The 288,358-nt window shown below is 39.4% G+C and overlaps 1 protein-coding gene and 1 pseudogene across 1 annotated transcript; both read right to left on the reverse strand.

Moving 5' to 3' along the window:
• Nucleotides 1-42,466: 42,466 nt before the first annotated feature.
• On the reverse strand, nucleotides 42,467-179,556 carry TACR1 (tachykinin receptor 1). Its single transcript, XM_016130698.2, has 5 exons — nucleotides 177,538-179,556; nucleotides 109,295-109,489; nucleotides 48,462-48,612; nucleotides 46,492-46,688; nucleotides 42,467-45,695 (listed from the first exon to the last, which is right to left on the reverse strand). The coding sequence occupies exons 1-5, from the start codon at nucleotides 177,921-177,923 to the stop codon at nucleotides 45,404-45,406; spliced, it is 1,221 nt and encodes a 406-aa protein (XP_015986184.1). The 5' UTR covers nucleotides 177,924-179,556; the 3' UTR covers nucleotides 42,467-45,403.
• LOC118605657 lies at nucleotides 162,534-162,649 on the reverse strand (annotated as a pseudogene).
• Nucleotides 179,557-288,358: the final 108,802 nt, after the last annotated feature.

The raw sequence follows: 288,358 nt of genomic DNA on the forward strand, positions 1-288,358 counted from the left end.
CAGGACAGTATGTTTTCTGAGTCCTTGCATGTCAAGGAATGTCTTTATTGTAACCTCATGCTGACTTGATAGTTTGGCTGGGTGTAGGCTAGATGCTAGCTTGAAAGTCATTTAAATTTTCAATTTCCGTATTCGCAGAGATTAAATCAATAGTATCTGGTGGGAGAGTAGAGGACCTTATTTATCTTGGCAGACCGGAGAGGGGACTCAAGGGATTCTGACCTCCCTATAAATAGACTTTCAACGAAGCTTCATGCTTTCAGCCCCCGTGTGGAAGATATGTTGTTCCTGTACACATTGAGGCTTTCCTTGAGTCTGTCAGGGCAACCCCCTCCTCATCTTATCTTCTTCTGTGATGGGAGGCTTTTAAATAATCTAAGAGTGGCTGAAACACTACAGAAACTGCCAGCAATGCCATCCTGGAATAGAGAAGAGAAGAACATCGTGCTTGAGAAGAACAAATCTGCAGGATGAGTTTATGCCTTATTCCAAGTGATTATGTCTCCATCCAAAAAACAACCGTTCCCTCAAAAAGAAACAAAAACCAAAAAGCCTCGACAAATAAGGCCGTATTATACCTACTGGTCTGTACTTTGCTTTTTACCTAATAATATATCTTAGAGATGTTTCCTTACCAGTACACAATTGCACTTATTTTCAAGTTTGTTATATAATATTCCATTGCATGCACAAACCATGTTATAGCCATTCCTCTATTGGTAAACAATTGAGATTTTTTTCCCAATACTTGCTTTATATACAATGTCGCAATGACTATTCTTGTTCAGTTTTTTGGTTGCATGTGGGAGGGTATCTAGAAGAATACATTTCTGGAAGTAAAATTGCTAAATTAACCACTATATGTATCTTAAATTGCGCCTCCAAAAGAATTACACCAATTTATATCGCTACCAACGTTTTCCCTATAACCATGCAGATGTTATGGATTATCAGATTTTTTAATCTTTGCCAGTAAGAGAGGTTAGAAAAATAGTAACTTGGCAATTCATAAATAATAGATGCAATGGAGCATCTTTTTGTGTTTGTAAGCCATTTGTATTTATTTTTCTATAAATTTCCTATTTAAGTCTACACGCTGATTAAAAAAATTTGTTTTGTTAGTTATGTTTCTGAATGGGAAGTTAGCCAGTATTGACTGATTAAGAAATGAAAGCGTGAGATGTACCCAGTGCTGGAGGTGTGAGAATGTGGGCAGAAAAATCTGGCTTGCTCAGATCTTTAATCTGCTTTCCTTCCTTCCTTCTCTTCTTTGGGTTTGTGTCTCAATGTATGAGTTTACAACTATGTAGGACATATGTTACCTTAGCCTTCTGTCCCCATCATACCCTGGGTACACATTAGCCAGCACCGTGCAGGTGAGTGATGCTTCACTACAAGGGTAGGGACACTGCGCTGGTTATCATCCATGCTCCATTCTTCCGTGTTGCCCTGTGCCCTATGAAGCTGATCTGCTCTACCTCAGTGGACTTCCCACTCATCAGCTGCTGATTGAGTTCAGCCCATGAGGATCCCCACAGGAGATGGGAAGGAGAGTGAAGCCAATGTGATTATTTCTCTCTCTCTGCGGGATGGACACAAGCTGCTTTGTCTTTTAACCAAAAGTCTCAGCTCTTGGCAATCCCCTCTCAACATAGCCTCTCCATCTTCAGATTCCTTAATCACACATTCCCTTACTGCTACACACCTAGGGGTGAGATGGACGCTGTTTCTGACTTTGGGATACTGCAATATTCCTTGTGAGTTTCCTGCTCCTCGCCTGCATTTTTGTAATAGTTCCTCTAGTATCTAAAAAAAAAGTATCTAAAGTTGTATGTGCTGTCTCAGCTTAGCAAGCTAGGGCCCTGGCTGATAAAACCTCCTCGTGCCCAGGTGCATTCAGTGGATCCTAAGTAGGAAATGGTCAAGCAGCATCTACATCTGGTGTTAGAGCCTTCAGCTGCATCTGAGAAGTCTTACACAGTGTAGTGCCAGGACCAGTCAGCCCCATGCTGTGCCCTAGAGCAGGGACTCTGAGGACTGTATTTTGATAGGCACCCAGGTAGTGAGATGCTCCTGAGTGACCTTTAGCTCGTACTGACAAACAGAGCTGAGTATGTGATATTGGATGGAGCTCTGGGTCAGCAGGAGCTCTGGACCTTTGTGCTTGACAAGAAGTGACAGCTACAGGGGAACACTGTGGTCCTTTCTGGGGCTTTGGCAAAGCTGGCTGCAGTGGGTATCCCAGGAGTAAGGGAAGTTAGGACTCTAGTGGGAATGAGGGGAATGAGATAGACTGGGGAGGGAAACTGACCAGTATATTTCAGCTGCAGGAGGACTGGACAACATTGGACTCAAGTTCAAAGCATTCCCAAGAGGCTGCTAGTGCCATAGTGCAGGCAGTGTGGCCCAGGCTTGGTAGGGATCTGAGAAGATGCTGAAATTGGGGAAGAGGTTAGCGTGGTAGCCAGTGATCCAGCCTCAGTACCACATTCACAGCCTGTGGGTCTGTGGGGGTCTAGCTTTCAAGAGAATTCCCCCCTTTACTGTTTCTGACAGGCTCCGGGCATGGTCATGTGTCCTCCATATCATTCATTCCCACCTGCAGCCTCTAGCCTTCTCGCCCCTGCACAAAGTTGCTCTGCTGGTCAGTACTTTTCATTACTGTTTCTCCGGGTGACCACTGTGCTCTATTATGTCACAGCTCAAGAGTGACCTACCTTTTTTCTATTTTTTACCCAAAGAACAGCCTAAAATAATCTTTACTGAGGATTTGGTGAGAACAAGCAGTAATTACGATGCAGAAAAGGACAGTTCAGACTGCATGGTGGAGACCAAGCCTCCCAGAGGTCTTTCCTGGAGGTGGCCTTCTTCCCTTAGCTCTCTCTTTAGCCCTTGGCTGGGCCCCCTTTTTATCTTTAATTAATTAAATAATAATTAGTTTTGTTGTGGCAAAATATACGTAATATCGAACTTATCATTTCAACCATTTTAAGTGGCATTAATTCACAATGTTATGCAATCATCACCACTATCCATTCCCAGAACTGTTTTCAAATCATCTTGAACAGAGTTCTATGCCCATTAAACACTACCTCCCCCTTCCCCTGTCTATTCTGTGATGTGGTCATCATTTTGCAGGATCCGGCTTAAGAGTTCTTCAGATGCAGTGTCAGGGCCTCTGTCTCCTCAGGTCTCGAGAGAGGAAAGCAGCTTATTCCTTTATATTCAAGTTCAGCATAAAAAAAAAAAAAAAGATACAGCTTAGCACGCAAACTAATATCTGTATCTCTGAACTACTACATGTGGCAAATCTGTGACTTAAGCAGAGAACACTGGACATAAGTTAAATTATTTGTGCATCAATTACCAGGAGCCACTGTTATAAAATGGAGCAGTTTAATAAGCCATATCAAATGACTTCAACTTGTGCTTTATGAGTTGATCTTACATCTGCTTTTTACAATTTTAGGTCTCCTCGCCTATATTTTTGCTTTTCATTTATTTTGGGTTGGTAAACCAGATAGTTAAGCTTGTTGCTGTGTGGTGTAAAATAAGATCAATAATTCTTGAATGAGAGATTGAAGACTAATCCCACAGGAGTGTGTTAAGTTTAACATCATTCTTTTGGCTGTGTGGAAGCCTTTATGCCTGCATTTTCTCAGACTTGTTTTTCAGCTGGATTCCAAATAAATGCAGTTATCAGATATTATAGATTGGGAATTTGTGCTGCACTCTCGTGAAGGGACATGGCTGTGGCGGGCTGGTGGGAGAGCAAGAAAAAAGCCTGATGGCAGCTTCTGGCTTCGTTGACTGTGTACAGACATACCTTGTTTTATTGTGCTTTGCTTTATTGAGCTTCATGGATGATGTATGTTTTACAAATCGAAGGCAAGACCCTCTGCCAGCAAAAAGGTGATGACTCACTTTACTATGATTCTTACTTTATTGCAGTGGTCTGGCATCCTGGGCTCCTTGTTTGGCACGCGGCTCCGTACCCAGACCACTCATCTGTTCTTTTTTCCATGATCAATCCTTTGGCCTGGACCTTGTTTTCTTATCTGAATCTTCTATTTATAAAATATGTATATATTTCAATACCTTCCTGGTTCATCCTGACTCTTGCCATCGCAGTAATGCCACGAACCAATCACTTCTTTGCCTCTGATGTCTTGGCACTTGATTGGATCTGGTGAGTCCATGAATGTACTAGGCTGGGATAAAATCACATGGGACTATTAATGAGTGTATAAACAGAGAGTATATATCCCACAGTATGGTACAGTTGTGAAGATGTTGCCAGAAGATTCTAAGAAATGTGGGCTCTAATGGGGGAAAAAAAAAAAAAAAGGTTGACATTACTCTAGCAAGCACCCATTTGTGGTCTCCAACTTAGATTTCCAGTAAGTGGGAATGGAGCTCTGGTATCATCCTTCCTCATTCTGAGAGAAAACATGTCCGTAGGGGGAAAGGTTCATGTCCTGAGGCAGATGAGAGAACAGGATCTTCCTTGAGACGCTCCTTATCTCTTCTGTCTCTGTCAGTATTGCCAATTGATCTTCTAAGACCTTAAAGGAATGGGTGGGGCTGGCTGGGGGCAGCAATGTAGAGATTCTAAAAGAACTTTTGAATCAGAATTGTATTGTCTTTAAAGGGGAAGATATCTCTCCAGTGTTTGCTAGGTAGGTTCCTTTGTAGCCACATACCCTCCCATGAGCAAGTGCTGTCCAATGGGCCAGTTCAGGGACTTCCTGGTGAGTCGAGTTCAGGGGTTCTCGGCTCTCGGTCCATGGCCCGTTAGGAGCTGGGCCGTACAGTAGGAGGTGAGCGGTGGGCGAGTGAGTGAAGCTTCATCTCTATTTGCAGCACTAGCATCGCCGCCTCAGCTCTACCCCAGATCATCAGGCATTAGATTCTCATAGGAGCACCGGTCCCTGGTGCCAAAAAGATTGGGGACTGTTGCTATAAACAGATTTATTAGCTCATCCAGGTGAGGACTTGGCTGAGAGTCACACCCCTGCCTTCGGGGCCCAGGTGATGAGGGGGTCCATGTTATTATCAAACATAGTCTAGACCAGTGCTGTTCAGTACAACTTTCTACAGTGATGAAAAATTTCTAGCTGCCACCAAAAGAGTTTTTTCTAAAAATCCTTATCTGGGTTGAGGACCACAATAAAGTGCCTGTTAGTGTAGTGTTACTCATATTTTAGTAAATGCCATGCTTCTTGGAATCTTCTGGTCCATCCGTGGCCACCTCTGTCTGAGGTCCCTTCTACTTCATCTCTTCTACTTCATCTCGCATTTCTTGAGTCAGCATTGCCAAGGTTTTCCATCAGGATCTGACCTCTGCACCCCATGCCAAGGATTCCGGATAAACATGCTGCCTAGGGGATAGTGTGTCCAGATGTGGAGAAAGAGAAGTGACCCCTCTTCTGAGCTCGAGGCCAAGGTTATTGGCAAGTCATCTACATCTGCTCATGGCAGGGCCTCATCAGGCTTTCCCTTTCTACTAGCCAAGATGCTGACAAGGTGCAGGGGCTTCCTGGTTAGACAAAAGCATCTAATGATTCCTGGATGGGCTTCATGAAAATTACAGTGTTTTGTCCCCACTTTCCACCTTGTCTTCTTTGATAACCAAGATCTATTAGAAAGACAGGGGGCATGGGAGGCATTCTGCAGCCGCAGGATTCTGGTGGCTAAGGCAACGGAAAACATAGATCCTCACTAATTCTGTTTTTGTTTTGTTTTGTTTTGTTTTGTTTTGTTTTGTTTTGTTTTGTTTTGTTTTCCCTGACTCTACTTAGGCTTGCATGGTCAAGGCCAATGCCCACAGCACAACACCATATTATCAAGGGAGATCTAGGTCTGACTATCTCTGTCCTGTAGATTCTTCTCTTAAGAGCTGGCCCTGGTAGAAGTCAACCATCTGGTTTGGGGATGGGAGCTTCTCACTATCAAGCTCATTTCCATTTTTCGAAGGTGCCTGGACCACAGCAACTGGGAGAGCCATGCTGGATCTAGAAGCCCAGCTCACGCCAGCCATGAGGGCCATAAGTTTGAGCTTCTTGAGTTCACTCTTGTTATTTGCATGTATGTGTGTGTGTGTGTGGTGTATGTGAGTGTGAATGTGTTTATGTCTTTATTACTTGTGTGTGAATGCATTTATATATAAATGACATATTAAATATAATATACATAGCATCTATATAATATACTTTTAGGGTGGTGAGATTGTGTGGGAGGAGTGGGAGAATGAAAGTAGACACTGTGTACATGTTACCATATCTGATTGAAGTCAGAGATATGTAAAGTTTTTTATTCATTTTTTTATTAGTTCAAACAAGTATTATCGAAATGCTTAAAAGTGCACAACACTGTAAAGAATAAAGATGGGTTGTGGGGCAGAGAAAAGTGAAAAAAAATATGTACCCTGTCTATCAGGAGCTCAGACTCTATGGTAGGGGGGTGAGATGGAACAGGCCAGAAACTTATCACATTTTACACTCGATGAAAATAAGTGTCAAAAGTGAGGTATAAACCAAGTGTTGTGGAAGTTTTGAGGAGAAAAGGATCAGTTCCGTCTGTGGGGATTGGGGATCATGCCCCTAAGGAAGTAGCTTTTGATGTGGCCTTGAGGGATGGATAGAATTTCACTTCAATAGTTATGAAAATAATTAGTCTTGGCAGCAGCACTCTTGACAACTTCTATTTGTCTGGCAGTTCCCTGCTGACTGAGCAGCCTCCCACACTTTGTTGTATGTAATTGGAATAATAACTTTGCAAGGTTAAGTAAGGGCATATTATTTTTTCTAACACCAAATTTTGGCTTAGAGAACTTCAGGTGATCTATTACTTAGTCGGGGTGAGGGGAGTGTAGATGTAGAACCCTTGTCTTCTGTCTGCAAGTACTGAGAGCCTCTCCCTGCCCCACCCTTGCTTTTAACAGGCTGTCCAGAAGTGCTTTCCAGGAGCTTGCCAGTCGTTGGTCATCCAGTGCCTTGCTAACCAGCCTCAGTGACAGTGGATATTTCTGAGTGTGGTCTCCAGGCTAGCAGCATTGACATCACCTAGGAACTTGTTAGAGATATAAACTCTCGGCCCCCAATTTCATACCTGCTGAACCGGAAATGGTGGCAGTCTGTTTCAACAAGCCCTCCGGGAGCTTCTGATGTAGGTTCAAGTGTGTGAACCACAGGCATATATGACATAAATAACACAACTTTAAGGATTCACCTAAATCAAAATAGATGGTATGAAACCATGAGAACTAACTCGAAAAAAAAAAAACAAACCCTGATTAATCCTTACAGTATCAGAAGTTAAGGTAAATTATGTTTTCATTTTCCTAGTCTGAGGATTTTTAGCAAGCTGGGTGATATGGCACAGGGATGGAATAAATTAGGTATTAAAACTGTGTATACTTCTCTCTCCCTGAGAAAACAGAGATACACTCAAAGCTTCAGAGAACACTCAGTCTGCAAATGTCAAGGTCTCCCAGACCTGAAGTACAAAGTCACTTACTGCTTCAGAACACAGAAGGAATGTTTTTCTGACAGCGGTTACCCATAGAAGGGAGGACCCAACCCCAAGAACTTGTGAATCTGCTCTTGAGAACATGCAATTTTGAAAGAAATTCAGCTGAAAAATGGGAGTTCCTGGTGTCATGGCATTTCATTCTTTTGAATAGTTTGTGAGAAAAAAGAGGGATGAGGGTTTTTAGTTACCATGACAACTTAGAGAGGCCCAGGCTGACGACACCACTGAGCTGACAAAGCTCGGCATCCTGATTCTAGATGAGAAAATGGGGTTGCAGAGGCCTGGGAATTGGATGAAATGAATATTCTTTTATTCCCTTACAGTTCTGCCACACTGCCTGATTTAAAAAGTGATCCTTTAAATGCAACAGACACACAGTGACTGTGAGTGATGAACATCTATTCATGCAATTCCCCCTTACCTGGAAGGCACACCCCTTCCTTGCCTAGTTTCTATCTGTCCTTCACCATGTAGCTCCAAACCCTTCTTCAAGGAGGGCTTCCCCATCCACTGGCCCCCACAAACCCCAGCGTTGAAAGGCTTCCCCAAGCATTCAGTCCCGCTTTGTAGTATGTTTTACACACGTAAACTATCTCCATTTGAGGTCAGGGGGAGAAAGACAATAAATGTCATTTCCTTGTGACTTCAGGGCCTAAATAGCAAAGCTGCCATAATCCTTTTTCCCTTTTCTTGTAAAATAAAAAAGTAGCTAACAGTTATTGAGTGCGTGGTACATACCAGCCCAGTGCTGTTTGAAATGTGGCTGAAAACTAGCATTGGCATCACCTAGGAACGTGTTAAACATGCACATCTGTGGGCCCTACTTCAGACCTGCTCAGTCAGAAACTCTGGGGGGTGGGGTCCAGGATTCTCTTTTTAATAAGTCCCCGCCCCAGATGGTTCTGATACATATCAAGCATGAGAATCACTGTTCTAGATCCATCTACATGCTTTATATTATTTTTTTCGCTTAGTGTTCACAACAACCTTTAACCTGGGAACTAGTATTAACTCACTTCCAAACAGATGGGGAAATTGAGGCACAGAAAGTCTAAGTAAATTGCTCAAAGTCCTTGTGGCAACAATTTCTCCAAAATTTTAAGTTGACTTTGTCATATCTATCTAGAGGTAAAGTCTATATTCCTTCTTGAGCAGGACTGGTCTGTGACTTGCTGTGACCAATCAACTCAATGAAAGTGATACAGTGAAATTTCTGGTGGAGGCCTTTAGAGGCGTTGCAGAGTCTATTTTCATTCTCCTAATACACTGTCTCCCATGTAAAGAAGTCCAGGCTATCCTGCTGGAGATAGACACCATATGGTAACAGAAACCATGTGGAGACTATGTGGAGGACAACCACAGAGTGACAGCCAACAGCCCATAATAAGGCCTGGTCTTGTGGGCAAGGCAGTCTGGGTTATGTCAGCCCAGCCTAGTCACCAGCTGCATACTGCCACATGTGGGAGCCTTGCCAATGCCACATGGAAGAGATTTGCTTGCCGAGCCCTGCCCAAATTCCTAATCCACAAAATTGTATGCAACAAGATGGTGTTGTTTTAAACCAAGACTGTTGAGACAGTTCGTTATATAGCAGTAAATAATTGAGATAGTAGTATAATTTGTCAACTATAGATCCTGGAGTCCAACCGAGGACTTAGATTTCTCTAAGAACGAACAGTATCATACACATAAGAGGCACACAATATGTGTTTGTCAAAGGACTAAACAAATTGGTTGACCTTGTATACTGTCTCAGCCACCGGAGACAATTCAAGGCTGCTGTAGGCCTCACTGGTCAGTTGAGGCAGGCACACGTTTCCTGAGATCTTCCCCTGACATCTGCTGGAAAACTGTTGTAACAAATATCCAAATTATGATATCTGTAATGAAAATGACCTCCCCCCGAGTTGCGCAATATCCAGTGTTCTCAGTTGCACCTGTGGCCCCAGGAGAGGCCCAGTAGACCTAAATTCAGCTGCCTGGCTTATCTTTTCCTCACATGAGCCAAGCTGGTAGGAAAGCTACATTCGAGCCCACACCTGATGGTGCTTCCTCCTTAGGTCAGCTGGAATCTAAGCGCAGGTCCTGGGTTGCAGCGAGCAGTGTTGCTTCTAAGGGGCAAGACTTAGTCAAGGGGTTCTGGGTCACTGGGAGTGTTTGCTGGTAGGAAGAGTGAAGGCAGGATTGTGGTGTATCTTCACAGATGCTGAGATTTTTATTTCCGATGGAATAAAATCACTAGTGCTGCATTTCTTAATAAATTGAATGTGTAATTACAAACATTGCCACAAAGAAAACTCCATGTCTAAATGGTTTCACCAGTGATTTTTAGCAACTATTTAATGAAGAAATAATACCAATTGTGTATAAACTCAGGAATTAGAAGAGGGAATATTTTCCAACTCATTTTATAAATCCAAGGCCAGACATATATAAGAAAACAAACAAACAAACAAAACCCCATGCTAAATGCCCCTCTGAACATAGCCACAAAAATTCTTGACAATTTGCAAGTCAAATAAAACAACATAAATAGGGATTATATATCATGACCAAGTAGGGGTTAATTCTAGGAATGCAAGTTTGACTTTACATTTAAAAAAATCAATGCAATAATCATGTTAACAGAATAAAAGAAAAAGAATCAAATGATCATTTTAATAGATTCAGAAAAAAGATTTGACAAAACTCAACACCTATTTATGATTAAAAACTCTTAGTGAACTAGAAATAAGAAGAGACTTCTTCACTCTGATAAAAAGAATCTTTATAAACACCGTATGATTTCACTTATATGTGGAATCTAAAGAACAAAAAGAACAAACTAATTGAAAACAGACCACAAATACAGAAGACATTCTGGTGACGGCCAGAGGGGAGGGGCATGGGGCGCTGGGAGAAAGCCGTGAAGGATGAAGGATTAACGAAGTACAAATTAGTAGTTGATAGAGGGTCACGGGGCTGGGGAGCACAGCATAGGGAATGCAGACAGCAGGAAGGTAATGGCTATGTGTAGAGCCAGAGGGAAGATAGATTAATCAAGGGGGTTGTTTCATAAACTATATAAATGTAGTTTCAAGTACACAGTACTAACCAATGTACTGTGTACTTGAAACTAATAAAAAAAAAAATCTTTAAAGAACCATTTGAATGAAATCTCTTTATTCTTTGCTCACAGATCTAGTTTAATAATATCAGTACCTAACACCTACTGAATGCTCAATATGTCAGCCTGCAATCCAAATTCTATACAGATATCATTTGATACTTTTAATAACTTTATGTGATATGTATTATCATTATCCTATTTTGAGAATGAGAAAATTATGCACAGACATCAACTAACTTACTCTAGATTTGCTCAGTTAGTAAGGGGAGGAGCTAAGAGAGTCTGGCTCTAGGGCCCATGTACTTAACCACTGCATTACACTCCTGTGTTTTCATTTGCAGTTTAAATTTTTAGCTTGCACCAAAGGGCAAGAGTCTAAGGCAGAGTCTGAACCCTGGCTGTGTAGTAGAAATGCATGCGGAGTTTTCAAAAGTCATACACGTCTGCAGGGCCACACCATATGGTTGCATCGGTTGTACACAGATGTGCACGGCAGATCTGCATTTTAGATTCCTGACCTCTGAGATTCTGATACTTTGGCACAAGGGTTGGGTCTGGGCATCTGTATTTTTAAAAAGCTTTACAACTTAGGGGAGAACCATTAGAATAAGTGTTCTCTGTACTTGATCCTGGATGGGACACCTAGACCTTGGGAAGCTCTAAGTATACCTTGCAAAATATTAATGTCTTATGTCCTTTTTAAGGCTCAGTTCCTCACGCATACTCCCATGCATTCTGTGCTCATTGTGTCCTCGATATTCATTTGCTGTTTGTTTCTAAGAAAATGCTGATTTTATTCAAAGTGGCAATGTGCTCAGCGAGCAAACTATATTTCTCAGTCATTCTTGAAGTGAAGGGTGGCCATGTGACACAGTCCTGGCCAATGAGATGTAAGTAGAAGTCTGCTGGGGATATTTTGGAAAGATTTGCTTTCCTGGTGTAAGCAAAACTCCTCTCATTTTTCCCACATCCTCTGTTTTTCTGCTTCCTGGCATGGATGGCTGACTTTGGATGACTCGTGGTAACTGAGCCCAGGGAAAAGGAACAGAAGACAGGAGGAGACGGGGTATTGATGCCGCCAGGACACTGCTAAAGCAGTTTTTGACTTCCAACCTCCAGACTTCGTAAGTCTGTGAGAAAAAAATAATTCCCATACATGTATGTTTGTGTCTCTGTTACATGCAACCAAACGACATCTGATTGATTTGCTTTCAATAAACATTAAATACCAGAGTCTGTGTTGGCTGCCAGGGGTAAAATAGGGAATAAGTTAGTCTTTGCTTCCAGAAGCCACACAGTCAGGTTGAGAAAGCAGTCATCTGAAAAACAGATGTCTGCTGAGGGATGCACTGGTGATCAAAATGATCAACTCTGAATGAGCCAAGAAGACCACCGACAGCTATTGTGTTTGTCTTAAAAAGTGAATTGGAGTTTGATAGGTGGATTTAGGGTGAGGTGAGAGAAAGTGAATTCCAGACAGATGGGAAAGCATGTATGAATGAATCAAGCTTGAAACAGCATGGCACGCTCAGGCAGCTCAACATGGTCAACTTCTAGTCTGAAGGGAAGAAGCCATGTGAGTGAGAGATGGCCAATTCACACAGGGACGGAGGTGACATTTATATGTTGCATTTCCTACCAGGTACCTGGTGTTGGGAGTCAGAAGATTAGTTTTAACAGGGAAGTGATGTGAAAAGATAAATACTTTCCAAATCCATCTGGCAGCAGTGGTAAATTAACTGGAAAGGGATGAAGTCGAAAGATGAGTTATGAAGCTATTTCATCGTGAAGGTAGAGATGTAGAGAGCAAGTGCCAAGGCAGGGCACAGGGCTGGGTGGGAAGGAATGGGGAGGAGATAAAGCCTTTCGCTTGCCATTTAAGTGCCATACAATGACTTTCTGGGCCCTCAATGGCAGTGTTTCCTCATTGGGATTTTGCACTTCTTCATATTAGTACGGTTTTTAATTTTTATTTTTATTTAAATGTTTCATTTTTGCTTATTTTACTATCTTTTAGGCTTGTGTTATAATAATAATAATTATAATAATTTCTCTCTCCAAATGATGCAGATTGGCTGCCTTTTTCTCATTGGATTTTTTCCCTGAGTTCTTCAAAGACCTCTGAATCTACCTCTTGATCTTCATGTTGGCTTGAAGGATTGACTTGCACTCATGGCTCACAGGAGGGCCGCAGATCAGAATTCTCCTCTAGAGAGAGAGTATGTTGAGCACCAGCATCAGCTCTGGAGGATTGCTGGAAAAATACTCTTCACTGTCATTGTATTTTTCTAAGAGGAAAGTTATGATCCTAAATCATGCTCTTAATTATGTATATTTAATGAAGAGCACTTAGGAAGTTCAGTTTAGAGATAAAAACATAATATTTCATGTCAGCTATCCTTAGATTAAAGTTGTTCAAAATGATTGACATGACCTCTTTCCTCCATGTTCCCTGGTGATGTGCTTTCTCTGGCTTTCAGCTGTAGGTGTTTATAGGTAGATGCACTTGTGCGAAAAGTTTGAACTGGGACTAATAGGGTGTAAGTATTACTTTCCTGTTGCTGCTATAGCAAATTACCAAACATTTAGTGACTTTAAATAATATCAACTTATTATCGTAGAGTTCCAGAGGTCTGAAATGGGGTTTTATGGTGTTAAAATCAAGGTGACAGCAGAACTGTATTCCTTCTGGAGACTCTAGGGAAGAATCTGTCTATTTCTGGCCTTTTCCATCTTCTAAAGGTTGCCCCCATTCCTTGGCTTGCAGCCACATCACTCTGATCTCTGCCTCTATCATCACATCTTCTTTGCCTTCCTCTTATAAAGGCCTTTGTAATTATATTGGGCCCATCTGTATAATCCAGGATAATCTCTCCATCTCAACATCCTTAACTTCAGCACATCTGCAAAGTCCCTTTTGTAATGTAAGAAAACATTCCACACATTCTAGGTACTAGGACACAGACGTCTTTGAGGTGGTAGTGCATTATTCTGTCCACCACACTGGATTTAAGCCAGAGAACCTTGTCTGAAACAGGGGGCTTGGCAAACCACCCTGCTGCCACACAATGAAAGATGGGTGTAATGATGGAAGTTACCTTGCCTTCTAATCTTAGCGAAGTTTTGTCTCATAAAACTTGGCTTTTTATTCATAGCAATTAATGCAATTTCAGATCATATACTTATTTAATGGTTGTTTCCTGCCTGTCTCTGTCACTAAGCTATAAGCCCGATGAAGGTAGAGACTATGTCTATCATATTTGTCACTGTGTCATGTTGTGTGTGCCTGGCTGTGGCAAAGGTGTGTGTAGCCTCCCCTGTCCAGCTGTTCTACCGGTCTTTAGTGACTGAGTTTCGATTTTGTTCCCAGGGTACTGTGCCCATCACCAAGGGGCGTACCACGGTTGCCTAAGCCAATGAAGTCACCTTGTTCTCCTTTGCCATTGGTTGGTCTGCAGATGGCCATGTGACCCAGTTTTGGTCTTATGGAAAGATCTCCCTTCTTAGTGAAAATAGTAATCCATGTGAGACATAAACTCTTTCACTTCTGATCTTTTCCTTCCTTCTTAGGATGTTGTCATATATCTTAGTCTGTTTGGGCAGCTGTAACAAGTACAACATAAACTGGGTGGCTTAAACTACAGAAATTTATTTTTCGCTTCGGAAGCCTGAGAAGTCCAAGATGAAGATGCCAGCCAATTTGGTTCCTGGTGCGAACCCTCTTCCTGGTTTGCAGATGGCTGCCTTCTTGCTATGTCATTACATGGCGGAGAGAGAGAGAGAGAGAGAGAGAGAGAGAGAGAGAGAGAGAGAGAGAGGATCTCTTTTTCTAAGGGCACTAATCCCATTCATGAGGGCTTCACTCACATGATCTAATTATTTCCCAAGGGCTCTACCTCCTAATACTATCACATTGTGGTTTTGGCTTCAATATATGAATTTTGGAGGGACAGAAACACATATGGTTATGATACTTGGAGCTGTGGAAGCCATCTTGAAACCATGAGAGAAATATAGCTGACTCACTGAAGGTAGCAGAGGAGGGAGATGGGAAGATCCTGTGTTCCTGCTGGCAAGGTTGAACTGCTGCACCAATCTTGGCATTGCCTATGTTTGGACTTCTGGTTTTGTGAGATAATGAAACGCCTTCATCATTTAAGACACTGTCATTCAAGGATTTTGTTTTTTGCAGCCAAACGCACTTGAACCAAGATGCTAAGAGTGTCTGAGACATTATGGGAATGTCTAATGAATAAATACTTCAGTTGATAAACATGCTCCAACCACAACCCCAGAATTCCCTCAAAATAGAAGATCCACCTTACAAACAGCCACGTTAATCTACATTCCAGCGAGAAGCCCCCAAGGACTGAGAAAAGTCTCTGTTGTTTTGGTTTTCACCACAAGGAGGGGAATAATATTATTATGGGTGACTTGGGTCCTTCAAAGCAAATTATCCTATTTAAATGCCAAATGTTTCTTCCCAATTGATTAGCTTTCTCTGCCCAATTCCCACTGGAGTGTTCGCCAGCTGGGAACCGTGTGCCATCTGCTGAGTTTCGGGTTGACTGAACCAACAGGCAGATACTCTTATCTTAGAAAGAGAGAGCAAGGCAATTTGTCGCTGGGAAATTCCTCAACCCCAAACCTTTCTCCTACAACTATAGAATTGAGAACTAAAATTGAACTCAAGTCCCTGGAGGATGCCTAAGCACCACAGAACCAACCAAGTAGGTTTGGGGCCTCCCAGGTGCTTCAGAAGGTGCAGAACGCCTGGAAGGCCTGTTTAAGCTGGGGGGTAGGGGGTGGGGGAGGGGAGCAGGGGTTGGGCGGGTGGGTGGCTCAAAGTTCTGGCCAGCAAGATTCATCTTTATAATGATCTTCGTTAGACCGGGTCCCTACAAAAGTGTCGCCCCTCAGGCCACTGCGTGTGCTACTCTTCCTCTGACACTCTCAGGACGTCACTGGTTTTGACCTCTGCCTCCACATTAAGTCCAGCCCCAGGCTATTCAAAGGATGGCTGTATTCATTACTAGTCCAGAACTGCCTTGGAGCTACAGCTTACCCAAATGTCATGGTCGCACTCCTCTCCCCTCACACAGGTTTGTGGCCATAACCTTTTCTTGGGAGTGTGAAGGCCTCCTGAAGAGGTCACGCTGCCCCAGTTTCCGGTTCTGGCTCGCTTGACACCCTCCACATCAGCTGTAGCTGGTACTTTTTGACCTGTATGTTTTCCCAAGGACCCTTGGTTCAGACGGGGGCCACTGGTCTGAACTGCAGGGGGATTTGAAGAAAGCCGTCGCTGTTACAAATTCCCTGTATGTGTTCACCCTGAATGTCCTTTCCGCTGACATCCCAGTCCTGCCATGTCCTTGTGCCCTCAGCACCAGTGTCAACACTCACCCATTATGCAGGCTCCTCACCTTCATCCTCCCTTCCCCAATTACCCATATTTCTACTCCTCAATCTTGGGCTCTCTGGTTTCTCCATCTTACCAAGTTACCAGATGGGTAGCCCCTACTTTCTCTCCATCCCTTCAGACTGAACGATCCAGTTATGAACTCTTTTTCTCCTCTCAGATCTTTTTTTGGAACACAGCTTCTCAAATTTGTACATTATCTGCATACGCTAATCACTAATAAGAGTCACCGATTTGCCTGGATTTGGTTTGTGTGAATCCACTTTTTTTACGGCCTTCCCTTAAGGCAGGAGATCAGTCAAGATGGAATTTTGAGACTTGAAAAGATAAAAACCTGTTTCTGGATTCTGGGGACCCTCCAAAAGCGTCATCAGGTAAGGAGGACTTGTCTATCTGCTTCCTCTGGTATCCCCCTTCCCCCGGATGCTACCTAGCAGAACCGAGCCTGCATTGTGAGTAACGAGAACAGCCGTAAAATTGAACTCAAGTCCAAAGCCGTTATATTTACATGATTAACAAGAGAGCCTGTGTCTGGGGATGATGAGAATTCAAGATTGGTCCAGAAAAGGAGGCTTTCGTAATAAAAAGAAGAAAGAAGATCTCTCTGGAGAGTAGGGATCTTAGAGGAAATACCACCACATGAAAATGAAAGTATATACATACTGTCTTCTTCAGGTCAAGTTGCCCAAGGGAGCTGGCCACTTTTGGTCTAATTTCTTTAGCTAACTAAGCACTTAAAACAAATATAGAGAATAACAAATGTCCTTGTAAAAATGTCACTGCCCCCGCTGAGGCACTGCCAGTGGCAGTGGAAGCTGCTGGAAATACTTTGAGAGGCAACTTGGCAAAATGCGTCAGGAGCTCTAAAAATATTTACATTTTCCGAAACAGAAATTATGCTTGCTTGCAAAAATACATTAGGAGGAAATAACCCCAAGTAAGAAAAAAAAGTAATAAACACAAAAATATTCATTATACCCCATTCTTATTATAAGATGGAAACTTTGGAACCAACTTAACTATTCAATGACAGGAGAATAATTAATTAAATCATACTATATTCCCTTGATAAAATATTATGCAGTCATGAAAATTTTAATTATGGAGATGATAGTAACATAGGCACATAATGATGTGAAATTTTATGTACATTCTTGATTGCAATGCCCTAAAAATACACAATCATGCAATTCAAGAATGGAAGGGAACACATAAAATGGGAAATAGCTGTGGAAAGGTGGTGGAATTATTGGCGATTTTAAAATATTCCACCCAAAGTAATGTTACCATTTTCTTTTCAGTATATAAAATAAATACACAAAATGCAAGTACTCTAAGAATGGTAAAGAAATGGGGCAAGCGCTAGCATTCATTGAGGGGCTATTATGTTTCAGCTTCTGGGCTAGATATTGTTTCACATATATTATTTGAAACAATTTTCTTTTGTCTCCTAAGAGGTATCTCTTTTTACATTTTTATATATTAGAAACTTGAAGCTGAGAGAAGCTGATTGAGGATAAATAGAAGGTGGGAGGAGGGCAGATACATGTTCAGTGTGATTCCTAATTTTCCCAGCAGCAGGACACTTAAGGAGTGTCAGGAATTAGAAAGCTCATTCTATTTACTGGCTGCATGAGATGGTGAGGATTAGTTCTCTTCTTGGCTTATTTGCTTACACTGCTGTCCTGGCAGAGAATCGAGGGATGAACTATTGGCAGAACCTGATGGACTCCTGGATTGCTGGACATCTTTGAGTATCCTAGAGAGCCTCCTTCCAGAAAAGGTGACATCTTTTTGGGCATCCCTGCAATACTTGGGGAGACAGGATGTGGCTCAGAAGTCCACTTGTGTATTCTCAAACACATGTTTCTTGGAGATGGCCCAGAAGTGGTGATGCAATAGATATCTTAAAATTCCTGGACCAAGGGCTTATGGGGCATCAGTTCTGGGCTCAGGAAAAGAGGGAAAAAGAAGTGCATGAGCAGAGAGCAGAAGAGGTGATGAGGGAGAGGAATGGAGGAATCCAGGGTAGTCAGAGAGTAGATGTGGTGAGAGCGAGGGCATTGTGGGCTCGCAGGTCAGGAAATTACAGCTGGTGTTAAAGTTTCTGGGTGATGACATGTTCCAGGTTGTGACCTTGGAAGTGTGTGCCTATTATGGACTGAACTGTGTCCCTCTCAAATCCAATTGTTCAAGTTCTAACTCCCAATGCAACTATATTTCTCCCTTTAAGGAAGTAAATAGGTTAAATGAGGTCATAAGGGTGGAGTCCTAATCCAATAGAATTGGAGTCCTTATAAGAAAAGGAAAAGACACTGAGGAGTCCTCCCCCTCCCCCTTTCTCTGCTCACATGCACACAGCAGATAGGTCATGTGAAGACAATGAGAAGGTGGCTGTCTACGAGCCAGGAAGGGAGCTCTCTCCGGAAACTGAGTTTGCTGCCTCCTTGATCACAGACTTCCAGCCCCTAGAACTGTGAGAAAATAAATGCCTATTGTTTAAGACACCCAGACTCTGATATTTTGTTGTGGTAGCCTGAGTAGACTAATACAGTGCCCAAATCAGAGTGGGGTGAGGGACCTATGTAACTAAGATGGTCAAACTCTAAGGCTAATGTGTTTGATGCTTCATCTCTATGGATGACAAAAATTCCTATGAAAATGACTATAAAATGAATAATAATATGAGCTAAACTTACTAGGCACTTTTGGGACAGGAAATCTAAGCACTTACATGCATTAACTCATTTAATTGTCTGTCAGTCCCATGACCTAGGTTCTTATACATCGTCCCCATTAAGTGTGTGAAAGTATTGAGGCACAGAGAGGTGAAATGGTATATCTAAAGACACAGAACTGGTCACAGAGGTGGCACTTGAGCCACACACTGCTCCTAACCACTGTTCTTTTCTGGGGTTGGGTGAATGCTCCGAGTCAGGGTTCAAAGAAGGGATATACACAGAGAGGTGAAGGAAGAAAAGTTCACCAGATTAATGTGCCAGATTGGCTGAGCAAATCTTGGTGACCAGAGGATGACAGACGTGAGAAGATGGCCTCATGGCCTCTCATCCAGAGGGAGAGTAAACACTCCGGGTTAAGTTCAAGGGATACTGGAATTTTGTATGACAAGTATTAACTATGATAAAAGAGTCACTATAAGAAATAATAAGAAATAAGGAACATATATGGAACCCAGGGGTTGAAGGAGAGCACCCAAGGAAGGATAAACTTGGAAGGAGTTGAGACCTCATTGAAGAAGGTGTGATCCAGCCAATAGCAGCAAAGTTTGTTGGTTTGTCCAGCCCGAAGCTGGTCTGGAGTTACTGCGTGAGCAACAGGCAACCTTCTCGAATGCAGGTGTGGGAGTAGGCAATCCGCAAGTGGTGCCAAGGGCAAGCAGGGGAGTCTGGACACTGACAGAGGAAAGAGGCTTCAGAGCATGTGGGCTGCATGGGGGTTTGCAGAAGAAGGAGCAGCTTTGTGTAGACGTAGATTCAGAAGTCCCAATTATAGTATCGACAGATTTAACAGTCAGAAATTAAATGAGCAGTTTCACTAAATGGTTTTGCAGTCAGAATGTTGGCAGGGGCCTAGAGTAATCTGAAGGGAGGAAGGGGAGAAATAAGAAGGGAAGGAAAGAAGGGAAGGAGAGAAGGGAGAAGGGAAGGAAGGAAGGAGGGAAGGAAGGAAGGAGGGAAGGCAGGAAGGAAGGAAGGAGGAAAGGCAAGCAGGAGGAAGGAAGGAAGGAAGGAAGGAAGGAAGGAAGGAAGGAAGGAAGGAACTCAATAGCAGACAAAGACCTTGGTCTTAAATATTTGATGTTCCATAAAGCCCCTGGCTTTTCTGAAAGTGCTCCTCCCATTTGTTACGGGGTTGTTAAGTGGTAAAAACAGGACAGACTTGGAGGGGACTGTGTTCTGTGATCAGAGGCATCACAATGTAAATTTAAATCAAAATAAAATCAATTCCCAGTCCCTATACTGCTGCATGAGAGAAATTGAACCTCATCAATGTTGGGACTTTTTTTTTACTCATTCTTTGCCCCAGAATGGTATAAAGGTGCCAGGGCCTGGGGAGATGAGAAAAAGGAGAGACATTGTTCGATGAGTGTAGTATTTCAGTTTTGTAAGATGAAAAAATCTCTAGAGCTCTATTGCACATACACTTAACACTACTGTACTGTACACTTAAAAATAGCTTAGCTGGTCTCAGCATTTAACAAGCAGAGCTAATTGCTCGGTTTCTTTGGACATTTTTAGAGTCCCCAAATATTCCATCTGGGGGAAAAAGAGAAAAGGAATTCTCTTCCAGCTCTAACCCCTACTCTGTTTCCCAGAGTAGCTACCTCATGGGATGTAGCTCTGTTTCCCAGAGTAGCTACCTCATGGGATGTAGCTCCACCGTACTCTAGCTCGTGTGACCTGGCCTCTTCAAGCAGTTGGCTGGTTTGTAGGGGCAGCCCTGTGTGTGGGGCTTCAAATCTGTAGCAGTGGGGGCAGTGCTCTGGCTCCACAATCACAAGCTGTCTCTAGTGCTAGAAGCAAGGTGTGTGGCAGATCTGATCGATGCACAAACTGAGCCCAGCCCTGCACAGTCTTCCTGTGGCCTCTTAATTTAAGCTGAAATCAGAAAAGGAGTTACATGGAAACATAGTTGTTTGTCGCCAGAAATGAGACGGAAACCATAGAACTGCAAATTGGCATGTGAGGGCTTTAGTTGAGGAAGCCATTCATCAAAAAAGAAGACTGGTGATGACCCAGGTAAAATACTTTCTGCAGAGGAAAAGCATTTTGATGGTATCTACTCAGAGTTGCACACAGCAAAACAAAGGCCAGTACTATGACTATTTTTCTGTGGCCGTAGAAAGTAGTTTATAAAACTCAATTAATGAATGGAAGAGACCTACATTTATTAAGGGGCATGCTGTTGATGGGAACACATTTAATTTTCAAAATGCCATTTCAGAAAGTAAATTCATCAGTGTAAAACAGCTGACTGCAATGTAGACTTTATTATTCTTCACTCTTGGGAAATTGCAATAAACAGGGTCAAATCTCTTTTACTTATACTGTATTTGCATTGTGCTTTGGAGAACAGATTGCTACATTAATTAAGCTGAGCAAATTCTTGTGAGAACTACTTGCCTTTATTAGCAAGTACTCATTAATGCAGAGGCTTTCCCTACATTTAGTCAGTTGTTACAGCCACTCTCAGGTGTAGCAGTTTTTATTTCCATCCTTTTCCAGAGGTGAAGAAATTGACTCAAATTTGTCTAGATTGAACTAGAACAAGGAGAGAGAATGGTTTTTCTTAACTACGGTTTAGGGTCTTGTAAGACGAGGAGTCCCTGGAAAACTGAAACAATTCTTAAGATGATAAAATCACCATGAAGGTGCAGTTCGTCTCCTCTGCCTGTTTTACTTCCCTGTCCACCTCAGGGATCTCTGATGTGTCCTTACTTTGAAGAGGGACCTTCCTCTTTACTACTGCCACGCAGCCTTGCTGCTCCTGGACAGCTTCCATGGGCTCGACCTTTGCTCCTTCTTCATTGCGTTTCCAGAGGATGCTTATCTGATGATGAGACTGCATTAGCTCTTAGTCTCACCTAGACTAAAATCAAATCTGTTTTAAAGTTTTATGTCTCCCAGAAAGCAAATTAGCCCATAAGCAACTCCAGGTACTGTTATTGGAGCCTGGGTGAGACATTTATGGCTGATTGAAGGGAAGGGAATTCAATGCCCCTATGGTAACTGTTGGGGCATTCCCTTCATTCTGGGACACTCCCTTCATTCTCTGCCTCCATCATATCTCTTCACCCTTATTATTGAATGGCTCTGGTCTGACTTCTGACTGCCAGCACCCTCATTCCTTACCTGTGGGCATTTCCTGTGCAAGCTGTAAGTGGCCTCAACCTCAGCATCCCTGCACCAACTTGATGTTTGTATGTTGATGTATGTATGTCCTCGCCCCTAGCGGGGAACAACACCGAGGCATTGCTCCACATCGGCTCCTGGATTTCCATAGCAGAATCAAACTCCAGAGGCCCACAGTGGTAACTTGTTGATAATGCTTCTTTTATTGGCTTCCTTCCTTCCTCAGCTCACTCCCTTAGTGGTGTTTCCTGGGATTGCTTCTCATATAAACCACTTGGAAATTCTTGCCTCAGCATTGGCTTCTGGAGGAACCCAAATGAAGACAGCTTCTAAAATCATTTAGACAAACTTGGACTGAATTTAAGGCCAACCTTTATTTCCAGAAGGGCCCCCGATGATGTGTATTTGTTTCAGCTGAGCAATTCTATGCCTGTTGTACAATTCCGATTTGCCCAGAACTGGAGAGAATCCAGGTGTTTGGGTTCCCAGTATCTCGTTATTTTTCGAAGTTGTTTCCCAAAGCCAGTAGTTCTCTATACTTATCTAAATGAGTTTTTAAATATAAAGTTCAATTATTGTATTGAGAGAAGCACGAGCCTGGAAATATAATGAGTTAATTCCCCCTCCCCATTTTTTTTTCTGTAGTAATGGGAGCATTTTAGTAATTGGCTAAATCCCATACACTTTGATATGTAGTTGAAAATATAAAAATAGGTAAACTAAGAACCTAACTCTTCAAATTAGAAAAGATGAGGGCAAAGTACATTCAAGGAAAGCAGGAGGAAAACATAGTAAGATAAAAGCAGAAATTAATGAATGAAAAGATACAAAATTACAGAATTGATATATCAAAGAATAAACTCTTAAAAAAAAAAAACCCAAACAATCAATTACATAAACCTCAGGCAAGTTTATTCAAGGAAAAAAATAAAACATAAAGTTAACTATTATATCACATTAATCAAAAAAAAAGATGCCTTTTTTTTTTATCACCACCTTGTTTCGACATTGTTTGGAAATTATTGATCAAAATCACTAACTTCAGTCCGTGATTTTATAAGCAGTGGTGACTGTAAAAGGAAAGACTAAAAGGACGTCCGCGTGAGGGACGGGCATATTTGAGACGGGACTGCCACTGTCCTGCAGCATGCTGACGGATGTTTCTGGGGTACGAGGTGCACTGTCGATGCAAGTTTAAATAAGTTTAACTAGGTTTCTTTACCATATGACTTTTCATAGCTCTCAACACTCGAGTGTACGTTGTGAACCCATGACCTCGAGGAAGATGAAGCACCCAGCATTTTCCAAATTCATGGGGTGCTAGGGTTCCATAGACCGTGGAGTGGGCGACACTGCCCTGGGGGATGCAGTGAGACAAGAACTAGAAATGAAGACAAATAAAAAAGAGCTATAATCTTCATTACAAAAATAAATCAAGTGATATGATTGTTTCTCTATAAAATTTAAGAAAATCGACTTAAAAACTATTTGGTCAGCTACAATGTTCATATTTTAAAAATATATCAACAGAATCAGTTAAAATTAAATAGGAAAAAAGTCACATTTATTGAAAATATAAAATATGTAGGAATAAAATTAATAAGAAATGTGCTCAATCTCTATGAAGAAAACCAAAAAATGTGTCTAATGACCAGAAAAGAACAAATGAGGAGCATTTTCAAGGTTGGAAAGATGTTAATTTCTCAAATTAATCTAGTAATGTAATAGAAATACAAAAATATCAACAAGAATTTAAAAGGAATTTAATATAATAATTATTAAGTTACCCCCCAAAATGTTTTATTTACACATTGTATTTTTTTGAAATGAAAATGCACAAGTATTGCTTTTGCAATGAGAAAAAATACAGCTATGAAAAGTAAATGAGTAAATACAGCTAAGAAATATTGGGAAAAGAAGCTATATGAAAATGACTCACCTTATCAGATATGAATGTAATATAAAAAGGCTATAAAGATATGACAATTAAATTTTCATGGTACTGATTCAAGGAGTGAATAGACATCTTTACCCTAGAACACAAAATAGCTTAAAGTGTAGTAAATGAAGCATTACAAGTTAACAAGAAAGACATGAATTATTTAATAACTGGTGTTGAGAAGATTGTTATTTTCAAAAGTAATATATTTAGGATCTCACTTTAATGCATACGTAAAACCTTTAAAAACTTGAAGGAAACAGATGACTACCTGTGAATGAGTTAGGGATTTCCAAGTAGAAAACAGATTTGTTTACATAAAATTTAAAAATATTCCACCTTTAAAAACTACATAAAAATGAAAAGAAAAAATAACATATAGGGATTATGATTTTTAATCATTTGAGAACATATAAAATTGATTTTAAAATTTTCAAGGCTTCAATTAAACAATGAACAAAGATATGAAGACAGGAAATTTAAAGAAATTATAAGTGGCTAAGAAACATAAAAATACATATCAACTTTAGTGTCAATGTAATAAATGCACATTGAAACAATATAAATTACTAATCTTGTTAGAAATTGGAAACTGTATCCTGACATAGTGACAGCCTGCTGTCACCTCTACCATTCTAAAGCTATATCCTTCCCCCTCCAGAACTGGAAAGAACTGAGCAGAAAGGGACTACATAGCCCAGGAACTCATGTAGCTGGGTGCAGCCACATGGCTGGATTCTAGTCAATGGTGTGTTAGTGGAGGTGGTATAAGTCTTTTCTGCGCTTGACCCGTAAAAACCTTCCATGTGTAAATATACCATGCTTTTTGTTCCTTATGGCTGGTAGGAATAGAGTTAACCCCCCAGAGTAGCCTTGGAAACCAAGAGTTGAAGAAAGCAAAGCCTTGTCAGTTCTGGGTCCCTGAAAGACCTGCTAATCGATTCACATAGCTGCTACTGTTATGTGATCAAGAAATAACTGTCTATTGTGCATGAGCCAGCATACATTTGGGGGCTACTCACATCAGGCTTGGTGGGACATATGGTCTCTATTGTAATTACTCAACTCTGCCATTGTAGAGTGAAAGTAGTCACAGACCATATGTAATGAATGGATGGTGGTGGCTGTGTTCCAATAGAACCTGATTTATTAAACAGGTGGCTGGCAAGGTTTCCCCTCAGAGGCTGCCAGAGCCCTGCTTTATCCTTTTGCCCTGTTTTCGTTCCCTTCACTGCACTTACTACATGACATATCATATCCTGAAGCTCCCTAAGAAAAGAGGCTTTCTGTCTTGTCTGCTAGTACTTTTCCAGCATATAGAATAACAATGAGCTCATAATAGTTCCGTTGATAAATATTTGTTGAATAAATCATTGTAGGTTTGGTGAAATTAGTCCATTCATCTGCTGCTGCTGTAATGGTAAATTTTAGTATCATATTTCTGTAAAACAATGTGGCAGAACTTATCAAGAACCCTAAAATATTAATTAATTTCAACTTTCCACTTTTAAGAAGCAGAAATGCAAAGAGCTTATCATTTAATTATTTATAACAATAAAAATTAGAAAAATAAACCTAAAAGTGACAGTTAAGCAAATGAGTACAAATCTCTGAAGTATTCTGAAAATACAAAAATGATTACAAAGAATATTTAATGACAAGAGAAAAAGGTTAATTTTAATTGAAAAAGATACAAAACTGTATATAGTATTGTTCTTAAACATATATTTTAAAAATGTAACATCAAATGAGAAGAGAAAATGGAGGTCCTTTATTTTGTCTATATTTGACTGCATCCTTTTCATGTCACCCCTACCAGCCAAGCAGTGGGAAAAATTTTGTGTTTATTTTTGTCTGGTTAATGAGAGTGCTAAATAGGATGTTATTCTCTCCTTTGGTCAGACAAAATCAGAACGTATCTCTAAGTGTTTTCTTTCTCGTTTTTTTCTTTTCCCGCAATGCCTTGGGACCTGTGAGAAGTGGGCACTGCCTTCTCTCTTCCTACAAGAATCTTTACTTTATGGTTCAATTAAGTCAAGTCTAGTCTTTGATCTGCTAAAGAGAGAGATAAAAGCATGCCGCCTATCCTCCTTCCACAGCCTTACAATGGACTTACGAAGCTTTTGTTTTGCTGTATGATCTTATTTTTTGTGTTGGAAATATTAACTCATTTCCCCCACCTCCTTGCACTTATCTGTACTAAATCTTGGAAAAATTATGCATGTACTCAGAAAGACAAAAGAGAAAAGCCTATTAATAATTTTCAAAGCATCGCTCTTCTAACATAAATGTATGTGCTAGAAAAAGAACCTGGAAGAAAATGCCTGGAAATGTCAGCAGGGGTTATGGCTAAATGATAACGGATTATTTATTGAGAAAGCAGATGCTTAAAATTTTTTGCCTTATGTTTTTCTGTGTTTTTAATTTTCCTGTAATGAACACATATAATTTTATATTAAAAATAAAATTATTTTTAAATAAAAATATGAATTAGAAAAAAAGCTTTTTGATTATTTTATTGCAGTTCTTTTAATTCTCTTGGATTTCTTCTGATACTCTAATCTATTTAAAAGTGTCAAAATAAGCTTTTAAAAAGTAAAATTCTGTTCCTTAAGTTAATGATTTATTTTACCCTTTTGAATTTAATAGACTTCCTCCTCACTTCCCTAAATAATCTAAGAACTGATTCGCAGTGGTCAACATTTTACTCTCTTCAAGCAAACCCTCCCACTTGAACTAAACTTTTAAAAATTAATATAACAAATGGATATGATCTCAGAATAAAGAACAGTTTTAAAAATTAAACAAATTAAACTTTAGGACAAATAACTACATTAAAAAACTTTATTTTTTATTTCCCCTGAGTTGGGGGACTTGCTCAGGAATAATTATGGCTTTTGGGAGCCTAAAAGATGGCTTCAGGCAGAGGGGTGAGCAATGAGGTGAACAAGGTTTTGGTGTCCAGAGATGGGGAGCGCCAAGGTACCACATGTGGTGGGAGGCCTGGCACCACTGGGAAGAGGCATTTCCTGTTTGCTCTCTTTTCACAAATAACACCAACCATGATAGGCTGTCTCCAAGCTCTTCCATGGGATCACCGAGGCCTCCTTGTAAAAAGATTTCGAGCAGTTTGAGGAGAAATCTCGCGATGATGATGATACAGTTGCATCTGGTTGGCATCTCTGCTTTCAGCCACCTCATTAATGAAACATCTGTTTGCTGAACGGCCATAGTTGCAACAACGAGCCCATTGCACCAAGTGGAAAATAAATGATAAATGGCCAGGAAAAAAAAAAAAAAAAGAAAAGAAAGAGAAGAAAGGAGCGGTTGGCAGCTCCTGTGACTACTTTTCCTGGTTACAGGCAGAGTGCACAGGCTAATTCTTCTGAACAAACCACATGAGCTAGCAGGGTGCCTGCATCAGTCAGCGTCCTCCAGAGAAAGAGAACAACTAGAATATATATATGTGTGTGCGTGCGTGTGTGCGTGTGTACACATTTAAATATATATGTATGTGTGTGTATATATAAATGCATATATATAAAGAGATTTATTTCAAGAAATTGGCTTATGCTACTGGGGGTGCTGACAAGTCTGGGATTTGTGGGGCCAGCCAGCAGGCCGGAAACTCTTGGGCAGGAGCTGATTCTGAAGTCTGCAGGCAGAAGTCCATTCTTCCTCAGGGAAATACCAGTTTTGTTTTTAGGCCTTTCAACTGACTGGGTGATCCCTACCCATATTATCAAGAATAATCTCCTTAATTTAAGTCAATTGTTTGTCGATGTGAACCACGACTTTGAAATACCTTCACAGTAACACCTAGATTAGTGTTTGGTTGAATAGCTGGGTACTATGCCCCAGTCAAGTTGACACATACAACTGATCATCATGGTGCAGCTTTTCTCCTGGGTATGCGAGTATATCCTACCTGAGCAGGTGAGGAGGGGTGGGACATACTCAGGGTAGCCAGAGCGACTTGGCTTCCCCCAGCAGGACAGCCTGGACCAGCTCCACTTCCTAGTCAAATGGGCGACCTGAGAGATTAGAGGTCAAATTTCACAGGAATGTTGTGGACTCTAGAATAATAATCTACGTAAAGCACTTAGGTTTTAAAATAGTAGCTACTTTGTTTTTAATAAAGTGTTTTTTACCTTTTACCCTTTCTATGTGTAAGGGGAAAAAACTTCCTACCCTGCCTCCCCCATGGCCATGACCATAGAATTCTTGTGACTTTGCTCCGAATAAGAGGGGAACGTATTCTCTCAACATTCTTTTGTTTATAGAGACGGTTGGTAGGGAGGCTCTACCTGAGATTTTCAACTGGTGCCAGAGGTGGGACAATCCCCTGTATACCCTGGAATTTCTAAGCTCCTGCTGATCTTCTGCATAGGTAAGGATCATGACCACTGGTGAGTGGCTCTTTTGTTAATGGGTAAAACAAAACAAAACAAAACAAAACAAAACAAAACAAAACAAAACAAAACACTTAAAAGGATCTGAGCTGTTATGAAGGGGCCATTCCTCCCATAGACTAGAAGGGTAATACTTAGTCTGATAAACTTTACACTGATGTTGCTGTGCATAATAAAGTAGCAGGAATGTTCAGCGTTCTCCATTGGGTAGAGAAGACAAAGCGTGGCTATGGAGAGTTCTAGATGAGGAGGAAAGTGGAGATAGAGGAGAGGGGATAGTCCAAGGAGTGGTGCAGCTGGGCCCTGAGCATCTGGGGAGCTGGTGGAACATTCTCACCAGGGATGGTGTGGGAACTACAGGACAGGGATGCTCGATGGGTGGCTACTTTATCCCCATCATTTTTCTTAACTTTTAATGAAAGGCTGCTGCAACTATAGCCTGGCTTTAGTGTTTAGGGGGTTTTTAGTTTTTTTAGTGTTTTAATGTTTTGAGAATGTATGTGGAGATGCACATGTGGTGTGTGGGGGTGATGAGCCATGTTTTCTGGGCTTCAATCAGGAGCAAAGTTTACTGATCAGAAACACAGAACGGGAGGCCTAGGTCTGGGGTTAAGGGATAACACAGCTAAACATGGCTTGGGCTACACCAGAGTGAACATAAGACAAACCTCTACTCCCAAAGACAGTTCTGAGAAAGCATGAGCTTCCTAAGGATGTCGGGGAAGGTGGGCAAGATTCTGTCTTTACATGTGACAGGCTGATCATTTTATTTTGAAATTGGTGTCTGGTTTACACTTAATATTCCATACCTTTGTTCATTTTGTTAGCCCTGCCTGGACCGTCTATGGAGAGCTGGTATAGAATAGTACTTAGCAACCAGAGCCCACTTCTACCACTTATAGACCTTCAACAAAGTCTCAGTATTCCCATCTGTAGTATGGAGATGGCAAATATCTCTTACCCAACCTGGCTATTGTGGGGGCTAAATGCAATGATGATGTGTGTGCTTAGTGTAGAGACAGATGCAGAGTAGGTGTTCACTAAATGCCAACCACTGCTATTATTATTAATATCTCCTTTCCTTCTTTTCTACTTGTGGGATCACACTCACCCTGTAGGCTCAGCTCAAATGCTGACCTCATGGTTGTCTTCTCTTTCTATTCTCATATAGTCCTGTGGTTTTAAATACCATCTATAGTCTGATGCTTTTCAGGTTGTTAACTTTACTCTGACTTCTCCCTTGAACTCCATATTCACATATCTAACTGCCTATGCAATGTTCTTACTTGGATGACTTTTAGGCATCTCAAATTTAGCATGTCTCAAATAGACCTTTTGACCTAAATATACTTCTGCAGTCTTCCCCAGCTCAGAGGTTGACACTCCATTTTCCAGCTCTAGCCAAAACATCTGCAGTCATTATTGTCCCCTCTCTTTCTCTCACACTGAAAATTTGTTCAGCTCTACTTTTAAAATATATCTAGAAGCAGACTACTTCTCCCACTCCCACAGCTCCCGCCCTGGTCCAAGCCCCCTTCACTCTCTGGGTTGTTGCTGAAGCCTCCTCGCTCATCTCCATTGCACCCCTCCTGGGTATTCTTAGCACTTTAGCCAGGATGATCATTTAGAAACTTGTCATTGTTTCACATCTCTGCTTGAATCATCCTGGCTTTCCATCTTGCTTGGAATAAAAGCTTGAGTCCTTAGGATATTTTCTATCCAAGGCCTTACGAGTTCTAATAGCAACCTAGTCCTTCACTTAAATAACATGGACGAGTCTCACAAATGTAATGACTGAAAGAAGGCAAACACAAGGGAATGCGTACTGTACGCTTTATTTATATAAAGCTGGAGACAGGCAGGACTTACTTATGGAATTGGAGGACAGAATGGTGGTCCCTTAGGGAGGGGGTGTGGATGGTGAAGTGATTGAGACAGGTATGAGGAGACTTCCTAGGAATTGGCAATGGTCTTCCCCGATCTGCATGATTGTTGCCTGGGTATGTTCGCTTTGTGACAATTCATTGAGCTATAGCCTTACAATCTGTATGTAGCCTTACTATTCTGTATGTTTGTTATACTTCAAGAGAAAGAATATAAAATTATCCATTGGGTTTTCAGATCTATAGGTAAAAAATTCTACTTTTCCCAGGGCCTTTAGACTCTGTCCTGGTGACTTCTGGGCATGAGGCTATATAATTATATAATAATTAACATTGATAATATTCACAGTGACTTTTATAGAAAATACAAAAGTGGCTTTCATTTAGTTGTTTCTTAAAACAGCTCTAGCCAAGAGCATGACATTAATATGACTCAGTGAAAGTGGCCAACAGCAGCCACAGCTAATGTGGTAAAGGGTGGGGTTGTCTGTTCCTCTCATTGGATCAAAGGACAGGATAGTGGGGAACTAGAGAAATGGCTGACCGCACATCTTCTGGGCCAATTATTCTCAGATATGGTTCTTAGTCATCCAATAAGCCATGAGGCTCCAAAACAAATCCAAAAATTCAAGTTTTTATAGGCTAATAGCATGCAATTCCATAAGCTTTTAGTAAGTTGCTTTTAGTAAGTAGCACCTGTTATGAAGATTTTTGAGAGTTACTACTATTTGTTACTCAAAAAGTTCACATTAACACAATACTAGAATTTCCTGAGGATCCTAATTTGGCATTCTATTAAGAAGTCTGGCTTTCCCATAGTGCTTGATAATGCTGCAAAGGCCAGAGAGTGGGTGGCTTGTTATTGGTTCATTAATAGTAGTATCTCGAGTTTACTTGGCTTTTCAATGGCAACTACTCTTGATCTTTAAAGTATTAGTTTATTTTTATGAGGATTGTTTTCAGTGAGTTATGATTTCTATTTGTATCAACAGTATTGTTATAGTTAACGTCTACTCTACCCCCTCAAAATGTGCTTGGTTCAGTGTATTATTCTTATGGTTTTTTGTCTATTAGAGTAGCTTTCTTTGACTAAGTGACCGTCAGAAAGGTTTGAGAGCCACTGGACTTAGATTCTCCTGCTTGGATATCATTCTGCCAGCTGGAGTGACCAGAGCTTAGGGGGCTATCATTGCATGTTGCTCTGGAAACCAGCAAAGATAGGGTAGGATTGACTTCCTAATGTGTATGTGGTTTCTGCAATGTTTCAAATGATTGAAGGTAGTTGATATAATTTTATTAAAATTGGAAGCCTTTCTATAGTATTATTCCCTGGATGGAGGTCTGCTTGCCTCAAAGAGATGAGCTATGGGGATATTTTCAAGAAAGCCAGATTTTTTTTTTTCTCAGAAAGAAGTTTGATCTACTCTCTTGGACAAAGTCCTTAATTCAGTCACCAAGGTTTTATCAGCAAACATGGCAGAGAAGATGATGACTTAGAACATTTTCATCACTTCGGTAATATGTCTGTGATGATGGTGTGCTGAAATGTCCTACACCAGCTTGTGAAAGCCCCTTGTCAATTTTTGAGAAATTTGTGAGCTGGTTGTCAAACTCTTGGTAGTTTGAGATTGACCATGATGGTAGTATTTACATCAGGGAAATCAACAAATGCTGTCAAAAATTTTATTCCCATACAGCCAGTTATTAAACTTTTACTAGCACATCACCATCTGTAGACCATCTAATATTAAATGATATGGTCTCCTTGTGTCCATTGAAAACTCAAAATGGGTTTTATCCATCTTTACAAAGAGTAACCAATTATTCCTCCTAATTATAGAGTTATTATTTCCTTGCTAGTAATGTTAAATCCCCTTGCTAGATTTACTCTGGAGACACATTTCAAGTTTGAGTCTCCGAACTGAATATTTAGTGTGAGGAATAAATAGACTTTAAAGACAGCAATACTATTATTAACCTTTATTAAACATCATTCTATCCCAGTTATTTATTCACTCATTTATTCAGTAAATACTTACTGAACTTACATAATGAATGTAAAATTAGCCCTTTGTGCTGATACTGTGCTAGGAAATGGGTGTATATTCTATGACAAAACTAACAGGCTCATCAGAGGATTTACAGCCTAATGAGAATTGCAGACTTGAAAAAAATCAAACAAATAATTTATTCTTGCAAATTGCAATAGTGCCACAAAGGAAAAGAACAGGGTGATATGAGAGAATAGCAATGCAGACCTATTTTGGGGCTCCATTAGTGTTGGGGGTAGAGAGAACGTTTCTGAGGAAGTAACACTTGATCAGAGATTTGAAAGATAAATGGGTGTTCACTAAGAAATTGACTAAAAACCAAGTAATACTCTCTGCAGTGTTCGCTGATCTATTTTCAGGCTTCAACTTCACAAACACACATGATTTATGTGTCAAGATGTATGATATTGGCATGGTTACAATGCTGTTCCAAAACTTGAACCATTGTTCTTCTTCCAAAATTAAGCTGGATAAACTTGGTCTGATCCATCTTGCTTGAAATTTATAGCTAAGTATAATTAGATTAATTGTGTGCATACTCATGTATTCTTACTTTTTGATGAGGGTCAGACCTTGGAATTATCATAGATACATTGGATAATTAATATTGTAATTCCTCTTAACTCTAGGAATAGAAGGGTTAAATACAATAGGGCATGGTTCTAGGGACAAAATACAATCCTAGGTATTAGAACCAGGGCCTAAGCTCAGAATAAAAGACAAGTTGGAGTTAATGTGGAGCTCCTTCAGAACCGAATTAAAGTTTATTAAATTTTGCATAAGATCAGAAATGACTCCAGAACTGTGTAGGAGGTCAGAATGGCCTCCCCAGAATACATCACTTTGGCATGCAGATTACTTTGAGTTGAAGACAACTGAGGCCCAAAATGCTCAGAAAGAGTTTTTACCCCCCCTTCCCCCACACCCCATTAACTGCATAAAAGAATTTACACAGAGGGCTTGGCTCAGGAGGAGAACTATAACCAGAAATAACTATGAAGAATATAAGCCAGGTGTGGTAGACTTGGGAAATTTAGCAAGGCCTGTTTGTTCAAAGTTTTTTCTGTGTCCCATTGTCTCTGTGTTGCATAACAAACATTTATTTTTCCATTTTCCTGTAAATTGTTTTTCTCCCCTTTGAAGTCCCAGACTCCTACCCTCTTCTCCATAGCTTGGAATAGCATATAGGCCTTGATTGCCTGATACCTCTGGGCCTCATATTTTCATAGAGCCTCTGTATGTACAAAATTAAATTTGATTTTATTTGTTAATCTGTCTCATATCAATTTAATTCTTAGACCAGCCAGAAGATCATCGAAGAGTAGAGGAGAAATTTTTGCTCTCCAACAGCTGCCTTTGTCAAACAGCCCTCCTGGGGGAGTGGGGCCATGTGGGTCCGCGGAATCGCAGAGATCGTCACGTACTCCAGTACCATCTTCTTGGAAAAATTTCTTTCTTTCATTTTTGATGGTGTGTTTCACATGGGGACGTGAAAGGAGACATGTCTCAAAACCCTGGCCAGAGTTTCGCAATGCCTGGTCCCTGAACCACCTGTATTAGGATGAGCCTTGTTGTTAGTTAAAAATGTAGTTTTGGAAGCGCTGCCCCAGAACCACTAAATCAGTGTTTCTGGGGAATCTGAAGTGATCATTTGAAATCTATATGCTTCCTCATTCGTTAGCTTGTAGCCTAGTTCTACAGCCTCCTGCCCCATTACCAGCAGATGACTTTACTTTTTGCTTCTCAGAGAAAATTGGAATTATCACCTAGAGGAATTTCCCTCATTTCCTGTTTTCAAATCTCCTAATCTCTCTTCACTCATTGTCTCCCATTTTCCAGCTGCGTTCTGCATACCATCCTCCCGCTTTCTTAGAAATTATTTGCTAATTGTCTCTTCTGTCTCCTGTAACTTCACCTGATCCTTCTCCAAAGGATTACTCTTGTAGGCATTAAAAAATGTCCAAGTTTCTTCTATTAATGACAAATAAAATACAACAAATTAAAACAACGAATTAAAAATACCATCCTTGGTCCCACATTTTCTCTAGCTTCTTTTTCTCTCCTCCTAAACTAGCCCTTTGGAAGGAGTCTGCAGGTTCGAGTCCCTATTTCTCCATCAAACATGCCTTCTTCAGCTCACTGCGGTCTGCTTCTATCTCAGGACTTCATTCAAATAGCTCTTACTAAGGCCACCACTGATCTTTTCATCACTAAGTCTCCTAGGCATTTTCCATATCCCCTCTTTTCCCACTTGTTTGCAGAGTTCAACACCACAGGATCGTCTCCTCAAAATATTCTGTTTCATGAGCCTCCAATATACCACATTCCCTGTTTCCCCACATCCCCACACCCCCATCTCTCTAGGCACAATCTGATCCCTTTTCTACCTAGCTATTAAATATTGCATTTGATTACCCACTACTACCACACCTGGCAAGCTTATTCGTGTGCATTGCATCAACTGCCATCTGTAACTGACTTGCAAATTGATGTCCTTAGCCAGACTGCTCCTTGAGCTCCAAATCTGCATATCCAGCTGCTTCCTTGATATCTCTTTTCATGCCTCAAAGTTATCTCACATTCAACATGTTTATGATCAAACTCATAATATTCTGCCTCTCCCTTCCTCTAACTTGGTAACCTAATGTTCCCTTTTTGTGGTAAACGGTGTCATCATTCAACTAGTTATACAAGTAAGAAACATCAAATTCGCCTTTGAAACCTTCCCTTTCCTCACAACCAGTGCAGTTCATCACCAAATAAATAGTTCTCATATAATTTCTAAAGGCTTCTCAAATCCATCCACTTGCACCCACATCCACACCCAATGGTTCAGTCCAAGCCCCTCTCTCCTCTTAGTTGAACCACAGCAATCACAGCCTAATTGGTCTCCTTGTAACTGGAGTGATCTCCGAAAGCTGATTGGTCCCATTACTTCCTAAATCTTTGCTGTAAGACTTGCTTTGCTCTAAGACTAAAGACTAAAATTCTCATCGAGGCCCATAAGATTCTCCAAAGTCCTCCGCCTCCCTCTTTACCATCTTTGTTTCTAATACTTCTCCCTCTTCCATCCAAGCACACCGGTCTTGTTTTCTCAGTACCTTAAATATGCCATTTTCTCTCTTGTCACAGGCCTTTCTCCATGCCATTCTGGATGCTTGCAAAGCTCTTTCCTTCTTTTGTCAGATTCACTCTCACACCTTCTCAGGGCCTCCCTTTTTTAGAGAAGACTTCCCTGGCCTCAAATGCTAGGTCTGGTTCCTTGGTAACAGGCTCTCACGAAAGAGCCTTTCTTCCTGGAATAGTCCTTATCTCAGTTTTTAATCCTTTGTGGGATTATTTGATTTGCAAGTCTTTCCATTAACCTGAAAGCTACTTGGAAGTTGGGACATTTCTGTTTTCACTCTTGTGGCATCCCTGATGCCTGGAACAAAGCCCGATGTCTTCTAGGAGATCAGAGAGTAGATGAATGAAAAATTAAGCACTCTAATACTTGAAGGAAACTTCATATTTCTTGTCACTAGAACCCCTGGAGATTATTTCTAGAGTACAAAGCACCAACATCTCTTCTGTGGAAATTATTCATCATCTGTGAGGGAATATTTCTAAGGGATTCAGTAAATGTTGAAAGAATGAGTTTCAGGGAACCTCAAAATTAGCCCTGCTCTGATTATGTAGCCAAGAAAGAGCATCCAGAGATCATGCACCCCAGCTATCAACCATTTCTTGGGTGCTGTCTCTGTCATCACAATATCTAATGGAACATCACTATGTCTTTTATCTAAAGAGGGATAAAATTAGAGGTAGTCGTGATTTATAGTCTCTTTTCTTTACTTGTTGTAGAAAGAAAACATATCCAACTTCTGCTGTTTTCGTCTTAGCGATATTTCGACCTTCCTTCCCTGTTTCTCACGATGCACATAAAAAACACTGCTCCAGTATGTAGACCTCTTTCTTTGCTTAGATATGAATCTGAGTTAGTCATAAGTGGAAAGTTGCGAATAATTTAAAAAGCAAAACAATTAGATTGTTAGAATTGTAAAACATTAAGTTCTTTCCCATAAAATGCTCTGGGAATTGTTTTGGAATTCAAGGAAAATAAACAATTACATCCTGAGTTGGACACAGTTAAGCACCGGGGCCTCCCAGGAGTTGGCAGCTATGGAATGACTAGAAATCTGGAAAGTGAATATTTTGTACCTTAATTCTGATTGTGTAAACTTGCATGAAGGAAGACTAAAACAGGAGAGGCAGGGGAGACTGTAAGCTTTTTAGTGTCGCAGTGATAGTATTGGAACATTGGAGGAAGCACTGGGAATGGAGGCTCAGACAGGGCAAAGTTGTGAAGTGGACTGAGCCCTAACTCCCTTTTACCTCACTCAGTGTTCCTCTCCCCTCTCGCGGCGCTGACCCTGAGGCTTGCTCCCATCCAACTTCTCAAGCCCAGTTCTTCGGGAGTCCACCTTGACCAAGTGAGGTAAGCCAGTGTGTTAGGAACCCTCTCCATTCACCTCCTTGTAATTTATCCTTTTCTGTCAAAACCCATCCTCATTGAGTTTCCAACTCGTTTTCTGTTTACGTTTTGCTTAGGCCAGTGGTTCCATGGGCCATCTGCCTTATAATCACTGATATGTTTGTCAACATACAGTTCTATTAAGTCAAGATTTTTAGAGAGGAAGCTAGGAATCTGGACCTCAACAACTCCCCTAAGTGATCTTTATATCCACTAAGGTGTGAAACCATTGACTTGGTTCCTCTAGTTTTCAACTTTCTAGCTTGAGTACTGCACTTACCTTTCTTTCCAGTGATCTTGTAGGCTGTGTTCTGGTTCAACTGGGCCCCAGGGTGCCTTCCTCCTGTGCACATTTTCATGGGTAGTCCAGCAGTGCCCCCGCTCCCATGCCTGCTTCCAGTATCTAAATGAGTCTGGCCTTCTGGCCAGGACATGGATACCTAAGTCATTAGTTGTAAACATAAGATATTATCCTTCCTGGTGACATTAATTTTTCCCAAAGAAGCCTTTATCCTCTAGGGAAATACAGATCTAGGGAATTCTGTGCATCTAAGGCTAAATGTGCCAAGATTAAGCATAGCTGGAAATCCACTCTTCAAATCTTAGTTAGAACCTGGCCACATGTCTTGCCTAATTGTGGAGATGACTAGACAGGGAACAAGGACAATTTACCCTTTGAAATACTTTTTGGATGATTTAATGGGGCTGTGAAAGTTTGCTGCTCCTGGAAACATCACCTTTTGAATTAGCATTTTGGCAATGTGTTTGGAGTGGTCATTCCAGCCTGGGCTGTGGCACCTCTGAGAGAAGGATAGAGGCCTAGGAACATGACGAATAAAAGAGACAATAGAGGTTTTGTCTAAGACCTTGGGCTTTGGAATTGGGTGGCCCCGAAAATCGCTTCTGGCAATGGGATCTCAGACAACATACTCTCTATGTTCCATTGTTCTCATATTAAATTAAGGGCAATAATAATATTGATTTCATGGCATGATAATGCACATAAAGTGCTTGGCACAAGAGATCCAGAGTGTAGGACTTCTTATCATTGTCTTTATTATAACATCGGAGGCGGGGAGAAGGGAGAAGTAATTCTTCCAGTGTCCAAGGCTTTAAACTTTTCTGAGCATAAATTTCTTTCTACTTTTACTCTCATCCCCTTTTCTTCTATCAACAAGGGCCTTGGGGATATCTTACTCTATCCCTTCTCCCCTCTCATTTTATATACAGATGAAATGTAAGCAATGTGAACATCCAGGACCAAAGAAGTCTCAAGCTCTTGGGGAACAAATGGGAAAAAGCAGGGACCATCCACTTGTCTGGTCTTGATGCTGATTGAGGTGTGAGTTCATGCTGGTATACAACCTCAAATGTCATCTTCTTCTGGAAAATTAGCTGACAGAATCATCTCTTGTTCAGACCGTGAGACAGGTTCTGTGAGAGAGGCCTCCCAGAACACACCCGGGGGGAATTTTCCTCTTTCTCATACTCTTGTCATCCTTTTGAGTATTTATTCCCAGTTCCTTAGGAGACACCTGGACTCAATTCTACACTGGAAATCTATAGAAGGTCCATGACAACTATCTAGTAAGGGTAAGAAGCAGGTGAGGCTTGATGCTCCTGAGACATGGCATACAGCTCCAAAGCCAAGGCCAGTGTAGGGTGGAGCCAAGGGTGGCTCTGCTAAACCTAAAGAATCCAACAGAAAATACTTCCTGCCCCACAGGTGTTGTCCTGGATGGGGAGCTGAGCCAGCCTTACCACAACGTATCATCAGCGGTAGCATAAGAAACAGAAAAGTGTTAGAAACTTAAAGAGAGGGTCTTGCATGGCATCTCTGGGTGAGTGGTGGCGAGCCTGCGTCCCCTACCTTGCTTATCCCCCAGGCAGTGGGCATAGCTCTCCACTGGTCTTCACTTCCACTGTGACGACTCCTACTGGAACGTTAGGATCCTCATAGGGGCACCCGGGAGTCGGCAGGATGCCCATCACGATTAGGAATGCAGGATCTTTATATCAAATTAAGGGAGGGAGAAGGGCACGAGGAGCCCATTGTGGAGTCCTGTGGTTGACTACCATGATCATCAGATCGGGAGTTCTGGGGAAAACAGAAGCAGAATGATTATACGTACATGATGACAAGTTTCCAGGCCCTGCATGTGTTAATGTGCGTCTTCCTTTCTTTGAATCCATAACCCAAACAATGCCCAGGCACAGGAGAATCTTGCTCACAGCATTGACTCCTGGGCCACTTCCCAGTGAGTTCCCCACCTGTTGGCAGAGTGCATATAGCCTCAGCGTTTGGTGCTTTGTTTGAATCCGTAACCTGTGCCTTTTTTATAGAGAGGGTTCCTGCAGAGGGCAGCAGAGAGCAGCCATGGGGCTGTGACGTGGATTCCAGAAAGAAGTGGCGGTCGAGGTGGCGGCGGCGTCCCTTTCTATTGGGACTGCTGAGAGGCCGGATTTTGATTTGGGAGGATTTAAAATCAACAGTAGACTCAATTAGAATAACCATCAATAGTAAGGGATGGTGGTGAACGGGCTAAGGAATTTAGAACATTATAACCATGAGAAAGCAAAGATGTCCATCAGACTTGAGAAAACAGGAAGTTTTGGAAGTCATTGCTATAGGCAAACATCTTCTGTGGGCGAGTGTGTGTGTGCATTGCCACTGAGGAAAACATCGGGCTTAAGCCCTCATCATCTTCTAATGATGACGATCAATTGGTGGAACGTGATACCAAGAGTGCTTTCTGGCGCATCTCCTTTGACACTCCTCCCGCTGGGCTGTGGAATGGCTGAGTATCCCTCTGGACTGTGCACTTTTTGAGGGCAAGGACCACATGCTATTGAAATTTATATGTGCAAATCCCCGCAGAGCTCCTGCCACGTCATGGGTGCCAGGCAAATGCCCAGTGGATGAAGCTGAATTATTTGCTGCCAAATCCTCGCAGGTATAAAACAAACTGAAAAGGTCTGCTTCTCTTCTCGAGAAAATGTTTGGACACTGCCCTCAAATTTCTGAGGGCAAAACAGGCCCATGTTCACAATGGTCCCTCGCGACATCTGTGTTTGACTATCTGGACTAGCCCAGGAGGCTGCTATCCTGGAGGAATAGTTGTTGCCTCACAGGACACTTCTGCAAAACAAGTACTCCTTCTGGTGGTGGTTATGGGACAAGAGGGCAATGGGCGTGGGCCAGTGAGTCAGCAGAGGGTAGAGGAGCTTCACTGGGTGCCACGGCCTCTCCACACACTAACATCCTCCTTCAGATCCATGTGTCGGCAGGGTTAGGAGACGATAGCCCTAGAATCTAATGTCCTTCAGGAGTGTGCCGTTCTCCTGGCTGAGACTAGAGGATGGATCTGTTGCTTCAGCTGCTTCTTTTAAGTATCAAAACTAAGTCAGGAGCCCTACTGTGAAAATTACCTCAACTTGGGAAAGTGGGCGAGTGGGAGTTGGGGATTAGGAGATGAAAGGAAAAAGTGTGGGTGGGTATGTGCTTGGAGTGAGCAACAGAAGATTTGGGGAGATGAAAAAAGATTTGTCAGGGATGGTGAGTTCTCACTGTCACACCAAATCCTCTCCTTTTGAACGAGTGTACCGGGAAGACATCCAGAATGGTGGAGAGAAAACATGGAGATTCCAGCCGAGGCTGTGTTAGGGATAGGTTTCCAGGGATAGGAAGAAAGTTGGACTAAAGAGTGGAGAACGAAGGAGAGAGAGAGAGAGAGAGAGAGAGAGAGAGAAGAGAATAGAGAAAGGACAGCCCACCCATCTGGCTCGCCCATCTAGACATTAGTGCTGATGTCCTTTTAGTCACTTGTTTCTAATTAGTAGCCTTTTCTTTGCTAGCTGAGCTGCCCAAGACAGTAGCCAGGACCAAAGGCTGCAACTGCTGTATGTTGCATTTGCAACCCATGAGGCACACCCTTCCGTGGCCTCATTCCCTCTGTCTTCCCTCTTTTCCTGACCTGGGGAGAAATACATGAGGCTGTCTCAGAACTTTGCTCATGGGGTCCAGGAAAGCAGTCAGATGCTCCCGTCACCTCTGAAGAGGAGGAAGAGAGATAGTCTTGGCGTGTACTATTTTGCTCACCTCGACTTGGGGCTTTGACTGAAATCCTCCTTCTTGGGTTCCAGAGCTGAGGAGGTCATGTACTTCATGAAAGGGACTTGAGGAGCCCTGGGGGCAGAGGGGTGGCTATTACCAAAGCTAGGGTGGCTCCTGAGGCCAAGTGTCCCTGGCACGTAGCCTATGCCTACACAGAAATCAGTGAAAACGTCCTTGCGTTTCCACAGGAATGTTCACACTCATACTCCACCGCTGGCATTATTTGTTGGCCTATAAATGAGGTTAGTCTTTCCCCAGCTAGCAAATACTCGTATTCCCATGGAGAAAAGTGAGCACATCCCTTAATTATAAATTTGGTGTTTTTACTGCCACAAACATCTCTAATGACATTCTATAGCTTTAACTGCGCCAGGAGCCTGAGGTGAATTATGATCTTGTTCCAAAACTACTTCCAGTTTCTCGGCAGCCCCTCTGGTTCTCCCAGGGCACATCGACCTCTCACTGTGCTCTGAAGGTCTCACGGATCCTTGCCCCTCTCCTATACATAGCTTAATTTCTCTCTTTCTCTGGTGAGCCAAGGGTGAGCGAGTTCTGAGAAGAGTTAGGTTTTGCACACATGCTCACACGCACAATGTTTTGTGTATGATTTATGGGGATCGTGTAGGGGATTTGCAGATTCACTGAAGCTTATCTAGGCACCTCAGTTTAAGCTGCCTTAGTTTAAACAGAAGCATCTTTATTATTTGTTTCTAATACAAAGTATGTTGGGTCACTCCCTCTTTCAGTGCCTTTTCTGCCTTTGTCATGGCAAGTCTGTGAACAGCTGCTCATTGCTCTTTTGAGGGCACGTGCCTGAGAGATGAGGTGGCACGGGGTGGTCCAGGAAGTCGAATGCAGGTTGCCAAGGCTGACAGAGATTATCATTAAAGTTTCAAATCCTTCCAAGGGTTTCCTGACATGGTTTCCAAACACAGGGCCATTGACCAAAGCTCTGGTGGCAGTCGTGGGAATCCTGGCTCAGACCTCCCTTCAGGAGAGGCCTGGTGTTGGGAGTGCCGTTAGCCGATGGCTGCCAGCTGCAGCACCTTCAGGACCCATCGCGGTGTTCAAGTCAGGCTACTCTCTCCCCAGAGAGCTCCCAGCTAATGACCCAGCATGTTGGAGTTCCAGGCCTGGCCATTTATGCTAATACAGACTTTCTTTGTGGGCATCTTTAGATGCTGTCGGGCCAACTGAGACTTTCTCAGAGCGGCACCGCAGTGGGAGGCGTCTCCTGCCCACCCCTCCCCTCCCCCTCGCTTCGCAGGTGTCAGATCTGCAGGGTGGTCTCAGGCTTCCTCTGCCTACTCAAGCTTCCTCCCTTCTTTATCTTTCTCAGGTCTCCCCCAACCCCCACCCAGTAAACCTCTTGTACTTCTAACTCTGTTTCAGTGTCTGCTTCTGGGAGGACCTGAACCGACACAGCTCTTTTCATAGGCGACATCATTGGTCACTTCACACAATCCTGCCTTACCTTCCCAGATCCCCACCTGGAAACAGTCCCCACATCTCATTTAGTCACAGGGTTAGGAGTTTGCTGGGTGTTGAGTTTCATCTTTCTGACTATGCAGGTTACAAGGGTTCGTAGTACCACCCCATTCAACCTCCTGTGCCGTATGGAGATGAGACAGAAACATGAGATAATCAAACACATACTTTATTTCTGTACGGAAATTCTTTCCAGGATCCCAGGCTGGAAAATGGAAACCTCAGGAACAACCTGGCTCCACCTTTAGGATTCTCCCCAGGTCGACTGAAGCCAGCTCCCATTTTCCTAGGAGTCCCCTCAGTCCTTCCAGTAGGCTCCTCAGGAGTGGAAGGATCGCAGCGAAAGGGTGTTCCAGCATGCCTTTGCATTCTGGCTGGGGTGGGGAGGAGGACAAGGACTCCTGCCCTTTAGTCCCTCCCATAAAGGTCCCCCTCCCCACCCCTCAATTACTATGGTTGACTATGAGTCCATGATATACATGAGCTCCTCTCTGTGAAAGAATGAGGAGGAGGAGAGATTGGCACAATACTGAGAATATACTGACAGCAACTGGATTTCACATTTTGGAAGTATCATAACAAAGATTGGCCCCATGATGTCTTTATTACTACTGAATAGTAAGCACACCAAGGAAAAATGCTTAGGAGATAAACACAGGGTGACACATTTCTATAAGAACGAGACCCATGCACAGTGCAAATCGTGATGTTTCTCACTCATGGGAGCTGATGACATTTTTATAAGTTAAATGGATGTCGGAGAGCGAGTCAGAGGAAGGCTTGCTGGGCTTGCTCAGAGGGGATATTTTGCCATATTTGAAACTGTCCAGTACCATCACACACTCCCTTTAATTATTTGCAGTGACAATGCTGTCCAACCACATCCCGCTAGGTCCCCCGGAATGATCTCAGAGAACTCTCACTGCAAAAGGCTCTCTGAAGGTCTCAGCCCTTGGCTCGATTACCCATGTTGAGTATGTGTCTCTAGAATTTTTGGGAGAATCTGCTTCTCGGCTGCCTCCACACCTGCTGGGCAGCCTGGACCCACTAGGACTGGTGAGTTAGCAATGGCCAGTCCAGTAGGCTCCTCAGGAGTGGAAGGACCTGTGTGTGGCCAGCTCAGGGCCAAGTCCAGAGCAGGCGCTCAATAATTCTTGTATTCAGCTCTAACTTCTTCCACAGAGAGGATGTCCTGGCTCCTTGACACTTTCTTTTTAGGTGCCTCTCGTAATCATGCTGATTCTTTATATCCCTCTGAAGTGAATCATCCATGCCTGGCACCATTCTCACTGGAAGTATGTCTAATGCTTTTGGCACTGACTTTCATTGACCCTAAATTGTATCTTCCACCATATATCTGCATTGAGCTGGCTTTACTTAATTTATTTAATCCTTCATAAGGATTTGCAGAGTATGGTCCTCGGGTCCTTCTTGCTTGTATTGTTGCTCTACAACTCCCCCCAGTCCTGCTCATACCTTGGTAGGGCTAGAGCCAGCGGGGCTGGTAAAGGCTGTAAATCCTGCGGGCAGTGGTGTTCCCCTCCCATACCATGGTGTAGCACACATGCATCCATTCTTCAAACCACAAGGAGGACGTTCATCGATGTGACATGAGGTTTCTGCTTTCAACTACATCAGGATGAAGTGCAGATCTCAGGGACAGAAAGGAACTGCATGCTCACCTGCTGGAAACTCCGAAGCCGTATTGGGACATGAAGCATTAAGTTCATGGCTCTCAGTCGATGGACTGTTCCATAGGGCTGATGTGTTTTCTCACCTCTGATAGACAAGAGGCCGACAAAGCCATGGGGACAGGGAAGGGAGATGCAGAGAGTGTGAAGGAAAGATGTCAGATAGCCTATTCCCAGAGGCCCCTCGCTCACTGGGCATCTGAGTACAGGCTGGATTCTAGTGTAAAACTAAGACTCTGGGTTTGTACCCCTGTCCTAAGATACACAAAAGGCCAGATCAGGGAGCCCACAAGTTTGTTTTCCTGATGGCATCTTCAGCAGTAGGCTTAGCCTGATGGAGAGATGCAGTCTTTGACACGAAGTCCTCAGTTCTGTAAAGGCCAAAAACTTCTGGGAGAAAAAAAGTACTCATGTTTTAGGATAAATCAGAGTGTCTGATATGGGTATTGACACATGGTCTTGGCAGTTGCTATTTCTCCAGGAGCTGAGTATTAAGTCACTAGACTCTCTGCTCCTATTCTTTGAGGCCACCACTCTTTGGTGAAACAAACAAAAACTCATGCAATCTTTGAACCACTGAATGTTAAAATTTGAAGGGATGCTTAGATGATCTAGTTCAGTCCCATAGTTTTACAAATAAGGAAAAAGTCTCAGACAAATTAAAGATGGTGCAGCTCTCCTGACTCTCGGTCCATAACAGACATTAGTTGGCATCAATGGAAATATTCTGCCTGCATCGGTTTCTCAGGACAGCCACTGGGGACATAGACATAAGGCAGATGAATATAAGGCTCTCAATCCCATGACGTCTAAATATCCTAAAATACTGAGATGTCCAAAAGGTACACTTTGTCTTCTTTTCACGGCAACGTGTAAGATAGGGTTAAATCTTTCATTCGGATTTTTATTTCTTCCTTCTTTTGTTCAGCCTATCAAGTGAAAGAGGCTACCAGCTAAAGGAAGGTGATCCGAACATAATCGAGAATGACAATACTGAAGTAAGACAGAGGCTCTAGGCAAACAGATCAGTTGGTTCTGTGGCTGCATTGCAGGATTCATCTTGAAATGAGTGCTCACATGCAACCAAAGTTCATTCCAGAATCATGGAATGAACGGCAGAGAAAATTGAGCCCAGTCTTCCCATCATATAGGCTCAGAGACTGATTTGCCTTGTCACACAGCATGGGGGTGGCAAAAACAGGGAGGAATCCAGGTTTATTGAGTCCAGGATGAAATGTTTTTCCTAAACCAATGTGACCATTTTCACAAGCCCCAGTGTTGGGGTGTTTCTGATGGTTTCCAGATCAAGGAATTATTCATGCACGAAGTGAAACAAGACAAAGATGATGGTGGCTGCCTCTGCTGAAGGTGCTGGGGTCTAGGAGAGCATGTTGGAGTAGAAGCTGAAGCTCTCTGTCACCGTCTTGGAGTCGCTGCGAGAGGAGCCGTCTGAGGTCAGGTCCAGGGATGAAGGTGTGGCCTTGGGGCCCTCCTCCAGCTCCTCCTCGTGATTCCCCACCACTGTGGAGATGGTGGTCTCCAGGCGGCTGACTTTATACACGCTGCCCTGGGTCTGGAGGTACCGGGTAGATTTCATTTCAAGTCCCTCGTAGTCGCTGGCACTGATGAAGGGGCAGCACCGGAAGGCATACTTAAAGCCCAGCCGGAACCTGGAGAGAGAGCAGGCAGAGAGGTGACCCTGGGGACAGCCTGCTTTCAGATGGTGTTCCTACCACTTCATCAGCCCTTTAACACATGGACACAGCCAAGTGTGACTCTGTGCTACTATTTTTAAAATTAATAGATGCTAAGTCCAATAAGATTTAAAGGTCGGCTGTTAAGGTCGAATCCAGAACTAGAACCTAGATCCAAGTGAAATATGTCTTTACTGAGGGCAGCTGCTGAACGATGCTGCCTCTGCCGGTGTGGGGTCAGCCAACTTTGGGTCAATTCAGCATGCTTCGGGTAGCTCACTGCCTGAAGGGTGACTTTTTGCTAGTCACTTTCCTTCGATATGTCTCTCTCTCACTCTGTCTCTGTCTCCACGCACAGCCTCCTGTGCACTGAATCCATAGGGCAGTGTGAGCGAATGCACAGTCCACAGACTGGATCCAGCTAGTGGACGGCTCTATGCTAATTAATCACAGAGGCTTTTTTTTTTTTTTTTTAAATCCACACCCCAACCTCCGGTGACTTAGTTGCCAGCATTTAAAAGTCAAAAGATACCATACAAAAATAGGGATTTCTGGTTCCTCTTGGGAAAGAAAAAAATTGTCTATGCTGGGCTTATATTCCTGCATGGTGATAATCAGCAGAGGTTGAGTAATGCGGGGATCAGTTTGCTGCAGTCTCCACCTCTCCCTCTTGTCTCACAGCCAACTTTGCTCATTTAGGTTGGCTGTTCGATGACTATATAGATAGATGGTCTCATGGCACCTAGAGAAAGTATGTGGGGGGAGTCCTCACCTGTCATTGAGGCAGCAGTAGATGATGGGGTTATACATGGTAGAGCTCATGGCTAGCCACATGATGGCCAGGTAGACCTGCTGAATGAACTTCTCCAGGTAGAGATTTGGATTGATGTAGGGCAGGAGGAAGAAGACGTGGAAGGGTAGCCAGCAGATGGCGAAAGTGCACACCACAACGATCATCATCTTGACCACCTGGCCAGAGGGTGAGACAGGTGAGACCACCAGCGCATCCTCCTTTTCTCATGCCTACTTTCTCTCTTCTCCTGCCCTTTCGCTTTGCATAATCCAGCATGTAGTGGGAAGTATTTATAATAACTGCTTTGAGAAAGAAGAAGGACCTTTTATAGGTGGCACCAATAGACTTGGGTTATGTCGATGGTTCTCAGAGTGTGGTCCCAGGACCGGCATCATCACCATCACTTGGGACCTTGTCAGGTGTGCAAAATCTTGGACCGCACATAGGCTTACTGAATCAGAAACTTGGAGAGTGGGACCCAGAATTTTGTGTTCGACTAGCCCTTCCAATGATTCTGATGCACACTCATGCTCAAGAACCACCATGTTATATCATCCTTCTGGGCAATGACTGAAGAAGACAAAGGAAACCAGATTAATGAGACCAGGGCAATGGGGGTTCAGGAGGGAAAGACCTGGGAAGGGGGGAAGCACCAGATGGGAGAGGTGGTGAGCTAGGGCAGCCTTCTTGCTTGGAATCTCAGCGGGAGGGAGGGATGGGGGACAGGATTTGGTTGGCTGCAGCAAGGGCACCTCAGATGTTTAAAGGGGATTTACAACGAGGTGCTGTAACTCCTTCTTTCTTACCCGCAACAAATCAGTGAAGAACTACCTAGTCTCCACACAATGAAATACTATGCAAAGGAGTAACAAAAAAAAAAAAAAAAAAAAAAAAAAGGAAAAAAAAAAGAATGAGAAACTATATATTAAATTTTAAAGGTCTTGCAGATATTGTTGAATGAAAAAAGTGAAGGGCAGAAAGTGTATATTTACTATTTGTAAATTTATGCTTATTTGGCTTATAAATGCATTGCAGTATTTGGAAGGATTAAGAAGAAACCATGGTCACGGTGGTACATGAGCATGTGCCCTTGGGAACAAGGCAGATGGAGCATCTAAAAAAGAGGGAGCTTTTTCATGGTAAGACTCTTAATATTTTTTTTAAGTTTTCATTTTGAAATCATTTAAGACTTCTAAAAGGTTGCAAAAATAGTACAGAGAGGTCCTTACTTTCTCCAGTGATATAATCTTACATAACTACACCACACAATCGAAACCAGGACACCGGCATTAGTGCAGTGCCAGTAACTAAACTACAGACTGTATTTGGATTTTGCCAATTTTTCCACATGATCATTTTGGGGGGTGTGTAGTTCCACAAAATTTTATTATATGGATAGGTGCCTGAAAACAGTACCATAATTAAGATAGGAAACTGCTCCATCACCACAAAGAAACTCATGCTGTCCCTTTATAGGCAGACTTCCCCCCAATACGAACCTCCCCCTGTCCCTGATCTGTTCTCTGTCACTATAATGTTTCTTTTAATACTTTTTGATGTTTGACCAAGTGGATGTATTATTTTGCCAAAGTTTAACAAAAAGATGAATGAATAACTCCTCAATGCTTTCATAGTTACTGTGTGTGTGTGTGTGTGTGTGTGTGTGTGCGTGTGTGTGCGCGCGCGCGCGCGCGCATGCGATAATGGCTTGACAGTTTGCAATTACAGTTAAGGTGCGAGCAAAATGGCTCACACCTGTACAGGCAGGCCTAGGTTACAAATACATTGAAAAAAGACTCCCTCTCCTCCCTTTTCCTCTTGTTCCCCCCGCGGTTCCCCAGACCCAGGGATGTTTTGTTCCCGCTGCCTCTGCGCCTCCTGAGGCCCATATGCTTGCCAGCCTGTCACCTATGCTAGGGTGGGTTAGATGCTGCCGGTCCCTTGCTCACCTTGCGTTTGGCAGAGACTTGCTCATGGTAACGGTCAGAGGAGTCCCCAGGGATCTCGCTGGCCCACAGTGTGATTCCCACTACGGTGTATGCATAGCCAATCACCAGCAGGGGGAGGAAGTAGATCAACACAGTTACACAAATGTGGTACCTGCAACAAAGTGGATGGGAGGGGTCAGTCTAAGAAATAACGGTGATCAAGGCTTGACGGCTACCTTTTTCAGCATTTGCCATTAATAAGTTTGGATAGACACACCTCAGCGAGGCTTGCTACCTGCATTGGATGAGTGGGAGATATATTAATGGATAAATCAGAGAAAGCGAACTTCTTCAACGTGTTTTTCTTGTGAACTTTTTCCATAATGGAGATTCCTGCTTGGATTGAAAAGAGGAGACTAAACATTGGTGAGTGTGAATTGAATCCACTATATACCTAAGGAAATTTTAATTGGTGTTAAGTGCAATTGTTGACACACTCCCTTAAAAAAAAAAAAAGAATGCGACCTCAGGCTTCATTAATAGAGATATGTTTTCTAGAATGAAGGAGGTGATTGTACCACGCAGTTAATCTTTCAGATTATGCTTAGGCTTGATTTTGGTGCAGGGATGTAGACCAGCTTCTACAGTCAGATGAGACCACTACAATGGTTGATGAGCCCTAATCCATTCTATGTGACAAATGGATTCACAGATATAAGAATAATTACCTTAGAGGAGAGAGATAAGACTTATTCTAGTCTAGGATCAGTAGGAGAAAGCCATAAAGTGTAAGCCACCTCTAAATTTTATTCTTAAAAATATATCTTAAGATGGAAGCTGCCTGGATCTCTGAGTTACCCCTTGGAGGACAGATACCAAATGACTTGAGCTTGACTGGGACATGAGCAAGAAATAATCCTTTGCAGTGAGATTTTTGAAGTTTGCTACTACAGCATAAGTTATCCTGTTCTGTTTAAGGCAGGCCTTCTTCTAGGTAGGACATTCAAATAAGTTTTGAATTTTGAGAAAGAATATTTTTCTCAGGGACCCTTGGCATGTCTGGCTAGTTATAGCTCTTTCTCCTGATGTGAGTTTAATGGAGAGGCTTAGCATTCTTAATAGTAGTAGTAGTAATAATAATCATAATGATATTAATAGCTAATACTTTGAGGGGTTTACTCTAGGTCACTGGGCTAATAATAATGTCAGTGATAGTATTCATAGCAGAAGCGGGATTTAGATCTCACTTAGTGACAAGCACAATGCAAAGCACTTTACTAGCATTACTTTTTTCAGTCCTGATGTTATGAACAAACGCTTGGAGAGGTACCGTCATGATTCCATTTTGTAGAGGAGGAAACTAAAATTTAGAATTTAATTAACTTACCTAAGTTCCCAGCTGGTAAAAAGAGGACATTGGATTAGAACACGGACTTCAAAAACAGCTTCTTGTCACTGGAGAAAAGTCACCCAATGGTTATTTTCTTCCACTCCGTTTATGCTTAATCTCCACAGTGATTTTTTTCTGATAAGGAAAACTCACTTATTCACTGAACTTCTCCTTTATCCACACTTTATTTTCAACTGCTTTGCAAAGCCTCACGATTTAAAACTCAAAGACTACTCTGAGTATTAAAATTTATAACTTGAAGACATTTCAAGAAATTTCAAGTAATGAACCAGATTCAGCAAAGCAAGGTGCTCCGCACATCTGTTTTGTGCTGCTCCAGTCTCATGAGGCTTTTAAGGTTCCCCTGGATTGTCACCTTCTCTGAGAACGTCTGATTTTCCAGCCATCATGGCAGTGACTGTATACTGTGTTTTCTATTTGATCTCAGCCTCCTTCCTGGTTTTTGTAGACACCATGTGCAATCAAAGCAGTGGCTATGCGGGTAGGGAGACCCTGGGAACCTCAAGGCTGCACCTGCTGCTCTCTGTAAGAACAGCCCCATCTTATGCGGACAGATATTTGTTTGGTGATAAAACCTATTAGCTGAGTTTTGGCAAGGCCACTGCCTCAGAGCACCGGGCATCCATGTCAGAGTCAGGGACATGAGGGGAGGACACTGCAAACAAGTCACCCATGCTTTTTGCTCTAGACTAGTAATCTTTGAACTTGACGCTGCTTTAGAATTACCTGGTGGGCTGGTACAAACACAGAGGGCTGCCAGAGTGTCTGACATAGCCGGTCTGGGATGGGGCCTGAGAATCTGCATTTATAACATGTTCTCAGGCTATGCTGCTGGTCCAGGTTCAGGCTGAGAAACGCTGTTCCACTGAGCCCCAGAATCACATGAGAATCACCAGAGGAACTTTAAAAATGATCAGTGCCCAGAGATACTCATTTAATTGGCCTGAGTGTGGGAAGAGGAACACATATTTCGGGAAATTGCCTGAGTTATTCTGGTGTACATCTAGTGCTGACAGCTGAGGTTTCAGATCCAAGGTCCACAAGCCTGTTGGGACGCCACTGCTCGAGATTTTATGACTTTACTAAAGTGTGTTTTAACACTCTTTTCTAGTGCTTTAACAACTCCCCAGGCTACTTCCTAGAGATAACTCCTGCTAGTGTGTCTTTCATACCCAAAGTAACTAATCCAACACCCGTAACAGCACTATTCACAATAGCCAAAAGGCAGAAACAGCCCAGATGTCCCTCAATAGACAAACGGATGAACAAAGTGCAATATACACAAAAAGTAAAATATTATTCAGCCTTAAAAAAGAATAAAGTTCTGGTATATACTACAACCTGGATGAACCTTGCAAGCATTATGACAAGTGAACAAGCCAAATGAAAAGACAAATATTGTGCGATTCCATTTATATGAAATATCTAGAATAGGCAAATTCGTAGAGACAGAGAGTAGATTAGAGGTTCCAGGGGCAGGAGGGAGGGATGGGAGTCTTTGTTTAATACGTACAGAATCTGGGATGGAAAAAGTTCTGGAAACAAATAGTGGTGATGGTTGCACAATATTGTGGATGTAAAATAGTAAATTTTATGTATGTTTTATCAAAACAAATCAAATTTAATTTAAAAAGGAACATTTTAGCTGAGTTGGGTCTCCCAATTTGTAGTCTTCTGCTCCTGCCAGGCACTCCTCGGTAACCTTCCCCTCCACAATAATAAAACAAACAACCCTACAAGTTGGATCCTTAGACAGGATCAAAGGTTAAATACATCCTCCTAAATCTTGGTCAGACAAACCCCCTTTTTAAAAAAATTGAAAATACTCTATCCAAACAACGTTCAGGTTATTGAAAATTTTAAATCATTATAGGTCAAACGAATCATTAAAAATATGAAAATAAATATATTTCTTCCACCTTGACACCTTTTAAAGGAAATTTGACCATATCTTTGTGCTTAATTGGAGGTAACTCTGTTCTTTTATTTTTTGCCAAAATCATTATTTTAGAGAGCTAGCTGCTCAATGAAGCAAATGTAATCCTCCTTCGTGTAGCTCCATACTTTCTTTGGCTCTCGAATCTGATATTCCCTAGATTCCTGCTAGGCAGGATTTTATCGATTTTCAAAATTAATATCCACCTTGGAAGAAGAGATCAGGGGTCCAGGATGCACCCGAAGTCAGCCAGAGAAAGCCAGAGTGATTGCAAGAGATGGCAACAGAAGAGACTGCTTGGTTCCTACTTGATGCAATTGCATTGGTTTCGGTCAATAAATCCTGCCAATGGACTTGTCAGTATATTCAGCAGGAAAGTGCGTGGAACAGCTTCATGTCTTTGTTCCCTCCGGTGCACTCCTCTAAGCAGCTAATAAGGCTTGACACATTTTACAGGATAAACTTGCTGACTATGGAACAGCGTGGCTCCAAATTCTGCAGATTCTCCTGTCCTTAATGCCTTAACACCTTAATGATCACTAATCCAGGTTTGCTGAGGGCTCACTAGATGGAGTCACTCATTGTCCAAGTATCAACAGTTTAGTTCCTGAAATAATCCTCAGCATTTTAGTGAAGATAGATAGGTTTATTAAATAGCCTAGGTGTCTTCTAATAAACCTTACAGAGACTTTAGGTGCTGTGGGGTGGGGGAAGAGGAGGCCAAGAGGGCAGGGCTCTGGGTTCTCCAGCTTCACTCTGTGAGACAGCTTGGCTTTGCTGGGTTTTTATATTGACTTTATGTGGGTGACTTTATTTGGCGGTGGTGGTGGAAGATTTCAGCTGTTACAGAGAGGTTGAAGAGCACTGTGTAATCTCAGTCCCCAATCAGTGCATAAGCCCTCTCTACGATACCCATAATCATCATCTTTTTTCTTGAATACCCCCTGTGGCATGCTGCTCACTAGCTATAAAGCCAGCTCCATTAGGGATACCTTGAGGTTTATTCGGAGATGCAGAAACTCAGACTTCCCCCTTGCAGACCAAATCAGAGTGTGCATTTTAACAAAACTGACTACCTGGTGATTCATGTGCAAGTTCAATTTTGAAGCACACAGCCGGGGTTGAGTCACTGTCATTGAGTCTTCTGCTGGCAGCTGTGACTGATGTACTTCCTCTTCAACTGAGTAAAAATCTGTGGCCTACTTCATCTTAGGTCATGAGCAACAAGCTGATTCTGCCTCCTGAAATGGTCCTGCAAACTTGAGGTGACTAGGAGTGCACCCTTCCTCTGAGCCCTAACTTTGTGTCTTGGACTTCCCAGGCTATTCCTCATTTGACGCACACAGAGTAGCCTCATCCTCTTAAACTTCTTCCAGCAACCCTCAGGCTGTCTTAGAGCACGGTGCTGAGTTTTTACTTCCTGCAAAAAATTGTCTTCTCTGCTGGTAAATGTGATTTCTTTGTACTAAATGAAAGCAAAACCCCTATATTTCTTAGTTTACTATTTACTTCCAGGCATTAGAGGCAAATCTCAGAGCCCTGGCAGTCCTCTTGGAGGCAGGTGAAAACCGACTCTGACTGATCAATAAATTTAGCAAGTGTTTATTCAGCACCTCTTATATTCCTGGCCCTGTACTTGAGGCCGGGGACATGAAGGAGACTCTCAACCTCTGGTCTCCTTCCAGGAGTTCAGTCTGTTGCGGGGGACAGAGAACTTCCAAAGTGTGACATGAGACATAATTGACAGGGCACAGAGACACGGAGTAGGGGAGTCAGGGGTCTTTATAAATATATATATAAAGTATAAAAATATATAAACATATTTAAAAATTTTAAATTACCTTGAATATCATGGGTGTTTTGTTATAAAGCGCATGGAGAGTAATGGGGCTGCAGAGTGAGACTGCCAACCAAGCAAACCAGGGAAGCTTCCCGCAGGAGAGTGCTGGCATCTGCTTGAATGCAGACCCTGCAGGCAGAGAGCCCGGAGACCTGAGCGATTCTTGCTTCTTCATTTTTTAGTCAATGGTTTTCTCACTACGAGTACAATCTATTCATTGTGGATTTGAAAATATAGACAAGCATGACAAGAAAACCTTCAAAATTTCCTATAATCCCATCACTTAGAAATACGTTCTAATAAAGTTGATTAATATCTTCCTATATATTTCTGTACACGCTCTCATATTCGTACATACATAAGCACATTTTAGATTACTTTAAAAATTTTGTGCTATGTAACAATCATCTTTTAATGCCAATAAATATATTTCTATAACAAAATTTCTAATGACAGTAAGTTTTCTATTTTATGGAGGCATAAGGTTATTTAGCCAGTCTTCTAATTTGAATATTTGAGTTATTTATAATGTTTTGATATTTGTTTAATATCATAATTTAATATTCAAATATATGCCTTTGCTCTCATTGTTATTTGCCAAGGATTAACTGGTCAGAATTAAATTAAAGCGTTTTTAAGGGTTTGGTGTATGTTGTCACTTTTCAGAAAATATATGCCAATTTATACCACTAGCAGCACTTTATGAAATTTCCCTTTCCTCTGCATGGTTGCTCTGGGCATTAGTGTATCTTTTAGCCTTTGACAACATGATAGTGTATACATGGTTCCCCACTTTACATTTAATATCCTCAATTCCCTGTCAATTAAAATTTTATAATTATGCTATTTAGTCATTGTCATTTCATCTTTTGTGAATTGCCTGCTTGTATAATTTACTCAGTTTACATTTGGAGAGTTCATATAATCTTTACTAACTTTTTTATGGCTTTGTAAGACCTTTTTATGGCTTCTATCATATTATACTTAGAATGGCCTTTCCCAGACCAAAATCATGAAAACGTTTGCCTAGACTTCCTCCTGGTTTATTTATTTGAGTATTTGCACTAAACGATCAGCCTATCAGGGATTTATTTGATGTCTTATGAGCAAAGTCTCCACATTTTTCTCTAATAACCGTTTACAGTTTTCCCGGTACTACTGTCAGACGTGCCATCCTCTCTCATGGACTTGAAATTGCACTTGTACCTTATACACTCACACATACACTTGGCTGTGTTTCTGGGCTTTCATTCTATTTCCTTGATATATTCCTCCCTTTTGGTGCCAGCTTTGAACATCTCAATTTTTGCGGCTTTGTAGTACATCTTTTATTATAGCAGTACAAATCTCATGTTATTTTACTTAGTTCCAAAAAATAAAATATCTCCAGATCAGCACATTTCTTAAAAAGGTCAAGGGATGGTTTCAATTATTTGCAGCCAGGCTTGCAGCTTCCCAGAAGACATTGCATGGCGAATTCCCCGGCCCATCTCAGCATTGACTCTCATGCTGAAGGTTAGCTGTAGATGCTATTGATCTGCCCACGGCCTTACGTCCTTGTTTCAAATTCTTTCTTGATCATCTCTCTCAGGCAAAGAGAAAGGTCCTGAAGAAGACGTGTTGCCAGGAATGGCCCCAGAGTTTGGAAATGCTCCAACAAGGGGTACTTAAATGCTGGACTCCAGCAGAAAGACACTCAGCTCCCCCACCCACACCTCTCTTCCCTCCTGTCTGCTCAGGGGCAGGGTAAGGATGTGGGTGGAGGCAGGTGGATAATACTCCTGCTTGAACATTTTATTTGGTAGATATGTTTAAAAGAAAACAAACTCTGAACTACAAAGCTTCTGCAGGCTTTGAATTGCTGAGTGGCAGTTGGTTTGGCTGAAGACCTTATTGTGTTTTCAGATAAGAGAAGATAGGCCCGAAGCTTAATTGGGGGGTGGGGTTAAAAATACTAAGTTGGCTTCAGTGAGGGAACAATAAATATTAACAGTACAGATAACAAGAAAGAGAGAAAGATGAGAGATTGAGAGAGAGAGGGAAAGAGAGGGAGAGAGAGAAAGAAAAAGAGAGAGAGAGAGGGCCAGGTTGAAAGCAGGGACTTATAAAAAGACATAGCCAATAAGAAATTTCCTGTGGTGAGGACTGCTCCAAATACTTCAAGGAACAATATAGTTACCCGAGAGAACATTCAAAGACAGTACAACTCTGTCTTATGCCGTAATGCTCTGATTTTTCTAATCACTCCCCAAATCTTCTGTAAGATACACCTCATCTGGCAAAATCTGTGTCAGTGGGGCTCTGAGGAAATCCACTGGTTTCCTGAGTGGAGCCAGGTGGGCTGGCCAGAGACGGCGGTGGCCACAAAGTTCTCAGAGTGGATTAAAGTTCTTACATTGGGTTGGGTAGGGATGTAGTAAAGAGGGACACTCTGTCTCAAGAAGCAGCGAGACAGTGAGGGAGTCCCTGAATCTGTGCTCTGCTTCCTGGTCGATCTTTCCAGTCTGGCAAATGACATCAAATCACGTAATCTCCATGGTAGTTCCAGAAGCCCCAACTAGCTAGCCACAGGGCCCAGATTTGAAGTCCTAGCAGACAACCGCCACCAGGTGGCAGCAGGCCCAATCAGTAAGTATTCCATTTAGGTTACTGGCATTTTAGTACCCAGCAATAAAGCAGCATGCATTATTGTATGTGCTAGCATGCATTGTATATTGCACAACCGCCCCAGCCCCTTAGTGTCATAGTGCTGTTTCTTAGTAAATGCCTTGGCCCAACCTCCTTAGATTATTATGATCCCACTGACAACAAGACTGCATTTTCTGTGTGACGTGGTTTCCTGAGCATCAGTGGGCACTGGTAAAGGTTTTGCTGATATAACTCACCCACCCTCAACCCCTCTGGATAGTTTTTAACTCTATGGTATTAGGCTCTGCTTGAGGTTGGGGTAGCTGACTGTGACTGCAGGAGGAATACTCCTTGCTAGATGAGTGGCCAGGGCCAGATTTGGGGCTCAAGCTTCTGCTTTGGTTGCTGCAGGCTCTGATGAATGCTGAGCTGAGGAAAGCTTGGACGCATGTGGCAGAACTGAAGTTTGTACTTTGTCATTCTGTTGGGCATTTGAAATACGGTTATTTTTGGTGGGGCATTGTTTAAAAAGGGCTTCGATTGTTGCCAACCGGTATCAGTAAACATTTCCTGGTATAACTTGTACCACAAATGTGAGGTACAAGTTCTCAGAGTGGGTTGGTTGTATACTCCTCTAGTCGCTGGGGTCTGAAAAACACTTAAAATAATCAAAACGTTCCTAATCACAATAACCTGTGACTAATAACCATTTATGTTCCCCAGTCTGGACCAAGTGCTAGACTCATGGCCCTCGTGCTGGGCGCCTAATTCCTTGCTGTGCTCTGAAGGCATCTCCTGAGCAGAAGGAAAATCTGAGCATCACACCCTCTAACGAATGGCCAGCTAGTGGCCATTTTACTTTTATTTTGATGAACTCTTCTTCTGATAAAATCTAGTGTCAGGTGTGATGCAACACAGAAGATGGAGAAATTTTCTGCGTGCAATAGTATTTTTGTACAAGTGTTTCTGGAAAGAGGATTCGACTTCATCTCAGCCTTTCTGGGACTCGAGTAAGAGACAGATATTGCTAACCCCACTGCAAATTGAAAAGTCAAGGTACAGGGAAGGTAATTACCTTGTTAAAGTTACTCGCAGTTGATATGAGAATAAAAAACAGGTCTGTCCCATTCTCATTTCAGCCTTTTGTATTTTTTTTTTTCGTTCTGCTCAGATGAGCTCAGAAGAAGAATGAATAAATGTCACTCAGAGCAGGGAAGCCACAGTTTTTCAAGAATGAACACATACATCAAGCACGAAAATTGTCTCCAGCATTTTAATAATGGCAGCTAATTTATTGAAAATAGCATAGCTTAAACCATCAGACTCAGAATTCAATTCTTTCTACATGGGTGACTTGGAATGTGGCCAAGTCTTAGACTCCAGTTTACATCTGTACTCATTTTTGTATTTCTGTAGCCTTTTTCTATCTTGAACCCTGAACCCAAAGAGACCTTCAGTTGGCTAAAATGTGTGGGAAAGACAAACACCCCACTTTCTGTTTCTCAGCCAAAATTTTCTCAGCATGGACAATAGATTATTACTCCGCACACCACACAGACAGCCTGTCTATAGTTTCCATTAACAAACTGAGCAATGAAACTTATGTCTCCCTAGAAATTATTAAGGAGACTCCATTAATCAGTTTGAAGTCTGCTGTGAGTTGTATGCAAGAGGACAAACATTTTTAATGTGGGGATATTGACAGATTTTTGTATCTTCCCAAGATGGCCGAAGAGAATGTAGTAATTTTTGGCCCATCTTTTATGCAATCTTCTCCTCTTACAAAAGAGGAGTCTTTATTGTTGGAAGGAAAACTAAGCTGATCTATACAACAGAGACAGAAAGTGCGTGTGGACTGGTTGTGAAAAGGAGGTTTTCATTGGGGTGGTCATGAGGGGAGCCGCAGTGGGTTATGAGAGTAGGAGCTAAGCAGAGACGGGCAATCTTTGGTAGTAATGTTGTGGACAGTTGTTTTGGGCATTTTTAATGGCATTTCTATTTTATTACTTTTGCCTATTAAACTAGGCTTCCTGAACTTGATTCTGCTTAGATTTGAAATCCTGTAAATTTCAGCTGGTAAGGGTTGCACATGTTGTTAGCAAAATCACCTGTTCATTTTGGAGGCCAGCCCTGTGTTGAGGTAGCACCTTCGGTTACGAGTGAAGAACATAGGAAAAAAGAAGCCATGTAGTTACCCCCAGGCCCCATCCATTCAGCCATGGAATTATTCATGAACTCCCAACTTTGTGCTAGATTCTGAGGATACGGTGGGGAGTAAAACAGACATGATCCCTGCCCTTGAGAAGCTTAAAGTATAGTGGGGGAGCCAGATTATAAACAAATTTGCCAGCAAATACATATAAAATCATAAATGTATTATGTACATAAAGGAACCAAATTTCGGGAATACAGGGGGGCTCACACTCTGACGAGGTGACCTGCAGGGTGAGGCAGCTACCTGAAGAGTTCAGGGTGGGTGGCCTGTGCAGAGACAAGAGCAGACACAGGCCCTGAGGTCTGAATGAGCTGGACACACTGGAGAGCCGAGAGAAGGCTTTTGTAGCTAGAGTGTAGGAATTGAGGGCTGTGATATGTGGGCAGGGGCCGCAGTATGTAGGGTGCTGTGGCCTGTGCTCTCAGGACCTGGGCCGTCACTTGAAGTGCTCAGGTAAGTCACTGAAGGGGATAAGAAGGATGAGATATGATCCAGCTTTAAATTGGGAGGGGGCAGTGTTAGACACGCGAGCCTGTCCCAGGTGGGAAGCTGTGCTTTCGTCTGGGCGAGATGGGATGGGGTCTGGGACTAGACTGCCACATCTGTCTGCGCTCTTCAGAGAACCTGCCCTCAAGGGTCAAAGGTCATGTAGCAGACCTTAAACCAAATCTCAAGTCTCACGACTCAAAACCTCAAGTTTTTTCCAACCCACTTATGTTCTGAACTCTGCTGTTCCTCCAGGTGGGTTTCATCTGTTCAAGACTTCCTACTCGTTTAATCCTCATCACAACCAGGGAAGACAGATGCTGCTATCTTTATCTCCTTTGCAGGTGAGGAAGCTGAGACACAGAGAGGTAAGTAACTCACGCCTCGCTGTACATCTATCTGGTGAGAGGGATGCTGGGGTCAGACGTGGACCCATGTCTTCCGACTCCAAGAGCCCCACAGTAGCCCTCCACGGCACTAACCCACGACCCCACAGGTTAAATCAGCTCACCACCTGTTTTTATATGGTTTGTGAGTTAAGAATGGCCTTCGCATTTTTAAGTTATAAGAAAAATTAAAGAAAAGAATAATATTTCATGGTATGTGAAATACAAATTTTAGTGTTCATAAATAAAATTTTCTTGGAACAGCCACGCCTGTTCATTTAAGTATTGCCTGTGGCTGCTTTCCTGCTTCAGTGGCCAAGCGGAGTAGTTGGGACAGAGACTGTAGGGCCTGCAAAACCCCAAATATTATTCCTTAGCTCTTAAAATTTGCCAACCCCTGCTGCATTGCACTGCAAAGGGAAGGGGCTGAGTTACAACCATTCCAGAGGGAGGCAGCAGGGGCTAATGCCGCACCTGCACTGGACTTACTTATGCTACCAGGATGCTCTCCCTTCTCTCTGGCACCAGCCCAACTCCTGCCCTTCTCTAAGGTTTGCGCACTGCTGCTAAGAGCTTCTCTGGTCTTCATCATCCCTCCTGTTCCTCTGATGTCCCAGACCACTTAATATCTACTAAGTTTTTGATTGCTTGATGCCTTGCATGGTTCTTTGTTTCATGCACATTAGTTTATCTTCCAAGTTACCTGTAAGCTCCTTGAAAGCAGGGACCACGAGTGTCTCCCTTCTCCACTCCCTCCACCATCAGCCACAGATGACATTTTTCAAAACCTGGCCCTGATCATTGATACAAATGCCCGTCCTGTTTAGGACTCCAACTGCTGGCCAGCTTAAGCACAAACACCTTAGCATGACATTTCAGCCCTCTATTGTATAATCCTCACACTCCATTTGTCCTAGTTAACTAGTGCCCAGATTTGTGCTTTTAACACCATGGTCGCTCAGGAAATGTACCCTCCTGCCCTCCCCTGCTTTGATTTCTCTTATGCTCTTACCACATTACAAGAGAACTGAGAAAAGACCCACTGGATTTGACATGATGAGGTCACTCATGAGTGATGACAGTGCTGAGATGGGAAGAAAAGCCGGAAAGCAGGAACAAAGGAGTATGTTAAAAAATAATAACTACAGCAAGCCAAGCGTAAATGTTTGTGCTGAGAAGGAGGGGCGTGTGCAATGCTTAGTCTGGGGGTGCACTGCATGGCTTCATGGGTGAAAGGTAAGGAGTCAGTGGCAATACTGGGAGGGGTTTAGTTAGGGAGCAGGAATAGCGCTCAAGTGCAGATGGGGAGAGAGAGGGGAGGGGGAAAGAGGGGTCCACGTTCTGTCTTCTCAGCGAGTTTGACAGGAGCCATCTGTTGAATGGAGGGTGCGGGATGGGAATCGAGACCTGAGGAGACTGATCACAGGCCCCTAGGGAGCTGATGACATCAGTAAGACAAGTGCTGTAAGGTTGCCAAGTAGCATGAACTAACATGGCCACATTTAGCTTGGTTTTCTGACTTTTCTAGCATTCCAGGATATTGAAGTGTGAGGGGGCAGAAAATACAAGGGGAATATGAGGTAGGAAAGCGGAAATTGGGCAGGCCATGAAGACCATGGAAGGCCATGGGAACAATGTCTTGGTGAATCAGTTTATTGAGCAGCCTTTGATCTGGTACCAGCTAAAGTCCAGGAAATTATCATGTGCTACCCTGTTTAAGGCCCACACCAATTCTATGCTGGTGGAGTTTCATCACCTCAATTTTGCAATTAAATTTGAAGTTCAAAAAAGTTCCTTTATTGATGTGATTTGAGCTGAAATTTAATCCAGGAATTTTTCTTTTCCCACTCTACCATTCTGCACACTATGGAAATGATCTCCCAAGAGGCCCCAGGGTACCACAGATTAAGGGGCTAAATGAAGCTTTGAAGGGCTAAGAGACTGTTTAGCACCCTCATTTCTCAACTCACATAAGCTTCCTCACCATGACACTATTCAAGTAATGCCTGTTGGTCCACCCGGTCACATGGGTGGTGCTTGTGCTCTACTGAATTTGTCGGCGTGAAGCAGAGGCCCGAGGGTGCCAGTGCCCCCCTGGGGGAACCTCAGGCAGATGGATGAACTGACCACTCTCTGTGTTCCCCTCCTTCCAGTCCCAGAATATTAGGTATGGGAAGGGGACCAGTGAGGGTCCAATCTCAAGAACTTTTTGATCTTCACTATGACTCTCTGGAAAGACCCCTGCTACAACAGACTGGATGTTTGTGTCCCCATCACAAATTCACATTTAAACTCTAACCTCCAGCGGCTGTCACTAGGAGGTGGGGCTTTGGAAGGTAATTAGGTTATGAGGGCGGGGCTCTCATGATGAGATTAGAGACAGAGAGAGATGATCTCTCTTTCTCTGCCCTGTGAGAACATAGCAAGAAGGTGGATGTCTGCAAACTAGGAAAAGTGTTCTCACCAGGAACTAAACTGGCTGGCACCTTAATCTTGGACTTCCTGGCCTCTAGAACTGTGAGAAATAAATGTTTTTGTTTAAGCCACCCAGTCTATGGTATTTTGTTATAGGAGCCCAAACTGACTAAGACAACCCGGGTTTATTCCAGATTCTCTCTGAGCATAACCCTGTGGTGAAAATCTGTTTTGGTGACAACTTGACAATAATAACAAAACATGTTTTTAAAGATAAGAAAGAAGGCAGATTCCTGGGACTAGAAAGAGAAAGACAGATTTTCTCCCATCTTATGGAAACCTATTTTCTGTCTTCTATCTCCATGACAGCTGTTTTCAAACAGAATGTGAAAAAAAAAATCAATTTAGGCGTGATGTTTTTTAAAATTAAAGCATAGTTGACATACAATATCGTACCAGTTCCAAGTGTACAACATAGTGATTCAGCATCTACCTTATAATGTGGTCACCACAATAAGTCTAGTACCCATTTGCTACCTTACAAAGTTATTACGATACACTGATTATAGTCTCCGTGCTGTACATTACATCCCTGTGACTTATTTATTTTAAAACTAGAAGTTTATATTTCTTATTCCCCCTCACGTTTTTCACCCACCCCTACCCCTTACTTCTAACCACGGACATGTTTTTAGAATACTGATTCCTGAGTCCTACCCCGGAGATTCTGAGAGAGGGCCTGGGAATATGAATTCTAACAAGCACCTCAGTGATTCTGAGGCAAGTGGCCCTTCCCACATGTGAAGAAAACAGTGTTCTAACAGGGAACCCAAATTTACTAGCTTAAAGCAGTTTAAGTTCCAGTGTCCTCTAGTTTAGGGCAGTCATCCAAATTCCTTCTCAGCGACATTCACCAGTGAACTTTGCTGCAGTTTGAAAGAAAATGGGTGTCTGGGGTACACAAAGGTGTCTTCAGGGACAGCTGGCTGGCTGTGACCCTAACGGGCTGTTTGGGGCCCCAAAAAAGACTTTCCAAAGAGTATTTACCTCAATAAGTTTTCTCTAGTGCAGGGGTTGCCCCAGTCTTTGAGTTCCAGAACCCTGATTTGTCAGCATGCATAGCCTCAGTGGAATGGACATGCTGACCACATTTTCAGGGATCTGATTTGTAAACCATTTTAAGGGAGAAAAATGAGTGCCAAGCAAACTGGATGTTAGTGCTGGCCAAATCGATAGGCTACAGATCACATAATCAGATTTGGCACCAGGAGGTTGGTTTGCTGAATCCGGGGCTTCTCACATCAGACTCTGAGAGTCTAAAAGGGAGGTGCACCTTGCTCCACAGTGAGGCTCTGTCTTGCAGGGGGTCAGACATGGCCTTCCCCTGCAGGGACATCCCTGCCTTTGCATAGTGCCTGGCATACCTTTGTTGTCCTGAAAATGGTTTAGCAGGGTGAAGCCAACTTCAGGGCTCTTTCACCCAAATCCTCATGGTCTATGGTTGCCAGCCTTCGGCATTGCATAGACAAATTTTAAACAAGGTTTGGGGACTGATGGAGGTTTTTCCCTTTGTTTCTTATTGTGCCCAGTAAAGATGTTAGAAACTAACCTAAGCTAACTCAGGTAGACTCGATTAAACTAAAATATTGACTATTGTCATCACCATTCCATTCTGCAAGCTATATTTTAACAACAGAAAAGAAATAAGGGAATAATTCCACCATAAAAGGCAGGCCTTTCAATGAAAAAAAAAAAAAACACAAAAAACCTCAGTACATTAGAAGAGAAAACTCACTACCCATAGTCACACAGACAGTGTTTGGAAACGCCTGAGGGTCTGAGCTGCTGGTCAAGTCAGTGATTCTGTTTCTTTGCCTTTAGCCGCCCTCCAGACGAACTTCAACCCCATCGACTTCGTTTCCATCCACTCACTTACAATTGCAGTGCAGCCCAGCTTCACAGATCACCCTGACTGGGGCATTGGCTGTTCCCAAACTTGGCAGTCTCACTTTGACAGAGCAGTATCTGAGATAAAGTCAGCTCCTGCATCCTCTGAGTGGAAGCTCCCAGTGCAAGCTTCCCAGGGCGACTTTATTTCCAAGAAGAGGAGGAGAATGAAAGATGAGAAGGTTGGTGACTGGTGGATGCTGGTCACCAGGGCTCGGCGTCTGCATCGGACATCTGACCTCCCCTCTGAGGCGGTGTATGTGACAAGGGGGACACTCAGAATGATGGTTTTGGCTGGTAAGGCAGCAACTGGTTTGAGTCCAGTTTCTAAGTGGGACTAAGGCCAGCGAGAGAAAGAAAGAAGAAGGAATAAAGGATGAGGACATGGTGGTCGCTCACAGGCGAGGGCTTTCCCTGACTGGAGACCCACTGAGGCTGGGCTGACAGGAGGGAATGGTCAGCCTGGGGGAGGCCAGATAGGCTCCTTTGTCTGGAGTCCAGTCACTGTGGACGCAAGGGACAGAGAAAGGCATCCTCCCACCGTTTCCTGAGATACTCACTCTGGCCATTTAATGGGATTCTGAGCAGATTCCTTTTCCACAGCTGCACATAGGGACGGCCATCTCTCACCCAGAGACGTGTGGCCAAGTAAAGTAAAGCTCTCAGACACACCTGAAGGATCATTTATGTGGGGCATAAAGAGGCATTTACAGAATAGGTTCTCCTTGGCTCTTTGCTATTCAAGGGCTTAGTACGTGTAGGCAACATCACAAGCCCTGAAACAAATAAAGTATACCTGTGGTGCTCCCCACCCATCCCGTTCTGTGCTCTGTCCAAACCAAAAACATATCTTGGAATAATATGGCATGTACAGTGTCTGATATAAACTATACATACTAGAATTTATATTACTAATTCGTTATTATTATTATCATTATTTACCACTCATTGTGTTACACTATTTACAAATGAAGGGAAGTATTAAAATAGTTTTTCAGCCAGTACAGCTGTACCCATGAGCTCCTGCCAAATGCTAGTCCAGCTCACCAGGAGCACCACACTTGTTTGCAAGGTGAGAATCTACCAACACAAGTGTTGGCTGGTGCTGCTGTAACTTGCTGCAAAGGAGAAGAATCAACAACGGGGTTCCTGTGGTCTTTACTCCCTGAAACCCCACCTCTGAAGAGAGCCTACAAAGTCTCCTTTGAGACACAGGCACCATCAGGAGCTCCTGGGCAGTGTTTTCAGGTACTTGGGACTTGTATGAGAGGCAGAGCTTGGACTTTGTGTCCACATAACGTGGCTCATAGCATGTGGCTGATTCTCTCAGCAGACATCTTGAGATGTCTTTTTGAGACATCACGTTTCTTCAGCCTGGGAAAATAGGGACTTTTGGAAAAACAGCTACTGAAAAATGCATTGACAAAAAATGCAATGTGATCCAGATTTTTCTTTAAAAGTGAGAAATAAAATTCTTCACCTGCTTTATCTACAAAGAGCAGGTGTCTTGGAGAATATTTCAGGTGATAAGGTGGCTTCAGATGGCAGCCTATAAAATGACACATAGATGCAGGGCTGTTTTGGGGTGTGTGCGTGCGCATGAAGATTTAGCTCCTTGCATAAAATAAAATGTTTTAGGACTAACAAGGTAGGAGAGCACCTAGGCATGCAGTGTGGATAGGTAACCAAGCTGTCTTGGTTGGCTGGAATTTTCCTGGTTTTAAAATGAAAAGTCCCCCCATCCTCCATACATACAAATAAGATAAAATGAAATGAAATAACGAAATAAAATAAAATAAAATAAAATGAAAAATCCTGCATTCCAAGAAACCCCTCAGTTCCAGGCAAACCAAGTTGATCAGCCAGTCATCCTAGTTGTAGGATTGCTGTGAACCTGCTCCTCTTCCAAACCATCTGCTCTTTCACACGCCTGTGATGGGGCTGACTGTACACTACTTAAGATTCATTCCTTTGAGTAAAGACATTGTCTCATATTAAAATGCAGATACCTGAAGAGGGGTAACTCATTAAGTCATTACAGCTGGGAAGCAATGTTCTACACATCTGATCACTTCCTCTTGTTAAAAAAGATTGATTCCTTTCTCAGGGAAATAAAAATTAAGACCACACAAGACAGCATTTTACATTTATTAGACAGGCAAAAGGAAAGAAGTCTGACAATACCAAGTGATGACAAGGACATAGAACAATAGAAACTCATATTTATTGCTGGTGGGTGTATGAATTGGTATGCCCACTTTGGAAAACAATGATCTTCTAGACATGATCTTATAAAGTTGAACATGTACAAACTCAAGTGAATTGAACTTTAAGATATATGCCCTAGAGAAACTCTTCTGCTTGAGCCCCAGGAATCATACACACAAGAAAGTTCATAACTGTGAAAAATTAGAAACCATCCAAATGATGGTAAGTAGAGAATGGATGAATAAATTATGGAGTATTTACACATCAAACTATTTGCAGCAGCAAAAACGAATGAACTAGAGCCACATACAATAACATGGATGAATCTCAGCAAAAATATTGAGCAAAAATGTTAAATTAACCATAAAAACTATATGCAGCATGACACCATTTATATAAAGGTGAAAAAGCACAAAAATAAACAATCTGTTGTTTAGGAAGATATACCAAGCACCGTGGGAGGGGAGCGGGGACGGTTTTCACTGCTTAATGATGTTCTAGCTCACAAGACAGCTGTTAGAGTCAAATGTTTCAAATCATTTCCATTATTTCCATATGTGTTACATATATTTAATGGAGGGAGGAGGAAAGAGAATTAAAATGTTAATCAAGCTACGTTAAGAGACTGCAATATGCTGATCAGCCCTGCTGCCAGGCCAGGAGGACACCTGCAGAACAAAGGAAGATTTCTTCTGGGTTTGCTAACAGCCCATTCCCCACACCTGTGTAGGGAAAACAGGAACAACAGAGTAGCACCCTACACAAATAAAACCATTCATTCCTTATGGCTAAAACCACAGGGAACCTATGAATTAGAGGCTGGGAAGGCCAGCAAGCTACATACTCGTCCCCTTCCCCTTCCTCACTGTACGTCATCATCAAAGGAAATGGGAACTAAAGAATGATATATAAACTGAATTTCCTGAATGTTTAGGGTCCTTCTCACTCTCTGTCTCTGAGAGAAGACCACACTCTGTCTGTGTGGAGTGTTACCCCTTTTCTAATAAGATTTCCTTTTGACTCTAACTTTGGCATGTGTGTTGAATTCTTTCTTCACCGTCTGCCAAAAGACCCTCTTCTTCTCTTGGTATAGGGCTTGGTCTTGCACCGACTCAGGGAAATTTGCCCCATGCTATATTACATTGATTTGTAAAAACAAAAATTACACAATAAATGTTTTAGGTAAATAAGGTATAAATAAATCAAAATATGTCAATAAATGTAAAGAGACTAAATTCACTGGTTAAAAGACAGGGATAATAAGATTATAATTTAAAAACGACAACAAAAAATTCAGCTAAATGCTCATTATAAAAGACCCATAAAATATAAAGGCACAGAAAGATTGAAAGTGAAAGGACAGAAGAAGACATTCTAAGTAGGAAATAACTATGTTAACATCAAACAAAATAAGGCAAGAATTAGGAGTATCTAATGTCCTATGTACAACATTAGGAATCAAAAGAGTCTCTATAAAATTACCATAAAGTTTAAACTTATCTAAATATGTATAATATAAGTTCACCAGGTATAAAGCAAAGTCCAAAAGAATTACTGGGAGAAATGGTGGGTAGGAGATTTTAACACAGGCCAAGTGAGAGCCGATTTGTGCTTAAATCTGCCTCTGCTATTCTATCATTCGCTTTCCCATGCGACCTTATGCAAGCCTCTTCCTCTCATTAGATCTCATATCTGAAAAGAGGGGACTGGACCAAATGGGTAAGGATTCCATGAAATACCCACACTCCATGCTGGCATGGAAAAAACCTTGTCACATGATACATGCTTCTGAGCCTGGTGACAACTGGTGCTTTTTACTCGGCATATCCCGGAGAATTTATCACCTGCTAATTTGCCTGAAAATGCCACTTTTCAAACCATCCCTGCCTATCCCAGGCAGCTTTACACATACAGAGGCTTATAAACCTCCTTGTCAGCTGAAGGGCTAAGAGAGCAAAAGCACAGCACGATCGATCCAGCTTCTGGAAACTGCATGCCTGGTTTGCCTCTTGAAATCAATTAGGCAGTGACAGGGTGAGGGAGGCTGTCCAAGCTGACTGCTGGGATGCTGGCATTAATATGGGGCAAATACCCCTGAGAACACGGAAGGAGCCATCTGTGAAAGCTGGAAGAGCAGCTTCTCTAAGTGGCAATTCCAAGTGCAGCATAAAGGGACAAATTGGGCAGCACTGGTGTGGTAATGGAAACTGGTCTACTGGCCTCGATGATCACTAGTGCAATGATGGCCTAGCTGGTGCTTTTCTCCGCATCTCTTTCTCATCTATAAAGTGATGGAACTGGGTTCTAACCTCTGAGACTTCCCCAGACTGAGAGCTCTAAGTTTTGGTGAGATAGTTCTTTTGTTAATTGACTTTTTTTACTCAGTAGGAAGAAAGGAGGGAATTAACATTTATGGGGTACCTATCAGCTTCTAGATGCTTTATACAAATAATTTCATATAGTTCTCACCACAGTCCTATTATGATTTTAATTTTATTGATGAGAACCTAGGCTCAGAGAGAGAATATTAATGTGTAGTAGTATTAGCAGGATTCAAATTCAGGTCCTTTGACACTACAGACTGCTTTTTTACTACACCCAGCTACAGTAGCTAGGACATGTCTACTAAGGGGTCAGATAGTTCTGCTGTGAATTTTTCTTCTTATAAGGTGGAACTCTTCTAGAAGGAGCTAGAAGGAAGGAGAGGTTGTTGGTAAATGGCTGACACAGGCATTACAAAAATCTATACATATTTGAGGATTGACATGGGAGCAACACAAATATACAAATATCCCAGCAAGAGATGCTTAACAGGCCATCCTGAGGCAGAGCCCTGAGGTCAACAGGTCAGTATCTGTATTTATTCATTCCTGTATCCATTTGTCAAATAATTTCTGAGCCTTTACAGGCCTGAAATTCTGGGTGTACAGCTATGAGCAGCATAGACCCCATCCCTGTTCTCTTTAGTTCTCCTGCTGAAGTCTCAGTAGCTTATCTGTAATGGAGGTTTCATTTCTGTTAGTTCCCTCTGTTTTATTATTTCTCCTTTCTATTAAGATCTCTTCTAGGCAGTATTGTGATGCAGTGGATAATGCATTGCAATATAGTGTGAAGATGCTGGGATGGCAGAGTACTTGTCACCATGGGAGCATAGAGGTGGGCTCCTCCCCAGACAAGAGGTTTCAGGGAAGGCTCCCAGGAATATAACCTATCAATGGTAATGTTCCTCTTCCCTTTTCTTCAATCTCCATTTTAAAACTGAGTCCCAGTTCTGTGTTCATGGTTTTCTTCAGATAATCATACTAGGAATCCACTAACTCATGTTGGAGAGTTCATTCGTGTGGATTGCATTACCTCTTCTGGAGAATCTGCATTTTAATCTGACATCAAATGAACCACTTCGCTATTATAGGAGAAGGGCAATGTTCAGATCAGGAAGGGGAAAGATCCCTAGGTCACCCAGGTAAGGCCACCAGCATGGAGTGGCCCAGAGCTGTCAGGCTGTGATGATCATGAATACAACCCTTCACAACTGAATTAGGAGTCCAGTGCTAAATTCGGCGTCCCTGTCCAGATTCCATTTGGGTCCTCGGGGATTCTCATTTGAGTTGGAAATAATGGATTTCGCATGATTTGAAAGTTGCATGACCTTGAGTGATTTTCTAAACTCTGAATCTCAGTTACTATATCTGTAAAAGAAGATTGGATTAAACATGGCAGAGTGAGAGATGTCCTTAGATCTCTCCTTTTGAAACAATAAGCTGAACATTTAAAACTCAACAAAAAATTCCCAAACTGCACACCAGCACATCTGAGCATGGGATCTGTGCATAAGAGCTATCACATGTCAGAACTTCAGATGTCGGGCGGTGGACTAGAAGAAGCAAAGAAGCTGCCTCTCGCAGCCACCAGAGCTCCCTGTAGGAGGGGGAGAGGAAAAGGTGCAGTACTTCTCTGAACAGCCCTGTCTGGGAGTGTACTGTGAGCTCCACATGGCCACTGGCAGGGCCCAGTCATCAGGGCAGACGGCAGAGAAATGGGGACGGCAGAGAAATGGGGACAACAGAAAAGTGGGGATGGCAGAGAAACAACAGTTGATTTTTACCGGCCACAGTTGCAAAAACGAGGCTGAGCCGTAGACCCCATCCCCTAACCCAAAGGGTCCCTCCCCTCATACCCTCCAAGATGGAAACTATGAAGCTCCAGGAAACTCTGAGCAAATGCTACCAAAACTGTTGCTAACACTGACAGAAACTGAGACTGAGAGTAGCAAGCATGATTAAACATCTATAAGGAATAAAAAGACATTATTAAGACTTTATATAAAGCAGAGAGCCAAGAGGCTTAGACCCTACCTACTGGAAAACAACAAAAAAAGTGCCTCCTTTGCAGTAGGCTGAAGGGAGACATTATATAATAAATCCTCTTTCTGGAAAAAAAGCAGAATACATTTCCATTAATGCCCAGGCAGAGAAATAGCTTATTAAACACCATGAACAACCAAGGTGACAAGGAAACTCAGAAAGAAAGAGAAAATTCTTCAGAAAATAATCTTACAGACATAGAAATATGTGACTTAAAAGACCAAGAATTCAAGATGGTACTTCTGAAAAAACTCAGTGAGATCTGAATTATATCAACAGTTTCAGGAATTGAAAAAACAACTAGATGAGCAGAATGAGTTTTTCAGCAAAGAGAAACCCTCAAAAAGGACTGAATAGACCTTCTGGAGATAAAGAACACACTGCAAGAGGTGAAAAATGAAATAACAAGTTTTGGAAATAGAGTCACAAAATGGGGGAAAGGTCAGCGATATCAAAGACAGAAATCTAGAAATAAATCAGAAGGAAAAAGAGAGAAACTGACAAATGAAAAATAATGAAAGAGAAATGCAAGAACTAGCTGATACCATCAGGAGAGGAAACAGAAGAATAATGGGATTTCTCAAAGGGGAGGAAAAGGAGCAGGGATTAGAAAGTATTTTCAGACAAATAGTGAATAAGAATTTCCCAAATCTAAGGAATGAGCTGGAGGTTGGAACTCAAGAAGTCAATAAAACACCCAATTATCTCAACCCAAAAAAGGCCTTCACCAAGACACATTGCAGTAAAATTATCAAATATCAACGACAAAGAGAATTCTCAGGGCAGCCAGGGAAAAGAAGACAGTAACCTATAAAGGAAGACCCATTAGATTATTGTCGAACTTCTCAACGCAAACCTTACAAGCCAGAAAGGAGTGGAATCACATATTCGAATTATTAAATAAAAAGAACTACCAGCCAAAAATAATGTATCCAGCTAAGCTCTCCTCTAGATATGAAGGAAAAATAAAGACCTTTCCAGACATACAAAAATTGAGGGAATTCTCCACTCCAAGGTCTGCACTATAGGAAATACTGAAAGGGGTCAGTTTACCTAAAAAAAGGATAAAAAAAACCCTCAACATAATTAGGAGTAAGATGACTAGCAGACTGATAAAAGCAGAAGAGTGCAATCCTTATTAAGAATGGGGCATTATAAGGTTAAAATAAGATATTTACTATAGAAAGATAATAATGAACATTCAGCATACATAGGGACAAATTGAGACAACAACTGAAAAAGGGAGGACTCAAAGATCTAAATTCGCAAAGGGGAATGGGGATAAGGTACATGCAATATATATATATATATATACACATATAACTATCTTTTACATATCCATAATGGTAACCACATGCCAAAGATTCAGAACTGAAGTACATAACATAAAACAAGAAACAGAGGCAAAACTCACAAAAGCCAACCAAAATAAAGAAAACAGAAACACAAGGACAAGGAAGCAATGAAAACACCGAGCTACCAGAAAGCAAAAGATAAAATGGCTATAATAAGACCTCATATTTCAATAATCACCCTAAATGTAAATGGACTGAACTCACCAATAAAAAGGAACAGAGTTGTAGAATGGATCAAAAAACAAAACCCAACCATATGCTGCTTCCAGGAGACACATCTCAGTTCCAAAGACAAATATAAACTCAAAGTGAAAGGGTGGAAAATGATATTGCAAGCAAATGGTATTCAGAGAAAAGCAGGAGTAGCAGTATTAATATCAGATGAAATAGACTTCAAAATAAAAAAGGTAAAGAAAGATACTGAGGGACACTTCATAATAATAAAGGGATTCATGCACCAAGAAGACATAAGACTTATTAAAATCTATGCCCCAAATCAGGGGGCCCTGAAATATGTAAAGCAATCACTAACAGAACTAAAGAGAGAAACAGATGAAAATACTATCTTAGTAGGGGACCTTAACACCCCACTGTCAGATATGGACAGATAATCCACACAGAAAATCAATAAGGAAATAACATCCTTAAATGACACATTAGACCATGTGGACATAATTGACATTTACAGAGCTTTTCATCCCAAAACAGATGCTTATGTATTCTCTAGTGCACATGGAACATTTTCAAGGATTGACCACATACTAGGAGACAGAGATAGCCTCAACAAATATAAGAGGTTTGAAATCATACCAACTATATTCTCTGATCATAATGCTTTAAAACTAGAGATCAATTGTATAAAGAAAGTGGAAAGAACCACGGATACATGGAGATTAAACAACACACTGCTGCAGAATAACTGGGTTAGAGAAGAAATAAAAAGAGAGTCAAAAGACATAAAAACAAATGATAATGCTAGTATAACATATCAAAACTTTTAGGACACAGCAAAAGCAGTGATAAGAGGAAAGTTCATATCATTACAGGCCTACCTCCAAAAATAAGAATGAGTCCAAATAAACAACCTAATGCTTCATCTTAAAAATCTAGAAAAGGAAGGACGAATGAAGCCTAAAGTCAGCAGAAGGAAAGGAATAATCAAAATTAGAGCAGAAATAAATGATATTCAAAACAAAACAAAAAAAATGATAGAAAAAAATAAATGCAACAAAGAGCTGGTTCTTGAGAAGTTTAATAAAATTGACAAACCTCTGGCTAGACTCACTAAAGAAAAAAGAGAAAGGACACAAATAAACAAAATCAAGGATGAAAGAGGGAACATTACTACAGACACTGCAGAAATACAAATGATCATACATGAATACTATGAAAAAGTATATAACACCAAATTTAATAACCTAGAAGAAATGGACCAGTACTTAGAAAAATATAACCTTTCTAGACTGAATCAAGAAGAACTGGAAAATCTAAATAGACCAATCAGCAGTATGGAAATTGAAACAATCATCAAAAACCTATCAAGAAGTAAAAGTCCAGGACCAGATGGCTTCACCAGTGAATTCTACCTAACATTCAAAGAAGATTTAATACCTATTCTCCTCAAACTCTTCCAAAAAATCATAGAGGAGACAATACTTCCCAACTCATTTTATGAGGCCAATATTACCCTGATACCAAAACCTGGTAAAGATAACACGCAAAAAAGAAAACTACAGATGAATATCTCTCATGAACACAGATGTAAAAATCCTAAATAAGATACTAGTAAACTGAATGCATCAACATATTAAAAAGATTTCACCACAATCAAGTGGGCTTCATCCCAGAGACACAGGGATGGTTCAACATATGCAATTCAATTAGTGTGATACACCGTATAAACAAATTAAAAAATAAGAATCATATGATCATATCAATAGATGCAGAAAAAGCCTTTGACAAGATATAGCACCGATTTATGGTCAAAACACTTAACAAAATCAGTATAGAAGGAAAGTATCTTAATAATAATAAAAGCCATATGTGACAACCCCTCAGCCAACATTATACTTAATGGTGAAAAACTAAAAGCCTTCTCTCTAAGATCAGGAATAAGGCAAGGTTGTCCACTATCACTACTGTTATTCAATATAACATTGGAGGTCCTAGAGAGTAACATCAGGCAAGAGAAAGATATAAAAGGCATCCAAACAGGAAACGAAGAAGTCAAACTGTCGCTATTCGCAGATGACGTGATTCTCTATATAGAAAATCCTGAAGACTCCACAAGAACACTACTAGAAACAATGAGCAAATACAGTAAAGTTTCTGGATACAAAATCAAGGTTCAAAAATCCATAGCGTTCCTATAGTTTAATGATGAAATGTCAGAAAAATAAGTGGAAAAAATAATTCCTTTCATAATTGCAACAAAAAGAATAAAATACCTAGGAATAAATCTAATGAAATACGTGAAGGACCTATATAATGAAAACTATAAGAGCCTGTTAAAAGAAATCGAAGAAGATACAAAAAAATGGAAATATATTCCATGTTCTTGGATTGGAAGAATCAGCATAGTTAAAATGACCATATTACCTAAAGCATTATACAGATTTAATGCAATCCCCATCAAAATCCCATCAACATTTTTAAAAGAAATAACAAAAAATCATCTGATTTGTATGGAAACAGAAAAGACCCCAAAATACCAAAGCCATCCTGAGAAAAATGAGGCTGGAGGCATCACTCTGCCCGACTTCTAATTATACTATAAAGCAACAATAATCAAAACACCATGGTATTGGCAGCACAACAGACACACTGAACCTGTGGAACAGAATTGAGAGTCGAGAAGTAAACCTGTATTTATATGGCAAATAATTTTTGACAAAAAAGCCAAAAACATAAAGTGGAGAAAGGAAAGCCTCTTCAATAAATGATACTGGGAAAACTGGAAAGCCACGTGCAAAAGAAAGAAACTAAACTACTTTCTATCACCACACACCAAAATTAACTCAAAATGGATTAAGGACCTGAGTATTTGACCAGAAACAATAAAATGCATAGAAGAAAACATAGGAATTAAATTAAAGGACCTTGGACTTAGAGAAGATTTTATGAATTTGACTTCAAAGGCAAGGGAAGTAAAAGCTAAAAGAAATAAATGGGACTACATCAAACTAAAAAGCTTCTGCTCAGCAAAAGAAACCGTCAACAACGTAAAGAGTCAACCATCCGAATGGGAAAATATATTTGAAAGCAATGTCTCTGAAAAAGGCCTAATATCCAAAATATACAAAGAACTCATACTACTCGATAACAATAAAAAACCAAAGGATTCAATCAAAAAAATGGGCAGAGGATCTGAACAGACACTTCTCCCTAGAGGACATACAAATGGCCAACAAACATGAAAAGATGCTCAAGATTGCTAGCTATTATGGAAATGCAAATCAAACCCACATTGAGATACCATCTCACACCTGTTAGAATGGCTATAATCAACAGGACAAGTAATAACAAATGCTAGAGAGGATGCAGAGAAAAAGGAATCCTCATACACTGCTGGTGGGACTGCAAATTGGTACAGCCACTATGGAAAACAGTATGGAGATTCCTCAAAAAACTAAGAATTGATCTACCATATGATCCAGCAATCCCTCTGCTGGTATTTTCCCTAAAGACTTGAAAACTCATATCCAGAAAGAAATTTGCACACCGATTTTTATAACAGCATTATTCACAGTGGCCAGGACATGGAAGCAACCAAAGTGTCCTATGATAGATGATTGGCTAAAGAAGCTGTGGTATGTGTATACAATGGAATACTATTCAGGCATAAGAAGAGATGAAATACCGCCATTTGTAACAACATGGATGGACCTTGAAATAATCATACTAAGAGAAATAAACCAGACAGAAACGGTTAAAAATCACATGATATCACTTATATATAGGATATAAACCTAAAAGCAACAAATGAGTAGGACAAACAAACAGAAATTCATGGACATGGACAATGGATTAGCGCTTACAAAGGGAAAGGGAAAAAAGTAAAAAAAATAGAATGCTAAAAATAAAATAAAATAAATACAAAGGAAAATAATATATCTGTAAAGTGGATATTATGTTATAGCCCTCCTCATAGCAGGTTGTGAGGACCAAATGGAATTGTTCATTTAATGTGCCTAGCATAGTACCTGGTTCATGTAAGAGCTTGATAAAAACTTAATGTTTTTTGAAATAATGAGTGTTTCATTGCTATTGGTTTCCTCTTACCTTAATTTTATTATTTCGCCTTTCTATTAAGGTCATCTTTAAGGCAAAATGTACAATGGTATCTTGGTCTGCTTTTCTATGTTCCACCCCAAACCTGCTCCAGTCACCATCCCCGCCACCTTCTTCATCATGGGGCACGTGATACAACCAGGGCCTTTGCAGGGGTGTATTCAGGGGAACTGAGGATCTTCTTTGGGCTTCATAAAAGCAAACAGTAATTCTAAGTGATTTTCAAACTATGGATGTTCTTGATTCCATTTGTTCCTTTTCTGATAACATGCTGTGTGCAGAGTGCTCAGCACCATGGACGTTCTGCGTGAGAGCTCTCTAGTTTCCTGTCTCCACCCACCATCTGTTTATCTATTTAGTGGCAAATCCTGGGAATTCTCAGAATCATCAAGGGGAAAATGTGACAAAATATTCTTAAGATCATATAAAGTGCATAAAATGTTGCCTCGTGCACTGGCAAGCTCTCTGACAAACGCAGACAAGCCTCAGAACCCTGTCTGTGCCCGAGGCCCTAACAGTGTGGGGTGCGCACCACCATGACTAATTACTCCTGAAGTTGTCTTCACGTGGAAGCCACGTGATATGCCTTCATGTTGCTTCCATTCATTGGTCTCATTTTGTCCTCTGGAACCACCCAAAGTAAGTCCTACATGTCTTCCATGTGACAGCTTTTTCCTCCCTCTGTCATATGCACCCCCTTCTCTCTCAGCACATGGCCACTGCGGCGGTGTCGTCCGTCACGGTGCAAAGGGCTGTTATAAGTCTCCTCGGTATGTCTCTGTGTCTATCCTCTCCCTTCCAGCCTCTCTTCCCTACTCTTGGCAGATTTCTCTTCCCCAAATCGAGTTACACTCTATTGGTTGAAATTTGAATGTCACTTTTGGCATTTGAGCTAGTGTTGCCACCTGCCCTGGCCTTTCTGCTCACTACTGCTGGCCCCACCCGGCTGGCCTGTGTTTCCTGCACCAGCTCTCACCACATCTTACACCAGTGGTATTAGTAGTATCTCTAGTCCCCAGACAACTCAGTGCCAGGAATACCTACTGATTTTCTGCCTCCTTGTTTTCACTTGTTCCATACTATTCTTTCTCTAGAAGTTTCCTCCACCTTTCCCTCTGTGTTCAAATGAGATTCATTTACATCTCTGGAAAAGTTATATGCTGCTAGAATGAATACTTTTTTTTTTTGGTCTCATTCTGGAGTAAATCATTCCCAACCATCTTCTGAGAGGTTATGGTTCAGGAAGATGGCCCAACTGGAGCAACGTTCTGGAAGATTGATCTCATAGCATGGTCTTTGCAGTTATCTTGAGGAAAGAAGACTGTAAGTGGAGAAACAGACATATCACCTCAGGCGAGTTACTACATCACAAAGTGCAGAGAAGGTTGCAGGAGCTGGTTTTGAAGTAATTAAGCCAATCTGCCTATATATCACAGCACAGGAGGAAGTCATTACTCTCTGATCTTGCAAAAGATTGCTACACGTCTATTACTTACACTTCAGGATATTAAGATTGGAACGAAGATAATTCTTACTGAAATTAGAAATCAAAATGCAATTAGAACTTTCTAATTAAGTTGGTATAAATATTTATGAATATAATGCACATTTCAAATGGATGGAACACTGACTGTCTCCTTGAATGTGCTCAGGAAAAAGAACAGCGTAGTGCTCAGGTACTCCATTCTGGAACAAAGGTTAGATTCCTCCAAAGGCTGAACACACACAGAGTGCATGCATAAAAATATACTCATGTATGCAACCACCACCTGTTCCCTGGAGCACCTATCGCCATTGGTGTGTTCAGAAATAGCTATTCACTTGGACTTTTGGTAGTGGCACAATCACTGGTCCCTTGAGCCGGTTATAGCTACATTTTATAGTCTTTCTAACTCATACTTCTGGAAATGTATCGAACTACCCACCACACAAGAGCATTATTAGGTGGCTCCAGAAGCTAATGTAGTAACTTGAGCCATCACTTGGTTGAGGGGAGAGAACACTTAAGTCTAGAGGACAGAATACCAGAGCTTCAATTCTGGCTCTTCCATTCACTAATCCTGCAGGCCTGAGGAAATGTTTTATCCTCTCATACTTGCAGACAGGGCTAACAGGAGCACTCTCTACCTCTTCGGACTGTTGTGAGGATATATAGAAATAACCGATGTGAAAGTATTTAGGAAAGTGAAAAAGAATGATACACCTAGGTCTTATTGCTGTTGATGTAACCATTACTTAACCTTATGAGCTGATGGATTAGCACAGAAACAATACCTCCTAAACATAATACCTGAATGGGGAAAGTTGGGAGGAGGGAAGACGGTGGCAGGGACCAGATATGGAAATAGGGAGATGGCATGAGGATAATGAATTAGTCAGAAGGAGTCAGGAAAGGATCATCTTCACAAAGCCAACTGGGAGATTGCCATAATTCTAGGCCACATAGCAGATTGTTTGAGAGAACAATGATATGTTAATCAATGCATCAGTCCCTCGGTGAATCACACCATAGGTGCTAGGAGGAATACAGAAAAGCCGTGTCTGCCCTGGGGGATGTAAACGCAGGAAATAGAATAAAACTGTATAATGAACTATGTGAAATTGTGTAAAGATCAAACCCAGGCATGAGGAGGCCACTATCTTGTGTCCTGTGCTATAGGGACCCCACCTAACCCCTTCCATGACTAAGCTCACTCCCATAGAGTGAGGAGTCTATGTCCTTCTTGAGTCAAAAAGACACAGCGACACTACGGCCCTCATCATGCTCTTGTATTTGGGACCCCGGAATTTTCTAGAGCCACTCTAGGGTCTGTGTGGGCCTCTTCCTTTTGGCCACTGTCTGTCAAGGTGAACAATGCTTCCTGTTCACCTGTGGGGTGGCCGAGGGGCAACTGTGTATGGGGACTAGATGTAGAAAGCACTTGGATGTAAAGACCCCTCTCTGAGTGGGGAGCAGGGACAGGGGTGAGAAGGAGAGTGGGCCAGGGTGAGATTTAGGGCCTGCGTTGTTCAGCAAGGCCATGTTTTTGAAAAGAACTCTCAGGAGTAAAAGGTTCAAACCTGGCCTGCAGGTCGGCATTAAGGTATATTTCTTCAAGAAAAGAAGATAGAGATTTTAATTAATGTTTTGTTAGCTTGATTAATAATTTTTGAATATTTAAACATAGCACGTGGGCTGCACTCTTGTCTCTGACCTGCAAGCTTTGAGGCAGGCCTGAGGGCAACTGTAATTTGGAGAGAGAAGAGACAATATTTCCTGAGCAGCGTCGTCATGGGCATGAAGCTGCACCACATGATGCAGGGGAGTTTGGCCAAAAGCTGGCTGGAAAGCAGTTCAGCCGATCTGCCCGCAGATCACAGCACCAGAAGTCATTATTCTCCAATCTTGCAAAAGGTTGTTCCAAGTCTGTTACTTACATTTCAGGATATTAAGATTAGGAAGAAGCTAATTCTTACTGAAATTAACTACAAGCATCAGGGAGGACTTCTAAAAGGTGGGACAGGAGTTTTGCCTTGAAGTATCTGTCCAGGTTGGGGAAAAATTCCAGGGCCCAGGAATGAGTGAGCCAAGTCCCGGAGGTCATGAGGGTGACCTGGCTGGAGTCAGTCATTATTGATTTCCCTCAGCCCCAAACATTCTCTCTACTCCCCATATAGCTAAATTCCTGACCTTTCTTCACATCTTCCTTAAGCTCTGCTTCCTTCATGGAGCATTCTTGGGTTTCTTCGTTCCATAAAATCACCTCCCTTTTCTGATCAAAACTGCAATTCTTCCTCTACATCATCAGCAGGCCCAGCATTTTTTAGAGAACCTACTGTACATGGGCATTATTAGTTGGCACTAGCCAGTCTAGAATGTAATTTTGGAGTGTTAGTTTTGTCTCCCTAAAACTAGAACCTCCTGGAGATGAAGAACCTTTTCGTTAAACACAGAGTGATTATGAAACGAGGCTGCGACAAGGTCATTTTGACAGTCTGTGTTGTTTGAGTCAGTGAGAGAAAACGGAGGAGCGGGAGCAGTCCTTTGCCTTCTTAGCTTTTTTGATCAAAGTTGCTTCCTGAAGTAGAGGAACTGGGAACACGCACCCTCCAGGGACTCTGAGGGCATAGCCCTAAGCCATGTGTGTCAAGCCTAGACATTTATGTGAGGCCTCTTGTTTTATCTTAAAATGTATGCAGGTTTTATATTCTACTCCATGACACATTTTTGTATCCTTTAAAATAAAGTTTTAAATTACTTATCACTGAGTGAAACTGATTCTCTTGGAAGATTTATCATGCCAGTTTTATAAAATGTGAATCATCTGTGGGGCCAAGCACAGCATTTGGCACATAGCAGACACTCAATGAATATTTGCTGAACGAATGAGCCACGGTGGGGAGTCTCATATGCCCAGTCAATTGCACTATGTTCCCAGGAGGAAGCATGCCTGCATTTGAGTACTTGGGCATTAGATCACTATTTCAATGGTCCATGTGTGAGGCAGAGGGCCTGTCAGAGTGTTGGCATGTAGGAGAGGGAAGAATGAAAGAGACTAAAACGCTGACTGTGAATGAGGACCCAAAAGAAGGAAGATAATTAGAAATGGGAAAGTTTCAACAGGCAATAAATGTTTAATTCAGCTTTGGCAGTGAGCTTGCAATGACAACGGCAGTTTCAGGTACTCTCGGATCGCCTTTCCCAGGATGACAGGAAATGGTCAATTTAACGTGCAACATGCAACAGGTAGAGTCGTTGTCGATGTAACATGCAAAATATGAACACCTCGTCTGATAGCAGACACCATCACTGTCTAGACCTATCTTGTCCAATAAGGTAGTTACTGGCCACATGTGGTTGATGAGCCTTGAAATGTAGCCAGTCGGAATTGAGCTGTACTGTAAGTATAAAATACACGTGGTAGTTTGAAGGCAGTATACACACACACCCGTACCCACACCCCCAAAATAGAAAATATCTCATTAATAATTTTTATATTGATTTCATGTTGAAATAACACTATGGATATATTAGGTTTAATAATATATACTATTAAAATTAATTTCGCCTGTTTCTTTTTATTTTTTAAAAATATGGCTACTAAAAATTTTTAAATGACATACATGTCTTGCATTTGTAATTCACATTATGTTTCTACCAGGCAGTGCTTGACTAGACTGATGAAGTAAGATGACTTGGTCACAGATCCAGGAAGAGATACAGGTAGCTTTTTTTCTAAGCAGTACAAAGGACAAGCTTTTGCAAACTTGCCTTTGCAAAATAATGTTTATCTCTCTGGGATATTTGGAAGACTTTGTTAATGGATGGCTGGAAAGTACAATTATTCGCACATATATTTGACAGGTTTACCATTGAGAAAAACTGTAGAAGTATAAATTCAAATCGAAACTAATTAAAACCCTTGCCTAAAAAAAATTCCATCAATCCCAGACAACTTCAAGCAGAGATCTGTGATTAAACTCCTTTGTGCACTAGTCAGTACTTCCCCAGCTGTATCTGCAGGCTGTTCCCGGACTCCCCTAGTCCTTCTAGTAAATAATTGGACTGCTCCTCAGCTTCTTGTCATTCCTAATCGCTTCCCTTCTGCTGGGGCCTGGTCCTTTAAATAACTTAGTCTGTCCACCTGGAGGAACCGAAACTCTTTTGGTACTGTTACTTAAGCATCTGTTACAGTTCTAGCAGGTTTAGGATTCTAATTGCCCAGTTGCTATTTGTAGTATTTTCACACAGCAAAGTGCTACATGGAGTTACAAAGAGAGCTACTCTCTGATAAGGAACTTGACTGTCAATGGCAGGCATTCAGGGATTGTTTTTGGAATCCTGCCAAGGGAAGCTCTCCTCTATGGTGAAATGAACTTTCTTCGTTTGCAGTCCTGCGTCCTTGCTTCTTCAGCTGACCTCAGCTGGCAGCTCCAACCTACCCCTTTGGTGATGGATGGATAAAGAACTAAGCCGTCAATGTAGTCAGCGTTACTTTGTCTGACCTGCCTCTGCCCCTTTCTGCAGCCACATCTCAGGCCACTCTTTCTTCACCTCGCTCCAGCCACCCTGTCTGCCTTTGGTTCTTGGCCTTGATCATGTCCTGTTGCCTCCAGCCTCTGGGCCTTCTCTTGCAGTGCTCTCTGCTTGGAATAAGTCCCCTTCCTCCCTCCTTCACACACCATCCTCAAAGCTTGGCTCCTCTGGGCATCTTCCTTGAAACTGCCAGCCTTTTCAGTTGCTCTTGTGGTAGCCTGGCCTTGTCTTTTGTCAACTGTAATGCTCATTACGGTGGATAATACATGGTTTATGTTATTGTGTGAATATGTGATGTGTCTTGGCTACTTGATTTTAAGCCCCTGGAAGTGGGGATAATCTTTATTTTGTTTATTGTTGTATCTCCAGGGCTAGAGACTCAGTTAATATTTCCTGGACAAAGTCATACACGTGTTTGCTCTGCTCCTCCTGCAGACTTTCTGGAACTTCACTGGTGAGGGTGAGGACCATGTGAGGGGTGATGGTGAGTTAGGTGGGTCAGTTATAAGTCAGGCACATGGAAAAGATATAACTTATGGCATCCCCCCGACCCCCAAACCTCCAACCACTCCTCCCTTCCTCATTCTCTTGGCCCAAGCTGCTTCTCCTCTCTCCCTGAGATTGCCTTCTCTCTGGATTTCAAACCTTCTCCTTCTTCCTCACAGCCCTTCTGCCTGAGCTTCTTGTGGATCCTTGCCTCCTCCACATGCTGTCCCCATCTTCCTGCAAGTCTGGTAGTTTCCCATGGAGAATATCAAGCTCTCAGGGCATGTGGAGACATTTTTCCATCTGATTATCGTGGTTTCTAGTTTTAACAGATCCACGCAAGCCAGCACAGGCTCAATTAGCTACCAGGGAGGCTCATCACCTGCTCCTCTATTTGGCCCAGCATGCAGGGCTGGGGGCCAGGTACAGAGTTTCAGATGAGGCCACTGGTTAGAGAGTTCTTCATGTCCCAGAGATCCCATCTGCTACAATTTTATGTATCAGGTACACCATAACTTACGTTTTACATAAATGCAAAATTTTTCATCAGCAAAATCTTCCAGCTCTCCCTTCAGTATATTAAGAATCAGACCACTTCTCACCACTTTCACTGGCAGCACTTCGGCCCAGGCCATGGCCATTTCCCCCCAGAATTACCGCCACAGTATCCCTTCCGTCTTTGCTTCCCTGTTTCAACACTGCATCCCAAGTGATCTTACTGAGATATGAGTCAGCCATGCCACTTCTCTGCTTAAGATCTTCCAGTGGAAGGAAATCCTTCCATTTGAGACAATATGGATAAACCTTGAGAACATTATGCTCAGTGAAATAAGTCAGACGGAGAAAGACAAATACTGTATGATCTCATTTATATGTGAAGTCTGAAAAAATTGAACTCATAGAAGCAGTATAGATTGGTGGTTGTCAGAGGTGAGGGGCGGGAGGGTTGGGGAAATAGGTGGAAATGGTCAAAAGATACAAACTTTCAGTTATAAAATAAGTGGCGATGATAGTTAGCAATACTGTGTTATGTGTTTGAATGTTGCCAGCAAATTCAAAAGTTGGTAAGAGAGTCAATCTTAAAAGTTCTCACCACAAGAAAAAAGTCCATAGCCGTGTGAGGTGATAGATGTTAACTAAAATTATGTGGTAATCATTTCACAATCTATACATACGTCAAATTGTTATGTTGTACACCTAAAAATAAAACAATGTTATATGTTAATTACACATCGATGTAATTGGAAGAAAAAAGATCCTCTAGCAGATTACTCAGAGTGAAGGTGAAGTTCATGCAGTTGCCCTCCCCAAACTAGTTTCAATTAAGGAGTTTAATTACAGAGTTTGGATATCTTATTAATTAAGAGGAAAAATAAAAGCCATTCAAGTAAGTTAGACATAGGTTTCCTCTTCCTTACTAATTTATATACAGCAAATTGCCAATTTGGTTCTAATACATTCTTTTCTGAAATTTATTTTTTCAATTATAATTGACAGATAATATATTAGTTTCAGGTGTACAACATACTGATAAGACATTTATATGCCTTATGAAGTGATCTCCCCATAAGTCTAATATCCATCTGACACCATACACAGTTATTACAATATTATCGACTATATTCTTATACTGTTCTTTAAATCTCTGTGATTATTTTTATAACTGGCAATTTGTACTTCGTAATCAATCTTTTCACCTTTTTCACTCAGCCCCTCACCCATCTCCCAACAGGTCTCTTGCTGTTCTCCCTTTGCTCATTCCACTCCAGCAACACTGACTTCCTTCCGGTTCCTTGAATGTCCTGACTCTGCACTTGGAATTCCCCGTTTTCTCTACCTGGAATGCCCGCTCTTCAGTATACACATGGCTTGCTCTTATCTGCTCCAGGACTTTCCTCACGTGATCTTATTGGTACATGGACTCTGCATGTCTGCCCTAACCTTTCATTTAGCCACCACCTCAACCTCCGCTTTCCTCTATGAAAACAGGAAGGTGGACCATTGGGATTATGGTGAAACACTGGCCAGTTCTGACCCTCTAAAGAATTATTGCTCCTTCTGGAGAGCATCTGATGGCTTACAAGAGACCGTAGACGCAAGGGCAATGGTTTCAAACTTTAAAAATATAAGTGGAGCCCTTTCATCAAATAAAATTATATCTATAAGATCTTTACTTTACAAATTTTAGGGAAATAAAATGTCGACCATGTGAGCACGTGCTGGAGGCAGAGGCTGTCACTGTCTTAGCTGACAGGTTAGGAGAGTGATGCCAAGAGAGGTTAAATTCTTAATGTGGAAATGGGAGGCTGCGAAGGGAGATCGGGGTAGAGGCCTTGGCTTTGTCACCACCACCATTCCATGTCTTCCCCGCCCCCTGCCTCCACCCAGTGGATTACAAGGGTTTTATGAATGCTAAAATAAATAACTTACTGGAAAGCACAGCATACTGCCCAGTGTGGAATGCAACAAATATGTCGGCTCCTCACCACCTTCATCTTCATCAAAATCATCATCATCCCCATTCGTCTAATTGTCCATATTGCATTGTTTTGTCCATAAGAACAATGTGAGAACTTATCACATGCATTTGCTAAAACGAACGTACTCCTCCACCTCCTTCAGGTCTGCTCAAAGGTCACTTCTCATTGACATGACCCTCCTACCACAACGTGCAGCCCACTCATTTCCCCTTCTTGACCCCTCCCTCGTTCCTCTCTGTTTGTTCTTTTCTCCCCATTGCACTTATCACTTTCTAACATGCTATAAAACTTACTTATTTACTGTTTACCTGTTGTTTGTTGTCCACCTCTGCTGGAATGCAAGCTCGGTGTGGATGTCCCCTCTGTCAGAAGCACGCTACTCTTCCTTCAGGGTCCAGTCAGGCCCATCCTTCTCTCTTGGCTCTGGTTTGCATCTGTTCTGCCTCCTCCTGATTGCTCATGGAGTACATTTTTTTTTATCCCATGCATTTCAGGGCTGGATAGGACTCCTCCTGTCATCTTCCATTTCTTATGTGTTCAGAGGTAAAGAAAGGGATAATTTCCCACTGGAAATTATCTAACTCTGCCATAGCTCAATGGCAACCTTGAGAAATTTCTCAACCACTCCGGGCCTCATATTTTCATTTTAAAATAAGGAGCTGAGTTAGGTGATATTCACGGCCTCTCTAGATTTCACATTCTAAGAGATCATAAGCAGCTCGAGTGCAGGGTCCGAGTCCAGCGATAATAGTCACAGTTCTCGTTTTCTCGTTCGCACTGCCTGCTAGCCCTTTCGACTGTATCATTTCCCATCCACGCAATAATCGTATAAGGGAGGGACTATAATACTCATCTTATAGTGAGGAAGCTAATACTTAGAACTGCAAAAAAGAAAAAAAAACTTGCTTACATGACTCTGCTAGTGAAACAGGGCTGGGACTCTATCTTGAGTCTGTCAAATTTCAGAGCCTGTGTTCCTTTCTCCTTTCTAAACTGTCCTTTGTCTTATATTTCTTTTATATTACTCTTGGCCATGAGTGACAGATCTGAGGTGATTTTTGAGTTGTATTCCAAAAGTAGAAGAAAAATCCAATTGAATTTTCTTGCTAGGCTCTGATACCTGACTGCTTTTTGGGCCAGGTTGTATCCTCTGGGGGGCTCCTTGATATCAGCATTTGAGCAGAAGGCGGCCACATGGTGAAGAAGTCATTATTTCACTCAGTAATATATGACAGGTTACATACATTCTGCAAGCCTCTGTTTACAAATTATTTCCTTCCGTTAAATAAGGACAATAACATCTATATCCTAGATTTGTTAAGAGAAGTTTAAATAAGGAAATAAATGTGTGGGCTTTTAAAAAAAATTTAATTGTGATAAAATACACATAATGTAATATTTATCATCTCAACTATTTTTAAGTATACAGTTCAGTGGTATTAAGTACATTCACTTCGTTATGCAATCATTACCACAGTCTATCTTCAGAACTCTTTTCATCTTGCAAAACTGAAACTCTACACGTGGTATTTGTTTTTGTTTCAATCCAACCTGGATGCAGAACTCAGTGCACCTTCCAATTCTCTCAAAAGCACACACACACACACACACACACACACACACACACACTAGTGAGTAGCAAGGCTCCCTGGTGATCTTGCAAGGTGACACTACCAGCTTTGATCTCGAAACTCATGTTTCTAACCCATTATAGTGCTCAGAAAACAAAGTCCCTGCTTTGGTTAACAGGGCTCACTCTCTTTGGGTAGTTATTGGGGTTATAAATCAGAAAGATTATTTTCATTGTACATTATCATCATCATCTTCATCAACAAAAAATTCTATTGGTAACTTACGAGAATGATGCAGAAAGAGATTGGGAAATGTAGACCTTTTAATCCAATTTTCAGAAGAGTGTTAGATGGATCAAGAGGATCCATCTATCTGGACAAAGCAGCTCTGGAACTCAGCCTCTTGCACTCAGAAAAATTGAACCAACTATATCCAGCAACCGAAGTTCATCTGTCACCCCACACTGGTTGAACGTAGACTGGTGACCCAGAACTCCACCCAGTTCCCATATCCACCCCATCTGACAACTCCTGGGTGGGGGTGAGAGGGACTCCCATATCTGCTTAGAATTGCCTGACCTAGAGGATCAGAGTCCCTCCCACTCCCTGGGGTGACTTGTGGGGTTCTCCATAACCTGGTTCATGAGATCAGTCGCATCGATCAATCTTTCCTATTGTGACTGCCTGAATCTACCTTGTCAGTGTGATTACCTTTGTCTGGAGTGTTCCTTCTGAGAATTAAGTGGGAATCAAATTTATCTGGAAGGGGTGCACAGAGAAATCATTTGGAATTGCTGAGGAATTGAGAAATAGAATTAAAGTTATCGACATCAGAAAATTCTTGATCAAGAGTCTTCGACTACTTGCTATCTACAGGCAAAGTTATTTGATATGTGGTTAACTAAATGCATTTCTAAAACCTTAGTGAGCAATAAATGATGCCACCAATGGGAGGCAAGCAACAGAAGGCATAGACTGTGTCTGGGTGTGGGGCTCTTTAAGAATGCAAAGGAAGAAGGGACAGAAGAATATGTGAGATTCATTTTTATAATTTACGACAACCTAGTGATGTTTAATTCTGATTCTCTTCTTCCTCACAAATCAATTCTCCATTTCCTCTTGCATGACTTGCCACAGAGCAGACAAAGTATTCCCTGAATATTGAAGTTCTCAATTTATCATCGTTGCATAGTATCTACGCAGTGAAAACCTCACAGATTTCAGGAATTAGAGGTTGAGCAACGGAAAGGACCAAAAGGTTTGCGAATGATAGTTGAAAGCTTTGCTCTCTAAGCTAGATTTTCTCCAACATTAAACTTGGAGCAGAATGAATAGGAGCTACTGTAAATCCTCCCGTGGAATTCTCAGCAAAGTCAAGACTGTATTGGTTAGTGGCACTGAAAAAGGGCTATGGGGTTGGCATCGGAGATGAAAGGCCTTAACATTTGTGAAATATCGACAGGAGTCTGAAGTCACTCTGTCCATCTGCAGAATCTGTCTCTGCCTTGTATTTGGTGGAATGGTAATTTCAAGTTTTTGTGGAATCGTGATTGACACTTTTTCTTTGATTTGTAACGTCTACCATATAGGATATTTGGCAGATAGTAATTTACAAATAAGAAATAAAAATCAACGTTTTTTGGTATTTTAATTGGGGAATTTTCATGATCCTCTTATGGAGTTACCCATGGAATCCAGGATGAGGGCTAAGAGTTTTTGCCTTAGAATCCTGGGACATTAGCAATAATCCTGTTCAAAGGTCTCTCTTTCTGCTTTTGTGGAGCAAGCCCACAGAAAGTCAGAGACTTACTTGGGTTATACAGCAGTGAGAGGCAAGCCAGGACCAGAACTCATCTTCCAACTCTAAGCAGTAGCCCCCTCTCCTGACACTGTTTCCATGGCTATGTCTAAGATACCCTATCCCATGTGCAGATAGTACTGCTTGCAAGTAGTTCCTGAAAGCGTATCTGTGATTGATAATGACAATGCTGTTAGTGGTGATTTAATTATAGGGTGCTATGGAGGGGGGACAAAGTTTTCCAAATGGAAGAAATAAAGTTGAAAAATAAAAGAGTTAAAACATTGTTCCAGGTCCAAACTGAGTATTCCATATAGACTCTTTAAATTAAAATAAAGACAAGTATGGGATTTATTTACATAAAATATTAAGAAAACTGAACAAAAATTTCCATTCTCTTAATTTTTCTGTTAAATTTGAAATTGCTCATGACCAGAAAGGGTGTTCACCAACAACAAAGGACCATGGTGGTCTCTGACATTTCCACGAGTGGTGGGCGGCTTCTTAAAGTCAAATCTTAGTTCATGACATCTAAACCTTTCTGTGGTGAGGGTATCCGTGATGGTACTGCTGATGCTGGTGCCAGTGGTGATAATGGTAGTGATCGTGTTGGTGGTGGCAGCTGTGGCCAATAGTGGTGGTGATGGGGGTACTGGGAGCAATTGTGGTAAAGTAGTGGTAGCTGTGAGGGTGCTGGTGGTGGTAGTGAGGAAGAATTGCCGTTTGTACTCGACTCTCCAAGACAGGTGGAATTTTCAACAGGCAGAGATTTGCAGGAATGGAAGCTCCAAGCTGAGGAAGCAGCTCAGCTGAGATCAGTAAATTTCTCTGACTGGCTGGGGAGTGGGGTGACTGGCAATGTGGTAAGATTGTGAAAGATAACCTTAGAAAGGTATGTATATCTGGGCTCATCTGGGAAAGCCTTAGATAGTAGGAAAGGAATTTTGAATGGGTATTTACCCAGGATGGCAAGGAGAATAGCAAGATGACTGGAATCATTCAAGCAAAAGAGCTGAGGAACCCACTGGGGACAGCGGTCCTTACGATAGAGATGTGAGAGGAGATATGAGAGTCATTTGTGGCTCAACAGAACTTGAAACCTGACTGGGTGTGGGGATCCAGGCAGAGTCACGCCCTGTTCAGTGACCATCTCTTCAAGGACATGGCAGTGTATCACGTTACTTGGCTTTTCCAGTCTGGCACTGTGCCTAGTATGTGGTCGGTGTCTGAAAATGTCTGAAATCTGTTTAGCTGTTTTGAGTCACCCTGGCTAAAGAGGTGACCATGTGGCTGGGTTTTACTCTTCTCCTGTTCCCTTCATTCTTCTTGTGAGTGCAGGCTTAAGCAGTGGCACACCCACACAGACCTGTTTTTTCACAGCCACAGTTTGGTCAGGCTCCAGGTAATTGATTAGGGAGTATAGGATTGTATACTGTTTCTTCTCTAACCCCCCTTAGAGGAGGGAACTCACCGAAGGGCAGTGAGTCTGAGATAACCTCATGGAAGAGGTGATATTTAACCTGAGCCTTGAGGAGGGATAGGGTTTAGGTAAACAGTGAGGGAGGGTATTTCCGAAGACAAGAAACTAGGGGCTGAAGTTTAGGCACTGAAATGAGCGGATCAGTTTTGCAGAAGTGAAGGCATGTGGAGGCTGTTAGATAGACTCGCTCTGCTCAGACCAGGGAAGGCTTTGACTCCTCAGGTAAAAATACTGGTCTTATCCTTAGGGCAGAGGCTTCCGAGTGAGGACACTTGGTGCTTGTCTTATATTCACATGTTCCCCTTCATGCCTTGGTCCCCCCTGCAGTTAGCTGAGGCCCTACGAGTGAGCTCTGGCAAGCATTCAGGAATGTGAGCAGGAGCGACATCTCACTCATGGCCAGGGTGCTCGTGCACACCCCTCTGTCCCTTCGGTGGTGCCCGTGGAAGTGCCCTGCCGGTGCAGCTACGAGATGGCAGGAGCCGCATGCCCGCGTTCTGCATGGTGAGGAGCAAGACCCAGGACTTACACTGTGAGTCAGAAATAACATTTCTTTGTCGTAAGGGCCTCTAAGACTCAGGGTCAAGGAGAGAAATGTGGGAGTTGGGGTGGTGGTGGAAGGACTTGTTCAAGGCCACGTACTCTTTATCCATGAAGCTTTCTCTCACGTGCAATCAGATGGTACAGTGTTCTTCTGGACACAGGGGAGAACGGTTAATTATAAAGTCTATGAATACCTCTCTTTTTCACAAGGAGTGGCTGAGTTGACCATTTCACCCTTGAAATGAAGGGTGAAACTCTCATCGAAGCAGTGGGTTAGGAAGCAAGACCTTTTAGTTCTCCCTCAGCATCAGCCAGAAAAATGGAGGTGCTTCAGAATTCCCAATGCAAATGAGAATCCAGTTTGAAAATAGCTCAGTAGCATGAAAGTGCAGAGGATTTGGATTTGGAAGATCTGGATTTGACTTCTGGCTCCACCACCTACTAATTGTATGAATGTAGGTAGACCTCTTAATCTCTCTGGGCTGTATTCTTTATGCAAAATTGGATATAATAACTCTACTTCCTACTATACAAGACTATTGTGCAAATAGAGAGAAATGAAATGTGTGAATGATGCTTTGTGAACTTTACGGGACTCTGCAAATATGTGTGGTTTGTTCATAGTTATGCATGCATGCTGCAAAGCTGTCTTCACACATTGCTTGTGTTGCTGTACATCCCAGAACCTTTTCACTTATTTCTTCAGGTGACCTTGCCTCTCATTTCACTGAGAATATCAATAACGTCCAACATGGCTAGCTCATCTTCTCTCTATATCTTTGTACATCCTCTCCTTGTCTCCTGTTCCAGAGGAAGATGGCGGTTTTCTCTCCACCTGGGTCAAATCCTTCCCTTGGGCTCACAGCCAGTCTGGCGTACCTCCTTCAAAACTTTGTTCCATCCATCAACCTCTATCTCATGTCTCCCATTAGTTCTATCCTCTCGGTCAGATAATGTATTCAAGCCTCTTGCATCCAGAACAAAAACAAAACAAAACAAAATAAAAAACAAACTCCACCAGCATATTGTCTCATAGTCAAATCTATCTTTCTCTCCTCTTTGCCACATGTATCTCTGAAAGAACTGCCCAAGTTATCTGCTTCAACTTCCATGCTCATTTGGAATGGGAAGAATGAAAGGAGATACTTTCTGATGATAGACAGCTAGTTAACTTTTCATGGGTTTGATGAATGTGGGCAAGAAAGGAAGGTGGTTCTTTGAAGTCTTTTGTTCTAAGTATGTACACAGTATCAAGATAAAAAAAAAAGTTCTACAACCAGGGAACTAGATGAAAATCTCAGTATGCTTTCTTTGCTCATTTATCACTCTGGGTTTTCAGCAATGCCACTGCTTCATTGATTTAAAAAAAAAAAAACAATTTTTTTTTTTTTTTTTTTTTTACTGTAGGTGATGAAACTATTTCTGTTCTGTGAAGTGTGTTTGGAGACTTGAGCTAAACATCCTCTCACCTAATAAACAGCACATTTGGGATCTGAGCCAACCTAGATCTTTTAAAATAAATGACAAAAACCACAGAACTCAACATGTGAAAAGCAAGGATAGAGGCAGATCATCACACAGGGGCAGGAGTCAAGACTGTGGGGGGCTACACTCATCCTTCTCACTCCCGGTCTGGGATGAGGAGCTGACCACTATCCGTGCCTGGCTTGGGGGCACGTGAAATTGAGGTAGCTATTTTTTACTCTCTAAATCTGAAAGATTTTAGTTCTTCCTGTTGTTCGGCTGAGACATGAACAAGTTATTCTTTCTTCTCTAGGGATCTGCATCAGAGTAAAGACAAATGGGGCGTTCAGTCTCTCAAATCTTTGCCTGCTCCTGGGCGTAGCCAAATTTTCGTCAGGCATTCCTGGTGGTGGTGCACAATAGGTGGTATGTTGGTAATACCTGGATTTCCAAAGAGAAAAATCCTTAATTGGTAACATTCTGTGGTGTAAATACCTTTGCCATGGCCAATTTTAAGCTGCAGCATGGTGTCACTGAACACAGAACTGAGAAGAGACATGCGTGCCAACTCTAGCAAGCCGGCTCTAGTACACAGCCGAAAATGTCACGCATTCTGTTAAGGAAGCAGTTCATGTTCCACAGAAAACAGGAAAATCATAGAAATGCAGGGAAGAATGCAGAGAAAAAACATACTAGGAGATTCCCACCCAGAAAAAAGACTTAATAAACTGATATATTCTATTTTCAAAGAAAGAGAGAAAATTCTATGCACAGATTTCTTTTAGTGTTTAGTTTTTACACAGTTGTTATCATCATTCATTGGTTCTGTTTCTTTTTTGTATCCAACATAACATAAGCCCCTTGTTATTATAAATGTATCCTAAATATTTTAGCAACTGCATAATATTCTAATGCATGAACACATCAGTCCATCGTATGGTACACTGAGGTTGTTTCTGATTTTTTATAAAAATAACCTTATTTATCTTAATAAACATCCTCGAATCTCCCAGAAATACTGCTGAGGAAGCAGAGGTCTCAGGAGGAAGATGAAGGGAAACTTCCAGAACAGCTGCCTCAATATTGCCTAAGCCTCGGGGATCACAGAGCAGAGCTGGGTGACTCTTATTGGCTGAGAGGCTCCCGGGCCTCTGTCCCCGAAACCTATGTCCTGGTCAACCATTCCAACCACCACTTCCGGGTTGCCCTAGGAGCTGGTTCTCATCTTCCTGCTACTGGGTTTATCCCATTAGCCAACCCAGTCTTTCCCATTTTCCTTTCAAACTCCTCATTTGTGACAAGTAAACTCCCATTTATCCCCAGTGTTTTAGGATTGTTCCTTGTACTTTTAGCCTGACTAGCACCCTGGCTGGCCCCTAAGAACATGTGTTCTCTGTACTCCTTTGTAAATTATGGCCATATTTTTTTTCTGGTTCTCACATTTATGCCCCTCAGAACCAGGAGATAATGGAGGGGGAAGTTCTCTGCTCTTTGCCATTTCCAGAACACTTTTCTCTTTTGTCCCTTCAAATGCCATCCCTTTGAGGAGCATATATCTGGCCACATCATCTCTCTCCCTCTTTGCTGTCACCATTTAACCTCCTGGTCACTCTTCCCCAGTTACTGAGAACTTTAGCTCTGGCTGGAAGCTTTCTTCTCCACCTGGCCTCTGCATCGTGGTGGCGACTTCACCCTCCTTGGAAGACCGCCCTGCACCCTGGCATCTCAGCTCTGAGACTCCTTATCTCCAGTGACCTTTCTCTCTCCTCTGCCTCCCTGGGCACACCTGGACCATGCTCCACTTTTGAGATGCTGATTTCAAACATCCCCTCCACAAATACCATGTCCATCTCCTGGCTCACTTGCCCAAGGTACCTCCACTGTTTAATTCTCTGTCTCGATGAGGACTCAAATCGATTGAGCCTACCCCTTTATTCCTACCCCCCCCTCCAGCCTTTTCAGGTTTTACTTCCCTGTTGATTTTTACTCATCTGTTGATGTAATCACCCCTATGCAGCTGCCTCTGATTCTTCTACCTTTCCCATCTATTATGATGTTCGCCTGACAACATCTCAGCCCAAGATGAACCCAACCAACCACATGCTCATTGGCTGCTGCCCCAGATATTGGGTACTGGGGGACATTTGCAGAGCTAGACTGACTTGACTTTTGATTCCTGGGCCATTTCCTTTTGTTCTTCTGGAGCTGAACAGCTGTGGCTCTCCTCTTACCCCACTGGCCACTGACTCATAGTCCCCTGGGCTGAGTCTTCCTATTCTATGACTTTCCTAGGGCTTTGTCCAGACCTTCTTCTCTGATTAGCTCTTCCCAGGTGACTCATCTGTCTCCAAGCTTGTAGATCCACCTATGAGCTCATAACTCATATTTTTATATCTCTACTTTAGATCTTACTCGTGAGCTAGATTCACATGTCCACTGCGATGCATCTCGCTGGTGTCTCATGGCCTCTCTCTTGCTTGAGGCTTTCCTGTTCCAGCATTTACTCCCATTATTGTCAGGGTAAAGTCGAAACTCCTCAGTGGGTCTACAGAGCTATTGATGATATCTAGCCTAGCCTGGTATTTCTTCACTTATTTCCATTCTGCCCTACCCCCTAGAACACACACACACACACACACACACACACACACACACACACCCCCCAGACCATATATACTCTCCTTCCCCTCCCCCTCACCCATATACATGCACATACTTTACTTAGCCACACCGAATTTCTTCAGAGAGATAGGATGCTGTAGTGGCTAATGAGTGAGCTTTACAGTCCGGCTTCCTTGGTTCTAGTTCTGCTTATGCCATTTGTTAGCTAAAGAATCTTGGACAACTAACCTACCTTATTAAGCTGCTATGGGGATGAAAGGAGATGAGGCATATAAATAAATTCTTGGCAGAGTGCCTGGAACACTGTAGGTGCTTAATGAAGGTGGCTGATTATCATTTTTTAATTCGGTTTCTTAAACATAGTATATGATCTCTTTTTTTCAGAGCATGCTGTTGCCGCAACCTGGAATTCTTTCTTCTACTGAACACTGCATACCACTTCGCTCTCTCCACCCCCACATGTTGTCTGACTAACTCCGACTTAACCTCCAGGACCTAGCTGATTACTAACTTGGTCTATTGAACATTTCATGACCCCAGGTTCAGAGCACCCCTTCTTGGAACTCCCCTGGCACTGTGGACATTGTATCCTTGCAGCACGCACCAATGGACTTACATGTCCCTGTACCCCTCGATCGCCCAGTAGACTCTAAGAGCATTGAGGATGAGGAAGTTGTCTTGGTTACTGTTGTATCTCCAGCATAGTACCTGCCCTAAATAAGTGTTCATAAATATTTGCTAAGTGAATGAATGAAATGATAAATAACACTGCATAACTTTAGCTCTCCTTTTTAAGGACGAATAAGTCAAAAAAAAAAGTTTATGGGAACTAGGACATAATTTTGTGATTCAGAGGAATGCAACCCCCAATTCACTAATCATCCCTGGTGATAGGAATCAAACGCCAGATATGTAAGAGTTCCTAGGTTATCCAGCAGCCAGATGACCCACAGCTGATTGAAGACATTTGAGAGAGTTCACAGACTTGACACAAGCCAGACCAGCTAACCAACTTCAGTTTCTATTACTTGCAGTCAAAAGGGTACTAACTATAATAGAATTAAAAAAAAATTTTTTTCATATCTAAAATATATCTTGGCCTGAAAATTGACAGTGATGATTCGACTGTGAGCAGATATAATATTTCAATCCTCTTTGGATTCCCTAGATTAATGTATAAATTTATAAGTACCTTATGGTATATTTCAGGCTATCCACAAAAAAGGACATCATTTTGATTTCAAACAATAGAGTCTTTGCAAGGCTTAAAAGAAAACTTGATATTTGACAATCTGTACCAAATCAAGGCTCCATTTGTATGTATATGCAAGAGAAAAGTATTCTCAAGTATGTAAGAAAGTGTTCTTTTCCACTAAGAAAATACCGATAGACATGTTCCAGGACAGTGAATGATATAAATCAAACTGATAATTCAAAATTAGCAAGTCACAGAGGTAATAAACTGGTGATGATTAGTAAAACAGAAGTAAATAGAGATGACAGTAAATCATGGTTTACAAACCATAATTATAAAATGAAACAGAAAAGACTTTTGAGAGGGCAGATCTATATCAGTTGTTCTCAACCTCTTTGGTTTTAGGATCTTTTTACACTCATAAAAATTACTGAGGACCTCAAAGAGCTTTGGTTCATGTGGGTTCTACCTATCAATAGGTACAACACTAGAAATGAAAACTGAGAAGATTTTAGTGTTTTTTAAGTCTTTAAAAAATAACAATAATACATCTAGAGCCTAGATCTTAGTTTCTAATACCATTCTCCAATAAAAAGAAAAAACAACCAGGGCTCCTTAGAGAAACGCCTGATGGTAGGAAAGGGATAGGAAATATATAGGATGAGCCCAGAGCATCTTGTAGTACCACAAAGTATAAAAGTGCTCAAAACACAGCACAATACAACAAAAATGAAGATGAAAAATAAAATGAAGAAAACCCCAAATCACAATACTTTATTTGATGTGTCACAATGGACTATGTCACAGGGATATAGGAGCCAACTGAAAGAGCTCCCAATGACTGAAGCTAGACTGTTTGAGTGACAAAGTAAAGTAACTCAAAGGGATTATAACCTTGAATACAAAATGCATATTTGTGAGCCCATACTGATAAAAATAAATGATTAAAGAAACAAATGAGGGAAAAGAGACAAATCGTTAAGGCAGAAGAATTTCAAATAAATTGTGTAGATCCTCTGCTCTCACGGAGAGGGAGCACACAGTGTGGGATGCACGTACTGAGTTCTTTCCAAAGGTGTGGATCGGGGAAAAATAGTAACTCTACGGTAGAGAAACTTGACAAACACTATCCCAAGCCAGGTGATTGTCATCAATGATAGGCCATGTTAATAACACGTACCTTTGATATGATGTGCTGAGAATGACACTTTACTTCCATAGTCTTCCTCCCCACAACCCACAATTCCAATCCAATCATGAGGCAAATATAAGAGAAATCCCAGTCGAGGGACACTCTGTGAAATGCCTGACTAGTATGCCTCTAAACTGTCAAAATCACCCCAAACAAGGAAAGTCTAAGAAACCTTCATAACTAAGAGGGGCCTAAGGAGATTCGATGACTAAATGTAACGTGGCATCCTGAGTGGGGTCCTAGGAACAGGAAAAGGACATTAAGGAAAAGCTGAGGAAATCTAAATGGACTATGAACTTAATATTATATCAACATTAAGTTCATTAATTGTGACAAATGTACCATACCAAAAAGCTGTTAATAATAATAATAAAAAAAAAACAGGGTAGGGTATTTGGGAAGTCTCATACTATCTGTGCAACTTCTCTGTAAATCTAAAATTGTTCTAAAATAAAAACTTTGTTAAAAATAGCAATAATAAACTCAGAAGTTAAATGATATATTTATGAAAATATCTATGTTTGAAAAAATTAGTAAATAGAGTGGCGTTGTTTTGCATTTTTACAAATTCCTTTATTGTTTGGCTTAATGGAAGACAACTGAGTTCTCTTATCTGCTTTTGCATTCAATGTGCCGTGATATGACGTGTTGTGGAGCCTCTGGAAAACTCCACTGTACACTCATGAGGGTATGAGAGTGAGAAGGCAAATAACGTCTTCATATTTTCATATAAATAATTTTGACCTCATAGACCTCTAGGAGTCCCTTGGTCACACTTTTGAAAATGACTGCTCCACATTACAAAAAGCACAGGTTATAAAGCTATGAGAAAAGAAGGCAAAGGAAGATGAAGTAGAAAGTGACAAGTTTCTTATTCTTTTACATGGAAGTAAAAAATAAATTGTTATCGACATTATGTCAATAAATGTCAATATAGCGTCAACTAACATGATGTCAATAGCTAAAAATTGATACCAAACCCTGACAAAACAGCACAAAAATGACAAGTATTACTTTTAAATATTGAGGTAAGAAATTTTTTAGAGATAACTAGTCAGTGTATTAAGAGTATAAAACACCAAGACCAACAAGATTTATCTAAGAGAATCAGAGACAGAATTATAATGATTTGCATTTATATGGTACATTAAACAATACTTTCTCAACAGATGTTAATATATTTTGATAAAATTCTTTACCAAACTAGGAATGAAGAATGATCCTTAAAATAACATAATGTATTAATATTGAAAAACCATCTTCTCAATATAAAGTGCCCAATATTAAACTTAAGTGTAAAACGAATAACCAAAAACCTACTTAATGGTGAAGTTCTGGAGGCACTCCTAGAAAAGTGAGAACCTAAACAAAGTCATTATTTAATGCTGTAAAAGTTCTGGTCATTACTTAAAACATGAAACAGAAATAAGAGGTATAACCACTAAAAAGATGGAGACAAAAATTGCTAATCACAGATGACATGATTATATTCCAAGAAAAAAATCAGGCTTAAATACTATTAGAATCAAAAAAGGGGCCAGATAAACATAAACTCATAAAAACAAGTTACTTTGCTATGATACTAGTTGAAAAATATAAAAGGAATCATTTCAAACTTTGGATATAATACTCCAGTTTAAGCCCAATATGATCAATTCTTTCTCCCACTGGAATAGTCCTTGAAATTGTCAAAGAAATGTGAAAATTCATTTCAGCTCTGAAAAAGAGTGCGGGGTATCACCCACTAGGCCAGAGCAAATTTCATGGGGTTACTGAGAAGCTGAGATGAGACCTGTTAGAGGAAGGGTCCAGCCAGCGGGAGAAAGAACGATCCACTTGGGAAAAACAAGTGTAAGGAAGTTGCCCCAGTGCAGAAGGCTTTGGGATGACGCTGAGGAAGGGCTTGAGGGAAGGTGTGAGGCCAGGCCTTGAACCTGCTTCTGGGTTTGGGATGCACAGTAGGCATCTTGGTAAGAAAATGCCAGCTGAGGGACCAGTGCTCAGCCTCCCACTGGCTTGAAAGCTGGGGACATGAACACCAATGACTAGAGAAGGGGCAAGACTGTGAATAGTTCTGGGCTGGCTGTGTCGCTGTGCTACAGGAGGGATGCAGCTAGGAAGAGGAAAACCATAGCAACCTTATACTTCCTTCTTTCATTTGTCATTGAAAGGGCTGAGGAGAGACCCTTACAACTCCGAATCCATCTTAACTCCTCACATCCAGTAACACTTTACAGGGATGAGCGAAAAGAGAAAATAAGTCAATATTTGGTAGAATCAACAATGGGAATCAATCCTGAGAAGGTGAAAGTGTCTCCTTGTGAGAGCTCTTGCTTCATGAAACAGGCGGAAACTGGAGGTAATTCTGTCTTTGCTGCTAAAGAAAGACTTGAGAGGCTGTTACACCTATGAAAAGGGCAGGAAACACTGCTTTCAAAGAAAGCATGATTACAAAATAAAAACGGAATGAAAGAGTGAAGAGCAGATCATCTCTTGATCTTACAACTTCATTAGACATGTTTGAGAATTCATCCAGAAGCAAACAAAAAAAGGTGAAAAATTATTTGAGGAAAAATAATTTTTTACATAGGATTAACTCTGAAAAGGAAAGCAGAAGAGAGAAAAGGTGATTCAAAAAATATATATGTTTTTTAAAGAAAATTTCCCTGAACTACAGATCTGACTTTAGATTGGGATACCTCAGCAATAATAGAAAAACACAACACAGATCTCTAAATATCCTTATATTCTGGTGTTTTTTATATAAAGAATAAAGAAAAATCTTACATGCAGTTAGGCAGAAAGCACAAATTATCTAAAATGGAAAAAATTGCAAGGCATCAGGCTTCTTCACAAAGCTAAATGCTAGAAGACCAAAGAACAATGTCTAAATAATTTAGAGAGAAAGTGATTTTTGTCTAATAACTATACAATTAACCAACTATTTTTCAGGTGCTAAAATATTCATTTTTATTTCAACTTTTTTTTCTTTAGTGAATATTTTTCAAGTGACAATATTTTTATTCTAGAAGTGGACGCCTTAAAAATTTCAAATTACTGAATTTAAGAATGCAGTAAGACAATAATTTACATTCAGTTTGAAGAAACTTAAATTACAGATAAGCAAAAATAAAAAAAAATTCAAATGACCTGTAACTCTACTTATAATAACATTGAGCATTAAAATTTGCTGCATATCTTTCCAGACTTTTCCCCTAAACCTGTACATACCTGTAAATACTTTACAAAACACACAAATGGTACTGTACTACATATATTGCTTTTAAGGGCATTACTGATTAGAATATCATGAATATATTTTCATGTTAATATTTGCACAATCTTATTTCCGATGACTGCATAGTTTTTCTTTGTGTAATAATCCACCATTAATTTTATCATGGTGAATGAAAGAGTGAAGAGCACATCATCTATAACTGGGCATTTGTTTGTAATTTTATAACCTTGTAAACAATGCTGACATCAGTGTCGTGCATATACATTTTTGCCCTTGCGACTTTCTAAGAGTATAATTGCTGACCTAAATTAAGTATATGGTTATAAACCTTGATAGATATTTTCAAATTGCTCTCCTAAAAACAGTGCTCACCTTCCCCATAACCTTGTTAATACTTAGCATATTTATTAAGTTTTACCTGGGCTAGTCAAATAGAGAAAACCGTATCCATTATTGGAATACAGTTATTCAGATTCTTTTTGAGCTGTTATTGGGAAATCTGCATATTTTATCAAATTAATTGGTTAAAGGGAAGCGCCTCAATAAATACCAAAAATAAATTGTTAAAATGTAATACGTATTAAGGAAAAAAGTAGCTTATATCAGCAGTAAACCTCGAGAAGATTGGGATCCTTGCTTTATTTTTATGGATTAGCTAGAGCTCCTCTGTGTTAATTAAGTTAATAATTTGTTGCATATGTTGCCCCTCCCCCCTTTTCCCTCAATCTGTCATTTGCAGACCTTAGAACTTGCTCTTGGAATTTTCTGATACACAGCATTTAACAAATATGTCTATATCTATGTCTGTATTCAAAACCAGCAATCTCTGATACTTTGGTTTTGCCTTGGGTGTTATTCTTTGAAATCCTCTTCTTTATTTCATTTTATTTGGAATTTATATTGGTTTGAATGATTAGCTAAGAGGTTCCCTACTATATGTTGTACAGACAATATTTCTGTAGGATCTTTCCAGGGGTTAATCAAAAGAAGGATTCATTGACCTAATAAATTTGAGAAACACAGATTTAAGAAAAACCATCTGGTTTCTTTACTGCAAAACTTATCAGAGTGGAGCCAATTCATTGCAGTATGATTTGAAAGAGCTAAACACTAGGAGCAGTCCAAATGCACATCAATATCCAGATAAATAAATTATGCTTTTTCCATGCAAAGAAATACTATGCAGCTGTAAAGGAAAAATGAGAATGCTTACTTTATACTGATAGAAAGTATGTCTGAGATAAATTGTTAATGGTAAAAGCAAGAATGGGGTGTATTATATATTATATTTTGTGCTAAGGAGACAGATTACATATTCAAACTTTTTAAAATAAGCATGAAGGAACTTTAGAAGCCTCACAAGAAATGAAGAATAATGTTTGGAGGGAGAAACCTTTTCCTGATCACCCTTTTATACTTCCCAGTTTTTAAACCATGTAAATATATGACATATAAAAGCAAATTTAAAATATTGTTTTTTAAAAATGTGACTTCACATTGGGGTAGTGGTTGGTTATGCAGTTACATATAAACTTATTTGAGTACGAAATCCTACAGAATTTTGGATTATCGAGTTTCTGAAAATTTATGGAATAATCTCTATAGATTTGACATGTTACCTGTAGCATGTACTAAATACAAAAATTTATAGTCCTGGGTCGGTCGATCGGTCTGTCTGTCTGTCTGTCTGTCTGTCTGTGTCTCTCTCTCTTTCTCTCTCTCTCTTCCTCCTTCCCTCCCTCCCTCTCTCTTTGTCTCTCTCTCTCTGTGTCTCTTTGTCTCTGTCTCTGTCTCTCTCTCTCTCTCTCTCTGTGACTTCTGTTTTTTTATTGGCCAAGTCTACCACCAGTACTGAGTATTTTAATATCTGAGAGAGCAATTTACTTTTTGCCATTCTTTTATATTATTTTGCTAATATCGAAATTAATTTTTCTTGTTCAATCTTTTCTTAAGCTATTTTTATCCATTTGTTCTTTCAAACGATTTTCTTTACCAACCACCTAAACGTATTTGTGGGAACAGTTTGAGAACTGATAGCTTCATGGAATTATGTAAAACTAGAAGGAAGGCTGCTTTATACCCTTAGATACTTTCCAGGTTTTGAAACATATGAAATATATTTCACAAATATTCTCTTTTGCCATCTTGCAAAAGCTAAAATAGCATAATGTTTTTCATTTTCTTCATATAATTCCTGACTATTTCTTAATTATTTTAAGTGTTTTTTGTTTGTTTGTTTCTGTTTTAAAGGAGATTTGTTATTCATTTGATCTTCTCAAGGTTTACTGCTGATATAAGCTACTTTTTTCCTTAATACGTATTACATTTTAACAATTTATTTTTGGTATTTATTGAGGCGCTTCCCTTTAACCAATTAATTTGATAAAATATGCAGATTTCCCAATAACTTACTAAACTTATTTGCCAGAAAATGTCATGCTCAAAGCCAAAGCAATGCTATTTTAATGTTTTTGGTGACTCTTTTAATTAAGATGTTCGAATCTATATTTGTAAATGGAATTGGCTCTGAAATTTGTTTTTGGAGCTCTCTTTGTCAGTTTTTACATTTAGGCCATGCCTAATGGGTATAATAAATTTCAAAGCTCTCCATATGGTTCTGAACTCTTAGAGAGCTTATAGGGCGTTTAAAAATATTTCTCTGCACAAACTTTGATCCCAGTGCCTTTTATAAATGTAATTCTCAAACAGTATTTTCATACCTCGCCCCTCAAACTGCATCTATTTGATTGTTTACAGTTTTGTGGAAAGTCATTCATCTGATTTTCCTGTCAATTATGCTCTCGGCCTGGTCACCCTTTCTCTTTCTTTCAGTCTCAGCACAGCTGATTCTGACTGTTGACCATGGCAGCCCACAGGATCCCCAGAATGGGTGGCCTCATCTTTCTCAGGCTTATACTTGCACCTCCTAATTAGGGGCTGCTAGTAAATATGGCCCCTGACAGCCCTTGGTGGCTTCCTCCTTTTAGTCTCTATCTACACAGTATCTATAAGAAATGGGGTTAAGTGTCAGGAATTTGTATGGCAACCTTCCTAATTTCGGCATTAATATAGACTCCCCCCCGCCATTCCTTCTTCTGGAGGGAGAGGGGAGGGAGGAAGGGGGGAAGGAGGGGAGGAGGGAGGGAGGAGGGGGGAGGGAGGGAGGAGGGAGGGAGGGAGGAGGGAGGGAGGGAGGGAGGGAGGGAGGGAGGGAGGGAGGGAGGAGAGGGAGGAGAGAAAAGGGGGGGGAGGGAGGGAGGAAGGGAGGGAGGGAGTGGAGGGAGGGAGGGTAGGAGGAGGGAGGGAGGATGGGAGGGATTGAAAAGGGCGGGTGGGAGCATCCATTCAAGGGAATGCAAGGAAATTGATCTTCCCTCCTGGCCTTCCTTTGACCTTCCTTAGTCCAGTACTTACTTCCCTTCCCTTCCCTTCCCTTCCCTTCCCTTCCCTTCCCTTCCCTTCCCTTCCCTTCCCTTCCTTAATTCCTTATTTCCTTCATTTCTTCCTTCTTTTCTTTCTTTTTACTTTGTTCTAATTTCTTCCTAAAGTGTCAAGGCACTTTTCATTTTTGGTTTAACTGTTTTTCATTAATAATGATGACCATTAGGGGCCCTGGGCTATATCTATAAATGCAATAGGTGTCAGTAAAGATTAATTACAATAGCTAACATAAACAATTAGTCTCGTAACACAATTATGCTGACACCCCTTTAGCCAAGGCCTGGAGCAGCTCTGAAAAGGATCCACACTTCTCTTTTCTTATTTGTGAATAACCAAGAACATGGAAAATTTGAGAAGTAAAACACTTTCTAATGTTTCCTTTCTTCCTCTTACTCTGTCATTTAAGTGACTTTCAATTTTCATGATTATTATTATTATCATTATTATTAATGAAAGTAAAGAATATGTACGAATAAAAAATTTCAGCTAATTTCTGATGATGGATCATAACATACAAAAGACAAAAATGCTGTAAATAATGACAATGGCATATTTTGCCAGTTTTCTGTTATAACTGGTACTTATAGAGAATTATAGTAGAGTTAATATATCTACATTTGTGTGCATGTCCACAAACTCTCCAGGTAATTAGAGCCATGAGTGACACTATTTTCTGAACTAGCCTCCTTTCTCAGTGTATCTGTAATATTTGAAATTCAGAATAGGCATGTCTCACTTCATGCTAAAATCTACCACAAAGTTATGTACAAAAAAGTTTAATTAACAGAAAATGACATATGACCAATATTAATAAATGATTCAGGGAAGCTGAAATTCCTCAGGCTTTTTAAATCTCATTCTTTAGGGTGTTTTTCTCATTTTTCATCCTCATTACAGACTTTTTCTCGGCCTTGGTGGTAAACCCTTCGGTAAATAAATGTTGGGTTGTTCATTTTCCTCATCCTCAGGGTGTTGCCCCAGAACCCTCCTGGACCATTGATTGGAACCTGATGGCCTGTACAGCATCCTCAGGAGTGGGCTCGACCATGAAAAACTTGGGAAGCTACAGCACATCCCTCCTAGTTTTAACAGAGCAGAGAGGTCGATGCATTTTGCAAGGCCAAATGTTTCTCCTTTATATTTTCATCTTTCTTTCACTGAGTTTTTTTCTCCACAAGGAAGAGTCATTTTTGGTTACTCATGAAATCTTTTTTCCTCACCAGCCAATCGACTCTACCTTTCTTTATAGGAGTTCCTGCGTAGTGTCACAATTTCACAAGAGTAGGTTGTCATGGCTAAGTTGTCACATTGTTAATTATTGCAGGACTTGATGACAAAATATAATAATATTGAATTAATTATAAGCCCAAGTGTCCACTTTTATGAATGTTATGATGTTAGCGTAATTTTCTATACCTGTGGAATGTAAACATAAACAGGGTGGCAGAGGACACTGAACCAGTCCCCTCAAGATCTAGGGATGTAGCTAGGAAGAACCCACTTGAAGTCTGGTGTTTTACCTTACTAGTCAGCTAAGATAAACCATTAGAGTAATTATTATCTATGTACACATATACACATATGTGTGTATATAGTCACATCTAGTTGTAGAAACATGTTTAATGACAAAAGAAATAGCTTATGATATAGTAAATGAAATAAGCAGATTATAAGATATATATATATATACAAAAGGCTCTGAAATTATGAAAGGATGTTCGACCCTACTCCTAATAAGAGAAATGCAAGTTTTAATGATAATGGGCCAAAATCTAAAAGCTTGACAATATGATGAGGCTGTGGAAAAGTAGGGACTCTGCTATATTGCTGGTGGGAATGTAAATTAGTGCAATCCAATATAGAGGACAAATATCAAAATTAAATGGTATGTATCTTTGACTCAGCAATTCCAATTTTGGAAGTTTTAAGTTACAGATAGCCTTGCATGATATATGTAGAGATTATTGGTGACGGCACTCTTTGATAGCAAAAAGTTGGAGAGAATCCAAAGTCTCCCCAAAGAGGCTGGTTAAATAACATTGTATATTTATAATATGGAGTACTGTGTAGTTGAAAAAAGGAACTTTATGAACTGACATGTCATCCCAGGCAAAACCCCAGACCTTGGAAGATAATTTCTTATGGAGAAACTTTTGGGGTTACCCCAATGAAAGCAATCTCTTGAGAGCTTGTAAAAGCAAACTTCTTTAAATAGAATTTAATTTTATGTTAATAAATATGAAACATACATACCAGAAAAAGTGCATAAATCAAATTACCTGGTATAACGAGTAAGTTTCAGGCAAACGCTCATGCTGTTACCACTGAGCTCAAGAACACAATGCCATTTCCTCACATACCGCTGAGCATCCCATCTTGATCACACCCCTTTCCCTCCCGTGAGAGGTAATCATGGTCCTCACTTTCATGCTTGCATTTTTTGTTTTACCACCTTCTTAAGTCCTCTGAAAGATGTACTTTCATTTTGCTTGCTTTAAAACTTTGTTTATAAGCCATCTACATTGCATGGAGCTACATTTTATTCATTCTATTAACTATATAGTGTTCCATTACATGCTTGTACCACAGTATTTCATTCATCCTACTGATAATGGACATTTGGAATATTTCCAATTTGGGAAATAAAGAACAATGTTGATAAGATGAACAGTATGTTAAATGTATGTGGGTGCATAGATGCATGAGTTTTTCTAGGGTAATTACCTCTGAGTGAAATTGGGGGGGTTATAGGGCATAAATAAGCATCTTCTTTTCTAGATACTACAAAATGTTTTCCAATGTGGTTTTATCAATGTATACTTCTAGCAGTCAACAAAGTTCTCATTGTTCCTTATCTTCACCCAAAATTCTAAGTGCTTAGTTTAGTCAGGCTTCTTAACATTTATAGTCAAATGGGTGTGTAGTAAGATCTCATTATGGTTTTTAATTTGCATTGGTGACAAATGAAGTTGTGTGCCTTCTTGTATATTTATTGGTCATTTAGCTATTTCTCTTTGTGAAGTTCAGGTTCAAAACCTTTGTCTGTTCTTTTATTGTATTGCCTTTCTTTAATAGTGCTTAATTTAATCCATCTATTACTAAAGAGTCTAAATGATTAATAATCGGGGTTGGAAGTTCACCCTGCAGCCAGAGGGCAAATGCAGAAATTTAAGATTTTTCAGAAAATCTTTTTAGGTAATTTGCTGGCACAAATTATTCATCAGACAAATTGGGCCTAAGCATCAGCTCGCCAAACTATCTGCTGCCAGTCATCTGCCTGTACATCCAGATTGATGAGTGATGCTAATGACAGTACTTAACATTCACTAGATTCTTAACATGTACATGGTGCTGGGCTAAGTATGTATCTTACTTACTTCTCTCAATACCTCTGTGTGGAAAATACTGTTAGGCTTAGAGTCTGGAATAACCATTATGACTCAACTAGTGAGTGATGTGGCTGGAAGTTGTTCCCTCATCTAACTACAAAGCCCGTGAGCTTATGCTAATTGTTATACTGCCTCAAAACAAAATTTCCTTCTGGTTTCTAATTTGGGATTAAGGTGTGCCGTGGAAATGGCAATCAATTCTTGAAGAAGAGAGTATAATTTAGTAGTCTGTTTAGAGCTGGTAAAATTTAAATTCCCTAAAAATATATCATAACAATTATGAGATTATGAAGGATACTGACAAACAGAAAATAGGTTTACTGATGCTTACTATGGACTTGACTTTTGTCTGCATCATAACTGATATGTGAATGGCAGATATGGACTCTTTCAATTTATTACTGCATCCATAAACATTTTATACATATTGGGTAGATAAAATCAGAGACTCTTAATCCAGACTCATTTTTTTTTAGGATAAAATCATGAAATAAACAATGATGACAAACCTAATCATGCCTACAGTAGCAGCTACCAGAAATTCTCAAAGCATGGAAAAAGACAATTTGAGACTCGACACACTGTATTGACTCTCACAGGGGCTTTCTAGTTGTTAATAAGCATAAAACAGCAACATATTCAAAAGTAAAACACTAATTTCTTGGACAATACTCCAGAAACCTGTGGGAAAATAAACCTTTATTTCCAAGTTAAAATTTGAATTTGTTGAAAAATAAAAAAACCTGTGTATATTTGAAATAAAATTTGTGGAAAGGTGATCAGACTTTGAAAAGATCATGACAACTAAGAATGTCCATGAAGTCGATGGCAGTTTTTAAAGCAGTTTGGATAATAAGCTTTGATTCAGAGGGCTGCGTTTTTTCCTTTTGAGGGAACTTTCTGGCTCGAACGTGTTCATGTGTCCTGTACAGCTTGTAAAGCTATTTTCTTTCTCTGCTGAGACCTTGCTCAGGCTTGTAGTTTCATTTGAAAGAATAATTTTCCATCTCCTTCTAGACTGAGCATTAATCCCCCCCATGGCTTGATTGATTAAATCCCACTGTTTGCGTCAGGAAGGCAAAGTCTGAGCTTTATGTATTGCCTTCTGGCAAGCCGCTTTCCTGCTCCCCGGATCATTCCAGGACAGGACAACAGTACGCAACAGGCTTTTGGACTCTCAGACCTTGGGGGCTGACAGATATAGTGTCTTCTTTTACCATTTAATAAGTTCAAAGGTCTGTAATGGTTATACTGCTGCCTGATGAATTTGGTTCAATAACAATATCTTACTTTTTGTATGGCATTTAATAGTTTACATTTGAGAAACACTATCTTATTTGCTTTTAACAGCAGTTGTTTATGAGAACCAGTGCTTTATCATCTGCCATTTTAACAAGGAGGAGAGACTGTGATCCTTGCCCAGTCACATAGCTAGTAACTGGCAACCTTGTCATTACAACTGAGATCTGCTGATTCTAACATCAGTGTTGTTCTACAATTCACACAATACACTCAGGACTGGAGAATTATAGAGGATTTTTTAAAAGACCCACAGTATCAAAGCGCTCTGAATACAGGAAATTGATATTATGTCACTTCGCTGTTCACTTGAGCAGAACTAAACAAAGAATAAGCCATTTCAATGTTGCCTCTTGGAGAAAATTACAAGAATAGCTTTGGAAAACCCTAAATGTCATCAGTCAGACCCCCGGAATCTCACCAGGCCTGCCCTGTGCTGGCCTTGCTTTCCCGTGCATTTTACATGTGTATGTCTCATTTCTCCGACTGTAAAATCCCGGAAGGTAAGCATTTTGTTTGGTTTCCCCCAGTGGCAGATCTTGAGATAAAGATTCAAGTGCAAGTAACTCGAGATATAAACGCCAGTGGGGAGTGGGGCATGGTACAAAGAAGGGAAAGTGGCGGACATGGGTACATCATTGAGCCAGCTGCCACCAGGCAACTGTAGCTTAATCCCAAGAGGAAACCCTGGACACAGTGTAAAACACACACCTCGGAGGCTTCTCATCTGTGGGGTGAGGGAGCTGGCATTTTCATACGCAACTCTCATCAGTCCTCCACCCTCCGGCATGCTGTGCAAGAAGGCAGAGTGGCATTCTGTAACTCAGGAGGAAGTTCCCAGGCAAAGACATGCAGACACCGCAGGGCAAAGTCACTGGTAAAAAGCAGGAAGGGTATGGAAGGCCACTCAAAGGGTCTGCTATAACAGGATCCAGGCCTTATGTTTTTATTTGTTTGTTTTAATTTTATTTCAAAGTCCAGAATAGTATTTGGGACATAATAGTCCTATGATAACTATGGACAGACACATCAACCCCATATCAGAATGGTACTGAAGGATACTTACAGATACACATTAAATCCTGACTGACAAAAGAATGCGGAAAGGAAGAAGGAGCACGGAAGGGCAAAGGGGGCCCTGGGAGTCGCTTTTACTCACACTTTCTCGTAAACCTTGTTAGGATGTTCTGGCCATTTGATCATGCACACCACCCTGTTAGGCAGGGTCTCTGTGGTCGAGTAGTAGCCCTGCGGGAAGGCCAGCAGGAGAGCCAGGGCCCAGATGACACCGATGACCACTTTGGTGGCTGTGGCTGACAGCCGGGGCTGGAGGGGATGGATGATGGCCATGTACCTGGGACAGAGAAGAAAAGACAGAGTTCTGATTTAGTCACCAAAATCTACGTTAGTGATTACGCCTTGTTCCTGACAATGAAAAATTCCTGGAAACCCTTGACTCCTGGTGATTTTTACAACTATTTTCTGATACCTTTTTCATGTTCTGTTCTTAAGTCTTATGACTCTTATGACATTAAACGCTAAAATCCATAAGAAAAATCAGTCATATTTTTAATTATTTCAGAATCCATCTAGCAACATTCTACGAGAGAAGTTTTCATCATAGAAATGCTCATACTAGGGACACCATGTCCAAGTTAGGTCAGTGGCTGAGAGTGGAATTAGAAAAAAATGTAAAGTTATTCAATATAATGCCTACCTTTATTCTCTTTAGATTGAAAAATAATGGTTACAGAAATAGTATCTTTTAAAGTCCTCATGTGGTAATTTAAAAGGCTAGCACTTCTACCTAGACCCATACAATCTGTGTATGTGTGAGAAAGCAGTGGCCTAAAGCCAGCAAAAAACAACAGCTCCTGGAGAAATCCTCATTAATTTTTTGGACATCTAGAAGTCAGAGCGTGGCTAACAAGACTTTTTATGAGGAGAAAGGCAGTCTCTTCCTGCTGAGACAGACACTGCAAATCAAAGGCCAGAGTATGTAACACCTCCTTGAAGGAAGGGGGAGGGGAAAGCAGCGGGAACAACCACTTAGTGCCTGGAGCCCGAACCTCCATCTCCCGGCACCTGGGACCAGGCACTTAATGGTTTCCTCTGAATGCAAGTGTCTATGTGTTTGAATTCGTGTGCAGCCTCTGAGGTGCAGCAGATCTTTAAGGAATAATAAATATTTTAATCAGCATTTCATATCCACTATAGTCACATCAATTCTGGCTCCATTTGAAAAGATATATTCTTTTGTGTATTTCTCTTGCAGCATTTATGGATCCATCCCTTAAAATATGTCTGCTTTTTTTTTTTTCAGAGAAGGAATTATGTCTTATATATAAATATTATCTGAAAAAAAACCTCAGAATCGCACATTTGATTCTCTGATATGCAGGTATTCCTGGTTTCCATGGGACAAAATGGTCAATGGAGACCAGAAAGGAGCAGTTAGCCTCACAGCTGTCAGCTGCTTCTGCAGAATCCTACATACATCTTTTCCTACACTCTTTGGACTCCTAGAGTCTCTAGGCCAGAACTAGGGCCAGGGTGACAAGAAATTTCATTCTATATGCACTCAATTTATTCACACTGGACACCTGCTGCATGCAGAACACAGCATTCCCTTCTGGACACTGAGTTTCTAATTTCTCCAGGGAGAATAGGCACATAAATAAGCAGCCACAGCACGACAGTAGAATTCATGACCTCCAGTGGTAATCTGATAAGTACCTTAGAGCCTTTAGGAGGCTGCAGAGGTAATCAAGCCTTGGAATGGCAGGTGGATCATTACATGAGAATAGGAGGTGTGCAGAGCTGGGTTTGGGGTGAATCTGCTGAGTATCCAGCTTGGAAGGCAGGAAGCATTCAGAGCATCCCTCCCTTCTCTAGACTTCCTGTCCAGGAAGCTTGATGGCTCCGTTTTCACAAAGGCTTTCTCCTTTTAGAATCTGACACTTTATAATACCTTTCCTACATTTCTTGCTAGAAATTTAGGCTTTCCTTCTCTGGTTTCTAAGAGCAAGGCCACTGAAGGGGTTCAGTGTATGGAGGCTGGATAGCAGGATGCCTCAGATTAGCCTTTTACATGTATCATCAGATCTGATGATAACCTCTAGGAAGGACACCCCAGGATCTTGTCCTTCTTCCTTTTTTTTTTTCTTTTCAAAGTGAGTAGGTGGTCTTGAAGTCAACAGAGAAAGTCAAATTAGGAAGAGACTTGAAAAAGATATTGTGGTGGGGCTGAGTAGTAATTTATAAATCTCTAGGTAAATTTCCTTGGTTGAGTTGGCAGCCATACAACCTATGACTCAACTGCCATCTACATAGCATCAAAAGGTCAAAAACAACTCTTAAGATGCGGTGAATCAAGTATTGCCTGTCTTCTTTAGGTTACTCCAAGGGGCCGCAGCTACTTTCAAGGGAGGTCCTGTATATTATAGACTTGATGACCCGGCATCTCTTGGGTGGCCTCCGGAAAAGTACCCTGAGAATTCTTTACTTTCCTCCTGGATCTGCCTCTTTCTTGCTGTCTGACAACAATAAAGCATTAATTTCTTCTTCAGTCATGGGGTTGTCATGGATGGGAAACCTCAAAATAAGAGTCGACAGAGGTAGACTTGTGCAACCACTATCTTTGTCTTCTTTCCAATTTGGCGAAGGGGCAGACCTGGATGGTCATGGCCGGAATCTCTGAGTGTTTGCATTAAAACTGTAGGATTGCTTATTGGATCATTTCCCATGGGCAAAATCTTTACTCTTCACTGGACTCACAGCCATGAAGATGCCTTTCCTCTTCAGCACCACCCGGGCTGCTACTCTCGCTGCGGCTGTACATTCTCAGGCTTCTCAGGAAATTAAAGAGGATGCACAGGGGAGGATTTGGTAATTGCATCACCCCTTTTAAGTATTATCTCAAATGCAATATTTTAATTTGCTTTTAACTCAGGATAAGTGGTCAATCTTAAATAAACGTACCCTGATATCCGTTCCTGTGCCCAAGTTGGTGATACACTATTTGCAATCTAATGCGACTGGGGCTAAAGGGGGATTACATCAGTATATTGGTGCTGTAGCTCCAAATGGGTGGCAGAAAGCCATATTTTATCTCTACTGCAAAAAACTGCAATTTGGGAGCCCATTTCAGTTAACTCTCTGCTGTTATTCAAGTGTAGGAGCCATTTCAGTGACAGATGGAAGTATTACCCACATAAAGCCAGAGAGAGTAAAAAAGATTGGTTTTAAAAAAATATATATTTTTATTTGTTCAAAATACAGCCATTTATAAATTTCCTTTCTTTTTTCTTTCTTCTTCTCTCTCTTGTGGTCCTCACTTCTGGGGCTTGTGCGACGTGCTCCTTTCTTATTTACCCCAAAGCTAGTACCATTTGGGTACCTCATCTGTAGATGGAAGCATATTTTCTTTTCTACTGCCTATTCCTAGCTTGGGTTCCATTAATGTACATTAATATATATTTGTAACCACCCTGAACAATTATTGCTTATTAGATTATAAGTTATCACGGAGCAAGTGCTGTAAGCCCTAGGAACATACGCTCGATAAATATTTATCGACTGCATTGTGCTCACGGGACTAGAAGGCAGTCAATGAAATGTCTTTCTAGTTTGCGCATTAATCATCAGGCTGCCGGGGATAGGGGTCTGGAGGCTGTGTGAGATATGAATTATGTTCTCCATTTCCAGTTGTTCCATGGATGGCCCTCGGCTCTGATTTGAATTTTATGTGGCCTCCCCACTGAAAAATCCAAGGTACTGTCTTCATCATGCATGATTATGCTTTATAAAAAGAACTCTCCATAAAGTCCCTTGAATTTGGCAAAATGTAAGTCTGCAAAAGGCCAAGTGAAACTACCTTGCTGTGAAAAAGAATCCCAATCTTTTAACAAGTGCAGCATCCCGATGTTTTGACAAGTGCAGTAGCCTCGTAACTTCCTCCTGTACCAGCCCTACTGGTGCAGAAGGCGCCTTTCTTCCACCAGAGATTTGTCCTAGCATGCCCTTCTTACACAGTCTTTCCCTTCCAATTCTAGTCCTCACCCTCTCTTATCCCCACTCACTTCTTCCTGTGTTGGTTCAAGTCTCCTTTAAAGGACCACATCTTTCTGAATTCAAATGACCAGGAGTGATGATAGCTGAGAGCATGGCCGCTATGTTCTAGTTTAAGGGTAGACATTTTTTTTTTCTGTAAAGTGACAGATAAGTGAGTATTTTAAGCTTTGTGGCCCATACAGTTTCTGTCATAACTACTCAGCTCTGCCTTTATAGTGTGAAAGCAGTCACAGACAAGGCAACTATTGGGCATGACCATGTGCCAATAAATGTTATTTTCAAAAACAAGTGGTAGGCTGGACAAGGCCCTCTTTGACACGCAGGTCTCCAAGACTGAAGCTCACTGAGTGGATAAATCTTACAGTCCACAAGCAGTCAGTAAGGTAGTCAGCTGTCTCTTGTCAGAATATAGTTGTCTCTGAGCTTAGGATGTTTTCCCTCCTGTTTCCACCTGGCTGGTTCCTATTTATTTTCATGGCTTGGCCCAGTCATCATGTCCTCATGTTTGCATTCAGTGCCCTGCCTTTACTGGTGTGAAGATCTCTAACCTTGTGACCATTACACTTCACTTCATTTATCTATTTGCATATCTATCTATACTTCTATCTTCATCGCTCACAGAACCTTTGAGGATGGCAGTTGCTGTGACTTATTCACGCTGGTATCCTTGGCCTCCCTCAACCTAGGATGTAGTAAAAACTTGATGAAAGCTTAATTGAATAAATAAATATGCAAATTTCTTGGCACATAGCAGGGCTCCATAAATGGTTTTTGAATGAAAATAAATGCAGCGGGAGAAATGTATTTGCATAACTTTATTCCTTCTAGTCTGAACATATGTCAAGACTATTATGTAAGAATAATTATTGCTCAATGTTTTCTGTTATACAGACAGCTAGGATTATCTTATAGGAGTGATCCTACTGGACCTGGGTTGTCAGAATTTTCTAACTCTTGACATTAAATCCTTAAATAAATTCTCAGCAAGTATTAGTTGACCAACTTCTGCACTGACCGGGATGTTGGGAACTCTGCAGAATTCAGTCTTTCTGGTATCACTCTCTGGCTCTTCCTCTGAACAAAATGTTGCTCCATCCTTTCCCCTCCCACTCCTTACTCCCCACTTCCTTCTTTGTCAGGGAGCGCTGTCTTTCTACCTGAGATCACTAACATTCCATCAGTCAGTGTTTTCTTCCAGGACACTTATTTAATCTTCTGAATCTAGGTACCTCATTTAGCCAGATCACTTGACCAGCAACTTTGTCTATTCAACTAAGCTCGAGCTCACAAAACTATAACCAAAGAGGCCAACAGAGATGATTGAATATTTGCACACTACCAAAGCATTTTTGGTAATAGCAGAGCCCCTCACTGCTGTGTTATACACAATTTTATAAAGCACAAGTTTTGATCTTCAAGCCCAATGCAGATTCATAGCACTGTCAGTGGACTCATTAAAAAAAGTGCCAGCTGACAGCAAGGGCACAGTCAATGAGACTGTAAGAAGTGGATGCAGAGACAGATGGAACCAAGAGTCTGCAACGATTTAGAATGAACTAAAGGAGGGGATGTCACTGGCCGTTGTCCAAGCTGGTCTGACCCCCACACATGTGATTAAAGAAGAACCCATGTGGTTTAATAATGACTCAGATATAAACTCTTTAGTCAGGAATATTTATCGCTGCTTTATTTATAATTTCCAAGATCTAGAAATAATACAAATGTCCATAAATATGCGACTGGATAAACAAATTATGGTATATTCATACATTGGTATATGGAATGACAGTAAAAAGAATAAACTACACACACACACACACACACACACACACACACACACACACCCAACAACATGATGAATATAAAAGAACGTTATGTTGAGTTGAAAAAGCCAGACAAGAAAACAATATATATTAGTGATTCTTCTTACATGCAGTTCTAGAACAGGCAAACCTAATTTGTGGTGATAGCAACCAGAACCCCAATTACTTAGGGTGGGGCAGAGATTAAGTAGGAGTGGGCATGAAGGAATTTTTTGAGGGGATAGAAATATTTTGTATTTTATAAGGATGTGGGTAACTTGAGTGGTATGCTTTCATGAAATCTTGTTGAACTTATACTGAGGTACAATGCATTTCACTGTAGGTAAGTTATACCTAAAAAATACCTTAAACCCTGATGACTCAGCATTTAGAACAGAAAAATATACCAATGATCTAATGATCTTCTGTTTTTTTTTTCTGTCAACTGAAGTGTGTTATAAGAAAAGTCTATGATTCAGTCGCTGTGAAAAATATCAAGGAAAAGCTTGCAGCCATTCTAAACACCATCTAGAAATGGTTAAAGATGGTTAACATGATAGATTTGCCATCAAATGAATCTTAGATTTGTGGAGCCAAACCAAGTATTGTTAAACCCAAGTGTTTCTGTCAGCAGAGGTGGGCCAGATTTGGACGAGCAGACAGTTACCACTGGGAAGCACCAACACATGATCAGTCAGCTGATCTTGGGAAGTCAATGATTCACGATAGAAATCCAACCCCTCAATGGTGGGACTCGGGGTGGGGGTAGCTGAGGTGGAGCAAGAGGACAGAACATGCCTCTTTTCTAACTGAGAAGAGAAATGACAGCGAGTCCACAGAGCAATGTAAGGGAGGAGAAATAACATACCTTTTCCTCCCCAGCATGAAGGCTCTTACTAAGGATTGATTGAAGCCACTTACTAGCTTGGTGAACCTCTAATCACGGAAACCTCCTGTCAAGAGTCTTCATACTTGCATTTGAGACACTGGTGGGTCCTGAGCCTGTGCTAGTATGCATGGGACAGACACACACGGTGGTAACTGTCTCTTGGATCACAGGATGATGCCACTGACAAACTCTAGTCCTCTGTAACATTCCCATTGTTGGCACTTGGAACTAAAGCTCAAAGTATAATGACACATGAGAAACTCAGGTGAATAGAGATTTGATTTGGGAAATGCCGATGGGGCCACTTTATCTCCAGTGGCAGAGTCAAAAGCAAATTGTGGAGAGAAGTTTAGAATGTAACTTCTTTGAGATTTTAATTACTAACAAGGGGGCTGGGGAGAATTGCATTTATTGAACTTTATGGTTTTAGTGGCAACTTAACAATGAGGGGAAGGTCACATATCAAAGCTGCACTTCTTGTAGGGCTGAAACACCCATTTTGTCAGGCCTAGTGGACTATATAGAGATCGCCACGGTCTCACACAGGTGTGTTTAGGGTTTCCCTGATTCTCTGCCATCCACTTCCCCAGAGTAACAAGCATGTTTTCGGATGACCATAGGCTTGACTTTTAATCTCAGTAAGCAGAAAATGTAAAGCAGGGACACCGGAGACAGAAGGGTGGGGATTTTGGACAACGGCAGGTTTCCGCCTCCCCCTTCTCAAGGCCGTCTCTCCTCCCTCGCAGGTCTCCTTCACTCACCCCATCAAGGCAGGATCCATGGGCTGGCATCGGAATGAGGTGAGTGAGGCCTTCACTGTTAGGGCTGCACAAATGCAGTGTTGAATCTTGCCTTTGTTGAAAATTTTGATGTTTAGCTCAGCATAGATTTTTTGAACTAATTTTGGTATTTTAAAATATTATATTAAAATATTATTTGTCTCGATTGCCAGATTTTTTGTACCCTCTTAAGTTTTGCACCCTAGGTGAGTGCCTACCTTTCTTTACCTTAATCCTGGCTCTGGTCATATTTCCCTCTCAAGTACACCAGGGGGACAGTCACTGATAACATGAGGTGTGCTTGGAGTCAGGTAGTGGTGAAACTATTATTGGAGGATGCTGGCCTTGTCAACCGTCTGGTTACCAGTTAGTTATGCTGTGTCCTCTGCCTGCAGCCTTTCAATGCCCCAGATCACCAGACCATGGGTGGCAGGTCTGATGGGAAGCCTGGAAAATAATCATTAACAGGAGCAGGATGGAAGCTGAGCAATCCTGCTGTAGAGAGTATAGAGTAATTTGGGCACTCTTGCTATGGTGATTTTGCCTTTTATTGTCCAGTGCAAATCCACACTATCTACTTGATTGATTGATTGATTGATTGATAGTGCTTTCTTAGTTAAAAAATACTTTGACAGCAAAAGTTATAAATAAACAAAAGCGTATGTTCAACAAAAAACTAAGGACTAGATTTCTACTTTTCATCAAAGTTAATGATGGATGTATAACTTGCATAAAGGGATTTTAGCCATTTGCTTTCTATTTGAACATGTATAAAGCAGAAGACACAAATCTACTGAAGAAGTAGCAACATCTATGCCAAAAAGTTAGTAGTTATTTTAAGAGTGGGTCCAAAGACGTTGATTTAACATAGGCAGTGCGAAGGATGTGTTTGCCCAACATCCTATGATGCATGACTTTTCACTTAGATGAAATGACTGTTCTAAATTAATTTCACTTTTTTTCGGTTCCAATATTTCTTGTGCACAAACAAAAGTTCAAGTGATAGCTATTAATACGTTGGCTCAGTTAGCAAAAGAAGAACTTGGCAAATAGCTAAATGATTCTAATTTTAAATCAGTGTCATCAGATTTTTCAAATAGGAAATCAGTTAATTCCAATAATGGTCCAGATCTTTTTTATTCCAAGTCACAGTTTCAAAGTTGTTGGAAGGTGAAACAACTGACATTGTTGTGATTGTTACCATTTTAAACTCCAATAGTGAAGATAAATTGCTTTGTTTTGGCACTAATGTGAATACAATGTGGTAAAAATAATGTCCTAACTAAATTAAGAAGCCTATGGAACAGGAATGTACTTGGAATAGGTTGTGACACCTGTAATTTGCGACTGTGTCCAAACAAGTCATGATATTTTACCAATTGAGATAGAAGCTATAGTTGTTGAAAGTTATAAAATTTTTTGTAGGTACAGAATATTGAGATAAATTTTTTTGGTGATAAAGGTGCTGGTAAATAAAAAATATACTTCAATAGGATTTTACAAGTGTTTGAGCCTTTGACAAACTGTTCTGTGAATTCACTGAAATAATAGTGATAAACATTTTGTAACTGTACTATAAGTTTTCGATGTATCTTTTTTAACGTAATTGAAAAATTTAATGAAAATGTTCTCAATGAAATACCCCAAAATTTTAGCTTCTGAAGCTTTTAGAGACTGCAATTCTTAAATATAAATCTGGCAAACAAAAAGACATTGAAATTTATCCTTATAAAAGCAAGAGAGAAACCGCACAAAGTAAAAAATGAAAGCTTTAAGGTGTGCACAATATAATTTTGAAATTCTTACACTGCTTTTAGGAATATTTTGCCTTGTGGGAAAATTCATTTGATTGGTCTTCCACTTTTTTTTAGTACATAATTTATATTTAGTATCAGAATGGACTGGTATGTAATTAGGTAGGACTTCAATTTTTCAGTATCAAAATTTGGTAAAACATTAAAAAGAAACACAGAGGAAACTTATTTATCAACTTAAACAACTTGGTTTTGTCTCTTAAATGTGTGTGTGTGTGTGTGTGTGTGTGCGCGCGTGTGCGTGTATTTGTGTTGCATTCTGGATAATTTTTTGGATCAATCTTCCAGTTTACCAATTCTCTCGTCAGCATTTTTAATCTATCACTCAATCTGTCTATGACTTACATTTCAACTCTTATTATTTTTCAATTTTATAACTTTGGTTTGTTTATTTTTCAACATGATTGGACATTATATTTTTCACTTGCTCCTCATATTTTCAAATTTCTCTTAACTTTCTTCACACATGATAAACATAGTTTATATTCCATGTCTCTATTAACTCTAATAGCTGAAATCTGTGAGTTAGCTTCTGCAGATTCTCACTATGAATTGTTTAATTATCTATTTCATTTTGACTGTATCCTCATAATCTTTCTTGGAACTTTATTTGTGAGAATTCATTGATGCCTGGGTTGAAGGTGGGTTCCTTCAGAAAAGACTTGTAATAGTTTTTGCCAAGAACCTGGGAGCACTTCTAGGATGGGATCACAGTGAACTAGATTTTTTAAAAAATTTTATTGGAGTAACATTGGTTAATGCCATTGTATAATTTTCAGGTGTAGATTATACTTTGACATCTGTACATTCTATTGTGTGTTTACCACCTAAAGTCAAGTTTCCTTCAGCTACTATATATTTATCTCCTTTCCCTAATTCACCTTTCCTACCTCCACATATTTGATCACCTTTAACTGTCTACCTACCCCCACCTCCCTCATCCCCTACCCTCTGATAACCACTAGTCTATGTTCATGAGTCTCTGTTTGTTTGTCCTATTCATTTGTTGCTTTTAGGCTTATATCCCACATATGTGATATCATGTGATTTTCAACTTTTTTTGTCTGGCTTATTTCACTTAGTGTGATTATCTCGAGGTCCATCCATGTTGCTGCAAATGGCAGTATTTTATCTTTTCTTATGGATGAGTATTATTCCATTGTATATATGTACCACAGCTTCTTTAGCCAATCATCTATTGTAGGACACTTCAGTTGCTTCCATGTCCTGGCCACTATGAATAATGCTGCTGTGAACATTGGTGTGCAAATATCTTTTTGGATATGGGTTTTCAAGTCTTTGGGGTAAATACTCAGTAGAGGGATTGCTGGATTATATGGTAGATCAATTCTTAGATTTTTGAGGGACCTCCATAATGTTTTCCATAGTGGCTGTACCAATATATAGTCCCACCAGCAGTATATGAGGGTTCCTTTTTCTCTGCATCCTCTCTAGCATTTGTTATTACTTGTCCTGTTGATTATTGCCATTCTAACAGGTGTGAGATGGTATCTCATTGTGGTTTTGATTTGCGTTTCCCTAATAGCAATGTTGAGCATCTTTTCATATATTTGTTGGCCATTTATATGTCTTCTAGGGAGAAGTGTCTGTTCAGGTCCTCTGATCATTTTTTGATTGGATCATTTGTTTTTTGTTGTTATTGAGTTGTATGAGTTCTTTGTATATTTTGGATATTAGGTCTTTATCAGAGGTGTTGTTTGCAAATATATTTTCCCATTGGGATGGTTGTCTCTTTACCTCGTGGATGGTTTCTTTTGCTGAGCAGAAGCATTTTAGTTTGATGTAGTCCCATTCATTTCTTTTAGCTTTTTCTTCCCTTGTTTTTGAGGTCAAATTCATAAAATCCTCTTTAAGTCCAAGGTCCTTGAGTTTAGTTCTATGTTTTCTTCTATGCATTTTATTGTTTCAGGTCTTATATTCAGGTCTTTAATCCATTTTGAATTACTTTTGGTGTGTGGTGATAGACAACAGTTTAGTTTCATTCTTTTGCACATGGCGCCATTTATTGAAGAGGCTTTCCTTTCTCCACTGTATGTTTTTGGCTTTTTTGTTGAAAATTATTTGCCCATATAAATATGGGTTTACTTCTGGACTCTCGATTATGTTCCACTGGTCCATGTGTCTGTTTTGCTGCCAATACCATGCTGTTTTGATTACTGTCACTTTGTAGTATAATTTAAAGTTGGGCAGAGTAATGCCTCCAGCCTCGTTCTTTTTTCTCAGGATGGCTTTGGCAATTTGAGGACTTTGGTGCTTCCATACAAATCTGATGATTTTTTTGTGAACTAGATTTTATAAAGAGATTTTTTTAGACCAAGAAACTGATATGAATCTGGCCTGCATACCCATGTGAAGGCCTCTTTTCTGTTGCAAGCTTTCAGGAGAGATTTTTTTTTTCTGTTGATTCAACATAAGGTTTGAGATGGATAATTTCCTTGCAGTCCCTGGCAGGGTAAGCATTTGTTTCTAGTTCTTTTTCACACTGAATGTATAACCCTTTGCTTCTCAACTGTAAGAGAACATATCCCACTAGACAACCACATTGGACAGGTTCTAGGCTTTTTATCTTGTTCCTGCAGCCTGTGAGTCAAAGTCAAGTTGACTGTCCTTAGGAAAAAAGCTAGCTTCACTGCTCTGTCCAATACTCAGAAATCCTGTCTTCATTTAAATTTTGACCTGAGTATTCCCTACCTTCTTGCAAGATAATTCATTCAATAAGGTTTTGTTGTTGTTTGTTTGTTTTTGTTTTTGTTTTGTTTTGGTGTGGTATCTTATCCAGAATTCTATAGTTTATTTCAAGAGAATCAACTAGGATATCTAGTCTGCCTTTTTGCTGAGAGCCAAAGTTCTGCTGTCTTATTTTTCTTTTTTCTTTTTATTGTCTAATTTTTTGGAGTAAAAATTCAAATAACACAAGAGGAGATAAAGGGAAAACCTCTTTCCCACTTCTATTCCCGATGAGAAAAACATAGCTAACACATTGAGCACTCAGGAAGTGCCAGGCTCCCCTCTATATGATTTCTGTGTATTAACTCATTTATCTTTCATCAGCTCTTTGAGTTCAGCTACTATTATGACCCCCATTTTCTATATGAGGAAATGGAGGCTCAGTGAAATTAACTCATCTACCAAGTGGTGGGGCTGGGTTTAAATGTGACAGTCTGGCTTTTGAGACTTTGCATTGCCTTTTTTCTGCCCTGCCTTCGTTTTGCTTTTAATCGTGGCACTCTCCAGGACTCTCACAACCACAACAATGGGTGCAACCTTCTTTTGTCTGCACATGCAAATATATATACTTTTTCCTGCATTGCTTTCTATTTATTCATTGATTCAATAAGCATTATTTGACCCCCTTCTATGTATCAGGTCACAGCTCACTCGTTATATTTTGAAGGAGTCATCTGTCTAGTGGGGGCGGCACACACTTCCATGATAATGAAGCATACACAGCTTCATCAGAGTTACAGTGTGTCAGAAGCATGGAGCAGACAGGAGGCCATTCAAGCCTGGGCTGGGCAGTTTCTCGGTGAGAGTAATATTTAAATTTGACCTTGAAGAATGACTTGGCATGTACATCTATGGAAACCAGTGTGCCACAAAATTTCTAAAAGATGACAACAACATAGACACAGGCCTAAGGACCTGACAAGAAATGGCTTGTTTATAATTATGTCTAACATTTTATTAGATACTTATTAGTAAAAATCAATTACTGCATCTTCTATTCTTTTGAATCCCCATGGCACCCGACCAGACCCAACATAGCCCTTAGTGATGACCCGCTAATTAATTTAACGCTCCCTCTACTAAGCAAGAAGATGTTGGCCTCTGACTTTGCTCCCTCTAGATGTTGACAAAAAAACAAAGAGGAGGACTGAGTGAGGAAGAACACAGTCTTGTGGCCTCTGCTGGTAAAAGTGGCCAGAGATGATGTTAGCCTCTAAGGGAACATGTGAAGGATGCTGGGACCAGGGCTGCCAAACAGAACAAGAGCCCGAGAGAGGGAAACATGATTTTCAGAAAATAAACACTCTCCAGGTCTGTATTTACAGACCACCCAGTGGCCTATCTAGTTGGTGATGTAGGGCTATCTTCGTCTGCCCTCCCCCGTACTGGAGCCCCTCCTATCTGAGTTATAACTTTCCTTCTCCCATGAAACTCCCGGCACAGAACACACCTCTTTCTCCCTGCCCCTTCTTACTTATTGTTTTTTCCATGACTTACTCTCTTGAAGTGATTTCTCAGAGTCTCAGTTTTCTCCTTGTAAAGAAAGACAGGCATTATTTACAGGGTACTGATGGCTGACTGCGATAACGTGAGAAGGGAACAGACAGCGCCTGATGCACAGTAGGCACAGGACATGTGGTCAGTCTCCCCTCGCATCTTGTTTAAATTCATTTATTTATTTTTTCTTAGTAGTGACGTTTGTTAATGAAATCTATTAAGTTTCAGCTCTACACTTTCACAATCAGGCATATACATATTTATACTGTGCTCACCTCCCATAGTTAGATTTCTTTCTGTCACCACACATTTCGACCCCTTTACCCATCTATCTCCCCCTCCCTTCATCCCCTACCCTCTGGTAACCACTAGTCTATAGTCCATGTCCATGAGTCTCCGTTTGTTTGTCCTGTTCCTTTGTTGCTTTTAGGTTTATATCCCACATATAAGTGATATCATGTGATGTTCAACTTTTTCTGTCTGGCTTATTTTGCTTAGCATGATGATCTCGAGGTCCATCCATGTCCCTTGCATCTTTGTAATGCTTCATGCCCAGAGGCACCATGGTGTCTTTTCAGAGGCGCAGTGCTTAGCTTAAACTTAGGTCCCCAGGGCACCAGATACCTATACTGCTTAAACTGTCAGCACGACAGGCTGGATCCAGGGCCAGGCGCCCAAAGATACTCTAACAGCAAAAGGCCAATGAAGCAGTGGCGTCAGCTTCATTGTTGTTGTCAAGAATTGAAGTACTGAATTTACAACTTAAATAGTATTTCATGGGAAAAAAAAAATTCGAGCAGTAGTTTTCATCCCCACAGTCCCCATGTGTGAATTCCACTGAGACATTTAAGGATGATAATTGCTAAAACATGGTGTCACAAGCTGGCAAAGGGACACTAAAATTTGGCCAGCTACACATTAGACCTCCTCTAGGGTTTGCTGGAATAAATTGCCACCCTGCATGGGAACCTCAATACCCAGCTTCCAGGAAGGAAGAGCCTGATTTACCCTCTCCTATCTCTCCATGACTTTCCCCTCCGTTTGGTATCCTGTTTCATTGTCTTTTTTATAAATCTCATTTCTGAGGATGGTTGCTAGAGACTCGCCCAGAACCTTGCGACACCAGGAACTTGTGGGGTGTTGTCCAAGGACAAAGCACACAGGTTGGGAAGGTGGGTGCTGCATGGGAGGAGCAAAGCACCTCCCCGGGCAAGAAGGAAGCACATGGGGAGGGTGGGGATTGGTGGGACATGAGCCTTGTGTGGAGGGCCCAGGTATGTCAGCCGACGGGGCACAGCCCATTCTTCTCAAGCTGCCAGAGTCCTCTGTGCAGCCTGCTCTCTGGCCTGCCCTCCTGCCCTGCACAGTGATTGCTCCTCCAGGAGATGGGGACCTGAAGGCTTGGCTCCCTCTTCTTCATTTTTATAATAGCCCACAGCAGAGGACACATCAAATTTGAGCTTATTGGAATAGTGCAACAACAACAACAAAAACTCCTCTGCCAATGAAGCAGAAGGAACTGAGTTCTAGTCTTTTTTTTTTTTTCCTGCCACCAGCTGGTATGAGCTTTTGGCAAATCATCTCTCCAAGTCTTGGTTTCCTCATTGTAAGCAATTTCTGAAGATGTTCTATAAGGTCTCAATATGAGTTTTGCTGTGACTCTCAGCCCTGAAGGTAGAGCTGGGCCACTTCTCTCAGTTCCTGTGAGGCCTGTCCCTTCCCTGATCCCTGCTTCATATTATGGGAACTTTCAGCCAGCAACTCTCAAAGTCCCTTTCATACCATCAGAAGTGGTTAATTTATAACAGGCACTCTAACTCTTCCATCTCATGTGATTATTAAGAAGATCAAATAAGACAAAAATTAAGGACTTGTAATGATTATATAAGGCATTATTAGGAAGACTCAGCAACAGACATTCAGGCCCAAGAAAGACAGGAAGAAGTATAACTCAACGAGGTATCTTGTGTCACATTCAGAGCTTTAAAAGACCAGAGACAACTGGGGCAGATGCTGGCAGGGAAGAATGGCTGGCCAGCTATCTAAGAAACCTGTACTGCCCACACCTGATAGGCAGGAACCTCAACAGATAAGGATGAGGATGTCCTAACTTGCCATTTGGTCCCTTATGAGAAATTGTTAGATCGACTGTATACTAGAAGCAACTTGGACCAAAGACTGGGGTGAGTGTGTCTGTGCTCCTTGCATGCTGATGGCACATAAGACCTCAGTGGCTATGCAGGCTATTAGGATGCGAGAGGAGTTAAAGGTTGTTCAGTCCAGTCCCTTCACTAGACGCATGAGGTCCAGAGAGGACACATGAGGCCCAGAGAGGTGGCAAGAACAATCATCAAAGTGAAGTTTAAGTCCAAGTTGTGCTTAAAGCTAGTGGTGGCTCCAGACTTTTTATATTGAAAGGGCTAAGGAAAAAAAATCAGATTGAGGGGAAGGGGATGGGCTGTTTTGAAGCTGCTTTTGTGTAAGACTTTACATAAGATTTGAAAGTGTCAACAGTTTATATAGAAGATAGGAAGAAAAGCTGATGCAGTTGAGAGAGAACTAAAGCCACTCTCTGGTACTGACACAGCTTGGTGCCCAAGGACTCTGTCTCCTGCTCCTCTCCACTGGATGTGGCCATCTGAACATTTGCAGGTGAAGTGAGGAGAGGACAGGTCTTTCTGTGTGTATGCAGCTCCAAGCCCATTCTCAGGACAAGGCTGCCCCAGCCCCGCCCCTGCCAGGGTCACAGGGAAGCAGTGGAGGAGCTGAGTTAGGTCCAGGCTTGGCAAGGGATGTTTACAATAGAGAGGCACCTCCACTTTCATCCCATGCTCAGATTTAGAAGATCAGGAAAGTGATTTTTAGCAATAAACTCATTCATATCAACCGCTATTACTAAAAAGCAACGTGGAGAGCTGACAGAATCATTATGATGGGATTTTACTGATAATAATAATTGCAAACAGAAAAGATGATACTTTATGCCCAGTTTTGCAGTGCCCAGGGTGAGGGCAGGAAAGAGCTCTCTCCCACTGTGTGCCGAAGGGCTCTGACCTTCGAAGGACTTTTCTCTGCCTAGGCAACAGGTATCACAAACAGATTAAAGACCTATGTTTGAATAGCTTCGATTTCTCTGTTTCCGTTTCATGGCTACTCAGTTGGAGATGAGGTCTCTCTTCCCAACATTCTCTCTCTCTCTCTCTCCTTCCTTCCTTCCTTCCTTCCTTCCTTCCTTCCTTCCTTCCTTCCTTCCTTCCTTCCTTCTTTATTTTTTTGACTATTTACTCTGAGTGGCCACAAGTCTCTTGGGTGACTGGCCAACCAACAAAGATGGCCATGGGCCACTTCCAGAGCTATTGTCTTAAAAGGTTCTGGATAGTTTATATTCCAAGTGGCTCCTGGAATCTTACTGTCGCTCTGTCACTGAGCCGAGCTAACAGATTTGACATGGCTGCTGCTCTGCTGCTGCTTCTGCTGCTGCTGCTGCTGCTGCTTCTTCTTCTTCTTCTTCTTCTTCTTCTTCTTCTTCTTCTTCTTCTTCTTCTTCTTCTTCCTTCTCCTCCTCCTCCTTCTCCTCCTCCTCCTCCATCCCTCCTCCCTCCTCCCTCCTCCCTCCTCCCTTCTCCCTTCTCCTCTCTCTCTCTCTCTCTCTCTCAACATCATGTGGTCAACATGTAGGAAGGTTTTCTGATATCAAGTAATATGCAGAAAATTACTTCTCCATCCTCTCAGGGAACTCTGGTCCTATGAGTGTGATGGATGGTAACCACCTACAAATAAGCATCCAATTACAGCTGTAGAAAGATCATATGATCAAGTAACAAAGGGACCTAGACAGCTGTGATAGTCAGGGAAAGAGTGTCTGAGGAAGTGATATTTTGGCTGAGACCTACAAAGTGAGTTGGATCTGGGGGTGGAATGAGTCTACAGATGGAGAGGGAACAGCACGTTCAGAGTCCTGTGGTGGGAGAGAGACTGTCATGTTCGAGGCACTGGAGCACTGAGAGGGAGAATGGTGTGAGGTAATGATAATAGCTAATACCACGGGCTGCTTACTTAGTGCCAGGTGCTATTTAAGGGCTCATATGAACTTCTTTAGTTTTCATAGCAACTCGAAGAGGTAAATGCTGTTATTTCACATATGAGGAAATGGTACCACAGGGAGATTAAGTCATACACCCTAGGTCATAGGATACCAATCAGCTTGAATCTCCAGGTAGCTTGGCTCCAGAGCAGTGAGAAGGGTGAAGAGGTGTCTTTACAGAGTGGGAACAGAAGCCATTGCATGTTCCTGAGGCGAGGACTGGGGTGGCCTTGTTTGTACCCTGAAGAGCCCACTCTGGCTTGCTGAACTCTGGTCAGTGAGTGACAGCTTTGGGGTCATTTTGGACCCTTTACCTTCAGTCTTCATGACCATCTGGGACATATACTCATGTGGCTCTGTTAGAAAACTGAAGTCCCAGCTTCCTATGTCCTTTGAGCCTCAAGAAATACCACAGAAGGAACTGGTGGCTATGGGTCTGGGTTGAAGCCTCTGTAGGCATTAAAAGTCCATCCACTGTGTCTCATTGCTGCGAGGGAGAGAGGAATAAAAGGAAGGCTGTCTGTGCTTTCTATGTTACTAGGACTTCCTTGACCTGGGACCAGGGGCTTCGGAGGCTGTGATAGCATTGTACTCACTGACTGGCTTCTTTATCTGTAAAGTGTTAGGTGTGGTCTGCATCACTGCTTCCCACACCAGGCTGGTCATCACTTATCTAAAGAATTCTCAATATGGCAGCTGAAAGAAACTGGACTTTGGGTGCTAAACACACCATAGAATATACAGATGTCAAATGACAATGTACACCTGAAAATTATGTAATTATATTAACCAATGTTACCCCAATAAACTTAAAAAAAAGAATTCTCAAAAAAAGTGGATACCATTCTTCTTCTCTAGACCTACCAAATCAGAATTTCTGGGGAGAGGCCCAGAAATCAGTATTTTTGAAGAGCTCACAGATTGAAGTAGATCGCTTTTAAAGCCTTTTCTTGCCCCCAAATAATGATTTTTGTCTTTCCTTCCTTTTATCAATTACAAGAGGAGCAGGAAGAACCGGACACAGTACTAAGATACTTGATCTATTTTATATTGCTTAATGCTCAGCCCAGCCCTTTGAGGCTGGTAATATTGTTCTCATTTGACAGATGAGAAGACTTCGGCTCAGAAAGTTTACTTACTCTTCAATGCCTCACTCTTAATAAACACTGGAGCCAGGACTGGAATCTGTTTCTCTAAAACACAGCTTCTTCTGCTAACCCAGGGGTGGGCAAACTTTTTCTTAAAGGAATAAACGGTCCATGTTTTTGGCTTTGTGGGCCATATTGTCTTGAGTGCCACTACTCAACTTTGATGTGTAGAGGGAAAGCAGTCACAGACCATGAAATGCACGTGCGTAGCCGTGTCTCAGGGAAACTGCATTTATAAGAACAAGTGGCTGAATGGATTTGAGCCATTGGCCATAGTTTGCTCACCCTTGCACTAAACAGTTAAAATATTAATTCAGCCTTCTAAAGGAAAGGGAAATGAAATTAACATTTGTTTAAACAGTTAATATGAGATGCTTCATAAACTGGGCTAGCCGTTCAGGCATGATGGTGCATTCTTTGTGGTTTTTATTTCCTCTAAACTTCTCCCTCACCCAAATATTATCATCCATGTTTTACCCATAAAGAAGTTGAGGCACAAAGTAATGCTATCCACACAACATCACATTGTTGGTGAGGGATTGGGGTAGAGCACGTGTCTGAATAGGCCTATTAGGCGGGAGGTAGGGATCTGGCAGGATTCTAGTCTGGGTGTCTGACTTCAGCGTCTGTAATTTTCCACCAAAATGAGAGCAGCATCCATACTTTCCTGCTGTGACAACAAGGTATGGGTCTGGTTAGCTCTGTCTGATCCACAAGCTTTGGTGTCTTCCCTCCCTGCTCGGTGAAGCTGTGTAAGCAGTGTCTTTCCATGTACTTCAGCCACGCTGGCTCTCCCCAAAGAGAATCAGGAACTATTGTCTATGAAATCAAATATTTCAGAGCTTTCTTTTCCCATAAATAAATAAATTACCAGCGTTCAACAGTCTAATTAACAAAGTAATCTTCCTTTTGAGCTGAAGATAAGGGATTTGAGAGGCTTCCTCAGGGGAGAAATAAAAACCTGAATTTTAAGTTTATTTGAGACACAGCCAAGATACTAACATCTCATGCAGGAGAAGGAAGAAGTGAGGTGAAGAGCTAAGCACTAGAAAGATTAGACGTCAGGTAATGCAATAGCCCTGGTCAATGTCCACCAGCAAAACAGAAAAAAAAAAAAGAAAAGAAAAAAGAAGGAGCTTATTAAATCCAGATGCACATCCAGGTTGCTAATGGAGAGATAAGACATATAACTCAGCTACCCGCTTTTATTCTTTATATCAACTTATTTCTTTTGAAGTGGAAATTGAAGCCCCATCATATGGAGCAGCCATTTTCTGGATACTGTATGATTATCTCTACCTTTCCTGGCCACAGTGGAAGTGGAAATACTCAACTTTACCCATTAGACTTTGGAAGTTACAACTTGAGATTTCTCAGAGTAGCTTACTTTCTTAGTTGTGTGTAGACACCCTATTTATCAGGAGTAGGGGGCTAGGTGGGTGGTATGTGCATGCCTTCCTCCTCCTCAAGTTAACTCAGAAAGGCCATGGGCAAATGAAAATGATGGTGGGATGCTAGATGTGGCAGAAAGGTTTTTTTTGTTTGTTTGATTGTTTATTTTGTTTTATTTTGGAAAAAGAATGAAAGCAGGTAAATGTCCATTGGGAGAAATGGCTTTAAAGGTCATTATAAGGAAAAAGAAAGCCAGATGTGGCTACTAAGTTCATATGGGCAGGTTATGTGAGGCATGTGCTTTAAATGAGCAGGGGGCAGAGTCTTCTTGGGTATTTCCCAGCTGGTCTGTTTTAGGACATTCTGACAGGGAGATTTGAAAAGGCTGCTCCCATATCTGCCAACCCAAATCTTGTCACCTCCCTTCTAAGGACTCAACTCAGGGTGACTCTGCAAGAAACTTTCCTCAACTCCTTTCTCTAATCACTTCTGCCACTTTCTACTGAGACCAAAATGCAGCCTGAAAGCACATTGTCCAATGTCTTCATGTCTTGACTACACAATGAGATTGTAAGCTCCTTGAGACCAAGGATCAGGTGGCATGTTAATTATGCATTCTTGTGGTGTCTAGAATGATGCCAGGTTCAGAGGATGCAGGTATCATTTGAGACTGCTTTGTCCATCAGTAGTCTGGATTAATTTGGTGTAAACTCTCAGTAATCTTGGCAAAGTCCAAAGCTCTGTACATGATATGTGGAGATTCTCATGGTCTTTCTTTTCATGGTTCCTATTGTGGCCAGTTCCTAATTGCACAGACTATCTCTTTTTCCCCCTCATTCACCTTAATGCAAAACTCACTCTTTACTGCTTTCCAAATTAAGTTGGTTCATCTAGTAGGAACTGGGGATTTAGAGATCACAGGAGGGTCTCATTGGGCAGCTCACATCATCTCGTTGGCTCACCCTTCCTCTGTGATTTCCCCTTGAATTGCCTCAGAAGCCCCAAATCATCCTCCTTTCAGAATGTGGAACCCTCCTACTCTTCCAGCTTGCAAATCTACATCCATAGTGTCTCATAGGGGCCCCAGCCTCCTTAGAAAACAGTTGGAGCTTTAAATGATAACTTTTCCTTGTTACGGTAAACAAAACTTGTTTCAATTGTTGGCTCTTCAACAAGACTCTCTCCTTAATAAAAGTGTTTTTCATTACTAACGACTTAATCTGAGAGCAGGAAGCTCAGTGTCATCAAGGTGGGGGAAGTTGTGTGGACTAGATACCTTGAAGAACAGCACAGGAGACAGAGCTCTGTCTGGGATGGCTTAACCACATGCAGGTGTGGAGGCAGAGGCATAGACCAAACAAGCTTTATGATCCTCAGTAAACATCAAATTTTTCCCATACATATAATTTGGAGGACAGAGGAACTAAGAAAGGACAAGGGAGAGACAGTGTCAAGCTATGCTTCACCTGCCCACTGTTCAACTTACAAACATTTACTGGTCCTCTATCCGGCACTCTATTAGGTACTAGAACTAAACAGATGAATGAGGGATGAGCCTTTCCCCAAAGAGCACTGATATATGCTGGAAATGTGTCACACCATCTTTTATTATAGCAACCCCATCAGGGTTTCTTGGATATCCTAAGATGATGGCTTGCTTGATTTATCTCAGTGGTCTATTTTTCATGTCTCCCGGAACTGTGGTGTGCTTGCTAGAATGGACTCTCTGGTTTCCTGCAGCTGCATACCCCACTGTCTGCTCCAATATACCATGAAGGTCCAAGTCCGGGCCTCTGGCGGCTCTCCACTATTCTCCTGCACTTTCCCAGGCCACAGCCCAAGATGTAACAGACAGGAGAGAGGAAACTTTCTTGCACTGTACTTGGTGTTTTCACATATACTATTTCACTTTATTGTCATAAAAACCCTGCGGTAAACCATTTCATCCCTCTTTTATGGATGAAGACTCTGACGTTCAGAGTGGTTAATGACTTGCCTAAAGTAACTCAGGGAGGCTAGTGTAGGGAAGAGGGGCTCAGTCCTAGAGTCCCCAGCCTTGCTCCCACATCCTATCTAGCACACCATGAAGTCCATTTAAGGTTCTGGCTCATGCTTTCTGGGTGTTCAGGTTTTCATTCCTCATGCCAATTCTCATGCCAAGCTAGAAGTTGCCAACCAGTTAAGTCTCAGGAGAAGGCTGTTACACAATAGGCCCTATTAATCTGCTGGGCTTCCTTTCTTAAGAAGATGGAAGGTTCACAGCAAGTTTGACAAACAAGTCTGGTGTGCGTAGCCAAACTAGAAACAATGGTTCCTGCCTTACTTATAAGCCCCTCAAGTCCCTGAAAGTCAAATAGGGTGGGCAAAGACAATGAACAATGAAGGAAGGAAACACCAAAGGGACTGGAGGCTGAAGCATTTATGGAGGAAGCGATTGGTCTTTCGTTCATTCATGCAACACATTTTCGAGTGCCTGGATCTGTGTTAGGTGCTGGGGACATAAGACAGATAAGATGTGGTGCCAGCTTGAAAGGAAATCGTGTTCTAGCAGAAAGAGGAGGGCGTGCTAACAAGAGGGGAGGGCAAAATAACCAGTGAGGAAGGTGAGTTAACCAGGTGCAGTGTGGGAGCATAGGTTAACCGGAAAGGGGGGCCTACCCAGAGAGGACCCATGGTAACCAGAGAGATGTATTATTAACCCAAACCTAGCTGGTCCTCAGAGTCCCCTCAATTGTTTTATAAATTCATGGATTCCTGAATTGGAGTCTTCCAGAGCCATCAGTTGTATTTTTTAATAAGCTTCATAGTTAAGTCCAACAATCATCATGACACTGAGAATAAAGTGTCACAGGCCCGTTTTAGAGAAATCTGCACCAGGTGCAGTGTGGAGTGCAAGGAAGTATTTGCTGGTGCAATTCTGGGCTTTCTTAGGGGAGATTATATCTGAAGTGAGCCTTCAGAATTGCGATAGTACAAATAAGGTACACAGGGGTGGTGAGATTGGGGAGGGAGGAGGGCTTCCAGGTGGAAGGCTCCAAATGAGTAGAGGCCTCACAGTGCAGATCATGATGATGAGCTGGAGCTTGGGGTGTGAGAGGACCAAGTTAAAGAAAATGCCAGAAGGTGGGCTGAATCCCACATGCCCTTGTTGATCCTGCCAATGAGTTTGTATTTTACCCTCTTTGATATAAACAACCATTCAACAGTTTAAATCAGGGAATGAAATGATTAGCTTTTGTTTCAGAAAGATTACTTTAGAATTTCTAGAACATGATGGAAATTTAAGCCTATACATTAACCTCTTCTCTTTTAAAAATTTCCATGAAAATATGCAAAGAAATATAAAAAAAGAGAATGAACAGGGAAGGATGCCTTCCTTGAACCAGAAGCATTGACACTTACTGCACGAGTTAACACTGGCTGAGCATTGCTGTGTTTAGGCATCGTCTACAATGCTTTGTGTCATGGTACCTTGTAAGCGAGGTGCTACCGTTATCCATGCCGACGGGCTATTATCATCCCCCTGTTACAGGTGAAGAAACCTCGGCACAGAGAAAGTAACTAAGTCCACCGGTCCTACCGCCACTTGTAGAGCTAGTAGTATTCAAACCCACAGAGTCTGGCTCTAGAGACTGAGTACTCACTCATCGCCTCATACTGCTGAGTGTATTGTGAAAACATGGTGTTAGTGGTCTGCGCTGACTGGTGGACCAATGTGCTCAACACTGTGCATGTGAAGGGGAAGCTGATCCAGGTGGTGGGTGGATGGCGTGTATAGCACGATCCCCCTAACTTCCAAGTTTTGAAGGTCTTCCAACAGGAGAGTATTTTAACACTGATACCTGTAACAACAAGGGAGGAGCTCAGCAGCGAAGCTCCCTGCCACGGGTCTGCCTTTCCTAGTTTTCGCAGTGGAGGAGAGTTCCGACCTGGCACAAATGTACTTAGCTTTGAGCACCAGGACCAGGACTCCATGGGGCCACTAATGGGATGAAAGGCGTGGTCTCTCATAAGTGTTCAGGAAATGCAGTGGGAAGTGATAGACAGAGCCCTCCTGTCCTTGAGAGGTGTGATAACTAAAGCGTGGGCACAACCTGCAGGGCTCTGAGACAACTGCAGACTTCACTGTAAGCTGGAAGGAACCCTTGTGCACAACACGAGGTTCTCTTTTGTGGCCTTGTCCCAATCCTCACAGCCAACTGCCCTGCTGCAAACCAAGCTGCAGACCTCTCCCTTTCTCTTTTCCTCAGACTTAAGATTTGAATAAGCATCCCTAGGATCTCGGATGTAGCCCTAAACAGTACTTTCTCAGGAAATTTGGGCAAATACAAAATTAAAAAAAGTCACTAGATATAAGAAATGATTCATCAGTTTGAAAGAAGGAAAAACATCTGAAGAATCAGAGCAAATGGTCTCTGGAGGCAGTTTACTCCAAAAAACTAAGATTGTACCAGAAGCAAAACAAAATCGATACACAGTCTCAATGAGACTTGAGATTTGGGCATCTACCCCATCTAAAAACAATCACCTGACACTGGGAAATGTTGTTCTTAAACATAAAAAAGTTTAAGTGTAATTTTATCTTATACGTTTGTAGATTCAAATTTTATACCTCAAATTTTTATTTGCAATAATGTATTAGATAGTATAGAAAATCATAACAATGACTCAAAAGTCAAGTTTGAGAAATTTTCTAAAAACCCAGAAGCAAAAGACGAAATGAATATAATAAATAAAAATCTAAGAGATGTGACGGGGTAGGTTAGGAGATAAAATACAGTATAATAGGAATTCTAGAAGGTGAAGCAATAATCAATATATGTAGAATGTAGTCCCTGAGCTGAATAAAAATTTAAGTTCTTAAGTTAAATGGGTCCTTTCTAGAAGAAAAATTACTGTAAAGGCAATTCAACATTAGGAATTCTATTAATATCATTTATCATATGACTAGATCAAAGGAGGAAAAAACTTATAATAATTTCTTTGGATAACTAAAAGACAATTAATAAAATTTTAACATCTTTCACTAATATAAAATAGAATGGCATGTCATTAATAAAATAAAGTATATTTAATTTAATGGTGAAAGGATTTTAAACTTAATGATGAAAAATAGAACGTGATCTAATGACCATTATTACCAGAGGTAATATTGTCCTAGGCATGCTAGCCAATGCAATTAAGATAAGAAAAAAGAGTAAGAGGCATCAATCATGTAAAGTAAGAGAAAACTATCATTATATGCAGATGATAGCCCAGGTACCAAACCAAGGAGAATCATCTGAAAAACAGGTAAAACTAATTAGAGATTTCAAAAGATGGTTTCAAGACAATGTATAAAATCCAATAGCTTCTCTCTATAAAAACATAGCCATTTATAGAACATAATGGAAACGATATCATATTACAATGGCTATGAAGTGTACAATACTTAGAACTAAACACTTATTGAATTATGTATGATCTATATGAAGAAAACTACTAAATACTCCTTTACTGAAAGAAATATTGGAAACTTGAATAAGTGAAGAAACATTATATCCTACAATGTTAGACCAAACATGTGTGAGAATTTGAAGCTCATATTGCACATCTATGTGAACAGATGCAGAAAGCAGATAAGATATATATTTTGAATTCAGATGAGAGATCTGAGTTGGCAGGAGAGATCTGGGAGTTACCATTGCAGAGTTAAGGGTTTTAGCCATGAACGTGGATGAAATTCCTTAGTAGAGTGTGGAATGCAAAGAGAAAAGGGCCAACGACCAATTCTGAATAACACCAATATTCATAGGGGACCCAGGGACAGAGGTGTCAATAAACGAGATTGAGAAGGTATGATTTAAGACAAAGGAGAAAAACCAGGAAGGAGCAGCATCCTAGGAACCAAAGAAGATAGCCTCGAGAAGTAGGGAGCAGTTCACAAGGTCATTTGTTACAAAAGGGTCAGGCAAGATAAAAATGGAAAAGAGTCCACAATATTTGGCTTCTAGGAGACTGCTGGTCACAATATCAATAACAGTTTTTGTGGAATTGGGTAGTACTAAAGTGGAGGTGAGGAGTGTTGAATTTCTTAGGATGCTGATAACCACTGAGGGGACAGTACACATGGAATCTAGTAGTTTTTGTGTGAAGCCACCAAATTCTAATGAGTCTCAATTTTCCTGTCTATAAAGTAGAGGTGCAGTTCCCAAAAAATGTGTGATAATGATTGTGAGCTGTTTTATAAACCATAATCCACTGTACAAACAGATGGTGTTATTTTTAGCTTTGGAGATCTTCCAGGCACTATTTTTATACGAAATGGGTTAAACAAGATGACACTGACATAATGGCCCTGAAAAACTGACCCATCAATTCTTCCGTAGTCCTAGTGTGTTTCATCTGAAAGCAGGTGCTGCAGACTCGTTAACACAGAAACACGATCTGCTATGTGCTTCCGCACTGACGCACACCCGGCTTCCAGGGAAGCCAACTGATCTGAAATGTTTTGCAATGCCCTGTGTTGTTTCAGCCATCAGATGGAGAGCAGAATTCCAGTTCCAATCAAGTTAGGTGGCAGAATGTTTTCCTGTTTGTCTAAGTAGTTGCCAGCACTTAAACAAACACCATGTTCCTTCCCAGAACTTAGCTGGAAAGCACTTCCATCAAACATAACCCTGCTACTGGGCAAATGGCCCAAACCAACTGACATTTCCATTGTCCTTTCCTCCTGTTGTTGGGATCTCAAATAGTCACTGGGCTGACGTTTCTCTAGACCTTCAGTGGGAACATGTCGGTGACAACTATCAAGTGGTCATAACATAATGGGCTTAGCCACACATTCATTCTTTCTGTTATCCATCCTTACAAAGTATATTTGTTAAGCATCTAGGCACTTTGCCAGAGACAAGGTTCACAAAGATGAATGACACTGAGCTGCCCTTGAAGAGCTGGGAGTTTAGTGAAAAAGAGAAGCATGGTAGCACTTAATTACAATGTAATGAGATAAGAACATTGATACATGTATTTGCAAAGTGCTATGGGAACCCTGAAAAGGGGCATCCAGCCTGCCAGTTCAGTTACAAGGCCAGGAGTTAAAATGTCAGAGTTCTGACTCCTTCTAACTCTAAAAACAGCAAGCTTAGTTAGTAGTTGGTACATAATAGGTACTCAATTAATGCTTAATAAAACATTAATGAATTCCACTAAACCTAGGCATAGATTACAGCTCTCCTAATCACCCCACCTCTACCCCCATTAGGGTACTTCATTTCTAAGGTGATAATGACAGATGCTCCCTGGGAGGGTGGACAACACATCACACTCTGTTGTCTTCCAATAGTCATGGACAAATGACTATTAAAGCCTCCCCCCCCCCCCCCCCAAATGAGATCTCTTCTTGTAAGAGTTGTTTTAGGTAAAAGCTCGACAGGAGAACAGGCCAGGAATGGCGCATAGTCATAATCACCTTGACTGAATCTAAGAGACACCATGGCATGGAAGCAGAAGTTGACAAGAACCTTCTGAAGTCATCTGTACCTCGGTGGAACATTTTGAAAAATTGCTGCTAGGAAGATAGGAAGATAGTCCTAACACTGAAATGGGGTAACTCACTCAGGACAAGTCACTTCATTTTAATGGCTACTGACCCCATCTGTCAATGTTGGCTAACTATGCTCTGTAGTCCCTTCCAGGTCTAAGGATCTGGGATTCATTTTTGGAGTCAGAACTAAAGCTATGAATACAGATCTCTTAATTCATAGAAGATTTATGGGCTGCTAGGGGAGAAGCAATAGCATGATTCTGAAATTCACCCAACCCATTCTCCGTTTCCTTCTATGTGGCTGCTAAGCCTTGTCACCCCTGTCAGGGCACAAGATCCAGGCAGAACAACCCAGGAAACAAAATGGAGGAGACAGTTTTAACTCCTATGTGAAAAAATTTATCTCCCCACATGTCCTTTCTTACTACTTACACTAACTCCGGGTCATCTGCGTCATGTTAACACCCTAATCATTCACATTAAACTTTTTACTAGAGTCGCTGACTGTGGCCAGCATTATCCGGGGCATTGTACAAAGGTAATGACTGGGGTGGGACTGGGGTGGGCCCTGCTGTATGAGGACATCATTGACTTGGTAGGAGACTGGCCTCACTGTAGGAATTCAATAAAGGCTGAGCCTGCTGGTTAATAGATTACCTGAAGGGCGAGGGTGGGGAGAGAGCTTGCTGTGCAGAACAGGAGCTTCTTCAAGTGCCTCCTCCTAGTGTGCAAAGCAGCGCTGGGCCCCACAGGAAGGCTGAGCCCCATGCTGCCTCCCTCCTAGGCTTCCCCTCGGATCTGAATGATCAGAGTCATGCTAGTGATGCTGAGGCATGAACGTCCTCTTCCTAAAATTCCCCACACCACGATACCCCTGAGGGCCCCACTTGGGAGCAGTTAGAACCTCCAAACTGAGCATGTCACGAGGGAGGACTGCATTGCCGAAGCCACTTGCTCTGAGAGATTTCTAATTGGAAGTTTGGCTCCAGGGAGATAATCAGCCATGCAAAAAAACCCACCACCACCAACAACAAAAAAATAAAAAAACAAACAAAAAAATGAACAACGGCAACAAACAACAACAACAACAACAACAACAACAACAACAACACTGGGGATTCAGCACCAAACCTAGCACAGCCGAGTGAGAAATGCCAGCCTGTCAGCCACCTCGCCACGGTGCCTCCTTGACAAGGCTTTCCTATCATTCTCCTCCATTTCATCACTTGGAGGGCAGGCCCTGGTGCATGCTGTGTGAACCGTGGCCAGAGGCTCCTAATTGTCCTGTGTTCTTTGGTCTTCTTGCCTCATTCTCTCTCTGTCAGAGGAGCCGCCTAAAGCAGGGGTCCCCAAACCCCCGGGCCACAGACTGGTACTGGTCTATGGCCTGTGAGGAGTTGGGCCTCACAGCAGGAAGTGAGTGGTAGGCAGGCAAGGGAAGCTTCACCTGTATTTGCAGCCACTCCCCAGTGCCAGCATCACCACCTCAGCTCTACCTCAGGTCATTAGGCATTAGATTCTCATAGGAGCACTGGTCCCTAGTGTCAAAAGGTTGGGGACTGCTGCCCTAAAACACTCTCCAAAGCACTGCTCAGCTCCTGTTATGTCCCCATTACTCCTTCTGACACACCCTAGGCTGCTGGGTTCAGGGGCTACATCTGGCCCATTTTCCACTTCAGTCGCCAGAGGTGGAAGCTCCCCTTCTCCCTGGCACTCTGTGCTCTTCCCACTCCTTTGCTTGCCACATTCAGGCTGAGCATAGTCCTCTCCACCCTTTCCTTTTCACAGGAAAGAAAGGGCTGGTAAATACAACTTGTTTACTTTGGAAGATTGTTATACCTCGTCTTCCATTTTAAAAATAGCAAAAGCAAACCCCAAATGTTCAAGAACTCTCCCCGAGCCCCAGTGTCCTTGCCCATCCCACCCTTAACCATCAAGGATGCTATCTCCATCCCTGGGATTCCAGGTCCCAACCCATGTTCATTCTCAGCTCTAAATGTCTCTAATTGCCCTCTGTCCTGCTATGGCCTAATAAGCCTCACACTCAGCATCATCTCGATTGAATTTCCTCTCTTGCCAGAAGCAACCTCATTTAATCTTTCTGTCTCTTCTCCCCTCCCTTTTCCCCCCTGTTTCCCCTTCCCTTTGCTTACATTCTCTTCTTTTCCTTTCTTTTCCTCTATCTCTATTTCTTCTCTAATTTTATTAGCTCCTCACAAGCGCCCCATTCATCTTCCACGCCTACATCATCAGCTTGTCTCGACTAGGTCCTCTTCCTTCCACAGAGGTCACTGTATCTTGTTCTTATGGGTCACATAGCTCAGATACACATAAACAAGGTCAAGATCGTCACCTTCCTGCTGTGGAAGTCACCTTATTACCCTCCCTTATTATATTTCTTGTGAAGTCACACTTATATATTCACACGGCTGGCGGGAGAGTTTTGAAAAGCAAAGTGGTTATAACATATCTCAAAAGACACAGAAAACTTTAGAATAATGAAGACAGAGAAAAGATAGTTGGCCTTATCAGAAGGTTATTGGAGACCTTCAAAAATAAATCAAGATACATTAAAATATAGTCTATAATTCTAATCCAGGATCTGCAAATTAGAGCTTGTGGGCCAAATCTGGCCTGCTGTTTGTTTATAATATGGCCTATGGGCAAAGTAGTCTTTACTTCTCTAAATGCCGATGAAATATGAGAAGATGAAGAATATTTTGTAATGTGTGAAAATTCTGTGAACTTCAAGTTCTAATGTCCATAAATTAATTTCCCTGGAACATAGCCATGCTCATTTATTTATGTATTGTCTATGGCTGCTTTGATGCTAGCTGCAACGGCAGAGTTGAGTAGTTAGGACATAAAATATCGTGACATTTATGGCCCATAAGACCTACAATATTTACTACCTTAACGTAGTGGGTTGACTGGTGACCCCCAAGAAGATATGCCACTGCCCTGATATCTGGCCCTTGTGTATAACCTTATTTAGAAAGTCTTTGCCGACAAAATTAAGAATCTTGAAGTAAGATCATCCTGGATTTTGGTGGTGGGCCCCAAATCCAATGACAAGTGTTCACAAAAGAGACAGAATAGGAGAAGACACAGACACAGAGGGAAAGACTGTGTGACAACGAAGGCAGAAATTGAAATTATCCAGCCACAAGCAAAGGAGCACCTGGAACCACCAGATGCTGGACAAGGCAAGTAAGGATTCTCTCCTGGAGACTTTGGAGAGGATGTGGCCCTGCTAACACTTTGGTTTTTGACTTCTGACTCCCAGAACTGTGAGAAAAATGAATGTTCTATTGTTTTAAGCCACTTAATTTGTAGTAAGTTGCTACAAAATTCCTAGGAATCTAATAAACTGACCTTTTCCACAAAGTTTTCCAACACTTGTTTCAATTTGTATTTCTACATTGTATTTTGTTACACTCAAATATATTTTTTTTCCTAAAGGAGGTAAAGAGGTAGTGTAATGTAAGGATACCTTGCATTTCTATTAACTTAAGATGGATGAGAAAATGAGAAAGTTTGTGTGTTTCCACACGGTGAAGCCGACACCCCTTTCCCTTCATGAGTTGGGGGTTTGTGTGGGAATGGGGACTCTATCTATTCCTCCAAAGGACTCATCTCTCCAACGCATCCTAGCTTCTGCCTCAGACCAAGGGCGGTTGGAAATAGTGCCTGAAAGGGATTCTCTCCTCAGCTTTTATTCTGGTTTGTGGTGGTGGGAGGATGTGGGGTTAGGGTGACAAGGAGGATGTGAAAGAGGAAAGGACACTGCCATGCACCAAACTGCTGGTGTCCAGTAGTGCCCCTGAAGCAAATCAAGACTTAGAAGAAGGCTGACCCTGCTCCACCAGGTCTGAACTAATCACCTTTCCTTCCATTTTCCTTTGCGCCCTCTGCCCACTGTAGTTATCCCCATTAACTCATGGATGTATTTATTTTATTCAGCTGAAGAAACAGATATTCAGAGATGGAGATAACTTACTAGAAGCCACACGGCTGGTGGAGGCAGAGCCAAGGCTAGGACATGGGACCAGCTGAGTTCAGAGAAGCTCAGCGCTTACTAAATAGCCACAGAGCAAGCATCGTACTGGTCACTTATTCCTCTTTCAGTTCTGCTTCCTCTGAAAGAGGCGGGTCTTAAACAACTTAAAAATTCTGTTTTGTTCTTTTAGTTTTGGCTACTGACCATTATCAGGAAGACGTGGGAAGAAGCCTGAATGAAAATATTCTCATCTTTGAGAGAGAATTCATAACATTGAAGCAATTTACAACATCTCTACCCAGAGAGAGGGAGATAAGAGCATTCCGAGTCGCGTTCCCATGGAAATGAGCTTTAGTTCAGAGCTCGCTTCTCAATGAATTTGCATATACACACATGGATTTGTGTAATTCTCAATATAATCTCATGGATTAGGTCTAAACTTTGTTATGTATAAGAAAATGTTGCCTAGCTATGTTGGAAATTTATCTAAGATCATAGAGATAGTTGAGGACAGAGAATTTGAGGCTCTAACTATGACTCAAGTTGGTTCTCCAATACTCCTCATTACTTTGGGGTTCACTTCATTTCAGGCTAATGTCTCTGAGATCTTCAGCTGGGTGAAGGCCTGGGCATCTATGGGGGAAATGCTTTATTCCAAGTAACCACCTAATCTGTACAATTTCAATTGGGCAAAGTAGATATCAAGAAATTTCTAAGGCTTCCTAACTCCCCTTGCCTCACTGCCTTTTTCCTGGGCAGAGCATGCATATTATGCATTCCCAGGGTCTGACCTAAGAAAAAGGATTATTATAAGAGGTGGCAACAAGACAGCTCTTTTCCAAGATAAAATATGAATTTAATTAGATAATAGCAAAAATGGAAGTGATCCTAAGAAGGGGGTCTCTATTCCAGGCCTCAAGCAAAATTCTAGCCTTAGAATCTGTTAGTTTTTAACAACAGGGTTAAAAGTTGTTTATTTCAGCTTTGGGTGACTGCCATATATTTTCCTCAGTTAATTTTTGTTGAAATGCCTGCTGAGTATATGATGTAGCACAGGGAGACAGCTATCTGCATCATAATCTAATTTGGCAGCTGGGCTCCGAAAACTGAGTATTCCTCAGATTAACATGCCCAGGACAGCAGAGGAAGCAGAACGGAAAGAGGAATAAGTGATCAGTACGATGCTTGCTCTGTGGCTATTTAGTAAGAGCTGAGCTTCTCTGAACTCAGCTGGTCCCATTTCCCAGTCCTGGCTGTCTCCACCAGTTGCGTGGCTTCTAGTAAATTATCTCAATCTCTGAATATCTGTTTCTTCAGTTGCAAAAAAGGGATAGTAATTGTATCAACTTCTAAGGATGTAGTAAGTGCTTTAGATAGCTTATCTCATTTAATTCTTAATACAGCCACGAGCTAATAAAACAAATCTTCCTTCCTTCCTTCCTTCCTTCCTTCCTTCCTTCCTTCCTTCCTTCCTTCCTTCCTCCCTCCCTCCCTCCCTCCCTTCCTCCTTCCCTCCCTCCCTCCCTTCCTCCTTCCCTCTCTCTCTCTCTTTCTTTTTCTTTTCTTTTCTTTCTTTTTCTTTTCTTTTTTTTTTTTAGAGGAATAAGTAAAGTAGCAATTTTGGCAGAAAAGGCCAAGGGATAGGTAGGAGACCTGATTTCTTGTCTTGCTTGGCTATGAACCAATTATAGATCTGTAAGGGTTTGAAAAGCAGATCTCAAACACAAGCCTTCCTCAGTCACATCAATGAGTACAGTATTAAGTGCTAGTGCCAACTGAGACACAAATAAAAGTGAAGAATTCAAATAAACCCAAAGAATAGTTAATTGTATTTTCTTTTTATTAAAAAATCTAATAAATTGTGATTTTTGTCTCTTTCAAGCTTACTATGAAATAATTAAGAAAAACTAAATAAAATGAATATTCCTCAATGATATACCAGGAAACAGAATTTCTATCAGCCAAATTTCCGAGGAAGCTTACAAGCAGGACAAAGGAAAAGGGTGTTAGGGAATTTGCTTTAGCTATGTCGAATACAGATCCTTTCCTTTGAAACATGGAGTCTTTCCGTCAGAGAAGGGAAGCCAGCCTTGATCTGACTTCTAGAATAATTAGAGCCATTTTCATTACATCTTCCCTGTCATTAATTGTTGTTCTCTTGGATCGATTCTGGGACTATAATTACCCACAATGCAGTGTGACTGGGATTGTTTATATCTGGGAGGGTCAGGTTGGCAGCAGGAAGAGCTGAGCCTGACAGAGTTGTGATACATTCTGAGATTTCAACTGAATGTAGAAGGAATTGTTTACTGAGCGCTTACTATGCGCCAAGCAAACCTACCATTCACTAGGTTAGGTAAATAAAAAACTATAAATAATCTCTGATTATGCAGGGATCATTGCCACTCATGAAAAGATAAACAGGCAATGGAACTAGATGTCTCCTCCTGGCAATACATACACACTAAATAAAAGACTTCAAAATAACAAAAAATGAGCTATGAAGTATGAATAGCAAACAATACTTGATCATAAGATCTAAATTGAAAATTCTGTCAGTAATTATGTAAACAGTGAAGGGAACCATGTTAAAAAATTACATTTAGAGTAAAACTTAACCTGAGAAAAATTCTCTATGTTAAAAGATAAACGAATAGAAAAATTTTTGACTATAAGCCAACAAATTGTAAGCGTGTATTATAAAAAGAAGAGAACAAAATGCTCAAAAGGCAGACAAAGAACACAGTTTTAAAAAACTACTTACTACAGGTCCCAGAAATAAATTTTATAGTGCAGTTGCTTTGAGCTTTAAAATCTATTCAGAATAACATGGACTCTATGAGACAAATCAAAGATGAGATTGAAGGAATAAAAGCTAAAATAAAAAAGGATCTATCTAAAAAAAAGGCTGGAATGAAAAAAAAGTCAATTGAGATGAGAAACAACTTTGAAAGAGTTAAAAATGCAGCTAAAAAATGAAATACAATGTTAGAATAAGCAAGCTGGAGAAAAGCAAATTAGCAATGAAGGAACCAGCTATAGAAGTTGTTTTTGAATTGAAAAGAAAAAGACAAGATAGAGATAATGAGGAAACTAGGTTTCTTGAACATTAGGACTAAACAATTAGAACAGAAGAGATGATTTAAGACATAATAGAAGAAAAATATTCTTGAATTGAATAAAGATCTGGGACTGCTTCTACTAAACAAAATTAATGTGTGTGGGAGAGGGATACACACCTCGAGATATTCTGATATATTTTTTCTTATTTCAAGAGTAAAGAAGGAATTCTTTTAGCCATTCAAGAAGCTAAACATTTTACCTACAGGGAAAAAAAGCATCAGATTGGCTTCATAATTCTCTCTTATTATAATGCCAGGAAAATAAAGAAGGCACATTTATAAAATTATGAAAGGAGAAATCCTATAGTTTGCAAATTGTCGACCTAAGTTATTATTCATACGTTAAGGCTACAGAAAGAACTCAGAAACATAAGAACTCAGAAAGCATACCAGCAATACCATCCCTGAAAAACGATAACAATGACAAACCTCCCAAACAACATTCAAAGACATTATTTAATTGGACAGCAGCAGCTCAAAATAGTACGAAAAAGGGGAAATTGTTGACTAAAAGGATTATGGCTCATACTGCAACCATTTAAATAGAAAATTAAAGCTTAATAATAGTAATATTATTACAAGGCTTGATAGAAATGTTAAAAAATAGCTCTTGAAAAGAAAATATACAGCATAAATACAGCATAAAAATATGGGAGAATGAGAGAAAGAAAAGGGAAATTAAAAATGCATGCTAAGATATTAATCTTTTATAGAGATAGCCAAAAAATATAGTTTTATTCTTGGCATTGGCAATGATAAGAACTGTTTCAAGTAAGTTTTTAAATGTAAACTTAACCACTAGAAAAATAACCACAGAGAATATAACTTTCAAATCACTAGAGGAAACAAAGTCAAAGAAAACATAGTTCATGTAGTAAAAAGGGTTTAAAAAAGAAAACAGTAAAAAGATAAAAATCATGTAAAACAGAAGCAGAAGTAGACCAGACATATTCATTATGACAAGAAACGTTAATGGATAAAACACTTTTACTAAAAGAAAATGACATGAATGATCAACAGCATATAAACAACTATGTAGACTTCCTAAAAAACTATTACCTAGAAAAAGTTGCAAAATAAAAGATGGACACTGTGCACACAAATTCAGCTTATGGAACTGAGCCATATCTCTTCAGCAGCTGCAGAGAACAACGTGGGCAGTGTTGAGTCAAGAGCGAGTGAGTGAATCAGGTAATTACTAATCCAGAGTGAATATTGGATGAATATGTCAAAACTGAATCAGAGAAGCCCAACAAGTATAGACTATCACTAAAAAAAAAAAAAAAAGTTGGAAAATTTCCATTAATATCACTCAAGAGCATATTGGAAATCTATTTGCAGCATACGAGCCAAAGAATGTTCTGAAAGTACACTTTAGAATACAATGTTATTCCTTTGTGACACCCACAAAATAAGAAGACGGCCATGAACTAAAAAGTTTACACAATCAGATTTATGATGGTCAAAAGCATCCCAAAGTATTGCATGTTTTCATGACCCCGCTTTAAGAAAAATGACATTTTTTAAAATGTGATAGAGGCATGCAGTGTAGCATACCTCAGTTAATTTAAGTCAATGACAAATGGTTCTGAATTTCTAAATAATACCAGAAGAAAGCCAGTGCCTGCATATGAAAATCTACAATGTTTAGTTATCTTAGTTTAGGAAAGCAAACCTTGGCACTAGAACAATAAAACTTGCCAGTGGAAACTGAGAAGCTTCAGTTAGAAGTGAAAAATATATCAAAGAGATAGGTTTATTTGAGGTCTGTTATATCTCAGACATATTTAATTGTATAACTTCTTGGTTGGGGATACAGTTTCCTGTAATTGAAGGTCAAGATGATTATATTTTTAACATTTTGGGGGCACTATTTATGTCTGGGTGACAGTCAAGATGATGATTTTTTTTTTTTTTAAATTAAGACCTTTTTGTACATTAATTTTATATTATTGTTTTTAAAAAGATAGATGACTCAGAGAAATTTTGTTGATATTTCAAGGTTGTTAAAATTTCAAGCCAGGATTCTATTTATAGTCTGCTATACTGAGTGTGAAGCAGTGTGAAGACCACTGGTGCTCTCCCATACCCAGTTATTTGCTTTCTTCTGGTCCCATGAACAATTACAATTCCTGGTTTCTTTACAATTAGGCAAGGTTGTGTGAATGGAAGTGATGTGAGTCACTTCCAAGCTAAGAAGACAGTTGAGAGTTGATGTGCCACCTCCATTTTCCCCCTCAATCTCTCATGGAAACCTTGGAAGTCACATGCTAAATTGATAGTATCACAAGATGAAGGGAGATTTGATTCCTGAGTGACCACCTGGAGGACAGCCCCCTCGGGCTCACATCGGACTTTGGGAGAGTAAGCAATAAACTGTTGTACTAAATAAACTGCTGAGAATTCGGAGGTTTATTTATTGCACCTGCCATTGATTACTTACCCTAACACATGCTTTTCTGCTTTTCTTTGGACTCAAGTTCCTTAAAACCTATAATATTTACCTGGAAGAAAAATGTGAAGCAGTTTATAGCAGTTAAAATCTACAAATGCTAAAATAAAGGCAGTTACATAATCCCTGGTAACTAATTTCGTGTTTTATATACGTATGTTCTATTAAATGCAATTCTACATTGATTGCTTAGTAGGGCAAAAGCAAATATTGCCAGATTTATTATTATTTTTTTAAGTTAAATCTTTAGCAGATAAACAGGAAACAAGTGGAGATAGAGACACTGAATTCTGAACCTTTTAATGACTTATTCTCAGAAAATTAGTGTACAGGTACATCAAAAATATGACATACCATTTTGTTTTTATTCAAAGCATTTTCTGATTTATTTTGAATAAGTTAGTCTATTCAGTACAAAAATGTAGATGTCTTAATAGGAAGTGATGGGAGGAAGAGTGATATTGATTCTTGACATAACATTTCATTATTACTCTTCATGACTTTATTCATTCTATTCAATGTAATTTGAAAAGAGTCACTTAACTTTTTCCATATAGGTTAACCAGTTTATATTTTGTACAAAATAATCGTTCCTTTATTTCCTGAAGTAGTATAAGCACTGTCACTCCAGGCTTGAAATAAAAACACATACCCTTAAAAAGTAAATAAATGTACGAAGACAAATCAGGTGAATACAAACTAAAAAAGTAGAAGTGACCATATAAATATTGGATAAAATAAAAGTAATAAAAACAAACAATTATGATTAAATGAATTATTTTGTAAGGATTAAAGATGTTATCTAAAAAAATGACAATAATAAAAATTGAATGCAGCAAATGAAATATGTACTTTATTATAATTATTAGCCTATATTTCTATCCTTGCGTTGATACAATACTGTTTTAATCATTATGTCTTTATTTTAGTAATTGCTGGATTGGAAGATGCCTCCCACCAACCATCCATGTCATATTGATCTCTCTGTTTCTGACTTACTGGACTCTTTTGCCAGTTTATTCTCCCAAATAAACTTTTGAATTATGGTCCAAGAAAAATACTTTTGGAAAAATACAAATTACCCAAACCAATTAAAGAATAAGCTGGCAATCTAAAATGTATAATAATAATAATCTTAGAAGAAAATGAAAAAATTATCTGTTGAAAGACCTTGAGCCTAGAAATAAATAGGTAAACTTTTTTTTTTTTTTTTAGAAATCGTATGATTCCTATGCTATATAAACACAAAGAAAAAGAGGTAAATGAGAGTCATTGGTCTGACCTCGTGAGTCTTCTCTCAATTCAAAAAAGCTAAATAAAATATTTACAATATAAATCATAGGTGTGATGGCAGATAACACATCATAGTCTAAGCAGAATTATCCATGACTATAGTTAACCTCATTCCTAGGATTGCAAGAAAACTCTGTCTGCTGGGCTCCTTGTCCACAATGCTTACTCTCAATTGGTTCAGCTTGAGCCTTGATTTGGCTTCTGCAGAGGCTCATGAAAATGCTTAGTCCCAAGCTCCATCGATACTTTATTTTAAAAAAAAAAAAATTAATTAGAGGATGCTGTGGGAAAAGCCAAGGCATGAGGTTGGGTCTGTGACAACCTGATACTGAGCTAACACCAATCCTGTTGAGGAATTTCATGATTCTTCTGTAGCGGTAGGTGTTTTGAGTTGGAGGGGTGGGTGCCCTGAACTCAGCACAGAGGGAATGTTAGATGAGTTGCGTGAGCATCAGTGTTCGTCTTACTATGCTCCCAAAGGACTTGACCTGTCAGAATCTAGATGAAGGTTTGAATTGGATTCCCAAAAGGAAAATGACGAAGATTAGCCACAATGCCCAGCTCTGGCCCTTTTGGAGTAAAAGATCATGAAAGAGTAAGAGGAAGAATGATTTATCTGCTCACTACAAACTCTTTGTGAATAGCCATGGGAGGATGCTCACTTGAGGCTGACGTCCCCGCTTATATTCTCTAGGTCAAGCAGCCTGGGAGGGGCCTTTGACACAGGGCATGCTTGCCCTGGTTAACTCAGTGGCTCACTCGCCATAGCAACTACTTCAGCTCCAGGTCTCTGTCCTTCTGATATCACAAGTGACCAGCAGTGGAGGCAGGAAGACAGACACGTTCTGTTGGGAACTAATCCCCAACTCCTGCTTCCCTGCGCCTTGTTATACAGTAAACTCTCTTGTCAGGCTCACACCTTTCAGGATGACTTTCTGACAAGAAGAAAATCTTCATACTTTAATGAGTCAATTCAAACAGTGAACATCTCTCTATTAAGGGGCACACAAATGTCCCTTTTGTCCTTGTCCTCTAATTAAAGAGTCATCTAAATGGACCTTCCCTAACGGGAGTCTTTTCCCTTCCTGTAACTAAAGAAGAATGAGACTCTGAGACCATCCAAAACACACTATCATATAGGCACTCTGCTCTATTAAAACAAGAATGGTTTAATATTAGGATATTCATTAATAACAAAATGCCACACCATTAGGTTATGAGAAAAAAAATTGGCTATCTGGATAGAGACCAGGAATAATGGATTAAATAAAATTCAATATTCATTCTTGATACAGTTTTAGAAACTAGGGCAGATTCTTTCTTTACAAGATAGAAAGCATCAAAAATCAACAAATAACATACAGAATGGTAAAGTTATAAAGGCATTCCCATTACAGTTAGGATGTCTACTATTACTCCTACGGTTTAATATTATAGATACTTTAAGCAATTCAGTACAGTAACATAATTATCTAACTTGAACATTCAAGAGGATTGTAATGGACACTTACTTGGCTGGTGGCCAAGCAATCAGCACCCTTTTGTCCTCCCTACATATGCAGTAACTGGCCTTTGGCCTCTGGGACGCCACTGACTCCTCCAGCAGTAGAAACTGCAATCAATCGGGGTAATAGTCTCTTCCCAAGTTTAGAAGAGACAGAGCAAGAGTGAGGGAATGAGAGCACAGCAAGTGAGTAGGCTAGAGATTGTGGGCGGCGGGAGATGCAAAACATAAAATTTAGATGCTGTCAAAGATTACATCCTCTTTTATTTGGTTCAAGTTATCTGAGGTAAGCTATTTGCTGAGAGAAATGATAACAAAGAGAGCCAAGAGACAGAAAAGCTCAGTTCTAGTTCATTCTGAGATGCAGCTGCAGTCTTGCTTTCAGGTTATGTGAGGTGCCTTAGGGTTTTTATAAAAAAACCTGTGCATTTGCTTTTGGTGGTTTGAGTTGAGCTAATGCAAGGAGGCAGCTAGTTAGTTACAAAATAATAGATTGTTTGTATACTCACATAAAATAATAAGTAAAAAAATATGTATGATACTAAAAAAATAGTTTTCCACAATAACAACAGAAACAAACTACAGGAATAATTTAAGTAAAATGTGCAGGACATTTGTATAATGAATACATTTTGGGTTTATCAGAGAAGAAATGAAAAACTTAAAAATGGAAGACTATGGTGAGGGAATCAATTATTTCCTAATCGTTTTATATTTTAATGTAATTCAGAAAAAAATTATGGTGAGATTTTTCTTGGACCATGACTCAGTGATTCAAAAGTTCATCTGGGAGAATAAACTAGCAAAAGAGTCCAGTCAGTCAGCAATAAATCAGTATGGCACGGGCAGCTGGTGGTGGGAGGCATCTTCCAAACCAATAGATACTAAAATAAAGCCCAAATGATTAAAACAGTATAGTATCAACATAAACATAGAAATATAGATCAAATAATTGTAATATAGTACATAGGAAAAGACTACTACATATAAGAATTTAGTGTAAAATAACCCTGACATAAATTTATGGAAAAAGGAAAGTTTTGCCAAGAAATCTTTCTGGTATGATTAGTAAACTATCTGGGAAAAATATTTTATAACCTCACTACATACAAAAACTAGAATAAAATATAGATAAATACCTAATTTAGGGATAACAGAGAACTTTCTAAACTTAAAACTGACAGCAAAAGAAATGCTTAATAGATGGACTATATAAAACTTCTGAACATTGTCAAATATCTTAGAAAAATTTAAGAATAACAGACTTGAAATATATTTGGATCTTTTATTAAGGAGTTAACATCGTTGATGTAAAGAAAACTCTTACAGATGAAATTAAGAAATATGTAAATAAACCCTAATATAAAAATACTCAAAGGTGATAAACCAGTTTCAAAACATAAGAACTACAAATGGCCAACAGAAATCGGAAAAAAATATTTCAGTTCATTAGTAAGCTAAGAAATGTAGCTTACAATAATGTGATACTATTTCTTCACGTACTAATTTGTCAAATATTAAAAAATAGATACATAGTCCACAGATGCCAAGGTACAAAATCAGGCATTTTCATACACCACTGGAGAGAGATGAGTTTAGACCTTTCAGGAAGTAAATTCAAAAACATGTCAAGCACTTCAGCATTAAAAAAAAAGTGTTTGATTTGAAATTCCAATTTTAGAAATTTGCCCTATGGAAATACTCAGTTTGCACAGACTTATTTGTTATTAATTATTTTAAAAATCTTGAAACAGATGTCTAACCAAAGGGAATTGGTTAAATGAATTACAGCCATAAATATTGTGGTAGGCAGAATAATGCTCCCCCTACCCACAAAATGTCCAAGTCCTATCCCTAGGAGCCTGTGAATTTGTTACCTTACATAGCAAAGAGACATTTTGGTTGCGATTAAATTAGGGCCTTACATGGGGAGAATCCTGGATTATCAGGTGGGTCCAATTAATCACATGTTATCTTAAAAATGAAGACTCTTTCTTAGCTGTGGTCCTAGAGAGGCATGACAACAGGAAGATGGATGGAGGGATTCACTGTTACTGGCTTTGAAGATGGAAGAGGTGGGCGATGAACCAAGGAATGCAGGTGGCCTCTGGAAGCTGAAAAAGGCAAGGAAACAGATTCTTCTCCAGAGTGCTGGACAAGAACATAACCCTCCCAACACCTTAATTTAAGTCCATGTCGAACTTCTAAATTTCAGAACTGAAAAGTAATATATATGTGTTTTTTCAAGCCATTAAATTTGTGGTAATTTGTTACCGCAGCAATAGGAAACCAATACAAATGGGATACTTTGCTGTTAATAATTAAAAATCACATTGGTTAAGAATTTATTTAGTTAAAGTTAAAAGCAGAGTACAAAATTGTAAGTATGGCAGCCTAGTTCCAATTATGAGATGTAAATAATGTAGCAAGGGTTATTTCTGGGTGCTGAAGCTGAGACTTTTTTCTTACTTGATTTTCTATTTTCCAGATTTTCTAAAATTTATTTCCTTTGTACTCAGAAGAAAATACAAACAAGTGTTAGGTAAAATACACTTTAAGCTATATTTCTTTAGTTACTGATAAAACCACCAATAAAAATTTTATTTACAATGGCTTTCCGTCTTATGGCAAACACCTACTTCCACCTTCCCAACCTTACCTAAATTCTAGTCTTATGCTACTGAAAATTATTATGGTATTACTGTTTCTAATAAAATATAAATATCTCTTAAGACTTCTCTTTTTCAATTTTAACTTTGCTTCCAATTTCATTACAATACAGCAACTGGGTGGAAATTGTATTTGGCAGATAATCCTCATTATCACTCTTTTTGTAGCAGTTCTTCCTCCTTTGAGTTTTAAATTTTAATTAATTTCTTCATTGGTTGTAATATGTCTTTGTATTGATTTAATTTTTATCCAGGAAAGGGATACAACTGTTCTATTTTCAAAGTCCTTGCATATCTGAAAATATTTTTTGCACATGAATTACAATGTAACTACATGTATAATAATTACAACATAATCTTTTCTCCTAAAATTCTGTGTAGGCATCGCTAAATTTCTATCTGATATTTATTGCCATCTACTAGAAGACTAAGGGCAGAGAGTAACTTTTGTTTCATTTTTGATATTTTTTCTTTTCCCTGCTGGGATATATGAGGAGATTTTTAACTTAGAATTCAATAATTTACCAGAAAGTGAAAGGCATGTTAATGAGTATAGACTTTTTTTTTTTCTCATTTGTGTTACTTTGAATATAGGAGCCCATTCTAAGTAGATTCTGGAAAGTAGATTCTGCTCAGAAAAGTTTTATTCTAAGCTAGTCTCTTTTGTAAGAATACCTTGTATGTGAAGTTGGATTTCTGGAATGTATTTTTATGACTAGTAACTTCTCTGCCAAATTTTGTTTTTTTCTTCTTTATTTTTTTTTTTTTGTTTCGGAACAACTTGTATTTTTCTTATGTGACTGATTTGACTTTTCTGTGTCAGTTCAGCTTTTTATAACCTTCAATGCAATTTTAATTCTGAAATTGCATTTTTTAGTCTCCTTATGGTTTTCTCTTCTCTTGGCCAGATCCTTTTTTTATCTTTAACCTTTCTATTTTCTTCTCATCTGACTTCCACATTTGAGAGGCATTTTGTGTGTGTGTGTGTGTGTGTGTATTCAGAGAAAGTAATTTGGATGTTTTCTGATCTTTCCTTTTTCTTGTGCTAATTATTAAAATAATCATTTTTCTTTCATCCTTCAGAAGAATGTTTTCCTCATCTCGTGCTGCAGAATCTTTTTATAAGCCCCAGATTGGTTTCTGGAATAGAGAGCCAACCAAATCCGGATTTGACATGAAAAGAGTCCATTGAGCATTTGAGAGCAGGTAGAAATCTCTTCTAGAATCTAAGTCAGGAAGGTAGTTTGAACAGACTCAGCCCATGTTTTGGACCTAGCAAATATAAATCTTGTGTATTTTTGTAGAACTGAGGTAGGACTTTCTCTTGCCCCTAATGCCCATTTCTCTATGAGCACATAGGTTTTTGATCCGAGAAGGAATATGAGAAACAACAACTCCTTGAATCCTCTTTCCCCAACCTTCACATGGAGGTGAGCAGTGAGCAAATCATAAGGTGAAGTTTTGTTTAATTATACAATAATTATCTACTCTTCTAACTTGAAAGAATATTTATCATGCTTTCCCCTCATTGAAAAGAACATCCCTGACTTGGTAATGATCAAACTACATTAAGCAGAAAGAAAAGCAGAAATTAGACCTCGTTCTTATGCAGAGAACAGTTCTGTAATGAGCTGTCTGATCCTGCTCCATTCTTCTGAGCCACGCGGCCTTCCCAGAGGACAGACGCCTGATGTGCTAAACAGTGTGCTGGTGCTAGTCTCCCTGGTGAGGGCTAATTACACGCTGTGCCTCAGGAACTCAGGAATCAGGAACGAAGCAGTCATTCTCTTGCCTGACTCCTCACCCACTCCTGTGCGGCACTCCCAACCAAAGGACTTCTGTGTCCCTGTTCCTCATCTGTACATTACGCTCTCTGAGTTCTGTGGTTCTTTCCTCTTTGTACTATACGGAGAATTCACAAGTGACCCCTCCAGTGGCATTGATGTTATTGCACCCACTATAACGCAGAGGTCTATTATAAATTGCATTCTGACATTTCTCTTCTGAAGGCAGTTGCTATGTATGCATCGCCCATGCAAACAGGAGCCAATCAATGGCTGCTGAGAAAGGAAGAGGTATTATATAAAAAATAATTCTCTTCTTTTCCTAGTAATCCATAGTAATGGAGACTAAAAGAAGAATCACTTCTTTTTCTACCTTAATTGCATTAATTCTCCCCACTTGTGAAATTTTATTTGCTGGAGATTTCATTAGATGCCTCCTTGGGAAATTAGAAAGTTATGGATTGCAATGACTTCTGTAATCAAATGGAGATTCTGTTCTCAGTTTCAATTGCAGGGGCAGGAGATGAGCAGAAGTTAAACACAGGCTTTTACAAAATCAATCAGGAGTCTTTATTGATTAATCAGAATTCCGATAGTTTATTGACCTTTACTCTGAAACAATGTCTGCCTTGAAGCTACTGAGTGCCAAGTAAGTAAAGGTCCATGAAAGTATCTTTGAAAATGGGTTTCTAGTTCAAAGAAATCTTCACATAGGAATGACCTCACTCTCCTTGCTTCTGGAAGATGGGTATTTTCTTTTGCAAACTGAGTATTTGTAGAAGCATGTTTTGGTTGTCACAGTGACTTGAGGGAGCTGCTGGCATTTAGATGTGAGGGCTAAGACTCTGGATGTCCTGCAATGAGTGGTGTATTCCTGCACAGAGAAATATTGTCCTACCCTCCAATGATTTTTATTGTCTCTCCAGATAGTCATGCAGGTAAAAAACCTGCTTATAATTAGCCAAATCCAGAATCTAGCTTTGCTATTTATATAAACAAAGTGAATTCATTTCCTACTAGTTAACACAATATTAATCTATAGTTCTGGAGGTCAAAAGTCTGAAATGGGTTTTGTTGGTCTAAAATCAAGGTGTCAGCAGGGCTGCCATTCTTTCTAGACACTCTAGGGGAGAGTCTGGTCTCTCACCTTTTCCAACTTCTGTGGACTGCCTGCATTGCTTAGCTCGTGGCCATTTCTTCCATTTTCAAAGCCAACAGCATAGCATCTTCAGATATCTCTCTCTGATGTTGACCCTCCTGACCCCCACTTTCGCTTATGAGTATTGTGATTGTATTGGGTTCACCCAGATAGTGCAGGACAATCTCCCCATCTCAAGATCCTTAACTTAATCCCATTGCAAAGTCCCTTATACCACATAAGCTAACAATCAGTTTCCAGGGATTGGGCATCTTTGGGAGACCATTACTCTGCCTACAACATAGAGTATTTTTGAACTTAAAAAATATCCTGAATTTTCTAGGAATCTAACTACCATATAAATAAAGATTGTATTTTATTCATTACCAATAATTGATCCTCATTTAAGAACATTATGTCAAGGATAGCAGCATGGCTCGCGGTATTTGAGCTGCAAAAAGAAAAGAAAAGAAAGAGAGAGAGAGAGAGAGAGAGAGAGAGAGAGAGAGAGAGAAACCCACTACTATATCTGCTTGCCTCTCTTGCTGTCAGATTCTCTTTATTCTAAATAAAGGTATAAGTATAGCATAAATTTCCTGTATCCTAATGTTGTATGCCTGAACGTTTCCATATTGAAATACATTTTATTTTATTATAAATTGTTTTTCTGTTCTTTTTTATAACATAGTTAGGATTTTATATTGATTTTGATTTCTTTCATTGAAAATATGTGTCTAGGTAGGTTAAATATTGATAAATTTTATTTCTGTACAGTAAATATTATTTAAAAAGAATGGCATTGAGTTTGATGTGTGCTTACTGAGACTACTCTCAATGGAAGAAGTCTGTTTTCTCTTGGCCACGCTATCATGTAGGGATTGGATTTCACTCCTTTCAGTCTCTTTCAAAACCTCACTGAACCTATTCTTGCTAAGGGAGGGCATCAAGCAGTGCCCCCTTGTCATAGTCTAAAGTTCTGGTAAGCACACCACCCCCAAGATCATCAACTTTGCAGGAAGGTTGCTGAAGGAAGACTGGCAAAACTGTTTTTCTCACAGCAGGATTTCAGGCAACACTATGGAGTCTGAGTCTCCTGGTAAGACCTCTACCCTGTCGCTTCCTTACCACTATGGGATGCCTCAGTGTCCAATAACAAGGGGGAAGCTCTAGTTAGGAACAGTGTGGGCTTTCTTCTTGATTGCCGGAGTCAGTACCACCTCGCCTTACTTCTCCGTACCTCTAACCACCGCCAGAGGTCTGAGCTTCTCCACTTAACAGTTACCATGCTGGCTCTTATCTCCAGCATGGCTCCAAACATGTCCCTAGTCTGATGCACCCTCCCACCCTCCAAACTTTATGGAATACAGTCTGTCATCAACAAAGTTCTCACCCTCTTCTTCAAAGGCTCCCTATACCTTTTTTGCTACCTAAAATGTGGCTGTTTCAGGATATTACCTCCACCACTGCAGTCATCCCAGGTGGCGGCTGTTCTTCCACAGTCCACTCACCATAGATTTTGGATGAGGGGCAGATGTACTCACTGCTCCACACCTCCACTTTCAGACCATTCCTTCTTCCGTTTTAAGACCCTGGCCTCTTTGAAACATGTAACATGAGACTATGCCACGTGCTACCCTTGTTACAGCCATCCCCTGGCTCATCTATCGATTATTCCTTCTCATCCATTGGCGATTTTAGCCCTGGCTCACTGTCTTCTTCTGCACTATTGCTTCTCTCTTCCCTTTTAGTGACCATTAAATCCACATAAATGATCAACTTCCTGACTCATTTCTCTGACTTCCTTACTTCCAGTTATTTATTTATTTTTTCCCATTTTCCTCTGGCCTCCCACTCTTACAGGGAATCCTTACCTGGACTCTTCATCACCAGTAATTACATCACTTTCAAAATTTTGACATCTTACTCTCTATCACTTCTTATCTTTTCAGTTCATGCTGTCTGGCACTCCAAGTTCAGCAATCTTAACATTCATCAGGATCCTCAGTCCATTGATCTTACCACTTTTAACCGCCACCCCTTGAACCCTTGCTTCTCTATTCAACCAGCTTAGATTCTACGGTCCATCGCTATACGCACTCCTTGCACATACCCTTACTCCACTTTTCTTCCTCTCTCTATTTCACTCATCTTACAAAATCCCAATGCTAATAATTCTTGCCTTCGCTAAGCCTACATTATAGAAAAACACATATTATGTTAACTGCTCTCTAAGTTCTCTTGTCAATTCATACATCTTGACTGGCCCTTCCATATTGCTTAACAATCTTAAAGCATTTTCAAGTCGCTTTACTCTCCAACTCCACAACGTCCTTATTCCCATAGCTTTTCCTGTCTTCTAAGCCTGAGACACCTTCTCCTTCCTCACTTTCAGCGGATGACCTTGATTTTTATTTCACTGGTAGCAGAGAAGCAACAAAAATTAACTATGTAATTTTATTACTAAATCCACCAGCCTGTCTTCACCTCTACCCATAGGTCTATTGTTCCTATAGCTATAGTGTATTGTCTCATTTCCTTCCAAAAACCAACCCTGGAGCCATTCCCATTTGCTCACTCAAAAGCTTTGTTTCTATACTCATCAGTGTCACAAATTTTTCTCTCTCAGTTTCCCCATTCTTATCACAATACAAACATACTGTAAATTCTTTTGCTTAAAAAAAATTCTTTCTTAACCTAATGTTCCTTCTGCCTACTATACTTTTCCTCTTCTCCCATTTATAACTCCTCTTTTCCCCTCACAGTCTTCTGTAAGCTTATCCCAGTCACTTCCCACCACTTTATTGATGCTACATCTGTCAAGGTCAGTGTTGATCTCATCTTGTCATATCCAGTGGTCCAGTCTTACTCCTCATCTCGCTGTACCTTTCAATAGCTTATGACACAGTAGGTACTTCCTTCTTCCTGAAAGGCTTTCTTATTTAGCTTCCAGAACACCTCACTTACTAGTTCTGTTAGCTCATTGGCTATTCCTTCTTGGTCATATTTGCTAGTTCCTACTCCTCTTCCTGATTTTCCAAATATGGAGTTCTCTAGGGCTCAATAAATGGCAATCTTCTCTATCTCACTCTTTTCCTTAGGTGATAGTATACAGCCCTATGGTTTTATGCATTGTCGGTGGGAATATAAATTGATGCAGCTACTATAAAAAAACAGTATGGAGTTTCCTCAAAAAATCAAAATTAGAACAACCATATGATTCAGCAATCTCACTTCTGGGTATTTATCCAAAGAAAATGAAAACAATAATTCAAAAAGATGTATGTACTCTAACTTTCATTTCAACACCATTTACAATAGCTAAGATATGGAAACAAACTAAGTGTCCATTGATGGATGAATGGATAAAGAAGATATGGTACATTTATTTGTACAATGGAACACTATTCAGCTACCAGAAAATGAAATTTTGTCATTTGCAGCAACATGGCATTTTGCTAAGTGAAATAAGTCAAACAGAGAAAGACAAATACTGTATGATCTCATTTATAGGTGGAACTGAAAAAACAAAATAAAAAAAACCCTCAAACTCATAAATCTAGAAAACAGATTGGTGGTTGCCAGAGGTGAGGCATGGAGGGGAAAGTGAAATGGGTGAAAGGGGTCAAGAGGTAGAAACTTTTGGTTATGAAATGAATAAGTCATAGGGATATAATGCATAGCATAGGAAATATAGTCCATAATATAATAACTTTGTACAGTGACAGATGGGTAGTGGACTTATCATGATGATGATTTCTTAAGGTATGTAGTGTTGGATCAGTATGTTGTACACCCAAAATGAATATGATATTTTGTTAATTATAATTTAAAAAAAATCAACTGTTGGTCTAATATCTCCATTTGTCTGTTTGCTGCCTATCTTGAAATTATTAGGGCCAAAATCACTCCTGATTTCTGCTCCTGAATTTATTTCTTCTCCATTCTTCTCTAGCTTAGTAAATAGAATCGCCATTCTCCCGGTTGCTTAGCTTCAAGCCTAGGAGTGATTCTCAGTTGCTCTTTTCCTCATCTATCCCATAGCTATTCCATCAGCAAACCATTTGACTTTACTTTCAAAACATATATCAAATCTGATCATTGTTCACCACCTCTACTACTGTATCTTGGTTTAAGCCACTGTAATCTCTCTCCATAGGAGAGGTCTACCTGGTCACCCTGATTCCACTTTTGATTTCCTACTGCCTTCTCCACACAACCGGCAGATGACCTTTTAAAAGTGTAGGTAAGGTCATGTCACTTCTCTGCTCATTAACTTCTAGTGGCTTTTCATCACACATGGAATAAAAACCAAACTTATCTTTCTGTGACAGAAAATTTTAATGATCACTAAATATTCATTTGCTCTCCCACATTTTCCAGAGCCCTTGCAGTTGGGCCAGACCATCTGACTAGTTCTTGCTAATGGATTGTGAGGAGAAGTGATTTGTAGCACCTCCGGCCTGGGGTAGGTTAAAGCTCCTGTGTGACTCTCAGCTTTTTCTTCCTTTACTGCAGCAACCAAAGAGTTCAGGTTGAGATGGTTGAGCCATGAGATGGAAATCACCTACAATCAAGCAATGTTTTCGGGGAGCTTCCCAGGAGAGAAACTGGACCTGCAATGGACTTCGAGTGAGTGACGAATAAACTTTTGTGTATTAAGTCATTGGGATTTGGGGGTTTGCTTGTTACCGTGGCGTATCATCACCTACCCTGACTAATACATGTGATCTACATGGCCTTCTTCTCTAACCTCATTAGCTTCTCTCCCCTGACACTGCAATCCAACCATCCCCAGGTTTTATTGCTAAAACCAATCCTACCTCAGGGCCTTTATTATAGTTGTCCTTTCTATCTAGAAAGTCCCTGCCCAAGATCATCACACGGCAGACTCCATCACATTATTGAGATCTTTGTTCAGATGTCACTTCCTCAGAAAGGGCTTTTCTGATCTGCTTCATTAGTTTGCTTTTACTTTCCACCACTCTCTATCCCCTTATCCTCTTCATCACAACACTTAACAGTGCTAAAAATTATATATTTTCAGTTTATTTGCTTATTGTGTGTGTGTGTGTGTGTGTGTTGTTCTTTGTGGTATCCTTAAAGACTAGAATGTGCCTGGCACCTAGTTGACATGTAGATTAATTGTATTAATGACTCCAATTATTTATCCCTCCAGATATTCTTGCCCTTTGCTAGGACTGTTTGCAGTCCTTATCACTAAAGAGGTAGAATCTGCTTCCTCAAACTTGAACCTGGTCTATTCTGAGGACTTGTTTTGGCTAGTGGAGTTATTAGTAAATGTGACACAAGTGCAGACTTGAAAAAGTGCTTACATGTGTCTGTTTGCCTTTTGTACTGTTACCACTACAATGAAGACATACCTTGGCTAGCCTATAGAAAGGTGAAAAACACGTGGAGCAGAGGTGAGCTGTCCCAGTCATCTCTGCTGAGAGCAGCTGAGAGCAGCTGGCAGCTGGCTGGCCCCAGACAAGAGAATGAGCCCAGCCATGATTCAGACCTTGCAATAACCCAGTCCAAATCAGCTGAGTGCTGCAGACTAATGAACTAAACAATAATTTATTGTCATATGCCACTGACGTCTTATGGTTGTTTGTTGTACAGCATCATTGTGGCAGTGGATAACTGATAAACCAGGGGCTCGATAAATAGCCATGGAATGTCTACAGTGGATATATTGATGTTTTACAGGGGGTATGAAGATGTTCTTTATCTTTTTGTGTTCTTGATTTGACCATCTATCATCCATTTTTCCCAGTTAGTAAACTGGGAAAAGCTTCAACAACATTCTCTCACTTATTTCCAACTCTTACTCCTTTCCAAACAGCAAATGGCCTGATAAACTGATAAATCCTACAATTGCACACTGAAATCTCTGGAACCCATTTTTCCCAGTCCTTTAGTTCTGATACTATTTTACCTCAATAGTATAATAATTTCCTAGTTGGAATCCCTACCAATAGTTTCTTCCTACTCTAGAGCATCTTCCCCACTTCTATTTATTTTGTTAACTTCAAAATATATATATTTATAATTAGATAAAACACTGAGGGATCACTTTAAGAAACTTCTCCCCCAAATTGCTTTGAAAAACATCTAGGAAATAATTTTTTAAAAAAGAAAAGAAAATAAATATAACCTTTTAAGGTATACAAAAGGAAAAACAATAATGAAAAATAACAAAAGCAAATATACTTCAGTCTATTGGTTCTTAACTACTTGAATAATTATTATTCATATAATATTAAATGCTAAGATTATTAAACATAAAAGAAAGTGGATTCAACATGATTCCTATGGTAATGTCACTTACTCGCTCTCGAGTTTAAAATAAAGGGTGGATTTACAGTGACAATTTCTGTAATTCTCAGCATATCTTGCTTACGCCACAGCTTGCAGTGAACTTCTGTTACTGAGGCTTTATTAATAGTTAGGATTGTAATAAATTACCAGAGTGCTTATGAGTTGTGGTTTTACATTTCTTCCATTTTCTTTTCATTTTATCCAAGAATAAATTTTTTATGTGATGAATGGCAAGCATAAATGAAAAACATTGGTTCCTCCAATGGATCATACTTTCTCCTGCCTGGGGTTTTCATAGATGCAGTGAACTTGTCTAGAACTCTTCCCACCCCACCCAACCTCACTCCTAATTAGCTGGATTGTGTTTGGTTTCAAATAACAACAAAAAAATCTGTTTATCAAGCATTTATAGAAATAAAAGTTTTATTGTTTTTCATAACAAGAAGTAAGGCCAAAGCAGGGTAGTTTCAGGCTGGTCAATGTGGGTCAATGAAGCACTTGGGTTTCCAGGCTCTTTCTAACTTTTTGATCCACAACCCTTAGTAGGTGGAGGCTGTTCTCAGAGATAAAATGTGCTGCTGCCTTCCAGGCCTCTGCTCATTGTTCTATAGTAAAAAAAAGGGGGAAGAGTGAAAAGTAAAACAATATTTCTCCTGTGGTCATTGCCTTTTTTATTCAGGAAGAGAAGCTCAACCTAGAGACTTTCTCTAGAAAGACTTCTTCTAGGTGAAAACTTCCTTTTGCACCTCGCACTTTCTCCTATGGCCAGTGGTCCCTTTAATGACAGCTGAGACATTGACAGTGTCTCTTGTAGAGGATGGCAAAGGAGAAGAGGGGCTGTAAATGGCTTTTGTGTAGCCAATCCAGTGTCTGCCACACTGCTCACCCTAATTCCTACTTATCCTTTAGATCTTTGCCCAAAACCATTCAGAAAAATTGAATTTTTATATACCCTCATAACATTAATATTCTTAAATAGCTCTTAACTGTTTGCAATTATACATTGATTTGAATAATCATTGGAATAATGTCTTATTAATATCTATTTGAGGGCAGAAATCAGGCTTGATTCTTACTATTGTATCTCTGGAGCCAAGGTATGTATGGTATGGCTCTATAAATATTTAGATCGACAACTGCACAGCATGAAGGAGTTCAGTGTTAGTAGAACATGACAATTAACATGTTAAAAGCAAAGTGGTGATGAAAATAAAACCTGCCAAACTCAATTTGTATTAACAATAACATGTTAGAAACCAGTAATATATAATAGTTTTTTTTTTTAAACCGGTAATATATGATTTTGTATATACAATGATTTTTTATTTTATTTTATTTATTTTTTTATTATTTATTATTATTTATGCCTACAGCACCTGGTCTTCCTAGGTGGTCTCCCAGCCCAGTATTAACTAAGCCCAACCCTGCTTAACTTCCAAGATTAGACATTAGGCTTGTTCAGGGTGGCATGACCGTAGACCATGGACTGTGGCTCTACTAGGGTGTGAACCCAGGACCTTCTGTGTGTAAAGCAGATGTGCTAACCGCTACACTTTGGAAACATGTCCAATATGATTTTTTTTAAACCACAAAGATTTATTGATATTTCTTCTTCAATACTATCTACTTATTTGCCTCATTTGTATTGTTTATGGGAGGGGAAAGTCTGGAAAAATTAAAATTTAATGTTTTAAAGGTAAACTCTAATTTTAAAAAATTGCAAAGTTTATTTTTCCCTCTACATTGTTTATTAAATAAACATGAGGTCCTTAAATAAGCAGTTTTATTAATCACAGTCCTGTTAAAAGTCTTAGAAAATGCGCCCCAAGCTGAAAAAGTCTGCGCTGCTGTAGTTTACTTATTGGTTGCATTTTCCTGGATTTTTTCAAAATCTGTGTCTGCCTCTGAGGATGTGTCTCTCCTGGGACATTGCATACTATGGCAGATAAAAGGATAGAACATTGAGGCTCGGCTCCTCCCTCTAGCTAAGGGACTTCAGCACACTGAGAACCACTGCTGGGCCCTTCCATGCTCTTTCTGGGGCTGGCTTTTGCATTCATCACCCTCAGGAGTGTGTGGCTGGGGTTCTTTCCCTGCTTTTATATCATTGGCTGGGGAGGCTCCTCAACAGAGGGTGAAATCTATAAACTACTACATAGACCTTACTCCCACTGGCTTTCTGAATCAAAAGCTTATTATGTTATTTTTTTCCTTTTGCTTCACTCGAAGGGCCTGAAAAATGCCCTGTACAGTAAGTCCTCTTAATGTCATGGCTAGGTTGTACATCTTTAAGCAAAAGGAGGTATAATGAAACCAATTTTACTATAGACTAATAGATATAAACAAGAGTTAAATTCCAACCTCAATGTTACAATGAAACAGACTTTGAACAAAAACAGTATTAGAGAGAGCACCTGCTGTACTATTGTGTGCTAACTAAACAGAGAGAAAATAGGAAACCATTATCTTCTAGGAAATGGATCGGAAGAAAAGCGTCTCACCAAAGTTCATTTATTTCAGCAAAACAGAATAAATTAAACTACTGATGAATTAAAGATTTAAGAAAAACTTCTTAAACTATAAAAGCAATTGAAATTGTTTGTCCATGTTTATTTACTTCTGAGTTGAGGAAGGCCTAAGCATGACATCCAAGGGAGAAACCTTTAAAGAAAAGGTGGATGGATTTAACTATAAAAAATAATTAATTTTAAGGTAATCGCTGAAAAAGAAATTAAAATTTTAACCAAAAACGTGGGAAAATATTTACAGCATGTGACAGTCAAAAGGTTATATCCTTAATATGCAATTTCTGCAATTCAATATTTAAAAATCTCCTAAGATCATATGAATATTTCACATAAAATGAAATATAAAGAAATAATAAATATAACCGCATTAGTAAGAAATGAAAACATAAATAACATTTTAAATCTTTTAAATTGGAAAAGATGTTTCTGAAACTGTTAGGAATATGGGAAGAGGAGCACTCCTATATGATGAGTCTATATATTCTGATTCATGCTGCTAAATTGCTAAAGCTTTCTGAAGACCAATTTAGCAGAATAAAGCCGAAGCCTTAAAATTTCCAGCACTCTGAACAGACTTTTCTTCTAAGAATATATCCTAATAATCATGCAGAAATGCAAGTTTAGCTAAAACATATTGATCACAAATTACATATTGTAGCAAAAGCTAGAAACAACTGCAAAATCCCAGGATGAGGGATCATTTAAATTATGATACTTTGTAGCCATGAAACAAAATCCTAGGAAGCATTTAATTACAGGAAATGTTTCTTACTTTATTATGTTAAATTTTTAAAAGTGTATATTTCATAAGATTACGATTACATAAAACATTCTATAGGGAAAAAGTTCTTTATTGAAATAATTCCTAAGAATTGACAATATAGGCATTTGGGCAGTGAGATGAGGGTTGATTTTGCTTTTGTTTTTTATCATACTCTTTTTGTTTATTTGTGTGAGGCCCTAATTCTCTTTAATGAAAATGTAATACTTAACAGTTTTAAAAGTATGTACACTAAAAGTAATCGAAAGGGAATTTGCCCTTGTGTAGATAACATTTAATGGTAAGTTATTTTTCTTAAAAATGTAGCTTAAGTACACCTTAAATTTACACAATGTTCTATGTCAAATACATTCTTTTTTTTTTTTTAAAAAAAAAAACCCTAAATTTATTACTAAATAAAGAGCCTTAAAGAAACTTTTCAGGACCCTTCTGACTTATTTGCTTAATGAAAATCATGATACTTAACATTTTAATGTTGCAGTGTAAATCTACTCTTGGATCATTTTATACACGTCAGTTTTTAGTTTTTGTCTGCTCCAACTCCATTTTTGGGTCAGTGACATTTATTGAAGTCATGCTATTTTCAAAATGCCGAGGAGGAGTTGTGAGAAAATGAAGTTAAGAAAATTTTAATCTAGGTGTAGAGAGAAAAGGAGAGAGGAAAGACAAGGATGAATAAAAAAGGATGCAAACTTCTAGATGAAGTGTGGTTCCAGGAAAACTCTGGCAGAAAGCCCAGCTCTTAGAAACATGGCCCCAGAATTTGTAAACAGCACAAATCCATTGACGACGTGCTGGAGACGTGAAGAATCAGCCCTGGCTATCTAAACAGGACCACATCGAAGTGCTGCCATTAACCATAACCTACCAGAGACCCTTCGGACTGGCTGGAACTGCGACCCAAAGTCCTTTCTTATGACAATATCCTTTCGAACTATACAAGTATTACTTATTTATCAGAGAGAATTAGTGACTTCAAAAAAGTATGAACAACAAAAGCAAATTCAACCTTATTTCATTACTCAAACACAAGAGCTGATTTCACTGGGACCTCAGGGCGGAGACAATTCCGATAGTTGCAGGAGAAAGTCTTTCGGCAGCAATATGGGCTTGTGACAACAGCCCGTCTTGCTTCCCAGCAGTCTACCTGGTACATACATGGAGCCATGCTGTAAACGCCAAACTCTGGACACTTCTGTAGTACCTAAACCCCAGGTCCCTAGGGCGAAGTTTGATTCTCTACATTCTTTCTTGCTCAAGGAATAGGTAACTAGAATAGACACGTTTCCATTTTAAAATGCAAACAGAACTTAGGAAGTAGAAGTCCATATAATTGCCACTTTAGTGTAATTTTAATTAGCTACTCTATTCTCTTGGTTCATCTCAATTTACTAAATTGGATTGAGCTGTGAAGAGAACAGAGCAGTAAATTGAGACCATGCATTCGTGAGGCAGGACTGGGGAGCACATTCATGCAGGCTTGAGCTGGTTAGGGCATTATTGGAGGGAAATTGCCAGAAAGGAAAGGGAATAGTATTGCTGCCTTCTTCACATTTTGCCTAGTTTTAGCCTGTCAGCGCCTTTATTGGGCCACTGAAAACCCATGCTGGCTTTGGTTCGGCTCATATTCTGAGTCTTTAACATGTTAACTTCCATACCCCTCACCATTCCAGCTGGGAAGAATAAGAAACTGGTCCATCTTTGGGAATAAATTTAAATGATGCCCATGGTGAGAATTCAGCTACAAGGTTTTCTAGGTCATTGTCAACTCTTCTTTGAAGAGTCCAGTTAAATTGTTGAGTTAACCAAATGTATTTCACCCCATGGTTGCTTCCATTTTAGTTCGTATCATGAATTAGGTCATTTTTAAGTCTCCCTCTGGGACTATTTAGTATAGTATTTCAGCTGTTAGTGGAGTTTTCTGTTGTTTAAACATTTTCAGAGTTAGATAAATCCTCTTAGGAAAACATTAATTATTCAAGAGGACCTTTCTCTACAGTAAAATAAAATTAATAAGTCATACAAGGTGGGTATTTAAGCTTATGCATCTTATCTTCCACATGCCACTAAATATGCATGGGGGACTTTGAAAAATTAGTATCAGTTCTATTTTCTGATAGAGAGAGTGAAGGGGTGGTTAGTATGACTGTTTGGCACAGTGTGAGCTCAGGCGGCTGTGTGATTTGTAAAGGTGGCGGCTCAGTTTATACATGGCTGAGGGCGTTGGCTTGAGCTGTACGAGCAGAGCGTTGCATATTTCTTATGATCTGAAATCTGTGACACAGAGAAGGAAGGGAAGGAAAAGGAACTTTACTCCTAGAGGTATGAAAAAGCCCTAAGACTGGGGAAACCCAGCTGAAGGAAGAACGTTTCATGATCTGTCTCCGAAACATGCTGAGGGCCTGGGTTTGTCAACACCAACAGATACTAATTACAAACGTTTAACACTATAACAATTATAAGAAAACTTCCAAGATTTATAAGATGTGTTCAAAGGAAAAAGAAGCAACCCTCCATTTTCGACGATTAATGAGAAGAAAACAGGATACATCCAGAAAAATTCTGGTATGTAATTTTCATGGCCTTGAAGTCTCAGAGAATGACACAAGACAGATGGCGAGTTTTTTGGGCGTCACTTTATACATGTCTATAAACAAGTCTGAAATGTAGATTGATAAGAAGGTAAAACATAACAGGTTACAGAGTGCAGCTAATTCTACTCAGGTAGCAAAGCAGTTGGAGGCAAACTCAGGGTGTGGTGAGGCTCTGCATGATTCCATCTACGTAATTCAAGTGGTCAAATGTTAAGATGAAAAGTGGAAAAGGGTAAAACTTGAAGAAAGCCAAGGAGATACAGGGCACATTGGGACAACATGATGCCAGTGGCAAGGTGCAGTTGTGTCCTTTGGGCACTGAGCGGGCAAAACTCTGCCTTAAGATGGGCTCAGGGCATTGGCTGCTGCCCTGGACAAGACCCCTGAAAGGCACACCTTTCAGATGTCCCACTCAATCATGATTATAGAACCTCAGCGTCCCCTTACAGAGAAGAGGATTCTGCCACCTGCTTGTGGAACTTTGTAACCTTTTAAAAGTAAATAGATAATGAAGAAATGGTACTTCCATGTAGGAAGTATGTGTCTAATAGTGAATTTTATGATCAGTATATGTTACTTTATGTGTGATTTGTTTCAAATACGTTGATAATAAGAATCTGATATATTACAGAATTTGACTTACCAGACTTATAATTTTAACTGAAATACTTGGGTGGATTTAACTAATTAATTCTGAAATCAGTGTTTGGGTGCTCATAAGAACCTCATTTACTGAACTTGTATTTTTAATTCTTAGGAGGTTGAAATACTTCAAGACAATTTGATAATGCTAAATTTAGAGGTTTAGATTTATTAGGTTTATTAGAACTATGTAAGACCTGAGGGAGATTTTGTTTCTCCTATTTATAAGTCTTTCTGTTAGGGATTTGAAGTTTTAAGAAAACCAGATGTATTAAATTTACGATTATAGTTTGACATATTTAGGGGAATTTAATTAATCGAGCTTATAAGTACTATTTATATTTTTAAAGATTATTTGATTCGTTAAGTTTATAAAAATGTATGACTAATTAGAAATATGTAAGATTGTTTAAGTTTGAAAATGTTAAAATATTTAGGGGGAAAGTCTCCATCTTATGTTTAAGAGCTAATTGAGCATTAAAGGATAAGAAAAAGCGAATGTTTAATACTTTTAACACTCATAAAGTAGATTTATAAGAAAACTGCCAAGATTTATGTGTTCAAAGGCAAAAGAAACAACTCTAACAAATTGAATATTAACTAAAACACATGGAGCTGTAAGAGTGTTTTGCTGTGACTAAGTTCTCTCTCGGGCATTAAACATACAAATGATACTCCATGTGAGGGTGGTGACTTTGGGAGGAACAGGATGTGAGAAGTGAACATGTGTTTTGGAGATAATGTAAAAGAAAATGATTTTATTTATCTGGACTGTGATATATTTAAATGATGAGCTTCTGGTGAAGCGTGTGTGCATCTGCACAGATGGGGAGGGTGCTGGATCACATCAGAACACAAAGTTTGCTGACCCAATTAGGAGGGTTTTAAACTATAATTTTAGCAGGAGAATATACAAATGTTTCACCCTGTTGCTGTTATACCAGCACCCGAGAGGATGCTGAGACAGGAATGGGTGTGAATAATGGATGTAATGGTGTGTCAGGGTTTATTAGAGATCATAATAGTACTTTTAATCGAGCTCTTACTGGATATTAGACAATGAATCAGGAACTTTCCATCCATTTCTGTCCCTTTCTTTCCCCTCTCTCTTTGAAACAATACCCTACAAGTTAAGTTTTATTATATCCCTGTTATTATATCCTGGTGGGAAAACTGAGGCCTAGAGAGGCTAAGTATCTTGCCTATGTTCACACAACTAGTAAGTCATAGAATCACTGCCAGAACCTACTGCCCATGCTCTTTGCTGCACTAAACTCCATTGTCAAGTACTAGATGTAAGGCTGTTAAAGGGCATTCTCCCACAGAGGACATGAATGGCACTCCATGGAGAGTCGCAAATATTAAATATAATGATAAAGCCAAGTTGAAAATTTGATCAAGTCAAGAATTATGAAAGAGAAGAGCAAGGAATCAGGCTCAGGGCTGCTTAGACAAATTTCTCAGAGCAGTTCATGTGCTGCATTAACTCTTATGCTGAGGTTTATGTCTCAAGGACATCATTAAAGCATCTCTTCATGCCTGGGGTTCCTCATCCACAGAGCCTCATATTTCCCCTTCCAATGAGGTGGAATCACAGCCTCTTAAGGGAGCAAGAGGTGAGGCTGGTCAATGTCAGCCAGTTCCCCAGTCTGTGCTCCAGGTTTCTGACTCTCAGGCCACTCTGCTGGGATTTTCCTGTGTCTGCGACATTTTACTATGGTATAAATGAGGTGTTCAGACAACTGCTGTGGATACAGGACTCAGAGGGCTAGGTGGAGAGTAAGCTTCTGCTGGTCCTGCCTCGGGACGGACAAGTAAAATGGAAAGTGCTTTTCTATTGCTTGTAGGAGTGTTGGAGAAAAAGCCAGGGGGCTGACAACAGCTGAGCCAGCGAAGGGTCTACAGAATATCTCAGTTTCCAGTATACCTGGATAGACTGCAGGTAAGATGGGGTTGATAAACCCTTCCTCAATTAGAGGTGTGCCCCTGGGATACAATACCTACTGGGAGCGGGACGTGGGTCAGGAATCCAGTGGGGCCCAGTCAAGTAGAATGTGGAAGAGGCAAGTGTAAATTAGAACATGTAGTTTTTCCAGGACAAAGTTTCTGAACCCAAAGTATTCTGTATTATAGAAAAACTCCATGGGAGGCATAAATTTGGCCCGATTTTTTTTTTTTTTTTTTTGCTCAGAGGCATAGCATCATAGGTATGCTTTGCAGTCTGCCTGATGCATTGGTTCTGGTTTTCAGACTTTGGTTGATGTGTGCAGCAGAGAGATACATCAGTTTAACCACTATACATACATTTTAATGAATACTTACTCTGTGTCAGGCAACTAGATAGCATCTGGTTACAGGAAGCCAGATAAATCATCCTTGTTTTCATGGTGCTTGCAATCTAGTGGGCATGGAGGTGTGGGAGAGATTAGCAAGCTACAGACAGTTACAACCTCGTTGGGTAAATGATGTGGGAAGAGATAAGGACACCTCTTTTAGATTTTCAGGGTAGGGTCAGCTTCTTAGTGAAGGTGGCACTTGAGCTAAATCTAGGAGGACAACAAAGTCACCAGATAGGATGCCGGTCCTGTAGCAGGTGAAGCTGGACAAGTAATGGTGTTAGGGTAATGCTCAGTTCTGGGCATTAGTTAGCTTCTCAGTTAAGAGGATCATTAACAACTGAGAATAGCCAGTAGAGACAGACAAGGATGGAAAGATGAAAGAACCAGGGACAGTTCACCAGGGATGGAGAAGCCTCAGGATGGAAGTATTAGAAAGACTGCCACATGGAAGGCATTATACTATAGGAGCAACCCAAAGCCAGAGGCAGATTTCAGTTTGACAAAAAGAAAAATTTTGTAATGACTCAAAATTGAGTGAATTTAACAAATGAGACAAATTGAATAAAATATTTTAGCAGAATTTGACGCTCTTACAACAGCCCTGTCTAGGTTGTGGTTGTGGGGCTGAATTTTGATTTGGATAGAAAATTGTCTAAGGGTCTATAATGTCCTCTCTGCACAGTAGGACCCTTACATTGCTTTTCTGTCTTCAGTCACAGCTTTCTTTAGATGATATAGCATCAAAAAGCCACTCTGAGCATGATATGCAGGCCGATGTCTAAGGCACATGAAAGCAAATTGCACAGGGCTCCATGCTACGAGGGACTGGAGAGTGGGAGGACAATGCTGAGAGAAATTGTGTCTAATAGTCTTTCCAAGGTAGAAACAGAATTCCCATTTGGATTCAGGATTAGATGAGATAATGGATTGGAGAGCATGCAAATATAAGGTATCATTATAATTTTATTAACATGAAATTTCCTTTCTAGTTTGCATGTGACAAACATTAGTACATCATTATAAGAATTCCCAATCCAGTGTTCTTGAAGTTAATTAAAAAAAAAAAACAACCCAAACACCACATTGTTTTATTTGTACTTTGCTGTTTCTTTTCTCCCCTTCCTACTTCTCCTCCTCCATCTCCTCTTCTTCTTTTTCTTGATTTTACCAGTAAATCTTTCCTATATTCCCAAGGGTAAGTTGCTCTGTCTCCAAACTCCCTCATCGTGGCATAAATGCATTGGGTTATAAAAGTGTTTGTGACTTTGCCAACCCCCAAAGACAGAGACAAAGGCAGAGGCGGTGTGTCACTGCCTCAGCATCTGGCACATAATAGGTACTCAGTAGTGGTTTGATGGATGGATGAGGAAGAAGCCATTCTCCTCATTGCCATCCAATTTTATTCCACCATCCTATACTTTGCTGACACTCTCTCTCACACAGGTCACCAATGTTCTTTAATTGCCAAATCCAATGTCCTGTTTGTTCTTGGATTCTAATGACACTAATAAATATAACCAACTACATACAAGTCATCTCTCTTAACCTTTGTTGCATCCTGGGTTCTCCACTACATCTTTATCTATTTCTTCTTCTTCTCCTCCTTCTCCTCCATCTTCTTTATCTTCTTCATCTTATTTTTTTTCCTTCCTACTGACTGCTAGGACATTCCCGTGAGTCTTTACCTTCTTCTCTGGAAAAATGGATATAGATGAAAGTGATGTTCTCTACTTTCTAAATTCCAATAGCCTTTCTGTTTGGAAAACTCCTAAATCTACCTTTTGATTCCTGGCTTTTTATTCTCTCGCTCCACCTCTTCAGTTGCTTATTGGGCATTTTTAACTAATTGTTATATCTGAACATCAAATCCAGCAAAAACTGCACTCATTTTCTTTCCACTAACTCCTCCATTCGTTCCCTAATTCACTTGTGAATTCACTTCAGTTAAGTCAGCCTATCGTTCTTCCCAAACACTTTGCGACTTCTCATCTTCACACGTATGCCACACAGTTTCTTCTACTGCAATGTAATCGTTCTTTTCATATTCTTTGAAAATCTTATCTAACTTTCAAGGATTAACTAACTCAACTCCTGCCTTTGAGGTCTTTCTCGATCATCCTTGCTGGACATGACCTGCTCCTCTCCTTTCTTATAGAATTTGTCTGTATGAACCACATTGCTTAACATCTTGTATTGTAGTTATCTTTCAACCAGTCTTATTTGCCTTAATATGTAGCATAAGCCCTTCAAACACGAGGCCCTGAGTTAGAAAACATTGCATAGTGGCATCATCCCTTGATAGACTGAAGAACTTTGTCCAAATTCAACAGTGAGTGTTTCTCCCTTATGAACCTCATCCTACCATTTGCTAATTCAACAGCAATTACAGTAACAAGGTCTTGTGTTCCTGCTATATACTTTTACATTGAGAATTACTCTCTATTTTCCCCCAATGAAACCTTTGTTTGAGCCAGGTTTGTTTCTTTCTTTTTCTTTTCTTTTTCTTTCTTTTTTAATGAAGGGCCTTGATCATTCAGGACACTGTAGGGGCTTCCATGAGAGAGAGGATGTGGCAGGTGCACTGGGGAGCTCCAGGGAGCAAGTGGGTATTGAACCTCCCCAGAATGGTCCAGCTGCCTAAATGACTCACCCAAGATGTAACACACTCAAGTGTGATCCATGTCAACCCAGACATTCAAGGTTCCTGATCTGAAAAAACAAACCAGTTGTGGTAGACAAGCTTCTAGTGAATGACCATTCTCAGAATTACAGAGGGGTGTGGTCATGGGCTATAAGGTCCACCTAAATCAGTACGAAGGATCCTAGAGTATAAGTCCAGCCTCTGGTGGGGAAGGACTACCTTGAGTTAAACATGGGATTTAAGTCTAGCCAATAAGGTGAGGTTCAAGGACAGACTGCAAGTTTAACAGAGGCCTGGAAAGCAGGCTATTTAAACTTGTAGCTGGGTGCTCGCTTCAGCAGCACATATACTAAAATCGTAGCTGGGTATGCCTGGGACAGAGCGGGATGGGAACCAGGGATCAGTGAGCAGAGTTTTGTCTTTTACTCTCTCAGTGAGTTCCTTCCTTCTTTTGCCTTCACCATTACCCTTACCTGAGCAACTACAATTTTGGTCCTGACTGAGTTTCATATTGTCCAGAGACCATCATCATTTGCATGTTTCCTTTCAGAACTAGTCTGAGTAGTGAGCTATCTTCACCTTTAATCTCACCGAAATTATGACTGGCCATACCAGGTAGAGAAGCAGTGTTATCAGGCTGGTGCTTTTGTTGTGTGCTTGATTCCAAGTTAGATTAGCTTTTGCCCCTAAAGTCTCTCTTGTGGGGCTTAGGAATTGGTTCCCCTCCTCCCTTCTGGTTGCTGCCCCACAATCCTAGAACCAGCTATTATCAGGAGCCCCTGCAAAATGGAGATGTCACCTCTCAGTGTCCTCTAACTTCTAATTTCATGAAACATCACACATACTTTTTGGTTTATACAATAGAAAAAAAAAATAAGTTTTATTTTAAGAGAATTCTAGAGTTTCAAAAAGTAAAATCCCTCATGTTTGTTGAAGTTTAAGTAGAAGTTGACTTGTCACTTCATAAGTTATATAAATGTCTAACCACTATGCTGCACATTTGAAACTAATATAATATTGTCAACAATAATTTAAAAAAAATAAAATTAAAAAAAGCAATCAGAGGAAGGCTCCATCTTATTTAAGTGTATTTGTCTCTGCAACTTCTTTTTTTATTCTATGTAACTATCGCCTTAAATAAATATTCTTCTGAAGATATCCCTCCTTTCACCGCCCTCCCTCTCTTTCTCTCTCTCTCCCCACCTCTACTTTCTCTCACTCTCTTCCCCTCTTTTCTTCTCTCTCTCTCCCTTTCTCTCTCTCATTATCTATTCTATGGAAAGATTATAGAAAAGATTTAAATTACTACTAAAATCTGCTGCTGGTATTTTTTTTCTCTGCCCATATTTTGGTTCTAGAAGGAAATTTGGCAAATTTTACCAGGATCATTTGACCCGGCAATTCCATTTCAATGAGGTTCTTCTAAAGAAAGGATAAGGGATATTCTCAAAGATTTATGTCCCAGATATTTATTTCAAAGTTACTTGTAATCATTACAAATGGAAACAATTTACATTAAAAAAATAGAGGAATGGTTAAATAAATGATTATAGCCATGCAATATAATGCATGCATCCATTAAAAATGATATTTTGAAAGCTATTTTGTGACATGGAAAATGTCCACGACACAATGTTAAGGGAAAAAAAAAAGAACAAAAAAGCAGCTATTGAAACAGTTTTTGTTATGACCCCAAATTTATCCTTAAAAGTGTGACCGTATGTGGCATAAATAACACAGAAAAAATATAAGCTAGCAGTCCAGAATTTCAACTGGTTATTTGTTAGAAGTGGGATGGTAGATGATTTTTACATTTGCTTTACAATTTTGTGTAGTTCCCCAATGTTCTTCTAGGAACATGAATTATTTTACTCATTCATTCACTTATTCAATAAACATGTAGTGGTTATTAGGTGCCAAGCACTCTGTTCTGTGCTGAGGAGATAAAAAACAGAGAACAGACATGTTCTTTGCCTTGCTCAGAGTTTATAATCCTTTAAAATTAGGAGAAAATTTTTTTTAAAAAATTCATTTTATTTGACCCAGTAATTCCACTTCTGGGAATATAAGGAGAAAAGATGATCATACAGAAATGTTTATTAGCACATTAATAATAATAGCAAAAAAAAAAAAAACTTGAAATAACCTAAATACCCAGTGGTAGGGGATTGCTTAAAAATAATAATAGCACAGTCATATAATGGAATAATAGGAAGCCATTATAATTATGTTGCTGAAGATTTTTAATAACATGGGAAAATGTTATTAATGTTTTCCATTAATATCAATGGAAAAAGTAAGCTATAAAATTATATAGAATCTGACTTCAATTATACAGTTAATATTCATAAGAGAGAAATTCAAATGTTAGTAAGTGTTATTTTTGCATAAAGAAGTAATGGTTGAATTGTATTTTTGTATCTACTCTCTTCATACTTCCCAAGTTTTCTGCAATGAACAAGGTTTAATTTTATAATCAGGAAAATCATGTTGCTTTCATTTTTTAAAGACTTGATTCAAAGATTATCTGTTAAAAATTCAAGGAACATGCAAAAAAAAAAATAGCTTAACATTTTCTCAAAGTCTGCATTGCCCTGTCGAGAAAGGAGAGATCCTTCATATGAAGGAAGCTTAAGTCCCCTTTCTTTCTAAAACATTATTGACAGAGAATAGATGACCACAAATGCAGTGGAGCAGAGGGCCTGAGGGGATTAATTCACTGTGTGCTCATGAGGTGAGCAAGGAAATATAGAAAGAGCACTGGGAGAACTTGGAGATACACCCTTGACACCTCAGTCCTAACTCCACCTTGACCTCTAACCTTGAGCATGTCGTTGATAATCTCCTTGGGTTGTATCTGTACATTAGGGACATGGAGACCTTTCTTGCTACTGTCATTTCCCTCAGCTTTGGCATCAGAGATCCTCTGACCTCACTAAGCAGGGGTCACACAGGGTCAGGGTCCTGTTAATGGTTTGCCTAGAAAGAAAGAGTGGAGTCTGAGATGCCAGAGTCAAGGCAACTGAAATCTGTCTTCCTACCAATCCACTGTGAAGACTTGGATGCTGACTCCCACCCCCAACCTTCTAAGTTCGAATGGAAAGAGCAGGGCTGTGGAACATGTCATTTATGTGTAAGCCAAAACAAAAGTGCCGTCACCTGTGGCTCATATAGATTGACAGGTCTCCTGAGCTCATGCAAGGCTCCAATGAAGTCCAAATACCAACTTCCCCTCTAATTTAGGGATTATCAAGAAAGCAGGTGTAAGGCACCAATTTTCACTGTGCCCATTCATGCCATGGGTTTTCTAAGTTTAAGGGAGCCACCGGGAGGTTAAAGGAGCAAATCAGTGCACAAATATTTACAAGTGTACCTCTTTTTCAGCAAACTGAATATCTGAAAACCAGAGTAGCATGAAAGATATTTACAAAGAATTCATTTCACTACCACTTTGAGTAATTGGTTTGCCTTCCACGTTTAAAATATAATCGATTTACTGCAACTTGTCTTATATACAATGTATCAAGCATATAAGAGCTCCATAAATGGAGGTGTACATGAACCTTAGAAATCAGCATTTGGACATCACTGCAAAGGAAACATAGCTTCCTCTGATCTTACAAGTGCTCATTCACTACAGAAGCCGAAAAAGACCATAAATCAATTTTAAATCATAAACAATCTTTACATAAAAGGGTTTAGTAGTTGGGGAATTCTTTTTTTTTTTTTGAAGTTTTTCTCCCAGTTCCTTCTTTGGGTTTCTCGCATTTATTTATCTCAACAAGGCCATCGAAGAACCCATTTTAAAACTACAGTGGCAGGTGTTTTAAACATACCTCCATATCCTCAATAAACATTTAACACTTGTGCACACATAGATATACACATGAGAGACCTAGAACATTCACAAAAAAGTGAATATAAATAGAGCTGTGCTCTACCAATCAATTTTCCATCAGGCCACCCGAGGGGGCATTCATTTCAGAGCGCAATCCCCAGTTTTTCAAAATGCCAACCTTTTCACTTTCTATCAGCTTCTGAAACTCCGACCTGTTGGTTGTAGGAAAGAACAAGCTCTCAATTACCTTTGCCAAGCATGTTTTTCTCTGTGGATACAGACAGCCTAAAAACATCAACCTTACATTATGAGAGAAATTGGGAAAAACTCCTGAGTAAGCTCCCTGTCTGTGGAGTCCCTTAAGAGTGGCATAGCTGTCTCTCATTCCTGAATTAGAACTCCTAGCAGCTCAGGGGAGGCTGAATTAGAATTCTGAGTATTTATGATTCTAATGAAACACTCTTCACATCCAAATGATATTGGAACATGAGGTGGGAACAGAAAGTCCCTGAATCTTCAAGGGAAAGTGAAAAATGAGAAATTTGGCTAAGCATCTTAAAACTGGAAAGGCACCAAGAGGCTGCCCAGCAGAACCAGAGCAGCAGGGGTTTACAAAGCCCCAGGCAGGTGCCTGCCCCTTGGCCAAACCCTGGGTATCCCTTTCAGGATTTCAGGGCAAAGGAGAGAAGGAATTTGTGTCTGGGAGATGGGTAGAGAATGGATGGAAAAAAGAGGGTTAAATGATGAAAAAAGGGGTGTGTGTGTGAAGAAGCAGAGACTGGTGATGGGTGAAAAGGAGGAGAAAAGGAATGAGGAAATAGAAAAAGAAAATAGTGAGATAAGTCAAAGTCTCCCATCAACAACTGGCTGTCAGTAAAATCCCCAGTCTACAGGTGACCACCCTTCCTCCACCTTGAACCAGGCACAACTCAGTCCTGTAGCCCCATAGCAAAGCCATTGTCCTCTGTGGACACTTTCTCCAGTTCCTCAAAAGGGCAAACTCACCTATCGAAGGCCACGGCCGTCATGGAGTAGATACTGGCAAAGACGGCAGCGATGGGGAAGAAGTTGTGGAACTTGCAGTAGAACAGGCCATAGTACCACTCATTGCGGACAGCGTAGGTGAAGTTCACCACTGTGTTGAATGCGGCCATGGAGGCCTCCGCGAAGGCCAAGTTCACCAGGAAATAGTTGGTGACTGTCCTCATTCTCTTGTGGGCCAAGATGATCCACATTACCACTACGTTGCCCACCACGGAGGTCACCACAATGACCGTGTAGGCAGCTGCCCAGAGGACAATTTGCCAGGCTGGCTGCACGAACTGATTGGGCTCCGAGGTGTTGGTGGAGATGTTTGAGAGGTCTGAATCAACCGGGAGAACGTTATCCATTCCTCCGCTAAGGGGTTAAGCTGTCCTCTCTGTATACGCACCCAGTTTGCAGCAGGGTACCGAGGCCGTGCCTGGGGTCAGAGTACCGTTTAGTCAAGACAGGAGGGCTGCAGGATCTTTCTGGCAGAACTCTTTCCTTGCAAGCAGGAGACTTGGAGCTTGGAAGATGAAGGCTTCTGATGCACTGTCTGTCTGCACCTCGTGGCTTTGAATTCCTCTACTTGCAAGCTTCAGGAAGCATTTGAGTTTAGAAATCTGAAGATACCATCTCTCCTGTGTTGGGCTGGAAAAGGGGGAAATTTTCTGTGGGTCGCGGTTCCAGGAATCAGGAGACCCCCGCCCTTCTGCACCCGCTGCTGCTTGCAACTCCTATTCCCCCTGCCTGCAGAAGGGAAGGCAAAGCTCTGTACTGCCTGAGGACTCAGGGGCCAAGGAGGGTGTTCGTCACAGCACGACCTGTAAAAGTTCTGAGTCTGTGGCCGGGATCCTGGGATACCGTGTCCAGCTAGAAATTCTTCCTTTGCTTTCGCTGCCGCTGCCGCCGCCGCCGCTGCCGCTGCCACCGCCACCGCCACCGCCTGCAGCTCCGCAGGCGCCTCTTGGCTCGTGTCCTGTTCGGTTTAGGAGTTAGCTGAACCTCCGCAGACTACGCGTGAGGTTTTTATAACCCGCTGCAGAGACGTCACTGGGAAGGGGCAGTACCTGGGCTGCGTATTCTCCAGTCCCGGTGCGCAGCGAGGCAGCTGCACCAGCTGTTGGCAACTGTCTCACTTCAGCGTCGCAGCCACCACGCCTTTTGCAGCTACCTGCTATGGGAGTCGGCAAGCCGGGAATCCCACGCTCTCCGCCAGGGGGCGCTAGGCGGCCTCGGAGTAATTGCGCCAGCTGGGGTCTGCAGCTGGAACCACAGATGCACCGAGTGGAATGGAATGGTTTGCGAAAGAGCTGTAGTGGTTGACACTCAACTTCCTGGGAGGGCAGCCGTGAGCGCTGCGACAGTTCTGCAGAGGCGCCTGCCTGTGGCTCTGGGAGTCGGGTAACTGTGGGGGCGACATGCCCGCGCTGGTCTCGCGGCTGCTCTCCAGTCCGCGCTCCGTTAGGAGGCTTGCTCTGGTGGCTCTGGAAAAGCAAGAGGCGAGAACCACGGGTTCTAGGAATCAGGAGACCAACCAAGTTGTCCGGAAAACAACTTTCCCGAGGTCGTGTTTAGAAAACACCCCTAAAATACCTAGTACCTTTCCCTGGCGGGCCGATCCCCTGGGAAGCGGGGATATGTTCCAAGCTTTGGGGACACCTTCTCCGCCACCCTTCGCCTCATGAAGCGCTCCAGCTGAAGTCTCCAGATGAGACCTCCAAGCAGGCAATGGGGACTGTGCTGGGTTCCCTTCGAAGCTTGGTGAGCGCAGGAGCCACCCGCAAGCAGTGTGTCACCCAGACGCGCGGCTCTGGGCTCTCCGCCAGCACTCGCTGCGGCCTCGCGTTCGCTGCTTGGGGACCTGGAAGTCTCGGCCTCCGCGCCTCCGCGCCTCCTGGGCCTGCCCGCCTGGGCGGGGACCTCTGTGGGAGGCGGGTGCTCTTCGTCTCCAGGCTCCCAGGCTTGCCTAGGAACTGGAGCTCTGCTCGTCTTTCCTCCCTCTCCTCCACTCCTGCTATCCCTCCCTGGCGGGCTTCGAAGCCTGAACTCCCCCCGGTCCAGGGCCTTTTCAAATGGCCGAGCTGGCGCCAGGCACAGAGAGGAGGTGAGAAGGGCTCGCCGGTCTGTGCGAACCGTTTTGGAGAAGTGGAGACAGGCTGAGGTTTGGAGCGCGTTCCAGCCAGACTGCCATCGAGATGCGGCCCGAACCTTCGGAGTGTTTCTGGGGGTCATCTACCCCTCTGCCTGCGACGCCTCCCCTCCCCCTCGCCTTCACTGCGGTGACTCGGACCTGTGGGACGCGGGCGGGGATTGGTAGCACGCGAGGCTTCTGTGAGCGACAGCCGGGACTCTCCCGGGAGCCGCGTTTACGCACTAGTCCCGCCTGCTTGCGCGCCTTTGCCGGGAGAGCGCTCAGTCAGTCTTTGGAAGCACTTTAAGGCGTCGAGATTTATTGCACCTATTTATGCCGCGCTAAAATCAGATCCTCTCTCGGGGATGGGAAATCTGCTAGTTCATCTGGTTTTGTTGAAGCCTGAAATTTCAGCGTTTATATGAACCGTACTTTGTATTGCGGGGTCCTCCAGGCACCCCTAAACCCCAATGAGAAAACTCCAGTGATTCACTGAAGAGACCAGCGCCCCGTTATTTGGGTGTGGGGATGCGAGTCCACCTTTAATTTTTCCTCTCAAGCTGTATAAAGTTGTATTTACCCTTTTCCTGTTAAGTGAAGGCAGACTGACATTTTTTAAAGTAAGTTTCCTCAATATTTTTTTTTGGGGGGGGGGAGGAAGAAAGTAAATAAAACCCAAACTTAAAAATTGGGATTTATCCATTTATCCTCCATTAATGGAGAGAGTTGATATCTTGAGCCAGGTACTGTGCCGGAGATACAGCCAAGGCAAACATAATCTAGTAAGGGACAAAGAGACAACTACACAAACTGACAGTATTATGATAAGCAAAGGTACTAGACTTTGCATGAGAGGAAAAGATGGAGAAGGGGGAAGGGACAATGAGGGCAATCAAGAAAGATGATAGAAAATTGCATCCGTGGAAAAACCTGGAGAATGTGTTAAGGATGAGAAGAAGCTGAGGGTGAAAGGGAGGAGAATATTCCAGATAGATGTTTTATATGTCAAACTATGCCACTCTGCTTAATGGTCCACAAGGACAACCTAGCTCACTTAGAACACCTGCATTCCATACTCTGGTTTTCAAGGGTCTGTATTCCCAGTCCTGACTTGTGGATGAGGCTAACCCCAGGACTCTACTTCTTGCTCCTGAGTCTTCAGGGCAGGTAGCCACGTCCTAGAAATATGTATGACTGGCTAGAGTTAATTTCTTTCACACACATGCACACACACACACACACACACAAAACACAGCATGTTTATGATGGGTTCACAATTTTTTTTTAAAAAAGCACAGTAGCAGAAGGTATCCTTGGTTTACACACATGCTCAGAGGAGGGAACTTCTCTAGCATTGCCCCTTCTATAGAGACTTTCTTCCCTACATAGGGTTAACTTTGCACAAATGTATGGACAAGATACTCTATATGTTTTTTTTTCTCCAAAAGTTGATGTTTTTTTTTTTACCTGTATACTTTTTTCCTTGGTCCTCTTGTCTACTGAATTCCCTCCTTGACACAAGACACAGGCCCACCAGTCTCAAAGGAAATCCTGTTGACAGCTTAGTATAAATCATTCCTTATTTGTCCAGACTCTTTAATACTATATAAAAGAAATACAAACACCACCCATACATGTAAGTGTATAAAAATACGCGATCTTCACTATTGTCTGAATTTTGTTTTTCTCACTGAAAACATTGTCTGGATGCTTCAGAGTCAACAGATACAGATTTAACTCATTCTTTTCAATGGCTAAATATTATTCTTATGTTATAGATGCACCTTTAATTAATACACTCCTTTTCCTAATGATGAAAATTCACTTTGCTTCCAGTTTTTGCTACCAAAAACAATGCTACAATAAACATTTTTACATATGTCTCCACAGTCATATTTTATTTCTGTGGGATAGATTTCAAATGGAATTGCTAGGTAATGGATTATATTTATATTCACATGCACATATGCCTGTGTTGTACATTTCTATTTCTATTTAATGTGGCCATATTGCCTTTTAAAAGGGTATAACATTGTTACATTTTACTAGCAATTAAATTACCCTTTTCCCTACATCTACTCTAGTAATAAGTATTAAAGGTCTTTTGAGTTTTGTCAGTCTAAAATATGTAAAATATAACATTGCTAATAGCTAGTGTTTATTTTCCTGACTACTAGGGAATTTGAACTTCTCTTAGGATTTTTTTGGCTATATGGATTTTCCTTTCTATAAATTGCCTATCCATATCTCTTGTCTCTTTTTCTGCTGGATACCTTTTTCGGTATTTTTGTTTGTTTGTTTGATGAGTGCTCTTTGTATATTATAAGTACAAACACTTTGCCTATCATGGATATTTTAAATATTTTTCTAATGTTATTATTTATCTCTTGGTTTATGTATTTGCCATAAAAACTTAAACAATGCTTGTGTAGCCTGTATTTACTTTAATATCATTTGGGTTTTAATAACATTTTTGTTTTAAAAAGTCTCTCCAAATCCTGGCTTTTTTCCACACAGTGTCCTAGATTCTCTTGGCAGCTTTTTATTGTTTCATTTTTTACATTCAGGTCTTTAATTCACCCAGAATTTATTCTTTTATATTATGTAAAATGTTTAGTATAATTTTTTCCTATATACTTAGCTAGCTTTCACAACTCCATTCATTTTCCTGGGGAATTCATTTATTATTCTTGTCATAGATTAAATTTTCAAATCTAATATTTATAATCTCTAGCCTTCCACTGGTCAATTTGTCTATTCTTATAGTAACACTACACACACACACACACACACACACGCACACACACACACACACACTGTGCTTCAGCCAGAAAGTAATGCATATCATTTCCATTCAAAATCTATTGGCTGAATTAGCCACAAGGCTCTGCCTGAGAGTAAGGGGGCTAGGAAGAGTAAGAGATTGTGTGTGTGGGGTATGTGTGTGTGTGTATTTGTGTGTACATGTTTGTGAGTATGTGTATCCTGGTCATTTTACTACATTTCTTATTCATTCTAGCGTTTTTTTTTTACTTGAGTTTCCATAGTTTTCAGTCACACCACTTGTATTTTCTTGTCTCATTGAATTTCCTTTACCTTTGAAGACAATGTTAAATTAAAAATGATGATAGCAAGTATTTTCATATAGTTTCTGAACTTAAGATGGCTTTGGTTTTTATCATTTAGGATAATGCTTCATGTTAAATTTGCTAAACAGTCTTTTATATTTAAACAATTTCTTTCTATTTTATTTTGCCTTGAACTTTTAATAGGAATGTCTTGTAATTTCTATTATTTTTAAATGTCATTTTCAGAATTTGTTGATATAATTGTGAATTTTTTTTCCACTAATTTGTTGACATAATGGACTAAGTGGATAGACTTCCTAACACTGACCCAAACACCAACCCCCTAGCATTCCTGTTATAAATTCTGCCAGGTCCGAGGCTGTCTCATTCCGCTGACATATTGCTGGATTCAACTTGTTAATGATTTATTTAACATTTTGGCAACTATTTTCCTAAGTGAGATTAAGTGAGATTATTGACAGAAGTCAATAGGTTTTTTTTGAGCTAGAATAAAAAAATGAAAAAAATATTTCATTTACAATAGAAACAAAAACTACAAAATACATGGAAATAAATTTAATCTCACTTTTCTATCTTTTTTGGGTTTTAGTGTTAGTGTTATGCATCAAAAAGTAAATTGAGAAGCATCTCACTTTTAATTATGGCCAAAAATATCAGTCCTGGTTCCTGAACCAGCAGCAGTAATATCACCCAGGAGCTGGTTGGAAATGCAGATTCTAGGGCCAACACAGAAATGTTAAACTAGAATCTGCATTTTAATATAGCCCTTGATGATTTGGATGCACATTGAAGTTTGAGGAACTTAAAATAGATCTAGTGTTTTCCAAATTTCTCAGATGACAAGAATCTCTTGAGTTGCTTGTTTTATAAGCTTATTATCATGTTCCTTTGAAAATTCTGTTTTGGTAGGTTTGGTTTCGGGTTCTGTGATCTGTGTTTTTATCAGGTAACCTGGTCAGTCTTCTCTTCAAGCAAGTTTTGGAAATATGTGGGTTTTACAATTTTAATTCCCATGTGAAACTAGGTGAGTCCTTCCTTCATCTCTAGGAAATTTTCTTTCAGTATTTTTTTAAATCATTACCTTTTTTCCAACAGTTCCTTTTTCTCATTTTGGGACTCTCATTGTAGACATGAGTGTCTCCTGGGTCCATCTTTTAAATGTTCTAAAAATTATGCCTGACCCCTTGGTAGTGACTAGGAATTTAAAAAATGAAATAACAGAATAGAAAATGTCAGCATGCATGACACGTAATGCAAAGTTAAGTACTGTTTTGTGAAGTTTTTATTTCCATCACAACTCTGCATGAATAGGTATTCAATGTAAAATCTCTCTCTCTTTTTTTTAAAACCATAGATTGCAGTTTTAAAAAAAAATGTTCAAAAACAGTTCCATAAGCTTTTTAAAAATTTCCTCATGGTCTCTATCTTTTTTATATTTCTGCTTTGTGCTCAGAGATATTTCTTGCACTTGATCTTCTAAGGCATTCCTTTGGGTCTTTTAATACAGAAGCTGAATATTTTAGCCGAAATGTTTTTGTTTGGTTTCTGAAGATCATCTTTTCTTTCTCTGCACTTAAATCTCCTTAAGGACACTTACTGTTATTGTAATGTTTTATTCAGGTGTTCATCTATCTTTTTCAGCTGCTCTCTTACCTGAGCACATTTTCTGATTGTCCAGCTTTGCATTTTCTGGCTACTAGGCACCCTTGCTTAGGTTGCTGGGGTTTTTTAATTGGGTTACCAGGGCTTGGGCAAACGGGTCAGAACATCCTAAACAGTGGGACTTTAGAAATTCCCTAGGTCAAAAGAGAAGTAGGGGAAGAAGGTTAGCCACTCTCTCCCCCCATACACTGACACAGGCCTCAGAGTTCTGCTGTGATACTGCCAGGAAGCCTCTTTGCCTTCCATTCTCCCTGTTGCTTTCTACCTCAGAGGAAGGGAGACCTGGCTTATCCTTTCTGTTCCCTCTAAGTCTATTGGGCAGTAGGCACATGTTCTGGTACACCAGCCTGGGGCAGACATCGGCCCTGTTCTCAGATGTCTGAGTACCCAGGCTCCTCTGCCTTAGTCCTCTCTCTGGGTTTCCACCTATTCCCCCAGCAAAGCCCAAATTGCAGAGGAAGCTCTCTGCCCAGTTCTGTTCTCTTAGCTCAACCCCTAATAGAGCCCCAGGGCTCACTTGTGTCTGCAGCAGCTATTAGGGCCTGAAGCCATTGGCCGATAAAAGAAGACATCAGAATTGGCTGAAAAAGGGAGGGCAGCTGCATTTTGGCCCCCATAAACCAGGATCCCCTGAAGCCACTGGTGTGGAAGCAACCCCTTCTCCCCTCCAGTGCTGATGAGTTATGTTTAGTCATGGGCTCCCTTTCTCACCAGTCACCTCACAAGGCACACTGTCTGGAATACATTAGATCTCTTTCAAATTAGATTGTTAATTCTCTGAGGGCAGCAACCATGCTATTCAACTGGTCATTTGCTAGTCCTCCCTTCCATACAGTGTTTTGCCAAGAGTGGATGATTAATACATCTGTATTAAATTGGATTGAATTGCCTGAAAATGGTTCAATTTAGAAAGGTGGTATCAGGCTGGGAGGCAACAACAAATCAGAAATGATCAAAGTGTAAATCTTCCCAACACCAAGTGAAAAAAAACATTAATAACAATAACAGGAAGTGGGAGGAAGGGGAGGTAGTTAGCACCCAGACCGTGCTATCTGCCAAGCACTGTTCTACATGTTTTATACATTGTCACTCTATTTTATCTTTTGTCAGTACTTCTAACTTCTAACAACATGAGTACTATAATTATAACTGTGAGGGATGAGCTTCCCCTCCCACTTTTCCAGGCACATGAAACATTTATCTCAATCCAGCCATTTTCCATAGAGCCCTCGCTCCTCATGGTGTTCATCTATTGATGTGAGACCCCCCTGAACTGAACTGAAGGGGTTGGGAATGGGCCGTGCGGTCCCTCAGCCAGAGGAGGGACAGAAGCTGGGGCTTGTCTGAGGAGCTCCCATGCAAAGACTTTGCTTCTTCCAGGGAGACGGACATCAGCAGCCTTTAGTGAAGTGATGACCTAGGGGTTGGCTGAGGTGCTTTCGGAGAAGGAAGTTGGCCATAAAAAGCCTTGAAACCAATTATTTTGTTTTAGCTGAACTGGTTTGAGAGTTGTTATTCAGATAAGAATTGCAAGAAAAAGGCTGAATTGGAGCAGCGAGAGGCAGAGAGAGAATGGCAGGGGGTGGGGCAGAGAGAGAGGGCCCAATGGGTGCAGTGACATCCATGAAAATAATATAACTGTGACTTTCTGAGATGGGAACCAATTAATAGCATGGGTAGGGCCTGTCGCCTTTTACTGTATACATGTGAGAAAATTTTAAAGGATAGTAAATATGAACAGCTGAAGAAGATGCAGAGGGACTTTGAGAGTCTAGATGTCTGCAAGCAGAAAAGGGGAAATAAAATTTAAAAAACAGACATTCCTCTCTAAAGACTAAAATTCTAGCTAATGTATACAGGGTAGATGAAAAATTAATAAATACAGATGTTCCTCAATTATGTCCCATAAACCTATCATAAACTGAAAATCTAAGTTGAAAATTCATTTAATACTACCCTGTAGAGCACTGGTCCTTTACATTCATGATCATGTGGCTGACCAGATGCTACAGCTCACTGGTGCCCAGCACCTTGAGAGAGAATCGTACTGCATATCGCTAGCTCGGGAAAAATCAAAATTCAGAATTCCAAATTCAGTTTCTACTGAATGCATATTGCTTTCACACCTTCATGAAGTCAAAATATCGTAAGTTGAACAGTCATCTAAGAAAGAGACTGTCTGTATATTGGTTTTCTTTTTTTTTTTTTGCTTTTTTCCCCCAGGATTTATGGCTTCTGTGTTACATTCCTTCGAGGTGAGAACGATGAATATATTAAAAATGTGTCATCTGTGTTTCACACATATAACATTTAAAAGAAAAGGAACTCAGGCTTGATCAACATTTTCATATTCTGTCACTTTTTTCTAAAGTATAGGACATTAACAAGAAAGAAATAAAAGGTATCTGGAGGGGAAAAAATGGCATAGATGACAGAGGCTCTGTTTATTCCTCTGGCAACCAAATCAAAGTTGTGACAGAAACAAGGAGCAAAGGGCAAGGAAAAATCACCTGGGATCTAGATGAACAAGCTACACAACTAGGGAGAAATCTAAGAAATCACCCTGCAACTGGCCGAAGGTAGGACAGGGCCAGGACACGAGGCTGCCCCAACTGGAGCGGCTGAACGGGACAGAGGCTACTGCAGCCAGCAGCTGCAGATGCCTCTTAAAGGGGCCGTGTTTGTGAATGGACGTCCATGGTGACGGATCTGCTCACTCTGAGTACCATTGACAATTTGGCTGTGCAGGGACTTACAAGGAGACACTGAGTTTTCGGAGTGAGGGCGGCAGTGAGGCCCTCTATTTGGCAGAAGTGCGAGCGGTATCTATTTTTCCTCTGTTGAGTACTGCCTGCTCCCAGTGCAAAGACTTAGTGCTGCCATAGCAGAGACATCATCGAACTGGGCAACAGAGGTTGCTCTACCCAGAGGATTCCCTGAAACTCTACCTCCCCCAACTTGCAGCCCCATTTCCAGGTATATCCTCAGTTAGTTAGGTGCTCCTTGCTGAGCAGTACTAAGACTCACACTGATGGCAGCTGGCCTTGGTTTTGGTGTGGCCTTTTGAGGCAACCATAAACACAGTATCTGTGGATTGCTTGCTGAATCTTAATAGGTAGCCCTGGAGGGGCACAGGCAGGGGCTAAATTTGGCTTGCAGCTGAACCCCTCTCAGGACTGTGCCATTGGACACCTATTACACAAAGCTACACTAATAAGACCGGGAGACTTAGAAGCTTTGCTTAGTACATAGAAACAGACATGGAAGGGCAGCCAAAATGGGAAGGCAAAGAAGCAGAAACCACATGAGAGAACAGAACAGAGATCTAGAATTAATGGAGTCAGGCAATCTGACAGACAAAGAGTTCAAAACACTGGTTAAAAAGATGCTCAATGAACTCCTGGGAAGGGTAGATGAATTCAGTGAAAACTTCAACAAAGAAATAAAAAATATAAAAATGGAAATGGAAATTATAAAAGAGAACCAGTCAGAAATGAAGAACACATTATCTGCAATGAGAAGTATATTAAATGGAATAAACAAAGTGAATAAAAAAGAGGATCAAATGACCTATATAGAGGTTGGGAAAGCCAAGGACACTCAATCAGAAAGGCAAGCAAAAATATAAAAATAAAAAAAGCCAAGACTGTAAAAATAATTTAAGGAGCCTATGGAACACTACTAAAGGTAAATATATTCATGTAATCAGGGTACCTGAAGGAAAACAAGATGTTGAACAGCTATTTGAAGAAATAATAATGGAAAACTTCCTAAAACTGATGAAGGAAATAGACATAAAACCCCAGGATGCTCAGAGGGTCCCCAAAACCAAGAACCCAAAGAGACCCATACCAAAACACATCAGAATTATAATGCCAAAGGTTAAATACAAAGAGAGAGTGCTAAAAGCAGCAAGAGGTACGCAGTTAGTTACCTACAAGGGAGAACCCCTAAGACTGGCAGCTGATTTCTCAAAAGAAACCATGCAGAATAGAAGGGCTTGGCACAAAATATTCGATGTGATGAATACTTTATCCAAGAATACTTTATCCAGCAAAGCTATCGTTCAGGGTTGAAGGAAAGATAAAGAGCTTCCCAGACAAAAAGAAGCTAAAGAAATTTATCACCACCAAGCCAGTATCATAGGAAATGTTGGAGGGCCTTCTTTAAGAAGAAAAAACATGTATCAAAATCAGGAATAAAGAATGGTAACACCTACATTCCTATCAACAAGTACCTCAAATGGAAAAGAATTAAGTGCTCCAACCAAAATATAGAGTGGCTGATTGAATAATAAAACAAGATCCCTACTTATGCTGCCTACAAGAGACTCACTTCAGATTAAAAGACACACACAGACTAAAAGGAAGGGGATGGAAAAAGATATTGCCTTGATGGATCCAAAGGGTCTTGCACTGAATGAAATGGGTCAGACAGAGAAAGATGAATATCACATGATTTCACATACATGTGGAATCTAAAGAACAAAATCAACAACAACAACAACAAAAGCAGAAATAAACTTATATACAGAGAATATTTTGAGGGATACTAAATGGGAGGGGGATTGAGGGGGAAGAAGAGGGCAAAGGGATTGAGAAGTACAGGTGGATAATTGCAGAGTACACATGGGGATGTATAGTATAGCATGAAGAAGATGATTAATAATGTTGGAATGAATATGTGGGGTGGAGGAGGGGTGCTATATTTGGTGGGGTGAGCGCTTTGAGAGTTGTGTGGATCTGATCAATATGCTGTACAGCTGAGGCTGGTTGGTGTGTTGTATGCCAACTATAATTGAAAAAAAAAAACCTCATTGAATTGTACAGTGTAAATGCAGGCAACTAATTGTCTATTATATTTCAATAAAAACAAAAAAAAGTATCTGAATTGGAAAGAAAGAAGTAAAACTCGTTATTTGCAGATGACATGATACTACATATAGACAACCCTAAAGATTCTACCAAAAAACTGTTAGAACTGATCAATGAATTAAAGTATCAGTATATAAAATTAATATTCAGAAGTCAGTGGCATTTTTATATACCACTGATGAACTTTCAGAAAGAGAAATTAAGAAAACAATCCCATTTACAATGTATCAAAAACAATAAAATACCTGGGAATCAAATTAACCAAGGAGGTAAAAGACCTGCTCTCAGAAAATTATAAGTCATTGAAAAAAGAAATTGAAGATACAAATAAACGGAAGCATATACCATGCTCATGGGTAGGAAGAATTAATATTAAAATGGCCATACTACCCAAAGCAATCTATAGATTCAATGCATCCCCTATCAAAATACCAATGGCATTTTTTAGAGAGTTCGAACAAATAATCCTAAAATTTATATGAATCATAAAAAATTCTGAATAGTCATAGCAATCCTGAGAAAGAAGAACAAAGTTGGAGGTATCACTCTACCTGATATTAAACTGCTATGAGGTTATAGTAATCAAAACAGCATGGTACTGACATAAAAACAGATACATTGATCAATGGAACAGAATAGAGAACCCAGAAATAAATCCTTGACTATATACTCACTTAATATATGACAAAGGAGGCAAGAATATAAAATGGGGTAAGGACAGGCTCTTCAAAAAATGCTGCTAGGAAAATTGGGCAGATATATGCAAAAAAAAAAAAAAAAAAAAAAGAAAGAAAGAAAAAGAAAAAAAAGTAGTTGGACCACCTTCTTATTCTGTGTACAAGACTCAAAATGGATTAAAGACTTAAATGTAAGATCCCAAACCATAAAATTTCTAGAAGAAAACAGAGGCAGTAATCTCTCTGATATTGCTACTAGTATTTTGTTTTTGGACATATCTCCTCAGGCAAGGGAAAAGAAAAAATAAACAAATGGGACTACATCAAACTAAAAAGTTTTTGCACAGCAAAGGAAATCATCAACAAAACAAAAAATAACCAACTGAATGGGAGAAGGCATTGCTTATGATACATCTGATAAGAGGTTAATATCCAAAGTATATAAAGGACTCATACAACTCAACAATAACAAAAAAAACCAAAAAATTCAATTAAAAAACGGGCAGAAGATCTGAGCAGATATTTCTAATACTAAAAAAAATTTTTAAAAAATATTTTCAATTACATAAAGACTAATACATTTATAACACAGAGACCATTAAAAATTATTAAAAGAATGTTAGATAAATTGTAAAAAAAAAGTGTGGGATATTAAGTAAGCTCAATTAGAAAAGGTTTTTACTCACATTTTATTAACTTGAAAATTATTCTTCCTTCCAAGAACAATAGAACATTAAAAATGCACCTTAAAGATGATCCTTTTGAAAAATATATCAAGAATTAAAGCTTCAGAAATAAGATTACTGATTAAGACTTCGAAATAAGTGAAAATTGTAACAAAAACAGATTTTTTAAATGAGAGAAGACTGTAATACCAAGTGTAACTTATGCTAGTAGATTTTAAACACTTTGTTGTTGGTCTTGTCTCATATCTGGTCTCCTGATACAAAGAAATTGATAGCCGAGATCTAAAATCTTCAAATCCTGAACCAGTCTTCCTTTTCATCCCATGGAACTGAACATTCTTTATTAGCAGGGTTTGGGTAGCAAATCCTTTCGGGTAAAGGTGTAAATTGAAATAATCTCTCTGGAGGACAATTTGAATCAGGTTTTTAAAGCCTTGAAACACTATCTTTTTGATCCAGTAATTTTACTTTTAAGTTTTTCCTCTAAAGGAAACATCAGAAATGTGCACAGTGATTTTTGTTTGGAAAGGTTCACTGCAACTTTATATATTTAATCACAAATAATGAAAACTAATAAAATGTTTAATACCAAAAGTTTGGTTAAATAATTTGTGACACATCCATATGTGATCTAGCTGTTAAAATCATGTTTTCAGTATTACCTTAATTATGTGGTAAAGAGCTTATAATAGAGTTTTTGAAAGCAACAAGATACTAAACTGTCTATAATTGAATGCTAATCTATAAAAATTATTACATGTATTACATATGAAAAAACTGGAAAGTGACTTATCAAAATATTCACAGTGGTAGCATAGAGATGACTAAGTTTTTCTTTTTTATTTAGTATTTTCAAATCTTCTATGATAAATATATTTTCCTTTCATACTAATTAAAAATAAATGTTTAAAAGACGAATTCTCTAAAATTGGAAAACCAGGGATACTTTATGGAGACCTGTACTATCAAATCAAAGTGGCTGAAGTGATTTCCTTAACTTGTGAAAACTAGCTTCTCCTGGAAAATAACAAAACTGTCATGTTGCAGAACCCACTGTGGAGGAAGCCATTGAGAGGGTATGCCTATGATTGACCAGTGAGCATGACCTGAGCAATCAGAAGCTCCATACCCCTTCCTCTGTCCTTGGAATGTATGTTCTGCCCGCCATTCTGACTTTTGGAGCTGTTTCAAGGACACAGCCTTGAGAGAGTAATGTTTTGTTGAGACTATCTGGACTGATTATGTGACTGAACACAGTTGAGGGCCTCTATGTAAACTCTTTAGGTTCTGGTGGTTGGATGTGTGGCGACATACTCGTCTTGGACCCACTTAAGACAAGGGTCATATATAAGTTCCCATGCTTATTGGACCCGCCACCTACCAGTCTGGAGTGGTCAGTCTTTGGTCTCTCTTTGCCCTCTATCTACAGGGACCAGTTTCGAATTTCACCTCGCAAAATTGTGAACCAATAGGCCTTCTGTACAAAATTGGTTTTATTCATGATAATTGTTCATTTGTTTGTTCTGGCTCCCGAATGTGCCTACAGGCATGCTAACCTGAGTATCAGGGCTTTCTTCCTTCTCTGGGGCAGATTGTTTTGGGCACCTAGTGGCTCAGGGAAGTGGTTTACCTTGTTTCATAGAGCCATCTCCTTAGCCTTCTCTAGTCAGAGGTGGCTGGTTGTTTGGGGGCTTTGCTATCTCCTCAAGTTCTGCATATGCAGTTGTTTATAGGGTATTGCTATGAAACTCATTCAGCTATCAGCACTGGAGGCATTACGCAAGGATCTGGTAAGATACTGAAACCTATTAGCTCCTTCTCAGGAAAAATTGTGAGAGGGCTCCACTTACCCATTTATTCATTCCTGGGCACTGGTTCTTGATTAGAAAGAATGGTGATTAGGTTCACCTGGTTCAACTGTGGCTCCATAACATGACCTGGAAGACTACTTAGTTTAAAAACTTTATTTCTTTTAATCAAAGTAATTTATGATAGTTAAAAAGTTAGATATATGGAAAAGGAGAATGGAGGGGGTGAAAATGACCCTGCCAACAGCACTGCTTATGGATGGCTCTCTAGATTGGCTGCTGCCTAGGGTTTGCCCTTTCTTTCTCCATACATGCTCGTCTATGAACCTAATGGACGCATATCTGATGCAGCTAGTGTAAATTGTGGAGCTCCACCTCAAACCTACTGTATTCATTACTTGGGGCTGCCATAAGTAAATGCTACAGATTGGGTGATGTAAACAACAGAAATTTATTTCTCACAGTTCTGGAGGTTAGAAGTCCCAGATCAAGGTGTTGCCTGGTTTGGGTTTTCCGAGGCCTCTCTCCTTGGCTTGCAGGTGGCCGCTTTCTTATTGTGTCCCCTAGTGGACTTTCCTCTGTAAGCACATATCCTGGTGTATCTTTGTCCTGATCTCTTCTTATAAAGACACCAGCCAGATTGGTTTAGGGCCCACCAGACCAGCTTCATTTTAACTTAATCACTTCTTTAAAGCCCTATCTCCAAAAACAGTCGCATTCTGAGATACAGGTGGTTAGGATAGCAACATGTGAATTTTTGGCAGGGTGCGGGTCACAATTCAGCTTATAATACCTATTATATTAGAAAGTGGGATTTTCATTTCTTATAGTATCCTTATAACTGGCTTTGGTATCGGGGTAATGCTGGCCTCATGAAATGATTTTAAGAATATTCCCTCCTCTTCAATTTTTTGAAAGAATTTGAGAAGGATTTGGTAGAATTCACCAGTGAAACCATCTAATTCTAGGTTTTCCTTCACTGGAGAAGTTTTTTGATTACTTTTCAATCTTTTTGCTTGTGATCGATCTGTTCAAATTTTTGGTCTCTTTATGATTCAGTCTTGGTAAGCTTGTTTCTTGGAATTTATCCGTTTCTTCTAGGTTATCCAATATGTTGATATATAATCGTTCATAGTAGTCTCTTATGAGCTTTCGTATTTATGTGGTATCAGCTGTAATGTATCATGTATCATTTTAAATTTTATTAATTTGACTTTTCTCTCTTTTTTCTTTAGTCTAGCTAAAGATTTGTTAATTTTGTGGTTTTTTTTTAGAAATCTGGCTTTTGGTTTTGTTATTTTCTACTATTTTTATGGTCTTTGTTTTACTTATTTCTCTTCTGATCTTCATTATTTCCTTCTTTATGCTAATTTTGGGCTTAGTTTGTTCTTTTTTCCCCTTCTTTCCTGATGTATAAAGTTAAGTCATTTACTTGAGATTGTTCCTGTTTTCTTGATGTAGGTGTTTATTGCTATAAACTTTCCTCTTACAACTGCCTTTACAACATTCCATAAGCTTTGACATGTTTTGTTCCCATTTTCATTTGTTTCAAGATTTTTAAAATTTATTTTTCTTTCGATTTCTTCTTTGAAGAATTGATTGTACAGAAGTGTATTATTAAATTATTATTTCCTGTTTTCTGCTTCATTTTGAGTTACATTGATATTCCCCTTCTTGCGTTTTAAGTTGGGGGTTGAATTAATTTATTTCATCCTTCCACTTTTAAAGAATTGATTTAAAGCATTTAATACTGTGAATTTTTCTCTGATCATTGCTTTAATTATATCCAATAGATTCTGATAGTGTTTTATTTATCATTGTTTTAGAAGTTCTTTAATTTGACTTACACTTATCCTTTCACTCAGACATTGTTTAAAAAGAGGTTTTAAAACAGTTTTCAGATGGAAGAACTCAATTTTATTAATTGCTAATATTTTTATACTATGATAAGGTAATTTTAAAAATTGTTTCTAATTTATTGAGGATTCTACATGGTCTAATATATGTCCTTTTAAACAAATGTTCTGCACATTTGAGAAGAACGTATATTTTCTACTATTGAGGTATGCATTTTGGTGTAAATATGTAAGCTCTACATAAGTAATTACATTGTTTAGGTCTTCTCCATACTTTGTTTTTCTATACCCACTTTCCTGCCTCAAACTCAGAGTGATTCTTCTATTTCTCCTTGCATCTCCTATCTTCTATTTAGGAGGGTGGTTCTATGTTATTTTGGTATATAGAAATTTATAACTCTTAGGTCATTAATGGCCTTTAACATTATAAAACATCCTTCCTTGTCTCATTTAATGCTTTTTTTAAAAATGTAAATTATGCCTTGCAAGATCTCAATTATGTCTTATTTTGCTGTGGCTGGACTGTGCTTTCTTCGTTGGAGGGGGGCGGGAGGGAGGGGGGGGAGGTGCGTGAGGAAGAGGAATTAGGAGGAAGGCGTTGCCTTCCTTCATCGTTCTTCCTTTTGCCGGTACTTCCCTTCCTTCCTTCCTTCCTTCCTTCCTTCCTTCCTTCCTCTCTTTCCTTTCTTTCCTTTCTTTCCTTTCTTTTTTCTTTCTTTTCTTCCCCCTAGGGGGAGCAAGAGAGAGACACCATTCTTTGTTAAACTAAAAATAAACTATATAAATGTCTAAAGATTGTACTATATACTTGAAACTAATTTTTAAAAAAAGGTTATGTAGGCGCATGACTTGTCTTCAGCCCTTGCCAAGTCATGGCATATCTCAAACTACAGAATACCATTTTCTTTATTCACAGCATGCTGCCAGCCTGGAACACCACGCATCACAGGGAAGAACAATGAAGTGCCACAGAAACTGACTCTTGACTGAGAAAAATCAGTCTCCCTCCATTTGTCATCATCAACATTATTGACAGAAATTCCTTACATTATACTCATTTATGGAACATGAGTAAAATGGCAAAAACTTTCTGCCTTGTCCGGAATCACGATTAAGATATTGGACAGAAGTGGGGCGGGGTGGTGGTGGTGGTGGTGGGGGGAGCGGGGGGGATGGGGGGAGGACCTGTAGAGAAAGCAGAACAAAATAGGTATTTATCTTTGTTTCTAACCAAGCCTCATCCTACTTAGAAATCAGAGGATAAGACCTCTTGAGAGCTTGTTATATTAAGTAAGAAAGTTCTTACTTTTCCAATAGATCTGGGTTATCCTTAACACAGCAGCAAATTCAATGCCTCAAATTTGTTTAATTCTATATACTTTTCTTCTACCCCCACAGGTTAGTTTCTATTCTTTTTCTTTTTTTAAGAAAATTGAAAAAATTTTTGATTACAGTTGATGTTCAATATTATTTTATATTAGTTTCAGGTGTACAGCATAGTGGTTAGACATTAACATAATTTATGAAGTGATCCCCTCAATTAGTCTAGTACCCATCTGACACCATACATAGTTTTTATAATATTAGTGACTATATTCCCTATGCTGTACTTTATTTTACATCTCTGTGACTATTTAATAACTACCAGTTTGTACCTCTTCATACCTGTTTACCTTTTTCACTGCTACTGTTTTCTATTTGTTTGCACTTACCAAAATAGCTTTGCCTATGCCTTCAGCTTTAGCTTTCAGCATGATTTTGTTTTATGCGTGCTTCTAGTATGTAGCATAGAATCAATCGGGTTTCTGTTTGAGCCAGTGTGGAAATCATTTTCTTTTAATCATTTTCTTAAATGAGTTAAACCTATTCATATTTAATGACATAATAACATATTTGGTCTTTAGTCCATTATATTATTTTATATTATGTTTCCAAGTGCATTTTTTTTTTTAGATTTATGAGCAAATGTATAAGTTATTTTTATGGTCTGTTTGTTTAAAAATTATTTTGTTCTTTATAAACACTTGTGCATTTTTTTCCCTAGTAGGTACCTTTATACTAATACCTTTTATAATGCTCTTAGTCTGTTTTTATACATATAGGCTCCTATTACAACAGGTCCTCAAATAATGTCATTTCATTCAATGTCATTTTGTTATTATGTTGATGAGGAAAAAAAATCAATTTCTGGTTAGTGCCACTGTCTGTGTGGAGTTGGTACATTCTTATGTCTGCAGGATTTTCTCCAGGGACTTGGGTTTCTTCCCACATCCCAAAGATGCGCACATGAGGTGAATTGGCGTGTCCCAATTGTCATAGTGTGAGTGAATGTAAGTGTGTGTGTGAGGTGCCCTGAGATAGAAGGATATCTTGTCCAGGCTGGAGTCCTGTCTTGTGCTCTGAGCTCCTTGGACCGTGAACTGAAATAAGTGGATTGGAAAAAAATTCCCTTAGTAGTTTTTATTAATCTTTCTTAAGTGTATTTATAACTCACATTTGTTTCCATGTTTAATACTAGAAATGTTTTGGTTATTAGTTTAGAAGTCTAGTGATGTTTTTGTAATCAGAAATATGCTATAGGCACTTAACTCATTTTTATCAATTAGCTTCTAGTAAAATTGATTTCCTTTATGTTGTTTTGCTTAAAGTCACAGTTTCCAAGAACCTATTGATGATATTAAGTGAGAACTTACTGTATTTGGTTTATTGGCTTTAAATGATATCCTGAGTCTTCTATGTATTACCCAGCTTGGACCTGATACCTCTGTGTCAGATTTATTTATTTATTTATTTAGTGGGTCTTCACCCCTCTCCCCGATTTAAGAAGAACTTTGAGATGTTGAAATACTGTTTCACAAAGTTAAAATTCCACAAAGTCCTTTGATTCTCCCATAGACTTTTACAGAGGCCTTTAATTCTCAATGGTAGTTGTGCCGTAGCCAAAAGGTAATAGCAGAACTCTTTCTTGGACCAGTTCCCACTCTCACCTGGACTGCTATATACCTACTAGATTTTGTAAAGTCTAGATAAAACTGGCATTGGCCAAAGATAGTTTCAAGGCAGTTTTAACCAGGTGATTTAAGGCTTTTGCCCATCTAATGTCATTCTGTGCGTGAGTGTCTTCAAGTGGTCTTTTTCATTCACTACCTTCCCCATTGAGCATTAAAATTAAGAGGGGCCATGGATATCTTGAGATGCCCTCCTAAATGGATAAAAGCTTTCCAGGCAAACAAATGTTAGTTTTCCCTTATCTTCAAGAGCCGTATGCATTTGGTATATCTACTCTGGAATAGTAACACAGTGAACTGTTGTATGTAATCTAATACATCTTGGACATTGGTGCTGTGTAATCATCTGTTTAAACAGATAATTAAGAATATGGTACTCCACACACATTCAAATGTTTCTAGACTTCTTATTCACAAGCAGTTGGAAAAGCATATGGTCTGTGGGTTCTGGAAATGACCAAATTAAATATCAATACTGTAATATGATTCCTCAGATCATTAATTGCTGATGAATATTTCCTTCAATGCTCAAGTCATTTAGCTTTATGGTGTGCAGGGTGACTTGAACACACCCATATTATATTCTCGTAGAGAAAATTATCTTGCTGCAGCCCCAAGCACTTTCTATAATCTCTCCTTCACGTCTCAGAACCTAAAAAGTCATCAAACTTAGATGTATCTGAACTCAGCTGCTCATGGAAAATTTTAGAGGAATGTTTGGGATAAAAGAGGTTTGAGTGTTATTTTCTAGTCGTCTCCATGTTCTGATAGGAATACTACTGTGTTTAATGGAGAACATAATGAAATATCTGTCATCTGCCACAACCTTTAAAGGGGTTAGTGTTTGCTCTAGTCAAGGCTTTTTCTTCTTACTATTTTCATGAATATGAACACTTAAAACAACTGGCTCTACCTCTTTATAATCTGTTTAGTGAATTTCAATCTCACCAATTTAAGATTAGTAATCATACTAATATGTATACAGAAAATAATATGTGTGATCCATGTTATCTGTAAGAGAGACAAATAAACAAGCAAGTACAATATAGTATGATAAGTGCCGTGTGAGAGGAAGCATGGAGCACATAAAAATGGATGCAGCCTAGAGCTGGGGTGTCAGGGTAGACTTCACAAAGGGAGTGGTAGCTGAGCTAGCTAGGCCATGCTGCAGTAACAAACAGCCCCATATTCCAGTGGCTTAATCCAACAAAAGTTTATTTCTTATTTCTATAAAAAGCATATCTAACCACACTTCATTGCTCAAAACTAATTGCATGGCCCCACTGAGCTACAAGGAGGCTGGGAAGTGTAGTTACCATGTGCCCAGGAAGAAGAAATGTGAAATGGAATTTTGAATGCATAGCATTGTCTCTGCCACAATCAATCCTTCTTGTTACTAGTTATTCATTTTATTCTTCTTTCCACATGTAGAATACACTCCCCAGGGAGTTAATTCAGTATCCCATCCAATTACGGCATCAAACTCAAGAGTCTGTGATCTCTGGATAAATCGGGTGTGAATATGGATTCCCTTGGTCTGGAGATATATGAATTAAAAATAGACAAGTATCTGTGATTCTACCCTACACGCATATGTAATTGTAAAACAGGACAGAGAAACCACAATCAGAACATTCTCATTCAAAAAGGAAAAGAATGGGAAACATACACAGTGGTCAGTAGTCCATGGCAATTCTGAAATCCTAATGTGTAAACCTTTTGGGGTTCCTTTAACTTAGGCCAGTAGTTCTCAACCAGGAGCAGTTTTGCCCCCAGGGGACACTTGGCAATATCTGGAGATCTTTTTTGGTTGTCTCAATCAGGAAAGAGATGCTACCAGTATCCATCTGGCAAGTAGAGGTCAGAAGTGCTGCCGAACACCCTACAATACACAGAGCAGCTCCCTGCAACAGAAAATTAAGATCCCAAGGGGTCAACAGTGCCTAGGCTGAGAAATCCCAATGAGGGGATAAGGAGGATTCTTCAGTGAGGCCCTGATCCTCCTCCCTGCTTCATTGTCATCCATGGCTCCCAGTTGCTATTTTCTTGGAGTTTTTTTTTTTTTTTTTTCATTTTTCTTTGTGACCACAGATGAATTGAGCATTGAGGAGTATGCCTTCCCTGAATACGGTGTACTTGTCACTCTTATAATACTGGTGCTCGAGTGTCATTTTAAGTCTTGAACATTCATGATTTTCATTTTTTTCTCTTTATTGGTTTCTCTGACAATTCAGCTCTTTCAAAAACATATCTATTTGATCCTAATCATTTCCTTGTGTCTGCACCTATACTCAGAGTTAAAGACAGAGTTCTCACACCTGATCTTTTTCTTTATCACTCCCTAAACTCTCTGAATGGAGACTGTCTTAAGCTGCTGTGGAAAGGCTTCACACTTAATCTGATCTCTGAAAGACTGAATTTTAATGAGTTTTTGCCACTCAAAGACTTTCTCAACATTATTTACTCCTATTTGGGGTATAAAGAATTAGACTTTTCTAGTTCTTCAAGGCCATGCATTTTTGAGCTACCTATTTTTTCATTTCTGCTTAATTCCTTCCTGATTTAGTCTCTTCTTATAATTCTTTGCTAAATACAGCCAAATAATTAACAACATATCACTCAAGTTTCTTCTTTTCAACAATTCCCATGAAAACCAAAACTGTTGTTACCAAGTAACCACAGACAACAATTTTACTAAATAATTTTACACTTTATAACATGGATTAACATTTTCCCAGGCTTGAGTGTCAATTTTCTTACCTTTACCATCTGATAAGCCACTGCCATGTATATTAGGCTTTTGCTGTGGTAGTACCCAACCCCAGATACCATTTGCTGTATTAGCCAGAGGATACTAGACCACGCTGTGATAGTGAACCTCCTCCAAACTTAATGTGTTACCAAAATTTCTCTTGTTTGTTTTGCTCACGAAGCTTGCTGTGGGCTTGGGCTTTCTCTTCCTTATAGCCACCCAGAGATCCTGCTTCTTCAATTAGTGGCTCTGCCTTCTCAACATGAGGCTTCTGAGTTTGCCAGGACAGGAGAAGCCAAGAGACAAGCAAATTGAGTAGAAGCTTTTACTGCTTCAGGCTGAAAATGACACCTATCACTTCTGATCACATCTGATTAGTAACAGCTAATAATTTGGCTCTATCTAACATCACTAGGCCTGAAAAGCATACTTTCCATGTGCCCAAGAAGAAAGAATATAAAACTGAATTTCACGCACACGAAGAATTGTCTCTGCTTAGTTAAGAACTGGAAGGATTAAGAGTCATCAGTTAGATGAAGGGGCTGGAAAATGAGGAGTAGTCCAGGCAGAGGGGATTTCTTGTTTGAAAGTCTGGAGGCTAGAAAGAATGTGAATTATTTGAGGAATTGACAGAAGTGTTCTGCAGTTGAAGCTTTGTGAGGGCAATATGGGAAGAAGGAGGTAGGAGAAGGAAGAGAACAAAAACCAGGTTGGGGGTGTCGTCATGCTAAGCCTTGTAAACCATATTCAGGAGGAAGGACTTGATCCTGTGTCAAAGTGGAGATTTTAAGCAGGAGAGTGATAATTCCATAGATAGCTATTAGAAAATTATTTGGCTTCATAGAGTTCAGAATGGATTGGAATAGGTAAGACCTGAGGCAGAAGTTCAGCTAAGACATTCTTGCAATAGTCCAGGTAAGGGATAGTCTGACCTTGAGTAGTTTCGGAGAGGACAGAGCAATGTGGAGGTGTTTGAGAGAGTCTATGAGGCAGAATCAACAGAAATTGATGGTTAATTAGCTACAAACAGGTAGAGGAGTCAAGGATAAAACCCAGGTTTCTGATTGGGCAACTTTGTGCGGACTGTGGCCCCATTCACTGATGGGAAACACACAGGTAGAAGCCCCAGCCACAGGCACATCAGCCTGTCATGTTTTATAGTGGAAACCTGGCCTCATGTTGACTGTAAGAGAGACTTGAAAATGATATTAACTACTGAAAATCAAGAGGCAAGGCCTTATTTCAACCTAGCTTTTGCTTCTTTGGGGTTGTAAGGTGCTGCCTTGGGGGGGGGGAAGGCTGCTTATCAATATCGACTCTATCCTAATGAGAAGCTAAAGTCTCGCACCCATAGCAACCCTGTGTTAGTTTAGCTACTTTGGAAAATAGTTTAGTATTACCTAAAAAGTTGAATATATATTGTGATGGTTAATTTTATGCATCACATTGGCTGGGCCGTGGTGCCTAGATAGGTGGCTAAACATTATTCTGGATGTTTCTGTCAGGATGTTTTTAGATAAGATTTATTTAAATTCATGGACTTTGAGTAAAGCAGGTTGCCCTCATAATATGAGTGGGCCTCATCCAGTCAGCTGAAAGTCTAAATAAAGTAAAAGCCTGATCCCTTCTAAGCAAGAGGGAATTCTGCAGCTGATGGCCTTGGACTCCGAATTGCAATGTCATCTCTCTTCTGGATTTCTAAACTGCTAGTGTGTGTGTGTGTGTGTGTGTGTGTGCACACGCGCATGTGTGTGTGTGTCTTGGGGGTTCTCTATTAAGAAGGATGGGGCTTGGTCAATTTTATTCCCTAAAAAGATTAAAAATCCCAACATGACCTCAAATTGTTGGGCCACATCCACTTTAACTTCTCCCGTGAAGGCCTGAAGCAAGGCTTCTGTGTTCTTATGCTTTTCTTATGCTTTTCTGTCTGTTCATTTGCTCTCCAAGTTAGCAGTGACAGTGAAGACCTTAAGAGGCCTCCAGACTTTAATAGAATCTGAGTATCTACAATCAAGTCACCACTTACAGCCTGTGTTGTCACCAGTTCCAAATGGGCCTGCTTTGGCCAGTCTTCAATTATTGGCTTTTCTTCACTGATTTTGTGATTAGTGCCTTTGGTATAGATATAATTGGTGGGTGGTTTTTCCTGTGTTTTGGTGCAGTGCTAAATCTTCAGGTATCTTTTCAATAGTCACAACAAAGGTTCTGTATATAACCTCTAGTGCAGAAAACATTGACTTCCTATAATTTTTCCTCTCTTCCCTACCTCAGTGGTCTGCCCCTGGAGCACCAACTCAGCAGTGTTTTGTAGCCACTATTATAAAACTTTCTTCCATATGAACTATGTGCCACAGAGTTCCCAAACACGCCACACACTTGGTGTGCCATTTGCTTATTCCCCAGGCTTTATTGCTTTCCCTCTTGCCTATCATGGAGGCCCATCCAAGGGATTCTGCCCAGAGAGATGGAGCAGGGGATTTGGATCAATCCAAACTTATTTGCTAACATGGGTCTCTCTTTCAGCTCTAGGAAAGGGTCTATTAAAAAAAAATAATTTAACAAATTTGGTTTCTGTTGATGCTAGCATCTAGGATCTCTATTCATTTGATGCTTCTTTCACTTGCAGCCATTTATGCAAATTTGTGTTTGTCTCCAGGAACTTAACTAGCTTCAACATTGTTTTTCTTCCTTGAGTGAGACTAGCTCAAACCTTGAGAACTAGCACATATTTTGAAGCATGACTCTGCCAGTGGTTGGGCTGTCATGATGCAGATGCCTTCCTGGCTCTATTCTCTGGATAATGATTATTCTTTTATGCAGAGTGGCATTATGTCAGAATTCATCAACAACCATGGACTAGATCCCCCAAAATAAACCCCCTGTTTACAGAAGCCACACTTGAATGCATGGTCATATTAGCTGCAATAAAACTTTTTACAATGGTTCTTGGCTCCCTCCATTAGTAAAAGGATCTTTGCCCCCTGAAAACTCCAATTACTTCTAGAAATTTCCAGATACTTTCCTGGGTGCTTACTAACAAATCCTGTCAGCTACCACCTAGTGCTTGCCATTTCTTTACTGCTACTCCAGCCCTCCTTCATGAGGCTTGACATAGTCCTGTGTCTCTGCTGCCCACCAGTGAGCAGCCACCCTCAAAGGTCCCTGACTCCAACATGCCACATTGACTGTAGGTCTAAGCAGAAATTGGATCATTGTCCATCCCTCCCTTTTGTGTGACCTTCTAGTCTCAATGTCTCACAGTGTTTCTGTGAGAATAACTCCTTCCATTTCTGTTTACAGCAATTCTTTCCTTAGGACTCAAACATGAGCCCCAATAGAAGTAATTTCAGTTTTTCTTCAATGCCTTCTTACTTTCCATCATTCACCTACACCTAAGAGTTCTAAAATCAGCCTTTTGACATGAGACTTATGTTTTACTATAAAACTTTTTCTACATTAAATTTTTTTTTTTTTTGTAAGTGGAAGCAATAGAAAGGCTATGGCAATGATAGGAAGAAAAAGTACAAAAGTGTCTAGGAGCCAAGCAATCCTCCCTAAAAGAATGTGTTAATCTTGTCTGCCTATCTGAAGGTTTGAATTCTGGCTTGAGAATGATTCTTGGTGAATAATTTAAGAAACATTTGACAAAGGCTTAATCACCTATATTCTCTTTAGATATAAAATTACTATAACATGGTACAGAAATATGGAGAATAAAGGACAGGAAACTCTGGCGGTAAATGGTGGAGACAGAAAGTGACTCTCTGAAGAAGGATAAACGTAATACAGGAATAGAAAAATCAAGACGGCGATGTCAGTGATTATGACCGAGTACTCTCTATTTGCCGGTACTGAAGAGTGTGCTGTTGGAGGGAATATAAGCTAGAGAGGCACAAGTTACAGTGCTTTCTGAAAAGTGAGAAGTGAGTGAAGAGATTGAAGTCTAGACCACCAGGGAGGTTTGGTTCAGGGTAGGGGTGGAGGGCGACAGTGCAGTTTTCTAGATCAGTAATGGCAGGGGAAGGGGCTGAGCATACAGAGTGCTTGCTCTGCCTGTGGGGCTAACTCGTGGGCTTGCCCTGTCCACAGTGTCAAGGTAGGTGGAATGGATAAGGTCAGACTAGAGCATCTTGGCCTCCCCATACTTAGATATTATAAGGTTCCATGTGGCCTGATGTGGGCTGTCAGCAGTTCTAGATATATCATCTCCCACACTCATGTGAAACAAAACTTGCCTTAGGGTTCCTTCTCTCTCTAGCTTTGTTGTCAGACAGCCCAGTTTCTGTTTATCCAAGATTCTGCCTCATGATGCCCCTACTTTGGGCTGAAAACTAACAGAATGTGGGTTTGCTTCAGAAATGGCTGGCACCGTAACATTTAGAGCAATTTTCAAAAACAGCAAACATCATTTAATGCCTCTTGGTCACTGCAGAAATATAGAGCTTTATCTCTGCTTGACAGAAGGCTAGAGCCTGAAGATATCTTAGAGATCATCTTCTGTTTGTTGCTCTGTAGTTTATAGTTTATTAATCCAACAGTTATTTATTAACCATTCACTATGCACCAAGAACTATGCTAGATGATGGAGTAAAGAGATAAATAAGACGGAAGTAACTCCTTCTTTAATGGGATTTACAGACAGACAGGGCAGCATAGGGTGCTATGGGATTCCAATAGAGCAACCCCTAACCTTGCCTTGGAGGTCAGAGAAAGTATCTTAGAACCAATGACACATGAGTTGAGATCTGAAGCATGAAGAGCAGCCAAGAAAAGTGAGGGCAGGAGACTGATGCCAGAGGCATTATATGGCTTGTTAAGGGAGAGCCAGGACTGTTACTCAAAGCCTCAAACTCCTGGTTCCTTTCTCATTCATGGAACACATGCTGGGTATATACTAAGCAGTAGAATTACAAAGAAGAAATCACATCCCTTTCCTTCAATAACCCCATGGTTTAATATAGAGAGGAACACATAAATAATTATGTGATGAGATAACTGCTTCGGTAACTACAAGCACAGGGAATTTATGATGCATGCAAGGGTGACATTTTGTTCAGGCTAGGATAGAGAAGGGGATCAGAAATGGATTTCCTGAAGAGCTGACTTTGGTGCCAAATTTTTAATGAAAATTAGGTAGTCACCAGGTAAAGGGTTTAATGAGAGTGGTCCAGGTTGAGGGGCAGTCTGTTTCAAAGGCCCAGAAACACCCAATCCTATGTCATCTTTGAAGAATTATGAGTCATTCAATATGATCGGAGTGAGCATGTGGGAGAAAAAGAATATCAAGAAATGGGACTGGAGAGGCAAGCAGAGCCACATTCTAGAGAGATTTGCAGTGGAATATGTTAAAAAGTTAAAAATTATTCTTGAGACAGTTGGAACCAGTAGATGCCTTAATGTGAGACCAACCAGATTTATGTATATCCCTGAAAAACTGCTTTATTAAAAATATGAAGAATGTATGTGGAAGGATAAGATTAGAAGCAGGGAGACTAGAGGAAGAGCCGTCGAAATCTCGGTGTTTGTGGTTGAGTTAAAGCAGTGGGAACAAAGGGAAGTGAAAGGTTTTGAGAAATACTTAGAAGTGAATTGAAGGTGAACAGTTTGTCCAGGTTTGCCTGAGACCTTCCTGATATTGGCACTGAGAGCCCAAAATGCTGGGAACTCCTCAGTCTTGGAAAAACCTGGATGTTGTTTATCTTCTGTGAAATTAACCCCGCAGGAGAGCAAGAGGTAGAAGGAGAATCCAAAGATGATTTTCAGGATTTTAGATTGGGCACCTTGGCCAACAGTGGAGCCACTTACTGAGATATGTAAATGGAGAGGAGAGATGCAGTGTTGGATCTGAGAAATATAAAAATGTAATTTTGGACATGCTGGGTTTACATGATTATGCTATATGCAGGTGGAGATTTGTAAGTGGGGGTGTGGTGCCAGAGCTCAGTCATCAGACCTGGGTTGGAAATAGAGACTTGGGAGTCAGCCACATAAATAGTATTTGCAAAGGTCAATACGGCAAACAAAGTAGACATGGGAAGACCTCTGTTTCTCTATCGTCTATCTATCTATCTATCTATCTATCTATCTATCTATCTATCTATCTATCTAATCTGTATATATTCTACAGAACTTGAAATAAGTTTATTCAAAACACAAAGTCAAGCTTTAAAAGAAGAAAGGTAAAATTTTAGGGGTCAGAAATGAAGAGGAAACCCTAAACCACTGTGCTGAGCTAAATATGCCAAAAGAGCCAAGAGAGGACTAGAGAATCCTCTGGAGGCTAATTTTTTATGTAAGATCTAAAGTCAATATCTTAAGCTGAAATGGGACCCCGTATAAAGTTGGACACAAGGAAGTGGTTGCCATATCTCCGAATGAGCATGGAACAGGACTTCTGCTCTGAACCATGATAGGAAGAGAGTAGTAATTCCTGAGAAGTCATAACCTCAAGCCAATGCTGCATATGTTTCCTTGTGACTTACATCCTGTGGGAAACATTCCTGCTGAAAAACACAGTACACAAGGTGGCCATGTGAAAGTTGGCAATCTTTACTGTGAAGAAGGCGGAAAGAACAAGCAATGACAGAATTTACAAATAATAGAGCATTCTGAAGGAGATTTTAAAATAAATTTGTTTGGAAATTTAAAGAAATAAACAAAGGAATAAAATACCCAAGGCTAGTGTAGAACATTATGAATAAGGAACAAGTAGATAAAATAAACACTAAGAATAAAAAAACTGAATACATAGGTTAAACATAAGACAAGGTAGCTAAGTAGAGAATTGATAAACTGAAATATCCGAACAACCCAGACTGCAGCATAAAGATAAAGAATAAAAAATAGGAATAAGAAGCTAAGAGATATGAAGAACCTAAGGAGAAATTTCAACGTCCATCTAAATGGATTTTAAAGAAGCGCTAAAGAGGATGAGAGAGAATGTTGAAAGGAATAGTGATGAATGATGAATGCTTTTCTAGTATTAAAAAGTGGTTGTGAGTCTTTAGAGAGAAATGATACACCAAATCGTCAGCAGGGAATGCAAAGAAATCTATATTTAGACAATCTGTAAAATAAATAAATAAATAAATAAATAAACAAATAAATAAATAAATAAATAAAGGGAGACATCACAGATATTGAGAAAATCTTAAAAGCTACCAAAGGAAACACAGGAATGACAATCAGACACATGGCAGATTTCTTATTGATAGATGCCAAGGACAAAGAAATAATGTCTTCTAAGTGCTGATGGGAAAAGAAAATCCAGGCATGTTAAATGATCACTCAAGATGAAGGGCTAAATTGAAATATTTTCATAATGAAGTTTATTGCTCACAGGGCCATCCTGAAATAATTGCTGCAGGATGCACTTCAGAAAGAAGTAAACTGAACTCAGCAAAAGGCAGTGAGAGGCAAGAAGTGATACTTGAACAAAGATGTTTGTAAAATGCAGTGGTAAATCTGGAAATGATTGATTAGAAAATATAATTTAAAAAACTGGAGTGTTTTAAAACAAGGTGAAATTATATTTTAAACAATAATATGGAAGATTGGAGAAGATTTTTTGGTTGTTAAAATGTTCTAAGGTACCTATGAAGTAGAGTGATAGGCGTATTGATTAACTTTTGAGTAGAGTACACACTTTAAAATTTAAGGATGGCAACAAAAAGTATATAAACAAAATAATTTTCAAAACAGTAGTGGAAAGGGAAATAAAGAAATTTAAGAAATTTAACAGATGACAGTTGGGTAAAGAAAAATTATATCATAGAAAATACAAAATAAAATGGTAGAAATCAGCTTAAATGTATAGTAATCATGAAAAAAATGTAAATTTAAACATACCCATTAGAATATAGAGCTATGCAGAATGTATAGTTAATTTTGCTATAATGATTGTTTTAGAAATGGGCATTTATTCCAACATGATTGATATGTTAGGGGGTATTTGAAGCATAACACAAATTCCACATTCATTTTTATGTGATTTTTGTCTGTGAGAAACACTAGATGGATACTGAAAACTTCCCCCTGCTGGACCAAGCTGCATAGGAGCACTTAAAATACACAGGGTTCAAACACCTATCAGCATCTCCATTCCCCACACCTGTCATGAGTGACACCCATCCACATCTGCAGTTCCAACCTCTCTCTGATTTCAGGCAACGCTGCTTCCTCCACCTCACAACAGCTTTCAAGCTGCAACTCTTCTGGCAGCTACTTCCACAAGCAAACTTCATGTGTCTTTTCCAAGGTAAAATGCCAAACCAACTGTATTTCTTAACTGTTTAAAATGTATAAGACTGCACTGCTGCTTTTTTCTCTCTTTTAAAAAAATATGCTACTAATGAAGTTTTCGAGTATTGGGCCTCTAAACTCCATTAATCTCATAAGCCCTGTGATTTTTACAGCCTCATTTTGAACAGTGTGGTGATTTTTAGGAGTGCATATATCATGTAATGGCAGAATTTACCATATTTTTAAACATCCAAGTAGTTAGAGAATTAACCACTATAAGGTAATGGCATAAAAAGTTTTATATTAAAATAATGAGCTGTACTAGCAAAAAAAAATAAACCAAAAGAAAGCTAAAATAGCAATATTAATATCAGACATGGAAGAATGTAAGGTGAAAAACGTGAATAAAGTTTAGGTTTCAGAAAAAGATTGGGAGGCCAGCCTCTGTTGGGAAGAATACTTTCTCAACTGAAACTGGAAAGAGAGGGGTCAAGATGAGTCTGAACATAAATAAATGTGTTCCCAGGGAAGTGGGAATGATACTAGGGAAGCTCATGCTGGATCCCTGTATTCTACGTATGAAGTAGGAGGAAAGGTCAGTGTGGTAGGCCGAATAAAGTAATGGCCACCCAAACATGGCCATGTCCAAATCCTAGAAACTGTTACCTTATATTGCCAAAAGGACTTTGCAAATGTGATTAAGTTAAGGATCTTTAGCCAGAGAGATATCTTGGATTGTCCAGGTGTCCCCAAGGTAATCACAAGAGCCTTTATCTAAGAGGAGGGCAGGGAGAGAGAAGTCAGAGTAAGAGATGTGACAACAGAAGCAAAGGTTGATGTGAGAAAGGGGCCAGGAACGCAGGTGCCCTCCGGAAGTTATAAAAAGCACCAAAACGAATTTTCTCCTGAAACTCCCGAAAGAACACAACCATGCTGATACTTTGACTTTAGATTCTGACCTCCAGAACTGTAAGGGAATACATTCATATTGTTTTAAGTCACTAAATGTGTGGTAATTTGTTGCAGCAGTAAAAAACTAATACTGTCAGCTCCTGGACGTAAGAGGAAAGCCGTACAGCAAGGGGCTTGAGGGAAGCGAAATACGACTCACTGTGGGGAATTGAAGAGGAAGCTGGTGAGGAACACTTAGAGGATTTCCAGGCAACCAAAAACCTTGAATGTGTCATGAGATCAACCCATGTTTTTGTGGAAGGTTTGCCACCTGTGTGCAGGAAAAGAAAAGGTGGAAAACTGGGCTCATTCAGAAATTTATCCATGTAAGTATAGCAGATGAATTAATAGGCAAGAGAGAAACACATCATGTGGTCTCATGCTGGCTATATGATTTGTCTGAAAACTCAAAATAATATGGGGGGGGGGAGGGCAATGGATAAGTTGTCTTATTTTTTCCACGAATAAATTTAGTTGTACATAGTGCACGAGAAGGATATGTAGATGAGAGGTGGTTGTTAGAGGATCAGTGTTAAAATTGTAGTAGGTTTAGGTGATGTCAATGTCTAGAATATGATATGTGGCGGAAACTGCTAGTAGTAGTAGCCCAGTACACATTCAAGCCTTTCCTCCTTAGAAATAGAATTGTTAGCTAGATTCATGGACACCCCAAATGAAGAATGTGCTTCTAGTCTTCCTTACAGCTTCACATGGCCATATGACAAAGTCATACCTATCGATGGTAAATGAGAAACAATATGCGCAATCCTGGTCATGCTCCTGGAAGAAGCGGCATACTTTCTGCTGTCTTCTTCACTCTTAGTGCTTACTAAAATGTTGACACGGTGGCAAGCCATCATGGTTTTTGCAGAGAAGAGCAATAACCTATAGTTAACAGAGCAACAAGATAGAAGGAATCTGGGCTCGTAAAGATTTCAGAGAGCATAGCCAACATACCAGCTTGAAGTTGTTTAAAGCCATTGTCATGTTAGAAATCTATTCCATGCAACTGAAAATATATCTTAACTAATTACTATAGGTAAAGTGGAGGTGAATTGGAATGACATTGATTGGATAAAGGAATTTTGAAGTTATGTAGGTAATGACAAATGAGAATGGCTTTGACCTAAATGGCAATATTCTCAAAGAATAAAGGGATAGGTACACTTTAAGAGGAAAAGGAGAATAGGTTACTATAGGACTGTGCCATGAGTCTCCAAGTAAAAATGATTTTTTATATGAGGGTGGTGGGATATCCATTTACAAACAGCTGTGGGGAACAGCTGTCGGGTGTGAAGCAATGATCCGTTCCCCACAAGGAGGCTGTAAGGAAAGAAGTACCATCAGGGAAGGTGTCATTTTTAATTAAGATGTGGAGGGGGGTCGGGTGGGGAAGTGCTCTGTGATGAATGTGAAGATAGAGAAAAGTTCTTAACTCTTGGATGGTTCTCTGGAGTGGACAGTAGAAAATGTCAAGAGCAAGGTAAATAGTGAAAAATATCAGGTTTAGGAAATTGAGCACAGATGGTTTGATAGTGAAGAAAAGGAAAGGTGATCATTGTATCATTCAAGGTTCTGGCGGGCAATAGAATCTGACTCAAATCATTCAAGTTGAGGAGGTTTAAGTGAAGGGAATTTATGGGGACCAACAAAGAATGTCAAGGCACCCAGAAACCAGCAACAGATACAGCCATAGCACTCTTGGGCTTAAAGGACCGTGAGGAGGGTTGGCACCATCATGGTAGGGGAAGGGCTGCCTACTAGGTACTGTAGGTGTGGAAGGAGGCTGCTACTGCCAGAAATCGGACTTCAAGTAGGGAGCTAGTGAGAAAGAAATACCTGGATCTCTTCCCCTTCTTCCCTCCAGCGTCTCCACTGTCCGAATTCAACTGGAAGTGAGTGGGCAAAGGACACCAATTGATGCAATTCATAGATTCGGCCTCCCTTGTGATCAGAGCATGGCAGATAAGAGTAGAGAATGAATTTTCGCAAAGGAGGTAACAGGCACTAGTCAGACAAGAGAATAATAAGCTGATGGAATTATCAGATCTTGAGATTCAAAATAGAACTTTAGTTAAAGTTCTTTCAATGCCAGAACAGACCAAGGTCCTGAATGGTATCTGAGGTCTATGCATACCAGCTGGCTCTTTGTTCTGCTTAGGGTTCTTTTAAGAAAGCCTCACCCAAATGTACAGACCTTTCTCAGAGGTGTTAGCTGGCAGTAGAAGTACAATGACCATCAGAGAAATGGGAGGAGTCAAGCCTTTCTTGAGAGGGCAGCAATGGCCTGTAGAATTGATCATACTTTTTTTTAAAAGCCAGATTTTTGTAGGTAACATCCCCTGGTGAGTAGAAGAAATGAGAATTCTCTATGAGTTGATGCTGAAACCTGGTTAATATTCAAGCCCTACGGTTGATCTATTCTCGTGTCTCCTACCTTATCTTGTTGGAAACAGCCTTCTTTCCACTAGAGTACACTTCTTATTCTTGGAAAGAAGTGCAGAGTCAACTGTCACATCCACATCTGTGTCCAAGATGGTGAAAAAAGTGACCAGTGATGGTAGAGTACAAACTAGCTGAGGATCTATTTGAGGAAGGTCAGGTAGAGTAATAAGACTATTATGACTTTCTAGTTGGTAAAAGACTATAAACTAGAAATGATGCTTTACTGCTCACCCAGCTCCTAAGAACTCATGAGCACCCTCATTCTCAATCTCAGAGCTATTTTCATTAGATCTTAATCAAGAGAATGAGTTGTCAGCATAAACCCTTAAAAACATTTATCCCTCTAAAAGACAGCTGGACTGCAGTAAATATTTAATGCTAATAGCATGACATAGACTAACGTTCACATTGATATATTTCCCCCTGGATCTTGTTTTTAAAAGCAATGAATAAAATCCAGAATTTACAAACAAAATTTTGTATTTTAAAGTTTTAAATATATAGAACTACAGAGTCAACTGTCACAGCTACGTCTTGTGTTCAAGATGATAAAAAACCTAGATTTATCAGCTGTTACTGTTTCATCATTTCCTGCCGTCTGTCTGTTTATACATTATCTATTTATAGATATACATCTTTTTTGGCTTGGCTGTTTAAAATTCTGGTGCGGATATTAAAACATTACACATAAATACTTCCAGTTGTATCTCATAAGAACAAAGACATTCTCGCACACATGCTATCTCTGCTAGATATATTTCAAGATTGTTGAAAGGATAAAATGAGATAATATGTAAATAAGCACTTTTCAGTAAATGAAGTTTACTGGTTAGGAGCTCAACCATTATAAACCACATTATTCTGACCTTTTATTACCACAGTTTATATCATCTCTAAACTATATTTAATCTCATTAACTTATAGTTTTCTAATAGTTTGATTATTTTTAACTTTTAAAACATCATGACATTTATTTTGAAGTTTAGTGTGACAGATATAAACATGACTTTATTCCAAATAAGTTATCAATTGTCCCAGTATCTCTTATACAATTTTGTTCCCTTTTCTTTCCATGCTGAATTATGATCACAGAGTCACACACACTGGAAGTCCTTGCTTTGCATGGTTCTGATGTGCATGGATTTTAGTTACTATGGTTTGGTTAAATGACATAAATCCCCTAACAATACGATTCAAATTCCAGCTACTGTGATACATGAAGTGTGAGTAATTCCATAAAGTACAAACTGGCTCCTCTGTCTATAAATTATTGGGTGAAAAACAGAGGCACATCATGATCGTCACCACCCACATTCCTTCAAAGCCTGTCTATGGCTGGACGTTGTGCATCTGTTGTTCACTTCATGAAGGGACATAAAGTATGTAGTTGTATTGCCTCCTTATCTCTGACTGAAAAGTGTGTGACATTTGATAAAACTAGACAGTCAAAAGAGGGAATTAGCCAGCAAAGATAAAAGTGCAACAAAGAAATAAAAAGCGATAACACTGGAAGTGGAATTTATATTGAACATAATAATACAGTTATAAAAGACAGAAAATCGTAGGAATGTTGACACTGCTGCCATTGGAGAAACTAGATAAGCAACCGGAGAAACTTAGTGAATGTCAATTTATCAGTATAAAGGAGGACAGAGGTTATGACGAAAAGGTGAAGATATCCCAGAGGAAGTCATGCCAACAATAAAACTCCATGTTAAATGAACTCTCAGAGATATTTCTCAACATTAAAAGGGCAAAGGATAAGATAATGGAAACAGATCCAAACCTAGAAAGGAGTGTGAAAAATTAGCAAGGTATAGAAAAGATGCTTGTTCCATATCATACGATAAACCACGAGAAGATGACTGTTAAAATGACTTTTGGAAGTTTTTCACAGAAAAATTAATCACTTTAATTCTCAATGTTTCTAACGTTCTAAATTTCAGTATGCTAAATATCAGTGTTATTTTTTCCATTTTTCTATCCATTTATAACTGACAAGAGAGTTTTTAACATTTTGACAGAGAATTTTAGAGTTCATGAAAAAACTAACTTTTCCCAGATTGATTTACTGAGATTGATTTGCATGGTTTCAGCTTGCATGACCATTTTCACTGTTTCTATTCGATTTAATTTAGACATTTGATTTATTGTCAGAAGTATACTGTCTCCAATATTACAGCATTTAAAATCTTTTTTAGTATATGGCAGAGCAAAGTTTCTACTCTCCCTAGTATTTAAAAAAACTTGTTGCTATTCCCAGTCTTTGGGTGAATTTTAACATAATTTTTTAAAATCCCACCCTTCATGGAGTTTTGATGACAATTATATTAAACACAATACTTATTTGGGAAGAATCAGCATCTTTATAATGCGGTATCCTTCCTTCAAGACTATACCTGTCCTTTTATTCTCTGTTCAAGTTATTCTTTATATAATATCAGTAATTTTTACAATTTTCTTTATGTAGCTTTCCCATACTGCTCATTAAAGTTGTTACTAGGAATTTTATATGTGTAGTTACTGTTTCAATTGAGATCATTTTCTCCTATTTTTAAATGGATTATAGATACTCGGGAAATCTTTTGAATAAAGAAATAAACAATATTGTACACCATAGATAAAGGATTGGCAAAATACAGCCTGGGATCAAATATAACTCTTTTGTGTGTGTGTAAATAAAGATTTTGTAAATAAAGTTTTATTGGAACATAGCCATGTCCATTTGTTTACATATTGTCTATAACTGATTTTACGCTGCAAAGGCAGAGTTGAGGTGTTGTGACAGAGTTGGTCTGGCTGGCAAGCCTGGGATGTTTGCTATCTGGCCTTTTACAGAATAAGTTTGCGGATCTTTGCTGTAGCGTATATAATGGGCCTATAGAATTCTCATCAATTCAAAGGGCTTTTCACAGCTGACGTTCTCGTGTTTTCTGGGTATATGTTTACATAGCAACTAATAATTACACATTTTGTCTCCTTCCTAATTATTGTGCTTAATTCTGTCATTTTAGTGCATTTATCTGAACTTTAATTCTGTTAAATAACTTTAGAGATTATTCCTGCTTTCAGTGAAAAAAATCTGATGCATTTTTTCCTTTTAATCACAATGGAGATTGGATGAAAAACACATCAGAATTTTTATATATTATTAGATGAATTTTTTATATATTATCTCAAATATTATTCATATGTAAATAATATATTTCACATATATGACTATATATATGAATCTATATATACTATATAATGTTATTCAAATAATTGTATATTACTTCATATATTATATAAAATTTTTAATATGCTAAGGAAATGATACCTAGCTTACTAAATGTTTGTTATCAAAATTATATGTAATATTCTTTCATTGGTCTGTTCATATGACAATATGATGTTAATATATTTTAAAATTTGAAAGTATTCTTAAACTACTAGAATAAATCATCAAAAATTTTGCTATATTTGATTTCCTATTATTTATTTTGTATTTTTTTATCTATGTTTGAAATTTTTTTAATGTTCTACTTTAGTCATAGTTTTGTGCCAAGGTTCTATAAATATAATTGAGAAACTATCCATTATTTTTCCATGCATTTGGAATAGTTTTTGAGACAAGGCAATTTTCTGAACTTGAGACTTTTGAATTCACCTTTAAAAAAGCACCTTGGTCCAGTAGCTTTTTTGGAGATAATTTTCTGACAGCTTAAACATATTTATGTAGTGAATCCATGTTTTTCAGTCACTTTAGGTGTTTGCTTTCTTACTTAGCAAATTATGATAATTATGTTTGTTCTAGAAGCACATGAATGGTTTAAGATAGATTATAGAGCAGCACTTACACTTTCTAATGATTTCATCTCTGACTATTATTACTATTCTTTATTGACTTTCTTCTCTCTCTTTTATTTTTATTGATTAGACATGCCAGAACTTTTCATTTATATTGACTTTCATTCATTCATTCATTTTGTTATTTTTTAATAAATTGATTTCTGGGTTTTCTTTTTATTAATCCATTTTTCATCTTTTGTTAATTTTGAGGTTATTTTCTAACTTGTTGGTTTGAAGGCTTATTTCACTTCATTTCATTTTTTTATGTTAAACAAACTATTCAAAGTTTTGACTTATTGAAGTTCTTGTGGCACATCTTATTGATAAAGTATGCTCATTCTAATATTTTAAATAACATATAATGGCAATTTTAGACTATTTCCTTATATTTTTCAATATGTTACATTAACTTTTTATTTTGTTGTACTGTGATTATAAAATGGCCTATGCAGTTTTTTAAAAATATATTTAAGAGTTATTGATTTATTTTAAATAGGGAAATATAATTCGTTTTTTTATGTTTAATAATATCTTTTGCCTTTAGTTAATATTAAGTCACTTAACATGATACTTAACTCATAGAATTATTGTGAGGATTAAATGAATTAATGTATATAAAAACTTTAGGTTCTTGAATATAATACATTTTCAATAAAGCTAGCTATTATCAATAATACTATCTGCCATCTTATTTCATGCTGTTTCTCCCTGACATTTTTTTACATAGACTCTATTTTATTTACTTCTATTTTTGTTTTTCCTTTCAATAACTAAGAATATTTGTCTTCTAGTGTTGCTTTATTAATGTGTACCTTGAAGTTAAAAATATCATAAGCTTAAATTTTATTTTCAACGTTAAAAATAAATTGCAACTATTGTTTTTTTCATGAAACATGAAAAATTTAAAATATTTTTATTTCCATCTTCCCTTTCCTCACTTACAAAGTTTTCATTTATGTTGTCTGGATTATAAATCAAATTATTATTATTAATTTTAGGCTAATCTATTTCAATAATTTATTTTGTATTTACATCTTATCAAAATATAAAGTAATTACATATAATTACTTAACTGATTTTCTAGTCACCATTACCTTCTTAATCATACTACATCATTATGTGTTGTTTATTTTATTCCATCTCAATCTAATCAAAGTAATTTTTATATAAATCAAAGTATGTCTTACAGATAGAGAAATCTTATAATCTCAGATTTATGTCATATCTGAGAATTGAAAAAAATTTTTCTCACTCCTTATTAAGAATCTGAGTGAAGTTATTGGGTCATGAAAAATTTTTTTTCGAAGCTTTTTCCCTTTTGTGTGGCAAAAGATAAGACTTATGCTAGCTCAACTTTTCTTTAGTCCTAAGAAGAGAAGGTAATTCTGTTATTAAATTCCTAACTTAGAGAGACACTGGTTAATTTTCGATGTTAATAACTAGAGAAATATAAGCTTAAATATGTGTATGACTATCAGAAGGAACCATTAATTTTTAAAAAATAAGATAGACAATTGCTTAATCAATTATGGTACACCAATACCATGGCACACTCCATGTCTGTAGTAGAATATTGAGCTAAAAAATAAGGCTAAAAAGTGCTAAGTATACTCTCAATTATTTAGTAAATGGATAGGAAAAAACAGGTAGAAACTATGTAAAGTGGTAGCATTGCTTGCCTCTAGGTGGCAGATTATAGGTGATTATTTTTATGCTTCCTTATCTTTTCCTGTACTTTAAACTTTTTCTCTCACGAACAGATATTAGTCTATAATATAAAAATGTCAACTAGTCTATTTATAATTTTTTGGTCCTGGTTTTTATTATGACTAAGAAGTGAATTACCCTGTTAAAAGCAACTTTATTATCCTTGAAATGAACCCTTCAGTTATTTAATTAATTAAATTTAATTTCTAGCTTTCTCTTGTTGGTGCTGTTTTTAAAATTAGGTTTTTTTTAAAAAAAATTATGTTGGACTCATAACATGAAAGCTGATTTGTTTTGTCTTTTTATACAGCCTAGAAGAGTCGAAAAGGAGATGTCAATTGAATCAGGGGTTCCCCAAAACACTCCCAGATTTGATGATTTACTAGAATGAATCAAAAGACTCAGCACACAGTCATACTCAGGGGTATGATTTATTACAGCAAAAGAGTACAAAATAAAATTAGAAAAGGAAAAAGAAGCATGGAGTGGAATGGAGAGAAAACCACACAAGAGATTCTAAAGCCCTCTCCCAGTGGAGTTACACAGGATGGGCGTAATTCTCCTCCCTTCCTGGTAGACATATGAAATGCTGTCTACCAGGAAGGTTCAGAGACTTGGCACTCACTTTTTTACTGGAGACTGGTCATGGAGCCACCTTCTGCCTAGTACACACCAAAATTCCAGGCTCCCAGAAGAAAAGCAGGTGGTCAGCATAAACTAGATTCTTTGTACAGTTTATGAACAGTGAGATACTCTTATTAGTTAAGGCAGTGGGAACTCTCCTGAAGTTCAAGTTACCAGGTTCCCCCAAGGGTCAATTTTTGTTAGCCTGCCTTTCAAAGAATAGCAGTCAGACCTGCTATGTTAAGTCATTTCTCTGCACCAACTATCTCCCCACCCAAATGTCTATTTCTCCTATCAAGATGTTCACTATCTTCCACATAACTCAAACATGAAGTATTTTAAATAATTCTACTTCTTCCCCTCATCTTTTACTTCTAACCTTTCCTTAGATGGATCATTTAGATTTTCTGATATCATTTAATGATTATTTATTAGATTTTTCTATTGGTTTAAGAGTCCTTACTTAACACTCATATTAACACAAGTCCACTCTTGCCTTTGATAGATGAGTCGAGATGAGATAAGATGAAATGAGATAGATGGAGGAAGAGAGTGAATGAGGGAAGGAGGGAAAGAGATGGAAAGTGATTAATAGTCTATCATTGTTTCTTCTGTTTTTACACTTCAGGGTCTTTGTATTCATTCATTTTCTACTTGGTCAGAGTCTTTTCTAAATATTTTCCATCTGTGGTATATGTACATGGGTGCTTAGGTGATATGCTCTTTCAATTCTTGCATATCCTCATTTCTCATGACAGGTCTTGGATATCTTCCTTGTCCCTAAAAGATCCATGATACCTTGGCTAGTCAAAGATTCTCAAATTACATTCGTTTTCTCTCAATATTAGTCAACTATAGTCTAGCTTCTAGTGTTGCAGATGAGAATTTCAATGCCAAGAGCTTTTTTTCCGCCTTGAAGGGTCACTTGCTACTTCTGCCTGCAAACCTGTAAGATTTTCTCTTGATACATAATGTTTGAGAAATTTACCAGGATATACCTAGGCATGGGATTCCCCTCCAGCCCCTCAATCCTGCCTGGAACGTAGGAGCCCTTTCAGTGTACAGACTCAGGACTTCTTGATTACAGGGGAATTCTGTATGAGCTTCTCTTTAATGCCTCCCTTCCAACTGTTTCCTTTTCATTTTTTTTTAAAACTATTATTATTGGCATATTGAAGCTCTTGATCTATTGCTCATTATTTTTTCTCATGGCTGTCATCTGTTTATAATGGTGCTCATTATATTTTATATTTTATTTGAAGCCATTTCTTGCATTTGCTCTTACAGTCTACTGATTTAAGTCTCAACAGAGCATTCTCTCTTTTAATTCATCCACCGAAATATTTAGTTTGAAATTATGTTTCTGCCTCCAGAAATTCTTTTTGTGCTTCATTTGAATTTCCTTAAGAATTCTTTCTAAGAGTATTCCCCCTCTTTTTTGTACTTTAAGGTTTTACTTTTTCTAGAGCAGTTTTAGGTTCATAGCAGAATTGAGAGGTACAGAGACTTCCCATATACTCCCCAAACATGTGTAGCCTTCCCTATGACCAACATCCGCCACCAGAGTGGTACATTTGTTACAACAGGTAAACTTACATTGACTCATCATAATTACCCAAAGTTAATAGTTTTTCTTAAGGATTCACTCGGGGTTGTACATTATATAGGTTTGGACAAATATGTGTCCACCACTGCAGTATCATACGGGAAAATTTTACTGCCCTAAAAATCCTTTGTGCTCTTTTTACTGTCTTTATAGTTTTCCTTTTTCCAGAATGATATGTAGTTGGAATTATACACTATTCAGTTTTTCAGATTATCTTCTTTTACTCAGTAAATATTCATTTAAGTTTCCTTTATGTCTTTTGTGGCTTAATAGCCTTTTTTTTTTTTTTTTTTTTTTTTAGCTGTGAACAATATTCCACTGGACATACAATAGTTTATTTATCCATTCTCCTACTGATGGGCATCTTAGGTGCTTCCAAATTTTGGCAATTATGAATAGAGTTGCTATAAACATTTATGTGCAAATTTTTGTGTGGACATAAGCTTTCAACTCCTTTGAATAACTTGCTACCATTTGCTTATTCAGGTTTTTACCTGTGTCATCCAGATATTCCTATTTCACTTGCATATTTTCTTTTATCCTTAATTTGTCATTTCTGCCTTCATGTCGATTAATTGAAAAATATTTTTATTTTATCTACTGGCTTCTTTCTATCACTCTTTTTAAAAATTACTTTTAGTGGTTGGTCCAGGATTAACAACATACATTTCTAATTTATCAAAGTCTAGCGTTAATATTATAGGACCTTACTTCACATTTCAAATGACACTTCCCATTTCACAAATGTAACAGCATTATAACAGTGTAATTTTATTTGTCCATGTTCATCCAGTCTTTGTACTATTGTTGTCACATCTTTTACTTTGGCATTCATTTTAAATACCACATTAAAATGCTTGGTTTAGTTTTCTGTTTTTGTTTTTGATTTTGGTCATTTGTTTTGTTTGCTTTGTTTTGAACGACCAGTTGTCTTAAAAATTATGAAAAAAAGTTATATTTACTCACCATTTCTAGTGTTCCTCATTCTTTCCTTTATATCTGTGTTTCTAAGTGGTATTATTTCCCTTTGGCCTGAGAAATATCCTTTAGCATTTCTTCTAGTGTGAATTTGCAGGTACAAAATTAACTCTGTTTTTATTTATCTGAAGATTTTCTTTATCTTTACCTTTACTTTTGAAGGATATGTTTATTTGATACAGAGTTCTGGGTAGACAAATAACTTTATGGCATTCCATTGTCTTCTGACCTCTACTGAGTCTTATGAAAATCTATAGTAATTTTTATTTTTGAGTCCCTGTATGTAATCTTAGCTCTTTTCAGAGTTTATTCTTTATTTTTTTCTTTGTAAGCAATTTGACTATAATGTTTCTGGGTGTTGCTTTCTTTGCATCATTTATCCTATTTGGAGTTTACCTAGCTTTATATAGTGAAGTTAATGTTTTTCATCAAGTTTGAGAAATGGTCGACCATGTGTCTTCAAGTGTTTCTCTGCCCCATTCTTAACCTATCTCTTGGACTTCAATTTTAATTATGTAAGATGGTTTGATATTGTTTTACAGTTCTTCAAGACCCTGGTCACTTGTCTTTACTCTTTCTCTCTCAGACTTGATAATTTCTATTGGTCCTCAAGTTTACTGAACCCTATTAAAAGATCTTTTCAATCTGTTGTTAGGCCCAGTTACTGAACTTTTAATTTTATTTATTTTACTTTTCAGTTCCAAAATTTAAATTTAGTTCTTTGGTTTATAGATTCCATTTCTCTGTTGAGATCACCTGTCTGTTCGAGTATTAAATAATATTTTCCTGTAAGTCTTTTACAATATTTAAAATATATTGTCTTTGTCTCTTAAATTCAACATTGGAGTCATTTTGAGACTATTTCTATTATGTTTTTTTTTCTTGACTCTGAGGGCATTTTTTCCTTTACATGTCTGGTAATTTGTTGTTAACACTGGATATTATGAATAATATATTGTAGAGACTCCAAGTTCTATTATTTTCCTGTTTATTTTTGCGCTAGCTGGCTGATTTACTGTATTTAATTTGCGTAGGCATGATTTTATGCTTAGTTAGGGCAGATCTATTGGAACAACTAAGGTGTTTTCCAAGCCTATATTACCAGGTGAAACTCAAATTCCACACTCTCTTGATTTTACAAGTCATTAGGGCAGATTTAGAGTTGGTCTCTTACTCTAGGGCAAGGGTCAGCAATATATGCCAACTGGCCAAATCTGGTCTACCTCATATTTTTGTAAATAAAATTTATTGAAACATAGTCCATTTTTTTCATATTTTGTTCAGCTGCTTTCATGCCACAACTACAAAATTGAGTATTTGCCAAATAGATTGTATGATCCTAAAAGCCTAAAATATTTGCTATCAGACCCTTTATGGAAAAAGTTTGCCAATCCCTGCTCTGCAGTGTGATCACTTTGTCATTGTCGAATGAGAAAACTCCACTGGGTGTATCTTTTTTTTTTCTCCACATTTTCTATTTTCTTCTCTTTAGTTCCTCTATCCCATTAGGTCACTTGTTACTTCCTTTGTTGGTTCTCCAGGGCTCAGAGCTGGTTGTTACAATATTATACAGAGCAAGTGTCCTGAAGCTGGTGGGAGGCCTATCCTGTAGAGGCAGACTGAATATTGGTCCTCTGTGGAGGAACTTGAAGACACATCCCTGCCCTCTGGTCTTCACATACTCTTAAAATTTCAGAGGCAAAAAAGGACTCAGTCCAGTTAGATCTCCATTACCCTTTTCTGAGTCAAGCAACTTGTATGCTCATGTGAGGACAGTGTTAAACCTCTCTCCCTACTCCAAGTCTCTGAGCATCAAGTTCTTTCCAAGATCCCCTGCTCTCTGATTCTCATCTCTAGGCTGTGACACTCTTCTCTTGACATGTGTCCTTTTCATGAGGAGAAAGACCCACATTGATTCTCTTGGCCAAGATCTTAAAAGAGTCTAAATCACTAAACTTAGAGTCCATCAGTCCGAGAAGCCCTTTGGCTCAAGAGAAGTAAATAGAGTTAGAAACTGGAAAGAAAAGGAACTTATAGTCAGATTTCCTCATTTGTAGAGTTTTCATTTATTTATTCAACAAATATTTACTGAGAACTTGCTATGTCCCAGGCACTCTGCTGGGAAATTGAAACATGATGCCAAGTAAAACAGGTATAACACCTTCCTTCAAGGAAGCTAGTGGGAAAGACAGACATTAAACAAACAATCTCATAAATAGATTCATAGTTAGGAATCTTGATAATCGCTTTGAAGGAAGAGTCTGGGGTGGTATGAAAGAGCACAATGGGGAGCTGGCATAGTCACACACACACTCATGAAATGATTAATGCTTAAATCACACAACCTTGTCACTGTACTTCCTCTCTGAGAATATTTTTGAATTTTCTTTCATTGGCAATTTCCTCATGGAAGCATTCTGTCTGCCCTGACCATGTTCACTGAGGACATGATACATTAATATTTATAACTAATGATAAGCTGCATAAGACTAAAACTTTCAGAAACATCTGGCTTTTAACTCTAAAGTGATCCCAGGCCAAAGCTATGTAATCCTGAATTTCTAAGAGGAACAAAAGTGAAAAGACTCTTTATCACTTATAAACTATTTCTTCCACCAAACAAGAATGAGAATTCTTAGATACATGTACAACATGTTGTGGTTGTGGTGGAGGAGGGGTAAAGGATAAAGGTGGGAGCACAGTTGGTTTCTGAGCTAATTTCCTGGACAATTGAAGCTCAGCAGTAAATGAGTGTGACAGAGCACCATTTCTTCATTAAACTGAAATAAACTAAAGTGAAGATGATGTTCCTTTCCTCAGTGATTCCTATAGTCTTTTCTTTTTTAATCATTTGGAGGAAATGTGGTAAATGACCTCTTTTTTTACTGTGAAAAAACTTAGACCTTACGAAGCAAACAGATTTGTAGTGGCTATGGCACTAGAACAGTTAGGTTATTTTAAGTCCAATGTTCTTTCAGTTGTTTTAAAAAACCAGATACTCTATCCTGAGAGAAAGTTTTGTTGATCTGTTGCCATGGCTTAGCTGAACTGTATCACCTTATAAAACTGCTCTTCCCAATAAATGTTAGTAGAGAAAGAATTCCTTTGTAATGAGCTTGAGATCGAAATTTCTGTGAGGTAAAATTATCATGAGTTATCATTTATATGGAAACTTACATTAACATATTTTATACTTTCTTTTTAAAAAAATATGTTTATTTTATTTACCTAAGACAAATGGAAATGAACACCATACTTGCAAACAAGAGGCTTATCTGAAAAACAAACTTGGTTTCCTAAGAGTTGCATTTACCAGTACCCAAGCAATTTTATTTAATGTCGGTTAAGAAATATTTACTAAATATTTGACATATGCTTGAATTTTCACAATTTTTATTTTATATATATTATGTAAAATAGTCTATTACTTTGTGTTTTTTATATTACACATATTACAGCTATATTAGATATACTTACGTATTATATATATGTAAACAGTAGGCAGTAAAAGCTTATGTAAACATCTACCTTATGTTATACAAACACACACACACACACACACACACAAGGCAGTAAGACTGTTTTATATAACCAACACGAACGTGTGAACATCAACACTACCAGTTTACAGTTAACTTTTATCTTATTTGTCATTATTTTATGAATACTCAGAATTTCTATTTAACAAATTGAAAGAAGAAATGGTCATTATATATAATATCAGTAGTAAAAAAGTCAAATGCATTGAAGAAATTCTAGAAGGAGATATTTTTAAATTATATATATATAAAATATCATATGTATAATTATGTGTGTATAGATATATAATCTCTTTTCACCATTCTCCTCCATGTACAGTCATTTTGGGTGAGTGTATATGTATATAAAATACTACATGATAACATAATATTATATAGTATTATACATTTATTACTATATATATTCACCTACAATAATTGCACATGGGGTAGAATGGTAAAAAGAGAAGGCAAAGTTTAGAATTACTCCAGGATTTCTGATTTTTAAAATAGTTTTAAATAGCATTATTGATTACAATTAAGATCAATTATTTCCAATATGTTTTTTGACTATTTTGGGGGTTAAATTGATAGCTCATGTCACTTATCCATATTTTACTAGAAGTCGCATGTTTTTCTTGCTTCTTTATGTTAACTATTCATAGGTAGAGGTGTAGATGTAGATATATGTAGATATAACATCTTTAATATATATATATATACACACACACACACTGATATAGCATCTTTTTATTGTAGTAAAAAAATACATAACATAAAATTCACCATCTTAGCCATTTAAGTATGCAGTACAGTTGTGTTAACTATATGCCCATTGTTGCATTGAGCAACTCCTTTTTTCTCTCCCCTAAGTCCCTAACAATCACCATTCTACTTTCTGTTTCTAGGAGTTTGACTATTTTAGATATCTCATATAAGTGGAATCATGCAGTATTTGTATTTTTGTGACTGGTTTATTTCACTTTGCATAATGTCCTCAAAATCTCTCATGCTGTATTATGCGACAGAATTTACTTTTTTTGAGGATGAATAATATTCCATTGTATTTATATACTACATTTTCTTTATCCATTCACCTGTTGAACATTTAGATTACTTTCATGTTTTATTTATTACAAATAATGTTGCAGTGAATATTACTACAAATATCTCTTCAAAATTCTGTTTTCAACTATTTTTGATAAATACACAGAAGTGAGATTGCTGGATTATATGTTATTTCTATTTTCAATTTTTTAAGAAACTTCCATATTGTTTTCTATAGCAGCTACATCATTTTACATTCCCACCAATAATGTACAAGGGTTCCAATTTCTCTACATACTTGTCAACACATGAGTTTTTAATAATGGCCATCCTAATGGGTTTGAGGTGATATTCAATTGTAGTTCTGATTTGCATTTTCTTAATGATCAGTGATGTTGAGCATCTTTTCATATGCTTGTTTGTCGTTTGTGTATTTTTTTTGAAAAGTCTATTCAAGTCCTTTGTCTATTTTTTAAATTGGATTGTTTGTTTTTTTGTTGTTAAATTGTAGAAGTTTTAAGGTTTGATGTAGTCTCATTTATCTATTTTTGCCTGTGCTTTGGTGTCATATTCAGAAAATCATTACCAAATTTAATGCTGTGAAGTTTCTACCCTGTTTTCTTCTGAGAGTTTTATAGTTTCAGGGTTTACATTTAGATCTTTACTCTAGTTTGAGAAAATTTTTATATATGGCACAAAGTAAGTATCCATTTTTTTTCTTTTGTATATAGATATTCAGTTTTCCTGGTGTCATTTGTTGTAGAAACTATCCTTCCTTATTGTGTACCTTGGCATCTTTGTCAAAGATCATTTGACTATATATGTGAGAGTTTGTTCCTGGGTTCTCTATTCAGTTCCATTGGTCTATATGTCTGTCTTTATGTCAGTATCATACTGTCCTGATTACTGTAGCTTTGTAATATGTTTTGAAATCAGGATGCATGAGGCCTCCAACTTTGTTTTTCTTTCTCGAGATTGTTTTGGTTGTTCAGGGTCCTCTGAAGTTCCATATGAATTTCAGGATTTTTTTTCTATTTCTACACACATTGGGATTTTTGCTGGTAATTGCATTAAATCTGTAGATCACTTTAGGTAATATAGACATTTGAATAATATTAAATCTTCCAATCCATGAAAATGAAATGTATTTCCATTTATCTGTGTCTTCTTTCATTTCTTTAATGTTTCGTACAAGGTTTTTCCTTTCTTGGTTAAGTTTATTCCAAAATAGTTTATTCTTTTTGGTGCTATTATAAATAATTTTAAAATTTTCTTTTCAGATTGTTTATTGTTAGTTTATAAAAATGCACTGATTTTTTTATATTGATTTTGTATCCTGCAATTTGCTGAATTTTTTTATTAGTTCTAACAGCTTTTTTTTTTGGTGGAATATTCAGGATTTTCTACATACATACAAGATTATGTCATCTGTCAATTACTTCTTTTATCCTTATTTGAATGTCTTGCCTGATTGCACTGGCTAGGACTTCAGATACTGTGTTGCACGGAAGTGACAAGAATGGGAATCCTTGCCTTATTCATTATTTTAAGGCAAAAACTTTCAATTTTTCATCATTGACTATGATGTTAGCTTTTAATGTACAACTTCATATGTTGAGGTAATTTCTTTCTATTCTTAATGGAGTGTTTTTATCATAAAAGGGTCTTAAATTTTGTCAAATGTTTTTTTTTTTCTGCATTAGTTTAGATTATCATGTGGTTCTTGCCTTCATTCTGTTAATACGGTATGTTACATTGATTGATTTTCATATGTGGAAACATCCTTGCATTCGAGGAATAAATCCCACTAGGTCGTGATGTATAGTGCTTTTAATGTGTTGTTGAATTTGGTTTGTGACTGTTTTATTTAGGATACTTGCATCAAGATTCATCAGAGTTATTGGTCTGTTGTTTTCTTTTTTCATACTATCTTTTTCTGATTTTAGTATCAGGGTAATATTGGAGTCATATAGTGAATTTGGAAGTGATACCTCTTCTTCGAAGTTTTAAGAGTGTCAGATAATGGCTTCACTCTTGAATTCTACCAAACATTTAAAAAAGAATTAGCACCCATCATCTCAAATGCTTTTAAAAACAAACTGAAAAAAAATATATGTATTCAGAAATTTTTGTTTCTTCATGATTCAGTCTTGGTAAGCCGTATGTTTCTAGAAATTAATCTATTTCTTTTAGATTATCCAATTTGTTGGCATATCAGTGTTCATAGCTGACTCTTACGATCCTTTTCATTTCTATAGCATCAGTCTTCTTTTTACTTTCTGGTTTCTGGTACCTGAGTCTTTTCTCTTTTTTCCTTGGTATCTAGCTAAAGATTCACTGAATTTGTTATCTTTTAAAAAACCAACTCTTTATTTTATTTATTTTTTTCTATTTTTTATCTGTTTAATTTGTTCTGCCCTAATATTTATTATTTTATTTCTTCTGCTAATGTTGGATTTAGTTTGTTCTTTTTTTCTAGTTCATCATGAAAAAGTTTTATAGCAGTAGGTAAGAGGTAATATAGGAGAGTTTTATAAAGATAATAGCTACTCGATCATTTTTATTGTCTGTGAGAAGTGATAATACATGTTGAATCACAAATTAATGAGGAAGGGAAACATAATTCAATAAATGGCTTTGGGGCAATGAGTTAACTATTAGGGGAAACATCAAATTATATCTTTACCTAACATAACAAAACAAAATAAATTCCAAATAGATTAAAGATTTAAGTGCAAAAAATAACTTCCAAAGAAATACTTATATTAAAAGCAAGAAAAATTAAGAATGCAGCCAAAGTTATTTTTATTTAATGTTCTTTTGGAAACCTTGGTCAATAAACTGTGATGAATCTGAAACTGAGTTGAACAATGGAAAAGAGGAGATAAAATATGAACTTTGAACTTTGGGTGATAATGATATGTCAGTCAGTGCAGTTTCATCAGTTGTAACAAATGTTCCACTCTGGTGGAGGATGCTAATAATAAGGGAGATTGTGCTAGTGTGGGAGAGGAAGTGTATGGGAAATCTCTGTATCTTCCTTTCAATTTTCTGTGAGCCAAAACTGCTCTAAGACAATAAAGTTTTAGAAACTTTTTTAAGGCCATTGCCAACACAACATAGAGCTCACGCATTTCTTCAGCCTTTTCACTTTTTTATTGACAAATTTGTCAATCTCTCGCTTGACTTTTCTTGGTCCTCTATCTATAATTATATCTCTAGCATATATCATATCCCTGATCAGTTTATGTATCTTTGAGGGCTTTTCTATAAACAGATTCATTAACACCAGGTAAAACACAAGATTAGTCCCAGTCTGCTTTTTCGGTTTGTAGTGGGCTGGAAAGATGGCTTTCAAAAGATCACATGTGGTTGGCTCTATATCAGCTTTGTAATCTTGAATAATTTACTTATTTTTTTGTTTTATACTTTTTCCTTTGTTAAATAGTTAAAACTATCATAAATGACTTCTATAATTTGTAAATTAGATTGCTTGTTATTTCCAAGACCATACAGCCCTGTAAAAAAAAAAAAAAAAAACCAGTATTGAACATGTTCTGTTTACTCAGATACCATCTTGCCATGGAAATCTTCCTAGCTGATTTCTGAAAGGAATTATAAAATGTTTTCAACAGCTATGTAAAATTTGCTGGGATCTGAGGAGGATCGCTGTCTAGAGACAATGTTCCATTCATAATATTTAGGAATAAGCTGAAAACTAATGGCTAAATGGGCTGAGTTCAGTCCATTCCCCTTTCATTAGTATTTTAGAATTGTGAAATTGTATAGTTTTCATAGGATCTCTGGAATCTCTAAGATTGCTACTTAATGGCTGGGGTTTATTTTCAGGGATGCTAAAATCTGATGGTAGCTGAATTATACAGGGACTTAGTGGAGCCCTTTACCTGTACATTTCCAACACTTAAAAAAGAGTGCCGAGATGGCTACATTCGCTTGTGGCAGGTAAATCTTTAAGTAAATAAATAGTTGAGAGGATCTAGGAAATTCAACTACAACTAAGAGTACATGTGAGCTTACCAGCAGAGGATTAAAAACCAATTTCACAACCTGCTAAATAAAGTACAAATAATCTGATTGTACTATAAAGATTTCTCAAAGGTAGAGATCACCACACTCTTGCTTTAATTTTTTTTATTTTTATTTTTTTAGCAGTGGTTCATGTGGAAGAAGAAATATACATGGAGGCTAAAAGTTCTAGAGCCAGGCACACCGGGATTTACGTTTTAGCTCTGCCAAATACAAGCTCTATGAACTCGGGCAAAATACTGAACCACTCCGAACCTCGATTTACTCATTCATAAAATGGGAACAATATTAGTATTATCTTCCTCAAGGGCAGTTTGGAAGATTAAAGGGGATAATATGTATGTCTTTAGCCTTGCATTGATCACAAAGATGGTGGCAATAGCAATGTAACACTGCCTACCTAAACATCTCACTTTTAGTAGTTACATTCCCCACGGCATATAGTACGTAGTCAATAAATATCTGTTGAATTAATGAAATCTAATGACTGCTTCCTTTCCTTGTCCCTTAAGATGGAAGGCTGATAATAGCTCCTCTATGTTACTGTCCACAGGTTATTGTCCTATCTTTCTGACGTGTTTCCTTAAACTCTGCTTGCTCTTAGTAAATAGTCTCCCCCACTTTTTTATAACACTTCACAACTTACCTAGTTTGAATTTGACCTCTGGTTTCTGTCAGGACTCTGACACAGGAAGTCTATGACTCAGGGGGCAAAAATGTAGTTTTGAAGCTTCCGGTAATTCTCTGAAGACCTATGGACAAATTCCTCAGCTCTGGGAAAGCCACTTGAAAGGCCTCTTGTTGGCATGCAAAGGTAAAATGAACACTCTACACTGAGAGGTGTCCTCACATTATTTAAAATAGACCAAAATTGAGGACAAGGAGGTTAAATCTTCCACAAAATAAAATTAGGTAGATAAATTATGGTACATCCATTGATGAAATATCAGAAGTCACAAAACTATGTCAAGTATTCAGCATTATAGAAATTATGGAAGTTCAGAGAAAAAGTATGGGCATGTTTCCACTTCCACTCAGAGAGACGGAGGTGGAATAAATTTCAGAGAAGTCCTAAGTATTGAACACATAATTAGGGATATTCTTGCATTGAAAATGCTGACTCTGAGTCCTGAAAACCAAGAAGAGGTGAAAGAAATAGGAGAGGCTCCTGCTAAACCAGAAAATCTCTCCTCTCTAGCCACCATGCCTGGGAGATGAAGAAGGAGTTCCAAAATGAAAGATTTGGGTAGCATGGGAATTTGTAATATCTGTAAGTCCTTTTGCATCCAGCTTATTTTCATAAGGACATCTAGGTACCATAGATACAAAGATGAAAATACATGATCCATGACAAAATCCATGAGGGCAGGGACTTTATTCACTGCAAAATCTGCAATAATATATATTTAAAAAATGTATTCTCCTTGTATATGTATGTAGTGTCTATCCTCCTCTACCAGAATGTCAGCTTTATGAAGGCAGAGATCTATGTTTATTTTGTTCAGTACTATATCCATTGTGCCTCAAACAGTGTCAGGCACATAGTAGAGGCTTGATAAATGTTTGTTGAGTAAGTGACACTTTGTTACACATTCTTAGTCAATTAACATAGTTTTTTCAATCACTTGTTAAACATATTTATTGATATATAATTTATATACCATAAAATTCACTCATTTAAGTGTACAATTTAATGGCTTTTAATATATTCACGGAGTTGAGCAACTATCACAATTAATTTTAGAATTTTTTAATCAGCCCCAAAAGAAACCCCTTGCCCATTATCAGTCGCCCCCATTTTCTCCTTTCTTTTAGCCCCTGGAAACCACTAATTTACCTTCTTTTTCTCTGATTTGCCTATTCTGGGAATTTTATATAAATAGAATCTTATGATATGTGACCTTTATGACTGACTTCTTTAACCTAGCATAAAGTTTTCAAGGTTCATCCATGTCATAGCATGTATCAGTTCTTCGTTCTTTGTATAGATAAATAATATCCTATTCTATGGATACCCTTCGTTTTGTTCATCTATCCTTCATTTGATAGCCAGTTGGGTTGTTTTCATTTTTATTACTAGCTTTATTGATGTATAATTGATATGACATTGTGTAAATTTACAATGCTATGTTTTAATACACATATGTAATGCAAAATGCTTACTACAATAAGGTTAGTTAACACATCCTTGACTTCATGTAATTAGCATTTTGTTGTTGTTCTTGTTGTTGTGGTGAGAACACTAAAGTTCTATTCTCACAGCAACTTTCAAGTATACAACACGGTATTAACTAGAGTCACCATGCTGTACGTTAGATCCCTAGAACTTATTCATACTATGATAGTTTGTACTCCTTTACTAACATCTCCCATTTCCCCACGCCTCACAAAAACCACCATTCCACTCTGTTTCTAAGAGTTTTATGTTTTTAGATTTCATATGTAAGTGAGATCATACAGGATTTGTCTTTCTCTGACTTATTTCACTTAGCGTAATGCCCTCAAGGTCCATCCATGTTTTTGCAAATGACAAGATTTTTTTCTTTTTTATGGCTCAACAATATTCCATTGTGTATTGCTTACTACAATAAGGTTAGTTAACACATACTTGACTTCATGTAATTACCATATTGTTGTTGTTGTTCTTGTTGTTGTGGTGAGAACACTAAAGTTCAATTTTCACAGCAACTTTCAAGTATACAACACAGTATTAACTAGAGTCACGGTATTAACTAGTGTGTATGTGGGTATAAATGTCTTTTTTATCAACTCAACCATCAATGGACACTGAGATTGTTTCTATGTCTTGGTTATTGTGAATAATGCTTCCATGAACAGAGGAGTCTAAATATCGCTTCAAGATAGTGATTTCATCTCCTTCAGTTATATATCCAGAAGGGGGCTTGCTGGATCATGTAGTACTTCTATATTTAAGTTTTTGAGGAACCTCCATACTGTTTTCCACAGTGGCTTCACCAGTTTGCAACACTATAAACAGAGCACAAGGTTAACATTTTCTCCACGTCCTGGCCAGCATTTGTTATCTCTTGTCTTTTTGATAATGCCATTCTAACAGGTGTGAGATAATATATCTTATGGTTTTGATTTGCATTTTCCTGATGATTAGTGATGTTGATTACCTTGTCATGTACTATTGGCTATTCGTATATATATATTTTTAAGTATATTCAAGTGCTCTGGCCATTTTTTAAATTGAATTATTTATTTCCTTTGCTATTGAGTTGTATGAGTTCCTTATATATTTTTGATATTAACCCCTTATCAGATAGGTGGTTTGCGAATATTTTGTAATATTTTCTAGGTTACCTTTTCGTTTTTTTGGTTGTTTCTTTTGCTGTGCAGATTTTTAGTTTGATATATCTCACTTGTTGATTTTTGCTTTTATTGATTATGTACTTGGTATTATATCTAAAAAAAATCGTTGCCAAAACCAACATCAAGAAGCTTCTTCCCTATGTCTTCTCCTAGGAGTTTTATAGTATCAGGTTTTATGCTTAAGTTTTCAAACCATTTCAAGTTAATTTTTTGTGAGTGTCACATGATAGGAGTCCAATTTCATTCTTTTACATGTGGATATTCAGTTCTCCTAATGTCATTTGATGAAGAGACTATTCTTTCCCCATGGAATATTCTTGTCAAATATTAGTTTACCAAAAATGAGAGGGTTTATTTTGGGGCTCTTGACTTTATCATATAGTCTATGTATCTCTTTTTATGCCAGTACGATGATAAAAATTATAAGAGAAGAAAACTACAGGCCAATATCCCTGATAAATATAGATATAAAAATCCTCAACAAAATTCTAGCATCAATTCAAAAGCCCATTAAAAGGATCAAATACCATGATCAAGTGGGATTCATTCCTGGAATGAAAAGATAGTTCAACTACACAAATCAATAAATGTGCTACACCACATTAATAAAATGAAAGACAATATCATATGATCATTTTGACAGAAGCAGAAAAAGCATTTGAAGGAATTTAACATCCTTTCAAGGTTTAAAAAAAAAACTCAACGAATTAGTATAGAAGGAACAAACTTCAATAAAGACCATAAATGACAAATTATACTCAAAAACAAAAGCTAAAAATTATATTCAAAAATGAAAGGTCGAAAACTTTCCCACTAAGATCAGGAACAAAACGAGAGTGCCCACTCTCACTATTTTTATTCAATATAGCCTAGAAGTCCTAGCCACAGCAAGTAGGCAAGGAAAAAAAAAGGTATTCAAGTCACAAAGGAAGAAGTAAAATTGTCTCTGTTTGCTAATGACATGACCTTGTATATAGAAAATCCTAAAGATTCCACCAAAAAATAAAACCCATTAGACCTAATAAACAAATTCAGTAAAATTTCAGGATATTAAATCAATAGACAAAAATTACTCGCATTTCTGTCTCTACACTAACAATATACCTGAAAAATAAAGAAAGAAAACAATCCTATCCACATTAGTATCAAAAACAATAAAATACTTAGGAATAAATTTAACCAAGGAAGTGAAAGACTTATACATCGAAAACTATTTTTAAAAAGCTAATAAAAGAAATTAAGACAAAAATGGAAAGATATCCTGTGTTCATGTATCAGAAGAGTTATTACTGTTAAAATGTCCATAGTACCCAAAGCCATCGATAGAGTCAATGCAATCCTTATCAATATTCCAATAACATTTTTCAAATTAATAGAAAAAAATTCTAAAATTTATATGGAACCACAAAGAACATAAATACCCAAAGCAATCTTCAGCGAGAACAAAGCTGAAGGCAGCATACTTGCTGGTTTCAAAGCTATAGTAATCAAAATGGTATGTTTGATATTATGGTAATGCTGGCTCATATACTGAGTTTGAGAGTGTTCCCTTCTTTTCAAATTTATATGAGAGTTTAAGAAGGATTTGTATTAATTTTTCTTTAATTGTTTGGTAAAATTCACCTGTGAAGCCATCTGGTCCTGGGCATTTCTTTGTTGGGAGGTTTCTGATTATTGAGTTAATTTCCTTATTAGTAATTGGTCTGTTCAGCTTTTGTATTCTTCATAATGCAGACTTCGTACACCATTTATTTCTAGGAATTCGTTCATTTCTACTAGGCTATCCAATTTTTTGGCATATAATTTTTCACAGTATTCTGTTATGATCCTTTGCATTTCCATGCTGTTGTTTGTAATGTCTCCTTTTTTCAAAGTAGAATATTGAGTTCTCCTACTATTATTGTATTGTTATCACTTTATTCAGATCTGTTAGCATTTGCTTAATATATTTATGTGCTCCAGTGTCAAGTGCATGTATATGTACAATTAATTTCTTCGAGATCCAGATTTCATTTCCTTTGGATACATATACCCAGAAGGGATTGTGTTGAATTCATAGATCGTTTTGGAGAATATTACCATCTTAACAAAATTATCTTCTAATAAATGAACATAGAATATCTTTTCGTGTAGTTAGGAGTCCTTTAATTTCTTTCAGTAACATTTTGTACTTTTCAGAGTACAAGTTTTATACCTTTTATTAAATTTATTCCTAAGTGTTTTATTATTTTTTTGTACTATTGTAAATGGAATTACTTTCTTACTTTCATTTTGGATTATTTATTCCTAATGTACAGAGTTAAAATTAATTTTTGTATATATATCTTACATCATGCAACCTTGGTGAACTAGTTCTAATGGTTTTATGTTGGATTTCTTAAGATTTTCTATGTACAAGAACATGTTATCTACAAATAGAGATAGTTTAACTTCTTTGCAATCTGGGCGACTTTTATTTCTTGTTTGTGCCTAATTGCCTTGAATATAACCTTCATTAAAAGTTAAACAGAAGTGATGAGAGTGGACATGCTTGTCATTTTCCTGATATTTGGGAGAAATAATTCAGTCTTTCCCTACTAAATATGATTTTACTCTTTTTCATAGATGCTCTTTACCAGATTGATCTAGTTTCCTATTAATCTTGTTTCTTGAGTTTTTTTTTTTAAATCATAAAATGCTATTAGGTTTCATCAAATCTTTTTCTGATTCTATTGAGATGATCATATGGTTTTTGTTTCCAGATTTGGAGGTGGGAATAGGGTTCCAGTGCTATTGGAGTGACACCATGCTTTATGAATGGGGCACTGGGTGAGGTTTTAGTCTCTAGGCTTTTTGGCTTGCTTCTTCTGGCATAAAGCTTCCATCCTGTGAGCAAGCTGTTGTGGGGGTAATTGAATCCAGTATTCTTTTTTTGCTACACAGTGACGTTCCCTATGAGAGGGGACTTAAGTAGAAGAAGGGAGCCCCAGATTACTCTGCTGTTCTTGCTTGGAGTAGAACTTATGCAACAAGGGCTTAGGGATAAGAATGAGAAATGTTAGTGGCCTGCTCCTTTTGGGCTGATACCATAGCCTTAGATTGGGAGCTAGGGAGGAGGCAGCCCTGTGCTCCTGGTTTCACCTGCCCATAGCAGACCTCCCATCATGCCAAGCTGGGGGACAGAGGTAATGGCTCAAATGGCACGGGCTCCTACTCTTCTTATCAGGATATTAGGTCTTCTTGAATATATGTTTCTCCATTTGCTGTATACCCTTAGGACAATTTCCAGAGACTTAAAAGAGATTTTTAAATAGTTTTCACCAGTTATAATTGTTTTGCTGAGGAGTCTGCAGAGCACCTCACATTGCCATTCTAGGAATTCTAAGAACCTTATGTTAAGAAAGATGTTAATGCCTTTAAAATTTCAGATATTCACAAAGGTTATGGGGGAGGATGCCAACAAAGGCAGTCATAGAGAAGCTAATTACATAGGGAATTTGTGGAAGATTGCAGAGATACACTTTATCTTGCGTTTCTACATGTGGTCTCATTTCATTAGCACTGCTCTGTTATTTAGGAAGCCTCGAGGTAACATAAGACCAGATTGTTATAATAACATCAACCAAAATTTGTGTGGCACTTAACAGTGTTAATCTTTTCATTTACATAATATTATGGCTGCTGTATGATACTAAACTTGCTCATGATGAGGTCTTTAAGGCTTTGTCATCTCTGCCTAATCTTTTTCTGCATCTGCTTTACACACAGTATTGAGAATAAAGAATTTAAACCATGTTAGAGAAGAAATGACTATGTCTTCATTCAGTCATTCATTTTTTTTAAAAAAAACATATGGTTTGTTAATATTTGTTAAGCACATATAATGTGCAAAGTATTGCATGTGAACACATCTATGATTTATTCACACTGCACTTCATTTCATAAAGAATGTAAGATGCCTTTCAAAAATCTGTACAGCAAGATAAAATAAATAAAAATAAAAAATAAAATTATACAAAGGGAAATAGCAATGTAAAAAAAACGTAGAATGGTGTGCCTGAGTCTGTCCTAGTTATAACATTGAAAATCCCACATTCAGGGAAACCAACCAGTCCCAGGCAAACTGAGATGGTTGACCATCTTAATAACACCAGCAAAATACCATTTTTCCCCCAATATACTGAGCCCCATCCTAAGCACTTGACATTTACTGATTTTATCCTCACAACAATTCTTTGAGGTCAGTTACTATTTTCATACCCATTTACAAAAGAAAACTGAAGCACAGAAAGGTTAAATAAACCTGTTACACATCTATTATTTGGTGGAACTGGGATTCAGCACCAGGACCCTCAGCTCCATAACTGTGATTATTTACCACAAGCCATAAAAATGCATATGAGGCCCTACTCAAGTGCTATAAATTTGGTTATAAGTTTCCTAGTAGTTAAGTGAATAAAAAAATCTGATTAGTTATAAAATTTACATTGTCCACAAAACCATTTTCAAGAGCACCGTTATCTCTAGTCATAAGGCCAATTATTCGCTCAGTAAATATTTAGCAAATGCTTATTATGGACAGGCATAGTCTTAGGAGCTACAGATACAGCAGTGGACAAAACAAAGGGAACCTCTGACCCTGTGGATCTGACATGCTTGGGGAATATTTGTTAGAAAGATTTTGACGTTATAGACAGGATAAAAGGAGAATAAAGAGATGGGAGCTTCTGGGAAAGTAAGGAGGCTACAATTTTAAATACGGTAGTAAAGGTAGATCTCAATGTGGAGATAATATTTGAGAAAAGTCTTGAAGGCTGAAATAGAGGGCCTTATGAATATCTGGGGGCTGAGCGTTTTAGGTGGAGGAAATGGCAGAGACAAGGGCCCTCAGTTAGTTGGGGACCGGGGAGTCTGATATAAGACCTGAGAGGACATGGGATAATTCAGGTCTTCGTCAGGCATTGTAAAAATATCGGCTTTTACTCTGAATGAAATGGGGACTTTATAGAAAGCAAAGTTGCTTTCTTCTAACATTTCTCTCTATTGGCCAAAGGTGACACTTCAAAATACTGTTAACTGAAGTATTTTAGCAGTTCCAGTGTGTTGCTATTTGGGTGTCCGGCTTCCCGAAGCCCGAGTTTGACCAAGGAGTGTTATTCATGAATCTGAGAAGGAATGTTCTCTATACATTCAGGCCTTCCTCCACTGAATTTTTTTTTTCTTCTGATCAGACTTTAAAGGATGGATAGTAGTTGTTTTGCTAACTTAGCAAGTACCAGGAATGTAGCTAGTGTGAAATGAGGATTTGAAATGCAGTCATATCAGCTAAACTGGAGTAGCGCTGTGGTCAGTTTAAGACAAGAGCATGATAAGGTCCCTAGTCTCGAGTACCTGCCATCTGGAGAAAGAGGTACATGCATTTACAGCAGGAGGAGATGGCAGCATGTGATACCAACAAAAGTAGCTGCAATTCTGAGTGACAAGACTGGACCGTCGCTCTTTCTCACCCACAAGCTTCCTCATTCCAGGTGACAGAACTCCGACTTTCCAGTTACTCAGGCTGGATGACTTGACTTTCTCTCACATTCCAGATCCGGTTTCTTAGGGAATTCGGTTAGCTTGGCCTTTAAAGTACAGCTCAAATCTGACCACTTTTCACCACCTCTTTAGCTAGTCTTATATTACTTTCCATCCCCCACCCCAAACCCCACATCCTAGCTCTAGCCTCCCTCAACTCTCACCTGAGACACAGCAGTAGCAATAGGTCTCTCTAGCTTTACTCTTCCCCCCCCGCCCCGTAACCTATTCTCAACAGAAATCCAGAGTGATTCCTTTAAAATATAAGTGACATCATGCTGCCCCTTTACCCCAAATCCCAAAGTACTTCTCCATGTCACTCAGAGTGAAAGCTGAAGCTCTGAGAGTGGCCTTCAAGGTCTCAAGTGATCAGATTCTCTTACTACTTTGACTTCATCTGCTACCACTCTCCCCTGACTCCTGATCACACTGGCCCTTTGCCTTTGGGCCTTGGCTTGAGCTTGGAATATTCTCCTCGTGGCCATTCTTTCAGCTCCTCTGTCACCTCCTTTGAGTCTTTGCTCTAATTCTATCTTGATGAGCGTCTCCATTCCTAGTCAACTGTACAACTTTCCCTACTCCCTTCTCAGCCCTCCCATTCCCCTCACCCTGCATTACTTTTCCTCTTGTTTTATATCACTTATCATTGTCTAACACACTCTAGCATTTTCCCATTTAGTCTAGTAATGGTTCATTGGTTGTCTCCCTCACTAGAATATAAGATTCATGTCATTCTAGGTCTGCCTTATTAAATGCCTAGAATAGTGCCTGGTACGTATTTGGTTCAATAAATATTTGTTGACTAAATAAATGAGCACTGACTATGTAGCAAGTGTTGTCACACTAACCACTAAACACTTTACATAGATGGAGAATTGAATCTTTATAAAAACATTGTGAAGTTTTATTATCGTTCTCATTTTATTGATGAGAAAACCAAAGCATAGACAGGGTAAGGAACTTTCCAAAGGTCACACAACTAATATGTGGCAGAGCTGGGATTCAAACCCAGTGAAACAGAGTGACAGACTTACTAAAGGAACTTCATCCCCCACACTGGGACCATTGCAAATGACTTCAAATTCCATGGACCTTCAGTAGGGCCTTGAGCCATGCCTTGTGAAGACAGTTGGAAGGAAGGGAAGTTTATTGGATAATTAGCTTGAACCTGTTGAGGTATAGACTTCTGAACTGTTATTTTCTGCTTGTACTTAACATTCATGGCTCAAGAAATAGTTAATAGCCTCACTGCGTTTCATTTCAGTTAATAATGAAAGGAAAGGCAGGGATAGAAAGTGGACTAGATTTTAGAGAGTTCTTACCCTTCGGTTTGACAGAGAATGTTTTTACACCTCCCATTCCATGCCAGGTAATCTTTTACAACTGTAGAGCATGACACTGACATAGGATGCCACATAACTCCACCTGAATTCTCTGCTCGCATCTGCAGATGTCATTACAAAGGGCCATTGATTACACTGTGTTCTCGCAGTAAGATGGCTGAAAAGCCAAACAAGGAGTGGGTTCATTGTGAAGGTGTCCAGAATACTTGTTTAGTTAAGGGATATTAAACCTTCACTGTAATAATCCGAAGAAATATACATTGCTTCTGAAGAGGCAGGCCTTGATTTCATATGGAAATAACAAAAAGAAACAAAAAACCCTTCTGACGAGTGCTTCCTATTTCTGTCAAGTATTTTTATGGCTCGGCGTGTAATCAGTCAGCTAACAGTCAGAAGTCTAATTCGGCTGAAATTCCCAAACTAAATAATATAGTGTATATAGTGTTATGTACTGCAAATGAGAGGTTTTTTTTTTTTCTTTCTAAGTTTTACACCCTTCAATATACTTTCTCACAAGTCTCCTTATTCAGAAACCACAGAGAACACTAGAGAGGAAGTGGACAGAAATGTGGCAGATGTTTTGGCTATCCTCCCAGCCCCAATATGAGCTCTGTTTCAGTTAGTTAATAAGTAAATCAGTTTTGTATAGGATAATTATTAAAAGAAATTTGTTTTCTTTCTCCCTCACTAAGTAAACAATAAGAAAGGAAAAAATATCAGTTTGGAGAGGCACGAAATTATTAGCCTGCCCATCCAGCTTGTCCCTATGTGGCTCCAGGAAAATCATCACTCTCTAATAAACTTATTTAAATAGTTCTTGTGTGTTAGGTATTGTTCCAAGTGGTCTACACACATAATTTCATTTAATCCTGCAACAAACCTTTAAGGTGAATACATCAGTTTTCTGTTTTCACAATGATGCTGTCTGACGAGCAACCACAAATCTAAACGTATTCAACAAAAAGCATGTATTGCTTGAATGTCTGGAAGTTAGCTGTGTTGTGGGAGATGTGCGTGGGGGTAGCTAGATGGCTCTGTTTATGGCGACTGGCTCGTTAGCATGCCTATGGGTCAGCTGATCAAGGCTTCCAGGGAGACTCAGCTTTATTCCAGTATGCCTCTCTTCTTCCAGTAGACTGATCTGAGTATATTCTCTAGGTGATGGAGGAAAGAAACATACAAGGCCTCAGGAGGTCAAAACTGGTTCACTGTCATGTCCGCTTCATTTTATTGGCCAAAGCGAGTCAAAAAGCTGAGTCCAGAATCAGAGCGGGAGGGTGATGCAAGGTTATATAGCAAAGGGTGTGATTAAAGGTAGTGTTAAAGAATTGGGTCCATAAGAGCAATCTATCACAGCAGGGACTATTGTCATTTTATTCATCTTGTAGATGAGGATACAGAGAAGCAGAGATGGTAGGTAAATAGCATGCCTGACATCACCTAACTAGTTAGCAGTAGAACTGGGAAGTAAATCTGGCTGTCTTCCCAGGACTTCCATGGGACTTCAGGGCCCATGGCTCTCAGCTATTGTGCACACAGCTCTGCTACTACTTTGACCCTTTGCAATGCGATTTCTGCTCTGATCACCCTAGAAAACATGCTCTTCTCAGGTTAATTGTCCCTCCTGTGGACAGATCCAATAGTCTTCATTAAGTGTCAGTGTCTCTATCCCTTCTGTGACACTATCGTGCTGTGTCTTTGAAGGTCTTTCTTCCTTTGATTCTGTCCCTTTCTTTTGCCGGTTTTTCTTCTGCCCTTCCTCTGCCTGGCCCTCTCCGCCCACTACACAAGATGTTCACTTCTTTTTCTTGCCATCTCCCTTTCCAAATACACCCACTCTCACAGTTTCCATTACCACCTCTCTGCAGACGACTCTCATCTGACTCACATCTCTGGCCTGAAGAAAGCCCTCTATAATTTCCAGCAACTTAACTCAGCGGTTTGTCCCTCACAAATAACAAACATCCTGGGAGAATCAGAGGCTCTTCTCATTAGCATCTTATCATTTCATGTCACCTAGCAACTATTCCAGTGCTTCAAATTCTATAATAAGATACTTCCTATTATGAAAATACTCCTGGAAGATATGCTATATCTGAAGCTTCTTGCCCTAAAATGCATATTTTTAAGTCAAAGTAACTAATCTGTAAAGGGTACACTCTGTATAATTCCAACGATGTGAAATTCTGAAAAAGGCAAAATTATCGAGACAATACAAAGGTCAGTGTTTTCTGGCAGAGGTGGCAGGTCATGAGGTGGGGACAGAGGTGAGATGAACAGAGCACAGAAAATTTTCAGGGCAGTAAAAATACTCTATCGAGTATTATAATGATGGCTATTCGTCATTATACTTTTGTCTTAAAGCATAGAATGTACAACAACAAGAGTGAATCATAAGATAAACTGTGGATTTCAGGTGTTTATAATATGTCAATGTAAGTTCATTCTTGTTAAAAAACATACCATTCTGGTGAGTGATATTGATAATGGTGGGATATGCACATATAGGACAAGGAGCATATGAGAAACCACTATGCCATCTTCTCAATTTTGTTGTAAATCTAAAACTTTTCTTAAAAAAAAAGTCTTTAAAGTTTATGAAAAAGAAAGTCAGTGTTTACATTATTACATATGTGTGTGTATATTTGTTGTTGAGCCAAATAGTATGCCACAATTATGTTTCCTTAGGAGTAGAATATTTAATTTTTTTTTGAGAGTTAATACTTTCTTCATTTTAAATTTATTTATGTAACAATGTTCCAAATTCCCTGTTTTCTGAATCATCCAGTAAATTTATTTAATAAATATGGCAAATGTCTATCAAGCATTATCCAAATGCTTAAATACACATAATAAACTAGCAGTGAAATGTATTTTGCCTGAGTATCTCCCTCCTTGGATCCTTTTGTTTGTTTGCTTTGGTCAATTTGTTTTGGTAGGTTTTTTGTTTTAATTTTGAAGACTTTTTTTAAAAAAACTGATGATCTTAAATTGTCTCTTCTTTTTTCAGAATAAAACTTTTAAAAACATAATTAGGAGAGAAACCATTCCAAATTATTTTTAAATACAATACTTTGACTATACAACTCTAGTGATATAGTCTAAAGACAAAAGCTACTCCAAAATATGTTTAAATTGTTTTCAGTAATCAGATTGTTTGTATAAATTGGTTTTGCTGTTGTAAGACTATAGCGTTTGTGTAATTATGTGACATTCTACTTCTATCATCCTCGGTGCTGTAGGATTCTCAGCATGGGAGGAAAGACAAGATAGAAGAGATTAAGTAAAAGCTGTGTCCAGAATTAGAACTGAAAGTATCATTTTAAATTGATTATGTGTTTTATCTTTTTTTTTTTTTAAATCCTAGCCCTGGCTACTGAAAAGATCCAGGAATAATGACCAATTAAATAGCAATAAGTATCTTTAGCAGCTAGAGTATAGTCTTATAGTACCATTTCCCATTAAAAGCAACCAGGGTTACTTAGAGAAATGGCCGATTCCTGGCCCAGAACAAATTGTCGCATAGACAGCAAGGGAAACCATGAATGACTAATGGTATCATGTCAAAAGGACTTAGGAGCCCACTTTAAAAGGCTCTTAGAGCCAAAGATGGGACAAATTGAGTATCAAAAGGAAAATAACTGCAATAGATTAAAACACATCAAGTATTTTTTAAATCATGAACTCATAACCATATAAAAAAATTTAATTAGTCAAACTTAGAGAATTTTGAAAATCAGCATATTTGGAAAAGTGGTAAATAAAAGGAAGAAATCAAATAGTGGATTGAAAAGTTTCCCTTTGTAGAAGTATTTTACTAACAAATAAGACAAGATAATAGAATTACAATGTACTAATGCATCAAATTAATGAGTCTAGGTATTGGATATCAGTGACTGCTAATAAAGCTCAAAAAAGACACACAAACATTATATGACTTCTGATAAAAGAACCTAGCACGTCTTATGCAATGATCTTGTCACAAAAACGACTTGAATCTTGTCAACCTCCATTTCTAACACTCAATTGAAAAGAAATACAGAAGATAGAGGAGATGTTAGGTTTAGCGTGACCAATTGTCCCTGGTTTAGCACTGTGAAGTCCCACATCCTAGGAAACTCAGTTCTGGGCAAAGAGAGAAGGTTGTCACTCTATCAATGAAAATCATTGGTGAAATCCAGAATATGGAGAAGTACACTAGTGGGCTGGGTGCAGTGGTCTTGACTTTAATTCATTCCTTCTGTTTTCAGCCCCAGCTTTACCGATGATAGCTGTATCTGGGCCTTTCTAGAGTTCTGTGAGGCAAACAGCCTGCTGCTCTGAGCTGTCTTCCCCCTCAGGCATTCACCTTAACTCTCCTATTTTGTTGCCACTCCTTCATCTATTTACTTTTTTAAATTTTAGCAAAATATACATAACATTGATCATTTTAATCATCTTTAAGTATACAGTTCAGCGGCATTAATTACATTCACATTGTTGTGCAATCATCACTATCATCCATATCTAGAACCTTCTCATCTTCCCAAACTGAAACTCTGTTTCAGTCATTAAAAATAACTCTGTCCCTCTAGCCCCTAGCTACCACCCTTTCACTTTCTGTCTATGAATTTGACTACTCTAGGTATCTTATATAACTGGAATCATACACTGTATTTCTTTTTGTGACTGGCTTATTTCACTTAGCATGATGTCTTCAAGGTTCATCCACATTGTAGCAGGTGTCAGAATTTTCTTCCTTTTAAAGGCAGAATAGTATTCCACTGTAGGTATACCCCACATTCTGTTTATTCTTTCATCCATCAATGGACATTTTTGTTGTTTCCATCTTTAGGCTATTGTGAATAATGTTGCAATGAACATGATGAGCAAATATCTGTTTATGTCTCTACTTTCTGTTCTTTTAGGTATATAATAATATCTATAATTGCTGGAGTTCTTTACTTTTTTGCCCAATTGGGGATGAAAAATTACATTTCAATATTGTTTTGTGTTTCTTTTTCAAAATTATTTAAGTTTTATTATTTTTTATTATGGCAAAATATACACAACATAAAATTTACCGTTTTAACTATTTTTAAGGATATAGTTCTGACGCATTAAGTACGTTTGCATTGTTGTTTTTTCTTCCAAATTTTGTTGAAATTTCTTATCCATCATTATTTTCTTTCCCTTTCTTTTTGTCTCTGGGGTTTATAAAAGGTATACATGTGCCTCCTACATACTACTAAAAAGTGGGTTTCCAAAAGAAGAGGGAATAAATATGTGTGGTCAATCCACTGTGCTTAACCCGATGTCTATCTGTTATGAATTCTGAAAATATTTTCTTTAGCTCATGGATTATCTTTTAATTTTGTTATGTATAATGACATATGGACATTTTTAATTTGATGTTTTTGCATCTTTTTTTTTCTTTTGTGCTTTCAGATATTACGTTAATACTGTTCACTAGGAGTATAATGAATATTTATTTCTATTTTATTTTTGCTTTTTCTTTTTATTCACTAACATATGACTATTTTTAAAGTCTGAGGTTTGTCTTGAAGTTCAGTGAATGACAAGGATCTGAAATTAATTTTCCAATAACTGACCTAGCACAATTTTGAATTCTTGTTTCTTTTCCTAATTACCAGCTGTGTGATCTTAACCAAATCACACAACCTCTCTGAGTCAGAGTTTTCTCATAATAGTTCTTACCTCCCAAGGCTGTTGAGATTTAGAGTTAATATTGTGTCATTATTTGTACAGTGACTGGAAACAATCTATCAATAAATGTTACCACATGACTGTTTTTATTTGTGTCTCAACCATCTAAAAGGATATTAAGATGGGGATTTTTCTGTTTAGAGTTTTAACTTTCATCTTAAACCTGGGGAAAAACGGCTATTGATCACCTCAATCAAAAGCAAGTTACTCAACTATTTCTACAGGACTTGCACTAGGAAAATGCACAACTAATTTTGCCATCATCAGTTCCTACGCCCTCTGGGGGACAAGATATTAGAACAAACCAAGGATTTGCCAAAAGGTGGAGAGGGGTTCAGTGTGCTAGAGTAGCCCACAAAGGAGAAGTTGGGAGCTCCTCAAAATGTCCAGAGGTAAGAGGTCCTCTAACTGCCCTGACAGCAAAGAGGAGAGTGGGAGCCATCTTGATTTCCAATGGATAACAGTGTGTGTTTCCTGTGGCACAGATGGGGACTCTTGAGTTATCCTGGAAGCCAGCAGCTGAGGGGCAGACAAAAGTGGCCAGGAGACATTGTGAATAACAGGAAACTTCAGTTTGAAGTCTCCAGCTGGGGGTCTGTGACCCTGGAGGAGCCAAGTGCAGAGAAGGTGGGGAAGATGGACAGGTCAATGTAGAGAAATCATAAAGGAGCTCCCACTGTCCCTTTCCCTATTGTAGATCTCAGGATCTGATTCAGACCAGAACTTAGAAAGGAGAAGTGTGTGAAATTGGATGAAAAATTTAAGTTTTGGTATTTGGTATTGAAGTTTTGGACTTTTGAGTATATGAAGAATTCTGGAATTTGCCTAGGATTTCATCCAGTGCTGTAGAGGGAAGATAAGAGAGAGCCAGTTTACGAGGGAACAATGAGGAAGAAATACAGTGGCTTTCTGCTTACCCCCTATTTAGTCTAGCTCAGTTATGCATTATTAGCATTATTGCTTATTCATGGGTTTTTATTTATGTCCTATTAGCTATCTCTATATTCATGGTCCAGGAGTAGACTGTGATATCCGTTGTAACCTTAAGCAATGTTTTAATGTTTGGTGTGTTAAAAAGTAGCCTCCATTTGGTGAGAGTCTAGTATGCATCAAATATCTTTAGTAACCCTCACGGCAAGCATGTAAGGTTAATGTTTTTCTATTCTAAGGCTGAAGTTTATGGAATTTGCTGAAGATCACAAAACCATTATGTGGCTCTCAGATTCCAAACCTTCTCTCTTGACATGGAAGACAAGCACCTCATTCACCTTTTTGTCAAAAACTTCATAGATTTTTTTGGCTATTCAGTTCTCGTTATGAACTAAGGTAGTTTTGCCAATGCATTTTTGTTGTATGAAGTGAGTGCACTTGAAATATACCTGTCCCCCAAGTTCTTTCTGCCAGAGAAGACACATCTTCTAAGGAACACTTAAATATATATATTTTTTTTACATAATAGTCACTCTAGATAGGTAGATCTTCACACTATTCCTGAGAAACATCTTATGTACTTTTATACCTGAGCATCTTCATTGGTTCCTTCCTGTCTGGGTAATTTCCTCATAACATTGGCCCTCCAGAGTGTACTGTGTTATTTCCTCACTTTCTGCATGGCTAATATTATATTTCCTACATTAAACATTTGGAATTAAGCATTCCCTCTCTCTATCACTTTTACTTCTTCAAATCATCCTTTTCTTTAAAGCTCAATTCAAGTTACAAATGCTCTACAATTATCCCAGTTAATGGCAGCCATCTTTCAGTCTGAATTGATTGTAATTTATAATGTTAGGCATCTTTCTGTGATTTTATGCTTGCCATGAAAAGCGAGGCCCTATTTCAGGGCTTACTGAGAGTTCTTAGGTGTAAGGGAGAGTGTAAGCCCATTCTGTGTGGTGAGGGTAGACGAGGTGGGAAGGTCAGGCCAACTGATATAAGAGGCATGACTGGCTAGCTGGCTGGTCAAATGATTAACTCTAAAGGATGCTGCCCACCTAAATCGATTTCAGCTAGCATCTATCTCCGGCGATCCTTGATGCGAGGATGAAGATACTCAGGCTCTCCGGCATTCAGAAGATAAATATCAAGTGGCTATTCTAGTGGCAGGAGAAAGAAAAGTAAAGAGTCAGAAGTTCATGATTCCAGTCACAGACTCATAGTTCGAGGGTGTCTTTCTGAGTCAATGGAGAATTATAGGAGAGGTTTAGAGCAGAAATTCTCAAGTGAGGGTGATTTTGCCCAAGGTGGATATTTGGTGATGTCTAGAAGAGACACTTTTGATTGTTATAACTGGGTTCTAACAGCATCTGTTGAAAAGAGGCCAAGCTGCTGCTAAAGCATCCAGCAACACCCAGGACAGCCACCTACAACAAAGAATTGTCCTGCCTTAAATGTTGGGAGTGTCAAGGTGGAGAAATCCTGCTCTAGTGTTAAGGCAAAAGGCTAAAAGGGCATCGGGACTTTCACTGACTGGGCTGGGGTTCAAGGCTGGGATCCATTAATTGTAGAAATAGGAACCAACACAAAAATAAAAACTTAGAAACTAATGCAGAGGGCCAATTGGATGAAGAGTCCATGAGCAGTGGTAGAAGGGAAGCTGTGTCTTCATGCTAATATAGTCGTGCAGCTGTCATTCAGGTTAGCATGGCCACAGCTAATGATCCCCCGAGCTCTCTCAGGGTTAGGAGTGCCTAACACGCCTATTGTGAACTTGGAAAAGCTATAGGTGGTTAATATTGGGGGAGTGAGGTGGAATCAGTAGGACTGAAAATGGCCTCTCAGCATTTCCTACATAATTTAAGGACAGGAACCAGTTCTTATACATATTTATATCCCTCCTAATGCTTAACTCAGTGTTCTGTAGTTATTCAATTAGCGCTCATTAATTGATTAACTGATTGATGAGTTCCTTAATTGGTCATGCTTTTCACATTCATGTATGCTCAGCACCACCAGGACAACTTGGAAGAATTAAATCCCCACCGAGGACCCTGGCAATCATATCACAAGACTTGGATTCAGTTCTGCATTTAGATAGAAATAAAACAAGCACACACCAACCCTCTGGGTAGCAAGTAGCATAATCTGCTTACTTACGGCTAGGCCCCATGAGAAATGAAAGTGATAGGCAGTAATTTCAGTGATGAATTACAGAACAGCTTCATTTAGCTCACTCAACCTAGACAAAGCATTCCATCAGCCTCTGGAAAAATTAATACACCTTAATTTGAATTAGTGGATAATTTCAGATTGGCTATTTTACATGTCTAGCTGCCTCTTCTCTTCTTAGGCTAACTTTTTTCCTCAGCCTATCTGGATCTGCTCAACAACACATTTTGATCCTAGTTCTGGAACTTAAATATTGAAAATAGATATTCTGGATGCTAAATATTGAAGGAGAAATCAATGGACAAGGGTTGGATCTTTACCCTCCCGACAGATGACTAACCTTGTCCTCTTCACAAATGAAGTCTTTTTATTGGATGAGAATAATATATTCCAGGGTTTGCCTTTGGTATAGGTTTTAAGTCTGGTATCTGACAACTTTCAAAAGTCTTTATTTCTTCCCTGCCATCAGATACTCTAAAAATGGATAGAGCAGAATGTTAGTAGATTATTGCCTATGCCACCTGAACACAGAGCACTCATGGCAATGCATTTTGTGCATTTTCTCTCCCTCTCCCTTCCCTCCTTTCTTCTTCTCCTTCTCTCTCTCTCTATTACCCTCTAACTCCTCCTCTCCCTTTTCTTCTCCTGATATTATTACATTGCTTTCTGTCTTTGACCCTCCTGTCTCTTTCTTATAATGACCCTTAGGATTACACTGGCCCACTCAGACAATCCAGGATGATCTCCCCATCTCAAAATCCTTAATTTAACCATGTCTACAAAGCCCCTTTTATTATGTAAGGTATTCACAGGCTCTGGAGATTAGGAGAGGGACATCTTTAGGGGCCATTATTTAGCCTATGACAGTAAGCCTAGGAGTGGAAGAAGAGGGATAAGAAAGGAGGAGCCAGACAAGAAAAATAGAGGAAAGCAGCTTGCAAAGAGACAACCACGAGTTTACAGCAGGATAGTCCCATGAGCTGCAGCATCCCTAGATACTTGAGTTGTAGAAAGGTACCTTTCAACAGCTGGTGGCTAATGGGTGGAAACTTCTATCCGAGAGCTGCTATGAGCTCTCAGAGAATAGTAAAAACATCGTAGAGAAATTTAGGATTAAGATCTATTTTGATGTTTTTTTTCCCCCCTGTGGGTACATATATAATTAGTATTTATAAACATGTCTTTTTACCATGAATCATTCTCATAATGCTTGTTTATTCTGAGTGTGTGCAGATGTTTGGACGCCAAGACTTCTAAAAGAAAAAGAAAAATATTGGCCAATGTGATATTGTGATTTATAATAAGAAATATATGTTTGGTCTTAGTCTCATTTAGAAGCAGAGAGCTTCTGAAACCCTTGGAATTTTCTGAGTAGTGAGAAAGAGAAAGATGTCTTTTATTATGTTACTGAGGTGACTTTTGGAAAGCCCCTAGGTCACCTAAGGACTGGACTCGTTGCCAGGAGAAAAATCCCTGTGTTGGAGGGTTTGAACTTTTAGTCCCACCCCTCAATCTCCGGGTGAGTGAGAGGGGCTGGAGGTTAAACCAAAGCAAATGGCAGGTAATTTAATCACTCTTGCCTAAGTAATGAAGCCTCCATAAACACGCAAAAAGGATTGTGTTAAGAGAGCTTCTGGGCTGGTGAACACACAGAGGTGTGAGGAGAGAGTGGCATGCTCAGAGAGGAGGTGGAAGCTCCCTGCCCTTTCCCACATACCTTGTCTTATGCACTCCTTTCATCTGGCTGTTCCATAGAGATGATAGATAGATAGATGACAGATAGATAGATACGTAAATATATGTTTACATAAATGTGTGTGTGTGTGTGTGATATATAATAAATAGTTAATCAAGTAAGCATGGATGAAAAAATGGGGTTCTATGGATAGTAACCTCACAGGATGATCTGATCTTAAATTCTTAACTGAGCAGATCAAGGTGGGTAGTCAGGCCCTAGGCATGAAACTTCTTTACTAAAAGGTTTATCTTTGCCTTAAGCCAGCCCTGTCCATTGTTTCTGTGCCTGTAGTTTACACACCTTTGAAATGCCCCCTTTTAGACCCCTCTCCAAAGTTTTCAAGAGAGCACACAATCTTAATTAACTATTTTGTAATCTGATCACTCCCTTGCTTTCTTCTACCTTCTTGTTATCTTCCTTATGTGCCCCCCCCCACCCCCACCCTTAATTTCAAACGTGCAAAAGAAACTGTAAACTGTTAGTTTCTAGAGCATTTGAGATCTTGCTCCTTAGCATATGTCATAAGTTTGGCTCAAATAAGCTCTTATAAAAATTCTCTATAGGTTTGGACACTTTTTATATTAACATAAGTAAGCAAGTTTCTTGAGTTCTGTGAGCCACTCTAGCAAGTCAATCAAACCCAGAGAGGAGGTTGTAGAAACCTTCAATCTGTAGCTGTAGGTCAGAAGAAGCACAGGTGGTAACATGGGCTTGTGACTGATGTTCGATTCATAGGGGGAGGGGGAGGAAGTGTTTTGCAGGACTGAACCCTTAACCTGCTGGATCTGATACTATCTCCAGGTAGATAGTGTCAGAATTGAGTTGAATTAGAGGACACTCATCTGGCGTTGGAGAATTGCTTGTTAATCTAGGGATCCCTGATACCCCCCCCACCAGCCCCCCAAAATGAACACACGTTGGAATAATGACCAGAACATTTAGCAAGGTATCAGAATATATCAGATAAGACAGTACCCCAGATATTGCATCTGGTGCTTATAGTATGTAGCAGATAACATTGTGACAGTTGTGGGGTTGGAACAGAAGACCCCTAAAGTAGAATAAATGATAAGAAGAAGGATAACTCTAAACCAACCAACAGTCCCTCCCCCCTACACCCACCCCCACCACCATGCATAATCTGGTTGCTGACCATTTATATAGGGCTGACTTGGCCTAAGAATGACAAAAGAGGACGATACCAGTCACATCTCAGAAGAGTCCAGTATGTGTGCTTCAGAGTCCTAATTTTGGCTTCAGGGTTCTATGATTCATTTAAACTGTGCCCAGGTCACTAACAGAGTTTCACAGATGGCAGTCAGGCTATACTCGTGTGATCTCTAATGGAAAGGGGTTGACTTCATTTTTTGAAATTTTATGTTTAGTAGCAGAAATATCATTTATGTTTAATAGTTTTAAAATGCCAATAGGATCTGTTTAAATATTACAATGGAGAGCTCTTTCTTCAAGAAGGACGGACCTATGATTGGGGATCACGAAAGACGAGATGAAGTACATCAAGAGCATGACTAATAACTTCAGTTCTTAAAAAATAAATCTACCTATCTCTCTATGTACTTATTTAGCTTAAAAAGCTACAGTATCATGCCATCAAAATAAGGGACAGAGGTTATGTGAACTAGAAAGTCAAAACTGCCACATTGCCATCCTCCTGATAAAAAGCAGTGGGAAGGTGATGTGTTGCTAAGAATTTAATTTAATTTAGCCTTTGTGTAGCCAAACTGTAGCCATTAAGAGACTTAGTATTTGAAAAGTAATAATTTTTGAATGATCTTTGAGTAAGAGTCCTCCAAACAGAAGGACAGTACGTGCAAATGTCCTGAGAAGGGAAACATGCTTAGTATTGGTGAGGAGCAGAAAGAAGAGCCAGCAGAACATGGGGACAAAAGGGAGGCTGGGGAGAAAATTTCTGAGTAATAACCAGGCTAAATTTTTGAGCAATAGCTAGTAATAGCCAGGCTAGGGCTTTGTAGGACATAGTGAAGATTTTGAATTTTACTTTAAGCAAAGGAGTGACACAATTTTTTTTTTTATCTCTTTGCTACCATCTGGCAGATGGACTGTGGCTGGGAGAGATAAGAGCAGAAGCAGGGAGACTGGCTGGGTGGCTATTGCATTTGTTCGGTGGGAGAAGAGGTGGGTCGGACCAGAGTTATAGCAGTGCAGTGGTATTAAGGAGTCATATTTGTGATGTAGTTTGGAGGTGATCCCGATGGACTTACTGCTGTGTCAGATTTAGGGTGTGAAGAAGAGAAAGGAATCAAGCTGTAGAAAGAGCCCCAGAGAACACCAATACTTCGAGAGCTGATTGGGCAGGAGATGTCTAAATGGGACAATAATGCAGTGCCACCTCCACTAAAGATGGGACTGAAGACCATGGCCACTGGACAGATTGTGGAGCAATTAGGAAAATAGTTCTCTTCCTATGTACAGAATTAAGATGTGATTTTCCCATTATGTTTTATTCTTGAAGAGAGGGAGACTGACTGCTGGGATAAATTGGACCACATCCTCCATAGCTATACAGCAATTGTATAGTTAAGCCCCACCAAGACATATGACATGATCTCCTGTGATAACTTAGTGAATAAAATGAAAATATATTGAGTAATAATAAAGGAATTTGTAATTTATTGAGAGAATTTGCCCCAAGTGCCAAATGGCTCTACTTCAGCTTGGACGGATGTTTCTTATAACCATAGAAACCTGCCCATAGCTATGATAAAGGGCTTGCTGATTAAATTTGTGTATGACAGAAAGCTGCAAAGAGACATAAATATGTAAAAGACAAAATTAGGATCCAAAACCATTTGAATCTGTATCTAATAAGATTTATTTAACAAAGGGTCATGTAAGGTCTTACATCTGGGTTCCAAAAGAACAACTGAACAAATGCAGATGTGGAGAGTCAGTGATGGGCAGACATATCTATAAAAAGACATTTAAGTTTTAGCATCCAGAGAGATCAATATTTGCCCGCGGTGCAATACGACTTGCGAAGAACTTAATGCGATCTCAAGTGGTATTCAGGATATACTATCCGAAGAGAGATATTAGTTACATCATATATGGTCTCTTAAAAGCCACAACTTGAGGATATTGACAAACAAAAAAATAAAAGAGTTTAACCAAGAGAGAAATTGGAAACCACATCTAAGATATGGAAGACTCGGGTTCAGAGAGGCGCAGAGACTGTAAAGTAAATAAGGTGATAAATGTTTGATTGTCACCCTTCACTCTTGGTAGAAACAGATCCTTTTAGCATTTCCTTGCCCTATAACACCTTGGCTTCATTTCCTCGTGGACATGCAAGGGACAAGTGGACATGGACAGGCAAGAGAGGGAAACCCAGTGGGAAATTTGGCGCTCCACCATGCTCTATCCAGAGGGGATGAAAGTGAATAAGAGTTGTGATCCAGATGAGGCAGAGCACCTTGGTTCCAAGGAGCACTGTTGTGGTTTCTCAGGTGCACCCCACCCAAGGATCAGAGGGTGGGGCGGAGAGCTAGACTGATCTGGGCAATAGGAAGAGTGCAGGAGGTATCTAGGCACAGCCACATGTGGCCAGTGTGGAAGTCAGAAGAGGGATGTGAAATGTGTTCATATGAGCATGACCCTCTTATTGAGTGCTTGGGCCAGGTGGTGGAGGGTGACAGAAATAGGATCATGTCCCAGAAAGGACACTTAATGGTGCTGTTGGAGGATCCCAGGTACCCACACGCATTGGGATAATCTTTGTCTATATCTCTCATCACATGTTCAAACAACATAGTTTAATTTAGTGTCACAATGGAAGGAAGGAAAAATACTACTTGTACATGTAAATTCAAAGAGAATTTTGTTAAAATATTTGTGAGATTAAGATTAATGTTTTTCATCCCTTACTGATTCTATGAGTGAGTGACTTAAGTGGAATTAAAATAGCATATCTGAATAAAATAAAATTAGGGGAAGAGCTAATTTATGCACCAAATTTTACTAAAAAATGAAGTCTAAATATTTATGTTCAGTCATTAATAAAATATAGCTTCAATTTTTCCATGATTAAAGGATGATTGTATCCACAGGCTTGCTTAATCTTGGTCTGACATCATTTAGTATAATATAATAAACCAAATTGAAATTTTATTTACAGAAGTTAATGGGGTCATAACCCCACACAATATTTTGTAGCCAAGTTGCATGTTTGTTGAGAAAAGTAGGATTTACAGTGTGAACCACTAATAAGATTGAATCTCTCCTATTGTGTATTCAGTAAGTCAGATTTTAATCATTGATGTTAGGACCCTTCTAGGAGACCATCGTTTTGATGAAATTATATCAAAATGAGATTTGAGATTTCTTTCAAGTTTGTTGGCAAAGTAAAACTAGATTGTTTCCAGCATAAAGATTTGGTTGTAAACAAGTCATACCCCAGGAGCTAAGACAAATTGGATAGAAATGAAAGAAGACACCTGCATTTAGGGACATCTCATGGGGATGGACAGTCATAGGGCTACGTAGATCATCTGTAGAAATTCCCTCAAGCATAAGAAGTCATACACCTACCCGGGAGAAGGGCCAAGGTGGAATAGATCATACACCTGTCAGAAGCTAAAAGGCAAAAATGTCGATGGCAAAAACAATGAGATTTGATTGTTGAGTTTGGCAGCTCAGGATCTAAATTCACAGATTCACAGACTCCAAGCCTGTGATGAGTGCCCCTTTTGTATGCCCTGGGCATCTTGCTGGAACAAGAGCTAGTCTAAGAAGAAATTCAGGTTCCCAGAGGCAAATGTGGGCTAATGTGGGCTATTGTACACGGCTCCAGCAGATGGCAGATTGGGGCATTAACATCTCTTCCAACTTCCTCTTGGTGTGCTCTCCTCTTCTACAGAAGCTGGGAAGCTGAAAATTAATGTCCCAGACTTTCCTGCACTTGGATGATAAGATGCACTCACACAAGACCTGAATTTAGAACTGAGCTCTGCACGGAGGGAGGTGGCAGCATGCAAGTTGCTGATGTGGTTCTAACTGGCATGTAACTGCTTGGTCGCGAGCTCCACTGGTGGCAGCTTCGTGATCCTCAGTTAAAACTGGAGTGGTACTAGATCCTGAAGCTAGCATGGGATATAGTGGTTTCTTGATCCACCAACTTTCTAATTATGGCACAGGTAGCAATTCTAGTTAGTTTTGTTCCAAAAGTCATTCCTGGAGACCCAGCCTAGAACCTGCTTCTCTAACCTTACCAAAATTTTGGAAGCACCTTATTTCTTTTATTACATTTTTCCCCCTACTTATGTGCAATGGGATCCTGACTGATATCACAGCTCTCCCATGTGACCAATAATTCTGGCTAATCATTCTAGTGTCTGGAAACTCAAACCAGTACTTCCAAGAGCAGAAACATATGCTGAGGTATTAACAGTTTGCTTTTCTCTGTCCCACACTTCACTCTACCCCACTTCATGCTTCAGAGGTAGCTTTCTTTTCAAACAGCACTCAAAGGAAGCAAACGCGCGGACAACGAAGAGCCACTTTCTTGACTCTTAGATTTTTAAACAGTCTTGCAAATCTTTGGTTAATAGCATAGTGAGACTTCAAAATAAAAAGTATTTCCCTTAATATTATGGGAATTAGGTGAGTAAAAGGGAAATACTTTTTATTTTGAAGTCTAAAAAAAAAAAAAAAAAAAGAAGAGTTGGCTCAAAAGAAACAAGGACCAAGCCCAGAGAACCAATGGTATAGAGTTTATGCCATAAAATATGGAGTTTGAAAACAGTGTATGATGTCTTGAAGTTTTTCTTCTCTAAATGAGATAAGCATCCAATCAGCAGGAAGGGAAAACTAGAGAGGATTTTATGAGAACTTGGATGCTGCCAAGATCCTCAAGAACAGACTCAGGCCCTTGTCTCAAGTTTCAGGTCCCACACATGTGATGGGAACCCACACCATATTTTAGGATCAATATGAGAGCACAGAATGCATCCTTGGGACTCACTTGTCAGAGCAGAGCCCAAGAGGTGCAAGCCTCCCTCACTCAGCATAGCTCCTGCATGGCAGAGGGGCAATGTCCCAGCAAAGGGTAGGGGCAGACCTGCCTGAGGCTAACTTCCTACAATCAGCACTTCCCAGCAGAGGGGTTTCTGGGAAGCTAAGGTGCCAAAGCCTGGGAGAGACCCAACAAAGTGTTCGCAAGTAGGATATCTCAGCTACAATTAATTAAGACCACTGTCTCTTTCTTCTCCACCTGGCCCTCAGTCACAGTTCCCTTATGCTGAGTGGCCATAGCCTGTTTGGCATCTGTGTAAAAGAACGCTGCATTGAGGAGACATTCCAGTCATGTGTGTGGGGATGTGTTTATGTGCTTGCTGGCACTTCCTTGTATAGCCATCCTGGTGTAGGAATAGCTTCCAGGAATAATCTTATTACTTTAAATTGTGCCATCTCCTCTGGCATCACAATAGGAAGATGCAGAGTCAGAGAACATATTGTAATATAAATGAGCCCTATGGTGCCCAGAACTACTAGAAAAATGTGGGTAGTGGAGAAGAAACAATAAATGAAATGTTTGGCACCAGAAGCTAATTCGTGGGAAATTCTTCCAAGCAACAGATGTATAAAATTGTAAACTGAGAATTTGGTTCTCATTGCCATCTTTTCAACATGGAACCTCCCTCCTCTTGAAAACATATTCAATTGTCTGTCTTTTTTTTTTAATGGAAGTTATACAAAATAGAATTTAGCCAAATTTCTTTGTTGGTAAGGCACAAACTTGTATTAATACTACTGAGAAAGTGTGTCTGTGTATGAAGTCATGTGTCTTATTGACCATACTAAAGACTGATTAGCTTTCTATTTTATTTAAAAAATAATATTCTAAAATTGTTGTCATATAAGAGGCAATCAAAAAATATGCCTCCCCCCTAAAAAAACAACAAAAGTATTATTGAGCAAAAACAACTAAAAGTAGTTTTCTAGATTTTGGGCCGTTTGCAGTATGTCAGCTTTTACAAATGTGCAATTTGTTGTGATTCCTTTTCTCCTTTTAAGTAAAAATACACTTTTGTTCCTAATTTTGTAGGTTTTTTTAATTCTTAAAAGAGACCCTTCAAATTATGTAAATTGTAGGACCCATAGAACCAGAATGTATCCCTAATTTCCAGCATAGAGTTCCTGAACCACCCAAAAAGGCTGCAGAAGTTCTGAGAGGGCTCTATCGCAAAGAGGTCCCTGCTCAGGGTGAGGAAGGTGCAATACGAGTGGCACTTATGGCCTGAGGCCAAGGCGGGGACACGGACACCAACCGGAGAACCTATGTAGAAATGAGCACAGACCAGTGAGGAGAGAGGGTGACTTGTAAAGCAGAGGTTCCCGCCTCAATATTGGGATGATAGCTCAGCCTCTCTGCCCTAAACCTCGTCCCAAGGAAAAGGACAAAAAGAAAAGGAAGAATAAAATCTTGAATTGCCTTAAAACTCAAGATTTCTAAGCTACCTTGAATTGGCAAGATTATGCTTTCAGTCATTAGTAAAAATACTGTCTTTGGGGTGGTTCCATAGTATAGTGGTTAGCTCAGGCTTAACATGAAGAAGGTCCTGGGTTCGACCCCCAGGTGGAGCCACAGGCCAGGCCCCGGGTGCGCTGTGGTGCTCTTGGGTGCTCCCAGGTGCTCCCTGGGTGCTTGCACAGTGAAACAACAGCATCCATAGGTCATGGGTGGAAGTAGGGGGTGGGGATCAAAAGAAGGGGAAAAATACAGTCTTGACAGCTACTTTTAGTTCAATTACACAGAAATAAAAAAACGTATGCATTGAAATTCTGGAATTAGTGACTTAGAAAAGTTCATCCAACTCCATGAGTATTTTGGCTCTCCTCTGCAATCTTCAAGTCAAGCTCCAGGGGTGGAGACTGCAGAGCAGGGTTTCCTTCAGTGGGATATCACTGAGAACTGGTGAGGTGGAGCGGATCTGTATAAATGATCTGCCTGCTGCCTTGAATTTCCTGCTGTTGCATGTTTTTTAAAAATTCTTTCTTGGATCTTTTAATGCAAAGTTTGAAAGAGCCACAGAGGGACCACTATTCACTGCCATTTTGAACAGGAAGTTAAGGCCATTAACTGAACTGACTCACCAATATTCACCAAAGCTACTCATTTCTTGGGGCTCAGTCCTGACATCGGAGGCTGCAAAGTGTACATGAGGTCGGGTCTGACAAAGTGTGATATCCCTCTGGTTTTCCAGTCTCTCTCCCTAATCTTTTCAGGAGCCTGACATGGCACAGCACATTCTCCCTTATTTCTTATGTGGTCATGTTTTCTGAGCTCAGCTTATTGAATCAGTGTTTTCATTCCCTTCCTCATTATATGTTACTAATTCTCCAAAAGGTATGGCTAATAGCAAGGTTAGATCTGGAAATGTACCTCAAGCAAGAATGTCATAAGGGGTCCCTTTGTGATGATCGCAAAAATAAATATGCCTCTAGCTGGAGAAAAATGTCAAGGTTTTCCTTTATTTCCTGGAAAGACCAGAACCCCTGAGGGAAATGAGTCTAGTTCCAGCAGACATTTTTCGTTAGGTAAAAATAATTTCTGAAGTGCATCTTGTTTCTAAAAGCAAGAGATACCAAGAGCCTTAATAACACTAGATATAATTCAGAAGAAAGGTTGCCGGGGAGGGGCTTTCTTCTTGGGGACTGATTTCTTTGGCCTTTAGGATGTGATCAGGCTGGTAAATACAAAAATATATCACTTCTAAGATTAGCTTTGAGCAAGAACGAGGAGCAGAGTAAAAAAAATCAGTAAAGGAGAATTTGCAGCTTGCACAAGACTAAGGCATTTGCATTTCTTGTTGTCAGGGGCTGCTATGCCTGCTGGGAATGGAAAGGGAAAGCTGCTTGCTTTCCTCAGCCCCCCTGCAGGCTTCCTTCCTCTGCAGCCAGCCAGGAAGACCACTCAGCAGATAATCAATAACTAATCATAAAATAGAACAGTTATAACAATATACTGTAATAGAAGTTATGAGAATGTCTTTGGAGCCTCTATTAAGTAAGATAAGGGTTACTTGAACACAGGTGCTGTGGTCAACCTGATAACTGAACCACCACTAAGTGACTGACAGGTGGGGAGCGTACACAGCATGAATACACTGGATGAAGAGATGAGTCACGTCCCTGGTGGGACAGAGCAGGGTAGAGCGAGAGTCCATCACACTGACTCGAAATGGCAAGCAACTTCAAACTTATGAATTGTTTATTTCTGGAATTTTTCATTTAATATTTTCAGACCATGTTTGATCGTGGGTAACTGAAAAACTGAATAAGGGAGGACTACTGTAGGCGCTCAATAAGTGATTGCTATTGTTATCACCAGCTGATCTGTATTGTTTCTTTTTTGGTGAAAATTAAGTGAGGTATTAAAGTAATTTAAATAAGTTACTAAATATATATATATATTTTTTAAATTAAGTTTATTGGGGTAACATTGGTTAATACAATTATATAATTTTCAGGTGTACATTTTAAGTTAACATCTGTATATTCTATTGTGTGTTTACCACCCAAAGTCCAGTTTTCTTCAGCTACCATCTATTCAATTGCCTTTACCCACTCACCCTCCCCCTACCCCACTATATTTGACCTCCTTTACCCCATCTACCTCCCCCCTCCTCCACCACCCCCTACCCTCTGATAACAACTAGTCTATAGTCCATGTCCATGAGTCTTTGTTTGTTTGTCCTGTTTATTTGTTGTTTTTAGGTTTGTATCCCACACATAAGTAATATCATGTGGTTTTCGACTTTTTCTGTCTGGCTTATTTCACTTAACATGATTACCTCAAGGTCCATCCATGTTGTTGCAAATGGCTATATTTCATATCTTCTTATGGCTGAGTAATATTCCACTGTATATATGTACCACAGCTTCTTTATCTAATCATCTATTGTAGGATGCTTCGGTTGCTTCCATGTCCTGGCCGCTGTGAATAATGCTACTATGAACATTGGTGTGCAAATATCTTTATAGATATGATTTTTTAAGTCTTTGGGGTAAATACCCAGTAGAGGGATCACTGAATCATATGGTAGACCAATTCTTAGTTTTTTGAGGAACCTTCATATTGTTTTCCATAGTGGCTGTACCAATTTGCAGTCCCACCAGCAGTGTATGAGGGTTCCTTTTTCTCTGCATCCTCTCCAGCATTTATTATTACTTGTCCTGTTGATTATAGCCATTTTAACAGGTGTGAGATGGTATCTCATTGTGGTTTTGATTTGCATTTCCCTAATAGCTAGTGATGTTGAGCATCTTTTCATGTTTGTTGGCCATTTGTATATCCTCTGGGGAGAAGTGTTCAGATCTTCTGCCCATTTTTTGATTGAATTGTTTGTTTTTTGTTGTTATTGTATATGAATTCTTTGTATATTTTGGATATTAGGCCCTTATCGGAGGTGTTGCTTTCAAATATATTTTCCCATTTGGATGGTTGTCTCTTTACCTTGTTGACGGTTTCTTTTGCTGAGCATAAGCTTTTTAGTTTGATGTAGTCCTATTCATTTATTTTTGCTTTTACTTCCCTTGCCTTTGAGGTCAAATTCATAAAATCTTCTTTAAGTCCAAGGTCCTTAAGTTTCGTTCCTATGTTTTCTTCTATGCGTTTTATTGTTTCAGGTCTTATATTACAGCAGCTTTACAGCAGCTTTTCATCTCTCATGCCATTATATGTTAAATATAATGTTTGGTTTATTTAAATAAGACATGTTACAGGATAGCTGCACAGTTTTGGGAATCATTTTGATCATTCTATTGCTGGTGATAGAAGTCAAGTTTATAGTACATGGTACTTTTTTGGTTGCAAGTAACGGAAACAAAACTCATATGTTACATATACAAGTTTACCTATATAATTATAATTATATATAATTTATGTAGAATTCTATGTGCAATACGTGTATAATTATATATTTACATATGTAGTATATACGTAAAGAAAGATATAGTAGTTCACAAAAACTTAGAAAGAAATATGAAAAATAGGAACTGGAGCCTTAGGGTCTGAAACTGGGTACTCAGCACCACTAACATTGTCATTGTCCAGTTTTTATCTCTTCTCATCCATTGGGAACCATAGTCACTGGCTGTGGCTGCCAAGCCACCATTAGCAGTGAAAGCTTATTTCTCCCCATGTCTACTTGGATCACATGACCACACCAGAACAAATCACTTCACAGGGCAGTGTGGGCTTATGATTAGCCAGGCCTCGTCTCATTGGCTACTTTGGTGGCCTGGGAGCAGAAGCCTTTAACTGAAGGAGAAAGCGAAGTTTGCTAGGTAGATAAATGCAGCTACCTTAGTCTGTTACATTCTATGTCATAGCTGCCCAGGACTTACACTGACTTATTCTTATACTCACAATTTCACAATTCGCAGCATAACACAACTGTCACAGGTGAACTCACATATGCATTTACCCCACTCCTGAAAGGGATAGCACCCCAAACAACATTGTTACCTCATCTAGCTCCAAGACCAGAACCCCTGAATGATGGATATGTCTGGTTATACGGCTTCTTTTAGTCTGTCAATTTATGGCTAATTGATACATCTAACCACCCCCAACAGACTGAATAACCAATAGTGGAGGGAAAACAGGAAAACCACAATGGGACCTTCCATTTACAAAGGGGAAAACTAAAAATGCATGCGATGTGTTGGACTGGTCCACAGCGTATCCTCTGCTTCTACGCCTGGTCGGCCAGTCCAGCTTCCCTGACTCTCATCCTGGTAAGGTTCCCCGTATCCAGTCACCTACAGCACTGTGGCTAAGAAACATGCAGAGATCATTCCTCTTTAGGGAGCTGCTTTAGCAGTCCCCTTCCTGTTGATTTTGGAGCCTGGGAATTATTTTAGCAGTTGAGTATTATGGGCTTTTTTTCTGAGCTGGGTTTTCTTTATTAGTTTAACTTACTTAAAAACCTACCAAGATACCAGTCTATTCCATTCCTGGGAAAATTTGTAGCTAGTAACCAAAGCACTACATTCTAATATCACAGTCTTTAACTCTGGACAATGTCCTGTTCTGTCGCAGTTTCCATCTCTTAGCAATAGGCTTGGGGGCTCTGCCCATTAGACCAAATGTCAACCTGCTACTGCCATGGCTCAGCCTAAAGCAAGAGACCAGGCAAGGAGGCAGAGCCCATCTCCTCCTCGTCCCAGTGTATAAGTCAATGGGGAGTATTTAGCAGTGGGAACAATATCACCTCTGATAGGCATAACATACTCATCAGGAAATGTTTGTGGGTGGTGGGGTCAAGGTCCCTTTTTTCTACAGCCCCAGATTCTTGTCTTACATCAAATATCAGAAGGAAAAGGCACAGCAGGAGCCTTACTGGTGGGAGAGAGGCCAAGGATCAGGCTTTCCCCATTTCCGAGGATAGGTCTATACTCTATCATGTACACTCTGTTTCTATTATCACCTGCTTTTACTTACAGAGAATTTAACACTCACCCTCACAGGTCCTGGATTACTGGTCACAGGAAAAAGGTCAGCTCCATTCTGCTGTCTTTCTGCTTCTATCACATGGGTCAACTTGGATGAGAGTTTGTTTCCTGCAGGATCTTCCTGAAGGTCAGAAATGATATTTAATCAGTTTGCCTGCAGGACCAAAACTTGTTAAAACATTGAAAGAGCTATAGCCTCTTTTCAGTTCCTTCACTACCCTCCACCCTTCTCTGGTGCCCTAGCCCCTCCCAGTACCTCGTAGAAGACCCCACAACCAACAACTAAAGAGTCAATGTGGCATCCAGCAGAGCCTCGGGGTCCAGCTCCACACCCACATCCATTTTAATTGGTGGACCCAGGGATATACCAGTTGTTAACCATATTTCAAATGTCATCTTTACTGAAATCCACAAGAAGTAGCCAATAATCTTTAATGATCTGATATTTCCTGCCCAGGCCCCTGAAGTTCCATGTAAGGAATATGATATGAATCCCAATAAATAGTTAACAGTTTAACCATTTTTTTTTTCTTCCTGTAGTATATTAAAGGGATCTGAGCCAGGATAGAATGAAATACAGTGCACACTTCTTTCCACACCCCGAGTAAGCCAAGTTTTATATTTAAGGTCATACTTTAAGGTCTATGATTTGAACACCTCACTTCAGGTTTGAATTTTGCATTAATTAATGTTTTAAAATTGTAACTTAAGCCACCTCTGTCTAATTTAGGCATTAAATAGTGTTTATTGGAAAAATACCAGTTCTCAAGGAGTAAAAAAAGTAAGAAAATGACTCTAAGTTTTCAATAAGATGCCAGAAAATTTACATTTGAAAGAACGTTGCATTTTAACATGGCCTCTTTGAAACACTTTGTGTTTATTCCAACCAAACCATCATTGCTCAGATTTTATTTTTGGACTAACTTTGAATTGCTTTTATAACCCATATTGCATTCTTTTGAATATCTGAATTATGCCAAATTTTTGCCCTTTGAAAGTAGATTTGATTTTCTTAGAAAATCGTTTGAAATCACATTTAGTGAATGAGGTAACTTATCAAGGTGAGCAATATTGGTTTGGGTAATGATTTTTTAAAAGTTTTGTTTTTTTTTTTTGTAGCAGAGTCTGAAAAGTAGAGGCAAATTATTCTCTTCTGATTACTTAAAGTTCTTCCTCTCTTTGCCCAGTGAATTGCTAACAAGTTGATAATAATTGGTTAATAATTGGCTAATTGAGAGCCAATTGAACCAGAAGATGGGAAGTTGTGGAGAAAACTATCAACTTATGGTTAGTGTGCTGTATTGTGAAAGTATGGTTCTGGCAGAAAGAGCTTTGGAGTAAAGGAGATCTGAGTTCAAATCCTGCCTTCTTCAGGTGACCTTAGGCAAGTTATATTTCCCTCCTGGAAGCTGGTTTTCTAATTCAGCAGTCCCCGACATTTTTGGGACTAGGGACTGGTGCTCCTATAAGAACCTACGCCTGATGATCTGAAGTGGAGCTGAGGAGGCGATGCTAGGGCTAGGGAGTGGCTGCAAATATGAATGAAGCTTTGCTCGCCTGCTGTGCAGCCTGGTCCCTGCCTTGGCCTTGGGGTTGGGGACTCCTGGTCTAATTTACAAACTGGGGATTTTCACACCTACATGTGGTTTTTTATAAGAATTACATGTGAATTCTTATTTTGAAAGCCTAGTGCAATGCTTAATACATCATAAAGAAATAGTAATATTGTCTCATCCTCAGTGTCAGAAATGATCGTGTGCTAATTTACGGAAGCAAAAGATGAAGATTGAGGAGCTACTATTCCACAGTCCCATGTAAGTAGCATAAAGAGTCTCCAGATAAGAAACCATACAAAAACAAATTCAGGAAGTTTAATATTCTATATGCAGTCTAAGGTCAATCAAAATGTGTCAAAAGTATGACAAGCGTGAGGAGATGAGAAAAGAAATTGCTTCCTGGGTAAATACCTCTTCCTCCTTTCTGCTTTTACCGTTCCTGGACTCCCGCAGCTGCATCCAATTTCTTTGATGGCCACAGCCTTCTCCCCGCCAGCCTCTGAGTTGACAGGTACAACTCACAGGAGCCCAGTGGGGCCTCAGGGTTCCCATGGAGTGTTAAATCAACTTGGTGTTAGGAGCCTGAGCACAGGTTTAATTTTTGACCAGTGGGAGCTTCTGGATTGTCAATGAACACTCGAAAGTATGTTTTTTAATTTTTTTTTTTAAATTCTGTTTCCTATAGCAACTAATTTGCAAATATTTACTCTTTCTGTGTCTTCAAAGAATTTTCTTTACCTGAATTTTTCCTTAAGGCTTTGTTTGCTGATTTTATGTTATCGTTAATTTTTAGTTAACTGATGCTTTAGGCAAGCTAACTATCCATAGAATTTTAGGGGTTATTATTAAAGGAGTACTTAGCCCCTTGGGTGCTGGCAGCTCCCCTTTTCCAACATGGACTTAGAGGCAACTTTGACAAGTACTGCTCCTAACCCAAATTGTCGGACTTGGCCAGAAGTCTCCAAAGGAAGTCTGCTGGACTGAGGTGGACTTTCTCCCCTTCTGCCTCACAGGTTCTCTGATGTGTGGCTCTTCTTTTGATATGTGTGATACACGATCCTTCACAGTTCCCAGGTTTTTCCTGAGGCGACTACATGTCCTGGCACACAGAGTGGCACAGCCAGTTCTCTCACCTGTGCTCCTTTATCAAAGTTGGGTCTGAAAGTTCCCACTGTGCGCGTGGTTGGTGGTGGGCTCTCTGGGTGTCTGTCCACAGTGGCAGATGGTGGGGATGAGGTAAAGCAGGGTACGTGCAGTTCGGTAGTGTGTTTCTCAATCAGATGCCCATCGATAAGGTAATCAGAATTCTCCAGACTATGTCATAAGTTCCTCTTATCTCTGCATTCAGTGCCTTTGCTAGATTTTTTTTCCTTGCTATATACCTCCTTAGGTATTAAAATATAATGATGAGAGAAGGCCAAAAAATGCAATGTTAATCTCTACCATGTTAAAATGTAAGACTTTAATTTAAAAACTGTTTATTTTGTTTGGTCTGGAGTTTCTATATTATCATCCACTAAACATTGATATAAAGTTCAGCTAATTTGTTATCCATTTCATCTTTTAGATCTCTCCATTCAGAAAACCTTTGAACTCACATCAAATTTGTTATTAAAATAAAGATACATGGTATAATGTGTGTGTGTGTGTGTGTGTGTGTGTGTGTGTGTTTAAATGACTCATGTCCAGTGACTCATGTCCACTAGGCCACCACTGGATATCAATACTTGAGAGCTATTTTGTTCCTCTGAAAACAGACATGTATTGGTTTGCAGATGATAAAGAATTTTCTATCACATGAGCATTCTGCTGCCTTCTCCCTGCTAACCTCCCAACTTCTGCCTGAGAAGGAGGCACCACATCACAGTAATTTAAACGAGCCTCTGGCTCACCAGTCTCCTCTAACATGACCCAGGCTGCAGATGTCTGAGTATTCCTTCGAGATACCTTTTGTTTATACACTGAGCTATAGTTGAAAACAAAGGCCATTTATGATACAGAGGATAAAACATGGATAATTACAGAGCATAGACAGATTGAAATGTTTATCAGCCATGAGACTTTTATGATTGGTCAATTATGATGCATTTTGGATAGATGGTTTTTTAAAAGCTTGTGTCCATGAATGCACAATAAAATGATTTCAGGCCTATTACAACGAATTCACTCAGTTCTGCTATTATATATGCTTGTTGGAAATCCACATAATCCTTGGGCATAAGGTGGTTTTCTTCTAGAAAAGCTCTCTTAGATTTTATTATGTACCAGCTTATTTAGCCTCTATGCAAAAATGAGCCGAGCAGCCAAGAATCTGTTAAGCACCTTCATGTTGGTCCATTCAAATCCACAGGCTCTGAGACATTTACCCATCCCTACAACAGTCTTCATGAAATAGCTCATCAGATGCTTGGCAACAGGATGCAGCCATCTGGTGAAGGGTGAATTGTGATTACAACCCATATAAATTTGACTTCTTATCAACAACACTATCATCTCCAGTACCCTTGTAATCAGTCATGAAAGATGAAAAAGAAACAGATCTTACCACCAGGGGTGGGTTTTTCGATGTTTGTTGTTGTTGTTGTTGTTGTTTTAGTTGGTAGCTCCCAATCACACTTAACTCTGAGATAAAAACAAATTTACCTCGTGGTAGAAAATCCCTCAGTAATTGAAGACCATTATGTCTCAGCTCTTGGTTGTCTAGATGCTGAGCACATGGGATATTCTGGGCCACAGTTAGACCTCCCCCTCAGCAGGAAGTCCTTCAATGCTGAAGACAAAAGGGCCTAACAGGAATTCCATGGAATAATCCCTCCTCAGTGTATTTGGTGGACTTCCAGGCATCCTCATGTTCACTGGAAACTTCAAGGACCACGAAGCCATGCTGAGAAGTGAGTGGCCTGTCAGTGCCAATTTCATCAGAATTCTAACCAGATTGCCTGTGCTACCATTCTTGTTAAAAGACTTTTCCAGTCATGGATCTAAGCGGGAGCAGATGAACCAGTGTTCTCAGTCTTGGTTGTGCACTGAGATCTCTTGATGTTTAAGTCTCACTATTGAGGCTGTTTCTGCATTGGCTTTATTATGCAATAACCTTGACTGCACAACGGTAGTTAGCAGACCAGCAACAGCAGCGGCAAATGGGACCTGTTAGACATGTGAAATCTTGACCCTACCCCTCCCCTAATGACTCAGAATATGATTCTTTTTTTTTTTTTTTTACAAGATCTTCAGAGGATTTGTTTGCATGTTACTGTTTGAGACTCAAATAGGTAGATTACTGCTTCTCAAAACATGCCACCCATCGAATTGCTGTGGGAGCCCAAGGTAGAACATCAGAATCTCCAAAGGTGAAACCTGAAAATCTCTATGAATAATAAGCTTTCTCGGTGCTTTATAAGCTGCCAAATTGGCCCAGGTCTGTGGACAATAGTGTAGTCTAGTGGCTCCTGAATGCCTTTGATAGTAAGAATCACCTAGAGGAGAAGGCTTATGTTTTGTTAAAAAAAAAAAAAAAAATCATGGGCCACCTCCTAGAGATCCTAATTAACTCCTAGAGATTCAACTGGGGCTTAATGTGGGACATGAGAATCTGTGTCCCCTCCCCCGACATACACATGCATAAGCGATTCTGGCAAAATTTGGGAAACATAGGAGGGGTCTATAGCAGTGGCTCTTAAGTGTTGGTGTGCCCCAGAATTATCTGAAGATCCTGCTCTTGATTCCTGGAAACTATGAAAATAAATAAATACCACCCAAGTAAGAACAAGCAAAGGGTATTTATTTGGAGCTTGCTATAAAGTAAGGGAGTCAGCCACCATCCCTTGCTTTGGACAAGAACACAAAGGCAGGCAGGGCAGCGTAAAAGGTTATATGCAGTGAAAAATGGAAGGATTCTGGTGTGCCTTGGTTGGAGATTGTTGGCACGGAGAAGCCAGAGACCAGCTAACCAGAAGTGGGGCATCCTATGAGATTAGTTAGGAAAGCATATTTGACTTTCTCTGGTTAGTGCTAAGCAGAGACAAAAATTAGGGAAGCTGGAAGTTAATAAATCAAATCCTGGCTGTTTGGGGCTGATTGCTACAGAGGTGGTTGCTTGGCTTCATGGATTAGTTACTGTAGAGGTTATAGGTCAGAGTTCTATTTTTATATATGGCATAACCATTGTTGGTTTGTTGGTTTGAGTCTCTCAACACCCACACCAGAATTACTAAATAGAAACAATGGCATGAGGCTTAGACATCAATATTTTGATTCTCCAGGTTCTCAAGTTTGCGACCCACTCACTTCTAGCTAACTGTCCATACCATTTGAAACAAGAACTTTGCACTAAAAAGAGGCATCTTGGCAGCTTCTCATCATTTTTATGCACATCTTTAGCTATATTATGAATAGTGGGCATGATGCCTGAATTCTAGAGTCATTGGGCATTTTATTTTGGGGTGGTACAGGGGGGGGAAATTGGAATACAGACATCAGTGAATCTCATCTAAAGACTAGAGGTGGATATCTACACTGGATAATTGTATCAGAATCTCCTAGACAGCTTTCACAATCAGATGAAGACTCTGGAGGGACAGGCATCCCAGAATTGTGGAAGGATGTGTACTTTAAAAAAGCTACGTGATGATTCTGATATCCCTTTACACCCCTCTGTTGAGAACCACTGATGTAGAGAATGCAATAATTCAGGGGTTGCAAACTCCAGTGTCTACATAGGTTATGGAGGGAACATAAATTAGTAGCATGGCTAGGTACTTTAAGTTGTTCTTTAGGTTGTCGTCTTTGACATAAATTCAACTTGTTTGATTATTAAACATATGGATTTTTTTTTTACTTGCACAAATAAACATGGCCTATCATTTACCTTTGGGGAAAAAAGTAGATCTCAGCCTGCTGTTCATTTTCCCAATGCCAAGATATGATATTATGCTATTACTAAGCAAAACAGCAGCTTGAGCATGATGATAAATGGCAAATGAAACTCAATATCAAGAAATGAACTGTGAATGATGGACAGACTGTGGGGTGGGAGGTAGACAGCTGCTACTTAGTTCTAGACAATCAGAGTTTGTAGGAAATACAGACCATTGTTGTCTTCCCTGATTTTTATCTTATTCTGATTTTTTAAGAAAGTTAAAATTAGAGGGTTTTTTTTTTTTTAAAAAAAAATCTGCTATTACTGATCTTTCAATGTTGGCTCAATTACATTTTAAGGCCATAAGATGAAACAAACAAGTTCTATAGGCTAGACATAGATCCCCAAACCACCAAATTTGCAGCCTTGGCATTACACTTGTAAAGAAGATGTTAGCATGGGATCCAGTTCTCTCTAAGGGTACCAATATGTTCCCCAAAGAAACACATATCAAGAGCAGGAACACATCAACCCTTATCTCCAACTATAGTTTATTTTTTTCATAGTGGAACTCAACCTGGCTCAATATGTCATTGGAAAGTCAAGATGTCAACCAGGTCTACTCATAGCCACCTTTTCAGTGATGAGTTGAATCTCTCTTTCCTTTTCCTTTTGTCCTCTTTAATTCATAAAACCCAGTGGTTAAATATCTATGTTAGGGAAAGTATGAGAGGGAGAAGTAACTGGTAGCTAAGTTGTTTATACCTTTAATTTAAAATGGATGGATAAGCAGCAGCTTCTAATTTGTTGATTTGGAAAGCCAAAAGGAAGGGCAGAAAAATCTAAAAATATTTTTGCGAAATCTTTCTACAAGAGATGTTGAAATTAATTGCTGAAGATTTATTGTCTCCTCAGAATCAATCAGAGTCAAGCAAAAGTGGGCTAGTAGAGGTGGAGGTGGTTGGCTTAATGAGACTAATAATTTTTGGTGGAGTGCTTGATTAAAATTGATATTTGGAGTAAAACAGTTGATTAACTTAAGCAATATTTTTGACAGGTAATATCTGTTTTAAAAAAATCACTGATGTAAGTCTGTGTCAATGATGTCAATTAATTCAGATTCCCAAGTAGTAAAATATAAATTGAAATTTTTCTCCACCAACTTTCATGAAAATGTTTGGAAAGCATTCTTTACCAGCACCTTCTCATTTTTTTCATTTCGTATATTTCTGTAACGTAGATATGTAAGTTGCATGGTGCAACCCAAGGCAGGACCTCTAGCTGCAAAACCAGTAAAGCCAGCGGTCCGGGGAATTACAATTCTGAAACGAAGCAATGCATAACAAAAGGCTGATTACCTATAGAGCTAAAATCTGGCCTGATATGCCTCACCCAGGAGTTGCCTGGTTTGAAAAATGACATGTAATAAATTCTTTATTTTTAAAATAAAAATGGGATATAAAGTCTTTATTAATAGTAAATTAGTTTATCCCCATTTTCACCTAAAAAATTGAGTAAATATTTGTGAGTAGAAAGTGCTTTGGTAGGCTTTCTCAACATTTAATTAGGTGTAGTTTCGCAAAATCTCTCAGGCCAATAATGGTGCAGGCTTCTGAAACTCATGCCTGTTCGTTACTAAGCATTAGAAATAACAAGACAGTGAAGAATAGAATGCAGCAATTTTTAGAATTAAATATATTTATAAGCATTGGTTTACCAAATGAAAGCTCAACATTTAATAGGTCTAAAAATGAAAAGACTCTGTGTAAGAACTGAGGAAAAAATGCTAATGAAATTGCAGAGAAGAGATGAAATGTTAGAATAAAATGGCACTCTAAGATGGTTAAGATAGACTGAGGACACTAAAAAACAATTGGAAACTGAGGAAGATCATCAAATGCAGTGAGTCTCATCAGAAAGAGAACCCGATATGAATCATCAAATAATCAACAAGTCGTAATCAACGTGGAAGAGCAAACAAAGAATGTGCAGGAAGAGCAAACAGGAAGGTGAACGTGGAGAATGTTCTCCTATCATGTGACTTTGCATCTCAAAATCTGATACAAATACGTTTGTCTTATTCAAAAGAACATTCTATTTGCTTAGCTTTTTCAATGACTGTCAAGCCACAAAGGCAGATTTTGAAGGAATTTGCTAAAACCTATAATTAGGTCTTCACTCTGTAGTGCTTTTTCAAGACTTGTCATTGGCTTCCTTAGGAGTTGTAACTGAGAAAAGAAAGGAGGTTATTTGAGTGTACAGCGAAATTATGTATATAAACTTAAGTGTAATTTGTTGATGTGTTCTTGCTAGAATGGATTTATTACATCAGGGAGAGCTAATCAAGCATATCCGTTTGAAAGGGGCCAAATTATTAGTTTACCTGGGGGTTCCATGAATTATCTCACTGTGATTTGGACTAACTTTCTTCTAGCTCTTCCTCCTTTTATTCATCTCCTTCTATTCCAGTTTTACTGGGGTCCAAAGCTTTAGACTCCATTCTCTGTGTACCTTCTCCTTACTTCTGTGTCACAGTTTTGCCTTAGTTCTCCCCATCTCTAGCCAGCTCTTGGATTCATTTACCTAATAACCTTTTTCCTGTGGCTATTCTGTGGCAGGAGGGGTGGGAACGGTGGGGGAATGGAGGGTGGGGAGAGTTGGGGGCGGTGGTTGGGGGTTGGGGAGTGAGGGGGGAGGACCAAGAGGGGAGGGAGAAAACTATGAACACGAGTCTCTTCTGTCTCTGAGTAGCTCTATGACACGAGGGATTTGGTTATTTGTGAGATTAGATGTTTATTACTTATTTTTTATTTAAACTGATGTTTTCTTTATTTCATTAGCTTTTTAAAATTATTATGGGATGAGAGTGAAGAGGACATAGCAGAAAGTTCTATCAGATAGTTTTCCATGTCTCTGGGCTTGGGCAGGAGTTAAGTATAAATCCCTAAATGACAAACCCCTAAGGTATCTCTGGCCAAAGGTCAGACTTTTTGGCTGCCATCTGCAGTGAGGCTTGTTAGATGAAGATACTTCACACTCACCTAGAGACCTGGAGTATGCCGTGGATAACTTGACTACCAGCAGATCAAGATGTCAGGCCAAGTCAACATGGAACTATTAGACATAAAACAAACCTTTTTAGCATTAGCAAACCTTCAGAATTAAAAAAAAAAAAAGGTTACGATGCTTTAATCTTTCATAGTCTGCCTCATGTCTTTTTTGTTATACTGTGAGCATGTTTCTAAATACCTCTCTGCCCTTTTGAATTTCTGAGACCTCATTTAAAAAAAAATACAAAAAGCTGATCCATTGTGAAGTCTTCTTTTCTGTTTTTAATTTTTATTACTCTTCCATTTTGGAAATAATATTCAATATGAAGCTGTTGTTTTTCATTTTCCTATAGCGTCTAGTTACTCGGTTATTCTATTACTTTTTCCTGGAGGTTTGCAATATTTTCAGTAGATTAAGCTAATTTTCATACTTCAGTAGAGCCATTAATAGTAATAAAACTCCATATTTAAATAAATTTTTTTTTTCAGGAATTGGAAAAAAAGGATTTTTTTAGATTGGATTCCAAGCCAGGCCCTCGGCTCTTGGTTGTGCAGATGGGACCGTTATTCCCTCCAGCCAGGGGGAGGAGCAAATTTTCCTTTACTTCCCAAATACTTCTCATTCAAGTGAAGTTTTAAATGGCAGATTCTTCTGGCTCCTCAAGAACAGGAAAAATACAAAAAGCAACCAACCTCTGTGTATCCATTTATTTAATATCAAGGATCGGCCCAAAACAGAATGGTTAAATAATCATGATTATATTCTAGGTCCTCCCCAATTGTTGTCTTCTACTCTCATGTCTTTCCTAGAAAGCTGCTCCTAGGTGATATTCTTATGTCATTTCTCTGTGCTGAGCATCCTGCCCAGACCAGCTCCCTCAGCAAGATCTCCATGTGTCCAGCCTAGTTTTCCTTCCGCCCTTTGGGGGAGAGGGGAGTATTTCAGAAAAAAAGTTATCCAATACAGTGATTACTTTTAAGATGTTGATGCCTGCAGTCTCCCAACAGGATTTCAATTGTAACAAAGGAATTACTCTAAAGGAATTTAAGGCCAATTGAGGAAATAGTCTTTGCAGGGTGGCGTGGGACCCTTTACAACACCTTCCAATAATCCCACACAACTGAAGGTGTATTCCACTTACACCCATCCTTTGGTTGGTGTCCTTTCATCTAGAGTGGACATAAAGCCTCCCTTGTACGTCCTGGGACACCCTTGGAGGCTTCCTTTTCTGACTCTCTACCAACAGCTCCAAAAGAGAGGTGGCCATGTTCCATGATCTTTACCACATATACCCACTTTCATTTTCTGAGCACCCACTTTATGCCAGGACCATGTTAGACAGTAGGAATGGAATATGAATAAAATAGCTCCTGTTCCCAAGGAGCTCAGTGTCTAGTAATGAAGCAAGTGTGAAAACAAATAATGATTGCAGTGTACTAAGTATCACAATAGGGCTTGGACTGGGGCTTAATACTGCCTGAAGAGGTTAGGAAAGTCTTCCCTGAGGAGCTTTCCTTGCTTGCTTCATCATTACCTGTTTTGTTTATGTCAGCGTTTTCTTCTCAAGTAGATTATAAACTGTCGTTTTGTTCCTTATAGTCCCTAGCACAACACTTCACATGCAATAAGCATGTGATAGATGTTTGTCGATTTACCAAACAACTGTAACTAAATATAAATTCACCCAACTTTTCATTAACCACCTCTTGAGACCCAAAGTACAGCGATGGAGAGCATTGCCCAAGCAGTAGGGTCTAGCTATGACTTCCAACCCAGCCTTGGCTCGTTTAGTGCTGTAATCAGAATTATGGCTCCCCATGCCATGCCACATGCCCCACCCACACTACCCACCACACACATCCACAGAAAATACACCTACATTGCTCTGACATGCTGAAATGTTGAATAATCAGAAAATGAGGAAATTGCATCTCAAGACTAAATAAATAAAACAAGCTTTCATCAACTCATCTTCTATCACCCCTGCAATTCCCTCAGGGGGTGGCTCTCCAACTTTTGTCATAGACAGAATGGAGGTCATTAAAGCCTGGCAAAACCTAACAACATATCTAATTATAGGTTTGAAATCACAGAGCCGAGCAGTAGGGACAGGGTGGGCATGCTGAGTTTAGTTAATTCTGAACACTTTATTGCTTTGCTTGGGTAAATTATTCCTCGTACTTAAAAAGAAGTGATTTGTTGCATGGCCTCCAAAGAGGCAGTCAGTAGGACAGCATCCTTAGGCAGAAATAAAGAGGTTTTGAAGTTTTCTAAATGAATTCTTTAACACAGTAGAATGGAAAGTGCAACCTTTACCAGCAGGCAAAACAAAACTTAAGGTCACCTGGAAAGAATAGTTGACAATTTACATTTACCGTGGTCTCCCCTTATCTGCAGGGGTTATGTTCTAAGACAGTGAGTGTCTGAAACTGTGGATAGTACCGAACCCTATATACACTGTTTTTTCCTATGCATACTGTACATACCTTTTCACTTAAAGTACTTTACGGGTTCTCTTTGGCATATCTAAATTGCCAAATCACTACTGTTGTGCTTTGGGGCCGTTATTAGGTAAAATAAGGGTGACTTGAATGCGAGCACTGTGATACCATGAGTCGATCTGATAACCTAGACGGCTACTAAGTGACAGGGAGCAAGGAGCGTATACAGTGTGGATACGCTAGATAAAGGGATGATTCATGTCTAGGACAGGACAGAGTTGCACAATGTTTCAGAAGAGTGACACTGGTTAATAAAATTATGTAAGTATAAATTAATTTGGGAGACATCATCAACTTTATAAAATTAAGTCCTTTTCATTCACTCTACGCCGTACTTTTAATTCCAAGTCTTTTTGTGCTTTTGGTTTTAGTTTTATTCATATAGACTTTACACAATTCTAACTATGTTTATTTCTGAGTATTGCGATTTTCATATTTGAATGATCTTTTAACTTATTAATCAATCTACTAGTGTTGTACTACTGGCATTGTTTGGGAGAGACATTCTCTGTGGCAAATAAATTCTTGCCACTCTTCTGGGAACACGCCGTATAGGGATGGCCATATGAAGAGTTTGACCACAAATTAGAGGCTGCAGTTTGGAAAGTTTGCTCTGTAAGTTCTGATTTGGAGTACGTACTTGAAACCACCTTTTGATGATTCGTTTTCCTGTGTGTGTGTGCATTTCTCTCTTCTATCCCTATCATTTTACCACTCATGAAATTTTTCTCCAACTTGACATTCATTTATGACTCCCATACCTCCATTTCGGCTTTTGTAAAAATTACTGCCCACCTCTTTGAGATGCCTTCTTGGGACACCCGAACAAATGTTTATGTCTCACAGCCTATTTAAAATTAGGCAATTCAAACACAGCCTCCAAATTTGTGGAAATCTACCCATTTATTTCCATGAAAGATAACCATAAAAACATTTTATTCTTAATTTATTTAACATACATTCATAAGTTAAATTTGTTAATGATTTTCATTTTTGCTACCTGTAGGCTTTGCTCTTAGATAAGATTCATTTCTAAATGTAGAATGTGCACAATCCTGTCATTTACTGAACTCTGAAACAATTCCTATGGCGTGGTTGATATTAAGTCCTTGGAAGTTTAAAATGACACTAATGAAAAATCACCTAAAAGTTGGCACCTCTTCTAATTCTTTTCCGCTCATTCATTCAACTTATTCAATGTCTGCTCACTGCCTGAAACTGTATTAGGTATATATCGTCTTCTACTTATTCTTGATTCAATGTGCAGTAATTTTTTTGTCCTGGAGAGTCATCTTCATTGAGATCTTCAATTAGTTGAAGTTGTGCAAAATTTTCTTTTCTAATTTTTAAATCTCTTTTCATTTCAATTTTATAATTCTCTTTTCTTCTTGATTAAACTTGTCATATTTATGTACTCTATCACTTATATTTAACTCAATTGTCCTGAATATCTCAATTCTGCTTACCCATTTTAAGGTATATTAGCTTCTGATATAATTATTTACATTTTCTTGTATCTTTAGACATTTTTCTAATTAGTTAATTAATCACTATTAATTCTTTTCTTTAATAATAAGAGTATAGCAATTAATTTATTTTAGATAACTTCTGTGGATGCATTTCCATACATTTTGTATATAATTTTCTATGTTTTTATTTTATTAAAAAGTCCATAATTGTGGTTTTTATTATATTTTATTACAAACAATATATATTCATTCATTTTACGTTCAACAAAACAGATACATTTAAGCAAGCAAAAAACTCTTCATACAGAGCCTGTGTGTCTTCTGCCTTTGAATAATAATAATGATCACAATAATTTCAAATATTAAAAATCTTATCTGACTAAACTTAAGTTATAAATATTATCAATGGAATATACCCATCCTAAATTTCATTTTTAAGAATCTTATCTTCTCTCACTGATTTTTTTTTTCTTTTTTTTTTTTTTTTGTATAATCGTATAATCTATCGGTGGGGTTCAGGGCATGCTATCCCAAAATATGGCACTTTTGCATATTGAATATTTTAAGCTGAAGGAGTTTGAGAAAAACAACAAAAGCAGGAAGATTGCTCTGGACTTCACCCTACCCCCTACACACACATGCACACACACACACACACACACACACACTCACACACCCTGAAGTAGGTCATGAAACTGTCATGTGACAGGTGTGAGAGGCGCCCTCCCTTATTCCGAGATGAAGGGAGCGTCCTTATCTCTGACCACAGAGGGAAACAAACAGGCCTTGTTACGTTTCCCTCAGTTTACTACACTCGCTTCACATTCTTTGACCTACATATTTCTCCACCACTGTTCACTCTTCATCAGACCTATAAAAATACTCAGGCTTAACCTTCTCTTCCAGTCTTCATCTCCTGATGAAGGCTCCTGTGTCACATACAACTTACATTAAATCACTCAAATGCCTTTCTCATGCTAATTTGTCTGTGTCAGTTTAATTTTCAGATCCAGCCAGGAAGCCTAAGAGGATGAAACGTTTTCCTTTTCTACATTATGAAAGCAAAATTTAAGCTTTCTTTGTCTTCTTTATTCTCCAAGACTTGCATCGTTATACGCATATACATTTAAATAAATTTTAATTAAACACAAAAAGCAGCCAATAGACACTATAGTCATCAACTTCAAGAACCTCGAGTCACCTTTGGAAACCTCTATCTGTGTTATATTAGAATAGTTGCCGTTACAAGTAACAGAAACAGTGTAAATTGGTTTTTTGAGAATATAGAGGGAGAGTGGTTGGGGTAGGGTCTGTGGGTTGAATGCGTCATGAGCAAACATGCCAGGATCACAGATGATGTTATCAGAACCCTGTCAGTCTCGTTACATCTTCTGAATCTACTTTCTTGTGTGTTGGGTTTGTTTTTCTGAAGGCCCACTCCCCAGGCTGGGAAAGATGCCAGTGGCAGCTGTAAACGTGTGTGATATGCCAGCTAGCAAGCCCAGGAAAGAAGTAAAGACTTATCTCCCCAGTAAAGCTACCAAAAAGGTTCGAGTGAGCTCATACCTGACTCAGTTCCTGAGGCTGGGAGGATGACATGTTCAAAAAATCCGGCCCTGGTCCATGTTCATACATCTGTGATCAAGGCGAAGACAGGACAGCCAGCCTCCACCACCACCTGGCTTCATACCCAGTGGCTAGGAGAGTCTATTTCAGAAGAAAAGGGAATGAATACAGGGGCAGGCAAATGGGAAGATATATTCACTAAATTATTTCTTTTATACTTTTGAATGTCCTATAATTTCAGCTCCCTGGAGAGCCCCCTAAATTCTCTTTGTTCTTTCTTAAACCACAAGCATCAGCTATACTTCAGCTCAAGTCCTACAGCTTCTCTTTTTCTCTTTATATCAGGGAAGGGGGAAATTACATTCAATTCCAGACAGGTTGGGAAAAGTCAAAAGCAAAAGACGGATCTGAATGCCGTCTGATAGTCCATTTTTAATCAGAGGAGAGCAATTTTCCTCTCTCAAAGGAAGGCTCTTCACATCAGGTATTTGGCTTCGAGGTGCTTGCTGATTAATTACTTACATTTACATAACATTAATCTCCTTTCTAATAATTTAGCTGGCTTCCAGCGGTTCCCTACCCCCTTCCTCCATCACTCTGATAGAACAACCTTGCTCTTAAAAGGGACAGAACTACTTTCCAATGCATGAATTTGGAAAACAAACTTAAGCAAAACAGGATCAAGGTTTTAAGCAAAGCTGTAAATGCTTTTTTTATTTCTTCCATGTGTATTAGGAAGATAGCTGAATGAAATGCTTGATCTACATAACTTGGTTTGAGTTGTATATAAAGAAACTGTGTTTCCTTCTGCCTGGAACCGCATTTCCCAATTTTCCCTCCCAGAATTCTATTCATTCATCAAAGCTCAGCTCCAATAACACTTCTTTTTGAAGACCTCCTAGGCCTCCTGGTCGTTAGACATCTTTCATTACTATTCCATATCATTAGGTGGAACCACTTTTGGCATTACATTCATTCATTCATTCATTCATTCATTCAACAGGCACTCACTGAGCTCTTTCAATGCTAAGCTCTGCATAGGTGCTGAGCACACAAATGTGATTAAAAATAGTCCCTGCTCCTATAGATCCCATAGTCCACAGGTGTGTGCAAGGTATAGTGATGGAACAAAGAAAGAATTCAGTCAGGAGGATATACTAGATCTTGAGAAATAAACACAAATTCACCACCCAAGCAAAGAAGGGGGTTGGCAGTACAGTCCTACGATAAAGCAAGAGGGGACCCTGCTTGGGGCTCCATGCTTTCAGGGTCCTGCTGTAGCCTTTCTCCAACTCTGCACTGCCCAATGCTCCCCATTGTCTAGACCAAGTTCTAAGTACTTAGTACTTAGAGTTCCCTGCCTAAGCACTCCCTCCACCCCTGCCCTGTGCTGGCCTCTTTCCCAAGTGTAGGCTCTTGAAAGCAAAATGTGCTGACAGTGTGTGCACCCTTAGGCCCGGGGTGTGGCCAAAGGTGACACTGGAGAGTGTGGCTGGAGCTTACACCTGCAGAGGAAGCTGTTCCTGCACATGTATGTGGAGCCCCTTGCTGTAGGGGTGAGGAGAGAAGTGGAGGTGGGCCGAGGTCCTATGCCTAGGGATAAAGGTTGGCTCTTCTCGCTACTAGGTTCCAGCCCAGAAATCCTAGCAGTCTGAAAATTCCAAATTGGAGCCTGGTCTTCAGGTCATCATAAAGATATATTTATCAAGGTAAGAAGACAGAATACATTTTATATAGCAGTGTGTCAGCTTGACTTATAACTTTTAAATATGTACAAGTGGTAGGTGTGCCTCTATTTAGACTCTTGCCTTGGGCCACAGAAATATTAGAGTGGATATAGGAGCTGGAGAGGCCACAGAGGTTGTTCTGAGCAGAGAGAAGAGACAGAAAAGCTTAGGGTGTGATTCAGCGAGTCAACCGCAAACAGGCTGGTGACCACAAGATGACTTGGAGAATAGTTATGCACATATTTATCTTTCTCACAATTGTAAACTCTTTGAAGTCTTTGAAGTCAAATCCCATGGCACATTCATTCCTGTGCTTTGGCAGAGCATTTTGCATGGGCTAGATAAGTTTATGTTGAACAAATTAGGTAATATATATCACTTAGAGGGAAACCGCAAATACACCTGTCACCATTTAAGACAACTCTAGACAAATGGCTAGTAAAGTTAATTTGTGTCAACTGATGTATGTTAGTAAGTGGACCAGTTTTATGCTATCTTGATTTAATTTCAAACGACTAGTAATTAAAAGAAAAATAAGAAACTTAAAAGATGGCTGACATTAAACTGTTGTACCACAATTCACTTTAAAAAGTGGGGGCCTGCCGTGTTAACTTGGGCCACCACTGGCGGGAATGCAGGAATGCACTGAGCATGCTGAGGGGCAGGCATTACATGTGATCGCCAGTGACATTTGGCCAGTGACATTTCAGGACAACTGACCCTCTGATTTAGCCACAAGGCCTGAGCATATTTGCTATTGAATGCAGAATCTTTCCAAGGTAGTTTAGAATGGTTTGCAGATATAAATTTCAAAAATTGTAACAGTATTTTTCTTAAAGCCATAAGGCAGCCAAGAAGGATGAGCTGGTGACCTCTGCCAGCCACTGACAGCTCTTTACTCAATCTTACTCATTGTCATAGGAGAGTATAGACATCTCAGAAAGATCCTCATAGATGTACAGAAAGCTTTTTGTCAAGGTAATTGAAGAGTCCATTCCTTAAGTGTTCCAATAGAAGGGCAAAGGAAAGAGAAAAGGAAGTAGAGAAGAGGGAAAACGGTGGGGTGGTAAGTGAACAGTAAACTGGTGGCAGGCTTCTCCAGGGTCTCCTTGGAACTTACATCGTACCATTTCTTCATTGCCTTCTGGGCACCATTCCGTGCACTGGACACCGACTTCACCACTCACCTCTGCTTGCTTCCTCACAGTGCTGTACAGTCTCCCCCTGCCACAGAGTCCTTTTGTTTCCTTGCACACAACATAATTTCTCTCAGTTCTGCACCTTTGCATATGTGGTTCCCTCTACCTGGTCCTGTCTTCCTCTTAACTGCCGTTTCAAATAGCCACATCTCACTTAACCCTCCAGTCCCATCGTAACGCTCAGGGAAGCTACTCTGGGCCCTCCAACTCTGGGTAGTTGCCCATCATCTGCTCCTAGAGTTCTCTATATTTTCCCCACTGTAACATTTTATTACATGATACTGTAAAGGTCTGCTTATGTACCTACCTGCATCTCCCACTAGACTGCAAGCTCTGAGAAGGTAAGAAGCTGTGTTCTTGCAGCCTCACTCATGTCTTCCATAGATATTTGTACATTTGTTGAAGGAATAATTGAGTGATTGATTGAACAAATGAATACAACCCAGATTGGCAGGTCGACATATGGTGGAGCCTAAAGTTTACGTTTATTTCCTCAAGTGAAAGCTGAGCCAGGAGCCTGCAGCAGGTAAAGCCGCATTCTAGATTAGCATAGGAAAAAGATGAATTAGCCACAGGTTTTTAAAAAATGAGTGCCTACTCTCAACCTGGGCCACCATGGGCAGGCATGAAGGAATTCACTGAGCATTCTGCAAAGGGTAAGACCTTTTATTTACCCAACTGTATATCTGATGGTTCTCATCCTGGGGGAAAAAAGGCATACCCACATCTATTGAGTATCTATGATTTGATAAGCACTATGCCAATCATTTACATGCATGATCTCATTAAATCCTCACAACAACTCCACAGAAGCATTTACTGATATCCCCATTTTACCCAGGCGACCACTGAGGCCCAGAGCAATTAAGCAATTTGCTCAAGGTCACACGGCCGGTGGATTTTGGGTCTCGGATTTAAATCTGAGTCTGCCTCTTACTACTCTATCATGCTGCTTCTGGAGGTAGAGGAATCATTTTAAAGGGACGTATGACTTCCAATAGTTGAGAGCCCATCGTCAAATTTTAGGAGGGAGATGATGAGGGTCTGAACTGATATACTATGGGGAGGTTGCAGGGAAAGAAGATCAATTTAGAGATATCTATGAGGTAGAATAGGATTGGGGACCCTAATACAAATGTTCATTCATTTGTTCATTCACTCCAATATCCATTGAACTTTATTATGTGCCAGAAAACGCAATAAATGAGAATGTAAATATGAGTAAGACCTGGTCTCTGCATTCCATGAACTCGGATTCTAAAAGAAGAAATAAATGAAAACAAATGATGCTATAGTGTCACCATGTCCTTGTGAGTCTAACTTTTTAATACCTCTAGTCATTTCCTCTTTTCTACCCTCACTGACGTGTGATCCACAAAGCTCATCATTTCTCACCTGTTGCTGTCGCAGTGTCGTATCTGGTCTCGCTGTCTTATATGTAGCACTAACTAGAGTATGAAGCCATTTTGCAGCTTTATGCCAGAAACTTCTTTCTCATTTCATGGGCAACACAAACACATATTTACTGCTTACCTTAAATGTTTATCCATGAACATTAAAATATAAATAATAATTTATTCAGAATCCATTTTCTTTGAACACCTATTATATATCAAGCTCTTGAGCAGGCACTAAGTATACCACTCTGAGTACAATAGCGATTACATTTGGAGGAGACACAGAAAAGTAAATACGCAAATACAATATACCTTTATGTGTGTGAATATACAAAACAGTATAAAGGAGTCAAATAGAAGAAGTGACATTCAAACAAAAAAAATGCGAGAAATATGTATGTCTAGAGATACTGTGCAATATAGAACCCTTTGCTTTACACAAGAATTGTTTTGAATGTAACTTTTGAGGAATAGAGAACTAGAAACATTAAAGAAAAATTTGGGGTTACTCTTCCTGGAGCTTAAAAATATAAATTTAAAAATGGATAATATTCCCTCACTAATGACTTAAACTAAAAATTCAAAATCTGCATGTCATCTTTAATGTTCAAATGCATGTTATGAGGTCACTAACTAAATTGGGTCTTTCTGATCCTTTTCTCAGTCATCATTTATCCTGCTCATTGTTCTGCTGAAAGAACTGTCAAAGTTCCATGGCCCTGTCCCAGAACTGAAGTTGATAAATGAGAAGATTACTTGCATTGACAATATTGACAGGCTCCAGGCCTTGACTCTTGGGTTTTGAAAGAGAATGCTGATTTCGTAAATGAAAATTCATGAATGTTTGGAACACACTGATGCAATAGTTCCTACATCTGGGGTCAAAGGGCAGGAGACACTGACTCAAATCAAATCAGCAGTAACCTTAAGACCATCAGAGATCTAGAAGCTCTTAAAGTAGAGTCATATCAAAGTCTACTAATAGCTGTAAGTGAGGTTGCCCTTGGAAGTTGCGAGATCTCTCCATGCTGTTTTTGTCAGCTCCGCCTTCCTTGTCTGCAGACCACCTAAGCCTGATTGTTTTCAGTTTTTTAATGCTACACACACCAAGGACTCCAATTCACCAAGACAGAGCACAGATTCTTGCCTGACCTCTCACAACCTTTATGGATTTGGGGAATGTGTATAATAGTTTGAGAGAAAAGAGGGCAAGGAAGAGATCTATAAACACATACGTTCTCTCTCTCTCTCTCTCTCTCTCTCTCTCTCTCTCTCTCTCTCTCTCTCTCTCTCTCTCTCTCTCTCTCTTGCTCTCATCTCCCATTGTTCAAAGCATGCAGAGAAATGTTTAAGAATACTTATAACAAAAATATTTCTAAGAAAAAATCCTCTTTTCCTGGAAGACTCAGCTTAGGAAGGCACTTCAGTGTGATGATTGAGAGCATGAGCTTTAAATATAGATATGTTTGTGTTCAGTCCTGCCCCACATGTACTAAATGTAATACAGAATTAAGTTTCTCAATCTCTCTGGGCCTCTCTCTACTCATCCATAAAATACTGGGGACATACTAACCATACCCACTTCAAAGTTTTTGTGAGAATGTAAAACTGATAAAATAAATGGAGCATGGATGCTGAGCCTACCACATTGTAAATTCTCAATAAGGCAGCCATCACTGCTGGTGGTACTATTAAGGAGTCACAAGTCCATTATCCAGGGATAATAAAGCATTGAATCACGATCACCAGGCATTTTTCAAAGCGTGACCAGGTAGTTTCTAAAACTCATCTCTAGGTTAGCTGGGACTCCCCGTAGGGAAGAGAGACCAGCTCATTCAGCTTCGAGTGCACACTGCCGCATCAGTGTCACTGCTGGGCTGCGCTTCACTAATTTCTTCTCATTTCCCTACACCACAATCTCTGACATGGAGCCTTCACAGAGATAAAGGTTTTCTCTTCCTCATGAAGAGGTTAAGAAATCTTTCCCCAAGTTTCCTTATAGCGCCCATCTATAGGCCTAGCCTTGCGTTTAGCTGTGAAATTCCATCTTTGAAGACAAATATTTATTGAGCTCCTCATCTTTACATTAAATAGTGGATTTCCTGGTGATAGCTGCCCAGTGTTTTTGTATTCCCCACTGCAGGGCTGGCCCATTCTTCCTCCCTCCCTCCCTTCCTCTCTCCTTCTTCCTTCCTTCTTTCCTTCTTTCTTTCTTTCCTTCCTCTCTCCTTCTCTCACTTTCTCTCTCTCTCCCTCTCTCTTTCCCGCTCTCTGCCCCTCTTTTTTTTTTAAATTACCTTTTTATTAATAACTGGTAGTTTCTGGTTGACATTATAGCTCTTGGCCTTTTTGAAATGGACCATCCCACCAACAACTGAGACAAAATCCAAAGTGATGTCATTTTTAACCTAATTTAAATCAATAATAGCAACTTCATGAGTTATTCCCCCCCCCAAAAGATCGCTGGCTTTAAACATAGAATTCCTATAAATGGCAATATCTAAATTTAAGGGAATTTTACTATTGTTTACTGCTTTGGAATTCCAGGTACCATGGCGAGTTGCAAGAGGATATGTTTAGGCCAAAGAATCCTGATTTTTCTACTGACTCCTCTACTACACCTGCCCCTACATATAGCAACTGCTCATGAAGGGAGGTGAACAAAATGGCTGAAAATATGTCCTCATTTTTTAAAGAAACCAGAAATCTTTTAGGATCTTGATTTTTTCCTTCATTTAATCGTTATATTTCTAATCACTCTGGGAATTTGGCATTTAGAACACATCTATTTATCTCTTCTTCTAGAACAAATACTGTCCAACTGTACCAGACAATCAACAGAATTTGACTCTTGATTGTTTAAACACAAAAAAAAAATTATTGGAAGGATTTCTGGGACCTCACAGAATTGACAGGAAGGCTGAAGCACCAGACATGAAAAATGTGCAGGACTGAAGGTCAGGCAGCTGAGGTCAGGCCCCAGAAGCAGTCTGAATGGGAAACCACTTGTCTCTGCTTCTACCAACATGAAAAATCTCCAATTGTTTCAAGTTCTTTGGGTCACAAGCTCAAGGTTCAAGTCATGGGTGGGGGCATCCAGTTGGCTATACCTAAATCATCCCCACAGCCAGAGAGAAGGGAAAGGGAAGACATCCCTTTTTTGGCTCCTTTAATGGGAAGTGGAGTCCTGCTACCCACCTGATTTATTTCAAGTAACGGAAGTGTTCATATGCCAGGAAGCCCTGACCACAGTGACTCCCTCTTTTGGGCTTTGAAACATGGTGCTCCATGGATTCAAGGATTGTTTGGCATCAATGCCAATGAATAGCATGCATTACCTCTCCACAGAAAGCTAAAACCATTCTGAGAAATCTTAAATGACCTCAGTAAATAGAGATATATATTATGTGTATTATTTAGGGTTCTCCAGAGAAACATATAGAAGATAGATAGGTAGATAGATAGATAGATAGATAGATAGATAGATAGATAGATAATAAGAATTGGCTCATGTGATTATGAAGGTCGAGAAGTTCTACAACCTGCCACATGCAAGCTGGAAAACCAGAAAAGCCCACAGTGTAATTCAGTCTGAGCCTAAAGGCCCAAGAATCAGGGGGCTGATAGCATAAGTCTCAGTTTGAATCCAAAGACCTGAAAACCAGAAGCACCAAGGTCTGCAGAAAAAGATGGATGTCTCAGCTCAAATAGAGAGAGTGAATTCAGCCTTTCTCTGCCTTTTTGTATTACTCGATTTCTCAATGGATTGGGTGATGCCCACCCACTTCTCTTTTGGGAACCACTCTCCCAGACACATCCAGAAATGTTTTACCAGCTATTTAGGCATTCCTTAGCCTAGTCAAATAGACATATGAAACTAATTATCACAAGTTCCCACCCACCCCGTCAACTTGGCACCCATATACTTCTCATTAAACCATGCTTAATTTCCAAATAAAGACAAAAACAAGGTAATAATTCCTCCTTACACAGCTATCCTGTGTATATTAAAAAATACACTAATTGCTTTCTCAGAAGAGGAGGCAAAATTCTTGAGTGATTTTTATTCTTTTCCTGATATCTTATAACTTAATATGTAAAATTAACATTACTTAAATACTGATATAAAGGCAATATATCTTATGTTAGATGATAAGAGAATAAGAGAGAAAAGAAAACAAAGATATTTTCTTTGTTCGAATTTATTCATGACAAAATAAGGAGGAAATGCTTACAATAATTACAGTCCTCATTTCTGTAACTGATAATGTGGTTACAGCTTGTATTTCTAACTACCTTCTTCTACTACCCATTCTGTATTCTTTTTGCCTTCAGCAAGCATCTCAGCTGGTTATAGTTCTTTACCTGGTGGGATGACCCCTTTATTCCCGAATAGTTTGGACTATTACTAATCCTGCCTGGATTGGGTTGTAGTTTTCCAGCAACTTCAATATTTGGGCATTATAATTCGAAGAGACACCCCAAGGGATCTCTTATATTCTACACCTATTCTCTCCACAGAAGGCATTTTGGAGTGGTAGTCCAATTTCCCCTTGGTAGTCAGGATCAATCATCCCAGCTAACACTGTAACTCCCTTATTTGCCTATTGATTCAGAGATGTGAAGAGTCCAAAGTTGTCAGGTGGTAGTCTTAACTTCCAGTTCAATGGAATCATGGTTGTATTGACTGATGGAATCTGAAACTAAGGTCTCCAGCTCAGCAGAGCATAAAGTCATTGGAACAGAAAATAAAAATTTTGCTAGTGGGTCACTAAGAATATTAGTGAGTGGTGCCTCTTTCTTTTCTATTCCATGGTTCCTTGACTCATGACTCCTAGCTATTGGAGAAATAACACCATAAATTGAGCATTGATTCAAAGCATATACAGCCTTCTGGAGAACCTTGTGTTAGTCTTGGATGAGCTGGTGCTATAACTGAGTCTTCAAAAGGTTATCCCTGTTCTATCAAACCTGCTTCAGGATAATAGGAAGCATAGTAAGACTTCTATGAGCATGGACCCAATGCCACACTTCCTTTACTATGAAGTGGGTTCCTTGACCTGAAGCAATGCTGCGTGGAATACCATGATGGTGGATACAGCATCCTGTAAGTCTATGGATGGTAGTTTTGGGATAATTATTCAGTTCAGGGAAAGTAAATCTGTATCCAGAGTAAGTGCCTATTCTAATAAGGACAAAACACTTCCCCTTCTATGATGGGTGCAATCTAATGTAATCAACCTGCCATCAGGTAGCTGGCTGATCACGATAGGGAATGGTGTCATACTGAGGGCTCAGTGATGGTCTCTGCTGGCAGACTGGGCATTTGGCAGTGGGTATAACCTGATCAGGCTTGGTGAGTGGAAGTCCCTGTTGCTGAGCCCATGCACATCCTTCATCCCTGCCACCATTGCCACTTCGTTCATGAGCTTGTTGGATAAAGACAAGGGTGGCTGGAGAAAGAGGTTGACTGGTTTATATAGAATAGGTCATCCTATATACCTGGTTGTCAAAATCCCTGTGGTAGGCATTCACATGGGTCACAAATGTCTGTATGGTTTTGCCTATTCAAAGAGGTCGACCTACATACCTCTTCCTCAGATTTCCTTGTCACGAATTTTCAATCGTGTTCCTCCCAAGTCCCTGATCATTCAGATAAATTATTGGCCAAAGTCCATGAATCAGTATATAATTGCACATCTGGACATTTATTCTTCTAAACAAAGTGCACAATCAGGTACACCGCCCAAAGACACACTCACTGGGAAGATTTTCCTTCCCCACTGTCCTTTAGAGATGTCCCAGAGAGGGGCTGTAGTGCTATAGCTATCTGCTTTTGGGAACTCGCTAAGAGGCCATAGGATAAGGCTGGGAGAGAGAAGTCAGTGTAGCAGGAATGGGACCATTGGCATTTAAGCCTCTTCTTTATATAACTTACTTGTCCCTTTAGAGCCTGCTGAGGCCTAATCACATATAATACCATTTACTTTTAATGCTAGAGTGTTTTTGTTCACATCCAACTTCATGGCTTGGTGGGTCAGATAGTGAACAGTTTAGGTCACATGGTAACTTGGTGGCCCATGGTTAAGCATTCGGTCTCTACTAAGACCTGACAGCAGTCCAGGAGCTGTTCCTCAAAAAGAGAGTAATTATCTGATTATGGCAAAGCCTTGCTCCAAACCCTTAAAGGCCTGGCACTAGAGGGACCTGCCAAAGTCTAGAGCATCTCTATGTGTCACTGGCACTTCAAGCATCATTAGATATGTTGGATCATATGGCACAAGTGGCAGAACAGCTTGCACAGAAGCTGGGACCTGTTGCATAGCCTTCTCTTGTTCTGGGCCTACTCAAAACTAGCAGGTTTTTGGGTCACTTGGTAAATGGGCCACAGTAACACTGACATAAAGAATATGTTGCTTCCAAAATCTAAAGAGCCCTCCTTCTTGGTTGTAGGAGGGTCCAGATGAACCAACTTATCATTCCTCTTAGAAAGGGAATCTCAGCATGCCCCACCCAATTGACCCCTAGAAATTTCACCAAGGTAGAAGGCTCCTGAACTGTAGTTGCATTTATTCCCTACCCACTGTCACACAAATGTCTTAACAAAAAGTTTAAAGTGATTACTACTTCTTGCTCACTAGGTCCAATCAGCT

This window comes from Rousettus aegyptiacus, unplaced genomic scaffold (genome assembly GCF_014176215.1).
Source record: "Rousettus aegyptiacus isolate mRouAeg1 unplaced genomic scaffold, mRouAeg1.p scaffold_m13_p_7, whole genome shotgun sequence".
Taxonomy (NCBI): Eukaryota; Metazoa; Chordata; class Mammalia; order Chiroptera; family Pteropodidae; genus Rousettus; species Rousettus aegyptiacus.

What these genes read in the sequence shown, in the direction of transcription:
- TACR1 (XM_016130698.2), bottom strand. Translation starts at nt 177,923, where the DNA reads ATGGATAACGTTCTCCCGGTTGATTCAGACCTCTCAAACATCTCCACC. An exon ending in ACGGCCGTGGCCTTCGATAG is followed by an intron (nt 109,490 to 177,537) that starts GTGAGTTTGCCC and finishes TCTCTGTCCCAG; the next exon opens with GTACATGGCCATCATCCATC. An exon ending in TACTGCTGCCTCAATGACAG is followed by an intron (nt 45,696 to 46,491) that starts GTGAGGACTCCC and finishes CTCTCTCTCCAG; the next exon opens with GTTCCGGCTGGGCTTTAAGT.